This window comes from Hypanus sabinus, chromosome 13, assembly GCF_030144855.1.
Source record: "Hypanus sabinus isolate sHypSab1 chromosome 13, sHypSab1.hap1, whole genome shotgun sequence".
Taxonomy (NCBI): domain Eukaryota; kingdom Metazoa; phylum Chordata; class Chondrichthyes; order Myliobatiformes; family Dasyatidae; genus Hypanus; species Hypanus sabinus.
In genome coordinates this window covers 97,019,049-97,307,406 of record NC_082718.1, presented here as the reverse complement: position 1 = coordinate 97,307,406, position 288,358 = coordinate 97,019,049, and the positions used below count along the sequence as shown (strand labels likewise).

The 288,358-nt window shown below is 41.5% G+C and overlaps 4 protein-coding genes across 9 annotated transcripts; 2 read left to right on the top strand and 2 right to left on the bottom strand.

The window, feature by feature from the left end:
• Positions 1 to 76,725: 76,725 nt before the first annotated feature.
• lhx5 (LIM homeobox 5) lies at positions 76,726 to 83,780 on the top strand. The gene is made up of 5 exons (XM_059986936.1): positions 76,726 to 76,895; positions 78,641 to 78,864; positions 79,581 to 79,858; positions 80,552 to 80,717; positions 83,395 to 83,780. The coding sequence occupies exons 1-5, from the start codon at positions 76,726 to 76,728 to the stop codon at positions 83,778 to 83,780; spliced, it is 1,224 nt and encodes a 407-aa protein (XP_059842919.1).
• Positions 83,781 to 146,004: 62,224 nt separating this feature from the next.
• sdsl (serine dehydratase-like) lies at positions 146,005 to 194,388 on the bottom strand. 5 transcript variants are annotated; one of them, XM_059988281.1, is made up of 8 exons: positions 194,024 to 194,383; positions 176,011 to 176,172; positions 175,864 to 175,903; positions 171,750 to 171,889; positions 161,684 to 161,772; positions 153,354 to 153,581; positions 149,825 to 149,949; positions 146,005 to 147,085 (listed from the first exon to the last, which is right to left on the bottom strand). In XM_059988281.1, exons 1-8 carry the CDS (start codon positions 194,048 to 194,050, stop codon positions 146,889 to 146,891), a joined length of 1,008 nt encoding a protein of 335 aa, XP_059844264.1. In that variant the 5' UTR covers positions 194,051 to 194,383; the 3' UTR covers positions 146,005 to 146,888. The 5 variants fall into 5 exon arrangements, with proteins under 5 accessions (XP_059844264.1, XP_059844265.1, XP_059844268.1 ...); XM_059988282.1 differs by lacking the exon at positions 194,024 to 194,383 and adding an exon at positions 190,965 to 191,217; XM_059988285.1 differs by lacking the exon at positions 194,024 to 194,383 and adding an exon at positions 179,613 to 179,637.
• An 11,508-nt stretch (positions 194,389 to 205,896) lies between these two features.
• On the top strand, positions 205,897 to 259,453 carry LOC132404195 (calcineurin B homologous protein 3-like). 2 transcript variants are annotated; one of them, XR_009515447.1, is made up of 9 exons: positions 205,897 to 206,024; positions 212,956 to 213,025; positions 213,135 to 213,215; positions 213,851 to 213,987; positions 237,165 to 237,226; positions 238,352 to 238,456; positions 246,536 to 246,583; positions 250,546 to 252,060; positions 258,301 to 259,453. XR_009515447.1 is itself a non-coding variant. In XM_059988280.1 (8 exons), the coding sequence occupies exons 1-8, from the start codon at positions 205,964 to 205,966 to the stop codon at positions 250,621 to 250,623; spliced, it is 642 nt and encodes a 213-aa protein (XP_059844263.1). In that variant the 5' UTR covers positions 205,897 to 205,963; the 3' UTR covers positions 250,624 to 253,161. The 2 variants fall into 2 exon arrangements, 1 of the variants encoding a protein (XP_059844263.1); XM_059988280.1 differs by lacking the exon at positions 258,301 to 259,453 and having other exon boundaries at positions 250,546 to 253,161.
• On the bottom strand, positions 254,298 to 288,066 carry fbxo21 (F-box protein 21). The gene is made up of 12 exons (XM_059988279.1): positions 287,860 to 288,066; positions 270,273 to 270,408; positions 268,775 to 268,869; positions 268,526 to 268,647; positions 268,031 to 268,177; positions 267,408 to 267,538; positions 266,322 to 266,458; positions 262,230 to 262,406; positions 260,529 to 260,661; positions 259,474 to 259,664; positions 255,580 to 255,737; positions 254,298 to 254,819 (listed from the first exon to the last, which is right to left on the bottom strand). Exons 1-12 carry the CDS (start codon positions 288,054 to 288,056, stop codon positions 254,647 to 254,649), a joined length of 1,797 nt encoding a protein of 598 aa, XP_059844262.1. The 5' UTR covers positions 288,057 to 288,066; the 3' UTR covers positions 254,298 to 254,646.
• Between the last annotated feature and the right edge of the window lie 292 nt (positions 288,067 to 288,358).

Below are 288,358 nucleotides of genomic sequence, written 5' to 3'. Positions count from 1 at the left end.
CTCTCCCTCTTTCTCTCTCTCTCTGTCTCTATCTCTATCTCTCTCACTCTCACACACTCTCTGTCCCTCTCTCACACTCTCCCTGACTGCACATCCATTCAAGCAGAAAATTAAAATATTCAAAGCAAATTTATTATTAAAGTGCATATATATCACATATAAAGTACAAGATATTCAGCTGCTGTACCTGCTGGACTTTCCTATGTCCTTTTCCATCAAAGCAACAAATATTCTATCTACATGGGCATAAATCACTCCACCCATCAAAGCAATGTGCTCACCTCTACCAAGCTCATTCGTCAAAGATTTCAAAGTACACTTATTATCAAAGTATGTTTGCAGTATACAACCCTGAGATTTGTCTTCCTCACAGAAACAAAGAAACACCATCAACACCCCCCATGCACAAAAAAAATAAAATTGCCCCAATGGCAACAACAAAAAAATGAGCAAAGAACACAGAATATAAAAGATGAAACTGAAAGAATCTAAGCATATTCAGTTCACTCAGTGTTCACTATCTGCGGGATGCACTGATTCAAAGTCGCCCAAAATAGCGACAGAAAAAGGAGAGACCAGAAACCAGAAACACATCATAACGTGAACCAAAGTCACAATCCACAAGACTAAACCTTGCCCTAGACTCAGGAGTGCGGTACCATCCCCCGACAGCGTCGAGGGAGAGGGAGACCATTTGAGCACAGGGACCTTCCTTCAGAGGAAGAGAGAGAGAGTCACACGCGGACACCTTCCTCCAGCAGCGGCAAGCGAGAGGCTGGTTGGCAACAATTTCAGGGAGTTAAGGAGCATGAAACATCTCCAAACCCTTTTAAGATTTTCAATGTGAATATCTGCGCGTGGCATCTGGACACTCCTAAGAGCAGTGGGTAAAGGAGCGTGCTGAACTGTAGGATTTGGGTTAAATGATCTTGGGTGGTCGGGTGGACATGCATCTCTACCATGGTTCCTTACCTCTGCTAGTCTGCAGGCCTCCCTTGGGCAGGGTGTAGCACCACTTACTGCTGATCAGGGTCACATGAAGCCATGAGAGCGGGTGGGGGATAGTCCTTTGAGTCGCTGGTGCATATCACAAGTCCTGGTTATGCGACCACTGACACCAGAAAAACAATCTCTGAAAAATATTGAGAATGGCTGGGCATCACCCATCTTGCGAAGACGCTGCCCAGAAGAAGGCCATGGCCAACCACTTCTGCAGAAAGATTTGCCAAGAACAATCATGGTCATGGAAAAACCATGATCACTCATGTCACATGACTCAACACGTATGAAGAAACGATTCTTGTGAAACTACAGAAAGATGGGGAATTTTACAGTGTATGGGTCAGTTTGTACCCTGAATTGTTCACTCATTTATTGAACGTGCTTGAAAGCAAACATTGGTAACCATTTGTCTTAATGTGCACAAGTCATAGAGGCAAAATGTGATCCTCTTAAACAAGATGGAACTGAAACTACATTTAAATGAGTTTTCTTTTATACACATGCAAAAGATGTTTGAATGAGGGAGCTTTACCATTGACAGTATTTTGAAAGAACTCATAAACCCAAGAAATTCTGCGGGTGCTGGAAAGGCAAAGCAAAACACACAAAAAGCAGGAGGAATTTAGCAAGTCAGGCAGCTTCCATGGTAATGAACAAACAGTTGACGTTTCAGGCCGAGACGCTTCCTCGGAACTGGAAAGGAAGGGGGAAGACAGCAAGGTGGGGGGAGGTAAATGAGGACATACTAGAAGATGACAGGTAAAGCCATCTCACGTGCTGAGTGGCAACTCTGGACCAAACTTCAATCACAGATGGATGCTCAATGGCTGTGGCCAGGTTTAAGTGTCATCATGTCCCACACAGAAAAAAAACAAGCAAAATATGTGACAACAAGCCATCGGACCCAGATGAGCTCAATGCCTTGTGATGTTTGCTTTGACCAACAAAACATGGAGGCACTTTCATGAACTCCCACAGTCACCAGGGACCCTGTGATTTCAGTTTGTGAGGCTGGTGTGAGAGCCTCCATCAGGAGGGTGAACCCACAGAAAGCATCTGCTCGAGTACTGAACAACCATACTGATCAACTGGCTGGAGTGTTTGTGGCATCCTTAACCTCTTGCTTAGGCAAGAGGTACCTACCTGCTTCAAGCAGGCTCCACTTTCACCAGTGCTCAAGAAGACCGTGGTAACCTGCCTCATTGACTATCATTCGGCAGCAATTATATCCACTATGATGAAGTGCTTTGAGAGGTTGGTCATGGAGCATATCAACCGGTCAACAGCAAACGCCATTTTATTGGCTCTTCACTCAACCCTGGGTCACCTGGACAGTGAAGATGCATACATTAGGATGCTCTTCATTAACTACAGCTCATTATTCAACACTATCATCTCCCCAGAACTAATCAGTGAGCTTCAGTAACTCCTTGTGAAACAAGATTCTCAATTTCCACACCTGTAGACCTCAGTCAGTTCAGATTGCCAGCATCTCTGCCACAATCACCACCTGAACAGGTACACCACAAGGCTGTGTTCTTAGCCCCCTGGTCTACTCACTTTATACATGTGATTGTGCAGCTCAATATAGCTCCAATGCTATATTTAAGTCAGCTGGCCGAAGGTTCTGACAAAGCAGCATATAGGAGGACGATTGTAAATCTAGCTGAGCTGTGCCAGAACAACAGCCTCTTACTCAACATCAGCTAAACCAAAGAAAGAAGGAGGAACCCAAAGGTCCATGAGCTGGCCCTCATCAGGGGATCAGAGGTGGAGAGGGTCCGAAACTTTAAATGCCTTGGCATTATCATTTCAGAGGATCTGTCCTGGGACCAGCACATGGGTGCCATCACAAAGAAGGCCTGGTAGCACCTCTACATTCTTAGAAGTTTGTGTAGACTCAGCATGTTGTCTAAAGCTTTGACAAACTTCTATAGATGCACAGTGGAGTGTATTCTGACTGGTTGCATTCCAGCCTGGTATGGCAACACCAATGCCCATGAATGAAAAACCTACAAAAGGTCTTGGATACAGCCCAGTCCATCAAATGCAAAGCCCTCCCCACCATTGAGCACATCTTCAAGGAGCAGCAAACATTAGTGGGTATCTCCACCATCCAGGCCATGCTCTATTCTCACTGCTGCTATCGGGAAAGAGGTGCAGGAGCTTGAGGTCCCAAAACACCAGATTCATGAGCAGTAATTACCCCTCAACAATCAGGTTCCTGAACAAGCATGAATAATTTCACTCACCTCAACAATGAACTGATTCCACAACCTATGTACTTGGTTTCAAGTACACTACAATTCATTATTATTATTTATTCATTAACTTTTTGGGTTTGCACACTGATGCCTTTTGTGCTTTGATTGTTTATCTTTGTGAGTAGTTTATTATTGATTCCATTGTGTCTCTTTGTATTGACTGTGAATGCCCACAAGAAAATGGATCTCAGGGGTGTATATGATGACATGTACGTAATTAGATAATAAACTTACTTCGAACTTTGAACTTTGCTCTGAGAAATTCAAGGTCTTTGGACATCTCTGTCTTTGTAATAACTGCTTGATGTAGCAACATTACCCCAGAGTAGCATAAAGTCTTTTCCTTTGTTGATTCTTCTGACAGAAATTCATTCAGATGCAGGTTCATTTATTTATCACACCTCCATCAAAACATACAGTGAAATGTGTTGGTTAACTTAACAACCAACATAACCTAACAAGCAAACTCGTAAAGTTTGCGGAAGACACAAAATTAGGGTGGTGGGCCGATAACATTCAGGCAGCAGAATCAACACAGTTAGATCTAAACAAAATCCAGGTGTGGGCAGATAAATGGCAGACGAAACTTAATGTAAAGTATTACATATAGGAAGTAGAAATATTAGATATAAATATACAATGGGAGGGTCATAAGATAGAACGTGTACTGTATGAGAAAGATTTGGGCATCCTGGTGGACTCATCGTTATCAACATCTAGACAATGCACAGAAGCGATTAGGAAGGCTAGAAGAACGTTGGGCTATGTAATGCGCTTAGCGGATTTCAAGTCTAGAGAGGTTATCCTTAAGCTGTATAATGTGCTTGTGAGGCCACACCTTGAGTACTGTGTACAGTTTTGGTCTCCATATTTTGTGAGGGATGTGAAAGCACTGTAAGAGAGTCCAGGGAAGGGTGTTGAGACTTGGTCCAGGTCTGCAGGGTATGAAGTATGAAGAAAGATTGAAAGAATCAAATCCTTCTAGGCTAAATAGATGTAGAATGAGAGGAGACATGGTAGAAGTATTCAAAATCTTTAAGGGTATAAGTAAAGTGGATGCCAGTTATGAGTTCAAAATTAATCCATCAATGAGGAGCCATAGGTGGAGACTGGTTACAGGGAGATTTCAGACTAACATCAGGAAGCATTTCTTCACAAAGAGAGCTGTGGACACGTAGAACAAACTCCCTAATTGTGTAGTTGAGAGTAGTACCTTGGAGACTTTCAAATCTAAACTCGATAATTATTTCAACACCCTATGTGAAGAGGAATTTGACAAGCTTTGTTGGGCTGAATGGCCTGTCTTGTCAAAAACTTTCTAATGCTCTGTTGTTGGAAGAATGTGCTAGGTGCACCCCGTGAGTCCTTTATGCTGCACCCTGATGCACGGACACCACAATGCAAGTGCCGAGTCCGTTCTGACTGAGGCCAGAGTGACACAGAGAGGCACAATTATAGGCTTCAGGGACTGATATTGAGATGAGCAGTAGTGGGTGGAAAAATTCAGTAAACCCCTCAAAATAAGGATTTGCACTTTCTCTCTGTGACTGGATTTTCCAGGGTGTTTCAGTTTCCAATGTTCCAAAGATTGGCTGGTAATGGCAGGCCAGATGGAGGGAGAGATTATTTTCAACATACAGGGAAAACCTGTAGAAATGGGGCATGGGAATGAACTAGGGCTTACATATACTGGATTGCCTGAATGGCCTGAGAAAAGTTTAAAGGTGCTTTTGACAGAGGAAGCACTGGCAAGGCTAGTAGCTATTGGACACAATAAAGTGCCCCTAAAAATAATGGATTTCGACACCATTTCAGAGCCAGTTTGGGCACTAGACCAGAGCAGGCCAATTGGAAATACTCAGCAGGGTTCTCTCCTCAGAGATATGTCCATGCCTACTGAGTATTTCCAATATTTTCTCGTTATATTTTAGGTTTCCAGCACCTGCGTTTTGATTTTCACTTCCTCTGAATTGGACATCTGGATGTGTGTGTCACCAGTCTCCTGAATTAACGACCCCATCACCAGCCAGTCAACATCTGGACAGCATGACCCTGGAGCTGGAAGAGTCAGGTAAAATTTCGCAAACTTTCTAAATCTCCTAGAATAAATGTTTCAGCAATTTATATATACAATTGATCACAACACACAGCGTTTTGTGACTTCGTTTCCAGGGGAAGAAAAGCATTGTTAACTTATTCGCCAGTTTTACAAATTTACCTCTGGAAACACAAAGACGTTATGCACCGTGTGTGATAACTGTGCGATAATCTAAATATATCTTCTTTATCACTGTTTTCTAAGCGCTGGAACAATTAACAACACAATATTTACGCGAGATAGTAATTGTATTAACATACCACCTGACTCTCAGTGAACCCAGCACCTGATGCTATAGTAAGAGCTCATTGGAAAACATTTTGCTATAGTAACCAGTAACTGACCTATTACAAAGGGCTCTGGTGCAAACAGAGGCTTTCCTCTTTGTAACACTTGGATATTGTTGAGAGAGCTATTTCATGCCGCAAGCGTATCTCTTCACACTCTAAGAGCAATTTGCTAACGTTTTCTTTTCAAAAGTCTGTCTTGTACGTCTTCCTGTACGATGTCATCTGGCTATTTTTACCAAACAGTTCTATTAATGATGTACCCCTTATGTAGCCAAGAAGAAAGAACTATTGTGTCACCCAAATAATACCATGCCTCGTTGAGAAGGAATAAATCTGTTTTCTGTTGAGGACGGTCACACTATTCTCTTAGCGGTCCCTTCCATACAAATCTTTCTGAGCTGTCATTTCACACTGTAATCTCCCTTAAAAAGCGTTATGAGTCAGAAATGCACTTCCCGAATCAATTAGTATTATCCTATAGCCTCTAAGTATTCGGTGGGCCAGTAATTAATGAGAAATATAAGCTTCTGAAGCTTGGATTATAATGTTGAGTTATACAATGCAAATTTGATTGTGCATTGTTGCATGTAGAGTATTTAACAGTGGATATGCTTTTCTTTTAAATCGTCACAGTAGTGTTGACCCTGAAGGGCACTATTTTTGCCCGATGCATTCCAGCAGCAATGGTACTTCAGTGCCAGTAAACATTCTTCGAAGTCTGTATAGAGAATGGGCTGTGGATACAAATGGGCTTTTCATAAGAATAAACTTCCTTCTGACAGAAATATTTTGGGACTGTAAGTGTGAACCATTGACGCCTTAACACCTTCCATCTCCGAAGAGCCATTAACAGGCTTTCTTCATGTTGGGTGACGCAGAAACACTTGAGAGTTCCGGCTTTACCTTGTACGTAATCATCTATTCCATAGGCGACTATAATAACTAGTTACTTCCTGAAGCATGTGATGAGGAACAAGAAATGGGCAAAAAATGCGACAGTGAGAAATAGACAGAGTTCAAGATTCAAGTAAATTTATTATCACAATACACATATGTTACCAAATAATACCATGAGATTCATTTTCTTTCATGCATTTATAGGAATATAAATACAATGGAAAAATACATACACAAAGGCCAAGGCACAAAAGAAGACAAACTGAGCAAACTATAAAAATGCTGAGAAAACGAGGTGTAAAAGAGTCCTTGAAAGTGAGTCTGTAGGTTGTAGAAAGAGTTTAAAGTTGTGGTCAGTGAAGTTATCCATGCCAGTTCACAAGCCTGATGGTTGTAGGGTAATAACTGTTCCTGAACCTGGTGGTGTGGGTCCTGAGGCTTCCCTACCTCCTGCCCAATGATAACAGCAAGAAGACAACATGGCCTGGATGGTGAGGATCTTCATTAAATGAAGCTGCATTCTTGTGGCAGTGCTCTATGAAAATGTACTCAATGGTGGGGAGGACTATGAAACCACAAGTCCTAATGAGGATTAGGTGATCAGACGTGGAGAGGGTCAGTTGCTTTAAATTCTTTGACTTTAACATAACAGAGAATTTGTCTTGTCCAGGGTTCCAGAGAGCAACAGCACAGAAACTTTATTCTCTGTTCCTTGCACTGGACAGGGCCATCAAACTTCTCGTCAACTGGTGTGGAATTTGATTAAAACAATCTGCATCTAGATTAAGTAGCTGTCTTACTGACAAGACCAAAACTAAAACGAGTCAATCGCCCTTGTTACTTCAGTTGGAATTTGTAGCCACTCTCAGGAATAACAAGAGAAAATGTTGGAAATACCCAGCGGGTTGAGCAGCAGCTGCAGGGAAGAACCCACTTGTGGTTGATGACCTATCAGGTTGAAGGTCAATGACCATCAAGGATAGCTCTGCTTCCTTTCCTGCAGACCCATAACTGAAAAGTACTTCCTTCACTTTTTGTTTGAATTACAAGATGCAGCAGATTCTTTTGCTTTTGTGGTACTGCTGGTTAATTAATTACCTTTCCTTTATGTGCCTGTCTAATTAGGTCTTTCCTCCCTTCTCTTTGCTCACCTTTCTGCTTCCCTTTTCTATTCTTTCATTTCAGGTCAAGGACCTCTTAGTCTGGACTTTGTAGTTGGAAGGTTTCATTGCAGTTCATTGGTGAGATCGCACTTGAAGTATGGTGTGGTTTTGGTTGCCCAGTTAGACAAAAGATACTAAAAGGGAAAAAGTGCAAAGAAGATTTACAAGATTACTGCCCGGACTGAGGAGGTGGGATTGGGCAGGCTATGAACTTTATTCTTTGGATCATAGAAGATTGAATGGTAATGTTACAGAGGTGAATAAAATCATGAAGGGTGTAGATAGGGTGAATTTGTACAGTCTTTTTCTCAGATGCTCATATCCTATTAGAGAAAGATAAGAAGTGAATTAGCACCTCCCCAAGAATAGCAGTTAAATTAATTTCCAAATTTATAAATTTACTGTTGCCCACTGTAGAAGTACAGTGAAAAACATAACTTTGGATGCCATCCATTCAGATCATTTTATCATATCTCCTGGCCTTGCACTCATCTCTGAAGCATTTGGACAGTAACAGCACCTACAATAGGCTATTGTTTATTGACTACAGCTCTGTCTTCAATGTTATAATTCCAAACAAACTCATCATCAAACTCAGAGACCCGGAGTCGAGGATCCTGTTGCAACGCCTGCCTTTGCAACTGGATCCTCGGCTTCCAGACCAACAGGCCATAATCAGTAAGGCGAGGCAGAGACACCCCCATGACTATTCTAAACACTGGTGTGGTACAGGGTTGCATCCTCAGTGCTCTACTCTACTCCCTGTACACTCTTAACTGTGTGACCGGATTCTGCTCTAATTCCATCTTCCAGTTCGTAGATACCACCACAGTGATCTGTACCACAAATAACTTGGTGTACAGGAAGGAGGTAGAGAGCTTAGTGATACGATATCATGACAACAACCTGTGGAACATCACCATTAAGCTATACTGGTCCAACCATACAGACACAACTAAGAAGTTCACTGGTGCCTTTATATCCTCAGGAGCCTAAAGAAATTTGACATGTCTGCTTTGAACCTTTTATGAATACACCACAGAAAGCATCTTACCCAGATGCATCATGGCTTGTTATGGCAACAGCTCTGCTCATGACTGCAGAGATGTGTGCACACAGCTCAGCACAGCACAGAAACCCCCCACAAACAAAAAGAGATTCTGCAGATGCTGGAAATCCAGGGTAACGCACATAAAATGCAAGAGGAGCTCAGAAGTCAAGCAGCGTCTATGAAAATGAATAAACTGCCGACGTACCATGCCGAGACCCTTCATCAGAAACCACCCTCCCCACCATGGACTCTGTCTCACAGCCTCTATAAACTACCTACTGCTTCTTATGTTTAGGGCAGCAATGATAGTCATTCATGTCTGGCAATGTTCAGGGCTTCCTTCGTCGTTTCAGTATCTTCCTCTCGGTTTTCACTACTGTCAGTCATGCAAGTCCCAGGTGGAGACTCAGGAATACCGTCACACTCAGATGTAGAAGGGTTCTTCATTGCTGTTTCCATAACAATTTTGTTGTTAGCCCTGATCTGAACGTCATACCTGGAGGACCAGAGGACCACTCTTTCTCTGTCCTCCACCCTTTGACCTGTTTGGCAAGAGAGTCCCTACTAAGAGCCAAAGCATAAAGCTCCAGCCAACATAGGTCTCCAGGTCATTGAGGAATGCAGGCCTCCAAATCATGACAAGGTTGTGGTCTCCTGGATGTGCCTCTATAAAGCAGCCAGCATAACCAAAGACACCACTCACCCTAAACATTCCCTCTTCTCGCTCCCATTGGGCAGAGGATACAAAAGCCTGAAAGCATGTAACACCAGACTCAAAGACAGCTTCTACCCCACAGTTATAAGATTATGAAAAGGTTCCCTTGTACAATAAGATTGATTCTTGACCCCCAACCTCATTATGATCTTTTGCCTTACTGTCTACCTGCACTGCACTTTCGCAATAGCTGTTGTACTTTATTCTGCATACTGTTATAGTTTTACTTTGTACTGCTTCAATGCACTGTGTAATAACTTGATCTGCGCAAACAGTATTGAAGACAAACTTTTCACCTTGGTACAAGTGACATCAATAAATTAATTCTAGTTCCATTGTGGTGGTACAAGGGGAAAGTAATAACTAAACACAGAATAAAGTATTACAGAGGAACCCCAGTAAAGACAGACAATAAGGTGCAAAGGCATTCTTGATTTTGAGATCAAGAATCCTCTTTTTGTACAAGGGGACCATTACATGGTCTTGTAACAGCTGAATCAAAATTGGGTTTATTATCGCTGACTGACGTCATGAAATTTGTGGTTTTGTGGCAGCAGTACAGTGCAAGACATTAAAAAAAAATATTGCAACACACACAAAATATGCTAGAGGAACTCAGCAAGCCAGGCAGCATCCATAGAAGAAAAATACAGTCGACAACTCAGGCCAAGACCTTCCAGCAGGACTGGAGAAAAAAAAGATGAGGAGTAGATTTAAAAGTTGGGAGGAGAGAGAGAAACGCAAGGTGACAGAGATACAGGGCTGGAGAAAGGGAGTCCGATAGGAGAGAACAGAAAGCCATGGAAGAAAGAAAAGTGGGAGGGAGCACCAGAGGAGGTGATGGGCGGGCGAGGAGATGAGGTGAGAGAGGGAAAAGGGGAGTGGAAATAGTGAAGAAAATCTGCAGATTTTCTCTTGTTTGTGATTTTAAAATATTACAAATTTACAATAAGAAATAAATAAATAATGCGAAAGAGGAATGGAGAGGTATTGTTCATGGGTTCATGGATGGTTCAGAAATGTGTTGGTGGAGGGGATAACATTGTTCATTAACCATTTTGTGTGGGTCTCCCTCCTCCCTGATGGTAGTAATAAGAAGAGGGCACGATCTTTAAAGATGGCTGCTACCTTCTTGAAGCACAGCCTTTTGAAATGCCCCCGATGGTGGGGAGGCATACCCCTGATGGTACTCATTGAGTCTACAATCCTCTGCAGCCTTTTAGGATCCTGTGCATTGGAGCTTCCATGCCAATCGGAATGTTCTCCAGGGTACATCCGTATAAAGTTGCTGGTGGAGTCTTTGGTCCTTAAGTGCCTAATGAAATATCGTCAATGGCATGCCTTTATTAGAGGTTTGAGGAAGTTTGGTAGGCTTCCAAAGTAGGTCAGGGTAGAAGCTCGTTGAGTCTGGTGGTGTGTGACAAAACATTGTTAGACATTGACAAGGAGCAGGAAGGCAGGAGCTCCAGGAGCTGAATATGCCTTGTGAGGCTTGAAGGGTACAGTTCAAAAGGCTTCCTGAACTCCTCACAGCCAGTCAACTCTATTCACACTCTTACTCAGCCATAGTGAAGTAAGAAGTAAGTAATGACGTCAGCAGCATAATGAAATGACAATATTTTGCACTGAGCAGGCGCTCAGCTACTTTCAGAGAAACCTTCACCCAGGTCTGAATGACTGCTGTAAATATAACCAAGCTGCTTGTAACAATATTGCTCAAATATTTCATTTGCAGGTCATGAAAAGCTACAATACAAAAAAAAATCCACTTAACCACTTCCTCGCAAAAATGTATGACCTTTACTCTGTATTGACATAGCAACTAAATCACGTAATTTGTTTTGGAAAAAAACAATTTCATTGCAGAAAGGTCACTTAAGACAATATAGAAAATTAAATCCAAACCATTTGGAGAATTTAGAGCACAAGGTCACAAGGAAGCTAAAGGTGAAGAAATCCATTCACCTCATGTGAGGTCATTAAAGATCTCAAGGTCATCCCATCACACTGGACAGTTCCTCTTGAAGCACTTCTGTGATTTTTTTTACCTCCCAATCCAGAAGCAGATTTCATGCATTGATCACTCTCTGAGTTTAAATTTTGGATCGAATAAAACGGGTGAAAATACACCACCAACCCACTTCACTCCTCATTCCTCTTTTCAGTAGTATTCCCAAATTCAGACTGAAATAAATTCAGATTTAAGGTGACCCTGCAATTATGGTGATTCAATTCAATTACACTTGAAGGAAATTTAATGAGACAGAATAAGCAGTTAAAGCAGAGTTTAAATAAAAACTAAATGAAATTATTCAAACACAAGAAACATAATTTTGCATCAAATGGAAGTGGGACAATAATGTGGCTGAACTACTTAATAAGTACTTGTCCTTATCCTGTGACTGCAATGGACAGTCAAGAAAAATTGTCAGTTCATTTTAACCTTGTTTACTCAGGGAATGAAATAGTGCTTGAATCAACTGCTCTGAATTAAGTACACTACCCCCCGCTTATCTCCCAGTTTGCAATGCAGTAGTTTACATAAAGGAGATTAGAATTTGAATAGTTGCTGCGATATATACTATACTCATGGTTCATGGTGCACAGCTCAATGATGTCATGAAAAGACATGCTTTACTCTGTGATATAACTGTAAATCAAATGAAAAATGTGGAGAATCAGCAATATCTTCACTCATTTACAATCCAGATAGATTTCCAGACATGAAGTTGGTATATCCGGTACTATTTTCATATTGTGTTAAATAAATGGTTTTCTCTGCAGTGCAAGTTAACAGCAATGAGAACTCACTTTATTAGGCACAAGGATGTAATTGTATATCTGTGAAGGCATTCTAATAGGTGTTCCCAAATCATTTATTCTAGATTTAAAATGTAAGATTGAATTCAGGTTCGATGTTGATTTCCTTCTATGGCACTTCATTGGAATTAAATACATTTTTAAAGCTGTTATGTTTTGTAACTTCAAGATGTTAAACTAATTTGTTGGAAGACATAGGAGTCTAGGAATATAGATTTACTTCGAGTTTACTTTAAATAAGGCACACACATATTATGTGGTAGCATGATGTCATATGCAATTAAAGTATTTTTACATATAACCCATAATTAATTGTAACACTCGCTTCACCTAGCAGCTTAATCTAGGGGGTGATAACCCCCTGCCCGGTCAAACTAAGAAATCTCGTTTGGGTGGATGCTGTGCAATGTGTCCCTTGTTACAAATCAAAATAACAAACAATACATAATATGCAATTAAACGATCAAGCTTTATATCTCTTACTTTGACTGTATGGTTAGTAGAGAAACAAAATATTTAAAAAGGGCCCAAATCTTATTAAACAGTCTATGCACAAAGTTGGAGCTCACTCAGTAGTCCTTCTTCCATCATCGGTCTCCTTTGAGCATCGCAGACCTTCGGACCCCCAATCCGAGTCCACCCCATCCGGCAGTCTGCCTAATCTCTCCATTCTCATCTTCTCTCTTCATCTCTCTCTCCCTCTGTCTCTCTCTCCCTCTGGCAAAAGCCCGCGAAAGCATCTGCTTCCAGAATCACAAGATGACGGCAACAAACTCCTGATGGGCTGACATGCAGCCACAGTCCTGGTATCTCCAGCCATAACCCAGACCTTGCTGCTACAGAGAAACCGTTACTTCAGCAGCGAACATGATAACCATTACATTAGCAGTGAACTGTTACAGTGCGTTACATAACTATTTAAACAAACAAAATGCTTAATAAAGCAATATATAAATATACAAGATTACTCAAATATTATTGAAATATTAAGTACACAACAGAAGCTTTTTTTATTTTTGTTTCATTTATTAATTGTGGGTTCCAATGTTTAATCCGTCTTTCATCCCTCCTTGGTCCACTAATCACCTACTGGCCCTTGTCTCAAAACTCTCCCTCTCCCCTTTATACTGGCTACCTGTTATAAGTGGTACACTCCGGTTAACTTTTGAACCACTGAACCTAACCTGTCGGTTCTGATTCCCAACTTTCCTTTCATCTATTGGTCGCTTTGTCTTCAGTCACCTGAACAATATAACCTCCTCCCAAGCTACTCTAATTTCAATAAAAATGTAATAATACTAGCTGGTGATTTGTGGATTGTTAAACCGCAGTATTAATTTCATAGAGAACAGATATCACTTTACAGTTGAATGCGGACAAGAATATACAGCTAAGGTCTCCTCCCCCAACCAGATGCAAAGGTTTGTCATTCATGAGACCAAGAGCATTTTCTGTGAGGAAAACATTCTTTAAGCTAGAATCATACTTCTCTTTTCCATAAGGCCATGCATATATGTACTTTGAACTTTAGAGTGAATCTGTATTGTGGGTGTAGAAAATGGCGGATGGGGTGAGAGATTACCCAATAAGATTTGATTCTGAGTCCAACTTAACCCAATTAAATAGAATTTTGTGATAGATTATTTGGGAGAAAACCTCAAAATACCTCTTCCTCAAACTCTGAATTGGAAGGAGGGACCTATCAAGCTCATCTTTATGTTTGTGTTTATGCTGAAACTTCTGACAAAGCTTAACAGTTGAGGGTTTAATATAAGGAATATTACTACAAGGTTTGTCTACATGGGCATGGTTTTTATTCTTTCTTGAAGGTTTTCAGTTTCCCTTCGTTTAATGCAGTTCTTGTACCAAGCGAAACATTGGGTGAAAATCCTTTCTACAAGGTACTGTTAGTCCAAAAATGCAAGAGAATGGAATTATTTGGAATTATCTCCCATAGGATTGACTTATATGGCTATTGGCATAATCCCTGCCTCTCATTATTCGTGGAGGTCGGGTTGTCTTAAGTGATTGCTAAGATATTGGGAAATCAAACTAGATGGAAGGCTTTATTTCCTTCCTTAAAAAGTGGAGTTATTACAGTTGAAGTATATGTCACATTGAAAATGAATTATATATTTAATGATGCTACTGATTTGGCTTCTTTGGTTCAAAGAATGTAAAGGTGATGAGGGAAATGGGAGGGGATGCTACCAATTTGCTCGTCATAATGTAGATCTGAAACTAAATCAGAAATAGGCCTTTCAACTCCGTAACTATATAGCCATTATTGTCAATGTACTGTAAATATGTACATTAGCATAATATCTAATTCCATAGGTAACTATGCCAAGGTGATGGCTCTATAATGAGAAAATATTTCCCTGGACTTCTCTTTTAATTCTTCACATTCCACTTACTATTGAGTTTCTGCTGAGCTATTGATAACAATCTTAATTTGTGATAGGGTGGCATTTCTTGTATCAAAAATAAGTTGTACTGTTAGTGTAAGTCAAAATAACATTGGACTTATTTGGCAGTTTGGTTACCATCTGCGGAGAGAGAAGCCAAGTTAACTTTTCAGTTCAATGTACTATTTTAGGTTGAATGAGTGGTAATAAAAACAAAACTAGCATTTATATTAGTCTCAATAAGAACATGATAAACTCCCTTACTAACACTGACATTTGAAATATGCATCCCGCTACAACATGTGAAACACAGCAACCCATTGCCGCCCAAAAAAAATTCTTACAAACAGCATTGTGATGATTTTGTGTTGTTATCAATGGATATGATTGGTATTTCCAATATTAACCAATATTTAGTATATTCAGTAACCAATCCCATATTTAATTAAACCAGAATATTGGGAGAAGCTTCTCTCTCTTCATGAAATAAAGCAACTCGTCTTCTGGATACTCAATTTACGTCAAGTATTCAAATTGCCTCATCATCAGAAATCTTTTAAGAATCAACCAGTTAAAAAACATAATAAATGCTGGATTATTTTCAATTTTTATAACTTATCTATGAAACAAATGCACTGAAATTTCCTTTCCTGGGTCAGATAGCAATTGATGCCTGCCCCTAAGTCATAGAACATGAGGCGGCTACTGTTAGGGCTGTTTTGCTATCTTTCCTTTATTTACTGTGCTCAGGAGGACAATATCTTACGGGCAAAGATGGCAGTTTATATTGTATGGTAATATATCCTTCCCCATGTTTACTTCTTGACTAATTTCCCTTCTGCGGCGCCTTGAAAACAGCACATTGCTTCAAAAATGTCTCTTCAAGATGAGGAGCCTTCACAAGCTCTAATTTCCTTCCATGTTGACCGTTGTCCAAATATTTGAGTTTAAAGGTATCAGCAGGACTTGCTGGTAATATTTCACAGAGGTCTGGTAGGTCTACTCAGAATCAGAATCAGGTTTGTTGTCACTGACATAAGTCATGAAATTTGTTGTTTTACAGTGTAAATGTAACAAATTACTACAGATTACAATATGCTTTAATAGTGCAAACGAGGGAAGAAGCTGGTCCTAAAATGTTGAGTGTGGGTCTTCAGGCTCCTGCACCTCCTCCCTGATGGTAGTAATGACAAGAGGGCATGTGCTGGATGGTGGGGATCCTTAATGATGGATGCTGCCTACTTGAGGCATCGCCTTGGGAAGATGTCCTTGATTGTAGGGCAGCTTGTGCCCATGATGAAGCTGGCCTCTTAAAATCTCCCTTCAACCACATCAGTCAGGGTGATTTTGGGCTTAACAATGTCTTTCAGCAGCAGTCCTGGGGGATTTAATTTTACAAATCCTCATGGAAACTTTTCCGATTAATGCAGTAGCCAAAATGGTCAAAAAAAGGAAGGATTGAAGTTACTAAATTTAAACGAATTACTGACACAGTTCCTTTTCTATTAACTATTTCAAATGATAGGTCTTCTTGAAAATACATCGGGCAAGACCAACAACATAAAAATGAAGATACGTGAGACAAGTACCTCTTTAACTACCTGTGTGAAGTTAGAGGGTGTTTGTTGTTTGATCCGTGTTTATTTATTCCATTTATTTATTTTTTTAAAGAAACAGCATGGAATAAGCTCTTCAAGCCCAATGAGCCATACAGCCCAACAACCCACCTATTTAACTTCAGCTGAACAGCATCAGTTACAACGACGAGTTAACCCTCTAACTGGCACATCTTTGGAATGTGGGAGGAAACCGGAGCACCCAGAGGAAACACATGCACTCGGGGAAAGGAAGTACTCCTGTGAACACATGGGTTTCCTCCCACATTGCAAACACATACCAATTAGTAGGTTTAATAGGTTGTAGAGCACGCCAGAACTAAACTCTGAACTCCAACTCCCCATGCCATAGTAGTGTTGCTGTAACTGCCAAGCTACCATGGCTCCAGAATCTACAGGGCAACAAAACATGGTTTCTGATCCATTGAATCAAAATACTTGCTCCGTTTTCTGTGGCCATTGTTTGATACATAAATGTCACCTTAAACAGCTAGCAATGGAACATTACAGCTACTGAGCTCTGTAACATGAATTGTCAAAGACTCAACTGAAATGGAAACATCGTGGGTTAAAGCATGCAGTTAAAACCCACTACATCATTCAAATCAATAAATCTGCTAAGCTATTATCTGCCAGCTGCAATAATGTTACTGGGAATCACCTTTCAAACAATATTGTTTTCATACATAAGCAAAACAAAATAAAACAATCATAAAGATGTTTAATTTGATCACAATAATTAGTGGCATTAGGAATTCTGATTTTTTTTCTGGGATGAGGTGTTCTCTTTAAGAGAAATCAGGCATCTGGGATCCAGGGCATCAAAGGATTTTGTGAAATAAATTGGGACTACAATGATACTTGAAAAAGTTTTACAGATCAGAGAGTTCTTAGAGATCAATAATTTTACAGCTGAAGCTAGGCCTCAAGGGAGAATTAGTGTTCCATCTGTTCATAAAACAAATAACATAATTTGGCGCACAGGTCTTTAAACATCTAAATATGGAAATGAGTGGAGTCAAGAGCAAAGTGGTTCGGTTAAATGACTGCTCTGCACATTTTAGTCTTGCTGTTTGAGTGTTTTTTGACTGTGGTCCACATGCAGTTCTAAAGGGAACAGACAGCAGAAGTGGGAATTTTTGCCAATGTTCTGTCTCCATTGTTGGAGGAGATTGAGACCACTAATACTGTAGTTGAGATTAGGCAACTTACACGGAGTGAAAATGAGGAAGTTTTTGAATATCCCAAAACAGTAAAAGATGTTGACATTACCCTCTTATTTCTCATCCAGAAGCTTTTGATTAAATTTAATTTCCCATCAATTATTTGCCTCCTCAATATGGTGACTGAAAATTTAAAGCAAGAAACACTTTATAAGAAACACAATTGGACAATATGTGGTGTCCAATTATTCAAACTTTGCTTTCATGCTGTTGAGCTCATTTTAATTCCAGCCAATACCATATACCTTTCTTTTCACTGTTGAAAATGCAAATAAACTGACTGAAAATGTTGTACAGAACACGGACCTCTTTTTTATATATAGTTATCTGATGGTTTAATTCAAATTAGGATGATAACAACTTTCCTGGGTTTACTTAAGCCAGGATATTGTTTATAGTTCTCTACAGGACACATTTCAGTCTGGGTGAACTTATTGTTTCTGGCTGAGGTTCAACTCAGATTGGATGATCAGTGTAGATTTGCTTAACATTGTGTGGTGTTGATTTAGGATTCACATCAACCCCAGGTGGCTTGTGCTTCTAGAATTTGGTTTCGACTTAGCAGCTATAATAATGGCAAAACTATTGGGATTCACTAGTATTACTTCATAAAGCTGATAGCAACTTTGTGGTTTCAACAAATCAGAACTCGTCCACAAGCTGTCATGTTTGAAGCTGAAGAGCTCATGGGAAGTTGCTTGGATTGCCATGAACTTGGGCTATTTTTGACCTGGTCCAATTCTGAAATATTTTGAATAGCTCTGGTCCTACATTTTCATTATGATTGTGTGTATGTCAGTGTGTGTGTGCATGCGCACACTTATGGACTTTGATATTTTATTTAGCATTCTATAAACAATTAAAAATTGTCCTTTACGCTTCCTTGTGTGTTGTAAAAATTGTTCCGTGTGATTGATTGCTTGCTGCCAGGCATACCTTTGAGCTGAAACCTGACAGCGAACAACATCAGAAAAGAGGAAGACTTTATTCCTGTAGTCATTAGATATTACTGTGAAGCTTTCTTTAAGGTCAGTCAAGATTCATGTTGATTCAGTACAACAGTAAGCTCTGCACAATGGAAAGCTGCTACCTGACTAGTGCATATCGCGAGATCATAAAATGCTCCAGTGTATTTTAAAGAGATCATTATTCAATAGATGAAGTTGTGTGCTGTTTAATCACAAACTTAACAGCATTCTGATCTGAAGACTTTTCTTTCTAGCTTCATGAAATAAAAGGAAGATACAACAGATGATTAACGATAACTTTTTTTTTCTTAACTACAATAAGACTGAGTTTAAATCTAAAAGTATTGTTGCAACAGATTAGAGATTATTTACTAATTTTTTTGATTCCAGATTTTTTGAACATAAATAGTAATCTTGATTCTGAAGTCTGAAAACTGTAAGCCCACAACTTAGTATTTAGATTCATGGAAGAATTATTGTACAAAACATGGCTTCCATGGTTCATTGGTTCTCAAAATAGTTTAGGGACGCAATGTAATTTAGTTGTAATGAAAGCAAGTTTCAAACAATTAAGTCAAAGCAATAGATAAAGCCCTGGGAAATTGTAACCCACATACATATTGGCACTCTGATATTGAGGAAGGCACTATTTATGCGAGGTTTTCTTCCAATATCAGAATATCCCATTTCAAGCTTGTGTTATATGCCAATGATAAACATGTTATTGCAGAGCACATTGCAGAATGGGTCTGGTTTACTTGTTAGAATGTAAGATATTTAATCAGAAAAAAAGCTACAGAGCGCATACAGACCAGTTCGCCCCTTCAGTTCACTCGGGTACATATGCTCCAATCAAAATGGCTCCAACATGTTATTTAACTCTTTCAGCAAAACCTTCTATTCCTTTCTCTCATAAAATTGTCCAGCTTCCCCTTAAATACATTTAGACTGTTCACTTCAATCACTCCCTGTGGTAGCAAGTTCCACATTCCTAACATTCTTTATTGAGGCATCCTATGAATTCCCTGTGGGATTCGCCGGTGGCAATCTTATTATGATGGACTCTAATTTGTTATTCTCCACAAATAGAAACATTCGCTCAGCATCCACTCAATCAAAATCATTTGTAATTTTGAATATCTCTATCAGCCTTCTTTCCTCAAGAGAAACAAGATCCAGTCTATTCATCTTGGTGAATCTGTCTTTGTATTTTGGGTACATTTATTGCAAACCTCTTTTTAGCATTCTCAAGTGCCTGTTTTTAATATACAAATTAGTGTCCAGAGCTGCATACAGTAGAGTTGTCTTGCCTGTTGTGCCACTGGACGCTGACCCTGATGGCTCCAGAACCACGTGGTGGCTCCTGGGCATCAGCCTCCCCACGTTAAACAAAGTCACGCACAGGCAGACTCCATTTACATGGACCCGGGACTGGCATCTACAGCCACCTCAAGACTCACCAATACACAATCCCCGAGGAGAACATCATACTCAACTTGAGTGATTGCATTGTTACTACAGTGGCCCAAGTGTGGTCTAACCATGGTTCAATATAAGAATTATAAAGAAAACTGCTTTTGTCGAAAATCTGAAATAAAAAAGAAAATATTGGAGTCATTCAGCATCAATAGAGGATAAAACAGGACTGATGTTTCACATCTGATTAAAGGCCATCAAGCTGAAATGTTAACCTTTTCTCTTTCCTCAACTGCCCACTGACATACTGAATATCTCCAGCATTTTCCTTGTATTTAAGGTTCAATAAAGTTTTTGCATCATTTCTCTACTTTTTAGTTCTATCCCTCTAGAAATAACTCCTAGTTATTGAGAATGTCTCCCTGACTGAAACAAAATGAACATAAAATACTAAATGACAAAACTAGAACTCATAGCAAGCACAAAATCACTTAATCCAAAGCAGAATTTATTTTAATTCAGCCAATACTTGTATGCAATCTGACATAGTGTTTGTTATTCATCTTTATGTTAATTGATCCATTATCATAAAGACTATCCTCCAAGAGGACCACATCCTCATCGTGGTTTGGAGGCTTGCGTGCCTCAGTGACCCAGAGAGCTATGCCGGCTGGAGTCGAGGCTTTATGCTTTGGCTCTTGGTAGGGTCACCCATGCCAAACAGGTCAAAGGGTAGAGGTCAGACTAAGAGTGGTCCACCAGTCCCTCCAGGTTCAGGGGTTCAGCTCAGGTCTAACGATCCTCACTAGTAAAACAAAATTGTTACGGAAACAGCAATGGAGAATCCTTCTACATCTGAGTGCGACGGTATTCCTGAGTCTCCACCTGGGACTTGCATGACTGACAGTAGAGAAAACTGAGAGGAAGCTACTGACGCAATGAAGGAAGCCCTGAACATCGCAAGAGATGGAGAGCCCTAAATGCCCTAAATGCAGACAAGAAAAATAAAGATTATACCAAAGAATTCCTGAGGCATAGAATTAACAGTAAAATCTGTGCCTTAAAGCGGAACACAATTTTTTGTTTATTCCGTAAGAATATTCACATTACAGATATATGTTTCTGAACTTCTTTAGAAATATCTCTAAGAAAATTTTAAGTATATTTATATACTTTACATACACTAACTTTTAGCTCAGTTCTAAGCTGTTGCTTTCATGATTTTGCTTGGAACTCTTTGTGCCAAATGTTATTTGAGCTATTACATGATTTAAACAAGTGCCATAAGCTGTTTTTAAAAAGGAGTTTCAAGATCAGAGTAGTCAGGTAATGGAAATCACTAAATGGTTGCAAATTATGTAAATTTGGTTCATTTGCCAGTTGAATAATTTCGCTTCATGAAAGACCCACTCTATGGAATTTCAAAAAAAAATCCCAAATCACAAACCCTCCAAAGGTTATGCCATAATATTCATTAGCATTCTCAACAGCTAACAACAGACATAAAACAAAGACTTTTTGCTTATTTGGGGTCACAGCAGATTCACAGAACTTAACAGCAGTACTTGATATATACAGCTCTAAAAATGACAAACACCTTTGGCCTGCTCTATGTCATTGTTTGGTGACATCATTTATGCTGAAATAGGAAGACTCTGAGAGCCAGCGAGCTTGGAAGGTTACCCAGTTCACTTTAATGTCAAATAGGTATTAGTAGGTTCCTTCCACCTCACAGATATGTTGCATTAAATTTAAGTCAGCTCTGTCTGCATTTTTTAATGTACATTCTTTGCTGCCGTACTGTTCCCTTGGTGGGCTGTTAGAGCACAAGCATTAATTTTCCTTGGGATATGGTACTCAATGGAGGCAAAAGTCAGACGATGACCTTTTTCCATAGTGCTGCTGCTGCTGCCTTACATTGCTCTGCTTCATTGATACTAATTATTTCATTAGCATTCATTTTTTTATGCAATGTGCACTCAGGCTCTTGTTACACATTTTTTTCTGAATAGATTTCCAGCTTTAAATTTTAATAAAAAAAAGAACATTTATTTGTAGCAAAATGGGAAAGAAATCACAAATCTGTTTTGGTACTAGAACCAGAATCAGGTTTAATATCACCGGCATATGTCATGACATTTGTTGTCTTTGCGGCAGGAGTACTATGCAATACGTTATAATAGAAAAAATATGAATTACAGTAAGTACATACATATTAAGTAGTTAAATTAAATAATTTGTGCTATAGAAATTTTAAAAAGTAGTAAGGGTATCGTTCATGGGTTCAACATCCATTCAGAAATCAGATGGCAAAGAGGAAGAAGCTGCTCCTGAATTGAATCACTGAGAGTGTGCCTATAGGCTCTGTACCTCCTTCCTGATGATTGCAATGAGAACAAGGCTTGACCTGGGTGATGGGGTCCTTAATGATGGATAAGTACTATCAGCAGAATATTGGAAATATCATTCAATGCTTTTTTTAATCTAAAATTGCCCTGATTTTGGAGCAGAGAGCTTTGCCTAGGAACCCAGCCTTGTTGGTAGCACAGAAAATGTGTTACTAAGTGGCTACATATTCACAGCTATTTCCAAAATACATGGACTTCAGAAGCAGACGAGAACCCACAGCAGCCACTACGTAATGCACTTGGCATAATGAAGAGGGCATAAATTTTCAGCCATTTGATTATTCCACTGCATGCCTTATGAGAATAGGTTGAGTGAACTTGGCCTTTTCTCCTTGGAGCGACAGAGGATGAGAGGTGACCTGATAGAGGTGTATAAGATGATGAGAGGCATTGATCCTGTGGATATCCAGAAGCTTATTCCCAGAGCTGAAATGGCTAACATGAGGGGGCATAGTTTTAAGGTGCTTGGAAGTAGGTACAGAGGGGGTGCCGGGGTACGATTTTCACACAGAGAGTACTGGGTGCGTGGAATGCACTACCAGCGGATACAATAGGGTCTTTTAAGAGACTCTGAGATGGGTACATGGAGCTTAGAAAAATAGAGAGCTATGTGGCAGGGTAATTCTAGGCAGTTTCCACAATAGGTTACATGGTCAGCACAACATTATGGGCCAAAGGGCCTGTAATGTGCTGTAGATTTCTATATTCTATGTTCTACGTTCACTGGAATCTAGCATTCCTTGGAATTAAAATGAGTTTCAAATTTAGCAAAAGAGTGCCAGTTGACAATCTGGAATCAGTGCACATTCCCTGCTGAAGACTAGCCAGCGACCACAGTGGAAAGGCTATTATGTTCTGGAAGGGCAGTTGTAATCTCAATCAGCCTAACAGACTGATTTGTTACAAATAATCCCAAAATGGAGCCCATGTATGCAGAGGTACAGGCTTCAAACCTTGCACATTTGAGTATGTGTTTAGAAACATGATTTCTTTGAAGTTTCTGAAGTCTGAATGAGTTGCTGAAGTCTATAGAGCTCGATGTGGCAACAGTTCAAGAAGTTTGTCTAAACAAGGCTAACTTCTGTGTAGTTGTTGGTTCATCCAAACTTCTCCAATCACCAGATGCAGCCAGAAATTGATGATGTGGTAGTTATATCTCCAGAGATATAGCTTGAAAGAAATAATGATCAAAAGGTCATGCAAAGCTGATGGATGAGGGAAGAGACAATGATACAGCCCACATATCTGAGGTACTCATTCAATTAATTAGGATTCGTGAATTAAACATGCAGGATTAATAAGGAAAACTTCAACTGATTCAACTTTTTCGCTTAACAGTATTTACACCAAATTTAGTAGGAGACAATTTTCAAACAAGAAATTTCATTTTCTCACTTCCTGAGCTTAATTGTAAAACTACAGTGCTTGTTTTCTGCTGTATATTTGGTGAACATGTATAGCTGACTGGTCAATGATTCAGGTCACCTAAAACTTTGACAAGCTTCTCATCATGTCACTTAAAAATTTGATGGACTTCTATTGACGCACAGTGGAGAGTATCCTGACTGGTTGCATCACGGCCGGGTATGGAAACACCGATGCCCGGAATCAGAAAAGTCTACAGAAAGTGGTGGATGCAGTCAGGTCCATCGCAGGTAGAGCCCTCCACAGCATCGAGCACATTTACATGGATTGCTGGCACAAAAAAGCAGCACCAATCATTAAGGACAGCCGCCATCCAGACTATGCTCTCTTCCCAATACTTTTTATTCTTTCTTACTTCTCTTCTAATGTTTGTATATCTGTGCGCTTGTAGCACTCCTGTGACACAGTAATTTCCTTGGAGATCAATAAATGATCGACCAATCTATCTATCTAAATAATACTGAGGACATGAGTTGTAGAGTCCCTGAAAGTCCATAGATGTGGAATCAGCTCAGAGATGAGGTGAGTGAAATTACTACCCTTCTGGCTGAAGGGTAGTAACTTTGTGAACCTAAATGTTAAGTGTGGGAACTTGACACCCCTGTACTGTACTTAACACCCCTGTACCCTCCTCCTTGATGGCAGCTGTGAGAGGAGAGCTCGGTGGGTGTCCTTGATGATGGAAGCTGCTTTCTTGTGGCTGCACCTGTTGTAGATGTCCTCAATGGTGTCCAGAGTTTTTGCTGTGACGGACTGGGCTGCATTCACAACTTTTTGTAGGCTTGTCCATTTTTGGGCGTTCGTGGTTCCATATGAGGCCAAGATGCAATCAATCAAATTGCTCTCCACTGTTCATCCAGAGAAGTGTGTCAAAGGTTTAGGAGACACACTAAATCTGCAAAAACCTCTAAGAAAGGAGAAGTACTGCTGTGCCTTCTTTGTGATGGCACTTACATGTTGGTCCCAGACATATGTTCTGAAAAGATGCCTCCAAGGAATTTAAAGATACTGACCCACTCTGTCTCCAATCTCCTAATGAGGACTGGCTCCTGGACCTCCAATTCTTCCACCTGGTGTCAATTATCAGTTCTTTAGTTTTGCTGACATTGCAAGAGAGGTTGTTGTTCTGGCAGCATCTAACCAGATTTTCAATTGCCACCTCTGAATTGGCCAGAAACAGTGGTGTCATCAGCAAGCATAAATACGACCCAGCCTCAGGGTTATAAGTATAAAGTGAGCCGAGCAGAGGGCTAAGCTTGTAACCTTGTGGTGGACCTATGTTGGTGATTGTGGAAGAGATGTTGGTGCCAATCTGAAATGACTTGGATCCTGTTGCACCAGTCTGCCACCACTGGACCTTCTGTGCATGGCATTGTGAAAAGAGCATTGCTGCAACTGGGCACTGTTAGCTCTACTTATCAATCTGTAAAAGGACTGTACTATTTCCAATCTTACTTATCTTGGTATCCAAAGCTTTCATGTGGTAAACCAAAACTTTAGTACCACTCATCATTATCTTAATAATCTTCACATTTTGTTTCGTTATTCCTTCTGACCTAATGTCCTTTCTCCTGCTACAAAAGATGCTGATGTCCAGCTAACTGCCATTAATTTTCTTCATGTACAAGGGCAAGTGAGTTAAGTTAGTTGATAGCCACGCGTATATTTGAATTTACGTATTCTGGTTCACTAGGATAGTTCAACTGACCAGTAAAGTTAACACAATCTTAAAACGTTGACCATATCTTCAAATATCATTAATTCACACAAGGGTTACTGGTGAGGGATGAGAAATTGCCCACTCTAGCAGCCCAAATCATAGAGGGCAATTACAATACCCCTGCCTTGAATCCAGCTGAAAGCACAGGAGAAATACGAAACCTCCCATCTGTAGGGCTTAAGCATTGAGTATCTTAACCAGATGAGCCAATAGCAGCTTAAGTATTTCATTTTTAATTTCAATGATCTTCCAGTCTGAGACACTGACAAATATTTTTTTTTGTTAGCTTTCTTTGCAAGCATTTGCTAAATAATTGTGACTGGCTCTGGAGGAGACAAAACTACAATGTCTTATCCTCAAAAGAAAATGCAAAGTACTTCTGCTGCATTTCAACTGGAGATAAGGCCAACAATATTTTTTATAGAAAATTCACACTAGCAATGCCAGTAGATCTGAGGGGGGAAAAGCTGATGAATATTCAAATTCTGTGCTTTTGGTAGGTTTTGTCGGGTCGCTCAGTGAATGATTTATATGTGCAATGGCTCTCCCATTGTATCTTATATTTACACTGATGTACAGAGAGAAAGTTGTTTAGTGTCCCGGGACTGCTAAATGGATTAGTTACATCACCTTTCTGAACATGCAGAAGCCTTTTATTTACAGTAAATCATCACTAAACTCTGCTTAAATGAAAATATGACATGATTCTGGTTTTTGCAGTAATGCATATTAGATAAACCAATAAATAAATGAAATAAATTGATCGACTGTGGTGCTGGACTGCATAAAATGCCTGGCATAAAAATGAAAACAAAATTTAAGCTGTTTGAAAATATCTCACAAATCATGAGGTTTTAAAAAAATAATACACACCAATTAATGTTCTTCATGTTACCTTATGTGAGTGTCTGTGTGAGATATTCTGAAGAAATAACAGCATTATTAAGGCACAGTCTAAACCATGTCTAGTCAGCTTTAATGACACTGAAACCTTTCACGTATATTGATATTCATTACGATTGTTAATAACAGAAAAAATACTTAAGAAAGACTAACAGCTTCATATTATAAAGCATAAAGAATGTTAGTCAGCAATTCAATTGTTAGCTTCACAGACATTCATACACAGTCAAGACTTCCTCCTATTATTTATGACATAATTGGAACCACTCAAATGAATAACAGCCTTATAATTCACAGCTAGCTTTCTCGTTCTGTCTCTCATCAAATGCATAAATGTGATGTTCATGGCTAGAATTACATTTACTTCAATTGAAAACTACCTGGGAAAAACAGTCATGAAATAGTTAATATCTATATAAGCCCCTCATGGAAAACAACACTTGCTCAGAAGTGTTCAGTTGTCCACATGGTCTTTTGAATAGGAGATGATCTTGAAGTCAAGCTGTCCACTGATCAATCAAATGTGATTCCCGAGGCATGTCACTGCTTTATTGTCCTCTGTCGATGATTTCACCCCTCACCCACCCCCTCCTGTTTCCAGACTTTCCTTAATAGCATCCTTTTCAGTGAAACAAATTGTCCAGCCGCTAGCTGCACCTGAGGGCTTTTAGCATTTAACAAATAGTCTTTTAATTTTCAGCAGGAGCACCAGGGACCACACCAATCAGGCATCCATCATCATCAAAACCCTTTTGGCTTCCTCTCCCTGGAGTCTTTTCACCGTCAAGCCTATGCAAACAGATCAGCACAAGTGATGAGTAAAAGTGGCTCAGAAGTAAATATGGTAAATGAAAGGGTGACTTTAACTGTGGGACCAAGTGTCGAACAGCAAGTTCAGAAATTGAGCAAGTGTGATATTGTAAACCACGGGTTACAAAGATCATCCATCTTTCTTAGTTTGTCTCCATTTTAAAACTGGAAATAATTTGCCTTCAAAAATAATTTGAGATAATAATTGTTGAAAAGCTCAATCATACAAGCTACACCATACACGGCTTTCTTACATGATCCGAATTTTAAAATAAATCCTTCTCTTTCAAAGAATGACAAGAACCAGATATCAGCTTGAAGCTAAAAATAAAATAAACTCACAAATAAATGTAACTTCACTGAAATAAAGCTAATAAAAATCAAGATTAAATATCTGGCTTATCACATGCCCCAAAACATCACAGGGGGAAAAAAAATCACATTTCATGGTTAAACAGCAGTATAAATGGATAAATTGGGGTCACCAGCTACAAGAGTGAAAGGAAAGATGTGAAACTAACAATGGAAGTCACTTACAACCAGGTGATTTGCTTTATTATAGAATTATTTTTACATTCTAGGACAGACTAGCATTAGTTTTGTATCCTGTTTAAATATATATTTTTTGCTTTGAATCCAAATGGTTCAGGTCACAAAAGCTTTTTGCAAAGAGAGCACACTTCATAATCACATCATCTTCCTTACAGAGAATGAGATGATGATAATGTATTGCTAGCCCAATTATTCAGTATTTGTGACACTTTATTTAATAACAGGTGAGAACAAAACTGTGCCACTTGTTGATTAAATGTATTATTAGTGCTGTTTTTCCTAAATTGATTCTAACATGAAATAGGCAAACAAATTCTGCCTAGAAAGTGAAAGAAACCCAGTGCTACACAATCCAGGATCAATTTTATCTTTAGTAAGTGGTAGTGGTATTACTAACCACATCCAGGTGAAATTGTGCAAATCACGGGATTGGACTAAGCATTTCTACTTGCAGAATATGGTACTTCTGACTTTTGGCAGCTTCAAGCGCACAGCTAATGTTGTTAAGCATTGTGTAATGCACATTTCACGTTCTACAACTATGCTGCAACAGCGAGATTAGAATTGGGACCTGTTTCTTTCCAAAATCTCAGTTTACCATGAAGTACAGCACCATGTGAAACAGAGGACTATGGAGACTGCATCTCTACCCTGTGTGCTCGGTCAGTGCTGGTTCTTTGTCCTCACGGTGCTGTCCGTAAGTCAATTCATCGTGGACTGCTGTTCAGGGACCATGCTGGGTACTTCATTCACCTGTAATTTATAGGGGCATGTTCCAGACAACAAGAGACCTTATGAGGCAGTTCCAGACTTACGGCAGACTGCTGTAACATCTCCCACAGTCCACATGCTCTCAAACTGCTTTAGCTGCTGAGACATTCATTCAGTGGCCCCTATTACACCTCTACATTACTGCAGGTTTTAGGATAGGTGGCTAGAAAATTTAGAGCAGGGGACACAGAAATTATCTTCTCCAAAGACTTGCCTCCCAGTGATTCTTCAGCGACAACAGATCATACTTGTCCATCCCCAATGGGCAATGTGTTCAGTGCATTAAGAAACACAAGAAAGTAGGTGAAGGAGGCCACTCAGCCCCTCGTGCCAGCCCCAGCATTCAATGTGATCATGGCTGATCTTCCCCAGGCCACAGTTCCTCTTTGCAAATTCCCCACAGCCCTCAGTTCTCTAAACCTTCAAAGATCAAACTGCATCTTCTTTAAATATCCCCGATCGCACCTCTGCAAACCACCAGAGTAGGAAATTCAAAAGATTTACCTCCTCTGCAAGAACGAGTTCCTGCTCACCTCATTTTTAAATGACCGACTATCTATGTACCTTGTTTGAGATTCTCCCACTAGCGGAAACATCTTTACGTCTAATGCATCATGTTACCTAATGCCTTAACGATCATACATATTGGAATAAGATCACCCTTCATTCCTCTAAACTCCAAACTAAATAGATCTCTCTCTATTCTTAGATGTGATCACCATATTGTCTTACTTTTCTACTCAGGCAATCACTTCTAACAGACATCATTTAACCTGTCCTTGTCACTGTGAATACGTCCATGAGATATAGGAGCAGAATTAGGCCATTTGGTCCATTAGGTCTGCTCCATCATTTCAATATGACTGATCCATTTCCCTCTCAGCCCTAATCTCCGGCCTTCTCCCGTAACTCTTCATGACCTGACTAATCAAGAATCTATCAACCTCTACCTTAAATATTACCAATGACTTGGCCTCCTCAGCCACCTGTGTCAATGAATTCCATAGATTCAGCACCCTCAAAGAAGTTCCTCCTTATCTCTGTTCTAGATGCATGTCCCTCTATTCTGAGGCTGATTCCTCCGGTCTTAGGCTTCCCCAGCATAGGAAATATCCTCTCCACATCCATTCTTTTGAGCATCAAATAGGTTTCAATAAGGTCCCCCCTTCATTCTTCTGAATTCCAGTGAGTACAGGTCCAAAGCTATCAAACACTCTTCGTATGGTAAGCCTTTCAATCCCAGAATTATTTTTCTGAAACTTCTTTGATACCTCGCCAATGTCAGCACATCTTTTCTTAGAAAAAGGGCTAACAGCTTCTCACAATACTCCAAGAGAGGCCTCACTAGTGCCTTATAAACGCTCAATATTACATCCTTGCTTTTATAGACTCATCCCCTTGAAATGAATGCTAACATCATAGTTGTGTTCCTCACCATCAGCTCAACCTGCAAATTAATCTTTAGGGAATCTTGCATGAGGGCTCCCAAGTCCCTTTGCGCTTCAGATTTTTGAACTTTCTTTTCAGTTAGAAAATAATCTATTTCTTCTACCATGAGCTGCTCTTAAAAGCCACCTTGTAGGCATTCTTCAAATGCCCCCCTTGGGATCCAGCACCAACCTGATTTTCCCAATCTACCTTGAATATCGAAATCCCCCATGACAATAGTATCATTGTTCTTTTGACATGCATTTTCTAAATTTCCCATTGTAATTTGTAGCCCATGTCTTTGTTGCTGTCCACAGGTCCATGTATCTTACAAATCTTACATTATGGCTACATACAACTTACTGCAGAAGCATAGCAACAGTCTACCCTGTGTCCTTTGCCACTTCCAGTTGTCGGCTCATGAAAGCCTCCCAGTCATGGTCTTCAGCTGAGTGCTTTAGGGCAGTAAAGATGCATGGAACTAACTCCCCTGCAGTGAATCCTTGCACATGTAGCCCCCTGGTATGCCTCAGGCTCGCTCAGTTCGCTTCTGTCCAGGGGGAGCAGCCTTGGGCCCCGCCAAACTGGGCAATCAGCTTGTGTAGATACCGTGCGATATCCCCACCCTGCCAAATAACAGACAGTACACCATATGCGAGGTAGATGATTACATTTTATAGATCTTACTGGAACTTTGTACTTAATGAGATACAATATAAAAGAAAAAGTAAAAGGCGCCAACCTTATCAAAGTCCAACCACTTTGTGCACAACTGTTGGAGCTCTGTTAACGAAGTCTTCTTGCCACCATTCGATCCCCTCCGACCTGCTCGACCCGCCGCCTGGGACCAACAGCGGTGGTCAACCAGATGCTCCACACGAATCTGTCCTCGTCTCCTCTCCTCGCCGAAAACCCTGGGCCTCGGACCCCCACTGGGGGCCATTCTGTCGCCCACCTTACATCATCGTGTCTTCTCCCTCTAACCACCTTGTGCCATCTCCCCAAAAGCCCGCGAAACCACAGCTCACAGACCCACAAGAACGAATAACATCTATCCCAATTGGGTAGCAAAGCAATACAATTCTCATTATCAGCAATCATAACCCAAACAAGCTGCAAGAGAAAGCACTCTGTCACCAGTTAGCACAACAAAGAAGCATTTTTGCTTTTAACAAACACAAAGAAGCCATTTTGATTAACACATGCAGTAACATTAAAAAAACCCTTACACATAGGTTTACTGTGCTTCATGCTAGACTCCATCCCCTCCCCTCTAAACACAAACCTGTAACCTATTTTGTTCACTCCTCAGATATGAAAGAACTATAAATGGCCAATGATTTTGCTGTCTTGAAGAAAGATTCTACTGGTAGAACATTAGAAAAAAAAAACTCTCGTCATTTATGACTGTTGTAAGCTTGGGTTAAATGGTGGGTCGTGTTAGCATATGATGTTCTAAAGAGGGAAAACACAGATATAGCTCTCATTCATTTCTGGGCACTCTCTCTCTCTCTCTCTCTCTCTCTCTCTCTCTCTCTCTCTCTCTCTCTCTCTCTCTCTCTCTCTCTCTCTATCTATCTATCTTTCCCTCATGGTGAGTTCAAACTACGGAGATGTGTAGAATCGTGATAAGATATGAGGATCAGGAGGTAGGGTAACAAGCAATAAATTTTGCCTGCATCATCATTCCACTTAAGGATTAAATGTCCCTGATTGTGTGGATCTCCATAAAACTCAATCATTCTTCTTACGATCATATATTTAGTCCAGAAGAAGTGCATGAAAATATCTCTCATTTTACAAGGATGCATTGCTGAAAACATTTCATCTAGAATTTCATGGTGTGATGCTTTGTTTTATATGGATGCTTAAATACATCTAACAACAGGGTTCATCTCAGGATAAATCAGACCATCTGAGTCTCAAACTTATTTGGGAGATTGTCTTTTATGCTTGCTATATTTTATCCCTGTAATTACCCCTGAAGTAGCAGCCAAAACGTCAGCAAAGTTAACAGAGCTTGGCTGAAAACACTCCGGCAACTTGTTGCAGAGCACTGCATTGCTGATGAAATTTAGTAAGTGCCTGTCTGAATTTAGCACCACGTGATTTGTCTTTTATAAAGTTGCTGCATTCAAACATTACTTATCAGATACAACAGCATCCAAAGGCATGGCAATTTGAAGCATAACTATTTCTTTAATAAGGTTAGTATGGCTGCAACAGAGAAAGAACGACTTCAGTGTTAAATCTCATTCCCACAGGCATAGTATTGTTGTTGGAGTATATAAACATTTTAATTTAACATGCTTAATCCTTCTTCCAACTTCTTCCTATCTGTTTCTCTTCAATCTAATCTTCTCTCTGTCATTCTGCCCCTGTTCTAATTCTAATTTGTTCTGTTTTTTTTTCCTCTTTCTTTCCAAAGACCCAGTTTACCATGAAGTACAGCACCATGTAAAGCAGAGCACTATGGAGACTGCATCTCAGCCCTGTACACTCAGTCAACACTGGTCTTTTGTCTTCAAGGTTCTTCTTTTGCCTTCAAGGCGCTGTCCGTAAGTCCATTCATCATAGGCTACAGTTTTGGGACCATATCATGTCAAATCCCGGTCCCAAACAATGCTGAGATATGCTGTATCCAATTCTAAATCTGGATGCAACGGAGCAACTTAAGCCTGGGCACTGGGAACAGCCTGGTGACAAGATACCATCCTGGGGCTGGGTGCCAAGAACAGGCCTTGGCTTGAGCAGGTCTCTCAAGTGTCAATAACTTCAAAGTTATTCTGATGACTTGTTACATTCTCAACAAGCTGAAAGATTTCCTGAATTCCCACTTCTGCCGTAGTTAGCAAATGCAGTGAACTTGAGGGGCTCATCTGTAACATTGAGGTTGAGAAGGAGAGAGGTTCACAAGGATGAATTGGGAGAACATTTTTCCATCTTCAGCCCAAATATTGCTCATAGTATGACGTGCATGACAAAGGCAAAATACAGAGCTCTGAAGCCTTGGTAGGTGGCAAGGCCAACTGTTTAACTCCTTTAACAATCAGAGTTAAGAACAAAGAACAGAAGAGTTATATTGAAGAATTACTGACAAGGAGCAGCCAGCATTGGGAATTCTGCATTCACATGGAAATCCCATATTTGGTGACACTAGTGAAAATGTAGGAATCGTGAACAGCCACATGGAACAGAACTGGAAGCCAAAGACATATTGGGAATTTTCCATAAAAATACATTTTCAAACAATGGAGTAATTGCTTAAATAAATCAACAGGAAGATGTCTCTTGCTGGCGTTGTCAGGGACAGAAAGGTTGTGGCCAGATTTAAATGTCCAGGGTACACTTTTTTTGGACAAACATATTGAAAACTTATTGAAAAAGAGCAATGAAAACAAGCTGCACCACTGTTTGAAAATGCTACTGAATCATATTATAAACTATCAAAGAAATACCCTGCAGGTACAGAAATTCTGTCAACAATTAATGTTTCCATTTTAGAATTATATGAGATGTTTTGAGAAGAATGGCATGAAGAGTGTGAAAATTCTGACATTTTCTTGAGGCTGATTAATAATGAATTAGTCAATGTACAGCAAGTTACCCTTTGCATTGTTTACTGCTACTTCTGAATATTTCAGAAGCTTGATGTTTCCTTATAATGCAATTCATAACCTGATTATGTCACTAAGCAGAAGGAATAATGTGTAGCATTGCAAAGTGTTAAGAAGGAGGACAGTTTTTATTCTCAAATACTGTAATTTATCCTACCAATTCTGAGTTAGACAGTAAAGTGACATCTTAAGGTCAACAGGTTAATTACTTGTTTACATCCAGCTGTATTCCCCATTTACTAAATTGTGTGTTTGATGGTCCTCTTCTCCACAGCACCCTATTATTTTGTTCTTCTCATTTTGTTTGTTAGGAGATTGCAGCACTATTTAAATTGTCAGATATCATAATTTTCTCATTGTATGATAGCCTTTAATTAGAGGGTATTTCATTTCCTTTAACACTGCTTTCCTTGTTTACGAACAGCTTACTGTAAGGTCACGGAGCCCCAGTACTATACAATCTTTATTTATAGATAGTTGTGAAAATGTACCACTTCTAGTACCACTGAAGAGAAAAATAGCACATTCTTAGATTTGTGGAAATTAAAGAATTTTTATGCTTTACATCTTTATTAATTATGTTAAATTATTGTACCTCACAATTGCTAGGATTGTGTTGATGAATAGTGAAAAACACGTCAGCACTACATATCAACAGAAATACAAATAAGCCCTTCTCAGGCTTCTGACCGGGTACAGGTATCAATTATAGCTGACGTTTTGATGACAAACTCTGCCATCTTCATCAGGGATGATCCCTGAAGACAATGCAAGAGATTGTCATCAATATGTCAGTTATAATTGATACGTGTACCTGGCTGGAAGCCCAAGAAGAGTTTATTCATCATATTCGCTGGGAAAGCACTAGATCCCTTTTCAATAGAAATACAGTTCTTGAAATGAGTGAAGACGCTTCTCAGAATGAAAGAAATAAAATTAAGACATTGAATGCTCAGCTATTCAAAAAGATATTTTAAATCATCAAAATTTTCATCCTCCAACCCATATCCCTTGACTTACTTTTTATCCAAATTCCTATAAGTATCCATCCCGAATATACTCACAGAGGGTGCTGAGCATGACTCCAGACGGCTATGGATCAAGAGGTGTAACCTGTGGACTGATGCTGCTGGGACACAAGCCGGGGCCTGATCAACCCTGGCTGGGTCATCTGGGCGAGAGTATCTGATGTTGAAAGACCCGAAACACCCAGAGATCACAGGCTACGTCACTGACGATAAGTCCCAGTGCATCCTAGGATGTACCTCAGCATTAGCAGCTGAGCTTTCACAACTCCATTGGATAAAGAATTTCAAAGATTCACCATCTAACAGGTGAAAACATTTCGCTTCATCTCAGTTGTGAATGGGTGGCTCCTTATGTGAATCTGGCACTAGACATCCCAAAAAGGGGAAATACCAGCCTTGTGAACACCTGTAAAAACCTTCTATATTCCAATAAGATCACCTTACGTCATTCTAAATTCACAGAACAATATCCCCACTCTAGAGATCAAGCTGACGAATCTATGTTGCACTCCCTCGATTTTTTCCTAAGTGGAGAGACTGGTACACAATATTTCATAAAGATTCTCACCAAAGCGCTATTTAACTGCTATAAGATGTTTTTATGTTTGCACTCAAGCTTTCTTGTTTTATTTATTTGTATTTATTTATTGAGATACAGCATGGAATAGCCATCCAGTCCTTTGAGCCTCACCTCCCAGCAACCCCCAATATAACCCTAGCCTAATCTCAGGATAATTTACAATGACCAATGAACCTGCCAACTGGTACGTCTTTGGACTGTGAGAGGAAACTGGAGCACCCAGAGGAAACCCACATGGTCACAGGGAAGAGCATACAAACTCCTTACAGGCAGCAGTGAGAATTGAACCTGGGTCACTGATACTCTAAAGTGTCACGCTAACCGCTACACTCTGATTCCATATCAAAGGCCATTGTACTTTTTTGTCTTCCTAGTTGCTTGCAATAGCTCCCTGTTAATGCTGATCCTTCCTTGTTACTGATGACAGATTAGCGACTCGGCAGGAACAATGCCAGGCTCATAACCCAGAAGAAGATGTTTCAAAACCATCTTCTTGTGGCCCACTAGGAGAGACTCGCTGCACCAGAGACCCAGATTCATACTTGATCTTGGTGCAGTCTGTACGTTCTCCCAACACTCGTGAGGGGGTTCTTCAAGTTGCTCCCGTTTAGGTTAGTTAATGGCTGTAAATGATCCCTCATGTGGAGTCATGGTAGCATTTAAAGAGAGGTAATAAGAATAAAAAACTTGGGATTAATGTAGGATTAGTATAAATGAGTGGTGTAGACTTTCTAAGCTGAAGGATTTATTTCCATGCCGTATATTTTGATGACTCTGTGACTAATGATTTGGGTCCAAGCATACCAGCATCTTTCAGTCTCTAATCATTAAAAAAATACTCTGCTTTTCTACTTTTTCTACCAAAGTGACCTCACATTCTGCATGGGATTCCATCATCACCGTTCACTTAGCCTATCTCTCCTCTCAAAGCCACTCCATGCCCTCTTCAAAACTCACCAATGCAGTCCGTTTTGTACCATCGGTGGACATAAATATGCCAGCGTCCTCATCCAAAAGACTGATAGATACTCTGAGATGTTCTGAGCACCTTTCAACACTCCCACCCTCCAACACCAATCACTGTATCATCATCACCAACCACAGGCTTCCAATGAAAAGAAGACCTGTTTAAACTCACTCTTTTTCATCTGTTAACCAGCCTTCTGGACTTATGAGTATATTATTCACAAAGCCACGTGTTCTACTTCAGATTAGTCTTCTTTGGAATACGCCTTATCTAAGACCTTCTAAAAGTTCCAATACTCACCACATCCTCCAAGAGTTCCCTTTAATTATTTTGCTGGATACATACATACTCAAGAAACCCAAGCAAACTTTTCAAAAAGTAACTTTCATAAATCCATACTAACTCTGTCCTTCTTCCATCCGTATATTATTTTTACCTGCCCTACAAGGAATTCCTTTATAATGTTTCTCATACCTGATGAAAAGCTAACTAGTTTATGAAAATTGGAAGATGACAATTAGTGCATCCAGTAGCCATAGAAAGCTCTCTCTATACCAGGAGTTGTTAACCTGGGGTCCATGGACCACTCGGGGGTCCATAGATAGATTCCAGGAGTCCGTGAACTTGGAAGAGAAAATTTAGGTCTTTAATTTTCACTAACTAACCCCTAAGTGAAATTTAGCATTACCTTCAATGATGAATACAGTACAGGCAACAAACCACAGTACAATTAGCAGTACAACAGCAACAACAACAGCCTTTCCACTGGCAAGTCTTTAAAAAAATGAAATTTTATTATAACTTGTCTATATTTTAAATGGATAGTCATGTTATTTAAATATTTAATAAAGAAGCACTTTATAATTATATAACAATTTGTTTATTTTTGATTACTTTTGTAAACAAATCTATTTTATTTTTATATCATTATTAACATTATTCTGAGAAGGGGTCCATGGCATAAAATCCCTGCTCTATACACTTGGATACAGATTATCAGGTCTTACTCCCATTAATGTATCCAGTTACTGTTAATTGTTTCATTGTCACATTCATTCTAAATCAATGGGATCCATTTTTTTTGTGTGTATGATTAGTGTAACTGGGTAGTTGATAATTGGAATGGACTCATTGGGACAAACGGCCTGATTCTGGGCAGTATGACAACTACTGCTAACCATTCCCTGTTTGCACATCTACAGAAAAATTTACAGTCTGTTTATACGTCTCTCGCTGGATCGTTCTTGTGTACTCTCTCCTTATCAATTTCTTGGACCTCCTTTGCTGAAATCTGTTTTCCCAATCTTCAGGCTTACTGTTTCTTTGTTAATCAATATTATGATTTAATGGTGTCTTTAACTTCTTTTGTTATCCACAGTGGGGTGTATTTTCCTATTGTGTAATTATGCCATTAATCTATTATTAAACACATTAAACAATTTAAAAGGAACAGACAAGAGTATTTTTTAAAGTAACATTTATTGGCCAGATATCAGCTTGCTGCTGCAGGAATCCATATTATTTTAAAGCTTTATTCTTTTCAAAGAAGAGAAAACAACATCTATTTTTCTCTATGGAGTGATGAGTGATGTTCACAGAAAACAAGCAGAATGATAGAACATAAACTACAAAACTCAGATAAGAATATTTAAAGGCAAAGTAAAGAAAATAAACTGAGCTTTCAACTAACCAATGCCACTTAAAACAAATTCTCTTATGATTTGGTGAACCTGTTTTCAAAATTTGATGCAAAATGTGGTTCCCCCAGATGCCATTAAAATTCAATAATTCCATGTGATTCCATTACCACAAACCAGCAGCCCTGTTAAAGGCTAATTTATAAAGTTACATTCTCCAAAACTATCTGTTTCGAAGTTATACATTCCCATCCACATTAAGGAAGTTATTTAAGATAGGGAATACAGGCATCATCATATTTCTTATTTAAAGAGGAACTTTATCCTTAAGATATGTAAATAATAATGAACTATAATTTCTTTTGCATTTATACTTTGACAATCACAACAGTAATAAGTAATCAATAAATAATAAACAGGGACACACAACAGATTATTCTGAATGTTGTTGATGACTTTTTAAAGTTGTAGGGGTGTGTTAGACAGTCTGGTTGGCATTATGAACTCCAATTCTATTCTATCAAAGGCAGGTAATTGCCTTATTGTATGTATTGGAGACCTAATTGTTTTATTTAAAAGAAAACTATGAAGTCATTTGCTGCATATTAAAACAGATTCAATAATTAAAATTATTGCTTTGTAAATGAGATAACATTTTATGCTGTTGAGCTTTATTGTAATTACAGACTTGCAATGCATCCAAATGACTGTTCCAAATCAAAACTGTCCACCCAACCACCTCCAACTCAGAACCTCTATTTGCTTCTCTTTTCAATGCAAGCACAATCAATTATTTCATCAATACATAATTCCATCAATCTGTCAATCCCCTATGAACCACTGTCAATAGGTCAGTCACAAAGTGTTGACAAATTAGAGAAACAAAATTAAATATTTATAACTTGTTGAGGTTTTGCGTGGTTCCCCCACTCCCTCCGCTCCCAAACCATGGCCAATGCAATTCCAGTTTTCCAGAGAGGCTGCATTAACAAACAGGATAATTCAGTAGCTCGTTCTGCACCTTTTCAAGAATGATCGCTAATGGTTGAAGTCATATCGCCCAAAGGACAAAGTAATAGTGTTAATATGCCGTAAATGTTAATGGAGACTTTAAACAATCATTAAACTCTTAAATTGATCATAAGAAATGCTTTAAACTGTATGAAGTCAATTAATCTTTTCTGGACCTTGAAAGAATGCATATAGTCCAAACATACTCATAATAGACTTTTCCCAGTAATTAGACTTAATTCCTCTTGCATGTATAATCCAATATTAGGTCCTAAATTTGATAGGCATCCAAAGTGTAATCATAATAGATGTGGTGATGGAAAACAGACACCTACCAATAGCAATATTTCCTTGAATATTCTGTACTCTAACCAGCATTTTAAAGTGCTTAAACACTGGCAAAAACAGAAAAATCTGTAGGGCATGCATAGCGCCCACAACAAAAGCTGGCTATTACAAATCAAGGATGATAATTTAAATCTACAGTCTCCATGTTAAATTATTGAAAATTTTGACAACAAAATAAAAACAGCAATTTATCCTAGGCAAATATCCAGGGCTAAATAAAAGTGCTCTATACATTTGTTTGTCCATTATGTACTGAGTTGTATGAAGTGGGCGATCATGGTTTTTTGATGACCATGATAAATCTTATCAAATTTTATCTACAGTGTCTTTACAAGATGGGTGACCTCAGCCATTATCAATACTCTTCAGAGATTGTCTGCCTGGTGTCAGTAGTTGCATCGAAGGACTTGTGATATGCACCAGCTGCTCATATGACTATCCACCACCTGCTCCCTTGACTTCACATGACCCTGATCAGGGAGATAAGCAGAAGCTACTCCTTGCCCAAGGGTGACCTGCTGGCTCGCAGAGGGAAGGAATGCCTTGCACCAACTTTGATAGAGATGTACCTACACCCTGACAATGAAATTCTATTAATAATACCTTTGAAAATTTCACATACTTCAAAAATTGTAAGTTCTATATGCTGGATAATAAGTATGAGAAGATCCAGGGACAGTTACTGAAGGTAAGCTTTAACTCTGAGGAAACTTTTGAAGTCAGGGAGATTTTGGCTTTTAAGAAAAGAGCATAGCAAGGAATTGAATCATTTGACAGTAAAAGTAGAAGTGAAAATAGTTACCACAGATCACCTCAGAAGAGAAGGATATCCAGAGGACTTAGAGACAAAGCAGGTAGCAGATATGTTAAAGAAAGAACTCAGATATTTAAATAAGGTGGTGTATTTTGGAGTTGATATTTGAAATACCAGATGCCAATAAATGAAGACAAAAATAAAAAGGATATAATGATGCAGAATGCAGATTACAAATACTTATTGAGCTGAAGTTTATATAAGGAAGTTACTGAACAACATATAAGGCTTTGTAGAAGAAGTTGAACAAAGAGGTGATGAATAAGAGTTAGTTAGTGATACGTGTTACCAGATTAATTTCAGCTTTAGAGATTATCCTGCAAAAGTTAAACAGACAGGGTCACTACTTTCTTGAGTTTAGAAACATGAAGAAATAATTCTCATTGAAACACATAAACTCCTTATAGGAAGTTTTTTTTTAAAAAAGCTGCGGGTAAGAAAATGTGAAACAAAATAATTTATATTTTGCTGGGCAATAGATCAGGCAGCACCTGTAGAGAGAAAAGCATAATTAACATTTCAAGTTGTTGCTTATCACTAGAACTGGGAGAATGAGAAAACAAAGTGCATAAGTAAATTGCCGAGAGAGGAGGAGTGTGGTGAACAAGAAGAATATCAGTGATAGAGATGGTAAACCAGGTGAAACAAAGGCTGTTGATGCTATTCAAGAGAGCATGATCAGCGTGTACTGTATCTTTTACTGCTGATCTTTATGGAGGAGTATAGTATAATCAGAAGGAGATTGAAAGCAGAAGTGAGAAAACAAAGTGTTGGTCCTTTGAGATACAAAATGCAGCAGTTGCTGCGAGTCTGAAATAAAAGAAGGCATGAAGTGCCCAGCAGGTCAGAGTGCATCTCTGAAACGAGTAATGGAGTACTGCAAGTTACTGAGTCTGGGCTACTGTACGTAGTTTTGACCCTCTTATTGAACAAATGAAATATTGGTGCTGGAGGTAGTCCAAAGAGATTGACTCATCTACTCCCTGGGAAGAAAGCGTTCAGCTGTCATGAGTGGCTGTAGAAATTGGAAATGCAAGAGATGCTGGAAATCTTGAACAAACACACACAAAGTCAATCAGCATCTGCGGAGGGTAAAGTGCAGTCGATGTTTCAGGCCAACACCTGTCTTTAGGGCACTTCATCAGAAATTAGATTTGTATTCTTTGGAGTTCTGAAGAATGAAGAGCGACTTTATGAAACCTGCAACATCCTAAGGAGACATGAGAGGTTAGTCGTTCAGGTTTTGCACCGGTGGTGGGAGAATCTCAAACAAGGGGACTCAGTTACAAGGTCAGTCATTTAAGATACCTACATAGGAACAACTTCTCATAGATGTAGGGTAATTTGTGAAATCTCTTCCCCATAGGAATATAGATGCAGATCACTCAAAGTATTTAAGGAGGAAGTAGATTAATTGTGAAAGGTCAGAGAATTGAACAATATGGGGAATAGGCACAGAAGAAGAGGTGAGGTCTGAAGCAGATCGTGTTGAATGGATAAGCATAAGGAGGTGAAGAGCCTATTATCTATTGTTTCAAGTTGCTGACTTTATCCTGGCACAAACAGAAAAGGCTGGGTATCTGAAATTATTGAATAAACTGGTGAGTCCCTACAGTCGTAATATACCTACACAAAAGATGAAGTGCTGTTCCTCAATCTTTCATAGAGTTCGGTTGTAACAATATAAGGTGATCAAAGTTTGAAAGGCCAGATGGAAATGGGATGAAGAATTAAAATTATATGAACCTGGAAGTTCAGGGTCACTCTTGCAGAGTGCAGGGTTGTTCTGTGTCTGAATTCTCCACAGTAGAAAAGACCATGATGTGAGAACCAATTGCAACCTACTAAACAGGAGCGAATGCAATGTTATTACTTTTTTCTTCTGGAATCTGTGTTTAAGTCCCTGGATGCTAGAAAGAGGTAACAGGGTAGGTGTTGCATCGCCTGTGGTTGTATGGGAGAGTGTTGCAAGATGAATTCCCTGACCTTGACTTTTTCCGCCATCCTCACTCATGGAGAGAGGGCAGTTTCCCTACTTTACTCATTCCCCACCAAGCCCTCCTATAGCATCTGAACACAAGTTTTCCCATGTTGTAATGTGTTTCAAAGTCTTCTCATAGAATACCTGCCAGCATCAGCTTCTGTTTCGAAGCATCTTCCATTTAAATGGTTCAGACTTGCTTTTAAGTGAACCAGCCACTCAGAAAGTTGGGCCTCTGCTGATCTGTCCAGCCAATGGCTGGTCAGTCCCATAAATTATTTAAATGAGCAAGCAGCATGATATTGGCATGCTACCTGCATTGTAACCAATGGGTCCAGGTTAATCACACATCAGGGTTAGTTGTTGGTGCTTATCCAAGTTATTAAAGGATACCTTATCCTAGGTACTAAATCAGGAAAAAGTTCCATTATTAAGTGTGATTTTTAAAACATAGAGCAGTTCAGTAGCAGTAAATTTCTCAGTAAATTTCTTAATAAAAATCAAATAATTATGTACAGCATTAAAGCAACATTGGTTATATTCTTTGTCATTCAGAATATTAAGAATCATTGATGTGGGCATCTGACCCGTCTGTATATTAGAGAATTGTTTTGCATTTTTAATTACCCATTTTAGTCTTCTAATTGCAAGTGATTGCACCTTTCAATGTCTCCCTCTGTGATTCAATCAAACTTATTATGAACTGACAAAGCTTACTTTTGACAAATACTTTTTGAGTGCCAAATATTATCTGTGAGTTGTCTGCCTAATCTACGTCCTTTTTGATGCAACTTCTTCCTCCAGCTTCTTCCTCTCCTGATATTTTTGCATTGGCAGAGCTTGGAAAATCTGAAGTGGGAGAGGAATATAAAAGCTAATCAATAGAGCAATACAAACAATCACTGAAAGTACCAGATCCCCAATGTAATATGACATGCATCCTATTTGTTGTTTGCATCTGATTCATTAAAGGTACAGGTCCATGAGCCTGTCCTCATTGGAGGGTCAGAGGTGGAGAGGGTCAGTAACATTAAATTCCTGGGTGTCACTATCTCGGAGGACCTGTCCTGCACCCATCATGTAAATATAATTGTAAAGAAAGCACAACAGCATGCTACTTCTTTAGGAGTAGGTGGAGATTCAACATAACATCAAAAATCTTGGCAAACTTCTATAGATATGTAGTGGAAAGTTTATTGACTGGCTGCATTATGGCCTAGTATGGGAACACCAATGCCTTTGAGCGGAAAATCCAACAAAAAGTAGTAGATTCAGCCCAGTACATCACGGGTAAATCCCTCCCAACCATTAAGTACATCTACATGAAACGCTGTCATAGGAAAGCAGCATCCATCATAAAAGATCCTCACCACCCAGGCCATACTTTGTTCACAGTGCTGCCATCAGGACTTGCACCACCAGGTTCAAGAACAGTTACTACCCCTCAACCATCAGGCTCTTGAACAAAAGAAGATAACTACACACATCAGTTAAGTTGTTCCTATATTGGATGTTCTCACTTTTCTCACTATCACTAAGACAGTTCTCACTATCTTGTTAATTCCTACTCTCAGGGTTGTATATGGTGACATGTATGAACTCTGATAACAAATTTCACTTTGAACTTTGAACCTTGAAAAGAAATGTCAAGCATCTGTAGTACTTTAAGCCAGCCCCATTGCCATAGCTTACACTATTTAGTGCATGGTCTGAGTATGGCCAGAAATGTGTTAAGGAATGGCTAGCAATGTATCACAATTTTCCACTGGTCAATCCTGTACCTACTTTTAGGATTAGTCCACAAGATGCACACCTTCCACATTATATTCTTCCATTGCTCCTGAAAAAACAGCCTGCCCCTCTGTAGCACAGACCACTCTCACTCTACCTGTCACCCATTTTCCAACTTGAGAGTCCTTCCTAAATACACCCTCAGAAACCTCCCTATAATACTTTTGAATGTCGGTCATCCTCAAATATGACCAAAAATGCTTACAAAATTCTCCATATTCAAACCTAACTTCTTGGAAGGACTGCTCCAGTGGCTGAAGAGCCCAGAGGTAAGTGATAGGATAAGGAACTGAATAGTTAAAATTGTGATTAGGAGTAATTTTTTCAGACAGAGGGTTATGAACTTGTTTCTGATCTGGGCTATGGGTAATCCAAGGATTTCTAAAGTAAGTAGATGTTCGGCAGAGTGTTGTGGGCCAAAGGCTTGTATTGTGCTGTGGGTTTTCCATATTCTGTGTTCTACGTGTCTCGGAAAACTGTGGATGCACTCTGCTTGGGAATTCTCAAGGCAATGATTAACAATTTTTTAGGAACTGGGTGGAAATGTTTGTGGAAGAAGATCAATCATGAGTTTGTTGAATGCCAGTGTGGGTTTGAAGTACTCTGGGAATTACCTTTGCTCATATTCTGTTGCCTCTTTTGAGCAATAATTTGGAAAGGAGTTTACATGGCTACCAGTTAGATCCTTCCTCTCCAAAAAGATGGATTGACAAGTGGGGTGAAAACAAGATTCCTTTGAAGGCAAGGTGAGGAGAACAAGATTCTGGAGAAAGAGGACAAGATTTCCTCAGAAAAGCTGGTTTTTTTGTACAGCATGTCAATTGATGGTTTACAGGAGGATGGGAACAACATTCTTTGGAGAGGTAGGAGACATTCATAGTAAACGAGAATAATATGAATAATACCTAATGGAGCAGAGATAATTACAGATTCTCAGAGACAAAGATATGGAGATGTAGTCTTGAAAAGCAGTTTCAATGTACTGCAAACGAAGATATGCCCTGTTCATTTTGATTGTGTTATTTTAATTCAATGTCAATATCCTTAAGTTCCTTGTCATAACTAATAATCCTTCACTTATCTAAGAGGTAAACTATTGCCCAGAGACATTTGTGCATGAAAATCCCAGGAGATCATCAGCTTCTGAGATACTCAAACTACCCTGTCTGGCACCAACAATCATTCTACAATCAAAGTCACTTTCATCACATTTCTTCCCCATTCTGATGGTTGGTTTGAAAAAAATATGAACCGCTTAACATTGTCTGCATGCTTTTATGCATTGAATTGCTGCCACATGATTGGCTGATTAGATATGTGCATTAACAAGCAGGTGTATAGGCATACCTAATAAAGTGGCCACTGAGTGTGTAAATAAAGGCTCTACAACAAAAATCCAAACTTCAGCTGAGATAATAGGATTTTTTGACACAAAAAGAATTGAAGGATAAAGGGATCAGGCAGCCAAATAAACTTGAGGGGCAAAAATAGCCCAATTTTATTTCTAATTCTTGTGTTCTTATCTTATTATAGCAACGTGACACTTGGGGAAATGAACAAAAATATTTTTGTATAACTTTTTGCTGTTTGTCCTCCAGGAAAAAGTGTTGGTGAAATGAAAGGCCTAGATGGAGTGGATGTGTAGAGGATGTTTCCAATAGTGGGAGGGCCTGGGACCAGAGGGCACAGCCTCAGAATATTGAGGAGAAATTTCTTTAACAAGGGGGTGGTGAATTGGTGGAAATATATATTTAACCTTTATCATTGCCACAAACAGCTGTGAAGGCACATAATTAGTAAAGGCGTCAAAGGTTATGGGGGAAATCAGGAGAATGAGGTTCAGAGGGAAAGCGAGTCAGTCCTGATGGAATGAAGGAGCTGACGGAATAGGCCAAATGGCCTAAGTCTGTTCCTATGTTAATGAATGGTCTTATAGTCTTATGATGTAAAAGATCTGGTAATCTGATTCTATGTTGTCATTTCTTTTTACATGCCAGGGTGGAAATATATATATATATATAGGCATCCATTAGTCTCGTGAGACCATGGACTTGCGCCTTGGAAGGTTTCCAGGGTGCAGGCCTGGGCAGGGTTGTATGGGAGACCAGCGGATGCCCATGCTGCAAGTCTCCCCTCTCCACGCCACTGATGTTGTCCAAGGGAAGGGCACTAGGACCCAAGCAGCTTGGCACCGGTGACGTCGCAGAGCAATGTGTTGTTAAGTGCCTTGCTCAAGGACACAACACGCTGCCTCAGCTGAAGCTCGAACCAGTGACCTTCAGATCACTAGACCATTGCCTTATCCATGCACCAACTCCGGAAATAGGGTAGCATGAAGATTAAAGATAAAGATTGGCTTCAGTTATCACAGGTATATCGAAACAGTGAAACATACAGTGAAGTGCATCATTCGCGTCAACAACCAACGCAGTCCGGGGATGTGCTGGGGGCAGCCCGCAAGTGTGCTATGCTTCTGGCACCACCATAGCATGCCCACAACTTACTAACCCTAACCCGTACACCTTTAGGGAATGTGAGAGGAAACGAGAGCTCCCAGAGGAAACATATGCAGTCATGGGCTCTTATAGACTCAGTATAAACTCTTACAGACAGCAGTGGAAATTAAACACCACTCTTCTGATCCTTAGCACTGTACAGCATGACGCTAACTGTTTCATGACCATGCCAACTGTTTAGCACTTCCAGCATAAAAGGAAGCATGATTCCTTTTGCACAAAAACACATACTTTGCTGCAGACTCATTATCAAATGGACTCAATAAATTGGAAACCAATGGAATCAATGAGCAGAAACAAGTTGAAAATCCATCAGCATGTACATAATATAATAATTAAACATGCAACATAAAAATAAGCAGAATAAACCTTGTTTGTTCTATTTCATTCCTTTGAAGTGAGCATTCAAAGTGAGCATTATTGTTCTGAAGTGTACCTTGGCATCTTATAGTATCTCACATGAGATTCCATTGCTAGAAAGTTCAGCTGATAACAAATGGCGACAAAATAGTAAAATTTTGATACAGAAAGATAACTGGCTGAATGAAAGGATACGGCTAAAAACACTGTAGCTCTTGTTCAAATACTGTAACCTAAAAACAAATAATATGTGTGGAATTCTCCATAACATTTTAAAATTTCCTTCTTTTGCATCCATTCACTTAAGTTATCTCCAGTTAAAAAAAACATTTTGATATCTAAGTTACCCACCATCAGAATGTTGGACAATGGAGGGAATAGAGGGAAGATCAGGAGATGCTATTCTGTTTGGCTTTGCAACACCAACAGGCTGGAAGAGATTTACAAGGAGTAGAAAAGATTTCCAAGAATTTTTATTTATTTATGTATTTAGATACAGCGCAGAATAAACCCACCCAGCCCCTCGAGCTGCTCTGCCCAGAAATCCACTGATTTAATCCTAGACTATTGACAGGACATAAGATATAGGAGCAGAAGTAGGCCATTTGGCCCATTGAGTCTGCTCCGCCATTTAATAATGGGCTGATCCAATTCTCCCAATCATCCCCGCTCCCCTGCTTTCTCCCCATACCCTTTGAGGCCCTGGCTAATCAAGAACCTATCTATCTCGCCATTAAATACACCCAATGACTTCTCCTCCACAGCCACTCATGGCAACAAATTCTACAGATTTACCACCCTCTGACTAAAGTAATTTCTCCGCATCTCAGTTCTAAAAGAACGTCCTTCAAACCTGAAGTTCTGCCCTCTTGACATAGAATCCCCCTAGCATGGGAAATAAGTTTGCCATATCTAATCTGTTCAAGCCTTTTGACATTCAGAATGTTTCTGTGAGACCCCCTTGTTCTCCTGAACTTCAGGCAATACACCCAAGAACTGCCAGATGTTCCTCATATGGTAACACTTTCATTACTAGAATTATTCTTGTGAATCTTCTCTGAACCCTCTCTAATATCAATATATTTTTTCTAAAATAAGGAGCCCAAAACTGCACACAACACTCCAAGTGTGGTCTCACGAGTGCCTTATTGAGCCTCAACATCACGTCCCTGCTCTTATATTCTATACCTTTAGAAATGATTGTCAACACTGCATTCGCCTTCTTCACCACTGACTCAACCTGGAGGTTAACCTTTAGGGTATCCTGCATAAGTACTCCCAAGTCTCTTTGCAACTCTGCATTTTGAATTTGCTCCCCATCTAAATAATAGTCTGCCTGTTTATTTCTTCCACCAAAGTGCATGACCATACACTTTCCAACATTGTATTTCATTTGCCACTTCTTTGCCTATTCTGCTGAGTTATTTAAGTCTCTCTGCAGGCTCTCTGTTTCCTCAACACTACCCATTCCTCCACCTATCTTTGTATCATCGGCAAATTTAGCCACAAATCCATTAATACTGTGGTCTAAATCATTGACATCATGGAAAATTTGCAATAACCTATCAACTGGTAGGTCTTTGGACCGTGGGAGGAAACTGGAGCACCTGGAGGAATCATGGGGAGAACATACTAACTCCTGACAGGCAGCAGCAGGAACCCAGGTTGCTAGTACTGTAAAGCATTGTGTTACCACATTTTTGTGCTACGGTGCCACCCTAAAATTCAAGGGAATGAGCTATAGTAAGAGATTGGACAGGTGAGGACATAGGAGACTGAAAGGTGATCTTATAGAGGTGTGTAATAAGAAGTTTATAGAATGCTTACAGTCTTTTTCCCAGGGCAGGGGAATCAAGTACAAGGGAGCGTAGGCTTAATTTGAAAGGGCAAATATTTAATAGGAACTTGAGCGGTAACTTTTTCTATATACAGAGGGTTATTATTTCTTATTCCTCTCCGTGCCTGGTGGCACATTGAGTGGCAATCTTGCCGTTTCTTTAGCATTTTTGTCTGTGTTTTTACGAGGCTGAGTTGCTAGCTTGATGCGTTAAAGGAGCTGGCTGGATTTGAACTCTGGACCACTGGCCTCAACGTCCACTGCACCCACCAGCCAGCTACACAGAGGATGATATATACAGTTTATAGATTGGGCTGCAAGGGGAAGTGATTGAAGCAGGGACAATAACAACCTTCAATAGACAGTAGGACAGGCACATGGATAGGGAGGTTTTAAAGGATATGGGCCAAGCACAGGCAAGTAGGACTTAGTTGGATGGGCACCCCTGATCGATGTGGACCAGTTAAATGTTAAGGTATGCTTCTGAGCTCTAAGCTCTGTAACTGTGTGGCCTTGAATTAATTAAAATAAACAGGTGGACCCATGATAAGTTTTGTGAAAAGTTCGGATCAAACTTACTGAGCATCTTTCATTATTCAAACCTGTCAAAAATATCTGTATGAATACAGATTTGTTATAAAGTGATGGTCTAAGTGTTATCTCTTCACTCTTCGCACTCCGCGAAGGTATTGATTATTTGCTGAGACAAGAATCCATAGGTACCCAGCACCCTGCACTACTTGATCCAAACAAACTTACAATTATGTGACCGTGTGCAACAACAAGTTGTTTAACAACAGTAATGTCACAATCAAGTGTAATTCTGTTCATATCTGATCTTTGGATTCCCTCTGTCAGCAGAGGTAACAGGACAACGATCGGGAAGCAATTTTCTGCTCACTTATCAACGGCTGCTGAGGCCATTTGTTTTATTCTGTCCACAATCCAAGCCGAAACTAAGGTTTAAAAAGTGATCTCTCCAATACATACAGAATGCCAGCAACTAGATAAACTGATGATTTAAGATGGCACTGGTGAAGACTAGCAGCTACTTACCAGCAGCAAAATAAAAAAAGAGAAAAAACCACTAAACACCTTAACAACAACACTTTATTAATAAAGATTACTGCTACCAATGGAGAGGCGAGGCTAGGTGAGCGAAGGCGGAAGCGAGGAATGGTGGATGCAAGCAGAGGAAGGGGTGAAGCCCGATGAATGATCAATTTAAGTGCAGGGCCAAATTGGAAAGGTGAATTATGGGCCAACTCGTGCCGGTGGGCTCCAGGCCCCAGAGCTGGCCAAAAGCGAGGAATAACCCAATGTTTGGATGATGCAAGTGCCAGGCCAGATTGAAAAGGTCAGGGTGTCGGGACCGGAGGCGAGGGATAGGCCAGTTCTGCACGCTGCTCTGCGATGTTTACCGAGCACCAAGACTGTGGTCTTCTCCCGCTTCAGTGATACCTACCTTTGTGCCTTTCATAAAACTTCAGTTCTGAAGCTACTTGCTTACTATTATTGTTTGCACAGTTTTGTTTCCTCTCTATACATTTGGTGTCTGACTGTCTTTTTCTTAACAGGTTCCTTTGGGTTTCTTTGTTTTGTGGCTGCCTGTACGGAGACAAATCACAAGGTTTTATAATGTTTACTTTGAACATTTAAAAGGAACCAAATAGGTTTAGTCTTAATACAAAGTTTTCATTTTGATTTAATTGGTCTTGGTGCAAATATACGAATGCTTTAATAATCAAATTTTAAATGTTGATGTATCTCATTGGAGAGGAACTTCTAAGTTCCAGTGTATTTCCTCTAACAATTCTTATCAAAGTCAAGATAATTTATGAGAAACTGAAGGCAATTTTTTTCGCCCAAAGAGTGGTAAGTATATGGAATGAACTGTTAAGAGGAATGGTTGATGCAGTATATTAATAACATTTCAGAGGTACTGTACATAGATAGCAAAGATTTAGCAGGATATGGGCCAAACACAGACAAATGGGACTACCTTCAATGGGAATGTTGGTCAGCATGGACCAGTTGGTTACTTGCGAAGAGAAGAAATAAATTCAGCTCCAAGGTCTACTGTCTGAGTTATGTGATAAGACAAAGCTGGAGACACGAGAGATGGCAGGTGCTGATATCTGAGGAGGGAAAAAAAGCACAAACTGCTTAAGGAATTTAGTAGGCCAGGTCACATATTGTGGAGTGGAATGGACAGTTGATATTTCAAGTCAGCACCCTTCATCTAAGTAGATGAAGAACCTCGACCCGAAACATTGACTGTCTAGTTTCCTTCGCAGATGCTTCCTTAAGCACTCATTTCCCCCAGCAGTTTGTTTTCTGGTGAGACAAAGTAGCTGGCTAACACATAACCATGTGCTCAATTACTACTTACAAGACTGGTTCAGATTATTGGATTGCTGAATTTGCCAGTAAGGTTTGACTTAGTCTTGAACACCCATCATCAGGCATGTAATCTTCAAGAGACCACTACAGTTTGAAATCTACACTCAATGGCCACCTCATTAGGTACACCTGGACCCCTGCTTGTTAATGCAAATATCAGCTAATCAGGTGGCAGCAACTCGGTGTATAAAGACATGCAGACATGTCAAGAGGTTCAGTTGCTATTCAGACCAAAATTCAAAATGGGGAAAGAAATGTGATCTATGTGAACTTTGACCGTGGAATCATCGTTGGTGCCAGACAGGGTGGTTTGAGTATCTCAGAAATTACTATTGTCCTGGGATTTTCATATGCACCAGTCTCCAATGTTACAGAGAATGGTGCAGAAAAACAAAACAAAACAAAATCTAGTGAGTGACAGTTCTGTGGGTGAAAGTGCCTTGTTAATGAGAGGTCAGAAGAGAATGACCATTCTGGTTCAAGCTGACAGGATGGCAACAGTAACTCAAGTAACCATGCATTACAAAACTGATATGCAGAAGAGAGTCTCTAAGTTCACAACACATTGACTCTTGAAGTGGATGGGCTACAACACCAGCAGACCACCGTGTACATGAGTTACCTAATAAAGTGGCCACTGAACACATTTGACTGCTTTAGGTTATTGAATTGCAAAGTTGGCCAATAGGGGTTAGTTTTGAACATCCATTGTTAGGCATGTAATCTTGAAGCCACCCACAGAGACCACTACAGTTCAAAATCCATTTCTAATCCATAGAACAACTAATTAACCCCTTTTAGAGTACATCAAATACAATTTATATGGTTAATGACCTAATGTAATATAGCAAGGTTATCCACACAGTGGCTGGTATGACACTGTCAACTTTGACCCTTAGAAATACAGCTATTCAGCACCAGTTAAGTAATTTATAGTTATATCTAATATACTAATTTTCCCATTAAAATTTTGGGGGGCGGTGGGGCTTGTGGATTTGAAAAGGATTCTTTTAAATACCTATGCCTAAAAGATATATAGTGAATTCCAGTTAATTGGGCCATTGGTTAATTGTCACCCACTTATTTGGAACAACTCTTAAAGAACAACAACTCATCAGGAGACTGTTGCTGAACGGTTTCCAACTATTGCCAGTCTTATACACTTGCGAAAGCCGGTAGACCCACGCTGTGCTTAGAGCGAACAGTTTTTAAATAGCGTCAGTTGTGTGTGATTGTGTTTTAAAAGTAGTGATTTTTGTCACTGATAGCTGTCGAGAAATAAGCAGCAAGACGATTTAAAACTGTTTTGCTCACTGCAGTTTCAAGCATTCGGGCTTAGAGATGCTAGAAATGACTGGGAGTGGAAATGTAATGATATTACTTCCTCAGCATGTTAGGAACTACAAAGAATTTGAAGATATTGGCAATCATCTTGAATGTTACAATGAAAATGAAGATGTGAAGAATGCAACTCATTGTACGAAGTCAGTTCATTATCTGCACTAGGTGTCTGCATTGATTGTGTTCATTTACAGTCAATCAAAAGAACACAGCAGCATACATTGGATGAATCCCTCCATCGATAACTATTAGGAGCTAATACACAGTTTTATAATACTGTTGTAGAATTAGTAGTGTTCTATTTTGTTCTGTATTTTATTTAAATGCATAGTTTCCTACTTAATTAAATGGTAGTTTGTCTTTTTGTACCTTTTAAACTATTTCCATGAAACTTTGGCTGATTGGAGAAGCCATTTAATTGAGCCAAAATGTACTGGTCCTGTTGTGTCCCAATTAATCAAAATCCACTGATTATAAATTATAAAGCAAAGTGCCAAGGTTATTTAACATTAACATTTAACATATTGTACATATAGACTAATAAGCTGTAAAGCTAAACATTGTATGTTGCCTCAAGGCAAGATAAGATTATAAGAAATCGAAACAGGAATGTGCTAGTTGGTCCCTTGAACCTGTTCCTCTTTTCAACAAGATCATGACTGATCTTCTACCTCAAGACCATTTTCCTGTTGATGGGCCTAATGGCCGAACTCTGCTCCTACATTTTTTGGTCTGTTCCCACATCCTTTGATTCCTTTATTATCGAAACATCTGTCGATTTCTGTTTTGGAGCAAACACTGACTAAGCCAGAGTAGACTGGGGTTGATACCAAAGATCGAAACCCAAATGTTGATTGGAAGGCTGGAAGGTGAAGTCTGTAGCCTGGATGCCCACTCTGGAGTCAGAGAATGGTGTCCCTGCGCATGCTGGACGGATGGAAGGGGGGAAGGGGGCAAAGGGGCTTGTTTTGCTGTTGTTTCCATGTTGGTACTGAAATGTGTGATGACACTTGCTGTTTGCCCCAACACATCCATAGGTCTGTTGGTTAACACAAACAATGCATGTCTCTGTATGTTAACATGTACATGTGATAAATAAATCTGAATCTGAAGTCTGAACAGCCCTCATAGATTGAGAACTCCAATATTCACCACCTCCATATGATAAATCTCAGTCCTAAATAACCAATATCTTTTGGTAACCTTCAGTTCTAGACTTCTGAAGAAGGAGAAGCACTCTCTATGCATCTGCCCGTTTAATCTCTTTCAGTATTGTGTATGTCTCAATGAGGTCGCCTCCCCTTCTTCTGAACTCTTAGACTCAATCTTCATTCATATGGCAGTCCTGCTTTCCCTGCATCTAGTCTGGTGAATTCAGCAGCAAATGCATCCTTCCTTGGATAAGGAGAACAAAATTTTATGCTGTACTTCAGGTGTAGTCTCACAAAGGCTCTTTATAATGTTTAAGAATGGAACGTCATGTTATGGCTGTATAAAACATTGGTTAGACTACATTTGGATGATTGTGTCACATACTATAGGAAACTGGTGGCAGCAATAGAGAAAGTGCACAAGAGATTCATCAGGATGTTGTTTGAATGAAAGTTGTGGTTAAAAGCAGAGATTTGTATAGGCTGAGCTTATTCTCACTTGAAGGTAGAAAGCTGAGGAGTGCTCCAGACTGCTACCACTTTCTGTGATTAAAGAAAAATTCCTTACAAATCTCCTTTATTGACTGATGATTGCAGGACCAAAGACCCAAGCAATCACATCGTCAAGTTCAGACATGATGATACGACAATGATACGACATGGTGATACGATGATACGATGATACGACAATGGTGGGGCTCATCACCAACAACGATGAGACGGCCTACAGAGAGGAGGTGGAACAGCCTGAGGCCTACAGTTTGAAAACAGATAACAAATCTACTACCTTCATCAAGTAATTGCCAGGAATGGAATCTAAATTAACCCTGCTACCTGCATTAGTGTGTTATTGAAACTGATGTATATGCACCTGGGGGATAAATAAGCAACAGGGAAAGAAAACAAACCTAACAACAAAGGACCCTAAACAAGTCATTAGAGTTTGTGCTATCTCGTTCATAGGAATCAAGGTTATTCTATCTCTTCTGGGGTGCAAGATTAATCATTTCAAATGTTTTCAAACCCTCAAAAGAAATTTTAATACTCATGATAAGCAACAGGCCATAAAAATGTGATAAAAATGTAATTTTAGTAATTTGAGTCATTTGAAAGGTCTCACTGCATACCGCCCGATGTTTGCAACCTGCACTCTTCTCAATATGATAACTCGGTCGATAGTCTGTTATTTTAAATTAAAGTGATAATATTAAAACCGATAACTGTGCGTTAACTGATCTGTTAGCTTTTGCAGAGATTAATAAAAGAAACCATTAATACTTAATAAGAGATTAATACTGAATATTTTATAAGCCTTTATTATATCACTCTTATGAGGGGGATTTTTTTCCCAAATAATGCCCTGATTTCAGTAAATCGCAGAAATTATAGAAAAGCTTTTTTTAATATCTCAAAGGAAATATTATTACCAATATTTAACTGTTCTCAGTTCATCAAATTTCTCTAAGTCTCTTGGCTCCAGATTTATGAATTATGCCCATTGGACTTTACCCTCATCTCCACCACCGCAAACTTTCATATCCACGTAATTAAACTACAGTAATCCAATTACATGACAAAGCTAGATTCACAAACTTGTATTGAAATGATATATTCATTCACATTCTAACTTCACCAATATCGGTTTGATTTTTTAAAAATAAAGTTCATAAAACAAACCACCCAAGTGTGGCCGTTTTTGTGCAAATTTATGCACATTTGTTGTTGTTTTACTAAAACGTGGTTTTATTTAAAATCTGCATGTACCCAAATTTTTTTAAAAAATCAGGAAACACACTGTGCTGTACAGACATTATACATCAATTGAAGGCACACAATGCTTCTATTTGCAAAGCGTACTCATAAAAAATGAGCCTTGGATGTGTTCGTTCTCATACTATTGCCAAAACAACAGAGTACTCACTGAACAGTAAAAGACAGACCTGGGTGTAAGTAATTACCCTGTCAATTGAATGTGCTTCAAGATTCATTGTACTCCCATTCTGTGTAAATTTTGTGGATCCATTATGCCAACTGTCATTTTATGCCTCTGTCACCCTATTTCTGTAATTTATTTTGCACATGGGCAAATGTTTTAATATGTTGCTGTCCGCAGAGATTCATGAAATTTACCAATTTTAGCTTCATTTCAACATATAAGACAGCAAAGTAGCCTCTTCAGATTAACATAAAATTACAGCACAATTGGAATTTATTTTAGATAGTGAATTGTCATTTAAAAGCATCTAAGGTGTTATTGTGCTTCATCAGCAGGCTGTGATAATTTATATGCTATTATTTTGAGCAGCATATTTATACTACTCATATCTCAAGAATTATCGTATAACTGTATACAATCCATTATATATAGCTTACAGTTTACTACAGGGATAATTTACTTTCAACTAAAGTCTGAATATTTAAATTCCCAACCACTGTATAGTTTTAGTTGCAAATTGGTATTCTGCCCAGAGCTATAAAGAAACTATATTTGCCACTTGAAACATGGATTCATAAAGAGAATGAACAGAAAAGACATAGGCAATTCCCACTAACTGTGGTGTGGAAATGAGGAAGGCATGAAAGCTGAAATGCAAGAAACCCATGACATTACACTATTAAAGTAAAGTATATTGAACTAGATCCATTTAGAATTCTTAGCACACCGAGTTCAGTTTGAGTTTTTGAGGATTAATTTTTCCTCAGGGAAAATATTTCAGTACCTGACGCTTTTGCCAAAGAAGGTAGCAGTCTGTCCTGCTTACATGCTTTGATTAGAGGGTGGGGTAGGGAGGAAATTAATGAATAAATTTAAAATTACTTTTTGTGCATCACTATCAATTAGTCTTCCAAAGTATGTTGATTATTAATTCCTTGTTTTTAGTGGAATATATCATTATTGCTCAACAACATTCTAGCTAACATGTTTGCTAAAATGGACCATCAAGGAAGGGAGCACTTGTATTTATGTAGTATCTTTCGTTTATCATGACACTTTACAACAGATGAAATACCTTTATGGAACAATCACTCTTGTCATGCTTTGACTGAGGAAGCCCAATTTATGCAGAGCGCAAACATAGCATAACGAGTCAGATTCTCCAATACACCCAGTACAGCTCATCTTCAGTAAAAAGGCACATTAGGCACTACCTATTGCAAATCTTTATTCCAAAGAAGAATTTCAGAAGGATATTCATGGGAACACTCTAGGTTTGGATTGTAATTAATGTGATTAATATGGGTGGATAAACCAGGTGGGTATCTCAGGGAGCCATTCTCATTTTAATTACTGACAGGCCCAGTATTGCCACGGTTTCAACTTACTTATCAGAAATGGCATTAAATATTGCAAACTGCAAAATGGATCCATATCCCATAAATATTTTTAGTTCTTAATAGTTGACCAAAGATGACAATATGAACACAAGAAATACCCTAGATGCTGGAAATTCAGAACACCTACAAAATGCAGGAGGAACTCAGCAGGTCGGGCTGCATTGATGGAGAAGAATAAATAGGTGACATTTTGGGCTGAGGCCCTTTATCAGGATTCATGGTTTGTCCACCCTAGTTATTAAATTTACCACCATATAAAAACACAATTGTCTGAAACATTATGATGCTGAGATTCATCCTAGGATGTGCTGGGACACATCATCAGTGAGGTCATCGGGTGTTTCAGATCTTTCAATATCAGACCCAGGAAATCCAGCCAGGGTTGATCAGCCCCTGGCTTGTGTCCACAGGTCAAATCTCTTGATCCATAGCCATCTGGAGGCTTGCTCAGCAGCCACTGTGACAGTCCTGATGGCTCTTTTCTTCTCCCCTGTAATGCCAAGGACAGAGCAGGTTCTGCACAGCGAGCAGCCAGCAAAACCTCTACACCTCAACTCTACAGGCTCGCATCATGTCCTCCACCCTTGTCTCTGGCATTGCTCCACCAGCTCATGCAATTTGGCCTTCTTAGGTCCAAACGCCTCCTCAACCCAGTCTTCCCAAGGAACTGTCAGTTCTACCGTGACCACCTGCTTCAAGATTTCTGACAGGATGACCGTGTCAGACTTCAGGGATAATGATGAGGTGAAGTCGGGGAACTTTAACTGCTTGCCAAGGTCGACTTTGAGTCTCAAGCTTCAGTCAGTGATTTGGTAGACAACTGCTGACTAGTTTCTGTCATCTCTGATATCCATGCCTATTGAGTCAAGAATGAACTGGATGTCGATTAACTACTTCCTCCACACAGCAAGGCCCAGCACAAGGCTCCTAAGCAAAGGGACAAAATAAATACTGTGCATCCAGCATTGAGCACCATTGTTTTACACTTGGGCTGAGTGTACATGTTGTACAACCCCATTCATTTGAACAGCAAAGAATGTGAAGGCGAGTAGCTTATCATTTTTTATGTTTTTGTTAATTTCAGGGACTTTAAAATGTTTTTAATTAAAGGTATTATTTTGCAATACTTTTTTTGCTTATTTAATCATGAAACAATTTGGGCAGTTTTTTTTTAAATGTCTCTGATCTTCAGCAGCATTTAAAAACTTTCCACAGGGCTTTGATGGCAGCGAACTGAAAAATGGCTGTCAGTGCATTTTGATAGTGGGCCCTCAGGATCCACCACCTGAGGCCTAGTTGCAGATCATGGACCACTCTGCCTTGAGGGACAGTCGCCATTTATCATCCCCTCAGTAACTAGTGCCACAGGAAAAACTGGGGGCTAAAGACTTGCAGCACTTTAGATCAAGCATGACCTCGCCCAGCTTGATTTGAAACTCAGCTGACTGCTGTTTCAGTATTTGGATTCATTGAAATCAACATGGAGACAAAGAGACTGCAGATGCTGGAATCTGGAGCAAAGGGAAAAAACTGTGGGAGGAATTAAGTGAGTCTGGCAAGAGCTGTAGAGGAAGATGGACATTTTGGGCCAAAGAAGCATACACAAAATTTATTAAAAAATATACCAAAATATGCCAGTAAGGAAGTCAGGGCCAAATCGACATATGAATAGATCCCATATAGACAATAATAAATCATATTACACAGAAGATATGAAATGATTCAGCATGAGATAATGAAGCATTCATTTAAAATCAGAAATTAAAATTGGAATTTCTAATTCTTATGACAAAATTATGGAAGGTCATACATTTGAGGGAATACACCCTCAAGCAGAATGATAAGCATGCAAATTAAAGAGAGAAAAAAACTTATAATCACGAGTTTTCCCATTTCAACAATGGACAGCATGCTGTGCTCCTTTATTTAGACATAGTTGGTTTTAAATTAAATAATGGGGAGAAAAATTAACAGGCAAACAGACAGAAAGCTGGCATTGTGCTAGAGCCAATAATTACAGAATATGTCTGATTTTGATTTTTATTTCCATTTCAAAACAATATTTAATGCTCAGATGCTAAGGTTAAAAAAACTTGTTAAAACTTTTACTTCTGGCAGTACCACTACAAATGTACTTGAAGTTATCACCAAAGCGTACCTGTAAGTTACCATTTTCTACTGATACGCTGAGGATTTAAGATGCACGTATCTACGTAACTGGTAATATAACTTGCAAATCAGATGCTGATCTGACTCTTAAGTGTGATGAATGCAAGTGATATTAATTCCCTGAGAAGACTGTGTTTCATAATCACATGATTTTACTGACTTTGCATTCTAATTCTAAGTCAAAGTGAAGCATTACACTCTGTGTGTAATTACACTGTGTGTAATGCTTCACTATGTTTCAAAGCAGCAAATTGTTATGCAGTTTTAAAGTACTACAGTGATCCCACGTACTCATCGATATTTTTAGTGAGAGGAGAAAACGGACTCTAACATTAAAGCTTTCCAACAAGGAATTGCCCCAGCCTGAATACTAAGGTCTCATTTGTTTCTGAACTCATTTCAACCTCTAGTTTGCAAGTTCTGCTTCATATCTAGCAGATTGGATGGCTACCTTGAACATAACTAAATGCAGATGCTGCTGAACTGATTTTCATGTGACAGAATGTGAAGAACAACAATAATAATCTGCTTGTGTCCTTGTATTTGATTTGCAATCTATTGAATTACCAACAGCTAGTTAGAGAATGTGTACATGGGACCATCTGTTCTTCTGCGACATTAAGAAGGTTCCATTTTAAGTTTTGCAAGTTCTAATGGACCATCTTGAAGTTTAAAATGAGCCTTCATGCTGGATGTGAATTTACTCCAGAAGGTAAAAATTTGAGATGGCTTCTAGGAAAAAGTTTTGCCTAAGATTTGTATAGCTCCATTATTGCTTTAGTCTGTGAATTACACTTCATTGTGTAACTGAAACTACTTTACCCAACACAAAAAAAAGATAATATAACTGTTTTCTCGATCTGCCAGACACAAAGAATCACTGGAGATCTCACTTAAGCCTTGAATTACCTCAAAGCTAATAATGAAAGAAAAAGAACAGATAATAAGGAGTGGGATAGACTGGAATAGATCTAACAAACACAGATGTAATTGACAATCAAAAGTTTCAGTAGAGGAGGTGCAATTGTTTTCATTAGATGATGGCTGTGAACTTGTAAGTATTCTCCAGAGTTAACTTTTTAAAAAAGACTGTTGTTGGATTAATAATGAGCCATTGCTGGAGCTGGTTACCAAAAAGAAACTGATCCGAAGGCTGCACAATCCAAAACCTAAGCACTTAGTCCAGTGTATCTGGTGTTTCAAAGCAGCAAATTGTTATGCAGTTTTAAGGCATGATAACAGCTTGTGTTGATGATGTGATATATCTCTTCGTTTCTATTCGTTTAAATAGAGTTAAATTGACTAAAGTAGTCCGCTTATCTTATAAAGTATCGTCTATAATCAGTAACTGAACCACATAATAAACTCCCCCGCTCAAATCAGAGAAATTGAATGCAATTTGAGACTTCTGAACATCGTAATCCAACAGTGTCCTATGAAGTTATATATTAACAACTACAGGTACTTATATGGACATAATTAACTGCCATTTAGACCGTGTATTTAAGTAATAGCTTTTTTTATTCTATGATAAAATTAATTTACCATATGCAAAATTTCAACATTAGCAGAAAACTTCGAAGTACACGTATTCATCTAAAATATCCTGGAGGCTTTCCTTGACAATCTAACTAAATATGATATTAATGAAAGCCGATTTCAGGTAAAATCCGCGCAAGGTCACAATCGGCTGTTTAATAATATGTGGTGTTGATGATAGCGTTTGCTCGCTGTTGAGACGTGGTTAAACAAGATCGACTTCTTTGGTATTCACTCTGTTATGGGTCAGTGCTTCAGTCAAAAAATGCAGCACTAGTCATAAGTGGAATTTGCATAGGTGAAAAGCAATGTGCTGATGCAAGCCAGAGCAGTCAAGTATTGTTAATGACAAACACAGTACATGAGCAGAATGCATATTTAATTTACAAAATGTAGAAAATTGAGGCCATGAATCACGGCGGCGATTTTTAAGTGCAAAGCTCGCAGAAATAAAGCACGCCGGTTGCAAATAAGTAGAGCACAATAATTTTAATCCCAAACAATTTTCAAAGTGATGGGCTGCAATTTGTTAGAATTTCAGCTTAACTGAATACTTCACAAATGACGTGTCGCAGCTATACGTTCCTGGGAATTTTAATCGTACGCGTACATTGACTGTCTAATTCCGTCTATTCAACAGCTTTGTTATATTAAAATATACATATATATTTATTCATACTTTTCAGATTGTTGCTTTAATAGGATTGGACTTCAAGTTGAAAACTATACTTAAAGTCATCTTCCTGTGGTATGGATTAAATGTGGGCATTCTGCGTCTGCCTTTATATTTTGCGCGTGATCATTGTGATCTGTGTGCACTCGTGTGCATTGGAGAGTATGTACGGGTGAGTATACTTAATCCTGAGGGATCGCTCTCGCGCATGCGCAGTGAAAAGCTAAGTATTTTCCTGAATAGTAAGAAAGTACTATTTCTTACTAGTACAAACCTGTGCTTTGGACTGCCAACCATTCTTGGCGTGCTCCGCAAAGATGTTGCCTGGAAGCCAAGAGATGGTTATTGCGTAGTTGGGCAATCGCTTCGTGCTTTCGGCCTGGCTTCTACATCAATTTGCGGACTTTGAGGGCCAAAAAATGCAATTTAGTTGCCACGGACTCACACCTCATTTGTGCTATCCTGAGGTGTACACCTACTGTCACCGTGAATGTGCGGCATCCATGAATCAGTATTGATCAAAGCGCTTGGGAGTTTTCAGGATGAGAATAAATCACAGTAGAATGCGAACTGGCGTGATATTTTTAAAAAATTGTATCGTAGAATTGATTACTTTTTCACATTTTATGATGTGGAAAATAATCTTAAAGTGTAGTATATTCTGCAATAACATTGGGTCCTGTTGCCTTGTTTAGATTAATGACTAGAACTGGATTGGAAACCTTGCGTTTCATCCATTTAGTCAAACACACTATGTGTATTTCTCTACCACTCTCAATGTTTCGCCAATATGAGAAAGCAGTATTCTAAGATAATACGAACACGGAAGTATTTTGATGCGCATACAGACATTGGCGGGATAACGCATTGATGGGGTTGGTTTATGCTTTCGTATCTCAAGTACAGAAACTGATGTTGGAAACCAAAATAAATTCCAGTCAGGCACTGGTTCACACAAAACTGGATTGCAGTACAACACCTTCTGCAATAGTCTCGCATTAAAATAGCGAACCCAGCATATGTTATATTTTGTTTTACAAGGTGATACTTGTTAAAATTATAATTGTATGTTTAATTCCATTTTGCTAAAGGGCAGTGGGTAAGCTTTCTCATTTTGTATTAAAAATGTAAATTTTTTAACACATTCGCATATTCTGAAAGCTGGTCATATATTTCCTTGTACTGTAATGTGCTAGAGCACAAAATTGAGTTTCGAGACAGAACAAATTAAGGAATATTTTTGTTTTTTATGTTTAAAACAAATATTTATAATTGGGCTGATTTTGAAACAATGCATCTTTCATTTGCTTGGCTTGTACTTAATCGCGAGTAATCACAACAGATATTTGCACAAAATTATAAATATTTTGTATTCTATTTTCATCCGCCGTTACAACATTCGCAATGCTCACATGCAGTTTTAGCATTGCGCTTAAAGAGGTCATTTGGCAAGATGGACACCGAGGCCCTAATCTTTATGGCCATCTTTGGGTGTAATATCCAAATAAATCGCGATCGCACCTATCGGTGCCAATTAACACCTTTTATGTTAAATCACCAAGTCTGGTGTTGAAAAAAACTAACGTCTTAATGTCTAATTAGCATAGGAAGTGAACTCCAAACAGCAAATCGGCCGTAGTGCAAGCGCGGAAGAAATTCCACTGATATAACCTGGCACTATTTGAGAAAAGTTTATTTGAGGAAAGAGGAGGCGTTTGCACTTTAACTAGAGAGTCGGTTTTATGTGGAATTTTTATTTGCAAAGTTGGAGCTGTTCAAAGCTACACAAGTTAACCACAAAGAAAATGACAACTCCGCCAGTATTATTTGTACTAGTGTTAACAGGACATAATACAAGTTGCGCACGTGTATACCAATACGGCGAGGATTTTTCGTTATTGTTGAAATATCAGAGTATGGAAAAGGCGAGCCATTGAATGCTTTCGTTTAACTGAGAGTTAATAAAGAGTTCTGGAGCGACGACTTGAGCGGAACGATTCTGCACCAGTTCTGAATCAAAATATCCACTCTGTATTTCGCGTGCATTTAACATTTACTAGATAGTGGTGACGAACACTACTTCACAAGCCTTGGTTGCGAATGTGCTCCTTTTGGGCCAACTCCACTTCGCGGTCAACGCCCAAGGCTCTCAGTTTGCTAGTTGAAGTGTGCCAACTATTGGATAGAAGTTTGCGATCTCACGGCCCTCGGACATCAACGTAATTAGACATTACGAGGTGAATTGTCCTCTCGTTCACAACGGGCATTATTCACATCGGAAGCTTCCTAAAGTTATTTTGATGATGACCAATTGCGTTTGAAGTGCTACCTCTATAATCTAGAAATAATTTGGAATAAACTCCGGTTGATCAGTGCAATGGGTTTCGGATCCTGCAGTGACCAAAATAGCCAGGAATCCAGAATTTTAAAAAAAAATCAGGGAACGGTTTTTGGGTATAAATCTATGGATTAAGGCTAAAGTAAATGTTTGGGCCAGTCTGTACATACAAAAGCAACCATGTGGTCTCTGTGGATGACAGACGGCCCCGTCTTGCTGAAGACCATTTCACGGGGTTTCTGTGGGTCTGGAGCCAGGTTTCTGTTCAGGGACATGACTCTTCTGATTTTCCTCGCGTGAGTGCCTCACATTCAGCGGCAATACTCGTTCGGCGTAATTTTCGTGGACACACTCCTTGTCATAGGATACGAACAACGCCTGATGGTCAATGAAGATTTTACATTTTCGTTGGCACCCACAACCGTGTTGTGCTGCGTTGTTCCGAGGCAACATTAGCACAACAAATCTCTGTAATGTAACTTAATGATTATCATACTGCCCATTCTTTTGTCTGCTTACATGTTTGTTCTCGTGTTTAGAAGAAATTTCGACAGATCAGCAGCCAATCACTTTGTTTTATTTTGGCTAAAATAAAACTCTTGTTCTGGGATTATACGGTTGAACAGAAATACATGTTTTTAATGGATACTTCCAAATCTATGGCGTATCATAATAATTGCTAAGTTTGTTCCCTATTTCACAAAAGCATCGCTTATAGAGCTTTCGAGATGTGTTCCTCGTATCACGATCGGAGGCTTCCCAATTAACAAACATCACGAAAAATAAATAATCTGTCATTTGTAGTTATGTTTCGGGTGCAATCAACTTGGCATTATGTGTTAACAATAAACTGTACGTGACGCAAAATACAGACTTCAACAGTCTAACCAGACGTTTGAAATTCAGATGATGTCTAACATCGCTGAAGACCCCCAAGGCAAATCATTTTATGCCAGGATGCCAATTTCTGGCCAAACACATGAAATTTGAGAAACGTTTATGATCTAGCATCCCTTGCTTTTTAATGTACGGTACTGCTGCCTGGCATCCCAGATACTTGCTAGCTCTACTGCCACGTTATTAATGTTTGAGATATTGCTAAAGCAAAACCTATTTCGCTAATGCATGTAAATCTTCCAAATCGTACGTGCTACATTGTTACCTTTGAGGGTGGCGGGGCCTTTGTGTTATCTGTTCAGTTCATCTTTGATTTGACAGGCTTCTGTGCTGTGAAATTAAAACGTGTGTGTTTGCCTTTGTTTTGTTCAATGTTCTGTGACAAAATGCTCCTCTGCCAAACTCCTTCACACATTACAAGCCTTTGGGGATATCAAGGGCAGCTATAGAAGGGCTACCTGGAGAAAGGTTGCTACGGCAACCCTTTTAGCCCACAACTAGATTAGCATATTCATGAGGCTGTAATTTAAACCAGAATTGTCCACACTTGCATAGTGGCCAGGATTTACTATGCAAATAGACTGGTTTTACAGGCTGCTGCTTAATTAACTCGTCAAGGCCATCTTCTCACTAAAAGGCAATCTAACTACAGATTAATCTGCCTTTGTTTGCTGCCGTTCCTTTCTTTTGTGGTAAACATCAGGATTTGTAAAGAGAAGCAAGAGTCATTGCTCTACACTTAGTCAATGTTATTTTCAGCTAAACCTTTCCTCACAACTAGCTACATTGACCTGAAAGATTTTGTTTCCTGAACGCAACATTATCATCCGCCCATGAACTTCTAGTGTAACTGCATTTCCACAGTCGCTGCGTGATTTTCAACATAATTGGTAAATCAGTTATCATCATGCTTCTTCTAATCCAACAGCGAAAATGCTGCCTTCCTTGCAGATTGCCTCCGCCTGGGTCTGGTTCTTCACGCAAAGTCGCGTATTTTGTCTTTAGCCTGGGTGGGGTATTTTCGCTTTTAGTAAGAACCGCTGCGTTGCTTATCAATAATTAATAGGGTGGGTGCATTGTTATTTGCGTAATTGTCCATGCATTGAAAAATAATTTGGTCTTTTGACGAAAGGCTTCCTCTTTTTTCAAACTGAAAGCAGCTAAAAGTGTAACAAAGTGAAGAGCAGCATAGAAGTATTCGTCCTTTGTTCAGATCTGATTTTGGGTCCAATGGTGATCAATCTAGTAACCTCGTTTTGCAGGGGTTGGAACGATTTGTCCTGATCTCTGGGACTTTGGCTCCTTTCGATTCCGATGCGAAAAGGCTCCATGACAGAGCTGAGTCAGCTGGCTCTGGTGCACGGGATTCCCTGCACCGTGTATGCCAGCTCGATGATTTGCCTATGCAAAGGTATTGTTATTGAGCAATGTTGGAATAATAAAACAGTTGCTGTTTACATTTCAAATCACGCTCTGGGCTGTCCACGCTCCTTAAAATGCATTTTTTTAATATGCAAAAGGTGATATATGTGCCCCACCCCCACCTTGGGTTGCAGATAATCATGTATCGAATTCGTTAATGTGCTGGAAGTAATTGCTTGATTCCACACTTGTCAAAATAAAGGCTCGCTGTGGAAGTTGTGTTGAAACATTTAAGCCTCATTAATGGGATCGTGCAATGATATTCTGGTGCAGGCAGAGCGCGGTCCGAGAGGTCGCAGAGCCCTTTGGCCATATGCGGAGGGGAATGCCCGGCCGCTCGGGTCCCCGGCGAGTCTCCCCGCCGCCGCCGCCGCCGCCGCCGCCGCCGCCGACCGGAGCTGGCGGGAAGCTAATGAGCCGCGCGCCGCTGCAGCCCGCGCCAATCAGGTGCCCCCCCCCCCCCCCACCACCTCGGCTGCCGCGAGCTTTTCTCACCTGCGCGGCTCGCCCGCGAGCGCCTCTCTCGCCTCCAGCTGGCGCGAGGCGTTGAGGCTCGCCCCCTGCGCGCGCCACCCCCCCCCCCCCCCACCACCTGACAGTGACCTCAAAGCCGGCAGCTGCTCGCCACCCTTAAGGGCCCGGCGGCTCGCCGGCGTCCCGGGCACCTGGCCGGCCGAAGTCCACTTCTCCGGGATTTACCGTTGAGAATGCTGTCAAACGTCCGATATCAGAGCGCTCGCTGCGACAAAGGAAGTACACGATTATTTGTTGTACATTCGTCTGAAAAGGTGTTAATCTGAGCAGATGCAATTGACTTTATTGCTTTCAAAGCATTCCGACTCTGCAGCGAAAACAAGAGCACAATTTCTTAAATTTCATCCCCCGTATCTCTTAAAGGACGGCGTTCTTGCTGCTTGCTTGCATTCCTTATTAAACGAACAAGGTTTATTTTATAATCCCCGTAACCCAGCTGATGACAACAGTTCATGAATTAGAGGAAAGAAGGAAGTTTTCATCTAACGGTCCCAATCTAAGTAGAAACGTGAATGCAATTTCTTGCATCATGATGCAATGCCATGCATGATTTCAGTTTGCATTGAAATGTTATCAAGCATCTTTGCACAACAAATATATATGCATTAAAATAGGCCAATAAATACGGGCAGAATCTCTCCCTCTCTCTCCTTGGGAATTGCTGTAATTATTCGGTCATCTATCTTTGTCTCCGCTATGAAAGTAAAATCTGAATGGGAAATGTCATTAGATAGTATCCTTGTATCAATTTGGTAACGATGTATTGCATAACTACGATAGGCCGAATGACCTCTGGTCATTGGGTAAGAACCAAAAGGTGTGAATTCGACACAGCAAGCTTTCACAACAAGAACCCCGACAATGACGGCGTAATCGGTTTTAGGTACACCCAGCAAGGAGCTGCAGAGCCGGAAGGACACCTCTGTTCCCCGTTATAGAATTACACCCAACCGAGAGGGCAAAGTAAGATGTGTTGGACATTATCCGAAGGGCTAAGCTGCACTCACTTGGTGCTGCACTCGTACTTCGGCCTTGGCATGTGTTCTTAACTCCATACTGGGATTTGAACCTGCAACCTTTCAATTTAGGGACAAAACTGCCGCCACCTGAGCCAGGATCGACTCCGTGCAGAATCTAATTTTGAAGCTGTAGTAAAACCGAGCAGAAACTGAACATAGGGAGCAGCAATGTTTCTAGAGTGAGAATATTTAGATTCTCTGTTCTAACAATAAATGGCAACCATTTCTGTTGTTAATATCTCCGGATTTGTTAAAACCTTGCAGGTGCTAAAGTTTTTTACATTGTAGTCGAACATCCTTGTACAAAATCAAATTCTACTCCTGAGGGAAAATAAAATTGGTTTAAAATTAAAGTTTGCCGGGAGCAACAAAGATGTGAAATATTTGAGTAGACTAAAGTTGTTAAGACTGATTTCTATCGATCCAATGGTTTTCAGTTTCCTGTCAGTGATTGGTTACATCAAATTATAGTCTGTTGTAATCAGGTGATCCGATGTAGTAATAATCCCAGATTCGGACCCTTGGATTCGATTCGCTGGTAATGGAGCGAGTCCATGGTGTAGGGGTTTCTGAGGGTGCAAAAGAGACTCTTCTTGCAGCCGTTTCACTCAGCGCCAGCAACGCTGGGCCCTGGTTCGAAATGAAAATGCCATCTCTTTACTTTACTCTTAATTAAAGAGTAAACTGTACAAGTCGACCCGTCTGCGTTTCCTGCTGAGCTTGCAATACTTTAATCATTTCGAAATATGTTAGAAAATGAGCCAGTTTCCTAAATTATCTTCTGGAACGACTAAGAAGGAAAAAAAATGATCTATTCTCAGAGAACTTTGGCATTTATAAAGTATGATTAGATTATCAAAATCTGAACTAAAGCTGTTTTGGAAAATTTTAACTTTAATTTCTCTGGAACGTGCTGGAAGTTAGCTCTACCCCCATTTTCGACACTTTCTTCCTTAAATTCAATACTTCTTCCTTCCCCTTTCGTAAATAATCGGGTGACCGTTGGGTAGAGATTAAGTCTGGTGGGGGAGGGGGGGGGGAAGAATCTTTGCCGGTGTTGCTTCTGGCCAGGCATTAGAAATTGCGATAGGAAGGCACAGTCTGCGTCACACACCAAAGTTCTTTTCATTAAGGTGAGGAGTTCTGCATATATCTGGTCAACATCCACACGTCCATTAGCGTCCCTCGGTCCCACAGGAACACCAATAACAACTCTAAAACTCACAAAATGCCAAAAGTCGATCACACCAGACGTATTGAGTGTTGGTAATATGAAGATTCAGATGTAAGAAAGCTCTTTAAAAATCAGCTAGCCACAAATTATAGTTTTAAAGTCCAAATTCATGACCAGATTTTTTAAAATAATTATCAGTGTGTTAATCCAATAGTCTTTACATCCTATTGAAACAGCCCGCTTTTGTGAACAATTGTCCCTTAGTCTGTTTCTTGGGACATGACATAGGAAATACCAAGGTAAAGTGGGGTTGCAATTTAATTTATGCAACTGTTTTGCATCTGCAAAATGAAACCACGTGCTTAATTCTAGATTTCTTGGAGAGACTTTAATTAAAAGAGCCATTGCCGAATGAACAGTTTAATTCTGAAACAGGAAATTTTGAAATAAAACCAAAATTGGAAACACAATAGATCAGGAGCATTGTAGAGGGAGGGGGGAGCATTATAATCTCCCAATGGATGATCTTTAGTTCTGGTGTTTAGTCTATCTCCCTTTCTTGTGTTCCCATCATTATTTACTTCCACCATTATGTTTTAATTCAACATTCTTTAACTTATCAACTATTTCCAGATCTTCTTTAAACATACGGTTGAGAGGGAAACATGAAAGGTTCACCACACAACTCTTTTGAAGGAGAGCATTCCCAAACATGAATTCGCCAAGTTATTTTATAAAACATCTGTTAGTAAAGAGACGACACGCAGTTGAAAACAATACATACAGCATAAAATGCTAAGTTTGTACAAACACAAGAAATTTTGCAGGTGACGGATATCCAGCGTAACACACACACACACACACACACGCACATGCTAAAGGAACTCGGCAGGTGAGGTAGCATCCACGGAAATGAACAAGCAGTCGACGTTTCGAGTTTTGTGCCTTTTATGAGGAACGTGTAATAAAAGAGAGTTGGAATGAAAACCACTCATTCTTTTCCATCCTTTTCGGAATGGCGCCATGTTTGCCAACTTTCATTTAGATCCAGCATTACATACTTCACAATCATCGGGCCCTCTGATTCACACAACCATTTCCTTAATTCCATACCTTTACATATTGTCCAAACTTTATCAATCGTCTTTAACGAAATCTCTTTCACTCATTTCTAGTTATGTGTTATCCCACTCCATGAGTACACTCAATATTCCGCTGTTAACTTTCCTGATGCTTCCGTAAACTATTTTCTGCTTATAAGGACACAGAACTGTTTCTATTGGCCTTTTATGGTGTCTGGAATGAAGCAATTGACAAGTAATTATTGATCAGACAATAATGTACTTGTTCTGTGAACGATTTGCGAAGTAGACCCATTTTCTGATAGGTTGCTTCATATACTTCAATGATTTCCACCTTAAGACTTAAATCATTACTATAAAGCTCACTATGATAGTTAAACTAACCGGCCATATATTGACATAAACTAACGAAGCATTATTGATAACAAACTTCCCGTGTCTTTGTGCAATTTGGGATAGTCACTAATTGGAACAGCGATATAAATGGATGCTACTCCGGAATTATATTTCGAAGCCCCTGTTACGGTTAGATAGTGACTCCAGGGGCATTGCACGAAATATCTCAAAAAAAGAGTTTTCAAAAAGTTCCGGTTATCCAATAAATAAAGCTATACAATATTTGAAGGCCTCAAAATTTAACACCGTCCATTGAATACCCTATTCGTTTAGAGGCAAAGTTAGGTCTGATGTTGAATGGCAATTGCGAGCTAAGCATAAAGCCGTTCGGTTCAATCTCGCAGTAATAACAATTCACCTCATGTAGACCCCAAAGAGCAGCGTCTCTACTTTAGGCTCTTAAAATGCATTTACATAATAAGTGACTTATTAAATCTTCATAAACATTCTCACGGGAGTTCCTTCCATATATTGCAGTTAATGTTTAGTTTTCCCGAAACTAAAGAAGATATTTCGAATGATTGTGTTGGCTCGAGTTTAATAAATAATCTTCATATACCAGTTTAGGACGAAGCGACCTAGAGGTATTTTTTTAATATATTTCAGAAGGGCTTACAAGGACTGGAATCCTCCAGGAATGAATTCTTGAGATATATTTTAATACAGGCCTATAGGTTTTACTATATGAATAATTATGCAAATATCGTAGCATTCAAATCTCAATCGCGTGTCCTTTGTTCTTGTATAATAAAAGTAAAGAAAAATGTCCCATGCATGTTAAACCAGGTGGCATTTATATATCTCATCCTCATTCAACGGAAGATGATGACCTTTTCTTCTTTGGGAAACATTTGAAAGGTATAGTTCAATTGGCTGAAATCAATTAGGTGCATTTCCTTTTCCAACTGCTCGTTGTTTCGCTGTGGCATGATTTACAATCTTGGAAATATTTACCGCGTTTCTCGTATTTGCCTTTATCACGCCTCATTCCACTTTTAACCCAATTCAATGAAAAGGAAGTATAAACAATTACAAGGAAATATCACGTCTTGTGAGTTACTACTATGATGGCCTATTTTTTTTCCAAAGAAATATTTTTGAATTTAAAACAGTTACAATATATTTGCAAGTGTGTGTAATTAATCGTAGGCTCGAATAACATTGTATGGAAGCACAGCGTTAATATTAAAAAATGCTAAAGTGATAATATTTCAATCCCCTTAACATATTTATAATTTTCCGGCAATTTCACCTTAGTTGGGGAGTAGCCACGTATCTTTGAAATGAGCCTAACATATTTTTCCTCTTTCTCTTCACCGTTACAGCTCAGGGCTGTGGTTGTGTTTTCCCGGTGTACGATGGCTAGACAGCATTTCCGCCGGTATTCCATCTATGTGATAATCACGCCAGATAGCCAAAGATGATTCTCAAACTCGAAAGTTGATGTTCACTGTGTAAAGAAAGTTTGTCCCGATCAAATTCAAAGTCATTTACTTTTAGAGTATTAGCATAACATCAGTGGGTCATTGCATTGTCAGTCAGACATCCCGTCGTCCATCCTAATCTCCTTTTTTAAACTTTTTACAGGGATGGTGTGTGAAAGAAAATCAATTATCAAAGCAAACGTGTGGATCCGGTAACGATATTGGAGAAGAATGTGGAGAAGTACAAAGCTAGGTGCCAAAATTAAAGTCTTAAAATTCACTTCTAGACCAGTTTCTGGCTGCAAATCAGAGGAGCTTTGAGGTGTCAAAACTTCTGACAGAACTCCACACATGTGTCAAGTATGCAGAACCCATGAGTGTGTTGATGCTGAATTTATTCGACCGAAAGAATTACAATTACATTCGCTAATTGTTACCGCGTGAGACATCACGCCGCTTTCCTTGGAAATACGTGATTATATTTTAAAAAGTGCATTGTGAAGATACAACTGGGAAAAGCTTTCAAAATGGCATCGAGATTGATACAGAAAGATTATATATATATGTGTGTGTGTGTGTGTGTGTGTGTGTGTGTGTGTGTGTGTGTGTGTGTGTGTGTCTTGTAAACGCTGGAAGCAAATTCTTCTGATACCATCTGGGTCTGTGCTGCTTGCCCGAGACGAGCAACTCTTGCACTTGACTTCGATTGCTCTAAGCCTTGAGCGGGTGCCAGCCAGTGTAGTGCGCTTCGCCGTTTTCCGACACCTTCTAAACAATAGTAAATGGGGCAGTAACAATGTATCACCTTCATTTACAACATATCCAAAATAACTAGTAAACACAAATTCATCAAGTTCTAACACCATTGAAACCGTGCCTACGTTGTATTTTAATAAATAGAACTTACGCAGATGTTTTAACCGTGCATAATTTTCCCACAAATAAACTGATCAGATACACAGATCTGAAATACTTGCATTTTTTTAAATCTTATTTAGTTGCAAGTAATTTACCGCACCTTCTCCACCCCACCCCCTCCCCCGGAACGATCTTGCTTAAGATTTGCGGACATTACCTTGCGGTGTTTTCCAGTCACATCATTAGGGAATACTGAAAAACCCTTTTCAGTTCGGCTCTGCAGTATGACTGCACACGCTCACAGTGCCTCTGTTTTTCTTTCTCATGCTTTCTTAATGAGACAAGTAATTGATTGATTTTAATATACATGACTGATTGTTTCTCCCTTGTTTTGTGAGTGAAAAGATTTCTGGGTAAACTGACGCTCCTACCGCAAAGTGAGACGAGCTAATTATATCTGGCCACATAAAAATAAATAGTATATGTTTTCAAGGAGTCGGAGCTCTCCCTGTAGAATTGATCTGTTTACTATAAAATTGCTTAAGGGAATTGCGTTTTTGAAGAGATTCTGGTCGTACGGTAGCCACGCTGCAGATACACATGATATGTAATATATAAATTTATGCATATAAATAAAATCATTGCTAATAGATAAATTCTCAATAAACTTACGTTTATTGCAGAGGGAGTGTTTCCCCCCTCGGTGAGGGATTCAAATGATGATTGTCCTCAGTTCTTGGATGAAGCAGTCGTGCAAGTACTATATGCAATTTCTCACGCTTCGCTGATATCAAAGCAGTGGTAATGAATGCTGAGAACTATTTAAATTTATCATTTGTAAAGCAGTCACTTATAAAAGCCTAGACGATTTACAAGGGCCATGCTGGGTTTGTTTAACTTTAAAATCGCACACACGGAGGAAAAATAACTGCTCCTAATCGCGTTGCGTGCACATTCTAAAAATATAAATGTTTCTTTAAAATTAGACTTATGCACCTAATCACTATTTCCGCATAAAAAGAACAAGTCCGCACCTGTGTATTTTGTTTTTGCGATTGCGTAGGTCTGTTTTTATCCATCGAACTACCCCTAATATTCTATAAGCGAGAGATATTGTGTTGATGTGTGGTTATTTACCCTACTTAAAAGTGGGGTAGGCATTCTTATACCCCAAGGATAATCATGCTTTGTTCTCAAAGCATTACCAACACATGGTTTCCGGGAAATATTAAGCTTTCCGTCGCCGTTGTAGAAAGTTATGCAAGGCTTTAGTACGGGGCACGGCATAAAGGTCTAAGAGAACATAAATTATTTTTCCCATTAGAATAAAGGACTGGGGGATGACAAAACAGTAAATTGCTCATGGAGTTGCGAAGAAGTGTCCTTGGGTTGCTCAGGCGCTCGTTTGTCGGATCATAACAGGGCACCGAGGCAACGGTTTGTTTTTACTCTGTATAATTTTGATCTTAGTTATTTTTCTCTCTCTAGGATAGTTTGTGTATTTGACTTTTGTTACGTCGTGCTCTTTTAAGACTCTTGGAGCGCCAGCCTACTCCTCAAATATACAAATAGTTATTACTGGAGTTTGTGGCTTCGTATCTGCGCTCTTTCATACATGCGAAATATAGATCTTTCACAAACAGCACTGCCTGGACCGAGAGAGGGGGGGAAAAAATCTTTTCAAAAGCGCATGTTAGCTTTACCGAGGACGACCCAAAAAAAAAGATCTGAATCCCTGCCTCATAATATACATATCTACGAGGCACACCGAATTTGCAGCTAAACTAACCCTTTCAGACTTTTGTTCTTCTATGAAACGTCACAGAAACGTGACCTCGGGTTCATTTCACTGCAGATTGAAAACGACTTGGGGTTCCATGTCAAAATAATCACTTCCCACCACACATGAATTAACAAGAATGAAAATGGTCGTTTTTCCCCCCTTGAACGATGTGAACATAAGCATAAACGATTCCTTGGCTATGCAAGGTAGATGATTCCAGGCTACAACGCACTGCCGTCTTATTGTCTCCATTTAATAAATATTTATTCCGGTTTGAAAACTGCCCATCAGAATGCCGTGATCTTGTTTCAAATAATTGTGATGGTTATGATATTATTAAGAATCATCTATCTGTTTGATACTGCCAATCCGCCAGTTTGCAAATAGATTAGTTAGGAACTATATTATTTTAAAATGGAAAGGTAGATAGATGGACAGACAAGAAGGAATGTGTAATATGTGCACTCCATGGCTTGTGGTTTGACCAATTCAGGTTAACGTTTTCACCGGACATTACATTCTTTTGGTGCAGACTTCTAATCCCGATAACTCAAGGCATTGCAGCACATAAGGGTTGTTTGACAGGAGCAACTCTTTGCCAATTTGTACACACGTGTTAACATTTAGTTTTCGGTCCTTATTAAACAGCTCCATCCGTATTCGTTTGAACGTGCAATCTGGGGGTGAGGAGATGGGACCCGCAAGCTTCGCCTGCGCTGTAAATTGCATGTCGGTAATCAGGTGTAACACGCCGCTACCAGTCAAGTCAAGCAGCCACTGGCGAATACACCGAGTATCTGTCGGCATTGATCAAACTGAGAATGACTGCAACGATTGCAGTATGAAAGCATATTCCCTCAAGTTATACAACGTCCGTTTTGTTCCATCCTAATGCAGAAAGTAGCAGAATGGGCACACTGCAATCAAAAGTTCTCGTGTTCGACAATAGTCTTAAATTTGGGTTTCAGAAGTTTTCTTTCTCTATATCCCCCTCCACATAGAGTTGGGTCATTTCTGTGTACCGAAATTCTACGCAGCAAAGTGCAACAGATCAAGTTTCAGATGTCACACAACAACCTAAATGCCTAAGCTGTTAATTACTGAAAACCCCACGGTGCCAGTGTAAGCGTTGCCCTGGCTTTTTAATTTTAAATCAGTTCTTGGACGTATCGATTATTCCCTTTGAAGAAAGGTTGAAGGATGGGTAAAATATGTAATTGTAAGTAAATACAACATGTTTCGTTTGTTATCCTGTAAAGTTGATAAAGCCAAGACAGTAAATGAAATGACTAATTAAACAGCTTCATTCTGTTCCCATTAGCAGTTGCTTTGTCAGGCACTTGTCAGCCCACCCTTTTAACTGTGAACTTAAGTCTACAAAGTTAATCCATCCTGTATATCTTTCTAATTGCCCTACAAGACAACAGGTAAGAGGTTCTATATCAAGATCTCTGCTCTCTCCAAAATGTACCGTATATTATTATCCTCACCCGGTCCAAGAAACTCAAGCGCAAGTCGATGAGGCTTGGATGTGAAATGTCCCGAAACGACTTTAGTTATTAAAAAAAAATCCAAGGCTGTTTTCTTATATTAGGATTGTTTTTTTTTATTTAACATGTAACAAAGCGAGAATAATATTTGAGAATTAAAACCGCCTATGCGCTTATTGAACGTGCTTCATAGAAACTCATAATGACGATTGGAAACAATCAAAAGGCAATTTGCTTTTCAGAGAAGTTTTAAAAGGTCCTTACATGTTGGATTTTATCCAAATGCCTACATAAATTAGCAGCCTGCGACACAGCACACTCGCTCGCTCGATTACTTGTAACATTAGCGCCAAAGTTGCCTTACAAAGAAACCGACGGAGAGATCCTTTCCCAAACTAGCAGCTAGACGTAACATTAACTGTACTTAGCTCCGGAATTCTAGAGCACAGCCCACAAAAAGCTTGGATCCTGTTGTTTAGAATTATGCAAAGAGACCTTTATCTCTTAATTGGCTTTTATTTGGGTAGCTACTTTCTTAATCTGGTACTGGGGAGGATATATGCTATTTACAAAAGTGACCCGACCTAGAAAATACAACTTACCAAAAACAGCGTCCTTTACTTGGACAAAAAGAAAATCTTCGTATCATAAGAAAGGAATATGAGGACATTCTTACTTAAAATATTAGACACCTAGAAAACCCAACACCCACAATGGTAATGGGCTGTTTTCCTCTGTGTGGACACAATGTTGCATTCAATCTAGATATGCTATAAATTAAGCGTTTCTATGGTAGCATGTTTCTGATTGGGCGACATGTCCTGTACGTGGCGGCAAACGTCACCAAATCTGAATAAGGATGCGCGAATTACAGCTTCGTACACAAAGATGATGGAGACAGCATGAGCGCGGAGAAAAGTCCCGTCCAGCCCAGATAGGATGAACCTGAGTTGATTGCTGAATGTGTAAGGATAGCTTCAAGAAGCAAGATGAGCTGCTAGCAGGCGCATCTGAAAGTAAAAGAGGATTATTTTTTTGCATTTTCGAGCCCCGTCGAACTTCAGGGAGTAAACCAATTGAACCCCTCGCGTACTGCTTCGTCAGCGGAAGGAAAGTAGCTGCTGCCAATCTGACAAGAGGAACTTGAAGGGAGCAACTGGATTTTGAAGTACAATCTGCAGACACTTGAAGTTACGATTCCCCCACCACCCCCCCCCCACCCAAAAGGAAAAGCAAAATTGTGTCCCTGAAGCAAATCACGATGGTGCACTGTGCTGGTTGCGAGAGGCCTATTTTAGATAGGTTTCTGCTCAACGTGCTGGACAGAGCCTGGCACATCAAGTGCGTCCAGTGTTGTGAATGCAAGTGCAACTTGACTGAAAAATGCTTTTCCAGGGAAGGGAAGCTTTACTGTAAAAACGATTTCTTCAGGTGAGTTCAATGAACTTCCGTTCGCATTCTAAAGCGACTAGGCTTTATTTTAGGATAATCAGCCTGTGTAGTTTATGTCATAATATGAAGCGCAGCGGACTGATGAATGTTGTTGGATTGTTCCGTTTATTCGTTTACGTAGAATATTTATGGAGCTAAGTTTAAATAACTCAAATAATAAAAGTAACACAACGTTTTGATTTTGTTTCTTAGAGGCCTACAGCAGGATTTAGAAAAGGCCCATAACTTTCATGATGAATAGATGCTGCACGAAGAAGCCTAAACGATTTTGATGTGGAAATGTATACTGCAATTTACCATTTACATAGACACCCGCAACAATAATTTCCAAGCTACCTCATAATTAGTATAACTAGCTCTAATTGTTTCCGGGTCTAGTCAGATTTCCGCACCCCTTCTAATACACACACGTCCTACACGGAAGATATTTAAACGGAGACATCAAGCATATAGAAACTATCGTGTTACCTTTTCATTATCGAAATGGTACATGATCTTCTCTCCTCCCCAAACCCCCTCCCCAGCCCGCCCCTCCCCAAAGTTTAAAAACTTTTAAAGGATTGAGGAAGTGTTAGCAGAGGAACAACTGGCAAGAGCTGTCATTCAGATTCAAAAGGTATATTCTTATTTTCATCGTGAAGGAGATAACGAAGTATTGTATTGTTTAAACACTGAATATAAACTGCAGGTGGCTAGAAATAGCACGTGTGTGCAGGGCCTAACGAAGGTTCATTTAAATGGGAAGAATTGGACCTTCCCCTTTCTGAATCGTTCTAAATACAAACTATTCAGCAATTTGACAATTCTTTTAAGGTGCCTAATGTAGCAACACTTAAACGTATTTAATGACTCTGTTAAGCTGCAGATGAACCAATTACACCCCGCGGATAAGACAAAGATGACTTATGATCTCTAATTCTTTTACTAAATCAACGTCATTGTCACCAAAATCGGTCTGCACGGCAGCTGTGGTATTGAATGCACGGAAATAATTATGGGGATTGTGTCGGGCGATGCATGACTTTTGGTGGTCTAGATTTAGAGCGACTGAGGTTGGGAGATTTTGGCTTCATCCCCACCTCCCTGTCCCGGAATCTTCCGTAATTTTCAGAGCCAAAGCCAGTCACATTAAAGTAGTAGTTGTTTATGAAGACTCTTAAACACTCAATTTAAGCAGCGTTCGAAATGTTCGGAAGCATTCTTTCATTCATTTTATAGACTGTGAGTATATATGCGTATCCGTGCGTTATAGCGCTCTTGTGAAATTCAAAGGTAATATTTTTGCCGTGATTTTCAAACTTGCTTTTATTATAGCATACTTCAGGCTCTGTTCTCACTTATATAGATTGCTATCGGTTTTCTTCCGCTCTAATTAATTATTCATGATATTAACATATATTCAACATTCAAATTCAGTCTTTCATTATTAAAAGCAGAAAGATACATCCGTAGCAATGATTAAGCAACGAAGGGTATGCGGATTTAAATGTAGATGCGAGCTTCCTTCGAGTCTCCTCGCAACTCTTACTACCATAAGTGGAATTAGCGCCTCGCGGAAGGTACTTTACTTGTTTCCCCGAAGCAAAACTGTTCAGTCAGAGAACTGTTCTATAATTATAGGGTCCTCGTGACCGTCTTAATTGCAATTTTCACAATGAGATGATAAAGGCTTATTTGCCGATGGAGGTGGTTTATGTTTACATGGTGCCCATTTCTGTTTACAGACGGTTTGGTACAAAATGTGCGGGATGTTATCAAGGCATTTCTCCCAGTGACCTCGTAAGAAAAGCAAGAAATAAAGTGTTTCACCTAAACTGTTTTACATGCATGGTTTGTAACAAACAACTGTCGACGGGAGAAGAACTATATATCATTGACGAAAACAAATTTGTTTGCAAAGAAGACTATCTGAACACCAGCAGCTTGAAAGACACAAATTTAAATTCAGGTAAGGCCTGAAGACAGTCCGGGTGTTAAATAAAGCCTATTACTGCTTGCGGAGGGCGGGTGTTGTCACGTTTCTTCCTTATGGGGGGTGTCGCTAATTCAAAACGTTCTAAACCATTCCCCCTCATTCAGACCCCGTGCAGTAAAAACTTCGTACAACTTCCTTGACATTTCTTTCAATTTCCCCCACTCAGACTGACCACATTCCGCGGGTTTGATCTCTGGAAGACGACATACAAGAAGATGTTGATATAATTTATCACATTCAAATTAGCACTCATCTGAATTGTCTCCCCGGATTTTTAATCTGGTTTTCAATGTGATTGAGAATCAGACCACTATACAAATACGACAAAATTTTAACCGTTTGCCGTAGATTTTGTTAGAATTGTTAAACTCCAGCTAGATTACATCAAAATAAAGTAAGATAACCCCTATTAACATTGAGTGATAGAATTAAAGAGCTTATAGCCTGAAACTAGAAATTCAAAACTTTAAGTAGGTGTTACGGGAAATCGTAACGATATATAATTTATTGGAAGTATGTTTAAAATTCTGCCAATGATTTTAAATGCTGGTTTGTTTTTCTGAGAAGTAATTTCTCTTTAATAATATCTGGCAGGTATTTTCAAATAGTTGTTGGTGGGATGGTGTCAATACTAGTTTTCCCTGAATCCTGTTTCTGACAGATTAATAAAAGGCGGTTATACTTTTCAGTATCTTCGTGCACAGATCGGAGTTTATCGCCTGATATCCAGGATCAGAATATAGACGACACAAAAGAAACGGACAATTCCACCTCGTCGGACAAAGAGACGCAGAATAATGAGAACGAGGAGCAAAGCACGGGCACCAAGCGGAGAGGACCACGGACCACGATTAAAGCCAAACAGTTAGAGACATTAAAAGCCGCCTTCGCCGCTACCCCGAAGCCTACGCGACACATACGCGAGCAACTTGCTCAGGAAACGGGCCTCAACATGCGGGTTATTCAGGTATCAGCTCATTGTTGCTTTATCGTCCCGGATTTAATATATCCACTCACCGTCGCCATCACTCCGATTTTTTCCCCCTACTAGTCCTTGTGTTTTAAGGGAAAATGAAATGAAGACGAATATTTCACGTTCTATTTTTATTTGTACACACATATATTCTTATTTACTTCTACATTTAATTAAGATACAAATATTCCGAATGGACACTTGACACACAGGTGGTTTTCAAGAATTCGTGTTGAATGTTGAATGTACGACGGGCGGTTCCGAGTGCCCGGGCACGGTCGGGAGAGTGTGGGCACTATACGGACGCTTTGCTATTATTTAATGCCTGGGCTACGTTCCCGTAATCAGCCCGGTGCTTTGTCTGTACCCATAACATTTACAGTTGACGCCTCCTCAGATTGTTCCTGATTAAATCAATTTCCATTCAACACCAACGTGCAGCATTCTGCCATAACCCTTCATTCTCGAACTATTAAGCTTTATTGTTTATGAAAAGCACGGAACTTTTTTCAGCCTTCTGCATTAAAGGCATTTTCTTCGCAAACCGCAGCGCATTGTTTTAATTAACAGAGATGACGCAGTTTCTTGAACTTATTTGCCCGATAATGCAATGTTCAAATGGCTAGATGTGATTAGATGCACTGCTGTATATCCCTTAAAGAACGGGCCATTGTTTTCTTTTGCCAGGTCTGGTTTCAGAACAGAAGATCGAAGGAGAGGAGGATGAAGCAGTTGAGTGCACTGGGCGCGCGGCGGCACGCTTTCTTCCGAAGTCCCAGGCGCATGCGCCCTTTGGGAGGGCGTTTGGACGAATCGGAAATGATGGGGTCTGCTCCCTACAATTATTATGGAGGTACTTTCATAACATTCGACTTCCAAGACAGAATGGCTACGTTTTAACGACGCAATGCGTGCACGGTTCTCGATTCTGTAATTTTACCTTCTCAGGATATGCCAAGAGAGGGAGGCGAAGTTACCAGCAGACTGCACATCCCCTACTTTTTTAGTAACTAGAACGTCAACCCTTAGCATGTCGGACAGACCTTTTGTACCTCGGCTGCAAAGCAGGGTCCTGTTATTTTTATTAGATGAGACACTTTTCTGAATATTGGGCTGGTTCATCTCACGAAATTATTTTTCCTGTGCAACCGTCCCACTTTACAAGAAGAGAATGTCCTCATGCAAAGAATAGTAGTTACCAAAGTCTTAAAAATAATTCTCACTTCACTTTGGCGAAAGGACAGCTCGGATGTGCGTTAATCATGTTGCCGTTGCGTGAGTCATCTGTTTGTGTCACGTCCAAACTCCCTTCAGCAGGAATTATTTTAGTGAGGCCCGAAAATAATCTAAACGTTTCTCTGAAACGGTTCAATAATGCGTTCATTTTGGTGAGCAGTCCGCCCATTCTAGATGTAGGCCAAGTGTTCATTTGAAAGCCGCCTGGTTTACGTTTTGCACCTTCGTAGGATCCGACCTAAGGTGCTCGGTTGCTATGACTTTCCCATTCGGTTTATGGCATCTGCACGGGCATTGAGTGAATGATCGCAGCCTGTTGAGCTCTTTAATCCCCCCCCCCCCCCCCGTAAGAGATTCCGCTCCGACGCTGGCCAAGTTGTGCCCGATAAAGCAATGCATTGTGATGAAGCTGTCTTTTTGAAGAGAAGCCTAACCCATTCAGCCTGCACTTTCTCTTGTGTTTCTGCGAACAAAGCTACAGCTGCAGTCTTTTGTCGGTTATTCACCCAGGATTTGTTCCAATTACCTCGAACTCTTCGAGCATATGGAGGGTCACTTGCAGAGCGCCACGACTCTGCTCTTTGCTGTTTGCTGCAGCCTTCTGCTTCCAGATTTAAAACAGCACCTTCACCAAATTATCGTTTCACAATTCATGGCCAAGGGAACCTAGTCGTTTTATCCCAAGTACGCCTTTCTTATCTATGAAATAAATTCCCAAATATGTCTGGCTCTATTAAATATTAGGATATTAATATACGTACAGTTGTGATGCGATAGCGCTGTTAGTGCAACAAGTTATCGTTGCTTTGTAATAGATAGAACGGAAGGAGCTGTCCAAGTTCACAAATCATAGCAATAATGTTTTATTGATACTTCCATAAATCACGACACATTATTTGGAACAGGCGCTGTTATTTTCTAAGAGTTGCGTTATAACTCCGATGTAATGTTGCGGAATATCAGACCAAACTGTAGCAGCAACAAAGACACAGCGCCTTCTAATTTGTCCATGTGTCACCGGCGACGCTGCTTTTAGTGAACCGGAGGTTATATACTCTACGTTACCGGGTAACTCAACTTTATGGATCAGAATTTGATCCTAGAATACGGAATCACATTCGCCACCTTTTGCTTAATGGTGTACATGTTAGGAACGCTTCAGGTAGGATGAAAACGTTACTGCAATAATGTCTAGTAGGTATACATAAGGAATAATTCATTTTGCTAGATTCAAAACACGTGTAAAATATTAACCACTATAAAATACAAACCTTACTATTTTCCTTGATTTGTTTATAAACCTTTAAACAAGCTTGTAAAGTATTTTAAAAATCCGCAGCTCTACGAATAACAGCAGAATGAACGAATGCCAACAGGTTTCGCTTAGTAATTATGCATTATATCAACGTTTATTATTTTGGAATACATTTTATCAGATTTTACAGGTTTGTGCACAAAATAGATTTTATAGGTAAGCGGACAGCGAGATCACGTGAACGAATACAGCTCTACATGAGTTTAGGCATAACTTAATGCAGGAAGTATTTCATTGGCTACTATTATTTTGATACCTTCCGACTTTCACCTAAATTAGTAATTGCTTCTATAATGGTTCATACAAATGCTGTTTACGGCCATTATCACACTGTTTGCTTTAGCAATCAGTTTTTCTAGCATGAGAACAAAAGTTTATTTTGTAATAAGGAAGTTTCCATGAGGGAACGAACACTGGCTGAAGTGATAATTATAAGTAATGAGCATGAAATCACGAATACTCTTTGCTCTGGCTGCGTAGAAACACGAGACCGATAAGGAAGGCCATAATTCTTGCATTTCTCCCCCCAAGGAATTCCAAAACACGCCACCCAGGAATTGTTTATGAACTAAACCTCACTTGAATGGCCCTTGGATTTTGCATGCCGACCAAAAATCGGAAAACTACGGCTTTTCCAAAGTTATATTAAAGAAAAGTCAGTATCATATTTCTTTGAGACGCACTTGCAAGTTACAGCGTGAACATCACACTCCTGAGAGTGCAGTGAGTGGGATTTAGTTGACGGTTTGATGGATGAGGTGCAACAAAGCCCTCACCAGACAACAATGTCAAGCCACTGCAGTGTAACTGCTGGTAATACTTTGAGCAAAATTCAAATGATATTCCTCTGCACTATATATTCTTTCAATTAAAAGTTACTCTTATGATGGTCTGGCGAGAAAGACTCCTGGATATAAGCTGTTTTTGAAGTGGAATTTCATTGTAAAAGCTAAACTACTCTCTTTTTCGTCTTGTGCAGAATATCAAGGAGACTATTACGGTCCAGCTGCAAATTATGACTTTTTCCCGCACGGTCCACCGTCCTCTCAAGCACATTCGCCGGCAGATTCCGGCTACATGCAGTCCTCAGGACCTGGAGCAACCTCACTCGGAGTACTTGAGCCTCCGCTTTCCGGCCACCACCCTCCCACTATCGGTGGCAGCGAAAACCAAAGGTACACGGACATGATTTCCCACCCCGACACCCCAAGCCCTGAGCCAGGTATGACCGGACCTCTGCACCCGCTCCCAGGCGAAGTGTTCAGCGGAGGACCCAGTCCGCCTTTCTCAATGTCCAGTAACAGTGGTTACAGCGGGCCGCTATCACATCCAAGTCAGGAGATGAACGAGACGGCGGTCTGGTAACTCGGCGCAGCCCACTGTGAATCCATCCACGCGGCTCACCTCCCGAACCAGTGGGGAGACCCGCCCCACTCTGGCATTAGGTTACTGAACTTGCTGCTCTATGGGACGATCCCTTCCCCTCTCCCTTTCCCACCCTGCCTTCCCTCTCCCAACCCCGCAGAGGCAGAGATGAAGTGACCGACTGCCAAGTCAGCGACACCATCTCGTTGCAAGTGACCTCAAAGCAAGAGGGGAGGAAGTTGGTGTTGCGCACGCGTACTCGGTGCCGTAGAGACGGCGGTACGCCCGACATGCGCAGTAAACTCTGGGAGAAAAGCGGCCTCTGCCGCCTACTGGAGCAATGGCGGCGCCGCTCCGCAGTAAGTGGGGAGAAGGCACTGGGTATTAATAGTTACTGATTCTGTTGTTAATGTGAATAAATGCGTTTTAGTTTCCACCCGCCATCATCTGACAATCCATGATTCCATCAGTCATAGGAAAAGAACCTGGCATCGATGATGACAATCACTTTTAGTGCTTTGGGTATAGTTAGTTCCCACCCCACCACTCCAGACATTCCCGCGGGACATTTTTAAAATTTCTTTAATTAACTGTAAAGTTGTCCCCATTGATGTTAAAAAGTAAAACCTGAATAAATATCCCTTTTTTTTTACAAAGAGTGAATAGAAAACTTTATTTCGAGAGTGCTTCATTATGAACAACTGTGCTAAGAAGTGCATTGGGATGATAAGATTAGTGATAAGTATGTGTTATCCAGAAAAGAAGGGGATCGACTAGCATGGAGCAAATGGGGTTCGTTTTTGCCGGCCAGAATAGATAATGGTGGTGTCATTTTGGTCTAGACGTCTAAAGGATGCAATGATTAGAAATTAAACCAAGTAGACTTGTTGTATAAAAACAGCTATCCTTATAATATGTGGCTTAAGTACACAATGTTGCTGGATATGGTTCAGTTGGCATTGATTATAAAATGGCATTAAACTCCAGAAGATATATTCTGCTAAGTTGCTATTTTACAATATTGCTCCACCCCAACAGAGAGCAAGAGAGCCCTCGATTCCATCTCATTATTTCATTGCATACGTTATTAAAATGCAATAAACGAGAATGCACAATAATTCAGTATTGCATAACTTTATGGACATTGAAAAGGTTTTATACCTATATGCCTTATTATGAATGAGAATGATATTGCTGCTGACTTTTATAAATTGATGGCAATTTGACCTCAGTTTTCATGATAGTTTGCTAAATTGAGAACTGTGAGTTGACAAAAAAAAAACAGCTTTCTATTGGAGGTGGTTAAGAACTCCTCTCCGTGCTAATCATATACTGCGATTCTAACAAATTAATTCCAAGGCTTCGTCTTGCATCTATTGTCCGAATTACTAAATTGTCGTAAATGTTAGGTTAGCTCAGGAATTGAACGCAATTTCCTTAAATCTCATTCAATCAGCATAGCCGAAACACTTTTTTTGATAACCTAACTTGATTTAAAAATAAAGTACACGTTGAAAGGTGGTAGAGGGCAGAATTATCGGTTAATTAAAGCATCGCCCCCAGTAAGAGTTTTAAACAACGCGGGTAAAGGGTCTCTCGTGAGAAATAATTAAATGATGAAGCGACTGCTACAAGTTTTTTTCTTCCGATCTTATCGGCGTTTCTCTCAGATCTATCCTACTATAAAGGGAATTTCTCTGACGTGATATACAACTAATAGTATTAAGAACTGAAATAATATGACTGCCCATTGTGAATGTAATTTTTAGTCACAGTGAAGCATAAAACGCCTGTTTAATTTAAAAAAGCAGTTCAGAGGCCAACTGCCAACAGCGCCTTGTTGTCACCATTAACATAATCGTTTTTACTGATATTTCTTCACATGACGTATATTTAATATTTTAGTGTAATTTCCTTCAGAATCTTTGCAATCCAGTTTCCAGTTGGACGCATTCATTGTAAGCGTTTAAGCTGTGTTGGGTTTATCACCAATGAGCCATCAATCAAATGAACCCCAATGGTGTGTATGAAAAGGAAATACGCGATAAGTTTTATGAAGACTAATGACTTAAATGTACATTATACAAGAGTCGCATGAATGGTTTGACCCCAAGTTTACAGAGGAAACTCCAACCTTTTTAATGACTAATTTCTGTTGGTTGCTTGGGTATCTCAGTAAGTCAACAGTTCCCCTTAACTTTAATTAGTAAATTTATGCAAATCCTTTTACACCATGTAGTCAAGGACATGTCCATAATTGGACGCCTTGGTAGAGCGACATGAATGATATGATCATGTTTTGGGCTGAAGGGAAACGCCTACAATTTCTTTCACATTATTAACTGTTAAAACTACAAAGATGGGTTATCTGAAATAACCCATATGTGTAAACGTGAAAAGGTGCAGAATAAATTCCACATATATAAACTAAAATGCAAGGAAAAGCAAACGTTGAGACAAGCGTTATTGTTTCTAGTTTGATTTTCAAACTGGTGACATCTCTCTGAAACGGAGTCCACTTTCAGGACACCCCCGTGTGCATGCCTTTTAATACCGATTTGAAGTTATGTCTACCGGTACCTCTCCTAGGTTTAAACCGCTCACCAGGTGCTCAGCACGGTTCCGCAAACTCATGCAGATAGTTCCAAAGAAATTCTTCTCCATTTGGTATGACCATGACTGCTTTCATTGATTTAAAACCGCAATAACAGCTTGTCTGTATTTGTTTCATGTGGCAGAGTGGGGTTGGTAAAGGGGGGTATGTGAGTAAGCCTGTGTGTGTGAGATAGAGAGTGCAGGAGATAAACGATACACGGGTGTGCTTTAGTTCACGCACAGTGTAATACGTCTTTGCTGTATAAACTGTGCGCATAATGCATACATTTGTACATTTTTATACACTATATGTACGTCCGTATCGATGAGGACTTTGTGTGTCTGTACAGTAACTGCAACTGCGCTTGCGCGTGTTTTGAAGAGGCGCCGTTTTAAGCTTTCGGTGAAAAATAGCAGGATTCAGTTTTGTCGACTTTCTATAATTAATGACCTCAGTTGTAATAGGATTTTGCAGCCTTTGGCACTGACTGGAAACACCTTTTTGCATAAGATGTAGCATACAATAGGGAGCTGCCTCTTGATTTATGGGTTCTTTCTCAGGAATGAATCTCCCGGGTAGCTGGCCAGCAAAATTCATCAGAAAAGACATACAGGGCTTTTGTGTGGATTTTTTTTTCCGCAGGTACCTGAACGCTGGTACCCACTTGGACTAGAAAAGCAAATGAGATAGGGAGAAACAAAAGTATTTGCCGATATTAATAGCATTACAGCTTTTTTTTCTTTGTAATTTCTATTGTAAGCTGGAGTCTTAACTCGGTGGAGGTACTTACCTGAACCTGCATCAGTCGCTTGTGTGTTGTGTTACAGCTGGTACACCACTATGCATTAATCAAATGCAAATCCAAAAAAGGTCATCTGTAATGCCTAAAGGCTGGTTTAAATTCCCCAATATCTGTACTCCTGGGCCGTTGATAGAACTATATTGAAATTTATAGCAAATAAAATTATCCCCCTCTTGGTTGGAGTTCTGTAATTACGTTTCTGGCCTTCCTTTAAAAGTACCTGCAGTCTGAACTCGAATTTGAGACCCCACCCTTCCTCTTAAAAAAAAGTTTTCCTTTGTTGAATGTACTGCGTAAATAGGCTGAAACATGACTAGCTTTTGGTTACAGAAGAATGTTATACTGCAGCCCGTTTGTGCTCTGCGTTTCCGAATTATTTATTGCATCTGTTAGATATATGGGAAGTTGTTTTTCACACAACCCATCTGATACTGTTGAGAATCGGCCACTTAGAAAAGGGACCTCTTTGGTTTGCAGAGAATTACTTTGTAATTGCCTACCTGTGATGCGTTTGTATCTTCAGGGATGGTAAACAAGACGAAAAGTGATATCATGCTGGCTCCGTCATGAAGGGCGTTGGTGACGTAGCTATTTACAGTAATATTTTTCAAAAGCTTCATATTGTAATGTTAGTAGCAAATGTTACTGTGAATTCTATATTTACATGGGTCTTCGCGTCCTTGTATGGTGATTCAGTCAGCTCACTTGTTTTCCGTGGGTTGGTACGGGAAATTTAAGCAGTCTTAATTTTTACTTTTTTTCTGCTGTATATGCCACGCATGATTAGCGTAACAAGGATATATAGGTCCTTTTTGTTAGAGTAATTTGTGTTCATTGCTGCAAGGGTCGACTCCACCGTCTTTAGAAGTGGGTTAGTGATAAGTTGTGCTAAGTATGTACCACTGGCCCAACCGTGGTCTATTGGATGGTCACAGAATGGAGGAGCTAATTCGGTAGTGGGATAAACCATTTCCTGTTTGTTTGGAGTGTTTGCTATATGTTGATTGATTCGATCCGTTCAGGTCAGCACAAAGTACTGTGGATAATAAATCATGTAATTATGGCGGATTTCATGGTGAAGCAAATACCAGAGTCCCCATTAATCACTGGTAATTGTTAACTCAGAAAGTTAATGCTTGGATAACCGGACAGCCCGGGCACTTCAACGAGAGTAATTCTCTCACTTATATAGTATTTAGTCAATACTGTGGGAATTTAATTCTCGGAATGAGAATCTTCTCATTTTTTATAAAGTTCATTTTTATAACATGAATTTAAAGTTATAACCCAGAAATTAACACTGCAATCTATTTCTTTAATAAATTAAATGTTTTACTAGGTTGGAAGAATAAGTTTCTCCATTGAATAGTTTGACCCACTAACAATTAAACGAGTTTTTCAATTTATTCACGTCGATCTAAGCTGCGAAAAGAAACTTGCTTTCAAAAGTGTTTATGTTATATGCAAATATGCAGCTAAAATGACTTAATGGAGAATGCAAAAGAGAGAAATCCAATTTATTATGAGTTCCTTAATAAAGCAAATCGCAGTGGTGATAAATTAAACAACGCCACGGGAATTGATCGTTTATTGTATTGTTGGATGATATATAACATTAAAACGGTAGTCATTGGCAGTAAAAGCAAGCAGCGTTCGAAAAAAACATATCAGTTCCTTTCCGTCTTGACAATTAATTCAAAATATTAATTGGCAGAATTGTAAAAGTGGAAATTAAGACAATTTTAGAAGCCAAGAGCTTTAACCAATAAATACACGGTGAAATATGCAGCAATACGTTATGTATTTTATGGTTACTGCAGTTTTTTATGAAACCTATGGGCACAACCGATTTTGTTTTCAGATCAAACAAAGAAATATTATGTATCACCGTGCCTGCAGCATTAATAAATATGTTATTGCTTGTTTCACATACAGTGCTTTGCTTAATCCAAACTCAGTCGTGGACGGTAGACTAAGGCCAGCAAGGCTACGCTGGGAACATCATAACCTTCTGAGAGATTACATGTCGTGTTTCCCGCGGATGTACCGTGCAGGACCACGGACAGCTCCCACGGCCCGAAATAACCGCAACATATAAGTACAGGATCCCTGCAAATATGATTCTTCCTCAAAGTACCATTTCTTTCCAGCCACCTTGAGGGGAGAAAAAAAATCATTGTGATTAGGCTAAATTAGGTTTAATCTCTCATGCTTAAATGCACTTGTTCATCTTTTCTTTCACCGGCGATTTTACCATACTTCTTGATAAACCTCGCATTATCCATCTTAGCCAAACCTGTAACAGTTTGGAGCCTAAATCCTAAATTGAGATTGCGGATTTTCTCCAGTTGGTTTATTTTGTCGACAAAGTTTAATGCAGGAAGTGCTTAAAGTAAACCTCAACACGATAAAGTTGCCCCATGTTATTTGAATTGATAGGGCACGTGTGTGGAGTTTCTTCCATGTTTACCTTTGGACGATTAAATTGGACGAAAGGCTAGAGCTAATTGAATGGTGGTAATTATCTGCTCATGTATACCGTAGAAATCTCTGACAGAAAAGCCCAACCCAAGGATGTCATGCTAGCAAGGTTTGAGATTCAGTGATCAAAACTGATGAGCAACTTCACATGATCAATCCTCCTTGGTCTCTCTGGCACACTCTCTCTGAGGAAGTTCAACTAAGAATAATAATAACACCCAATGTTACCATTTTGATGTGCCAACGCTATTTTAATGAGGAGCTTGTCCATATAATAAGTAAGTGTGAGTCTATTCTGATATAATTTAAGTGCCTATTCAATGTGAGCTATGGAATAAAAACTGTGTTGTCATCCATTAAAACATTCCCGGGCACTTTATGAAGATTGGATGTAAACCAAAACATCGTGGATGCAGTAAATTCAAAACAAACAGATATTGCTGGAAACACTCTGCAAATCAGAGAGCATACAGTATGTGAAAGGAGAAACAGGGTTAACGTTTCAAAGAGCCTTCATCATTTTGAGCTGAAATGTTAACATCTATTTTCTTTCCTCAGATGCAGTCTGATCTGTTCAGTTCAACATTTTCTGTTTTTACTTTATAAGCATTTGAGTTATTTTCATAACATTTGCAAACAATGAAAAGGTAGCAGAGAGAAGCAGAATTCTGTATTTATATTCTTTTGTACAGGAAATCTTTCTTTGAAAGGGAACAAGATCTGCAAGTCATGTAAACACCAATCCAGGATTTACACCTTGAAGAGTTTCTCACTGCTTGGCATTCTGCCTGTTGATGATCACATCTGAATTGTGGTCAGAGTTAAGTATCCACTTTCCTCAACCCCACACCTAAATCACTGTATTCATGCTAAAGGTGCAGTGTAAATAAAGCCACAGAGCTTATGTGAGCCCTTTTTTAGTTTGAAGTTTGGGATGCAATCTGAAATCAGCACAATTGAAGAAAAGTGTAACATACAGTTTTATTTTAGAAGTATAGATTTATGATTAGAACTTAAATTTTGCTTGTAAAATAGAGAATAGATGGAATATTGGGCAGTTAAATAAGATTAAATCACACCTAGCATCTCTGAAGAACCCTCACAGTATCAGTCTCAAATTGATAATCAAATGTTGGTCAAGATTACATGTCATTAAGTTCTTATTTATTTAGTATCTGTTAATATAAAATCAACAGTGTCTGGAAAGAAAACTGGACCACCTTGACAATACCTCACATAAGATGAAAGGAGTTGGGACTAATATGGCAGATGACTTAGGAACTCATTCTGCATAATGATGAAGCTCACACCTCACCACAATACTCAATCAGTTTTTTTTTCATAATTATGCAGAGAGAACACCAAACTAATGTTGAAAGACTCTGTTATCAATTTAGAATAGATTCCTCCCTTGCTCTTGGACCATTAGGTGAAATGGGTTTGCTGAGAATTTGAATTGCCTTGTGATAAACTTACTCAGCAGATCATAGAATTAATAAGCAACAAAGTTCTATGGGCAGGGCTGTTTAGGGAGCTGCTTCATAGTTACTGTTGGTCTGACTCTTTGCACAGGTGATTTATCTGACTATATATTGCTGCTTATCTTATTTCTAACAACTGAATTGTGACTTTGACTAACAACAATTTTTCTAATACTGGGGTGGAACTGTTTTCCTTCCCAACATTTTTATTAATGCTACAAATGTTCCACTAAGTCTGCCAAGGGTGGGGGTAGGGGGTGCTGCAGACAGGAAGATTGAGTAGAGTGGTGTAGAGTAATGAGTGCCACCAAGAGATGCAGCTGGGAGAGAAAGACGTGGTATGAGAAAGGCAGTCATGCCCAAAGCAAAGTCAACAGGAAGTTCTGCTTGGACCTTCATTTCACAGAAGAGCAACATGTCAGGCTCCATTGTTTACCCAATGATATAATAGCTGTGTAAGCCATCAACTGCAGGCTCACCTCCAGTCTCAAACCAAGGAATGGAAGGCACTGTTTGTTAATGACTTGGGCACTTGTCCTAAAGGGATTTTCTAGGATGCTGTAGCAAGATCACCTGTTTGCTGTGATTAGGAAACTACCAATTCTCACCATGTAAGGGAAATTATTTTTCCAAAAGGCAGTTATGAGGAGCAATTACTAAACTCTGCTGGCACTGTGGGATGAGAATATAATCAGGTCATTAAACCTGTGCCTGATTTTACAGCAGCTGTCATGATTCAAGCGTGCTGCACCTTGCTACATCAGTCCTCAGTGTCTCCTAATGATAACCAGGCTATCAGGATGCAATCTGGTTTCTGGGTGTCAAGGAGAATTCCCATCAAAAATAGCTCACATCAATTGTCAACAACCAGGCACAGCTACAGAGGTGGCATGCACAGTATATCATCAAGCAGACTGCATGCTCTAGCATTGCCTCTCTTGCTTGAGACATTGCACAGAGCCCTATCTTTGTATCCAATTGTGCAGTTACTTGCTGCATAGCTTTGCCATATTGGGACACTGGACCTTACCTTCACCTGTGCCACCAGCAGGAGCAGAAAGAGAAGAAAGCTCATCCTTCAGTCCTTTGATGTTTCGAACATTTCTAAAGCAACTCAAGTGAATTATTCCTCTAGCTTTCATAAGAAAACAGTCCTGAAATCTTTATCACCACCAGCATCAAAATGATTCCCTTTAGTCCAGCCTGACAAATCTTCATGCTGATCAACTGGGTCTTGCTTTCACATCCTAACTATTTGTGATCGTCGAATGCTACTTTCCCCAGATTCTTTGTAGTAACACCAAACCAAATCCTGGAAATCTTTACTATCTCTATTCTGTCTGTGATTGTCACTTTACAAAAATACTTCAGGATTACAGGTCTGAAACAATCCAGTCCTGCCTTGGTTGCTGATTTTTCTGTCCTCAAAGCTTCCACAAATATTTTCCTGGAGGAGAGAAGGCTGCCAAGTTACTCGTGAAGACTCTTCAGATGATTGCTGTGACTGACCTCAAGCAGCTTTGAGTCCTGAGGACTCATGAGGCAGAATTCTATTATCTTATTGTGTACCCGGGTAGTCTGACTCATTTGATATATGTGGCCTAAAACAACATTCATAGAATGTATAACATGCAAGCAGGTAGGGCAGCATCCAAGCAACCCAGACCATTTTCCTGATTGGTACTTCATTTGTCTTTTTCAAACATCTGTCTATTCATTCAATATCAAATAGAATAGTTTCTTAGCTTCCAATCAGCTTGTTTCAAGTGTTTAGCCCATAAAAGAAGTATTTGAATCTGTGGCAACAGATCCTGTAAGCAATCTCATCCTCCAATGAGCAGATACCTGCACTATGTGAGCACCTGTGCCCAGCAATCCACCATAAGCGGGCACCGACTCTCAGCCATGCATGATGCCACCCACTGAGCAGAATTAAATTGTATGAAACTTCATCTTCTGTGAGGCAACTCTGTCTTCCTATTACAGTGTAATTTCTGTCTCTTGCTGCATCTGAAAGGAAGGTGAGGCTAAGTGGTTGATGAAAGTAGTGGCAGTTTATCATGGAAATAGAAATATAAGGAATAAAAATAACAAGGTACAGATGTAAGAATGTTCCTTGCAGTATTTCTTTTCCTTCACCACTTCCCCCCTACTCCCAGCATGTCTTCTTCCAGAGGCTCTGCATTTGGATGCTCTTGGCAGATACTGTGCCCATCGGTGGAAGAAAGGAGGGTGTCTGTCAGTGAAAGAAATGTAAGATGTTTTAAGGTTTTTTAAAAAAAACTTGGCTTCTGTGCTGTGTGAAAATTAAAGAGTGAGGCAAATTAAAGTTAGTCCTTGTGAAAGAAGGGAATAAGTATGAGAAAGAGGTCAAAGATGTAAGCGAAGAAACCTACCCAATACTAAGACAGACAAATGTTAAGCAGGAGACACAAAAAATATGCTCACTTACTTTCTCTGCATTTAAACATGCATCTCAAGTAAATATTTGAAAACTTTGAATATTAGTTGTCAATGATTCCCTTTGTAAATATTTATTTAGCCAGATACAGTATATTTCCCATCAATAGTCGAAAGGATAACAAAAACACAATTCTTCAACACTTGACCATGGCCACAATAAAGTTACAACAGTTGTGTTACTTACTTGTTGATAGTCACTCTCCAAGTTTATTCAGTGGACAACCTGCATAAATCTTGAGATATCTGCTCCCATTGGATCCTATTGTTCTGCTGCTCCCTAAACAAAGAACATGAAGTCTTCCACAGTCTAATAAGATGGTCATCATCGAGCATTTTTTTTTCTTGAAATTAGGACAGAATCACAGGATAGAAGCTCCCAAACAATTATGTACTTAAAGTTAAAAAATAAAATGTTGATATTCCAATGTCATCAACCAATGCAGCTAACTTTAAACACAATCACAGTACATAATACTATTATACAAGTTCAGTGCTCATTCAATAAGAAGTAAATTTCATGTATTTGTTCATTGTAAATCATTGCCCCAGATAACATAATTGCCCTTAAGAATTATCATGTATGTTTTCTTATTTAATTTTTCAACATTACTATTTTAGGGAATGTTAACATCTCAACAGGAACACAAACAGAAAATGCTGGAAACATTCAGTGGATCAGATGGTTAGTGGACACAGAAATAGAGTTAATTATTTAGGTTGAAGCTCTTCATCATAACAATCAAAAAGATGAAAAGAAGTTTGTTTTAAGCTACAGCAAGATAAAGGAAGGATGGAAATGACAAGGGGAATATCTGTGACAGGATGAGACCCGGTCAGATGAGTTCAAGTTGGCTGTTAGGTAGTAATTATGCCTTTGTGTTTGTGTCATGTGTTGTTCATGGCAGGGCTGTCAGATAGAGTGTACTTACTAATGGAGAGGAAAACTAAGGCAATATCACAAACTACCAATTTGTGACAGCAAGTTCCTTGAAGTTAGAGAATGTAGAGTTGAGTTCAGATGAACGCTACATGTCCAAACAAAAAAAAAGTGGTGCCATTCTTCAAGATAGCATTGGGCATCATTGTGGCAAACCACATATAAAGATAGTCAGTGTGGGAGTGGAATGGAGATGTACAATACTGTGCAGAAGTCTTGGCACAAGTATATAGTGAGGGTGCCTGAGACTATTGCATAGTACTGTAATGTAGCAGGCAGTAGAATATTCAGGATCTCTCCTTCAAAATCAACACTCTCACTTTACAAAGTAATCACCCAGCCTGTGCTCAGTTTCTCCAGTGACAAGAAGACCAGATGCATGAAGACCAGTCAGGCAAAATCACTGAATTCAGGCCTTGAATTCAATCCATGATAACATAGCCCTAGATTAATTCAGCACTTTAGTAACATTAATGTTTACAATTTTTTCTCTTGTTTTCAAATCCATCCCAATCAATGTAATGTTCTTCTATTCTATACACTTTTTGTGATTTCTGTGCTTCCCAATTCCCAAGCCTCTTGTGTTTCCAGCATTACATACTCAACCCTGTATGGTGCCACCTTGGTTTGAGTCCTAAACTTAGTTCTCCTTAAATCCTTTCTGCCCCTTTTACCTTGAGATACTCTTTTAGCCTCTGCTTCTTTGGCTGGATATTTAGTCACCTGACCTAATATTCTTGTGACATTTCTCAAGTAATGGGACTGGAGCATTTGAGCATGTCAATAGTTCTATGTAAAGGCAAGTTGTTGTTGCATTAATTAGTATTGTTTATTTAATAACTTAAGAATGTTGCTCATTGAGTAAGGGAAAGTGAATAAGCCAAAAGCAATGTTTTTCAAATGCTGGAAATCTGAAATGAAAACAGAAAATACTGTAAGTACTTAGCAAGTCAGGTAATGAATGTGGAAATAGATGCAGACTGAAACCCTTAAAATTAGACATAAAAGAGTGCTTAAGTTACAGAAAAAAAGGGACAAAAGCACAAAAACCAGTGAAAGTAAACAAGGTAAAATACCAACAGCGAGAAGAGCAAAGCTTCATGGTGACATTTCTGGAAGGAAGTAGTAGTGAACTAAACAATAACACAAAAGAGAAATAACTATAATTGCTAGAAATCCAAAATAAAACAAAATGGAAGAGTAATCATTAGGTCAATCAGCATCTATGATGACAGAAAATAAACTTCTCAGTTTGAGAATTAATGACAATATTTGATGTAATATTCTTGGTAGACCAATGCAGCATGCAAACTAATGAACTGTTTACTGCTCTCTGTGACCTTTGAGTTCAATAGAAATAAAATTTCCTGCGGTGGTGACTCGCAATGGAGTCACCTTTTGTTTGTAATTCCAGATGGCTAGAAAATTATTACTTGTTCAAGGAGGAGTTCATCAGTTGGAGTGGAATGCACTTTTATTCTTCTTTTTAATTTGAATGTAACTAAATGATGAGTTGGAGTATGTTTAAGAAAAATGAATTTGAGATATGGTTTCAAAAAAGTTATGACAGGGCACACATACTCATATCAGCCAATGGCAAACATAGACATTTTGGTGAGGCATTCTTCGGCTAAAGTTTAATCAAAGTATAGAATGGAATCACAGATGGCACAAATCAAACATTACTTAAAAAGATAAAACGTCAGTATCTAAGAAATTACACAGTCTTTCTTCATAAGTAGCTAAAATTGGGTTCATAGTAATGGAGTTTATGAAATTCTGACCTTCAATGTGTGCTATGTTAGCGAGAGACGATAAACCTGTGGGTGCTAAAGTCAATTATATTTGACATATTGTTCAGGTAAAGTCCAGCAATACATCTCCTGAGTACTTGTCTCATAGCAAGGACTACAGTACTGAGAAGCAAGCTTGCAAATTATAACACGAAAGAAACTATGGAAGAGAGTTTATAGATATTTAGTCCTTTGTCTGATGATACAAGAGACTGCAGATGCTGGAATATGGAGCAAATGAGCTTCTGGAGGAACTCAGGTAGGTCAGGCAATGTTTTTAGATGAAATATATATAGTCAATGTTTCAGGTCAAGGCCCTTCATCTAGACTGCTGGAAGTCCATACAAAGAGTCTTGACCCAAAACATTGATTGCCCATTTGCCTTTACAGATGCAAGCTGACACTCTAAATCACTACATCTGCTTGTCTTTTGCTCTTTATCTGGTGTTCCACAACCACTTTGCATTACAAAGCTTTGATGGATCATGAAAACATAGCTACACTTTTTGAAGATCATTAAAAAGTCAGCACTGCTAATTGTCAAGAAACCCAGAAATAATCATATTGACCCATAGTAAACTAGTTAAATGAGTTTTTCTTCAGCACAGTTAGGTCACTGTCTGTAAACACTTAAAGCAAGAACTTACTTCACAGATGATGGCCAACCAAAATAATTCTCAGTGTAAAGTTCATTTTTAATTAGGTTTGGTGGATGTAAAGGCAAATGATTACTAAATAAAAGGTACTATAGCTAATCCAAATCCCAAAATCAAATCCTTCATCAGGGAAAATTATCCAAATGCTGTCAGTCACCTTATGTTCCAAAACTCCTGTGCCTAGCATCACTTTATGTACAAACATTGTACATAGTCATCTAAGTTTATAAGCTATCTTACATATTTACTGTGTTCTTTCTCTTATTGTGTTTTTTTTCGTCTGCATCTAATCCTGAGTAACAGTTATTTCATTCTCCATTACACTTGTGTACTGGAAATGACATTAAAGAATGACATTAAACAATCCAGAGGTGGTTGTTACATTAAATAGCAAAAATATACAGTATGATATTTGAATTTTGGATTTAATGGTTGGATTTTAGAATTAAAATGAATTTGGATAATATTTGTATTCAATAACCTTGTGTGTGTGTGTGTGTGTGTGTGTTTATTGTTTGTGTATCTATACTTTTGATGCTTTTGAATATCAGCTCAAGAAAGAATACTCCATATGAAGAATGGAGTGAATAAATCATGAGGTGAACTTGGCTGTAAAACCACAAACTCCAACATTGTCTAAGTTGCCTTTTGTTTTTCGTAAAATGATTATCTTAATCTCTACTGATTTTCAGGATTCTGTTTGCTACTTTTATGGTTTTGGCTATAATCATAGTCCTGTTTCAGTAAAAACAGTACCTTTTCCATATGACAACATAATGAAGTCCCATTCAGAATCAGTATGCCGTTTTTATATTCAAAATAGTGAGGAATAAAACAGTAAAACAATAGATCTACCTGCATTTTCTTTAAATGAGACGTTTTTCATAATAAATCATTTCATTGTTCCGCTCGTGCTCTCATGAACCTTCAATGATTCTCATCTGAAAGATCAGCTTTTCAAAATTGTCAGCTGACAACACAAAGACCAAAATAGCAAAGAAGTACCATCTGATAATCTACACAGACTAATGGTAATGTTTGTGTCACACAAACATGAAGATAATTCTTTTCAACAGTGGGCTCAGTGCAGTACTCAGCCAAGTATGTACATATCATATCAGAGACATTAATACCATGAAAAACAAACTTGTGAACTTTTGAGCCAAGAGAATGCATTGGCTCTGTATGGGTCAACAACTAGTACTGAATACCAGAGCAATGCATTACCCACTTCAAAAAGCATTGTGTCTTTCATACATCATGACAGTGATACTTGTCATTTGTTATGCCTGGCATCCAATATAACCCTAAGGCTATTTTCTAAGTTGTGCAGTTTGGCCCAGTGAACACAAAAAGCTCTTTCCCTAAAGTAGAATTCCAGCATCTCCTCAGATACATGGCACAGTTGCAGCATCTTTTTTGTTATAGAAAACATAGTCCCGCCAAGAAATTGCAATATGAAATAAATCATATTCCTATTCACTTCACAACCATATTGTATAAATCTTTGCATTTGTTCAGACTTGAGTCTTCCCTAAAAAAAACCCCGATGTGAATGACTGCCATACTGTAAACCTCCGGTTAACAATCTGAATAACCAAAAGCTGTTGACTTTATAGCCTCTTAGATTAATTTCCCTTTGAGGACAAACTCCAGATTTTTCTCATTCACAGTGAATAATTAAATTAATAAATTTGGTAAATAGGTGATGCAATAGATTGGAACATCTTTCACCCTTACTCTTTGTAAAAGTGAGATGGTAATCTTTCCCATTGATGAGGTCAATTGTAAATTATATTTTGGCAGCTCCAATCCAGGTTTGAATGTCCTTTGGCCTATAACACAAACTGACCATGTATTTGCCCGAATGGGGAGTCTAATTCCAAGAGATAGACTTCTGCAGAAGTTGTGGAATGCATGGCGCTGAGGTATGGTGGTAGAAAAGAAGAGGGAGAGTTTTACTTCCCATCCACATGTAGTGATCTAAATGTAGGAACTTGGTTTGCAGAAATTCTATTCCCCCACATCCATGCAATTCCTTCATTAAAACTATAACTCATTTTTAAAAGTTCTTCATTAGATGCAAATACCTCCAGGAAGCAGGAATGGCCACATCTTTACAGAACTCTATGAGAGGATGTCAGATTCCTCCATTACTAATGTATACAATTACAGCTCAATTTACCTCTGCAGTTTTATCACATGAAGTTCAATGTCTTAAATTAAATATTTGATATTTACTAGAAATTCAGTAGATATAGTTGTTCACATCCCTGAGATGTCCCTGCCAATTTATTGGCCACAGGAGTAGTATTCCAGAAATGTGTTTCAATTGAACGTAACTCTAGATGGACATTCTAGAATGGCAGCTGAACTCTAGAATGGAAATTCAAGATTGTCAATTAACCGGCGTGTTTCTTCCGACTCTAGAAAATTGATTGTCGGGGAAAATAGGATTTAAGACGGTCTGGTGATTAATTTTTCAACTGTTTAACCAATTCGTCCGCAGTAGCTGGTGTTAAGCACACGGCAAGCAATAAATCGGAAATCAAACTTTTAATATATTGTATATTTTCTGCTCATATCCCAAATAGTAAACACTACGCAGGTATTCTTCCCAGAGTCAATTGAAGGTCCTGTATATTAATTAGATGACGTCATTGTACGATACAATACCCCAAATAAACAATCAGGCGTTTCTATGGTTTCTGTTTACTAATATGGTCACTGGTTTATTCGTTGCTTCACGCACGATGAAAGAAGCCAGAAACAAGGTGGCAGGAAATAACAGTTTCTGTGGTAACTGAGTCATTAAATTTAAGAATAAAACACTAGTAAAGTATGATTTTACTAAAGTGTGATTTTACTGTTTACTTGACTTGCAAAAAAAAGCAAACACTTCTTTCTGCATTTTCACCTATCCAAGCCAGTCCAACGATTTAAAATGTTGGAGGCCGATACTCATTTGCTAATACATATTGTTCCCCGTTGCAAACATAGTATATGTCCAAGTATCAGAAACCTCCAATGCTTCCAGCTCAAGTTAGAATATTCGTAGAAGCCTCAAAGAACTCTGATAGAATGAGACTCTCCTGGGGATTGGTCTTTTACTCGGATTGAACTAAATGGTCAATTTCACCTAAACAGCGGAACCTATTTTATTCTCTTCCGTAGATGCTGCCTGACCTGCAGAGATCCTCCATCTTTCTGTGTGTGTTACTTCAGATTTCCAGCAGAGTCTCTTGTGCTAATGAAATGGAATCCCTCTTCCTTCTTGCGTTGAGTTACCTACTGCAAGCGTTGGGCATGCTTTAAACCTCTCGTCGCACATAGCTGGATTAATTGCTCTAATATTTAAACTCGGAGCACCAAAATGTATTTGGAAGACCCACGCTTTCCTTAACCTAGAGGTTCTTATTTAACTATCACCGTCCTCAAGTGAGTAATGGCACAATTAGAAGCGGAACGTTTGATGATCCTTTCCTTCTCTGGCCATTCCTTTTGTTACATTATTTATCCACAGGGAAGCGGAAGAAATATTAACGCAAGTCCTAAATCACTTATTCTGTAAAATGCTAAGTAAGTATGCGAATGACAAACGCATTCTTCGTCAACTTTCGATGATACTGGGCTTTGTTCGTTGAATTTTTTGTAATGATACCAGCAGCCATTTAATTTTGCACAACACTTTAAAGCGCAGAAAGGTCGCGAGGTGGGAAACTTCGGATACCAGGCTGCGTAGGAAATATAAATTCTAACCAAAAGTTTACCAGAAGAGCTGGATTGCAATGAGCTTCTTCAAGCCGGAAAAGGAAAATGTGGAGAACTTTAGGCACTTGCAAAGCTCAAGGGCCACAGAAACTCTGGGCATGATTATTGGTGATGCTCACGTGGCGCAAATCGGAAGAACGCAGATATTTCGAGGACTTGCAGGACAGGGTTGAAATTTAAATCCCTGCTTGAGAAGAATTCTCTCCTCCCGGATCTATCCCCCGGCTGGATCTAACGGTCAACACACACGCTCTCGGTGTGCAGGGAGGGACAGTGTTGTTTGCATTGCAGGTATCCACAGGGCCGTTAATATATACACACGGGCGGCTGTCGCTATTAAAACACCTGTAAAGCCGCTCGCATTTCTCACCGCAGACAATGAGCGAAAATGACTTCTCCCGCAGGCGGCTCCGGCAAACAGCCAAAGAAAATGAAACGGGTCTCCCTCTCTCCGACAGCGAGCTTAACCAAGGAGGATCTGTAATGCGGGGGAACCGCACTCTGTTATTCCTATTTACAACGGCGTACGGAGGAACAAGTGAATAGCTGTACAGAATTAGTTCGGAATGAGGTCCCTCATATAAAGCATTAGGACTGTGATTTTTCAAAAGGTGGATGCTATGGTTATTGATGTGAATGATTGCCAATGAGAACCACGCTCGTCAACTAATTAGTCAAAGTGTTCATTAAAAGGGCCGATCCCTTCAGAACAATCCGGCCGAAGCTTCAGAATGAGACCAAACCTTACTTTTTAGCGGGGTCCCCAATTGTTAGTACTGGAATATTTAAGAGCAGGCGTCCCGATTTAAAGGATGCAGCGGGTCTCTCTACCCATCGAGCCTTACTATGAACTTTGAAATCGGGAATTCTGGGATGGAGAGGTTGCAATCTGGGCTCCGCCGCACGTGACCCGCATTTTCGGTAAGTTTACACAGTTCTTATCGGCTACAATATTGGGATAAGGCTATTGCCAGGGGAGGCAAAACAAACACCCGGTTCTGGTAAGGTGTTCCACAACACGGCAGAAACTGGCGTTTTAACAGCCGCCTGGGTCGAAGCCGCTGTCCACGTCTCGTCCGACTGAGAGATGTAAAGCACCGGCGGGCGAAAATCCTAATGTATCCCCAATCTAACCAACTTCTCCATCAAACGCGGACAGTATCTGCGACTCCTGACTCACCCGAAGTTCTCAGAGCAGAGTTTATCATAAACACGACCATTTAAACTTTTCTACAAGACCTTTCACACTTATTCAAGGGTATCGGGAAAAAGGTACAGGAACCTTGACAAACTCTGGACTCACTTTCAATGGCTCTATATGTTCTCAATATTATTTATTAATTAATTTATTATTATTGTATTTGTGCAGTAAATCTTTCCTTGCATATTGGTTGTCAGCTTTTGTGTGTAGTTTTTAATTGATTCTATTGTAGTTCTTTGTTCTTGTGAATGCCTGCAAGAAAATGAATCCCAGGATAGTATACGGTGACATGTATTAACAATAATATTATTTACTTTGAACTTTGAAATGTCCTGTAATTGCAGCAGTTGATTTAAAAAATACTGCGGGAAGAAATATAATGGAGCATCTCAAAATGGGGTTTCCTATCAACGAGAAGATCTTCAGTTCAGTATTTTGCCGCTTATGTCAATACCCCAGCAACCCACCTCACCTGCTTCATCAAATGATATTCCTTCTATAATAACATTAGGTGTGCTCCCTGAACAGGCAGTTAACTGGAGCAGCCCTGGATACCCGGAGCTATAAGGGGCGGCAGGCTGCCTTTGGTGAGTGAATCTACCCCCCCCCACCCCCAGCCCCCCCGACTCTCAGAATCCACCAGGCACAAGTCAAGTCCACGATGAAATATTTTCTACCTGCCTGGACAACTGCAGCTTCACTACCAAAGAAGCAGATGTTAAAGTAGGTGATATTACTGGACCCTATCCACCCCAATTAACATTTAATCCCACTCCCCACTATGGTATACTGTAGCATACTACATTACACTAGAAAGGGTGGATGTGGAAAGGATGTTTCCTATGGTGGGGGTATCCAGGACTAGAGGGCACAGCCTCAAAATTGAAGGGTGACCTTTCAGATCAGAGGTAAGGAGAATTTTTGTTCAGCCAGACTGTAGTGAATCTGTGCAATGTTCTGCCACAGACTGCGGTGGAGGCAAAGTCCGCGGGTATATTAAAGGCAGAAGTTGATAGTTTCCTGATTGACAGGGCGTCAAAGGATTTGGTGAGAAGGCAGGTGTATGGGGTTGAGTGGGATCTGGGATCAGCCATGATGGAATGGTGGGGCAGAATTGATGGGCCGAATGGCCCAATTCTGCTCCTATGTCTTATGGTGGCACTGTGTATGATCAATGAAATATTCTGCTATAACATGCCAAGACTATTTCAACAATCGACAACAGGGAAGTGTAAGCCTTGTTACCTTCAAGTATGAGGGGAGGTGATGTACAGTATAACTAAAACAGTTGCTGCTCAGACTCTGGCCAGTGGAGGAGCTGAAATAATAAATGATGATGTGCCCACATTAATCCCCCTCCATAAATCCCACTTCCTACTTGTCATGCATTTGCTTCTCTTTTACAGGTTGATGACTCCTCCTCACTACCATCACCTCTCACCACAACCCCATAATGTGGCCAGCCAAAGTTTGCACGGGTGGCTAGGGAGAAAACAAAGACACATCTTCGTGCAGTTGGGCACAAAGTGCTCTGTAGTCCGGGCACCCCAGCTGCCTGCTTTCAGAGGGTGAGCGCGGGCATCAGTTCAGTTCCAGAGGACTCAGATGAGGATGTTGATAGGGTAGTCGACACAAGTATGATACGTGGCCATGATGAATCAGAATCAGACTTTAATCGCCAAGTACCTGTGCACATACAAGGAATTTACTTCCGGCTGATGTTGTCTCTCTGCTCATAACAATAATAATGATAAATATAAATGAAAATATAGATTATACATACAGGTAGCGCAATCCAAGTAATAGTTAGCCGACAGTTAACCGTTCAGCAAAGTGACCGCATTAGGGAACAAACTATGAGTGCTACCTGGGAAGGACAGCCAGAAACTCGTGTGCAATGTTAAGAAGCACAGAGGAATCTGATGCCAGCCTACTCACAGAGCCTGGAGCCCATTCTTCTGGTTTGAAAATGGCACAAACCTCATCAGCACATGAGAGCTTAATCATTATCGAGCGTCCTCCAGCCAGTGGTTTACCTTCCTTTGAGCAGACAATGGCGCCACTTAGGTCTAGGAGCTGCCTCCACATCTCTGGGTGCCTGTGTACAAACAGCTTTACTGGGTGGTGAAGCATTGCAACACCCTGCCCTCCTCCCCCCATTCGGGCCATGTCTTCTTGCTCCTTCATCAGGAAGGAGGTCCCACACTATCCCACAACATAAGGACACACTTTCAAGCAGACTACAACTCACGTCCTCAATATTATTCACTTATTTCATTTTTGTTTGTCTACTATTGCACCTTGGTTCTTTGTCAATCTTCCTTTGTACGTAGTTTTCATTGACTTTATTGTATTTCTCTCTTCTACTCTAAATGCCTGTAAGAAAATGATTCTCAAGGTAGAATATGGTGACATATACATACTTTGATAATAAATTTATTTTGAACTTTGAGCTTTTGGACTTTGACAGAAAGTCATTGTCCTCTTTATACGATCACACCACTGTCAATTCGTCAGTCTCTTGCCGGTGGCCGTCAGCCCAGACTCGCCAGCGTTCGTGCCAAGGACATGCAGACCAACTTGATGCTCAGCAAGCCCAGAGCTGCAGAAGGTCCCGCCTACAGGGCCATCTGCAGTCTCCTTCAGTGAAAGTCATCATGGATGCTGCAGCACTGCATCGATCCACCAAGGCACACAACGATTCTGCATCGAAGAACTGAATGCTGGTGATTAGCTGATGTTGCTCTACAGTAAGGCATGCTTCCCCTTATAACCTTAGCTTTGCCTGTTTATTTTGTACTGACCTTTATTTTTGCACTGTGGCCAAGTAGAAGCAGAGGGAAATTAAGATGTGAAAAGATTGGCGAGTGAAGAATTTGCTTTGGGTTTATGGTCTACATTAAACTGAGTTGTTCATGGAGTGCTGGGCAACAGAGGATGACCTGTGCGGTCTTTATCCTTCCTCCCCACCCCCGTTCCTCCCCCCTGCCCACAGCATAGAGCTAGTGGCAACATCTGTCCAGAGAGAGCAGGGTTGCTCCAGAAAAATCCAAGTAGTTGAGTCACTGCTACAGTCTGCTCCTTTACATTTTTTGTGAGAACATGGTTCCACTGGGTGAATAAGCAAATGTTTTGATATTACACTGGAGCCATCAGTCAAATTATCGTGGATAATCCTTGTTGCCCAGGAGACACCTGTGGTTTCTCTGTCATTGCTAAGTAGAATTGGTGTAACACCTGGGATGGATTCATTACAGCTTCTGCAAGGTTTCTAGACAATAACTCGTACAATGCACATGTCAGCACTCACCAACCCCCCCCCCCCAACCAGCTGGATTTAAAGGGGCTGGAATTTCTTTCACCTGCACTATATCCCAGTGTTGACATGCAACATCCAAGAAGTGGTGTATTTTTAAATTTTATTTGTTTAAAGGTACAGCCCTTCAGTAGGCCCTTCCAGCCCAATGCGTCCACACCGGCCAATTAAGTCCATGTGACCAATTAATCTATAAACCCGTATGTCTTTGGAATGCGGGGGGAAACTGAAGCACCCGTTTAGAAACGTATGCAGTCAGGGGAGAACATAAACACTTAGTGGCCACTTTATACACCTGTATAACTGTTTGTTAATGCAAATATCTAATCAGTCAATCATGTGGCAGCAACTTTGTGCATAAAAGCATGTAGACGTGGTCAGGAGGTTCAGTCGTTGTTCAGTCCTAACATCAGAATGGGGAAGAAAAGTGACTTTGTCCGTGAAATGATTGTCAGTGCCGGGAGGAGTGGTTTGAGTTATTGATCTCCTGTGATTTTCTGCACAACAACCTCTCGAGTTTTTACAGAGAATGGTGCAAAATTAAAAACATGCAGTGAGGGTGGTTCCGTGGGTGAAAGTGGAGGTCAGAGGAGAATGGCCAGACTGGTTCAAGCTGATGGGGGGGGGGGACAACAGTAACTCAAATAACCACGTGTTACAACAGTGGTGTGCAGAAGAGCATCTCTGAATGACATGTTGAACCTTGAAGTGGATGAGCTACAGAACAGCAGACCATAAGTCTACACTCCTTACAGACAGTGCCGTAATACTGTTCTGCTAAACACTACACTAACGGCTCACTCTATGATGTACATGATATAAACAGGGTCTCTGCAATCCCTATGAAGCCACAAGGATGGATACTGGCAAGAGAGAAGGAAATGTAATGGTAAAACATCACCAATCACTATTGAGAATCAGACATTGGAGTAACTTGGAAACCTCTGTTACCTCAGTAGTCACATCTCTCAGAGATCCAAAATCTACTGTGAGATTCAGCATAGATCTCAGTGTGCAGATCACCTCCCTGCCACGTTCCTACTCATGGTGACCCGTGGGAGGATGCCAAAACCTAGGTCGACACAGCAGTTGTCATATTCACAGTTCTCTGCAGATGCATTCTCAGTGATTTAAGGAGAATGGAGCAATTGCTCCAATAATGGCCCTGGAATGTCCTATCCGTCAAGTAGGAATACTTCCAGCTTATCAGATGCCTCACCGGAAACACTTTAGCACCCGCTGAAACTAAAATGCAGCCAGTTACACACCTTGCTGCTGTAAACTCCATAATGAAAATAACTAGTAGTTCAGCTTCACTGAAGCCTGCACCTTCAGTTTGACATGAGATGCATGATTTTCCAGTTTTCTTTCAACGTGATATTTATGAAGAGTCATTAATGCTTCTTCCACTGAATGGCAAGCTGTCTGGCCTACCCCTGGAGCATCCTTTCTCTTACAGTATCCTCCTGGGCGCAGTCCTCTGCGGGAAGCCAGTGCCTGCTGTCCAGCAAGGCCTGGAGCCGCACGGGGCATCTCTGAGGCTGTGTATCAGGTGCCGTGCCCAGAATGGCGGACAGCTGGTGAGGGCTCTGCCCCGGGCTTGTTGTCTGCCAAAGTTGTCACTGACATTGAAGCTTTACCAATGTCATCTTGGACGTGTTTTCGGGAGTTTATTTCTTTAATACGCGGGCATCCAGAAACATTCAGGTATCACAAAAATATCTTTTAATGTCTAGAAACACACACAAAATTAAAAGCCTCCACATGGATTTAAGTCAGTCAAATTAAACATGAAGGTAATTCTCTTCTACCTGCTGTGCTGTGGCAGCCGTTTCAATGGGTCCAGTGGACGAGCGCCAGGTCCAAACAGGCGACGGCTTGGCAGGCGGATTTCGAAGTCTAGGTGCAAGGAAATCCCCAGCAGGTCTGCCGGCACTCTGCAGGAGTCTCGGGACTGGCACTTGGTTGGAGTGGAAGGCTGCACCAGTGTGCACTGGGACTCCTGTGACTCTGCCCAGTTCAATGGGTAAGAACCTGCAGAATGAAGTGAATGTGCCGTCCATTAAATTGAAGATCAGGGCTGCTGTTATCCTACCATTATGCAGCATGGTCAAGAAACCCTACCTGTCTTAGCTTGCTAATAGGTACAATCTTGGAGCGTAGAAGGTTGAGGGAGGATTTGATCGAGTTATTTAAAATTTTGAGAGGGATAGATAAAGTTGACGTGAATAGGCTGTTTCCATTGAGAGTAGGGGAGATTCAAACGAGAGGACATGATTTGAGAGTTAGGGGGCAGAAGTTTAAGGGAAACACGAGGGGGTATTTCTTTACTCAGAGAGTGATAGCTGTGTGGAATGAGCTTCCTGTAGAAGTAGTAGAGGCCAGTTCAGTTGTGTCATTTAAGGTAAAATTGGATAGGTATATGGACAGGAAAGGGGTGGAGGGTTATGGGCTGAGTGCGGGTAGGTGGGACTAGGTGAGATTAAGAGTTCGGCACGGACTAGGAGGGCCGAGATGGCTTGTTTCCGTGCTGTGATTGTTATATGGTTATATGTTTTACACCAGTTTGACAGAGAACCCGTTTTTGTCTGACTCTTACTAAGTGCATTTGTCCGAAGGCCTTGACATAGAAAGGACCGATATTTTTGAGGCACCAATCTTGACATCTGAAAGGGCTTTACAGCCAGTGAAGTCCATTTGAAGTGCAGTCACTGACGTAGCCTGGGAAATATGGCAACCCATTTGCACAGAGCAAACTTTCAGAAACAGCAGCGTGATGGGGATTGATTCGCCTTTCGCCGAGCGGCAATGACCGAGAGGTAAATATTGGCCACCACACCAGCAATATCTTCATTGCTCACGTCTGGAAGTTTGTTGGGTGATCTTGTATCTCCACCTGAGAAAGCAGATGGTGCTTGGCAAGATCTGTTATCTGAAAGATGGCACCTCCAACAGCTTAATGCCTGCAGAGGATGGTACTGGAATACCGGCCTGATAGAGTGCACAAGTCTCAGAGCCAGGAATATTACAAAACTGAACCACACCTTATCCCTCCACAACTTTATACCAGTTTAGACTTCTAAATGTAATACTTAATTTCTCATCTTATTTGGGCATAAAAATGCATTTGCCAGCATCTGATTCTAGTTCACAATGGGTACTCTGTTCATACCTCTGGCATTGTTCCAGCAAAGCTCAATATAAGCTTGAGGACTAGGACTACACCTCATTGAGCATGTTTCAGCCTTCCAGACTCTACAATGATTTTAACAATTTTAGTTAATCATTAAAAATTTCACTTTATAAGACAGAAATCTACTCTCTTCATTTGAGATAACCTGGCTGTCACTTCAAGTGCGTAACTATTCTCTGTAGTGACATGCACTGAAGTGGTCAGTTGTATCAAAATAATTGCAGATTAAGACGAAGGTCCATCTTCACAGGGAAACCAAGAGGTAGAACAAATGGTAATCTTGTCAGGTTTGCCAAATCTTGGCTATGAATAATAATTGGCTTATAACCTTAACTCCAAAAGATGCAAGTCCTAGAATCATTTGTCTATTAAAATGGAAAGACATATAATGTTGCATTTATTTTATACACTCTGGGTAGCCTCCAACCTGATGGCATGAATATCGATTTCTCGTTATGATCAAATCTCTACCCCCCCCATTCATTCCTCACTCTGAGTTTTTACCTCTTCTCACCCATCTAGTACTTCCTCTGGGTCCCCTTCTCCTTCGCTTTCTCCTATGGTCCACTCTCCTCTCCTCTCAGTTTCTTTCTTCTCCAGTCCTTTACCTCTCCCACCCACCTGGCTCTATCCCCTTCCAGCTAGCCTCCTTCCCTTTCAACCCCACCTTTTTATTCTGGCATCTTCCCCTTTCCTTTCCAGTCCTGGGGAAGTGTCTCGGCTCGTAACATCACCTGTCTATCCACATCCACAGATGCTGCCCGACCTGCTGAGTTCTTTCAGTGTTCTGTGTATGTGTTGGATTTCCAGCATCTGCAGACTCTCTCATATTTATTACAGTATATAGGTACATTATTAATTTCTGATTGAATACCATGTAATTGAATAACTTTACAATTAAGTGATATTTCATCAAGGTAAGTGATAAAAAATAAGATTTTAAATGAGATCAGTATGCCCTTCTTCCACCAGTTACAGATATTCATTATTATTCAACTTCATGAAACATCACCCAGTCTTTCCATCATTTTACATTTCAGATTTGTTTCACTTTTTAACATTATAGAGGATATAAAGGTTCGTTGTTCTTGTGTTGAGTTAGTCAAACACCCCAGTTCACTCCACAATTTCACCATGCATATGATTTTTCCCCAGAAAGTTAGGAACAGATACTTAACTGAAATGCCATGTTGAATATTTACTTTGCCAGGAAATTATGGAAGAAATCTAGCATATGGAATGAGGAATCAAAGTTCAAAATAAATTTATTAACAAAGTATGTATATGCCACCATATACTACCTTAAGTTTCAGGTGTTTAGAGGAAAATAAAGAAATGTAATCAAGTTTTTGAGAATCGATACAAACATCCAATGTGCAAAGTAGGTCAAATTATGCCAATAATAAATAAAAAGGTAAATAATTTTGAGAGCATGATATTATTAGAATGGTCTTCCCATCTCCTCCCCCCCCACCCCAATTCTGCTAAAGATGGTCCCAAGCCCAGCTGCGAACGGAGGAGGGTTGGGCTTGGGGCTAGCAACCCCATCCTGTAAGAACCCAGTGCAACACAAAAGCCATCAGAAGTTCCAAAGACCTCAGCTCTGGGAGAGGAAGGAGAAGTTGGGCTACTCTTCGGATAACTTGAAAGACTGGCCCAGGACAGCGGACTCTGACGAGCAGCCCATGCCCCAATAGGGGTGATGGGCTGAAGCTAAGCCCGTCTCCTTTCCACTGCTGGGACCTCCCATCACAGGTAGCAACAGAATACATTACACACTAATGATGTCACTCAACATCTCCTACCAGCGAAGTCAGAAAACATCAGATATTAGGAGGGCGAAGAGATGCTTACATTTTAATGGTCTACAAGTCAAATCCAGCCTTTCACAGACCAAACAATTACTCCGAGCACATGTGCCAATACAAAATTCACAACATTTTAAAGGATTTTGCTGGCTGCTCCAGAACGCCAGCAGTGGGAAACCATGCTGCCAAGGACTGCATCGGCAACAGCCTTATCTCTCTGCTCTTTGGCCACAGAAGCAGGCATCCTGGCCCATTGCTGGGTGTTTTCCAAATGCAGACACCGAGTCTGATCCCAGCAGGTTGCCAGTTCAACGCTGGCTGTAACAAATGGGGCAAAATCCTCTGCATCATCGGATAGGATTCCTATTGGGCTGTAATTTAGTTGTATGGACAGCTGTGAAACCATTTAGAATCAAAAATAGAACCATTCCATAAGAAAAGAAATCTGGCTAATAAAGAAAATAACATTAAGCAAAAGGCAAAAGGACAAATGGTTGCACAGAATGCATCCCTTTGAGTCATCAGAGAGCCACATAGACTCACTGGGCTGACTGGTCCTCTTACACTGAGTGGCCTTTTATTAGGTACGCCTATACACCTGCACAACACTCTCTAGAATTTAACAGAAAATTTCCAGGCTGGGAAAAAAAACATTCAGCGAGTGTTAGTTCTGCGGGTGAAAGTGCCTTGTTAATGAGGGAGGTCAAGAGGAGAATGGCCAAACTGGTTCAAGCCGACGGGAAGATGACAGTAACTCAAATAACCTCACGTTACAACAGTGGCGTGCAGAAGAGCATCTCTGAAAGCACAACACATGGAACCTGGAATTGGATGGGTGACAGTAGCAGGAGACCATGGACATACATTGAGTGGCCACTTCAGTAGGTACCCAATAACGTGGCCACTGAGTGTACTTTGCAATGGATCGAGCATTAGGTTAGTTGGACAGTCTGTTCAGTCAGAATGTTGGTTTTTTGTAGTCTTAGAAATTGAACTTCCAGTGAAAACACGCAGCTAGGGGACGCGTGCCAGTTTACCAAGTGAAATCACTGGAAGGGCAAGCACTTAGGAGGCATTTAGTCACTGTGCATCTCAGAGACTGGCACTGACCCAAGAGTGGGCATCTTGCCTAACTGACCCAGACCTCAATATCGTTGTCAGGGAGACGACGCACAGCCCACACACTCAGGAAGGCAGGAAGCCACCAAGACTGTTATGGAAGAGGTGGGCAGGGAAGAGCTTGCATGGATCAATGCCAATATCAATACTAATCCTTTGCAATCAGCACTCCTATTTAAATATTTAAATGTACCAGCAGTCACATGTTTCGCATCACAGTATATCACACACAACTCACACTCAATACACACTTGCAGCTGTTCAACAATAATAAGAATAATATTATTTATAGAGCACTTTTCATACAGATGATGTTGTTCAAAGTGTTTTCCAATGGGGTAAATGTACAAATGTGAAAATAAAATAAAAATAATAAAATTAAATAATGTGAAAATAAAGGATAAAAAGATGTTTTTTAAAAGCAAGGTTAAATAAGTACTGTAGGTTTTGAGCAGTGTTTATATGTGTCAACTGAGTTGGCATCCCTTACAGTTTTAGGTATTGAATTCCACAGTTTAGGAGTGTAGTTCAGCCAAACTGCCAATTACTGTATCTTTGGAAAGAGATTGTTTAAATTTAAGAGAATGGTGTAAGAAGACCCGAGAACTATTACAAAACAAAAATGAGTCTATGGGGTACTCTGGTCCCAGGCCATTACAAGTTTGTAAAACAAGTAAGAGAACTTTAAAATCAATTCTCAAAGATACAGGAAGCCAATTCAGAGTAGCTAGTGTGGGTGTGACATGTTCCCTTATTCTGGTTTTGGTTAAAAGTCCAGCAGTGGCAATCGGACTGAGTTGAAGTTTGTCAATAGAGTGCTTTAAAAGTAAAGGCCAGTAAAAGTGCATTGCAGTAATCTAGTCTATTCAATATAAAGATCTAAATTAGTTTTTCAGCATCATTAAGTGATCTCTGTAATATTTCTTAAATGTGGAAATGCTGCTCTGGTCACATTCTTTATGTGGGATTTAAAATTCAAATCTGAATCAAGGGTAATAATCGGGCTAGTTTTTTTTTGATTTTGCAAGGGGAGCCAAGTTCCCACGTTTATCAAGAAGTTTACCTCTTTTGGCTCTGGAACCAACCAAAAGTATTTCAGTTTTATCTTCATTTAGTTTTAGGGAATTATTGCTCATCCATTTGTTTCTTGTACCCAGACCAGAAGTCAGAGAAGATAGAGTATTTTGTCATCATCAGGCTCAACCAAGCAATTGTGTATCATCTGCATGACTATGGAAATGAAGGTTATGCTTGCTAATGATGTCTCCTAAGGGGAACGTGTATACCAGGGAGAGTAGGGAACCAAGGCAGCATCACCAAAAGCTAAATCGTATCTCTTAGAAAACGGGTCTCCAAGACAGACAAAAAAAAAAATTCTCTAACATATATGAGTGAAACCAATTAAGGACACTACCAGAGAGGCCAAGCCGGTTCTCAAATCGATCTCGGAAAATGTTTTGGTCAATTGTGTCTGAAGCAGCTCTTAGATCTAAAAAATTAGAACTGAGAAACTGTTGCCATTAGCGCTGAGCCTAAGGTCATTGACAATTTGGATAAGTGCAATCTCTGTGCTGTGGTGCACTATGAAACCTGACTGAAACTTTTGTAGAATATTTTTCTCATTCAGAAAGTTACTGAGTTGGTTGAAAATGACTTTCTCAAGAATCTTGCCCAGGAAGGGAAGGTTTGATATAGGTCTGCAGCAAGCTGCTGCCTCGCTATCAAGGGTTGGCTTTTTAAGTAAGGGGTTGACAGCCATAATTTTGAAGGCATCTGGAAAACTCCAGTTTCAAGGGATGTGTTAATAATTTTCCTAACAGAATTGCAAACACTATTAAAAGAGTCCTTAAGAAGCAGGACCCCACGAAGGAGCACCAGGCTCTCCCGCACCACCACTAAACTTATCAATTCTGGGGATGTTCCTTCCACTGCGACCAAACTCATAGTTCCCTTACCATGCACCTCCCCTTTCCACCTTCTATCCATGATCAATAAACCTCTGTCCAGGTAGACCCATTGTTTATGATTGTTCCTGTCCCACCGAACTGCATACCTTCACTCTGTTTAATCCCCCTGGTTCAGTCCCTACCTACCTACATCCATGACACTTCACACGCTCTTGATCTTTTTAAGTTCCCTGGCCCCAGTCATCTCATTTTTACAATGGATGGCCATCCCCTATACTCCTCCATTCCCCCACCAGGAGGGCCTCAAAGCCCTCTGCTTCCTTCTGGACAACAGATCCAACCAGTTCTCCTCCACCACAACTCTCCTCCATCTTACAGAACTGGTCCTCACCCTCAAAAATTTCTTCTTCGACTCCTCCCACATCCTTCAGACCATAGGTATGTCCCTGGGTGCTCACAGACGTCCCAGCTCTGCCTGCCTGTTGGCCGCTCCCCAATTTTTCCTACGCTACATCGATGACTGTATTGGTGCTGCTTCTTGAACTCATGCTCAGCTTGCTAACTTCATCAGCTTTGCCTCCAACTTCCGCCCTGCCCTCCAGTTTACTTGGTCCTTCTCCAAAATCTCCCTCGCCTTTCACAATCACTCTATCTCCATCTCTGGAATCTTTTAAAAACCCACTGACTCTCACAACTACCTTGACTGTACCTCTTCCCACCCTGTCATTTGCAAAAATGCCATCCCCTTCTCTCAGTTCCTCTGTCTTCACTGCACCTGCTCTCAGGATGAGGCTTTTCATTCCAGAACTACTGGGATGACCTCCTTCTTCAAAGAAAGGGGCTTCACTTCCTCCACCATCAATGCTGCCCTCACCTGAATCTCTTCCATTTTGTGCACATCTGCCCTCATCCCGTCCTCCTGCCACCACACCAGGGATAGGTTTCCCACATAATTCTCTATAACTTCTGCTGTCCCCAATGGGATCCAACCACCAAGCACATCTTTCCCTCCACTTCCCACCCCCCCACCAGCTTTTTCAGGGATTGCTCCCTATGTGACTACCTTGTCCACTTGTCCCTCCCCAATGTTCTCCCTCCTGGTACTTACCCTTGCAAGCGGAACAAGTGCCACACCTGCGCCTACAACTCCTTCTTCACTACCATTCAGGGGCACACGCGGTCCTTCCCGGTGAGGCGACCCTTCACCTGCGAGTCTGTTGGGGTCAGTGACGGTACCCGGTACTCCCAGTGTAGCCTCCTGCATATCGGTGAGACCCGATTTAGATTGGGAGACTGCTTCGCCGAGCACCTTCTCTCCACCGCGATCTCCCAGAGGCCACCCGTTTCAATTCTACTTCCCATTCCTATACCAACATGTCTGTCCATGGCCTCCTCTACTGCTGCATTGAGGCGATACTCAGGTTGGAGGAGCAAAGTCTTATATTCCGTCTGGGTAGCCTCCAACCTGATAGCATGAATATTGAATTTTTGAACTGCCAGTAACTTCCAACCCCCCCCCCCCCCACCCTGTTCCCCATCCACCATTCCTGTTTCTCTCTCTCACCTTATCTCATCACCTCCCTCCAGTGCTCCTCCTACTTCTCTTTCTTCCATGGTCTTCTGTCCTCTCCTATCAGATTCCCCCTTCTCCAACCCTTTCTCTCTTTCACCAGTCAACTTTCCGGCTCTTTAAATCACCCCCTTCCCCCTCTCCCAGTTTCACCTATTACCGACCACCTTGCACTTCTTCCTCCCTCCCTCCCTACCTTCTTACTCTGACTACTCCTCTTCCTGTGCAGTCCTGATTCAGAGCCTCAGTCCAAAACGTTGACTGTTTACTCTTTTCCAGAGATGCTGTCTGGCCTGCTGAGTTCCTCCAACATTTTGTGTGTGTTGCTCTGGATTTCCAGCAGATTTTCAGGTCTTTGTTCTTAAAAGGTGAGGTAGGGACAGGGTCAAGACAGCAAGTAGAAGGTTTACTCTTTGTTATAATCTTCTACAGTTCTGAATCAGAAGTACTTGTAAATTTTGACATGGGTGGTGTCCTAAGAGTTTGGCAATGGAGGTTACCAACATCTCTAGCTATATTCTCCCTAATGGAAGTAATTTTGTTGGTTTTAAAAAAATTGAAAATTCCTCACTTTTTCTGGCAAATGCTTGACTGAGAATGTTACATAATGGGGCAGGGTTTAACAGTAGGTTTACAGTTAAGAACAATATTCTTGAATTGCCGTTATTCTTTGTAATAATCTTGGAAAGACAGGCTCTTCTTGCAGAGTGTATAGCAATATTAAAGGAGCCTAGTTTTTCCTTGAAAAGATTACGGTGGACTTCTAGTCTGACTCTCCCCCACTTTCTCTCAGCTACTCTGCATGATCTCTCGAGCTCGCAGACAGAATTGTTTAACCATGGTGACGTTTTACTAAGTGATTTAACTCTAAGTGGAAAGAACTATGTTTAATATTTTTCTCAAGTTACTTTTGAAATAATCTTTTGTGGTCAATAGTAGGCGTGTCATGCTCAGACATACATGCTGCAGCACATACACTAGATCTCTATCCTCAACTGCACCTTCCACAGTGCCATTACATTACCCATAGGCTCAGTGAACTGAAGGATAGGCTGATGGAGATTTTTTTTATTTGAGATTTAGTGCGGAGGAGGCCCTCCCAGTCCTTTGAGCTACACTGCCCAGCAACCCCCACCCCTCCCCCCAATTTAATCCCAGTCTAAATATGGGGCAATTTACAGTGAACAATTAACCTACCAACCAACATGTCTTCAGACTCTGGGAGGAAAGTACACGGGGCGAAAGTACAATCTCCTTACAGGGCAGCGGTGGCAATTGAACCTGGGTCTTCTGTACTGTAAACCATTGTGCTAACTGCTATGCTACCGTGCTATGATGAACTTAGAGTAGGTCTGCAGAACCAATGGCAAGCAAGGGATCTGATATGATTGAAGACTGTAGTTCACTCATCTCTTATCCCCCTTCTTACAATCTAGTTTGGCTGCAACCACGTGGGGCTGTAGGAGAGGTTTTGACTCATTGAAGAGGGTCGAACGATGCAGAAGGAGCATTAGTCGGTGACAGTGTGATTTTGGCCTTGATAGCTTGGGTAAAATGTTTGATGTACTGATTTGCTAAATTCAATCTTTCACGATTGGTGCAAAGGAAATTCTGAGATGATCAGGAACAGAGCAACTGCATCACGCCGGGGATTAGGCTTCAAGCTAGTCGTTGTCATTCATGGATGGGGTGTGCCAGCCCCTGCAGGTAGTGAGGGAGCCTCTAGTGGTGAGCAAATCCCATGTTACAGTTATGGGGCCAAAGAGCAAAACCATAGGAAGGGAAGGATATCCCTCCTTTTCAAATACTGTCTGATACATTTGGACCGAAGTGATAGCTTAGTCCCTTTAGATGAGAAGAGCCAAGGTTTTCCCCTGTGATGGGGAGGAGGCCTCAGTGAGTTTCTGATGCCAATTTTAGGCTGGAATCATGCAGGGAAGGGGTATTATGCAAAGCAACATGTCTGGAGTTGGTATAAATTGCAAATTAGTGTAAGTTTAGGCTGATTCAATGCAGCAGCTTGTTGTAATAAAATTGGGAGTGGCAAATCAGATTGCCTTTGTGGAAAGACCCCTTATGGCCAAGGACATTTCCTCAGAATTGGGAATAACAGATTTTAAAATGCAAAGGAAGGGGGTGGGAAAGAGAGAGTAAATAAAAGGTCAGCAGTAGAGTGCAGCAGAAAGTAAATGAATAGAGGGGCAGTTAGGCAAAGCAACAGGTAGAAATGCAGAATGATTGATTATCTGCAGTGAAGCAGTGATATAAATCTGCATATGCCAGTTATCTGAATTTGCTGAACTAACTGTTGAGTCTGGGAAGCTCTAATGTATCTACCGAGAAGATGAGGTGTGGTGGCAGAGTTTATGCTGAGATTTACGGGAGTGCTGCAGGAGCTGGAGGCGGAATGGAGACACGCAATAACACTCAGCTTCAGGCTCGTTCCACATGTCTGTGTGTAGTCTCCCCAGCCAAGGGGAAATCATTTACTAAACTTAATACACGAGTAAATTGGTGTTTCACCTGGAAAGAGTAAAGAACTCCTGTCTGTTTTACATGTCCTAGATTTGCACGAGTGAATGGTCTGTATCCATTTCTACTATTAGAACATATTCTGAACTTAAGGTGTATAGCAAAGCATTAACTTCAGCCACCAGTCTTTAGATCTGAATATGGACTGTAGATTAAATTTGAAATGCAGCTCTGAACAATGGGCTCCTAAAAGCCGTGAACCACAGATAATATTCATTTGCGTGTCTGTAGCGTGGGTGCGAAGAAGGGGGTGTGAAAGATGCACGTAATTCAAAGCAAACATTGTAGATATATTGTAAGTATAGAATTGCTCTTTGATCTTTAGCATATAAAATGCCATGTATTGTTGGGTTGAGTGGACCTCATCCTCTACATGCCTGCTGTGTCTCATATCTACCAGTTACTTCTCTCCGGAGAGAAGTAACTGGTATTTTATTCACGTGACAACCACCACATTTGCCTGCATTACCCTGAGAATGGGAGTATGAATTTGTGGCAATGGAAGAGTGAACCACAATAGCCACAGGAGAACTGTCCCTCCACACCGGTGTTGGCGGAGGGGAGTTGAGGATGTTCAGATGAAGAAATCGTGTTAGAGGTGTCAGAAATCGGGGAGGATAACCTGTGGAATTCAAGGCCTGGTGAGGGGTAGCAAAGGCAAGAGGGGTCTTATCCTGGTTCTGACAGAAGGGGCAGAATGGAAGGAATGGAATGGTTCTGGTGATGACCCTGCCATGTGGGATGTGGAGGGGAATCCATAGAAGATGCTTTGAAAGACCTGGAGTCATTCAGGATGCAAAGAAATGGGTAATATAGACTGGTGTTGCAATGGCCTTTAATGGCTACAGGTCCTTAATCTTAGCTCTGAAATGGGACTAGAGAAGTTGAGGACCAGAAGGAAAGAATTAGAAGGGATCATGTGAAGGTGGTAGTAAGAATTTTGTAGCAGAGATGGTAAACTCCTCTCATTCAGAGTAGCTGAAGTAAGTGGTATTAATTTAGTAATCATCATCATAATATTGGACAAGGAAGTAAGATAGGGTTCTGAAGAGGTCTGAAATGTAGGTAAAGGTTCTTATAATGGTGGAAAACTTGTAGAAAGTGCAGCGCCTTTGTAAAGTAAGTGGTTGAGAAGCATGTTGAAGAAGACCAAGCCTTCACTACTTTCTTCCAGCTAGTAATTAAGTTATTGCCAAGCATTTGAGTAGAACAACATTAACTCGTTATTCATCATTCCAAGCCTGAATGGTGACAAGGGTATGTCATCTTTGAGCAAGGTCTGCCTCTCTGTTTATGCAGTGAACTAGAGTGGAGTCCACTGTTCAATCTCAGGGCTATAAGGTGTAGCCTGACCCGCTTCCAGAGAGGCCCTTTCTTATCCGCTGTCTGTTACTCCTTTTCTTCCCCTTCCTTTCTTCTTGCTGTTGTGCGTCGGGTGAGAGATGTATCCTCATGGTAGCAAGACCATGGTAGCAAGATTGTAACTGTAATTCTACTCCACAGGACAGAAGTCCACATTGCACTGAGGAGCCGAGGACAGGGGGATTAGCCTCAGCCGCTGCAGCTGTAATTGGATTTAAGTTGACGGTCTCAAGCAAACTAAGTCCTGATGAAGGGTCTTGGCCCAAAATGTTGACTGCTAACTTCTCTTCCATAGATGCTGCCCGGCCTGCCGAGTTCCTCCAGCACTCTGTGTGTTTTCCAAGTGGTTGACATCCACAATGCAGAGCTTCACATGGGTGTAATTTTCCATTCCTTGACTTTTCAGGAGCCCAGAAACCAGAAGAGTGGCCTGGATAAAAGCTGCATAGAGTGGAAATGGGAGAATGTTTGGGTTATTAGGGCAGCCAAGGATCCGAGGGCATAGCTTCAGAATTTCTTCAGCAAGAGGGTGATTAATGTATGGGATTCATTGACAGAGAGGACATTGGAGTGTATATACGCTCAGGGGCTACTTCATTAGGAACTGCTCTACATCTGCTCGTTAATGCAAACATCAAATCAACCAATCATGTGCCAGCAACTCGATGCATAAAAGCATGCAGACATGGTCAAGAGGTTCGGTTGTTACTCAAATGAGCAAGAAATGTGACTTAAGTGACTTTTACCGTGGAAAGAGTGTTGGTGCCAGATGTGGTGGTTTGAGTATCTCAGAAACTGCTGAGCCCTTAAGATTTTCATGCATAACAGGCTCCAGAGTTTACAGAGAATGATGCAAAAAAACCCCAGAAAAAAACATCCAGTGAGTGGCTGTTCTGTGGGTGAAAATTCCTTGTTAGTGAGAGAGATCAGAGGAAAATGGTTCAAGCTGACTGGAGGGCGACAGTAACTCAAATAGCCACACGTTACAACAATGGCACGCAGAAGAGTATCTTTGAATGTACAACAGGTCGAACCTTGAATGGACATGCTACAGCAGCAGAAGGCCACACTGGGTTCCAGTCCTGTACCTAATAAAGTGGCCGCTGAGTGTAAGTCAGAGGTTGATAGGTTCTTGATCAGTAAAGGGGTTAAAGGTTACAGGGAGAAGGCAGGAGGATGGGGTTGAATAAAAATCAAGCTATGCTCAAGCGGCTGAGCAGAATCAATGGACCACGTGGCCTAGTTCTGCTCCTAGATCTAATGGCCTTATGCTGCTGATATTCTCCAGTTAAGGGGAATAGAGGACGATTTATGCTATTCATGGTTGTCTAGAATGAACTAGACTAGGAGTTCATTGCAACAATCACCTTCGTCCCCACAATGGCAGAGAGGTTCCTTGCTGTGGAGCTCTTGTTTAAAGGATAACAGATCTCCATAATCACTGGCTTAAAATTCTTACAGTTGCATGGCTCCCTGAGCAGGTCAAGGCAAGATTCCAATGCCCCGAAGCCTCTTGAAGGACAGGTCCACTTGACCAGACTGATGCCCCCTTCCTCCTCCAGCCTGCACCACCCCAGGGTGCTGTTGGAAATCTGGTGAGATCACAGCCAAGGTAGCCTCTGCTTCTGACACAAAAAGACAGCTTCACTTCTAAAATGCTCTCAAACGTCCATCGGTCTGCACTTCCGAAGTGCAGAGGACCGAGCCCAGCGAGCTCTGTTCTACATGATTCAGCAGCAAATCTGCAAGTGATTGATTAGCTCTTTTGGAAAGTAGGTAGAACTGTCTGTTCCTGTTTCACAGTCCTCTCTCCTAGTCTCTGCTGTTCCAACCTGATATCCTGTGGACCGACCACAATGGGTGGTAGGTAATTCCAAGTAGCTGGCAGGGAAGACATCAGTCGTCCATTGAACTAATATCACTCCTGCATGCTCTCCATTCCTTAGGTGCTTGTACCTGATGCATGTGCAGACAAATGATAAAAATATTCATTGCATACATTGTCCTCTGAGGTGACATTATGTTTAGAAATTGTTTTTTTTTGTTTTCAGTTTCATTTAGAAATCAGGCATTGAGCTATCAAGTCTCCAGATCATGGAATTCTAGAGGTAAACAAATGTGCACTGCAAATTCTGAAGGTGCCATCTGAAATTTAATACGTTTTTAATGAGAGTTGACTCAAAGGCCTTGTACCTAGTGGCATAATAGCAGGACCCACGGATGTAACGATAGCGCCCTCTATTGATCAAAACTAAAACCTGTGCCTGTGGGACGAAATGTTGCTTTGAATCCGAGAATAACCTATCCCTAGGTGGCCAATGAACACAGCACAGCAATTGTGATCAAATTTACCTTGTTTCATCTGTACAGTCATGTAATAATCCAAAATTAAAAATTCTTTCCCTGATCAGTCGCTTTGCCTTTGAACAGGATCTTCAAGAATTGAGACTTCTGAAATTTGTCAAAGAATTTCATGACTGCTCGAGGAACTTTCACCCGTGTTGTTTTATATCCTTTTTCATCTCAGACTGAGATCAAAGGACCTTCCAATAGTTAGCCACAATCATAGATTTGTTTTCTTAAATGTTGGAGTTAAGAAGAATGAGAAAAGGATTTATTTTTCTCTTCTTAGAAGAAGAAAATCATCTTGAAGACTAACAGGTTAATAGGGGGAAAGTATAGGGAACAGCAGCAAAATACTAGAAGCATACAGTATTATATATATTACACTAATTAAAATTCTGATTAAATGCTATTATTTCAATGTATTAGAAGATATGGGAATGCAGGTCAGAAATTGGCTGCTATAAATAAACGGGCCGGCTGATAGGAGGACAGACTTTGCAACAGAGAAATTGTTATTAGAAAAAGATGCACAGGATAAATAATATTCAGTGACGAGGAGGAGTCGCTGCGACGTGTTGGAGTATATTGAAAAGCCAGAACAAGAATAATACGGGGGTGACATCTGCGAGGAACGTACATTCAGTTTCACAGGAGGCTCATTGGAAATGAATGACAAGATAAAGGAACAACATAAAAGGGCAGAACAGTGCTGGAAATTAAAAACAATTATTCATTGTATGCCGCTCTGTTCCATGTACTGTACAAGCTGCCTAGATCTGGAACAAAGTCTAATATGGAATGGGAGGTGAAATAGCAATGGGGTGAGGGAACACAGAGTGCAATGGGAAGATAATCACATGCTGTAATATCATCAGGCAGGACAGGACACGGGCCAAAACTTCGGAGCAACTTCTTGTAGATTATTCACTTGCCGAAAGAGAGTCAATGAAACCCACTGGGAACTAGGATATTTATTGTACATTTAACCGCAGAAGAGAATTAATTTCACTGCTTTGTTGCTGAAAAGATTGCCAAAAGTTACCAAGTGTAATAACATAACAATACAATCTACAATCCTTGCTCTTATCTGTGTCCGACTTTCTAAATTCTTAGATTTGGCAGTCTCACATCCGTATTTCAGGTTCTCCAGACAAGAGGAATGTAAAATTAGGATCTGGTCTGTACATCCCGACTGTGTGGTCAAAAAAGGCACAACAGAGCCTCTTTCACCTGAGATAGTTGAAGAAGTTCAGCATGAGTACCCAAATACAGTACTAAGGACTTTCTACAGGGGCACAATTGAGAGTATCCTGACTGGCTGCATCGCTGCCTGGTATGGGAACTGTACCTCCCCCAATCGCAGGACTCTACAATTGGCGTGTACAGCCCAGTGCATCTGTAGATGTGAACTTCCCACTATTCAGGACATTTACAGAGACAGGTGTGTAAAAAGAGCTGAAAGGGTCATTGGGGACCCGAGTCACCTCAACCACAAACAGTTCCAACAGGCTCCAGGATAGCTTCTCCCACCAGGCCATCAGACTGATTAATTCATGCTGATGCAACTGCACTTCTATGTTATATTGGCTGTTCTGTTGTGCATAATATTTATTATAAATTACTATAATTGGATATTGCACATTTGAAGAGAGCCATAATGTAAAGATTTTTACTTGTGTGTGAAGGATGTAAGTAATAAATTCAATTCAAATAAAAATCTGAAATCTGATATAAGGCAAATAGAAAAGTTGAAATGATGAGCAAATTTGGCAATGTATTTTCTATATGCAAAATGGTTTGGCATTCTCTCCTCTTTTCCTTGCACAACAGAAGCAACATTTTCTGAAGTTCGGCTCATTGACTGGCTCACATTGACTTGGCTCAATGATTTCATTACACAGCTAAGAACAAATAAATAAGCACAAGATACCAAGGATCTCAAAAGAGAGCCAATGAAACCAGAGGTAACTAAGATCATTATAGACACAAAGTACACTGCAGATGCTGGGGTCAAAGCAACACGAACAAAACGCTGGAGGAGCTCAGCAGGTCGGGCAGCATCTGTGGAAATGAGTAGTCAATGTTTCGGGCCGAGACCCTTCGTCAAGACTGAAGAGGGAGGAGGCAGGGGCCCTATAAAAAAAGGTGGGGGGAGGGTGGGAAGGAGAAGTCTGGTAGGTTCCAGGTGAAAACCCAGTAAGGGCAAAGATCAAGGGGTGGGGGAGGGGAAGCAGGGAGGGGATAGGCAGGAAATGTGAAGAAGGAATGTAAGGGGAAAGCACTAGGGGTAGTAGAAGGAGGCGGAACCATGAGAGAGGTGATAGGCAGTTGGAGGAGGAGGCAGAATTAAACTGAGATGGTGGAAGGGAGGGGGAGGGAATTACTGGAAGTTGGAGAGTTCGATGTTCATACCAAGGGGCTGGAGACTACCCAGACGATATATGAGGTGTTGCTCCTCCAACCTGAGTTTGGCCTCATCATGGCAGTAGAGGAGGCCATGTATGGACATATCCGAATGGGAATGTGAAGCTGAGTTGAAGTGGGTGGCAACCGGGAGATCCTGTCTGTTGTGGTGGACAGAGCGGAGGTGCTCGACGAAGCGGTCCCCCAATCTGCGACTCCCTGGTCCACACGTCCCTCCTCACGTATCTCCCACCTGGCATTTATCCCTGCGAGCATAAGTGTCCTGTCCCTACACCTCCTCTCTTACCACCATTCAGGGCCCCAAACAGTCCTTCCAGGTGAGGCAACACTTCACTTATGAGTCTGTTGGGGTAATCTATTGCATCCGGTGCTCCTGGTGCAGCCTCCTCTACATCGGCGAGACCCAGCGCAGACTGGGGGACCGCTTTGTCGAGCACCTACACTCCGTCCGCCACAACAGACAGGATCTCCCGGTTGCCACCCACTTCAACTCAGCTTCACATTCCCATTCGGATATGTCCATACATGGCCTCCTCTACTGCCATGATGAGGCCAAACTCCGGTTGGAGGAACAACACCTCATTTACCGTCTGGGTAGCCTCCAGCCCCTTGGTATGAACATTGAATTCCCCAACTTCCAGTAATTCCCTCCGCCTATCCCAGTTTCACTCTGCCTCCTCCTCCAGTTGCCTATCACCTCTTTCATGATTCCACCTTCTTCTACTACCCATAGTGCTTTCCCCTTACATTCCTTCTTCACCTTTCCTGCCTATCCCCTCCCTGCTTCCCCTCCCCCACCCCTTGATCTTTCCTCTTACTGGTTTTTCACCTGACACCTACCAGCCCTCTCCTTCCCACCCTACCCCACCTTCTTTATAGGGCCCCTGCCCCCCCTTCAGTCCTGATGAAGGGTCTTGGCTCGAAACATTGACCGTTCGTTTCCACGGATGCTGCCTGACCTGCTGAGTTTCTCTAGCATGTTGTACATGTTGCTAAGATAATTATAGTATATTTAACCACAGAAGAGATTTAATTTCACTGCCTTGTCATAGAAAGACTGCAATTGCCAGAAGTTACCAGTGAAGTTTGACTACATTCGAATAAGCAAAATAATAAATGAATGAAGTATACTGGGCCTGTCTAGACTTAAGGTGGTATCGCTATTCCTCCTGTGTGTATGGCATAACTACTTCCATATACATACACATTAATTTCAATGGAGTAAAGATTTCAGTCCTTGGCATCATGTAAAATCATCAACTTAAATGTGAGCAGATGGCAACATCTTTGTTTACAAATACTGAAATTATAATTAACATTATCTACTAAACTTGCACTACAACTTTAATAAAAATATCCTTTTGTTTAGTAATTCATTATCTCCATACTCAAAAATCTCAGATTTGAAATAAAACAAATTGAAAACAATTTTACGTTTAACATTTTGTCATTTCCTGTGAAATATTTCACCTTAAAAGTTCAACTCTATGTTTTGTAAAAACGAAGGTTCTTTCACACTCTCGACCTTCTCTTCAGAAGGCAAGTATCGGGAACGGCTCATTGCCGGTGTTCTGTGTGAGCAGACAGAAAGCCATGGGGTTATAAAGCAATACAGCACAGAAGCAGAAGAGAGCTGAGAGGTCCAGCAAATGTTCACTACTCAATATTACCTGTAATTCATCAGGAATAGAAGTAGGACTTTGTGGCAAGGAGATCAGTCAGTTTGTCACCTTTAGCTGCTCATGCCAATGATCTTTGAACAATATTGGGAAATATTAGAGGCAGGATCATTTCAAGGGTGGCAAACCTATGGCACATGCAAAAAAATTTGTTGGCACGTGGTATGCAGTGCTTTCCCCTTGGTTCTTTAAACCTCACCCATAATTAAGGATACATAAAAGATTATCTTTACTGCCAACTGAAGCAGCAAACGATATTTTTACAACCCCAGAGCTGTGAGATGTTTTCACAAGAAATGTCTCACTCCAGCTTGGTGCCATCTGGACAGTTGTGAGAACAGGTGACTTTGAATGATATGTTTTGAAATCCTTGCAGAACTGCAGTAAGCATCAGTATTTGGATAGTAAGCAGTTACAATAATAATACTATTTTCAACTGTCTTTTAAAACAATTAATAATTTTGAATAGATTTTCTAAAATGCTTCATTTATTTCAATCTGTCTCTGTTTTATTAATAGTAAAATAATAAATACATGTAAATATGCAAAACATAACATCCTTTTTCCTTACAAAGTGCATAATTATTGTTACTAATTCACTAATCAATGATAATCTCTCTTCAAATTTAGATTATCACCAATTTGGGCATGCAGTCTCAAAAAGGTCTGCCATCCCTCATACAAGATACAAGTGGGGAGGGAGAGAATGAAAAGGAATATGCACATCAAAAATAGTTTCTGACTTGAAGCAGTGGGAGTGACAGCAGAATTACAACTGTTACATTCTGCTTTGGACCAAGGATGGGAAGATGCTAATGGAATCCAAAGGTGATGAGCAATTTGTTGGCTGCACCGTCCATTATGTTGCTGACAACGGAAACTAAACAGACAGGCGACAATTGGCTGACGTTTATGAGCAAACATACACAGCCAATTTCCTCAGTGTCACATAGAAGAGAGAGCTGTAACTGTACTAGAACGGCGTGGCTGGGGAGAGTCCAGTGCCAGGGCACAATTCACATGCACTAAAACTGAGCTGGTGTTATGCCTTTTCCTTATCTCAGACTCTCCTGATGTTATGTGCAATGAACGAGGTTGCCTTCTATCTTCAGGAGGAGGGCACGTAATCACCATTCATTCATGAATGCAGGTGGCTAAAACACCTCAGCCTCGTCTTCTGAACTCTTGTTCTCCCATTTGAAGTTTAATTGCACATTCCCGAATTGATGTGGAAGGCCAGCACAGCCTTGATTGGACCCACTGCCTGTTGGATCGCTGTGCTCAGCCAATAAGCCTGCTGTTGCTTCTGCTGGTTAGCTTGTACTCCTGTGGTGAACCATACTCTTAGCACCTTAATTTTAATTAATGCAGGTACCACTCCTGGTGTGACCTTCTGCTATGCTCAATCAATTAGTAATAGTCTTCTTACTTAAAGTCAAGGGTAGAGTGAAGGATGGACGTCCAGTGTTGAGCCTCTGGACTGGTCAGAATCTGCCTTGATTAGTATTTTGTTAGTTCCTCACAGCATTGTAGAGACCGTTCTCTGTGCGAAGACAGGACTTCAACTCCACGAGGACTGGGTGGTAGGCCAATCAGGTAGCCTGGGCAGGATGAGGTTAACTGGAATTTCCCCCTTGTTGTTTCTCAAGATTACTAATTTAATTGGTTCATCACCGCATTGTGTGCACAAGGGCCTGTTCCTGTGCTGTACTGCTCGAAGTTCTATGATTTATTAACAGCCGAGGCAGGGAGAAACTTTCTCCAGTGTGAGACCTTACTGGCATTTGGTATATTCAAGGGATTTATCATTCAAAAGAGGTGAATGTGGTGATCAGCAAGAAGTTTCCTTTGACCGGGTGCCTTAAGCTTCCTAGGGTCCTGGGTCAATGTAGAGGACTTTTAGAGCCAGCGGAGGGAAAAGATCTACTGGAGAAGAGTTTGTCAAATTGGCTGTGAGGTAAAATGCTGTGACTGTGATGATATCAGTGGGAAAGAAACAAAGCTTTGATGAAGATCTATCAAACTGAAATGTTAAGCCTGTTTCTCTTACACAAATATCGCCAGGTCTATTGTTTTCTCTTCTTCATTCCAGCAACTTACATATTGTTTCTTTTATATTGTCTTTATCAAAGACTGAATAACCTCACAGGAAGGATGTAGAGGCACCACTGACAGTCCAGAAAAGACTGACAAGTAAGGTTCTGGGACCGAGGGACTAGCTTAAGTTTAAAGACTGAGACTGTTTTCTTTAGTGATGTATATAAAATAATGAGAGGCCGGACAGGTTGGGTGGCAGTAGGCTGTACGTTCCATTCTTGATGGAGTGGTTATGGGCTGGAGGCCAGAGGTATAGAAGAAAAAAAAATTAAGAGTAATTTGAAGATAATCTTATGCGTAGCATTTGACTGGATTTGGAACGCACAGCCAGCAGATGTGATGGAGGAAGAGTTCAAGAGTGAATTGGATAAATATATGGTGAAGAAAAAAATCACAAGGTCAAAGAGAAAAGGCTTTGAAGAAGAACCAGTGATTTGCTCTGGTAGGGTCAAAAGCAGAATCAAGATGATTATCATTGACTTAAATGATGTGAATTTTTTTTTTGAGCCAAAGGAGTCACAGAAATGAAAGTGTTAACATATTAGGAGAGTTTGATAGTTCAGGACCTGCACTCGGAGTTTGTATGAAAGAGGAGGGAAATCTCATTGAAACCTACCAAATATTGAAAGGTGCATATAAAGTGAACGTGGAGAGGATATTTCTATTCAGCAGAGAGTCTAGGACCAGAGGGCACAGCCTCGGAATAGAAGGATATCCCTTTGTTACATAAATGAGGAGGAATTTTTTAGCCAGAGAATGGTGAATCTGTGGAATTTATTACCACACACGGCTATGAAGGCCAAGTCATTGAGTGTATTTAAAGTAGAGTTTGATAGGTTCTTAATTAGTCAGGGCATGAAAGATTATAGGGGGAAGTCAGAAGAATGGAGTTGAGAGGGAAAACAAATCAGCCATGATGGAATGGTGGAGAAGACTTGATAGCCAAGTGGTCTAATTCTGTAATATGTCTATTGGCTTATGGTCAGTGCAGTAAAAGACATAAAATTACAGTAAGTAACACAAGTAAATAAATAGACAATAGGCAGTAGGTGCAGGAGTAGGCCATTCGGCCCTTCTAGCCAGCACCATCATACACTGTGATCATGGCTGATCATACACAATCAGTACCCCGTTCCTGCCTTCTCCCCATATCCCTTGACCCCGCTATCTAGAAGAGCTCTATCTAACTCTCTCTTGAATGCATCCAGAGACTTGGCCTCCACTGCCTTCTGGGGCAGAGCATTCCACATATCCACCACTCTCTGGGTGAAAAAGTTTTTCCGCCTCTCTGTTCTAAATGGCCTATCCCTTATTCTTAAACTGTGGCCTCTAGTTCTGGACTCACCCATCAGCGGGAACATGCTTCCTGCCTCCAGTGTGCCCAATCCCTTAATAATCTTATGTGGTTCAATTAGATCCCCTCTCATTCAGAAATCTGGTGGCAGAGGAAGCTGTTTCTGAAACACTGAGTGTTGGTCTTCAGGCTCCAGCACCTCCTCCCGATGGTTGTAACAAGAAGAGGGCAAGTCCCAGATGGTAGGGGTCCTTAGTGGTGGGTGTCTCCTGCGTGATGTTCTACTTCTTGAAGATATTCGTGCTAGTAGGAAAGGCTGTGCCCGTGATGGAGATGGCTGATTCTATAGCTCTCTGCAGCCTCTTGTGACTCTGTCCATTGAAGCTGTAAGATTGCACTGCACCACAGATCTGTGGAAAATTTCAAGGGTCTTTGGAAACATACCAAATCTCGAGAAACTCCTAACAAAGCCTAACAAAGAGGAGCTGCTGGTGTGCCTTCGTCATGACTGTATTATGATTGCTGAGTCCAAGACAGATCTTCTGAACTGTTGACAGCCAGGAACTTGAAGCTGCTCACCCTTTCCACCACTGATCCCTCAATAAGGACTGGTGAGTGTCCTTCTAACTGCTCCTTCCTGAACTCCACAATCAACTACTTGGTCTTGTTGGTGGTGAGTGTGCAGTGGCTGTTGTGATGCTAATCAACCAGTGTACTGCTCTTTGTCACTATCTGTGATTTAACTAAAACAGTGGTGTCATTGGCAGATTTAGAGATAGAGTTTGTGTTGTACCTAGCCACACAGAGTATAGAAAGGGTAGAGTAGTGGGCTAAGTGTGCTTGCTTGAAACGCAGCTGAGCTAATTGATCAGCACTGACGGCAGCCTCCCACTGAAGAAGCTGAGGATCCAGAGGCAGAGGGAGGTACGGAGGTGTAAGTTTTGGAGCTTGTTGAGGGGGTGATGGGGTTGAACGCTGGGCTGTAATTGACAAAAGGCAGACTGCCATATGTTTTGCTATTCCAAGGCCAAGAGGTAAAGCAGCATGGGGCACGATGGGCTGAATGGCCTTCTGTTCGATCAGTAGTCTATGAGCCTGTGAGCATCTTTGTGATTTCCAAATAAGATTAGAGAAACATATGGAATTAGGATGAAGATTTGCCTGTGTTCTGGGGCTCAATTATGTTATAATAATGACTGGAATATTGTTTTACCTGTTATTATCTCAATGGTAATATGTATAAAATTAAATGTCATTAATAACTGCAAAAGAAGCATAAAGGACACAGAATTTAAGACATTGGGAGTGTACTCTCTCTATCTTATAACCATATAACAATTACAGCATGGAAACAGGCCATCTCGGCCCTTCTAGTCCGTGCCAAATGCTTACTCTCACCTAGTCCCACTGACCTGCACTCAGCCCATAACCCTCCATTCCTTTCCTGTCCATATACCTATCCAATTTTACTTTAAATTACAATACCGAACCTGCCTCTACCACTTCTACTGGAAGCTCGTTCCACAGGGCTACCAATTTCTGAGTAAAGAAATTCACCCTCGTGTTACCCTTAAATTATTTCCCCCTAAATCTAAATTCATGTCCTCTTGTTTGAATCTCCCCTACTCTCAATGGAAAAAGCCTATCCACATCAACTCTATCTATCCCCCTCATAATTTTAAATACCTCTATCAAGTCCCCCCTCAACATTCTACGCTCCAAAGAATAAAGACCTAACTTGTTCAACCTTTCCCTGTAACTTAGGTGCTGAAACCCAGGTAACATTCTAGTAAATCTTCTCTGTACTCTCTCTATTTTGTTGACATCTTTCCTATAATTTGGACACCAGAACTGTACAAAATACTCCAAATTCGGCCTTACCAATGCCTTGTACAATTTTAACATTACATCCCAACTCCTATACTCAATGCTCTGATTTATAAAGGCCAACATACCAAAAGCTTTCTTCACCATCCTATCCACATGAGATTCCACCTTCAGGGAACTATGCAACATTATTCCTAGATCACTCTGTTCTACTGCATTCTCCAATGCCCTACCATTTACCATGTATGTCCTATTTGGATTATTCCTACCAAAATGTAGCTCTTCACACTTATCAGCATTAAACTCCATTTGCCATCGTTTAGCCCACTCTTCTAACTGGCCTAAATCTCTCTGCAAACTTTCCCCTACTTCATTATCCACAAGGCCACCTACCTTAGTATCACCTGCATACTTACTAATCCAATTCACCACCCCATCATCCAGATCATTAATGTACATGACAAGCAACATTGCACCTAGTACAGATCCCTGAGGCACACCACTAGTCACCGGCCTCCAACCTGACAAACAGTTATCCACCACTACTCTCTGGCATCTCCCATCCAGCCACTGTTGAATCCATTTTACTACTTCAATATCAATACTTAACGATCTTCAGTTAGACGCTGCAAGAACATGAGAAAAAAAAACACGAGTAAATCCAACCTTCGTATCCTCTTCAAGGAAGATTAAACAGGAATTAAAGACATTTGCTCTTTGAATATATTACAGCCTGGGAAAATGCGTCATATTGACTCATTTGGGTAGCGTAGAAGTTTATGATTCATCGTCCCTTTGGCCGTGGGATTGAATCGGAGAGAGGACGTTGCCCGTGGGTGAATTCTCAAAACGCTCGGTTGCTGGAATACACCAGCTGTCACGTAGTCTTGACAAGAGAGGCCTTGGTCGAGTGGCTGGGAAGCCCAAGACCCGTGGAGACAAGGCAATGCCACACAGACCTGGCAATGGCACACACATACACTGTATACAGACATAGACGCGTGCGCAAGAACACATCCTCACCAAACATACGGACACAAACAATCTTACTTAAATCCTGTTCCGGCGTCCCTACCATTTGTTACTCCCACCCTATTCCTTCATCTGCTCTCTCAATGCCTCATTTTGTTCCCCTCCTTTTCAGCTCACTCTCTCTTCACACTTTCCCCCTTAGCCCCTTCTTTTCTCTCTACATTGCCCCATTTCATCAGTCTCTTCCCCCCCCCCGCCGCCCATTTCGTATCTGTCCCTAAGAATGGCCACTCATCTACCTTTACCCCTCACCCTCTTCGGGGCTGCCGTGCGACACCGTTCCATCACTTCGCCCGCCCCTGACAGCTCCAAGATCCACGCCACCGGTCCCAGAAGCCGGATCTCGGCCCTGGAGCCCCAGGGGAACCTTCAGTCGTCACCCCGACACCAGCAGAGGCTTTCCAAGGGACGCGTTTGCTTTTCGGGGGGGGAGACAAACGTGCCGCCACCTCCTGGAAGACGGTAAAGCTGCTGGAAATACTCGCGGGACGGATGTCACGAATAATTTTACATGCTCAAGTTGATGCAGACTTTTTACCTTAACCTTGATGCGGCGATGTAACAGCAAGTGTACTTTTCAACTTCAGCTTTTGGGAAGGTGACGGAAACAGCCTGTTCATTGCAGTAACATTGCAGCAAATCTGGAACTCGCGGCAAACGAACTCAAAGAGCTCTCCAGAATTTGATTCTCAGCCCGACGATCTGTGAAATCGTAAGTAAATTCAACCGCAGGAAGTTTAAATGGAAAGAAAAGAAAGGGTGAAATATTAACACAAGATTTGGGTGAGAATGAGATCTTGGAATTTAGGTGAACACCAAAACGGCTTGTATTTTTCTCTATTTTGAGAGCGATTAAATCACTTATTATAAAGATTGGATATCTTCACCGAAAAGAGCAAGGCCCTCTCATAATCCGTGATTTTTAGCTTTCTCAGCAAATATTTTAGAGATTTCTTCTTCAAGCACACAGGCAGAACGGAAGATCTTTGAACCCCGGGGTCCACACTCATATCGAGCCCACAGAGCTTTTTCAACCCCCCCCCCCCCCCCAACGAGGGAGGACAACAATGTTTTTTAACTTAAGACTCTGAGCGGTCTTCCTTCCGTGTGAGTTGTGTAAGTTTCTATAAGATAGCAACTTTTAAGATTTAGCTTGTTGCTTTAATGTCAACTTTCATTCAAAGACATACAACTTGTGAAGTGTGGATTGAAACTGTCCTGACACATTTTCCTGTAGTGCCTTTTAACAACAGGGGAAGACCATTATGACTATACTAACCAATTCTGAACTAAATTTCACTTGGATTTACATTGAAAACTACTTCCCATCAGTTCATATCAACGACAATATATAATTTCATCCTAAACATAAATTGTCATTTCTTCTTGCAATAAATTATGCTTTTCAGTAAAAAGAATGAAATTGATATATATTGAGCACATGTGATTACTAATTCATGTGACCTTTGGGGACTCCAATATTATCCTCACAGTGGGTAGAAATTTATTTTTAATACAGAAGCTACTAATTGAAAACTGAGATATGACTCCTGCTGCTTAGGCCATTATTATGCTGAGCATCAATATGAATTAATTAGAAATTTTATATTATTCACTCAGTAAATGTAGTGTCATCCAACATACTGACAAAGAAGTTGGCATGATTTGTTGGTAAAAAGTAATAAGTCAGCTGGTTGAAGTAGTTTGTTAAAGTATTTTGAAAAGTTATGTTTCATTGAATTGTAGATTTATAAACATATTTTACCAATTCATGGAGTCTAGAAATTCAGCACATATATTGTTCAGCCAGATCATCTTAATTGAAGCAATGGTAGGGATAATTTCAGTCCTTCCAAGAATTGATTCACCTGTTTCTAAAAAGAGATGGGATGGTCACCATTGCTCTCTTCCCAATTATTTTCAGTCTTTTTAAGAAGTCTGCAGTGGATTAGCAATGATGGTGATCATCAAGCTGCTTTGCAAACTGCAAGATTGCGCCAGAACTGAAAGTGCCACAGCATACTGTTCGGATACTTAAGTGCGCAGTTCAGAATTAAGGAAATCCCAAACTGAATCGTGGTATCAGCTGCCAATTACCAGCTGCGTTGCCCATTGACGTTACGTAGGTTGTGTTATCAGATTTGCTCATTTACTCCTGAGTTTAGCTCTCCGCTGCTCAGCAAATGTCTACATACCGTGGCGTCTGTAGGCTCTTTTGTATTGCTGCTTGAATAACATAGAGAGAGCTATCGACAGAACATCTATCCTTATGTGAAAACAGTAAACCTAATCTAAATGGTAGCATCTGATACAACAATGTATCAAAGTATCACCACTGGATACAATCAGTTTTTAAAGCTATACTTACATTTAAGTACAGCACATACACTAAAACGTTTTTTTTTCAATTAAGAGGATATTTTTATAGGGACAATGAATATTACTGCATGTCATCGTGGGGTATCAGACCTCAGAAAGGACTATCACATATTTACCTTTTTATCAAATACCTTTCCAGCTTCAGTTCAATGTGCATGAAGAATGGTATTGCATCCCTTTGGCAAGGGCAACCTTGTTTTACCCATAAGACAGTCTAACCTCTCTCTCTGTGACACATTATGTGTGCTTAGCCCACTGCTCTACTCTCTCTATATACCCATGACTGTGTGGCTAGGCATAGCTCAAATGGCATCTATAAATTTGCTGTTGATACAAGCATTGTTGGAAGAATCTCAGATGGTGACCAGAGGGCTTACAGGAGTGAGATATACCAGCTAGTTGAGTGGAATCACAGCAACAACCTTGCACTTAACATCAGTCAGACCAAAGAGTTCATTGTGGACTTCAGAAAGGGTGAGATGAGGGAACACAAACCGGTCTTCGTAGAGGGATCAGAAGTGGAAAGAGTGAGCAATTTCAAGTTCCTGGGTGTTCGAATTTAACCTGGTCCCAACATATTGATGCAGCTATAAAGAAGGCAAGACAGCAACTATATTTCATTAGGAATATGGGGATATGGGAATATGGCTTTTCACATAAAATACTGGAAAACTTCTAAAGATGTAGCATGGAGATTATTCTGACTGACTGCATCACTGTCTTGTATGTGGGGGTGGGGTGGGGCTACTGTACAAGATCAAAGTAAACCAGAGAGTTGTAAAATTAGTCAGTTCTGTCATGGATACTAGCCTCTGTAGCATCCAAACATCTTCAAGGAGCGGTACCTCAGGAAGGCAGCATCCATCATTAAGGACCCTCACCACCCAGGGCATGTTCTTCTCATTGCTACCATCAGGGAGGAGGTACTGAAGCCTGAAGGCACACACTCAGAGATGCAGGAACAGCTTTCCCCCCTCTGCTATCCGAGTTCCAAATGGACATTGAACCCATCAACACTACCTCATTACTTCTTTATTTCTGTTTTTGCACTACTTATTTTAATTTAACCATTTAATATACTTACTGTAACTTATTTTTTCCTATATTTATCATGTATTGCATTGTACTGCTGCTGCAAAATTAACAAATTTCATGACATACACTGGAGATATTAAACTTGATTCTGATTCTGATATATTTTTGGACACTGATCTGAAGCCATCTATGTTCATTTTCTCATTCAGTCATATGGCTATGTTGTATAATGATCTTTATGGTGAATTGGATTAATTGCAAAATCTTCAGTTGATATACTGAAGGAAATCGGAGAAATCAAAATCAAAGCATCCAGATAAAAGAATTTTACAAAATTGCCACAGTATGGATCTACAGTAGTGACATGTGTAAACTTGTGTAATTCTGTATTTGCGGTTTGCAATACAATCTAGTGTATCTGGGGCTCCTGATGTGGCCTCCTCTACACCGATGAAACCCAACATAGACTGGGGGACCATTTTATCAAGCACCTTCGCTCCATCCTCCATCCACCGTTCAGAGTTCAATCCCAGCATCCTTGGAAAGTAGTCTGCACGCCCTCCCCGTGGATTGAGTGGGTTTTCTCCGGGTGCTGCAGTTTCCTCCCACCATCCAAAGACATGCCAGTTAGTAGATTAAATGGCCATTGTGTATTATCATGTGGTTATGTTAGGGTTAATCAGGGGTTGATCGGTGGCACAGCTCTAAGGTCCAGAAGAACCTATTCCAGCTTTTATCTCTAAATAAATTTTTAAAACAGGATTTCCCAGTGGCCAAGCATTTCAATATCAGTCCCCATTCCCGTTCTGACATGTTGGTCCAAAGCCTCCTCTTTGGCCATGTTGAGGCGAGCCTCAGGCTGGAGGAGCAACACCTTATGGTCCATCTAGGCAGCCTCCAACCTGATGGCCTGAACATTGATCTTTCTAACTTCTTCCTTTTAATCACTGTTTTTTATTGCAACACCAACAAATTACATTCGATACAACCAGTTGCCGATTACATTTTGACTGTTTAACCCAGCCACCCCCCCCCAACCATCCCCACCCTCCTCTCTACCCCTCATCCTCATCCCCACACCCCTCTCCACCCCATCCCTCTCCCCTCCACCAACCAACTGAATAGTAGTGCACACACAGACTGAGCATTCCTATTTTAACAGATGATCTTTTAAGTTAGATATCAAATTTGTCCACATTAATATTGTGTTTGGTCGTGCATCATTTATTCTTGCTGATGATAATTCCAGGTGGGAAATGTTCAAAAATCTCCGAAGCCAGTGAGTACTTGAAATATCATGGGGAGGTTTCCAACGCTGGACTATAATCTTCTTAGCTGCAGTCAGGCCTGCCAGCCAGACTTTACGTGTTTTTCCCGTAAGGGAAAGGTGGGAGTCATCATTTAGAAGATGTACAGCGGGGTCCATTGGTAATTGTACCACCGTTGGTTCTGTTAGTACTGATAACTTTCCCCCACAAAAACCAAAAACCAAAAACCCCTGGACATTCTCATACAACAGGTACAAAAAGAGCCAACGGTTCCATGGGGGCAAAATGGATTTTTCCAATTTCTGGTAGTTTTTTTCCACCTTCCTTCCCCTTATGATTTACAGTCAGAATTTCATCCTTGAACCTGTAGGTGGCGGTATTGTTTCAGTTGATGGCTACAAGATTGCTATCAAAGTGCAAAATGATGATGTTACTTAATGTTGGACCACAATAAAATGAATGGTAATTCCTTTTTTGATAGTGTTTGGCAATACTTACGAAGTAGTTCCTATTTATACCCATTTTATTAAAATGTGCAAAATTCACAAGTGCATTTCGAATAATACTTTGTGGTAGGAAAAAAACATTCAAATCTGGAAATAAGAAACGTATCTCAGTGAAAAGTTCACACAGCAATATGAAGTCTTTGCTAAATTGTATTCATAGTTCAGAAAGTAAAATTTATTATCAGAGTATTTACATGTCACCACATACAACCTGGAAATTCTTTTTCTATGGGCGTACTTAGCAAATCTATAGGACAGTAACAGTCAACAGGATCAATCAACAACAAACCGTGCCATTGCAAATAAGTAGCAATAAATAATGAGCATGTAATAACGAGACAAGGAGTCCTTAAAGTAAGGCAGTCGGTTGTGGGAACACCAGAAGCAGAATGAGTGTGGGTAACCCCTTTTATTCAGGAGCCTGATGTTTGGGGGGTAGTAACATTCTTCAGCCCGGTGTTGCAAGTCCTGAGGCTCTTATAACTTCTACCTGATGGCAGCAGTGAGAAAAGAGCATGGCCTGGGTGGTGAAAATCTTTGATGATGGATGCTGTTTTTCTACAGCAAAGTTTCATGACCCATTAAAAGAAGCACTAAACTCTACCCACCACTTTCTGCAAAACATTAAGCTTGGGTGATTATTTCCCTGAATAATTCAGATGCATAAATATCTCAACATATGGCATAACCTGATCAAGAATCTGTCTCCATAGATCTGTGCTCGAGAAGGGAAACTCAAGAGCAAAAGAAACCCTTTCATTCTGACAGCTGGGGCTCTGTACCTGAACATTCACTGTCATTACCTGGACACCTTTAATTAGCAAACATCTGTTCCTGTCTTCATTTGTGTAAGACTGAGCTTTGTCTTCACTTCATATACACCGCTGAAAAAAAGCAAATTGCTTTTAATTCTTCCAAAGAGACCGTCAACTTTCACACACAAAAACCCTTCGCTGTTATTATGATGAATTTGCATTACATGCTTAAGAATAAAGTTGCTTAAATCTTCACCTTTACCAAGATTCCTCAAGAACACGCTTTCCACCAGTGCTTTCCTTCTTTGTCTTGTCTTAAAATATGATGTCAAATGACAGACTTGAAAGTACTGGTGCTAAATTAGACTGGAGCATTCCTTGTAAAATGTGAACTTTTTAAAAAAATTGTTTTTGGTGGCACAATATACAAAATGGGTTAAATCTTAAGAAAAAGAATGTTTAAAAATTCTTTCTTTCACAGGAAGCAAACAAATCATTTTCAGGCATAACACAACTATGTAAATGTAGCGCTTCAATAATTAGAAATGGTCATTCAGTTTTATTTAATGGCAGATTCTGAGGGTCCCTGTGATAAAGACTAACCCTTCAATTATTCATAGTAAACTTTATTATCACACTTCAAAGTAAACTTTATTATCAAATTACATACATGTCACCATATACAACCCTGAGATTCATTTTGCTGCGGGGATACTCAGCATATCTATACAAAAGTAACTATAATAGAATCAATGAAAGATCAACCAGAGTGTAGAAGACAACAAATTGTGCAAATGCAAATATAAATAAATAGCAATAAATAATGAGAGCATGAGATAGAGAGTCCTTAAAGTGAGATCATTGGTTGTGGGAACATCTCGATGGATGGGCAAATGTGTAGTTTTCCCCTTTTGTCCAAGAAGTTAGAGGGTAGTAACTGTTTTTGAACCTGGTGGTGCGAGTCCTGAGACCCTTGTACCTTCTGCCTGATGGCAGCAGCGAGAAGAGAGCATGGCGTAGGTAGTGGGGATTGCTGATGATGGATGCTGCTTTCCTGTGACAGCGTTTCATGTACATTTGCTCATAGTTAGTAGGGTTGTGCCCATGATGTACTGGGCTGAATCCACTGCCTTTTGTAGAATTTTTCATTCAAAGACATTGGTGTTTCCATACCAGCCATGATCCCACCAGCAATCAAAAGGCAGGCAGCTGGCACTCACCTTCCGCATTCGCCTTGATGTTTCAATCTCCTCCGTTGCTTTGATAATAAATGAATGTTTGAACCATAATAACAATTTGTAAATTCACATTGATGTAACGGATTTTTGGTAAAGTTGTCATATGTTAAAATTATTGATACTGAAGATGCAGCATATCTTGAGAAAAAGTTCATTCCTGAAATATTTTTTAATGTCAACAAATTTCTTCATATACAAATTGTGTTTTCTCTTACTTTATAATTTTTTTAAACATAAAGGATATAAACTGATGCATGGAGACTGGATGCTTCATAATAATGATGTATTATTAATGATATCCCCTTTATCAGAGCAGGAGTAATTGTAATATTTAGATACTGTGCATCATTAAATTGAAGTCTGTTACATCAATGTGAATTTATGAATTGTTACTTGTAACAATAAATGAACCTTCATTTATTATCAAAGTATACAATTCTGAAATTATTATTCTCCAGATAGACACAAAGCCAAGAAAGAAAGGCACAGTGGTATTGATCATCAACACCCAAAATCCCTCCTCCCTGTACAAAAGAAAAACAAAAATGGAACAGGCGTTTCATCCCCCAAATCCCCTCCCCCCACACAAAAAACAAGAAAGACTGGGCGAAGAACAAGGAATGTAAAAGAACTATAAGACTGAAAACAAGTCTATACAAGTCCATATCCAAAACACAGAAAACCTGGCATAATCTCCAGGCATAATGGCAGCCTCTCCTCTCTCCGATAGCAGAGTGATCCCTCACCGATCAAAAGACAGTCTCCCCCTCCAATAGCAGAGTGATCCTTCACCGATCAAAAGACAGTCTCCCCCTCTGATAGCAGAGTGATCCCTCACCGATCAAAAGACAGTCTCCCCCTCTGATAGCAGAGTGATCCCTCACCGATCAAAAGACAGTCTCCCCCTCTGATAGCAGAGTGATCCCTCAGTGATCAAAAGACAGTCTCCCCCTCCAATAGCAGAGTGATCCTTCACCGATCAAAAGACAGTCTCCCCCTCCGATAGCAGAGTGATCCCTCACTGATCAAAAGACAGTCTCCCCCTCCGATAGCAGAGTGATCCCTCACTGATCAAAAGACAGTCTCCCCCTCCGATAGCAGAGTGATCCCTCAGTTATCAAAAGACAGTCTCCCCCTCCGATAGCAGAGTGATCCCTCACTGATCAAAAGGCAGTCTCCCCCTCCGATAGCAGAGTGATCCCTCACCGATCAGAAGGCAGTCTCCCCCTCCGATAGCAGAGTGATCCCTCAGTGATCAAAAGACAGTCTCCCCCTCCGATAGCAGAGTGATCCCTCACTGATCAAAAGACAGTCTCCCCCGATAGCAGAGTGATCCCTCAGTGATCAAAAGGCAGTCTCCCCCTCCGATAGCAGAGTGATCCCTCAGTGATCAAAAGACAGTCTCCCCCTCCGATAGCAGAGTGATCCCTCACTGATCAAAAGACAGTCTCCCCCTCCGATAGCAGAGTGATCCCTCAGTGATCAAAAGGCAGTCTCCCCCTCTGATTGCAGAGTGATCCCTCACCGATCAAAAGACAGTCTCCCACTCCGATAGCAGAGTGATCCCTCAGTGATCAAAAGACAGTCTCCCCCTCTGATAGCAGAGTGATCCCTCACCGATCAAAAGGCAGTCTCCCCCTCCGATAGCAGAGTGATCCCTCACCGATCAAAAGGGAGTCTCCCCCTCTGATAGCAGAGTGATCCCTCAGTGATCAAAAGGCAGTCTCCCCCTCTGATAGCAGAGTGATCCCTCACCGATCAAAAGGCAGTCTCCCCCTCCGATAGCAGAGTGATCCCTCACTAATCAAAAGACAGTCTCCCCCTCTGAGAGCAGAGTGATCCCTCAGTGATCAAAAGACAGTCTCCCCCTCCGATAGCAGAGTGATCCCTCACTAATCAAAAGACAGTCTCCCCCTCCGATAGCAGAGTGATCCCTCACTAATCAAAAGACAGTCTCCCCCTCCGATAGCAGAGTGGTCCCTCAGTGATCAAAAGGCAGTCTCCCCCTCCGATAGCAGAGTGATCCCTCAGTGATCAAAAGGCAGTCTCCCCCTCCGATAGCAGAGTGATCCCTCAGTGATCAAAAGACAGTCTCCCCCTCTGATAGCAGAGTGATCCCTCAGTGATCAAAAGGCAGTCTCCCCCTCCGATAGCAGAGTGATCCCTCAGTGATCAAATGACAGTCTCCCCCTCCGATAGCAGAGTGATCCCTCACTGATCAAAAGGCAGTCTCCCCCGATAGCAGAGTGATCCCTCACCGATCAAAAGGCAGTCTCCCCCTCCGATAGCAGAGTGATCCCTCAGTGATCAAAAGGCAGTCTCCCCCTCCGATAGCAGAGTGATCCCTCACCGATCAAAAGGCAGTCTCCCCCGATAGAAGAGTGATCCCTCAGTGATCAAAAGGCAGTCTCCTCTCTCCGATAGCAGAGTGATCCCTCAGTGATCAAAAGGCAGTCTCCCCCTCTGATAGCAGAGTGATCCCTCAGTGATCAAAAGGCAGTCTCCCCCTCCGATAGCAGAGTGATCCCTCAGTGATCAAATGACAGTCTCCCCCTCCGATAGCAGAGTGATCCCTCACTGATCAAAAGGCAGTCTCCCCCGATAGCAGAGTGATCCCTCAGTGATCAAAAGGCAGTCTCCTCTCTCCGATAGCAGAGTGCTTCCCATGCAGCCAGCCAGCCACCACTCGGTGAATAGAAATCTGAACAGATATTTTAATTTGGTTGTGTCTTGCTATGCTTTTTGACTAGGCAAAATTGCAGTCAGTGGGCTGAGTTAAAGTCTTACATGAGGACAAAATTGAAAAGGGTGGCGAATACAGGAATGAAGGTGTTATATTTTGAATGCATGCAATATATTGAATTAGGTAGATGATCTTGTCGTGCAGTTAGAGTTTGGCAGGAATGACATTGCAGCCATCACTGAGTCGTGGCTGAAGGAAGATTATATTTGAGAGCTCAACATCCAAGAATACACATGGTATCACAGGCAGGTAGACAGAGGGGGTGGCGTGGCTTTGTTGGTAAAAAAAATGAAATTGAATCCTTAGAAAGAGGTGACATAGGATTGGAAGATATAGCATCCTTGTGGTTAGATTTAAGAAACTGCAAGGCTAGAAAGTCCCCGATGGGAGTTAGATGCAGGCCTCTCATCAGTATTCAGAATGTGGGGTACAAATTAGAATGGGAGATAGAAAAGGCTTGTTAAAAGGACAATGTGGGATTCAATGGAGCCTTGTCGAGTTGGCTGTTGGTGACTAGTGGTGTCACCAGGTAGTACTGAAGAAGCAGGGAGGCTGCAGAAGGACCTAGACAGATTAGAAGAACGGGCAAAGAAGTGGCAGATTGAATAGAGTGTTGGGAAGTGTATGGTCATGCACAATGGTAGAAGGAATAATGGGGAGAAAAGGGACTTGGAAGGCCCCATATAGGATTCCCTAAAGGTTAACTTGCAGGTTGAGTCAGTGGTGAGGAAGGCAAATGTCATGTTAGCATTCACTTTGGGAAGAGTAGAATATAAAGGCAAGAATGTAATGCTGAGGCTTTTTAAGGCATTGGAGTATTGAAAGTGGTTTTGGTTCCCTTATCTAAGAAAGGATGTGTTGACATTGGAGAGGGTTCAGAGGAGACTTACGGGAATTATTCTGGGAATGAAAGGGTTATTGTATGGGGAACGTTTGATGGCTCTGGGCCTGTACTCATTTGTATTTACCCACTGACTTTAGTAGAATGAGGAGGGATCTCAGTGAAACATATTGAATGCTGAAAGGCCTAGATAGACTGGATGTGGAGAGGATGTTTCCTGTAATAAGAGAGTCTAGGACCTGAGGGTACAGCCTCAAAATGGAAGGACATCCATTTAGAATGGAAATGAGGAGGAATTTCTTTAGCCAAGTGGTGGTAGATCTGTGGAATCCAATGCCACGGGCAGCTGTGGAGGCCAAGTCACTGGGTGTATTTAAGGCTGAGATTGATCAGTTGTTGACTAGTTGAGAGAAGGTTGAAGGTTGGGCGTTTGTTTAGTGATCTGAAGGTCACTAGTTCGAGCCTTGGCTGAGGCTGCATGTATGTCCTTGAGCAAGGCACTTAACCACACATTGCTCTGAGACGACACCGGTGCCAAGCTGTATGAGTCCTAATACCCTTCCCTTGGACAACATTGGTGCTGTGGAGAGGGGAGACTTGCAGCATGGACAAATTCCATACAACCTTGCCCAGGCCTGCACCCTGGAAACTTTCCAAGGCGCAAATGCATGATCTATTGAGACTAACGGAGGCCTACACACTACAGTTGGGAGAAGGCAAGAGAATGGGCTTGAGAGGGAGATGAATGAGCCATGATGAAATGGTGGATTAGATTTAATGGGCTGAATGGCCTAATTCTGCTCCTATGTCTTTTGGTCTCATACAGTTCTACGATCCCGTTTTTATGCTTGTTCTGTTACTTATTAAGAGGGAAGTGACAACTTGATAGCATCCTGCATGACTCATGATAATGTGAGTTTATAATGCTCTAGTCATCAGCTTAATGTGTCATAATCAAACACGCTTTTAGCATAAAACAACCTTCAGGTATACTCTGGATGGATCACTTCCAGAAGTACATTGTGCCATTAACCATTAAACATCCTGAAACGGAACTGCATTAGACGTGCTATAGTATTGAACCAACTGCTAGACATTGAACCCAAAGTTGGGTGTTTTAATTTTAGGATGTCAACAGTGACCTCTACATGAATAAAAGACATTATCTGTCATTCCCATTACAGAAATGTGTTAAAACTTGCAAATAAAAACCAAGGGGAAGTAAACAGGCACTTTTATTTTCTCAATTATCCAGTTTTCAAAAAACTTTGTGTGGCTCTCCTTTTGAGAAACTTGCTCAAGATGCAATAGAGGAGTTTGGGCGTAGTCCTCACAAAGTAACATATAGCAAATATTCCCTTTACCTGCTTGAAGCAGCTCATCTAATAGTACAATTAAGGTGTAAACATGTGTGAGATATCACAGTAAGGAAAAAACATTTTCTGTTTTTTGCCCTTGGAAGAAAATCTTTGCCGAACATACCTTCTCTAAAAAGCTATCCGTTAAAGGTTACATTTCAAAATATTTTACCTAGAAACTGGAGTTCATTTTTGATGTGCTAAATAGAGGCCACAGTACCGACTCTAACTGCAGGAAGAGCAGGTTTAAAGTAAAAGGATCAGGTACAAACACCAGAGATTCTGTGGATACTGGAGCTCCGGACACACTAAATGCTGGAGGAACTCAGCAGGTCAGTCAGTACAAATGGAGAGGAAGAACCAATATATGGAGAGGTCCAGATGACAGGTCACGGCCCGAAACATCGTCTGTTTATTCCTCCCCATTGATGCTGCCTGACCTGCTGAGTTCCTCCAGTAAAAAGGTCAGGCAGCAGTTTAGTGGCCTTCACAAGTAAAAATTACTGAGTTACATTCCCCAGCATTTTATGAGAAATAAGGGAGTTTTAAAGACCCAAATGGTGTGAGGCGTACATTTCCTTCTCTGGACTTTTCCGATCTGGCCTCCACAAGATTTACAAGCTTGCAGATAAAGGTAGTTCCACCAAGTTCGAAGTCGCTCCAAAGCTTTTTAAAAGAATGTTCAAATTGTTATTGAAGTCAAAATCACTCATCAGCATTCAAAATCCCAATAATCCCATTCCCCTTAACTTTATAATAGTTTAAATATCAAACAGGGTGGTGTTCTTTTGCAAAAATAGGCTAAGTCCCTGACCCAGGAATAAGAAGGGCCATTTGCACAGGCAAACAGACACGATAAGGACACTACGCTCAGTTAAACTGTCAGATGTGTGAGGTCATGCACAGCATAACAGGCACTTTCAAAGCAAAACTTACGAACTTGGAAGGATTGATTACTGCACACTGCGAAGTCGATTCCGGCCAATGGCCATAATGGGTTACATTCAGATCATCTAGAGAAACGTACATGTGAGTAATACTTAAAGGGAAGCTTGGAAGGGAATGGTGACTATCTGAATAGATGGGAACGAGTTCATCCCTCGTCAAAGTCAGAGAGTACTGAGCTGAAACTACAGTTACAGTTAAAAACTAATTGCTGTAATATGTGGTTAGCACACAATGGTCATACTAGAGCGAGTATTTTGTAACATTTTATATCATCTAATCTTTGGCGGTCTCTTGCAATCCATTATCTGTAGCACTTGTGTTTACATTACTTTTTGTGTGGGCTTCATTCAGCTCTACTAATTGTGCCGCTCTCTGAGTCTTGACTAGCTTCACCCCAGCTGTACAGGTTCAGGTCGAACTCAAGGATCTTTCTATGTCACTGGTGCCCAGATGGGAGACTATTACTGTGGAAGCTAGTAAGATAGTGGACAGCTCATTAGGAAGTGCTAGGGAACATTTCCTTCAAATGCTGCTTGTGTGCTTCCTGAACTGCTGCTGCATTGACTGCTGGAAAGGGAGTTGAATGTTAATGTTCAGTCTACAGTCTAGCAGCATTAACGCGGTTCTGCTCTGACGGGTCTCCATAGCCCAAATGGCCCCCAGTCACTGAGAGGGAACATTTAAGGGACCAGTGTTCACAGCAAGGTGCAGAATGGAGATAGGGCACTGACTGCCACCCATGTCGGTGGACAAAACTGCAATGAAGGGTAACGGCTGTGGAAGAATCTAGTCAAAACCTCAATGTCCCAGTGGGGTCATCAACTGCATCTCCACAGTCACGTTCTGCAGAGTTAGACCATCGTTTCAGTGGGAGCTTACAATGGAGGCTGCTACAACTTCTGTTGGTAAGGTCAAAGGGAGAGAACAGTGCACATCAACACCATTCACAAACAGCACTGGAATAGCAGCACCCGCTCTCAGTGTCCATTCGAATACCTTAATGACCTGCACCTTCTGCCATGGGTGCCATCATATCCAACGTTTGCGCATCCATTTTGTTCATTCAACAAAACCTAGGTGCCAGAAGGTCCAATTTCGGGGCTTCTGGCTGTTTCTACCAATGGGTATGAGATTAAGGGTCCACATTCACTTCCCTTTGCAGGCAGCAGACTGAAGAAATATTAGCCTGCCTGAGTTGCGTTGAATTAGATCACAAAACAAACTCAGAATTAGAAGACTGAATCTACTGTCATCTAAAAAAAAGCATCAAGCCATTAAATGTAGCAATATCTGTACCCACCATCAGTGACACTCAATCTTCTGACAGATGAAGGGTCTCAAGTTAAAATACTGACAGTACGTCTCCCTCCACAGTTGCTGCCTGACACACCGAGTTCCACCATCAGCTCGTTTTTTGCTCCTATTTCCAGCATCTGCAGTCTCTTGTAATACATTACACGACTCCATGTGGATGTTTAGACCGAAATACTTTTATTCTGTCCATCTCAAAGGAGGTGGTCTTAGAAAGATATCAATTGAAAAGAGAGAAAGAGAGATTAGTGAGAAGGAGAAAGGGAAAGAAAGAGAGAAAGGGGGGGGGAGAGAGAAAAGGAGGGAAAGAGAGAGAAAGAAAGGGAGGGAAAAGAGAATTGGAGAGAGAGGGTAAGAAGGGAGGGGAGAGAGGGAGAGGGAAGGGGGAGAGAGGGGAGGGGAGAGAGGGGGAGGGGAGAGAGGGGGAGGGGAGAGAGGGGGAGGGGAGAGAGGGGGAGGGGAGAGAGGAGGGGTGAGATGGGTGTGAGGGGGGTGGGAGAGTAGGGAGGGAGAGAGGGAGTGAGGAGAAGGAGGGGAGGGCGAGAGAGAACGAGAGAGGAAAGAGGGGAGAAAAGGGAGAGGAGAAGGGGAGGAAGGGGAGAAGAAGAAGTAGAGCAGGGAGAGGGGAGTGAAAGGGGAGAGAGAGGAGGAGGGGGAGAGATGGTGTGAGGGGGTGGAAAAGAGAGGAGAGAAAGGGGGAGGGAGAGGGAGTGAGGAGAGGGAGAGAGCGAGTGAGAGAGGAGAGAGGGGAGAGAGGAGAGAAAAGGGAGAGGACAAGGGGAGGAGGAAGAGGAGGTAGAGCAGGGAGAGGGGAGTGAACAGCAAGAAAGAGAAGGGGAGGCCAGGTATTGTAGGAAGGGATTGAGAGTAACCTCATGAGAATCTGGTATCGACACTTTGCTAAGCATGGCAGGAAAGATTAGTAAATGGCACAGTAACAAGAAAGTATATTCCAGCTTTTAAACAATTCCAGTTCACATGATTACTCTGCCGGACAGGAATGAATTACAATGAGAGCACCACGTTCAGAAAAGCCGCTTCACTGATCCCTCTCCAGTTGCGTCTTGTATTCTTGAAGCTGTGCCATCGTGATGCTGCTTCCACCACAGACAATGACAACTATTGACTGCAAGTCCTTGGCCAGCTGTCCCTCCTTCTGCAGATACTGGATGACACCACTGTAAATAGCAGCTAGTGACGCACCACAGGCTGGTTCAACCAATATCCTTTCATCATCTGCAAGAAGAAGCCATTGTATGCAATCAGATCACAAATTCTGATTTGATCATCATCTCAGATTTCAAAGCTAACACGGGGGACAGAATTACGTTCAATGTAAAACTCCTGGCTTCTGAATAATATATACAGAAGTTTCTAAAATGGAAGCTAACAACAAAATTATGACCCTAAGTTCAAAATATATTCCTTCCCCTTAAAGAAATGGAGAACATCAGGCTTCAAAAGGGCATTAAAATCCAAAGTGTGTTTTCCCACTCTCCCCATTCTCCTGGTTAATTTTGGACCAACTATTGATGCAACTGCAATTCTTTATGTACCGAACAATATTCACTTTGGGATGGCCAATTTATAGACACACAATGTGTTGACAAAGAGTGCAGAAGAGTAGTGGTGTGGTTATTGACAGTTTATAAATATTTAATTATGAAATGTAGCTTTAGTCACATTTGGTTCATTTCCGTAGATGATGGCTGACCTGCTGAGTTCCTTCAGCACTTTGTGTGTGTTGCCCTAACCACCCCTGCCAGTACAAACCCAAAATTGCCCAGTAAGACTATTCTTTTAATTTTCTCACTTCTTTCTCAATTTCTCCCCAGCTGTCTCCAAACTCAACCAATGGCCACAATGACAGATCAGTAAGTTATGGTGCTCTGCCAAAGCAAAGTTATTGAGTACTCATGTTTAACAGACTCACAATGGATATTTCAAAACATACCATTCATGAATCTTTCTGCTTCTTGGCTCTTGAAACTTTGTTGACATGCTTTTATTAAAAAAATACTGAAACTGCTGATATCAGTGAAACAGGTCAATGGTATTTTTTAGGATGAATGGAAAATAATAGCCATTTTCATCATTTAGAAATCCAAATACTTTTCTTTTTTTTTGCAATTTATTTTTTATTGAAGTTCATCATCAAACAAACATTTCCATAAGATGTATTTCAGACATTGTACATATATACATATAATTATATATATATATATATATATATATATATATATATATATATCACAAATCTCCACATAGTATTTATCTGGGGTATACACTTATAGAAAAGAGTGGAGAGAAAAAACAAGCAAAAGGAAAAAACTATGTACAAGTAGGGAGTGATCTTTTTTTACAACATATTCATTGATTTGTGAGAATAAAATCAGGCCTATGAGGCATTATGTAGTTAAAACAATTTTCCCAGTATGAATCAAATTGTTCCAGCTTATGATTAACAGATGCTGTTATCTTCTCCATTTGTAAATGCCCATTGTAATTTCCATCCAAATACTTTACTTTCCAGAGCTCATTTGTGATTTAAGTCATCAGTTCACGGAGCACAGTCAGCAATAATTACTGTTTTTTGGTAACTTATTCAGAATTTGTAGTTTACTAGACCAAAATGAACAAAAAGTGTGCTTGTTTTCTTCATTGTGCCCTCTCGTATTCACTTACTTTTTTCACATCTGAACCAGTCAGCCGAAGAATCAGCATTTTAGGTACTGAGCTCACATGCTGCTCATTGAACTTTGGGACATCCCGTATCTCCAATTAAACAGTGACCATAATTTCGTACAGAGTATAACACCTGAGGTATGTATTCATTCAGATTGTCATTTAAAAAGACATAAAAGCTTGTTATTGATATTTCTGAGTACACAAACTTCACATTGAAACAACTGCATTAAATTCTCACAAACACGAGGAAATCTGCAGATGCTGGAAATTCAAGCAACACACACAAAATGCTGATGGAACACAGCAGGCCAGGCAGCGTTCCACCAGCATTTTGTGTGTGTTGCTTAAATTCTCACACCCTTTTTTTTTTGTTAACTCACGAAACCAATTGAAACCATTCTTCCTGGTGAAGGAAAAACAGAGTCCAGTTTACACCTGACCACTTTACTGACCCAAGGTACACTGTGGAAGATTTCTGCTGAAAAAGGGCTGTACGAGGAAAGAATCCAGATTACTAGGGGCTGGTACAAGAGGAGTTGGCCCACGGACTCCTCCTGTGCTGAGCTGAGGCCACCCTCAGGGTGGAGGAGCAACACCTCATATTCCGTCCGGGTAACCTCCAACCTGATGGTATGAATATCGATTTTTCCTTCCGTTAGAATAATTATTCCCCCCCCCTCCTCTATTCCCCACTCTGCCTTGTACCTCTCCTCTCCTGCAGATCACATCACCCTGGGTCGCCTCCTCCATCTCTTTCTCCCATGGTCCACTGTCAGATTCCTTCTTTCTCAGCCCCTTTACCTTTCCCACCCATCGCCTTCTGGCTAGACCCCTACCCCACCCCTGGCCCCACACACACCTTTTTATTCTGGTGTGTTCCCCCTTTCTTTTCAGTCCTGGTCCGAAACATCAGCTATTTATTCACTTCTATGGATGCTGCCCGACCTGCTCAGTCCCTGCAGAATTTTGTGCGTGTTGCTCTGGGTTAATATTTTAACTGGTCACATGGGTGTAATTGGACGGCATGGGCTGGTTAAGCCAGAATGGCCTCTTACCGTACTGTATCCCTAAATAAAAATGAAAACACAATGCTACACTTTAGGAGGACAGTGAGACAATGAACTGGGTTCTTTAAAATGGCTCCCAACAGGACAGCAAAACAGCACCACAGCTGCAAAGTAGAAATATTTATCTGTTTAAGTAAAACACAATAATAATTAGTTCTGTGTCTTTTTTGGAATGAAGACATTTTCAATAACATGACTCTGAAAATAAAGGCAGTCTCACCTAAAAATCTCTCCACTGCTTCCAAAGCCTGGTGATCACTGATTACTTCCGAGAGGATAGTGTACTCCTGTGTGTTCTGAAAGGCTTTTGCACACACGGTCTTAGCGCCAAGGGTTTTGGCTACACTAGGGCACAGAGAAGAGCAAAGGACAACTCAGAGGTAGGTACCTACACGCTGATAGAAATGACGTTCATATACACTTTCAATGGAATGCAACGCTCTGCATGGCTGCTCTGAAAATGAAATGGTTGCTCAACCATGAAGGGGATTCTAGGACTAGGACTAGGACTGTAATGACTCAAGTTGCAAGCTGGCTCCTAGCAGTAGCACAGTGGCTAAGTTACCAGCTTAGAAACCAGAGGATATGAGTTCAAACCTCACCAATGGTAGGTGGGGGATTTAAGTTTTATTAATGGAACAAAATTAAGCAAGTATTAACAAGCAGATCACATATGTCACACACTGCTTCTGTATTAATGTTCTCAAAATGTAGAGGAGGTAGGCATTTAAAAACTAATAAAGTTAGTCCTGGTTTTGCAAAACATATCCAGCTGACAGATAATCCATTCCGTATTAGCTAATTGACTGAAAATGTTAATATCATCAAATATGTGTGATATTATAGAAACTGTAAACTCAGTCAGGTGTTCATATAGCACTTTCAGCTTTCTATTAACTTGACAGCATAGTTTGATTTCTCTGAGCAGTCCGGGGGTCCGAGTCCAAACGGTAGGTGGGGGCTTTAAGCCTGGGGGAGAGGCGGTAGTACAGCTGTTACAGTGTTGCTATTACAGCATCTGCAGCCGAGGTTCAACTTCGCCGCTGTCTGCAAGTAGCTTGTAGATTCTCCCCTGCGACCTCCAGATGCTCTGGTTTCCTCCCACGTTCCAGCGATGTAGGCTAATTGGTCACACGGGTGTAACTGGCCAGCGCAGGACCTGTTACCATGCTGTCACCTCTAACTGAGAACTGAGCAACACTTCAGGAGGTCAGGGAGACAGTGAACTGTGAGCGACAAAGGTTTCAGTTATGTCCATTGTACATTGGATCCCAAAAGGACAGTGAAACAGGAGCACAGTGGCTAAGTTACCAGGAGTACAAGTTTAAATCTCATCTTGATTTCAAATCCGGTGTCACTTTGAGTGACAAAGCACTTAGATTATTGGCACACGTCTCTTCAATATTGATACACCGAAGCTTTTAATCTCTCCTCTTCCGCAGTTACTGACATCCCAATGAACTCACGGCGTTTATAGGAGTCTCTTTTCCCTGGGCTGCCTTTATCAGAGGCAATTTGTTTCTTCACAGGAATGATGCATTCGATCATGCAGCATAGTTTGATAGTTGGTGGAGTTCTCCGGGTGTTAGGGCAGATATTAATCCTTGCAAGTGGAACAAGTGCGACTATCTGCCCCTATACCTCCTCCCTCACTACCATTCAGGGCCTCAAATAGTCCTTCCGGGTGAGGCGACACTTCACCTGTGAGTCTATTGGGGTCATATACTGTGTCCGGTGCTCCCAGTGTGGCCTCCTGTACATCGGTGAGACCCATCGTAGATTGGGAGACCGCTTCGCCGAGCACCTCCGCTCTGCCCGCCGGAGAAAGCGGTTTCTCCCAGTGGCCACCCATTTTAATTCCACTTCCCATTCCCATTCCGATATGTCCATCCACAGCCTCCTCCCCTGTTGTGATGAGGCCACACTTAAGTTGGTGGAACCACACCTTATATTCCGTTTGGGTAACCTCCAACCTGATGGCATGATCATCGATTTCTCAAACTTCCGGAAATAACCCCCCCCCCCCTCTTTCAGCATTTCGCATCCCTTTTTCTCTCTGTCACCTTAACTTCTTGCCCGTCCATCACCTCCCTCTGGTGGTCCTCCCCCTTCTCTTTCTGCCATGGCCTTCTGTCTCTTTCACCAATCAACTTCCCAGTTCTTTACTTCATCCCTCCCCCTGCAAGTTTCACCTATCACATTGTGTTTCTTCCTCCCCTCCTCCCACCCTTTAAATCTACTCCTCAGCTCTTTTTCTCCAGTCCTGCCGAAGGGTCTCGGCCCAAAACACTGACTGTACTCTTTTCCATAGATGCTGCCTGGCCTGCTGAGCTCCTCCAGCAGTTTGTGTGTGTTATACATATTAACAAGCTGCTAACAGAACGGCACCATTTCCAGTTGCCAGAATCAGATTAGCCTGCAGAAAATGCAGGCTCATGGAGAGAGCCCGAAAAATACAAACATTTTTAACTCTGCAAAGCATATTTTTAATCAAATGCATTGCAGTCATGAGAAAAAAAAATGGACCCGTTTCTAGTCTGGTAGTTTAATTCGCTGGTATCAAGGTGAAAGTCAGCCCCATGTCATTAGCTTATTTCTCAGGGGTAAGGTGGTAATTGGAACATGTCCCAGAGTCAGAGAGTCACACGGCATGGAAACAGCACCTTCCGCCCAACTGGACCAGTCCATGCCAACCACAGCATTCTCCCTGTAAGCCACGGTTCTCTGTGTTCGGCCCAAAACCCTGCAAGTCTGTCCTCTCTACATAGCTATCAAACGCCTCTTACACTTTGCTGTTGTACCCACCTCGACCACTTCCAGGTATTCTCTACTTCCACATAGAGAAATTACCTCTCAGGTCTCTTTCAAATCTCTCCTCTTTCCCCTTGCGTCTGTGCCCTCTAGCTTCGGACTCCCCAATCCCGAGGAGAGGACTTGTCCATCCCTTCATAATTTAATAAACACTAGTGAGTTTACCACTCATTTTCCTCCACTCTAGGGAACAAATATCCAGCATGGCTGGAATTCTCCCTATAATTCAACCCTTCTACTCAAAGCAGTAACCTCATGAATCTCCTCTGCACCTTCTTCAAATTGTCAATGTCCTCCCTAAAGCAGGGTGACTAAAACAGTACAGAATACTTCAAGTGCAGCCTAGCAGCATAATGACTCTACTTCTAAAATGAAGACCGGCATGCTAAACACCTTCTTCAGCACCCTGTCCTGGAAGAGTTAATTATTCTCCAATCGTTGACACACAAGTAAGAAATTGAGAAGTAGGTTTTCCATGCTAAAAACTAATTTAGGGCATCCATTTTAAAGCCATATGTTTTAAGCTCAGATGTTGGACAAAAGAAATGCACTCTAAAGGTACGATGAGTTCCAAAACAAGATGCAGGAGGGTTTCCAACTGAACGGAAAACCCATCAGGCATTCTAACAGGAAGGAAGAACCTGAAACTCAGAATCCCACCAACATTGCTTGACTCCCAACTACCAGGTGATAACTTGACCACCTGATTTTTCCTTTTTGGAAGCATCACCTGGCTCTGTTGCACTGTATTCACTCCAAACTGTTTGGCACCATAAAGCAAGCCCACTGGTCTCTCATCCTCAACAGGGAACACAGTCAAAAGGAGCAAGGGCCAAGGATCAGTTGCAATCCAGTCTTACAGCTCGGCTCCCCATGTAATATTACAGCATTTGGAAAAGAATACAAAGATACGTGTTTAAAAGGTGTAGCTACCATACCTTGTGATGTCAGGAAGCGTGACCAACTTCCCAGCCTTCACTGCCTCATTCAGACTGTTGGCGCCTTTGGTCTCCATGGCAACTATAGGCACATCACACCAACCCACCTTCTTCAGGCCTTCTACCACTCCACAAAGCAGGCCTCCACCTCCAACTGAGAGAACTATCGCCCCAGGTTTGGACGGAAGTGCCTCCCAAAGCTCCATCACAATACTGGCAACTCCTTCCCTGAAAATTAAATGTAAGATTTAGCATCTGACAGACTTCCAGCTTCTGAATCACAAGATCGTAGAATTCGTAGAATCGCAAGATCGCTATTAATTCGGGTCTCGGAGGGACAATGCAACGGTTTTGGCCATTGTTCTTAGAGGCACCTGTGTGACGTGCGTGTCCCTGCTACGTGACAGCTACCATGGACATGGACACCCTCGGGCAATGTGGGGGTGGAGATTGCATCACCCTACTTTGATGGACATCTACAAATCTGCGAGTCAAGATAAGAGGGTACTGCAGGAGGCAGTACCCCAGCAACGCACCCGAAGGAGACCCTCGCTCAGTGCTCCCGTGGCTGGAAGCCACTCAATGCCACGTGCGCTCCTAACTCCTTTGCCTGGGGAGCGGGTGGCTGATAATACCGAGAAGTAACAACAGGGAAACAATGCTCCCCTGATTTAACGGCTTCATAAAGACCCGGGCAAGTTTTTCCGTTTTTCACCGATCCCTCTAAAACACGTGAAACCCAGCGATTCCCCGAAAGGCTAAAGTCTGCAGACTTCTGAGTGACTTTTATATTTTCCAACGGACAATATATTATCCCCTAGACAACAGCCGAGATTACTTCTTAACGATGATTATTACTATACCCGCGCTTTAGATTGAGTATTGACGACGTGCATTATCTGAATGTTTGTATTAACCTTACTTTTGTGCCCCTTTATCAATAAAAACGTTTGAAAATAGTGACATCAGACTTCAACGGACCTCTCTATCTTTGCTGGTAAGTTATCTAGTTACGGGATACGTAACACTTTTAATTCCTTTATCTTTAACCTTTAAAAATATGTGAATCGCCTGGGAAAAGAGTTTTAAAACTTTTTAAAATTTAAAAATTTTAAATTTTTAAAATTTTAAAGTTTTAAAACTTTTTGTCCTCTAATGTGGCTAATAGAAACTTGATTGACACTATGGATCTCAATGCCTCAAAAAAAGAGACAAAGTTTTCCAATCCATCAGTCCTGGAGACAAACCCACAGCCCTGAAATAAAACAGAAAATGCTGACGATACTCAGCAAGTCAGGTAACATTTGCAGAGAAAGTGGCAGAGTTGACACTTCAGGACAATGATCTTTATCAGACTATGAAAATATAAAGATAGAGAAAGAGTAGGGAGTCTAAAAGAAAATTTCTGTGACAGGGTGGGGAACAGAGAAACAGAATGAGAGGAGTGATTGTGATCCCTTCTGACCTAGTGACATTCACAGGACAGTCTGCAATGAGGGCAGTGATACATGCCTTAAAGATTAGGATTGGTTTGTCATTGACACACATACCGAGATACAGCGAAAAGCTTGTCTTGTGCCCGATTCATCCAGACAAAATTATTACACAGCTAAACTGTAAAGAGCAAGAAAGAGTGCAGTGCAAGTGAGAGCGAGATCAGAACAAGGTAAATTGTTAGGTCAAGAATGGGATAGAAGCAGTCCTTGAGCCAGGTGCTTTCAGGTTTCTGTATCTTCTGCCCGAGGGGAGAGGGAGAAGAGAGAATGCTGGCTGCTTTATTGAGGCAACAAGGAGTATAGACATTGAGTCTGGTGCCCACAATGTGCTGAGCTCTGTCCACAACTCTATGCCTTTATACCAGGGTCTGTGGAGGAGCCACAGGAGCAGTCAGCAGGGGGGCATGTCCAGACAGGTATATGTAGTTCAGCACAACCAGGACAGGCCTTTGATGAGGTTCACACTGAGGAACTTGAAGCTCTCAACCTCAACACCATTGATGTAAACAGAAGCACCCCCTCCCATCCCCTTCCTGAAGTCAAAGACCAGTTCTTTTTTGTTTTGCTGACATTGAGGGGAAGATCGTTGTCATGACACCAAGTCACTAAGCTCTCTATCTCTTTCCTGTACTCTGACTCATTTGTGATGTACTCCACTGATGCTAGGCATCTTTAGCAAGAATTGGTTCAATCCAGGAATATCAGTATTACAACATTTATGTGTTTTTCTATGCCGTTTGATTTCTATTTTAATTTACTAACTCCAAACTTTCAAAACTTCTTGAAGATTTCAATTATGTGAAAGAGAGAGGGACATAGAGAAAGACAGAAATATAAAGAGAGAAAGAGAGAGAGGGGGAAATGAGAGAAAAAGAGGGGGAAAGAGAGAGAAAGAAAGAGTGAAAGAGAGAAAGAAAGAGTGAAAGAGAGAGGGAAAGAGAGAAAGAGAGAGAAAAAGTAAGAGTTTGGTAGAAATTACTGCATTTATTAGAGAAGCTAAAGACAACTTAAACCATAATAAAATGGTAAAATAAAGCTTATCAATCATAACAGGTGTAGGTGCCAAATGCACAGATGTTCTACCCAGTAGGTTTCCTAAAGAAGATCAGTAATAACAAGCAGGAAATCAGGTGAGGTGGTTGTCATGCTGGGTATGAGAATAATTAGGAAAGGAGGGGTCTCAATTAGGTTAAATTTGTCATGTTTACTTAGTAGTCTACATGGCTACAGTACAACAGCAAAGGAGACCATGCTAGTAATTGATCAAACCTAGAATGGGAAGAGAAGTTAATGGACTGCAGTAGTCTGTGTTGCACCATCGATCACCAACAGTGTTTGCTTTTACTGGGTGAGTAAGCAAATACTGGAGACCAAGACATGCCAAGTGGATGATTGATTACATCAAACAGCAGGCCTTGAAGCGGGGCACCTTATGTAGCAATAAAGCATTGTGAGAAATGTTGTGAAAAGCCACTCTGTGTAAATCCCTCCTTTGGAAAGAAAACCCAGCCGTATCATTTAGCGGGCAACTGCGGGGAAAAAAAATCATAATTTATTCTGCAGAATCAGTGGTGACCAGTGCGGACGTGGTTGATACATTTATCTTTCTCAGCCCTGCGATTTTGAAAAGGTTAAACAGCACACTTTAAAGCTGAAACGTACTTTTGAAAGGTGCAACCACTGACCCTTCAGAATGAGTACAGTCAGGAGCCACTTATAACTACTTGATGTTGTGACTGGTTTTCAAAGATACACAAAACGAAGACAGTGAAAATACTCTGCAGATCAGCTGTACCCCTGCAGAAAGAAATGGAACTGACAGCTCAGGCTGATGTCCTTTCAACAAAACTGGAGGCCGGTCGCCAGAAGTATTAACTCTGTTTCCCTCTCATCTCTTTCTGAGATTTCCCAATATTTTGCGCCTTGGTTCATTTTGTTTATGGCTCAAAAATCACATCCTGCTCTGGAAAGTATTCTCCCTTTAGTAAAAATAACCCAGAATGATTGATACACAAATACAGCTACTATTTGAAACCAAATGTCATTTACTTACTACCCGTCAGTCATGCAAGTCTCGGGTAGAGACTCAGGAACATTGTTGCATGCAGATGGAGAAGGATCCTTCGTTTCTGTTTCTATAACAATTGTGTTTTACCAGTCAGGGTTGTTCGGCCTGAGCTGAACTCCTAAACCTGAAGGCCCGGTGGATGACTCTTAGTCTGACCTCTGCCCTTTGACCTGTTTGGCACGGGTGACCCCACCGAGAGCCAAAACATAAAACCCTGACTTCAGCTGTCCATAGCTGTACATAGCTGTCCAGGTCATTGGGGCATGCAAGCCTCCAAACCACAGTTACAGTCCTCTTGGGAGTTATATGATATTAGTGCCATAAAGATCCTCATTTGAAGTTGGTTGGAACAGTTCAACACTGTATTGGCAACTTTGCACTTTTTACTTGTACAATACTGCACGTGACTTTATCACGACTGACAAAAATGTTGAATGCAATGTCACATACTTAACACTTCAGTTAGGTCGGCACACATAGTTTATTAACCAAGTGCACAATTTAAGTAGATTAGAAGCAGTACACCAAATCTGTTGTCTTACAGGAGCACCACCAAGAGTGTCCTGACCAGCTGCATCACTATCTGGTAGGGGAATTGCAAGGCATCTGACTGTGAAGACCTTACAAATGATTGCGAGAACTGCTGGGAGGATCATCAGAGTTTCTCGTCCACCCATCAGAGATATTTATCAGGAGTACTGAGTACACAGGGCCCTTGGTACTGTCAAAATTCTCTCCCAAACGTCCAACAATTTCTTTGACCCCCCCCCCCCCACCATCAGGAGGAGGTAGTGTACCATTAGGACAAGGATTGTTAGGATGGGAAACGGATTCTTCCCCAGGCTGTGAGACTGCTGAACTCCCTGCCACCACCCAGGTCTCATCGTGTTTGAAGTCCCAGTAGCGTTGCACTGTTCACTTTTTGACTTTTGTCTCAAATGCAGCTTACTACACACTAAATTATTTGCGGCAATATTACTCTATGTGTTGCGTGTGAGTTATATGTACTGTATTGTGCACCTCGGTTCAGAGGAATGTTGTTTCGTTTGGTGGTATACAGGTAAGTGACAATAAACTTGAACTTGTTAATGACCGACACAGGAGAAGGTTACATCGTAGAATTATCGAGCTATTCATGTTGATCAAGGGGCCTTCCTCAGTTCATCAGAAACACAAGAGATTTTGCAGATGCTAGAAATGTTGAGCCAGACATACAAAATGCTGGAGGTACTCAGCAAGTCAGTCAGCATCTCTGGAGATGAAGAAACTGTTGGCGCTTTGGGCCAAGACTCTTCAGCAGGACTCACACATCTGTTGCCCTCCTCGGCTAGTCACACTTGCTTGAATTTTGCCCATATCCCTCTATCCTATCCGTGCACCTGTCCGAGTGTCTTTTGAACATTTAGTTGTACCCCCATCGACTACTTGATCTGGCAGATGATTACATACACCCACCTCTCTGTGTGAAAAACATACTCCTAAAGTCCCCTTTGAATATTTCCTCTCTGATCTTAAATCTATTTCCTCTAGTTTTAGACTCCACTACTCTGGGAAAATAAAGTTTTATAAACTATTATAAAGTCACCTGTTATCCTCCCTCTCTCCAGGGAAAATAGCTCCAGCCTCATTCTCTCCTCACACCTCAAGCCTTTCAGCTCTGGTGACTTCCTTGCAAATATTCCCTGCATCCTCCCAACGTTCATCACATCCATCCCATTCCATGGCAAACAGAACTACACACAAGATTTCAAATATAGTCTTGTCACCATCCTATGCACCAGTAACATAGTATTCCAGGCCTTGTACTCACTTCCCTGTCCAAACAAGACCATAAGACGTAGGAGCAGAATTAGGCCTTTCAGCCCATCGAGTATGTTCCACCCTTCCGTCATGGCCCATTAGTTATCCCTCCTAACCCCATTCTACTTTCTCTCCATAACTGCTGATGCCCAGATTAATCAAAAACCTATCAACCTCTGCCTTCAATATATCCACTGACTTGGCTTCCACAGCCGTCTGTGGTAATGAATTCCACAGATTCACCATCCACTGGCTGAAGAAATTTTTTCTCATCGCTGTTCTGAATGGATGTCCCTTCATGCCGAGGCTGTGCCCTCAGGTCCTAGACTTTCCCACTATAGAAAACATCCTCTCCACATCCACTCTTTTCAGGTTTTTCAATATTCAATAGGGTTCAATGAGATCACCTCTCATTCTTCTAAACTCCAGAGACATGTACTGATTCTGTCTTATCTACGTACAAACTTTTCAGCTTCCCAAGCACCTTCTCCTTAGTAATAGCAATGATCCTCACTTCCCCCATCTGAAATTCTTGCATTTCTCATTTTCTGTTAGTGCCTTCCACAATGAAGATTAACACTAAATATTTATTAAATTCATCCACAATTTCTTTGTCCCAAATTACTACCTCTCCAGCATCATTTTTCAGTGGTCTGACATCCTTCCTCATCTCCCTTTTACTCTTTATAAATCTGAAAAAACTTATTGTACCTTCTTTTATAGTATTAGCTTGCTTACCTTCATATTTAATCTTTTCTCTCTTTATGGCGTTTTTAGTTGCGTTCTGTTGATCTTTATAAGCTTTCCAATCCTCACCACTAATTTTTGCTATGTTATATGCCCTCTCTTTTGCTTTTATGCTTTCTTTGACTTCCCTTGTCAGCCACAATTGCCTCATCCTGTCTTTAAAATACTTCTTCATTTTTGGGATGTACTTTTCCCATGCCTTCCAAATTGCTCCCAGAAACTCAAGCCATTGCTGTTCTAACTTTGGCCAGCTCATACCTCTGCAATTCCCTTTACTTCATTATAACAATGCTACATCCAATTTTAGCAAAGGTTCCTTTACCATCAGCTCCCTAATCAAATCTGGGTCATCAATAACACCCTAGTCCAGAATAGTCATTCCCCTAGTGGGCACAACCACAAGCCACTCTAAAAATCCATCTCATAGGCATTCCATAGATTCCCTTTCTTGGTATCTAGCACTATCCTGATTTTCCCAATCTACCTGTGCATTAAATTCCTCATGACTACAATAATTTTGCCCTCTTTTCTAACTCCCATTGTAATTTGTAGCCCACATCCTGACCTCTGTTTGGGGGCCTGTACACAACTCACATCAATTTCTTTTTCCCTTGCAGTTTCTTAACTCTACCCCCAAGGATTCCACATCTTCTGATCCTACGTCACCTCTTTCTAAGGATTTGATCTTCCACCTCTTCTGCTATGTACCTGTCCATTCAATACAAGGTATATCCTTGGATATTAAACTCCAAACTATGATATTCTGTCAGCCACAACTCAACAATATCATTCCTGCCCATCACTATCTGTGCTACAAGATCATCTACCTTGCTCCGCATTCAAATACAACGCATTCAGTCCCGTATTCATTGCCCTTTTCACCCCCTGTAACACTTTTAATTCACCCCACCAACTGCAATTTTGCCCTATCAGCTGCCTGTCCTTCCTCACAGTCTCACTACACACTGCATTTGGCTGTATACCAACTGCCCCATCCTCAGCCCGGTCATTCCCGTTCCAATCCCCCGTCAAATTAATTTAAACCCTCCCGAAAAGTTTGCGCATACCTGCCCGCAAGGACATTGGTCCTCCTCAAGTTCAGGTGCAACCAGCCCTTTTTGTACATGTCATACCTTCCCCATATGAGACTCTAATGATCCAGAAATCTGAAATCCTGCCCTCTGCACCAATTCTTCAGCCCTGCATTCATCTGCCAAATCATCCTGTGCTGTCCCTCACTGGTACGTGGCACAGGCAGCAATCCAGAGATTGCTACCCTGGAGGTCCTGATTTTCAGCATTCTATCCAGCTCCCTGTATTCTCTCTTCAGGACATCCTCCGCTTTTCTATCTATGTTGTTGATACCAATATGTGCTACAACTTCCGGCTGTTCACCCACTGCCTTTGGACTGCTGTGGACCTGATCTGAGACATCTCTGACCCTGGAATCTGGGAAGCAACATACTATCTCAGTGTCTCTTATAAGTCCACAGAATCTACTGTCTGCTCCTCTAATAATGGAATCTCCTATCACTCCTGCACTCTTAACCCCTTCCATTCTTATCCCTAGAGAAAGACTCAATGCCAGACGTCATGTCGCTGTGGCTTCCCCTAGTAGGTCATGCCTGCCAGCAGTAAGCAAAGCATGCATTCGCCTTCTTCACCACTTCATCTACCTTCAACATCACTTTCTGGGACTTAGGTACTTGTATCCCTAGACATCTACAACTTTTCCAGGGCCCTGTCATTCATCCTGATGCTAACTGTGCAAGTCCTGCCTGATTCAATTTGAACTTACAGAAGTTAGATTTTATTTGCTAATTCTCAGCTCATTTTATCAGTTAATCTAGTCCCTGTTGCAACTTTAGATAACCTTCTTCACTGTCACCATACTACCAAACTTGGTGTCTTCAACAAACCTGTTAATCATGTCACCGATATTCTCAATAAGCAACGGGAGATCCAGCACAGATTCCTGTGGCCCATCACTGGTCCCAGCGCTCCAATCTGAACATATTTTGAACATACTGTGATTCATCTTTTAAGAATAAAATATAAAAAATGAATTACTTATGATTGACATGTTGCTGTTGTAGCAAAACAGCAAACTAGAGTTTTTTTTAAAACAGTGATAATATCTATACGCTGGCACAGCTCATACCTAATATTTTGTAACAACTAAACAAGCTGAATTTTAAGTTTCTTTGAAGAGGTTTTACCAGATCAAGGGATGATCAAACGGAGGAACATATTCCCAGCCATCTTTTTCAGACAAATTTAATGCCTGTTCATTAGCATCATCCCAAACCTAATAAAGCAATAAGAAAGGGTGTATAAGTGCCTTGATAATCAAGAAATGAACATATTGTATAATTTTTGACAAACCAGTATCAAGTTTGAAGAGTGAGAAAACCTTCACCATTCACAGCAGTTATTAGTCTCCACAGCTTTCAGGCTTAGAGATTTATAACCAGGATTACAACTGTGTGAATCAGCACAAAGGCAAGCTCTCACTGGGGCTCGTATGTAAACTTGTTTCATTCGCTGACTCTGTTAACAGCCACATGACTCAGCGGAGAGAAAGCCTCCTTCCATAAGCAACACACGTCTAGGGTCGCTGGTTCAACAGGAAAAGTTGGAATGTTCCGGGGAAGAACATTAATCAGAGTTATTGCTTACCAGAAAAATAACAGGTGGTACACTGGCATAAAATTACGAAGGAAGTATATTTACCAATATTTCAACTTTAACAAACAGTTAACAGAATAGACAAGGAAAACAAATGGGATCATTACAGTTAAAAACAATCCAAACATGCACATAAACATTGGAACTCATTCCTGAAGTAGTTGGGTACTATTCAGGAGCTGGATAATATTCTTTTTTTCCAAAATGTTGGCAACACACAACAGAATGCACATTTTGAACTTCCCATTGCACCTCAAAGAATTCCCTCTAATTATTACCTCACAAAATGAACCTCTTTCCAATAAAGGTGGCATTTCATGCCATTATGGTGGATAGCAACCAGAGACTCTTTTAACTGTCATTCTATAAACTTAACCCTCAAGATAAAGAAGTTTCCTTGACTACGATTGAGGATATGAACCAATAGAGCAGTTTGAAGGCACAACTGAAGATCATTTGACCTAAATGTTTTCTCTAACCTTGGCTTCTACAAACAAAAAAAAAGTAAGGGAGTCCAAAATTAAGAGGCCGCAAATAGAATAAATCTGTTGGGGAATTCAGAAGAAACGTCTTTACTCAGTATATAGGATGTGGGACTCATAATGACACATAGTTGGTGTAAGTGGCAGATGCAATTAAAGTAATGATAGGCAAGCACAAGAAGAGATGAAAAGAAAGATCTATAAATAAAACTAAGATCTGGGATCGGGGAAGTTTGCGCTGAAGCAAATGACCTATTTCCATTTCTGACTGTGCATTAAAAAAGGGAAATTGATCACTCTGAATTGATGGCTTATTTAATCATCAATGCTTTAGATATACATGCTGTGCAAAAGTTACACGTATATATATATATAGTGAGGGTGCCTATGCCTTTTGCACAGTACTGTATTTGTCCACATGGAGTGAGAAAGCAAGTCCGTAAATCTGGCGGGAGCAAAGGATGTTGGGAATGGCGAGGCTGAAGCACCGCAGGTTTGATGGGGTAGGTGGCAGAGAGGGAGTGCCAGGGGCAAGGGGTGATGGAGGTGCAGCCACACCCAGCCCTGAGACATCAGACAAGGTCATTTGATTCCAAACAACTGGCTTACTGATCATTACGGAATGTCCCTCTGGTCCTTCCAGCTCCCTTCCCTCACTTGTATTTGCCTGTATTTGTGAGATCAAACTGAAGTTGTAGCATGGATTTTATTTTATAAAATGTTTCCTTATCCCTCCTCTCCTCTTCTATTCCCCACTCTCGCCTCTCACCAATTCTCATCTGCCTCTACACCTCCTCTACAACCCCCCTCCTTTCCTTTCTCCTCTCCTATCAGATTCCTTCTTCTCCAGCCCTTTACCTTGCACGCCCATCTGGTTTCACCTATCACCTTCTAGCCACCCCCCTTCCCCTCACTCCACCTTTTTATTCTGGCCTCTTCCCTCATTCCTTTCCAGTCCTGAAGAAGGGTCTCAGCCCAAAACACCGACTGTTTATTCATTTCCATTAATGCTACCCGACCTGCTGAGTTCCTCCAGCATTTTGTGTGTGTTGCTGTGGATTTCCAGCACCTGCAGACTTTCTTATGTTTTTATTTCATACGCTATCCTCTATAACTCCAGCAAGTCAAACTCATTTTAAATTTTGAAAGTAATTCTTCTGTTGTAACTTGCAAATTTCCACAATCCCAATTTAACAAGTTTCCCCTATGCATCCTACACTGAGCCTTCTGTTCCTCACACAAAGCCAGACTGTAAACTCACATGGAGCGAGTTTTATGGTGTAATCTCTGCTATCATATGGAATTCAACTAAGACGCCCAAACTCACTTTACTTGGACCTACAGAGTGAGTGGTGGCACGTGTCTCAGCCTTTTCCTGATGTGAGCTGAAAGAACAGGAAAAGAACACCCGACTAAAATACCCAGCCCTCCATCGTGGTGTGTGACGTAGTGAGGTCAAGCTAAATGTCATCAGGTGACATTTTCAGGTGACATTGGATGCAATTCATTTTTTTTAGGTCAAATAGTTGATTGTAATGTTCACAACAAAGTCACATCGTGGATTCAGAATGGGAGTGCTTGCGGGCCAAATAGCTTCACTCACAGTACACTTTACTACCCTCTCAAATGAGGGCACTGGAATGAGATCCCGCCTCCTCGTCCCCACTGGTGAATCCGCTCACCTGTCGGAGTCACGCACAGAAAACGATCGAGGTAACACTGAACCACCAGTACGTGAGCAACAGAAGACATCACTTTCATTAAAAAGTGGGGAGCATGAAATGTTCACGAGTATGATCAGCACTTCAACCTTCTGCCAAACTTTTACAGTAAATAGCAGGTGTTGGCAGAAAATCCCCAGCTGACGGAATCATTCTCATTGACAAGGCTGCTGCCAAGCAGGCAACGCTCGCTCCCGGGGCTGTGCAGTCCAAGTCGAGTGTGCAGTGCCTCGCAAGCACTGTCAGATTCCAGCTGCGCATCAACCAATCATCAGCCGCTCGGTGGAGCGTTTGGTTCTTAAAATAATGAAGGAAGCGGATACCTGGCTCAGTTACTGCGGCTCTGAGACAGCAGCGTCCTTCATCCATTTTCAAACATTATTCTAGCGCGGATAAACTTTGTACCCCACTGCCTTCTCTGCTCTTCAGAGTTTTATCGTGTAAAGACCGCCACAGATGACAGGCCTCAGAACCACCATATTGTGGTGAAAATGTCCAATCAAAATGATTGTCGAAAGCAATGTGAAACACTCAAAAAAAAACCACCCTGCAAGAGGAGTGATATAGAATTCACTGAGAATGTACTGCTGAGGCTTGATGTGGCATTAGTCAGGAAATACATTTGGACCCCATATCTAAGAATGGACCTGCTGGCATTGGAGGGAGCCCAGAGGGAGGTTTACAAGAATGATCCCCAAAATGAAACAGTTAACATAGGAAGAGATTTTCATGGCTCTGGCGATTAACTCACTGAATTTTAGAAAAATGACGGGGGGGGGGGGGGCAGGTGGAATCTCACCGAAACCTGCTCAGACAGACAGACATACTTTACTGATCCCAAGGGAAATTGGGTTTTGTTACAGTCGCACCAATCAAGAACAGTGTAGAAATATAGCAATATAAAAACATAAATAATTAAATAAATTATGCCAAGTGGAAACCAGTCCAGGACCAGCCTATTGGCTCAGGGTGTCTGACACTCCGAGGGAGGAGTTGTAAAGTTTGATGGCCACAGACAGGAATGACTTCCTATGATGCTCAGTGTTACATCTCGGTGGAATGAGTCTCTGGCTGAATGTACTCCTGTGCCTAACCAGTACATTACGGAGCGAATGAGAGTCATTGTCCAAGATGGCATGCAACTTGGACAGCATCCTCTTTTCAGACACCACCGTCAGAGAGTCCAATTCCACCCCCACAACATCACTGGCCTTATGAATGAGTTTGTTGATTCTGTTGGTGTCTGCTACCCTCAGCCTGCTGCCCCAGCACGCAACAGCAAACATGATAGCACTGGCCACCAGAGACTTGTAGAACATCCTCAGCATCATCCGGCAGATGTTAAAGGACCTCAGTCACCTCAGGAAATAGAGACGGCTCTGACCCTTCTTGTAGACAGCCTCAGTGTCCTTTGACCAGTCCAGTTTATTGTCCATTCGTATCCTCAGGTATTTGTAATCCTCCACCATGTCCACACTGACCCCTTGGATGGAAACAGGGGTCACCAGTGCCTTAGCCCTCCTCAGGTCCACCACCAGCTCCTTAGCCTTTTTCACATTAAGCTGCAGAAAGTATTGAAAGGTGGAGGGAGAGTAGATGTAGAGAGGATATTTCCAATAGTGGGAGAGACCAGGGCAAGAGGGCAGAGTCTCGGAATACAAGGACGTCCCTTTAGAACAGAAATTAGGAAAAATTTCTTTAGCCAGAGGGTGGTAAATCTGTGGAATTCATTGCCACGGATGGCTGGGAAGGCCAAGTGATTGAGTATATTTAAATTGCTGATTGATAGGTTCTTGATTAGCCAAGGCATCAAAGGTGATGTAAGAAGGCAGGAGAATGGGGTTGAGGGGGAAATTGCCTCATCCATGGTGGAGCAGACTCGATGGGCCAAATAGTCTAATTCTGCTCCTACACCTTACTGTCTTATGGTCTCGTGGCCTAAAACCAGACTAAGTCCAAGATTTAATGCTGTCATTGCTCAAGACACAATGCTTTCCCAAAATAATGTGTCATATTACAAATAACCAGGAGGTCTTTTATGCAAATAAGGTTCATCATCATGGAAATAAGGAGCACTGTTATGCAAATGAGCAGTCTGCTTTGTTGGTCTCAATACACAGGGTAGTGGCACGTCTGCCGCAAAAAGCAACAGATGGCTTTGCACTGGGGGGGGGGGGTGGGTCCAAGGGGAATACAGTGAAAGGGTTAAAACTCAACGCTGGACTTTACTTATTTCATCCAAACCGCTGATGCATTTATTTCACAGCATTACTGGCAGGCTCAGCGACAGCTCTGGAGTTCGTCTGAGGTAGAGTGATTGGTTTGCGTGAAGTAGCGCGTGGGAGTTGGAGGGAAGGGGATGAAGCAAGGTCTATGAGGAGGAAAGCAGCATTCAGGGACAGCTTAATCAATAGCAACAGAAGAGAATCATGCTGATCACATAACCTTTACTGTACTTAGACAATACTGGGGTTTCAAACTCAATATGCCTTCCCAAAACATCATGGTAGTATCTGACTACCAATGTGAGAACAGGAACAGGTCAGGGAATCTCAAACTCCGAAGTTCCACACTATTCCAAGCAGCCGTAACTGATCTATATCTTCTCTCGGGTTCAGGCAGCAATAAAAAATACCCACTGGGCAATTTACTCTCCCCTTCAGGGCACAGCTCCCTCAACATACAACCAATAGTCGGTCAGGTAAAGAACTTCCTCATGAATAATGCAATGAGTTCAGGAGTTGACATCACACTTTTAATTTAAGCCAGATCCCATTGCTTCCTTTTGTTCCAGGACTGCAGTTTTTAAGGGCAGAATTTAGGAGGTCTGACCCTTCCTTACTTGGATTTTGAGACAGAGCTGAACGCCACTGATGTCTCGCAGGGAACAACAAGTGGAGAAGGTTACCGGGCAAAATTCTACTCTCTCCAACAGTCCAGGAAAGTGCCCCAAAATTTACGACACACACAAAATGCTGATGGAACACAGCAGGCTGCCTGGCCTGCTGAGTTCCACCAGCATTTTGTGTATGTTGTTTGAATTTCCAGCATCTGCAGATTTCCTCGTGTTTGCTCCAAAAATTTATGAGGCAGGTTTCAATGTTCTGTCACCATTTGCAGCTAACTGACTCAGCCAGCGGGAGAGCTCAAAATGCAGAGTAAACGTATAATCAAAGTATGTGCATGTTGCATCTCGTACCCTGAGATTCATTTTCTTGCAGTCATTTCAGGAAAATGGAAATACAATAGAATTTACGAAAAAAATATACACAAAGACAGACAAACATCCAATGTCCAAAAGAAGACAAACTGAGCAAATAAAAATAATGCTGAGAACATAAGTTGTAAAGCGCTCTTGAAAGTGAGTCCGTAGATCATAGAATCAGTTTGGAGATGTGGTGAATGAAGTCAACCATGGTGGTTCGGGAGCCTGTTGGTTGTCAGTAATAACTGTTCCTGAACCTGGTGGTGTGGGGCCTCAGACTTCTGTACCTCAGGGCAAGAAGGGAAGAGGGCATGGCCTGGATGGTGGGAGGCTTTGATAATGGGATGCCGTTTGTTTTCTTGTAGCAGTGCTCCATGTAAATGTAGCCAGTGGTGGGGAGAGCTTTGCCTGGGATAAACTGTGATGTATCCACCACTCTGCAGCCTTTTCCGTTCCTGAGCCTTGGTGTCTCCATGCCAGGCCATGATGCAACCAATTAGGATACTCCCCACTGTGCATCCGTAGAAGTCTGTCAAAATCTTTGGTGACATCCCAAATCTACGCAAATTTCTAAGAAGTAGAGGCACGGCTGTGCCTTTCTCGTGATGACAATTAACTGCAAATTCCAGGGCAAATTCTCTGGTGAGCTCGCATCAAGGTATTTAAAGCTACTGACTCTCTGCACTTCCAATTCCCTAATGAGGACCGGCTCACGGACTTCTGGTTTCTTCTTCTTGTAGTGCCTATCATTGTCCAGCACCGGAGGTGTGGTCTGAAGTAGTGTCTGCAGTGATAGCAGAAGCGCAGCCACTCGAGTGGAGTGGGTTGTCTATTGGTGGGTCCTCAGGTTGCCGTAAAATTAGAGTGGATTCCCTTAATGGAGAACGCACTGCACTTGACAGATTGGGGTCACGGCCCAGTAGCATGGACTGGAGACCTTTTAATGCTTGCAGCCTTCTTCCACCTTCACTGTCATTGTGATCTTCTGTCAGGTCCTGCTTAGTTTGCTGTTGGTCAGGAGCATCCCCCTTGACCTTTCCACCATGGATGACCCCACCAGGAGTTAAAACTCCAGACGGCATTGCCCTCGAGATCTCAGGAACCGACAAGCCTCTCCACCACCACGAGGTGACGACCCTTGGAGAAGTGGATTGACCTCCGGTTCTGAAGCGAGAAGCATTCAAGCCAGCGAGATCTTCAGGATGAATTTTCTGATCTTTGTAAATGTACGGGCAGTTGGCACAGGATTTTGAATCATGAATTTCAAATTTGTAATGTATGCTGCCACATCAAAACATACCGCCGATTTCGTTCCTTGTTATGTCCTTGTGATGCTCTTGAATTGATTCCCTCTGCAAACACACATTCTTAATTTGTATAGTCTACACTAGCTTTTTATCTCCCCAAGCTGGAGACAGACTTTTTAAAATGCAAGTTTCTCACTCTGATGTGCTCCAGGTGATGCTCTTCCACCTCTCGTTCTGATTGCCTTTCCTCAAGTGGTCTATGCTGGTGCCCTACTGCTCAGCTCATTAACCCAGTCAGTAATGGGGCAGCACAGAAGTGGTCCTGAGTTAACTGCTGTTACTGCCACTGTTGGTACAGAGGGCATCCAAACGTAGGACAGACATCAATTATGTATTCTCCACCCAACCAGGCTGGAAGCCAATTCCTTACTAAATATGCAAGTTACTTGATCCTATTTCAGACACAATGACAAGCAGATGGACAGAGATAACTCAGTATGAATCCCTTGTAGGCTTTACTAAAATTGCATTGAAGACCGGCTGTTAATACACTATTATTAGCTTTGTTTTTCGCAAACTTTGATTTTTGTCAACAACTTCAGAGTCTCCAGTTAAAAGTGTTTACTCTCCTGCCACAATGATCCTTATGTGCATAACATTTCTTTTGTAAAAGAGTCAGTAAATAGAAATGTATGGACAATATCTGCCCAACTGGGCAAAGCATTGAGTGGCATGTAAGGTTCACTTGGAGCAGTGAGCCAGGAAATTCAAAGCAAACCAAATGGGTAGGCAAAAGCCACAGAACCCAGTGAATGCAGTGGGCTGGGCTCCTGTGAACCAGTGCTGAGATTAATCTGAACTGGAATTGTGGCTAACAGCAGGACTCAGCAGGTTTAACAGCAGACTCATTGAATCTGAACTGGCTGTCTCAAGCCACTAACTTCAGAATGCTTTTGAAGTGCCTCAGAATACTGGCACAGCTGTTGAGTTAAACTACCAAACGCAATGTATAGAAACAAGAAAAACCAAAGTTGTCTGTTCTAGCATCTGCAAAGAATTATCAAATTACTTATTCATTTCATTCATATTTCAGTAAATTACTTTTACGTGCCAATACCTTTAAGTACCAAAGTGCAGAACTACAGTATGGAGATTTATTCATAAATTTTACAATCAACCTTCAATCAAATAATTACTTGTCAAGAGGAGGTATATCTTCATCTCCTCAGCAAGTTTGTTCCCATTCCCATTTTCTTGCTGAAATTTTCATATATTGGTTTGATGTGCTCAAACCAATATGACAGTACGGAATCATATTCAAGGGCTCTTCATCATATGTACTTGGTATTTATTGTTTATTTATTATTATTCATTTGTATTTGCAGAATTTGTTGTTTGTCACATTGGTTGTTTGTCTGTTCTGTTGGGTGGAGTCTTACATTGATTCTGTTGTGTTTCTGGGATTTATTGTGTATACCTGCAAGGGAATGAATCTCAGGGTTGTATATGGTGATATATATGCACTTTGATAATAAATTGACTTTGGTAGGGTTTATGCATGCAGTTTACTTATCCAACAAGCTGAATGGTTCTGAATTTTCTGCTTTTGCAATATACGAGGGGCGATTGATAAGTTCATGGCCTACGGTAGAAGGAGTCAATTTTAGAAAACATAGCACATTTATTTTTCAACATAGTCCCCTCCTACATTTACACACTTAGTCCAGCGGTCATGGAGCATACGGATCCCTTCTTTGTAGAAGTTGGGTGATTGAGCAGTGGTGATTGATAAGTTCGTGGCCTAAGGTACAAGGAGATGTGTTATTAACTTCAAACTTTCTGCATTTTCACTCAAAGAGTTGACCTGCAGGTGCCTGTAACGAGAGCGTCTTGGACCACCAGGTGGTCCACAGCAGGGTGATTGATAAGTTTGTGGCCTAGGTAGAAGGAGATGAGTTATACAGCTCTTGTTACATGCATGTGCTGTTCAATTCTTGGAGTGATTATGCATAAAGTTTCAAGTTAATAACTCATCTCATTTTACCTTAGGCCATAAACTTATCAATCATTCCTGCTGTGGACCATTTCTGGAGGTCCAAGACGCCGATTTCTACAAAGAAGGGATCCGTATGCTCGACCGCTGGACCAAGTGTGCAAATGTACGAAAAATAATTGTGCTAGGTTTTCTTAAGTTTACTCCTTCTACCTGAGGCCACAAACTTATCAATCAACCTTCGTATGTTAAAATAGAAAGACATGAGAGTGAAATAAATTATTTTCCCAATTTTCATTAATAATTCAGGATGCCCCACTAACTTTGATGAAGGTGGGAAGACAGAAGCACGAAATGCCGCCATGCAGTCTTGGCAGATTGGGGTCAGGGTCCAGTTGCATGGAGTGCAAGGTGACTGGAGATCTCTCAATGCTGCAGCCTTCACTGTCATTATGATATGTCCTCATTGAGGTCCATCGTTGAGGTCCTGGTTAGATGGCTCTTTGTCTAGAGCATCCCCCTTGACCTTACCACCATGGGTGACCCCACCAGGTGTCAAACTCCAGACAGGATTGCACCCGAGATCCCAGGAACCGACAAGCCTTTCCACCACGACAAGGTGACGATCCTTGGAGGAGCGGATTGGCCTCCAGTTCAGAAGTGAGAAGCATTCAAGCCAGTGAAATCTTAAGGATGCATTTTCTGATCTTTGTAAATGTACCAGGAAATGATGGGCAGTAGGCACAGGATTTTGAAACATGAATTTCAAATCTGCAATGTCTACTAAAATAAAAGATTTTCCCAATTTTTCATTAATGATTTAGGATACCCCACTAACTTTACACCCTATAATTTAGGGCACCCCACCAGCTTTATGTCCCACACCGCCACATCAGTCAAATTCCAGATAACTGGCAATCTCTCATAAAACACTGTAACATAGACCTACCTTACCAACCACATCTACAAGTGCTCCATATTCCTTCAGCCTCTGAATGGTAAATTCGGGTGTGCTACTGGGCACCAGAATGGTGGCAGGAATCTGCAGCTTTTGAGCAGAAAAGGCAGCGGCCAGGCCAGCGTTCCCTCCTGCAGAATGAAGACACCCACCGCCATTAGAACAATGCTGACCACAGGTCACTTCCACACAGTGAGTGCACTTCATCATGCTTTTGCAGAAAATTCAGCAGAGCTTGTGAGTTTGTTCTTAAGGGGTTCAGTGATCATCTGAAAAAAAGACTGATTGCTTTTCAATTTAGTATGGGGCAAGGTAAAACTAGTGCACCTCACCCCTTCACTGCCCCCCGAAACAGTCACAGAGCTTGTTATTAATAGGAACGTTGCAACAACTCCCCCCAGGAAGGGATGAGCAGCAACACCATCAATTACTTCAAAGCCCCTTGGCGAGTCACCCTTGACATGGACAAATGTTGCCACCACTCTGTCACCGAGACTAATATCACTCCCAACTACGTTGTGGCAACTCGGGCCCACGAGGTTCAAATTAGTTACCTTCTGAAGGTGGATAGTGGGTCGCTAAGGACTAGCCATGTGAAAATCTGGGACTACGAGCATTGGCATCTACAAGACAAGTAACAATCATTGTCCACAGCTCATTTGAACCATAAACCAGCAAGATTCAGCACCAAGACACTTCTTTATGAAATCAGCCGGTTCCTTTTTTTTGCTGCGAGCTCTGTATCTGTTCCCGTTTTCTCCTCAATGACAGTCAAAAGTAAATTTATTATCAAAGTATTTCATATCACCATATACAACCATGAGATTCATTCTCTCCCTTAATGCTGTCAGATGATGGTGCCAGAGTTTCGGGTCTCAGGCGAGGTTCATTTGATGTGGTTGTGGACTGGTCTCTGTATGATGTGCTTCTGATTTCCTGTTGCTCCTTTTATCATCAGGGCAGCCTGGAGAAAACGAACATTGAGCTGAACTGAACGTGCCTGGAGTCTTGTGTTTTATATTCTGTGCTTCTCACTCTTTTTTTTTTTGTTGCCGTTCGCACAATTTTTTTGCACATGGGGGACTGGTTTTGTGGCTGTTTGTGGGGAAGACGAATCTCAGGTTTGTAAACTGCATACATACTTGGATAATAAATGTACTTTAAATCTTTGAATTTTCTTGCAGGCATTTATAGGAAAATAAAGAAATAGAATAACATTTATGAAAAACTGTACATAAACAAAGACTGTCAATCATGCACTGAGCAAAAGAAACCAAATTGTACAAAAAAAATACTGAAAACACAAACTGTAGAGTCTTTGAAAGTGAGTCTACAGGTTGCAGAGTCAGTTCAGAGTTGAGATGAGTGAGTTTATCCACGCCGGTTCAGGGACTTGATGGTTGTAGGATAATAATTGTTCCTGAACCTGGTGGTGTGGGACCTAAGGCTCTTGTACCTCCTGCCCAATGGAAGTAACAAGAAGAGAACATGGCCTGGATGGTGGAGGTCCTTGATGATAGATGCTGCTTTCTTGTGGCAGCGCTCCTTGTAGATGTGTTCAATGGTAGGGAGGGCATTGCCTGTGATGGATTGGGCAGTGTCCACCACTCACTGCAGACTTTATAGAAATTAGTAATTTAATAGTCATTTAAACTATTAAATATTATTCTACTCTGTAAAATGTAATATATTCAGGCATCTGAAAGAGCTGTAGTGTATCACATCAAATTCCTGGAACCATTCCTACTAGGATGTGCTGCTTTAAGACGAACTGTGCTGCAAATGCACGTACAAATAATGGCATTGGATTCATGAATAATGGCTCAGCCGCAAGGGTTGAAGTTAGAAGCAGCCCCAAACGTCAATTATACCCTTTCCATGGATGCTGCCTGGTCTGCTGAGACCCTCCAGCATCTTGTGTGTGTTGCATGGATTATATAGGCAGGCACAAAGGACAAACAGAGGAGCCTGCAACATCTTTGAAGGATCGTCCAGCTGAGCAGGAAGGTCATTATTTGCTTGTGACAAAGGTGAAACAGGGAGTACCAAACAAAGCAGAAGAAGCATAGAAGAGAAGTGAGTCATATACCCTCTCAAGCCTGTCCTACCATTGAACATCATGAGTGAACTCAACACCAGCTTCACTACACTCAAATCCTTAACTGACCAAATCTGATTGATCTCCCTGTTGAACATCAACAGTCCACTTGGGTGGAGAGTTACAAATGTTCATAGAACCTTGGATGAAGAAATGCCTCCTCATATTAATCCTGAAAGGCTGAATTCCTTCAGTTTCTCTCCAATCAGAGAGAAGCCCCAGAGTACCTAATTCATCACAATAACTCCAGAAGGGAAGTGAAAGAAGACACTTTGGCTTTTAATTCCTGTAGGAAAGCACACGGCCATTAGTAACTACAGGGTTAGGATTCTGCTATAATGAACCATACAATATATAACTCAAAATTAGTTATGAGCACCACTTCAGAACTCCATTATCAATTGGACTTTGAATTCAGTTCTGATGTCCTACACACTCTTATTCACAGTGTGAAGATGGCTGATGTGGACTCCAGGTCCTGCCTGCTTTAGGCACCTGATTAAACGTTGTCGTGTCGCAACACATCATGGAAAATACTTATAACCTTTGACTGTTTTATCCTCTCAGACTGAATTCAAATTTCTCTAACTCTTGCCATCTCCAACGGGACCCCACCACAAGCACATCTTTTCCATATCCCCCCCTCCACTTTCTGCAGGGATCACCCCCCACGCAACTTCCATGTCCATTCGTCCCTCCCCATTGATCTCCCTCCTGGTACTTACCCTAGCGAGTGGAACTGGTGCCACAACTGCCCCTACACCTCCTCCCTCACTACCATTCAGGGCCCCAAACAGTCCTTCCGGGTGAGGCGACACTTCACCCGTGAGTCTGTTGGGGTCATGTACTGTGTCCAGTGCTCCCGGTGTGACCTCCTGTATATTGGTGAGACCCAACATAGATTGGGAGATCGCTTTGTCGAGTATCTATGCTGCGTCTGTCAGAAAAAGCAGGATCTCCCAGTGTCACCCATTTCAATTCTACTTCCCATTCCCATTCCGACGTGTCAGTCCATGGCCCACTCTACTGCTGCGATGAGGCCACACCCAGGTTGGAGGAGCAACGCCTTATATTCCGTCTGGCTAGCCTCCAACCTGGTGGCATGAACATTGATTTCACAAACTTCTGGTAATTTACCCCTCCCCCCCCCCCCCCGCCTCCTTCATCTTCTTCTCTCAAATTATCTCCTTACTTGCTCATCATCGTCCTCTGTGTTCCTCCCCTTTCTTCCATGGTCTTCTACCCTCTCCTTTCAGATTCCCCTTCTCCAGCCCTGTATCTCTTTCACCAATCAACTTCCCAGCTCCTTACTTCACCCCTCCACCTCTTCTGGTTTCACTTGACTACCTTGTACTTCTTCCTCCTCCCCCCTCCACCTTCATGCTCTGACATCTTATCTTTTTGTTTCCAGTCCTAATGAAGGGTCTCAGCCCAAACCGTCGACTGTTGACTCTTTCCCATAGGTGCTGCCTGGCCTGCTGAGTTCCCCCAACAGTTTGTGTGAGTCGCTTGGATTTCCAGCATCTGCAGATTTTCTCGTGTGAATCCAAATTAAAATGTTTACACAGCTGAGTAAAATGATGACCACCACCCAGTTCAAATTCCACAAATCAGCAACGTCTAAACAACTCATTTTAAGCAAGTTCTTAAATCACACTGGATCAAATTTAGATTTTAAAACTTATTTTTATTTATTGAGATACAGCGTCCTTCGGCCTTTCAAGTCGCCCCCCCCCCCCAGCAACCCCTTGATTTAACCTTAGTCATGGGACAATTTACAATGACCAATTAAGCTACTAACCGGTACGGAGCACCCAGAGGAAACGCATGCACTCACAAGGTGAACGTACAAACTCCTTACAGACAGAGATGGGAATTGAACTCGGGGTCTCTGGTAGTGTAAAGCATTGTGCTAACCACTATGCTGCCCCATTTAGTTCTGATTATCTCAAGAGGCATCAGTACAATTACAAGGAATTAAATACTCACTAGTATTTAATTACTTACCGGAAGAACATACGAAATGTTTGCAGCTTTCCTCTGCTGCCTGAAAAAGGGAAGTACAGTTTTATTTACAACTCAGGCATGAATATAAATTCAAAATGCCTTTTCACATGAAACAGAATTAAGGCTGCCTACTTAGGTACTGCTTACCTTTTGACACAAATGTCCTATGCCTCTTATCTTAAAGGATCCTGTTGGCTGCACATTCTCAAGTTTCATGTAGACCGTGGTCCCTGCTACCTTTGAGAGTGCCAGGCTTTTATGCAGTGGTGTGCAGATGTGGAAGCCTTTTTGGTCTGTCGATGCCATTACCTGCCAAGTGAACATTAAAGTCAACGAATTAACAACCTTTCCTAAAGCCAGAACTATAACTCATTGTCTTTTCAAATTCTTTCAATTCTAATCTTGGTCCCATGCTTTTACACAACTTATTCTAGCTGTAAGGGCAAGAGAAAGCCTTATGCATCCCCTCCTGATGAAACGAGATGGAGGACATCCTTAGCGATGCATGGCTTTCTCCACACTCTCTGCACTAGTTCAACGACAACTTCCCCATTTTGATTTTATGTTCCACTAAGCAATTTGGAGTACATAAATGAGCAAAGAGACAGTATCATACAAACTGCTGCAGGCATTTCAGAGAAAGCAACACCAAAGGGAGGACAAATGATTAAAGACAAAAATCAGGTTTAAAACAAAGTTCTCTTCATTCCTGCTTTAGAGTGCTCCCCAGTGCTTCCCTTGACCTTGTGTGAATGCAGATATATACAGATATATATCATGGTAAATACAGATATAGGACATACAGAAGTGAATCATATGTATTTATCGAACATTTAATCGTAAGACCATAAGGCACAGGAGCAGAATTAGGCCATTTGGCTCAAAAAAATATCTACTCCACCATTCTATCACGGCTAATTTATTATCCTTCTCAACCGCATTCTCCTGCCTTCTCCCCATAACCTTTGACACCCTGACTAATCAAAAACCATCAACCTCTGCTTTAAATATATCCAGTGACTTGACTCCCACAGCATCACATTCAAAAGAATTACGTATATCAAGAATATTATTATGACAAAGAATATGCAAACCTTTAAGCCTATCCCTGGAGAATACAACAAGCACAGTGCCAAAAAATCACGTCCCTTTGTTTAATCTGTACCACCTCTTGGGACCAAAAAGAAAGACATTTAAGCATGGTTATTCTTTAAAATCGAGCAAATATAATATCCTGCCTCAAAGACCAGATCATTTGTCTACGGCAGAATATTATCCAGGACAACAAAGCTCAAAGTAAGTTTTATTATCGAAGTACATTTATGTCACCATAAACCGCCCTGAGATTCATTTTCCTGTGGGCATACTCAACAAGTCTACAGAATAATAACCACAACAGAATCGATGGAATACTGCCCAATGAGGGTGTTCTACCAGAGTGCAGAAGACAACAAACGGCGCAAATGCAAAAACAACAACAATAATAAATGAATAAGCATCGAGAACATGAGATGAAGAGTCCTTGAAAGTGACCTGTTGGTTATGGTAAGTTTTCTATCATGGAGCAAGTAAAGTTGAACCCTTTGGTTCAAGAGCCTGATGGTTGAGGGATAGTAACTGTTCCTGAGCCTGGTGCTTTGAGTCCTGAGGCTCCTGTACCTTCTTTCTGTCGGCAGCAGCCAGAATAGAGCAAAGTCCTCCGATATTGTCTTTTTAATTCCTTCTCACAATAATATCAAAACAAAGCAATAACACACTCCCTAAACACAGCACAGAGAGTCATCCAATTAAGCACTTTTGATGCAGCTACTATTTGCCAATGTTGAAATAGCAGCATTGGCAACAAGCTGAGATCTGACACAAAGCTGTGTGAAAGTGAGCATATTATTTGTTTTTGATGATGACAGATGAAATGCTGTTCGCCAGAGACTGGGGAAAGCTCGTCTACCCTTCTTGCCAAGAGTGACAACGAATTCTGCTTTTTTTTTCCACATTCACCAGAGCAGCAGAGAGAATGAAGTTGAATAAATCATCAGGATGTCACTTTCAACAATGCAGATGTCCCTCGGTAATGCTGAGGTTTTGAGTCAACCCATGATATTATCACTCAGGGGAGAAAAAATGGGCAGTGCTGATACAGTGCTCATGTAGTGTGGGGAAACGTGGCTTTGTAGCCACAAGAAAGTTTGCACACTTACTGTAGTAGGCAAGAAGTTGGAGCAAACAATTCTATGGAAGTTTTCAAAAGTACAAAGATGCCACACATTGGGCTATATGCTTTGCATTCAGAATAACTTAGCGTCAATTCCTACTCTCTAACCCAGGTGAGGGAGACTGCGTAGCTAGTGTAAGATTTTGGTTAAAAACCCCCTTTGAGAAGAGTACCGTTTGGAAGCAGCAGTTTGTTGGTTACTGGGGCCTGCACCTTTAATGCTTACAGTAAGTGCTTATAGACAGAATCTACCTCTCAGCTTTAAGCTTGGACAATAATGAGTAAAACTCAACACTGCTATAACAATTCTGCAAATTTTCCTAAGGTAACTTTATGCTGCTGCGCCATGTTGGACTTTGCGGAGGTAAAGAGAGATCTTAGTTATTCAGTAATCAGATTCCCCTTCAAGATTCAAAGTGCATTTATTATTAAGGAATGCATAAATTATACATCCCTGAGATTAGTTTGTTTACAGCAGCCACAAGGCAAGAAACCCAAAAGAACCCAATAAAAGAAAAATTAAAGACCAACCCCCAACCCTTTGCGACCAGAGAAAGAGGGGAGAAAAACCCACAAATCATGCAAACAACAGAAGCGAGAAATAACAACGGCATTCTGAAACTGAGTCCTTAGATCCAAATCCTGGAGTAGGCCCAAAGCCTTAGTATTCAGTTCATCATGTAAGCGGGGCAAATGGCTGCAACATTCACAGACATGAAGCACAGTAGCTGGAGACAAACTCAGTGTCACAGAGAGAGGAGGCCTCAGTCTATCCAAGCTGGTACTTAAATTGTCCGAGCAGTAGATCATACCTCACGTTAGGACCCAGACTCCGCCACGGTGAATCACTCTGGGCTTAGATTTTGCTGCAGGAGAAGCTGTTCTCAGCCTCCCTTGCACCCAGGCTTGTTGGGCAGGTATCGGAACCCCTCTGCCCCGACTTCTCCTCTCCGAATCGCCCACTCCAACCAGCATGGCTCTGACTCCAAGTGCATCCATTTTGCAGCGCATCAGCAGGGCACATCTCTCAAGTTCGGTTTGCCTTCGCTCGCCTCTTCATTGTTTGTGGTGATAGTTTACCACAACTTACTTCAAAAAAAATGTTATTAGTAATGTTATAAATCAAATTTCTTCGCTTTCGAACCACCAGTAAGCTGTCGCACAGCTTCAGTAGTGCCATCTCAAACCAGGTAATGAGTGCACAATCAAAGGGGTTTGGTATGCGAGGTAAAGGTAAAACACTGGCCAAGATAGTCATGCTAATAAAACCCCGTTTCAACACCTCTAGCGATTTACAGCGTCAGGAATCTGCTCCGTACCGCGAGGCAGAAGTGGGCAACCTGGCTAGGTGCTCAGTCCGCGTCAGCAGCGCAGGGAGCTACGAAGGCACCTCAGCGCCATGCAATTCCTAGAGACCAGCTCGGCCCCCAAACCCTGCAGTCTCGAATTTCATCAAGTCCTAAGGTCAAATGGCAGGCTGACGTGCATTTATTCTTCAGGTGGAGAACTTTTCTCGAGGAGCCACTGAAACGCTTACCTGTGCCTTGGAAACTTATCCAGTGGAAGATCACTGTTTGACCCTTGGAATCGAGTGGGATGACCCAGAGCATGTTTAAATTCTTGCTATTGGCCCGGGCTAAGTCAAATTTGGTGAGAGGCTTGGGTTAAAGTCTCACTAAGTCCCGGGCTGGGTTAAAGTCCGGCTTGGTTACCAGTCAGCATTAAAAATCTGTTCTGGCTCTTTAACGTCTCACGTCCGCATCCCAAAGGCTGTCAGGATGGGCAGTAAGTGCCAGCCTCTCCAATGCAATCATACCCGTACTGTAGTGTGCTGGCCTGAACTACATACAATACCCTGAATGTCGTTCAAATAACATTTAATACAACTGTGAATACAAATGGCAGGCCTCTTCTTAAACTTAACAGGGGGTAAATGAAGGCAAACATACCATTCACCTTCCTCACACCCTGCCTATCTGCATTGCCACTTTCAGGGTCTAATGCATTTGTACCCCCCAAGTCTCTCTAATTCAGCAACACTCTCCAAGCCCCTGTAATCCACTGTGTATATCCTGCCCTGATTTAACTTCCCAAAACACACCCCTTTGCACTTGCCTGAGTTAAATTCTAGTCCTGATGAAGGGTCTTAACCCGAAACCTCAACTGTTTTAAGTTCAAAGTAAATTGTATTACCAAATTACATTATGTTACCACGTAAAACCCCGAGATTCATTTTCCTGTGGGCATACTCAGCAAACCTATAGAACAGTAAGTATTCCTTTCCATTGATGCTGCCTGACCTTCTGAGCTCCTCCAGCATTTTGAGTGTGTTGCTGTGGAGTTCCAGCATCTGCACAACCTCTTGTGTCATTCTCTTGCCTGCTTTCCCAGTTGACCTAACACCCTATGGTAACCGTGGACAACCTTCTCCACCGTCCACGATACCACCAACTCTTGTGTCATCGTCAGACCTTGAATCATGCCCCCTGCATTCTCATCCACATTCAAAACTCTTCAAAGCAGATTTTCTAACGCTCGCTGGAGACCAGAGCACGACCTTCAAAACGATATTTTTGGCTTAATTAATTTCTTCAGGTCAGACATCTCCCCGATTGTTCTCTGGATCCTTGAAAGAGCATCTGTCGTTTCTCTGCATTATTTCCAGCAACTGTGGCCAATTCGACTAAAATTCCTCTCTCCTGCTCCCTGTAGGAGACGCTTCTACCACCTGATCATCAATCCTATAATTTCTCAACCTCGGAGTGTCCAGTCCCTGGCAGCAGTATTTGCGATATCAAAACGCTCCATGCCACTGCTGGGATTTAGATGACATATTAGCAGGGCGGACAGCTGCTGGCCCTCATTACTGGAGGTGCTGCTCCATCGGCCAGCCTGCTGTTTGACCAGTACAATACCCAGAAACCAGCAATCTGCGAGGCTAATGGGCTCTCACGGCAAGTCTCAAATTCCTTAAGCAATGCTCAGTTAACCCTTAAACAGTGGCCCGAATGCAAACACTTGGCTTATTGTTGCAAGTTATAGTAATCATTAAATTTGCAAAGGAAAGCCTAAGCTGGCATCCTTCCACTTTTAAAACCATCTGCTATAAATGATGAGCTTGGCAAAGAAGCAAATGCACTCCATGAGAAAAACTATCATTGCCAACTTCAGTGGATTGCCTGGTTATCATAGTCTTTCTAATTTAAACTCTGAATAAATCAAATGTAAATCCAGGCTCTTCTTCATTTTCAGTTATATCATCTCTGATTCATAGCACACAGTGTTACGACGATGTCAGACTGCAGTAAATTTACAGCACATTCCAGGAGACTGTAATATAGAGGAACATCAGCTCCGTGAGCTTTCAGTCTCACAGATGTATATAAAAATGCCAATATAAGTGGACATTATCTCACGAGACACATGAGCTTCAGACTCACACTATTAACCCCTGTTACACTTTCCGTCTGTTCCACTCCATGCATGGGACAGTATAATTAATTTTCATGCTTCCACCTCTGATGGGTTGAAGATTTCTTCCCTGTACTTGCAGAAGTGATGCTGTATCTTGCTTCCAAGCTGCCGACAGTAACAATGGCTGAATTCTTAGATAACGACATATGTCTCTTGAACCAAAGGGGATAACTTCATTTGCCCCATCATTGAAGTGCCTGATTGAAATTTTTTGAGAATGTGACTAAACACGTTGATGAAGATATATGTAGTGTATATGGATTTCCGCAAGGCATTTGATAAGGTACCCCATGCAAAGCTTAATGAGAAAGTAAGGAGGCATGGATCCAAGGGGACATTGCTTTGTGGATCCAGAACTGGCTTGCCCACAGAAGTCAAAGAGTGGTTGTAGACGGGTCATATTCTACATGGAGGTCAGTCACCAGTGGAGTGCCTCGGGGATCTGTTCTGGGACCCTTACTCTTCGTGATTTTTATAAATGACTTGGATGAGGAAGTGGAGAGATGGGTTAGTAAGTTTGCTGGTGACACAAAGGTTGGGGGTGTTGTGGACAGTGTGGAAGGCTGTCAGAGGTTACAGTGGGACATTGATAGGATGCAAAACTGGGCTGAGAAGTGGCAGATGGAGTTCAACCCAGATAAGTGTGAAGTGGTTCATTTTGGTAGGTCAAATATGATGGCAGAATATAGTATTAATGGTGAGAATCTTGGCAGTGTGGAGGATCAGGGGGATCTGGGGCTCCAAGTCCATAGCACGCTCAAAGCAGCTGCGCAGGTTGAGCAAACACGAGGAAATCTGCAGATGCTGGTAATTGTGTGTGTTGCGCAGGTTGACTCTGTGGTTAAGAAGGCATATGGTGTATTGACCTTCATCAATCGTGAAATTGAATTTAGGAGCCGACAGGTAATGTTACCGCTATATAGGACCCTGGTCAGACCCCACTTGGAGTACTGTGCTCAGTTCTGGTTACCTCACTACAGGAAGGATGTGGAAGCCATAGAAAGAGTGCAGAGTAGATTTACAAGGATGTTGCCTGGATAGGGGAGCATGCCTTATGAGAATAGTTTGAGTGAACTCGGCCTTTTCTCCTTGGAGCGAAGGAGGATGAGAGGTGACCTGATAGATGCGTACAAGATGATGAGAGGCATTGACTGTGTGTATAGTCAGAGCCTTTTTCCCAGGGCTGAAATGGTTACTACAAGAGGACGCGGGTTTTTGGTGCTGGGAAGTAGGTACAGAGGAGATATTAGGGGTATGTTTTTTACTCAGAGAGTGATGAGTACATGGAAAGGGCTGCCGGCAATGGTGGTGGAGGCGGATACAATAGGGTCTTTTAAGAGGCTTTTAGATATGTACATGGAGCTTTTTAAAATATAGTGCTATAGGTAAGCCTAGTAATTTCTGACGTAGGGACATGTTTGGCACAACTTCGTGGGCTGAAGGGCCTGTATTGTGTTGTAGGTTTTCCATGTTTTTATTCTCAACCAATGGACTCACTTTCAAAGACTCTACATCTCATGTTCTCGATATTTACCGCTTATTTAGTTATTATTCTTTTGTTTTGCATTTGCACATTTTGTTGTTTTCTGCACTCTGGTTGAACGTCCAAGTTGGGTGGTCCTGCATTGATTCTGTTATAGTTATTATTCTATAGGTTTATTGAGTATGAGTGCAAGGGAATGAATCTTAGGGTTGTAAATGGTGACATATATGTACTTTGATAATAAATTTACTTTGAACTTCGAAGGCTAATGAATAGGTACAGAAAAAGCTGCAGAGAGTTTTAAACCTAGCCAGCTCTATCATGAGCACTAGCCTCCCCACCGCCAAGAATATCTTCAAAAGGCAATGCCTGAAGGTAGTGACCCTCCCCATCCCGCTTCTCATGACTACCATCAGGGAAGAGGTACAAGAGCTTGAAGACACACACTCAAAAGTTCAAGAATAGCTTCTTGCCCTCGCCCATCAGGTTTCTGAATGGACCATGAACCCATGAATGTAACCTCACTTTTTCCGCTCTTTTTGCACTCTTTGTTTTGTTTATATTTCTTATTGTAACTCATAGTAATTTTTATTGTAACTCATACTGCACCGTACTGCTGCCGCAGACAACAAATTTCACGACATACGTTAGTGATAAACCTGATTCTGACTGGATTGAATTAAAGGAACTTCCTGTTTTCTATATCACTTTGCAAGGATTTTGCCAGGACTGAAGGGATTGCGTGATGGAGAGAGACTGTGTACATTGGGACTTTTTGGGACATAGGAGACTGACGGGTGATCTTACAGGGGTGCACACAATCATGAGGGGCATAGATTGGGTCATTGCACACTGTCTTTTGCCCAGAGTACATTACAGGACAGTAGCTTAGAGTGGGAAGGGAAGACCTGAGGAGCAATTTTTTTTCTCACCCAAAGGGTGGTCAGTAAATGGAATGAGCTGCTAGAGGAAGTGGTTGAGGCAGGTATATTAGCAACATGTAAAAGGAACTCGGATGGATACAAGGATAGGAAGGAACAGTTTAGAGCAGGTTTCCCAAAGGTTTTTTAAATGCCATGGACCCCTAACATTAACCGAGGAACCTGTGGACCCCAGTTTGGGAACTCCTGGTTTAGAGGGACATTGGCCAAACACAGGGAAAGACGAGCATCTTTGAGAATCTTAGTTGGGCCAAAGGGCCTGTTTCTGTGCTGAATGACTGTATCTACTTTAAAAGAGGCTGCAAAAGATGACATTTCTATGGCTAGCTGGACAGAGGATGGATGAGTAATTCTAATGCCAGTCAAGCTTGATGTAAGTGTCCAGCAATGATTTTACTGCCACCCATCCTTCAATAACAACATCCTCAGTCGCTCAGTGGCTGCACACTTGTGTGGGTCAGAAGCTGATTCAGTTCAGGGATTTGATCTAGACAGTTAAATCAGAACCAAGGGAGTGCTACATCATCAGAAATTAGTATAAACATGAGACATTAAGACATCCTGTTCTTTAAGCAGGATGTAAAAATGTTCATGGCATAATTCAAAGAAGGAAAGGGAATCTTCTCGTGTCCTGGATAAAGCAGGCTTCAAACAAATCAGTGCAGTTGATTGACTCTGATCTGGAAATTCACCGAGGTGTGGCTGCCCAATAAATCCAGAGGCATTTTGGTTCTGGGCCTGCTACCTGTCAGTGCAGAAGTGCACGAGGTCCAACACTACATTTACCACAGATTCCCTCACACAAGCCAAGACTTTTCCTTTGTACAGTGCATGCAAAGGCAGGGCAGGAACTGGTTCTAGTTCAAGGTGGCGGGCGGTCAGAGGGATAGGTTGAATTGTGGGATTGTTGGGAAAGTGTTAGGTGACGACAAACAGAAATAGGGTAACTGGTCAGTTAGTGAGAGCTGCAGTCAGAAGTGAGGAGCAAGACGGGGGCATGCAATCAGTGGTTGGGGGACAATTGTACAACGGTCGTTCACGTGTACCAAAATGCTGCAAAAAGCTTGCCTTGTAGACTGTCCATACAGAGCAATCCATTACAACAGTGCCTTGAGGTAGTACAAGGTAAAACTGTAACAGAGAAACTGCAGTATAGGTGTAAGGTCATAACAAGGTAGACTGTGAGGTCAAGAGTCCATCTTATTGTACTAGGGAAACATTCAGTTATTTAATGATAGCAGGTTAGAAGCTGTCCTTGAGCTCAGTGGGAGCTCTGTCCGATGGGAGAGAGGAGAATGTCCTGGCGGGGTCTTAGCTTGATGCTGGCTGCTTTACCGAGGCAGCGAGAAGTGTGGACTGAGTCCTTTGAGGGAGGCTGATTGCTATGATAACTCTCTGCAGTTTCCTGTGGTCCTGGACAGAGTCACTGCCATTCCAAGCCATGATGATCCTGATGGGATGGGATTGTGCATAGATAAAAATTGCTGGAAGACACAGGAGAAGTGCCAAATTTCCTCACCCTCCTGAGAAAGTAGGGATGCAGGTGAATGTTCTTGCTTGTAGTCTTAACATGGTTGGACCTGGACAAGCTATTAGCGATACTCACTCCTAGGAACTTGAAGCTATCAACCCCCTCAATCTCAGCTCCATTGAGGAGGTGTTGCTGGGTTATCGGAATCAGAATCAGGTTTATGGCATATGTAATTTAATTAGTTACTTTGTGGCAGCAGTACATAGCAATATATAATAAAAACTAAAAATTACAGTAAGTATATCTAAAAAAAGAAAAGTAAATTAAATAAGTAGTGCAAAAAGAGTGGGGAAAATACTGAGGTAGTGTTGAAGGATTCATTGTCCATTCAGAAATCTAATGGCGGAACAGAAGAAGCTGTTCCTGAAACGTTGAGTGGGTGTCTTCAGGCTCCTGTACCTCTTTGTTGATGGTAGCAATGAGAAAGAGGGCGTGTCCTAGGCAATGGGATTCTTAATAATGGATGCTGCCTTTTGAAGGTGTCCTGGATGCTGGGGAGGCGAGTGCCCATGCCGGAGCTGGCTGTGTTCACAACTCCCTGCAGCTTTTTCTGATCCTGTGCAGTGGCCCCTCCATACCAGACAGTGATGCACCCAGTTAGAATGCTCTCCATGGTATGTCTGTAGAAATTTGTGAGTGCCCTTGGTGACATACCAATTCTCAAACTCCTAATGAATGTTGTCGTGCCTTCTTTGTAACTGCAGTGATGTTTTGGACCCAGGATAGATCTCTCAGAGATGTTGACACCCAGGATCTTCCAAATGCTCACCATTTCCTCTACTAATCCCTCGAAGAGAATTGTGTGCGTGTTCTCCCAATTTCCCCCTCCTGAAGTCTACAATCAGTTCCTTAGTCTGATTGACTCTGAGTGAAAACTTGTTGCTGAAACACCACTTAACCAGCTGATCTCGCTTCTGTACACTTACTCATCACCTGTCACCGTTTGAAATTCTGTCAACAATAGTTGTGTCGTCAGCAGATTTGTAGATGGCGTGTGAGCTATGCCTAGCCACACGATCATGGGTATAGAGAGGGAAGAGCAGTTGACTGAACAATCATTCATGAGGTGTGCCGGTGTTGACTGTCAGCACTGAGCTGTTATGTTATTTCCAATCCACACAGAATGTGGTCTCCCGCTAAGGAAGTCGAGGATCCAGTTGTAAAGGGAGGTACAGAGGCCCAGGCTTTGGAGCTTGTTGATTAGGACTGAGGGTATGATTGTGTTGAATGCTGAGCTGTGGTCAATAAAGAGTAGACTGATGTAGGCATTGCTATTGTCCAGGTGATCGAAGGCCGACTGGTCAGCCAGTGAGATTGCATCCACTGTAGACCTATTGTGGCGATAGGCAAATTGCAGCAGGTCCAGCTCCTTGCTTAGGCAGGAGCTGATTCTAGCCATGACAAACTTCTCAAAACATTTCATCGCAGTTGATGTGAGTACCACTGGCCGACAGTCATTGAGACAGCTCACCCTGCTCTTCTTGGACACTGGTATGATTATTGCCCTTTTGAAGCAGGAGGATACAACAGTAGTGAGAGATTGAAGATGTCCTTGAACAATGCCACCAGTAGTTGGCAAGGTTTTCAGAGCCCTACCAGGTACATCTTGTGAGGGTTCACCTTCTTGAAAGATGTTCTGACGTCGGCCTCTGAGACAGAGATCACAGCTGCAGGGATCTGCACAGCAGTTGTTTTATTCTCCTTTTCAAATCCATACTGATTGCACCCTATTGTTCAGGAATTCAAGGCTCAGGTTGCAAAGCGAGGTGTTGAGTCCCAGCTCTTGGAGGTTGGAGATTAGTTTGGTTGGGATTATAGAATTAAAGGCAGAGCTGTGGGCAATAAACAACAGTCTAACACAAGAGTCTTTACTGTCCAGATACTCCACAGACAAGTGTATGGCCAAAGAGATAGCATCTGATATAGACATCTTTCAACAGTAAGTGAATTATAGGGTCAAGGTTGACTGGGTGGCTAGAGTTAATGTGTGCCATGACCAGCCTCTCAAAAGATTTCAGGATGGTGGATGTCAGAGTCACTAAGGCATATTATCTAGTTTGTCTTACTATTAGGATGATATTGGTCATCTTGAAGCACGTGGGAACCTCAGATTGAAGCAGAGAGAGCTTAAAAATGTCCGCAAATACCCCTGGTAGCTGAACTGGCCTCTGCCAGGGAAACCATCTGGGTCAGATGCTTTCTCCGAGTTCCCTCTCCAGAAGGCCAATCTTTCATCTCAAGTAGGAGCTGTAGATTCAGGTGCCCTGGAGGCAGTCAGGGTAGGTGGTGACATGCCTTTGCATTTCTGTTCAAAAAGTGTGCACAGAATGCAGCCAGCTCATCAGGAATGGATAAGCCCACCTGTCTTCATCTTTTAGTCTGTTATATAATGCATATCCCAATTTCTTGTAAAGATCGGGGATCCCCGATTTGATAGCTACAGACCTAGACTTCAGTAGGGTTTGGATCTTCCAGTTCTCCTATGGTGTCCAGATGGCCTCCTTGGAACACAGTCCTCCACACGCTTGCTGAAGAGCCTATGAAGATGGTGACATACTCATCTAGGCTGGTTCGTGAGTCTTTGAACATTTCGGGCCGAGACCCTTCTTCAGGATTTCCAGTATCTGAAGACTTTTTCGTGTTTCCTCTCAATACCTTGTTGAGCCCTCAAAGAATTTTGCATGTTCTAATGAGGTCAGCTTTCATTATTCCAGAACTCGCCAAGACCTACCCATTCTCTTCAAATGATACACCTGGTATTCTAGGAAGCAGTCTGGAGAACCTTTGGTGCACTTCCTCTGTGAAAAATATATCCCTTTTCAGGTAAAGAAACCAAAGTTATACACCCTCGTTACAGCTGGAAGCTCCAGAAGAGTTTATTCAGAAGACAAGTTTTTCTTTGGTATTCAAAAAGCATCCTATTGCTTTCTTTGGAAAGGGACTTCATAGGGGAACTTTGTTTCTGCTTGCCCTTCCTTTTTCTTTTTATTCTTCATTACCCTCTCATTCCTAGTCTTCTCCTCACCTGCCCATCTGCTTTCGCTCCTTCTTCCACTTGTCCTCACCTATTTCCTTCCTCTTCATCCCCCATCCCCTCTTACTTCATCCCACCTCCCCCAGCTTGCCCCTTACCTGCCAGCTCGTACTACTTCCCACGCTCCCCACCTTCTTATTCTGGCATCTGCCCCCTTCCTTTCCAAACCTGATGAAAGGTTTCAGTCCACTCCATTGATGCTCCCTGAGCTACTGAGTTCCTCACGGTCGCCAACCTTTTTAAGCCCAATATCCCCTACCTCAGCCTTAGTGAAAGGCAAGATCGACCTACTAAAATGTTTAGAGAAAAAACAGCACAGATTGTACTTCCAACTTGAAGCCTTTTATTTGGGCTAATTGTATTTGAATTACATAAAATTCTTTTGTCAAATTTTCATACTAATTAAACCAAGAAAATACTGTAACTAGCATATCAAATAGGCCATAGCTGTCTTTAAGAATATTACAATACTTAAAAACTTTTAGTTCTAAGTTTATCTAATTTTACTTCAACACAAAAAATAAATGAAGAATAATAAATGAATAAATATTGGTGACTTACACGAAGTGATGCTTCAACAGCAGCCTTATTTTGAGCAGCATCTTTTGTGAAAAAACGATTGCTGGGCCTTCAAACCCGATTTCAGTTCCTCAACTTTCCTGGCACAGATTGCGCTCTTTGGGGGGTAGGTGTCTTGAAATTTCTGGTGGTTGGTGTTGTGGTGCCGCTCCCGATTCCCTCTTTCAGTCGATGCTTGTGTTTGGTGGCACAACATACATACACGCTTGTCTTTCACCAAGGTAAATAGAAATTCCTCTTCCCATTCTGCATGGAATTTTTTACGTTTTTGCCTTCTTTCGTGGAGCCTCCGCCATGCTGGCTAGCTACCTTGTAGGATATCACGAGCGAGTGCCCTATATTGATGTTCGCGATTGTCTGTACTCTAATTTAATTAGTCACTTTGATGCAGCACAACTACGCCGAAAAAATACAACAGCTAAATCAAGAGAGAGGCGCTAACTTTTCAGTAAAAACGAAAATTAATGCTAATTACTAGCACACTATCCGAAATGCTAAACATGAATTCACGCTATCAAAGGCAAAAAATTCGAAAGAAAGAACAGTACAGCTGATCAAACTTTTGCATAACTGACGTAATATAAATAGCAATTTAGAGTCAAAACCGATTAAAGTTGATCAAATTTTTGTTAAGTCATGAGACATTTTAACCCTCACGTGTTGTTTTCTTTCGCCATTGGACAGTTTGCCCGTTTATGTTTGAGATAAACGAAGCTCTTCCCCCCGCTCCAAGGAATTTTGACAGACAGCGGCAATTGTCACACGTTGTCAGCAAACATTAAGACACGCGACGCTGGGCAGTGGAAAGAGAGAACCGCAATCACCATAAATGTGGGTTAAAAACGACTCACATGTGCGTTCTAGGGGTAAAATTTGCTTCTGCATGAAAAGGTTTATCAGGCATAATGTAAACGTGTATTTATTTTTCTCTTTTTATTTCGGGATCTGCTGGGAGAGTCTCGAAGATGGACCGGCCGGTCGCGACCACTAAGTGGATTTCCAGCATCTGCACAACCTCTTGTGCCTATGAGAAGCTAACTTGTTTCTTTTTTTTTGGCCATCTATAACGACTTTGACATCACACAGCTGCCGCCGTCGACTAGTTTCTGTTCTGAAGAGAGAACTTTCACCCCAGAGTTATATCCCAATAATAGATATAAAACCATTTTTGTTTTTATACTCATTTGGTGTCAATACAAGTGCTGTTTTGAACATGCTTTTAAAAATTTTGCCTTAGTTCCTATCTACCGTGGCTGCATAAACTGCATTCTGTAGAGCGGATACCACTTTGCTGTGCACCTCATCTGACTGACATAGCAACAACATAAATGCAAAGGATTTTGGCAGGGCCATTATTCCACATGTGCTAAAATCTGCATTAAAACGCCATTTATAATCGGTGACCTTATTATTTTGTCCACAAACAACAATGATTTTCAAGTGGCTAATCTCTTGTTGCTCTGCACAGCAGCTGTGCGACCTTAAATTCCAATCACGTGGTACTTCACACAGGTAGCAGGGACTTCGGCTAGTGCGTGTTGTTATTTGGTAATCGGGTTAATTCCAATCCTTTATCTTCATAATCATTACAATCTACATTTGCGCCATTTATCTGCGCACAGCCAATAAAATTATTCTGCTTCACTGCATTTTATTGCTCCAAGGTACACTACAAAGCGTTGTCTCTGATTTTCCCACTAAAATGTTTCCGCGATTCTCCACAATATATTTTGCAAATGTTTTTCCGAACTGTTTATGCCAAGCTAGAAAACATCTGCAAATTTATAAACGCTGTAGACAACAGGTCAATGTGTTTGCGAAGAAATAACCCGATTAATCAATCTTACCACTAAAACTGGTGCAGTAAGTCGTGACGATACGTCTCACTATATCTTCCGGCTCGAAAAGCACACACGGGCAAAATGACCGGGCTAATGGCCGGCGTGTTTTCCCTGGTCTCAGTGCGTCCCCTCCACGGTCAATCGCCACTGAAACTTCGCTGTCTGCTTTTGCAGACTGGGTTACAACAGATGGTCGGGCAACAATGTTTGAAACAGTTCTGCCGGCCCTCAACATTGGAACTTCCTGTTATGCAACAGGTATACAGCTCCCTCTGTGTTTGGCGTTTGTGAAGTTGCTTCACCTGCCTCAGGTTGCCCAGTTACAAGCAAAACGCTACAACAGCGAGCCGCCCGCTCCTCTCGGGACAGTGAAGTGTTCTGAGGACAGGTTATTAAAGCATTTTCAAAATCGCCAATGGAGGTGGTTTTCAGTGGAGGAAACCAGAGCTAATCTTGCCTTTACGGGGATTCTAATCGCAAAAGCGACAACACTTTGACATAGGCTCGCAGCAAGCAGATCATCGCACGGCAGACAACGATGTCAAGTTCGGTACTGGCGGGAACATAACCTATGTCGAGGGAAACAACATCAATGTCCCCATCCATTTTGTCCAGAGATTGGAGGTTACAACACAGGTGGCGTGGTAGCTTAGAGTGGTAGAACATTACAGCACAGAAACAATCAAGTCCATGCCAAACTGTCATTCTGCCAAGTCCTATCGACCCCCACTGGGCCATTTCCCTCTATACCTGTGGTGAACTACATATACCTGTCTGGACACGCACCCTGCTGACTGCTCCTGTGGCTCCTCCCACTGACCCCGTATAAAGGCGATTGAGGCCTGAGCCCGGCCTCTCTGTCTCCAGGATGCCTCCAGTATGGTGGTCAACCACTGTTCGTTCCTTCTTCCAGTCAATAAAAGCCGATATCTCACCTTCACGTCTCAGAGTGAGTTATTGATGGTGCATCAATACCCTTCCCATCCTCATACCTATCCAAACTTCTCTTACATGTTGCAATCAATCGGGTAGCTCATTCCACACTCACACCACCATCTAAGTGAAGAAAATCACCCTCAGGTTCCCCTCAAATAATTCACCTTTCACTCTTAACTTATGACCTCCAGTTCTAGGCTTCAAGCAGGGAAAAGACTGCTTGTGTTTACCTGATCTATACCCCTCATAATTTTCTATACCTCTACCAAACCTCCTTTCATTCTCCTACACTCCAGGGAATAAAGTCCCAACATATTTCCCTGTAACTCAAGTCCTTAAGCCTTGACATCATTCTTGTAAATTTTCTCTGTGCCCCTTTAGTCTTATTGATACTTTTCCTGTTGGTGGGTGACCAGAACTGCGCACAATGCTCCAAATATGTCTGCTAATGTCTTACACATCTTCAACGTAACATCCCAACTCCAATACTTTGATTCGTGAAGGTCAATGTGTCTAAAGCTCTCTTTACAACCCTATCAACCTGTGACACCACTTTCTAGGAATTATGGATCTGTATTCCCTTCCTTCTACTGCATTTCTCAGTGCCCTCCCACTCACTCTCCCAGTTGGTCCTCACACTTGTCCGAATTAAATCCCACCTGCCATTTTCAGCTCATTTTTCCAGCTGGTCCAGAGCCCGTTGCAATCTTTGATAGCCTTCCCTGCTGTCCACTACGCCCCAATCTTGGTGCCTGTTATGTTTTGTAACTCCAAAAAATAGACTAATTTAAAGAAAACTCAGGAGCTGGGAGATGGCTCATGTGTGTTTGTTTTTTTACTTTAAATGTGTATGACATGACAGCATAATGATGCATGTCATTTACATACTTTTTCATGTAACCCTCAAGGCATTTTGTAAACAACAAAGAATGCTTAACTCAAACAATATATTTACAATATTACTCAAATATTACTGAAATACACAACAATGTCACCTGCAAATTTACTAATCCAGCTTAGCACATTATCATCAAAGTTATTAGTCTATATGAGAAACAGCAATGATCCCAGCACTGACCCCTGTGGCACGCCATGTGTTACAAGCCTCCAATCAGAAAGAGGCAGCCATGTACTACCACTCTCTGGCTTCTCCCACAAAGCCATAATTGAATCCAATTTACTACCTCATTCTGAGTGCAAGCAAATGAACAACTTCAACATGAATGCCAGGTTTCTGGGTGCTCTGTCAATGCTGAGCAAAGCTTTGCATTCAGACTAAACTGGGTGCCTGGGAGCTTCCCCTGTCGCAAATGTTTTTTTGCTCCACTAGCGCTAGAATTATCACACAGGGAGCACACAAAAATTATGCCCAAGATCAATAAAACCTTCCCTTAGTGCTCACAAGTTTGGAAAATCCATCCTTTTAGAGGGACAGTTCAGTCACAGTTTTCAATGTAGGCAAAACTTTCCATCAGATTGTTTCATAATTTGCTAGTTAATTGCATTCATTTACTGCAAACCTATTTATCAGCTCAAAATTCAGATAACAATGCAATTCCTCAAAATGTTAACCAAAACATAATGAAGTAAATTGGCAAGTCAGCGAAAGTGGGGAGGGTAGTCAATGAAGTTTGGATTCTGAGGGTTGAATTAGAACTGGGGCAAGTATCACTGAGGGAAGAGGGTTTAAATACAGCACCATCCAAGTCGTTGGACGTACCAGCAGCCCAGGTGGTGGGGTGTGAAAGACAGCTCAGAATAGGAACAGGAAAAACAGGAATGCAGCAGGTCAATGTCAAGGCTGTCCCCTTCAGAGTTAGTCTCCACATCTCCTGAGCAAGGTACAGACCACATCCCTTTCCTAGAGCTCCTGCCATTCACCTGCGTTACTGAGAAGGTGCTGCACTGTCAGAGATGTTGCTTTTCAGCTTCCCTCTGAGCAGGCTGGTTAGCTGTCATCCACATTAAAGCCATGGGGGTGGGTGTTCCTTTCAGTTGAGGGTGGGCTCTTGGGTCACAGTTCAAGCCAACTTTCAGCTTGTTTCAGCATTGCCTTCTCAATCAACCTACCATGAAGACCTTACCAACTGCCCTACCAAAATTAACGTACATAATATCGACTGCCTTACCCTTATCAAGCACCTCAAATTACTCATTCAAGTTTGCTAAGAGATAGTCGCCGCTTTGTGCAGTGCAGATTGACCGAGGGCCTGTTTCCTTGCACTTGTTGAGTGGAAGACCCATCCTTTAGTATGCTCCAGCGAACGAGTCGACATTGTCTGTGAACTGAACGTGACGGTTGTGCTTCATGGCTCAGGTGTGATGAGAGAATGACGAGTCCCAAAGCGTTTCTGTCGGTTGTCCGTCGTTCCCGACGATGACGTAACCTGTACGGGAGGAGTTTCATAGTGAGAGGGACATTGCACTGGGGCAGTTTCACTCTCTCAGCCTCCAACGGTAGGAAAATTGTCACACCTGGAGCCTTCCAGTTGTCTTCTGTGCCTTGTCCTGCCCCCTCGCTCTCCACGAAGCGTTGCAGCACCGCCTTCTCGGCCGTCGGATCTTGTGGCCGATCCCATCCGCCCAGTCTGCCAGAGATGGCCTGGCATGCCGGGGTAGGCGTATCCCTATCTCACAGGGGTTGGAGGTTCCTGGCTACCCTCACCTGGTTTAGCCCGCCTGCCGAAGCGGGGTACCAGGGTGTGGCCACTGTCACATGCAAATAGTTACTTGGAGCCACAGGTGAGAGCCGGTGGCAGGTGGGGACCAAAAGTGGAGGAGCTGCCCCTGGGCGGAGCACGACAGCCTGCCACCAGAGGTATAACCCCTCTCTGGACACCCCGTACACCCCCTCCCATTACATATACAAACAAACTTTCTGTTGGGAAGGCGATCTTGACTCTGTGGTTTATTTCAGTATTACTTCTGTCAGCAAGCTGATCACTTTAATGATTGTCTCCATTCTACCTTTACAGCTCATTATTATCTCAGTTTGAAAGGGATCTCACTATGGCACCAAGATGGCAATGTGTTATTAATATACATTTCAATATATCACAGACACGCAATGCAGCAGGTCAGGCAGTATCTGTAGAGGGAAATGAACAGCGAACAAACCCTTTAGGGTCTTGGCCCAAAATGTTGAATGTTTATTTTCCTCCATAGAATCTGCCTGACCTGCTGAGCTCCTGCAGCATTTGTGTGTGTTGGTTCTGATTTTAAGGCAGTTGGTTCTGATTTTGTACAAGAAGATTTGAAAACTCCCTTACTGGTATATTCATTATGACAGGGACATCCGCAACCACCCCCGCCCCCCCCCCCCACATCCCCCACTTGTTCTTTCCCATGACGGTGACAAACAAACTAGAGTATTTCATGAACAACTGGTTTCAAATCTAAAGCTGCCCTGTTTTGAATTAGCTTGCATTTGTACTGACAGGCATCGCCACCTGATGGTCTCTTTGTAAAATGTCACCTCTTTATTCCCAACAATGGTTGACAGTACATCACATTATAACACAACACTGGATTCAGCAAACACCGAGGAGTATTGTTCAGTTTGCATAAACTGAGTGCCCAACGGGATTTGAAAAGCTTTAAAATGGAAGCTTCCAAGCTTCATACATGCTACAGGGTTCTGCCATATCTGTATATGGGACAAGAAACAGGTTCAATGATCAATTAAATTAGATTGAAACCTCGAAAAAAGGGGAAATATTTTTGAAAAGGTATTAAGTAGAATTCACAACTATTCAGAATATTCCAAGTATGTTTGAACCAGAATTGTACACTCCTACTTGTAAAATTAGTCAGCTCCATATGGGCACCAGCTTCCATAGTATCCGAGACAATTTCAAGGAGCAGTGTCATAGGAAGGTGTTATCCATTATTAAGGACCCCCATCACCCAGGACATGCCCTCTTCTCATTGTTACCATTGCAAAGGACGTACAGGAGCCTGAAGGCACACACTCAGTGATTCAGGAACAGCTTCTTCCCCTCTGCCATCTGATTTCTAAGTGGATATAGAACTCAATGAGCACTACCTCGCTATTTTTATTTCTGTTTTTGTTTTGCACTACTTATTTTAACTTAACTATTTAATAGATCTATTAAAGACCCATTAAGACTACTTAATAGACCATGTAATTCAGTTTTGTTCTCTATATCATGTATTCCATTGTACTGCTGCTGTAAAGTTAACAGTTTTCACAACATAGGCTGGTGATATTAAACACAATTCTAATTCCAGAGACTTGAAGACAAATTCTAGGTTGGGATTTCTGTGCAGCAGGAGTGAGTGCTGCTCCGTCAGGGATGTCATCCATTGCCAGGCTTAGATGAGGAGGCAGCGTGAACATCAAGTATAACAAAAGTACGATGTATCGAAAAGCAGCACACCCAAAGTGCTGGAGGAACTCAGTAGGCCAGGCGGCATCTATGGAAAAGGGTACAGTCAACATCTCAAAAAGCAGCAGAGCTCCCGGCAAACCACGGGCTATGCAGAATCATTCAGTATGTGGGTCCCAGGAGGTCAAGATTTTAATAAACCAACAATGATGCAAAGCAGCTCAACTGACGTCACCCAACAGGTCAAATCCCATGTTATCAAGGCTGCCTACACATGGGAAGAATACACGAACCCTAAGAATACAAGAAATACAGCAACATTATTGTCCCAAGAGCCACAGGATTGATTTTACATTATTTTTCTAGCTTTTACTTTGTCATAGTGTCTCTGTGTCAAGGCTCCTCCCCCACTCATAGGTCCACCTCTCCAGCTGCACCTTTGATACTGCTCTTAACTTTGGAATCCTCTCCCTATTATCCATATATCCTTTATCATTATTTACTATATTTACACATTCTTATAATGTTCACATTAGATCAATATGGCATTAACTCTTCATTCCCAAATATTCCATCAGCAAGAATTTTAGAAATGATCATATACAACCTGGCCCCCCACCAAAACTCTTTGTCACTCTGCCTCTCCTTCACTCCTAAAACCTTCATCTATAATCAAAATGTTTATCGATGTTCCTAACATATCCTCATGAACAACACACACAAAATGCTGGAGGATCTCAACAGGTCAGGTAGCACCTATGGAGGGAAGTGGACAGTTGATGTCATGGGTCGAGACCCTTCATGGTCTTGAGGACCTCAGCTGAAAACGTCATTGACCTGAACTGGAAAAGATTTTCCAGTTCTGAATGAATAAGTCTTGACCTGAAATGTTCACTGTCCATTTCCCTCCATAGATGCTATCTGACCCACTCAGTTCCTCAAACATTTTGTGTGCGTTGCTCCAGACCTCCAGTATCTGCAGACTCTCTTGTGTCTCCCTATCCTCACAAAACCCAGTGTCAAATTTCCACTGTGGAAATCTCTTTGAAGTACATTAGGATATATTATTTGATTAAAGGTGCCATGAAAATGAAAGTTTTTATTGTTGAAGACCAGTTGTTTATTTTTTAAGAATTTTCTTAGATTCACTGCCACTTTTACTGATACCAGCCTTTCATTTCCAGTAAAAATATTCAAAACTGATTTAGTCTGCTGTGGTAGATTTTTGTCCACCTAGCTCTGTAAGAAAAGTACTGCGCCTCCATAGCCCTCAGATCAGTGAAGGAGGGAAAGTTTGTATTCTAAGTAAATGGACAATGATAGAATAAGACGCATTTCCTTTATCTGTATTGATTTTGTGAGTAATGAATTTCGCTAATTCCAAATGGACTCTCATTACCTACCCTGTTTGCTCAGATAATTATGATACAGCTGCTTGATGTTGTTTATTATCGGATCTGTAGATGAATCACTTCAGTTTACTTTAACGGGTTGGATCTCCCAACCTGCCACCCAGCACAGTTTCGTCAATGGTGAGAACGCTGCTCCACAAATCCAATCAGACTGGGTTGAAGGACAGCAGAGGCCTGCTGCCCACCTTGTTGATTGTGGGCACCATTGTCATGTGCTCAGGGCCACTTACGGGGAAAAGTGAGGGTAGGATTGCTTTTAAGAGCTTTCAAAAAATATGAGACTCCTAGCAATGAAATAATCAGCTGACTGAAAGAGGTCCAAGGCCGCCGGAAGACTGGCAGATTGATCATGTTGCACGTCTATGCTGACACACCCAAAAACCAGGAGAATTCTGATAGTTTCTATTGGTCTCTGGTTTAGAAAAACAGGTCCATTGTAATTCCAGAGTTACAGGGCTCCTCACCTGCATTCTGAATGGACGTCTCTCTATTCTGAGGCTGCACCCTCTGGCCCTAGACTCCACCACAATAGCAAACATCTTCTCTACATCCACTCTTTCAGGGCCTTTCAACATTCTATAGGTTTCAATGAGAATCCCCCCAGTTTTTCTAAATTCAAACGAGCACAGACCCAGAGCCATCAGGCCTCATATGATAACCCTTTCATTCCCAGAACCATTCTTGTGAACCTCCTCTGAACCCACTCCAATCCTTTCTTAGATAAGGGGCCCAAAAATGCTCAAAATACTCCAAATAAGGCCTCACTAGTACCTTATAAAGCCTCAGCATTACACACTTGTTTTTATATGCTAGTCCACTTGAAATGGATGCTAACATTGCATTTGCCTTCCTCACCACCGACTCGACATGCATATTAACCTTCAAGGAATTCTGAATGTCCAGGGAGCACAAGTTCCTTTATACTCTCGGATTTTTGAATTTTCTGCCCCTTTAGAAAACATTATTGCAACTTCTACCGAAGTGCCTGACCGTACACTTCCCTACACTGTATTCCATCTGCCACTTCTTTGCCCATTCTTCCAGCCAAAGTCCTTCTGCAGCCTCCCTGCTGCCTATCTTTGCGTCGTTCCATAACTTTGGCTACAAAGCCATCAATTTCATCATCCAAATCATTGACATATGATGTAAAAGAAATGGTCCCAACACTGATCCCTCTGGAACATCACTAGTCACAACAGCCAACAAGGAAAGGCTCCGTTTGTTCCCAGCCTTTGCCTTCTGCCAATCAGTGAATCCTCTGTCTTGTTAAGCAGCTTCATCTGCGACTCCTTGTTGAAAGCCTTCTGATAACTCAACTACACAGCATCCACCAGTTCTCCTTTGTCTATCCAGCTTGTTCTTTCCTCAAAGGATTCCAACAGGTTTCCTTAGGGACACCATGCTGACTTCGGCCTGTTTTATCATGTGCCTCCAAGTACCCTGAGAGTTCATCCTTAACAATTGACCCAACGTCTTCCCAACCACTAGGTCGGGCTAAGGCCTATAATTTTCTTTCTTCTGCCTCCCTCCCTTCTAGAAGAGTGGAGTGACATTTGCAACTTTCTAGTCCTCTGGAATCATGCCAGAATCTACTGATACTTGAAAGATCGTTACCAATTACCAATACACTTTCACCTCTAGATTACTCTTTATATATCTGGAAAATCATTTGGTATTCTCCTAGATATTATTGAATGGTTTACCTTCATGTTTCATCTTTTCCCTCCTTATGGATTTTATTTAGTTGCCTTCTATTGATTCTTAAAAGTTTCCTAATCCTCTAAATTCCCACTCATTTTTGCTCTGGTGTTTTTGACTTCCCTTGTCAGCAATGGTTGTATTATCCTGCCTTTGCACTATTCCATCTTCTTTGAGATGTATCTACCCTGCACCTTGCAAAAATCTCCCAGGGACTCCAGTTGTTGCTGTTCTGCTGTCATCCCTGTTTGTGTCCTCTTCCAATCAACATTGGCCAGCTCCTCTGGCCATGCCTCTGTAATCCCCTTTACTCCACTGTAATACTGATACATCTGACTTTAGCTTCTCCCTCTCAAACTGCAGATCAATTCTATCATGTTATGATCACTGTACTCTAAGGGCTCCTTTACCTTCAGCTCACTAATTATCTGGGTTTATTACATAATACCCAATCTAGATAGATAGATACTTTATTGACCCCAAAGGAAATTACAGTGTTCATAACTGGGCAAAAAGACTATGTTCAATGCAGGTTGGCACTGCCATTGTATCCTGGATAATGGACTACCTGACCAGCAGACCACAGTTTGTGCAGCTTCAGAGCTGTGTGTCAGACATGGCTATCAGCAGCACTGGGGCCCCACAGGAGACTGTACTGGCTTCTTCCCTGTTTACCCTGTGATGCACCATCAATAACTCTCGGAGACTTGAGTCAAGGTAGGCTTTTATTAGCTGGAAGAAAGCACCGTCAGCAGCAAGCGACCACCACACAACATCCTGGAGACTGAGGGAGGAGCAGTGCCTCCAATCGCCTTTATACAGGGGTCTGTGGGAGGAGCCACAGGAGCAGTCAGTGGGGGGTGGGTGTGTCCAGACCGGTATATGTAGTTCACCACACCCTGTATACTGCAGACTTTAGGTACAACATTGAATCATGTCATCTGAAAAAAATTCTCTGATGACTTAGCAATAGTTGGGTATATAAAGGGAGGATGGAAGAATGAATACAAGGTTCTGGTGGAGGATTTTGTCAAATGGTGCAAGCTGAATCATCTGCAGCTCAACATCAGTAAGACAAAGGAGATGGTGAGGACATGGATGTGGTGAGAACCTGGGGGTGCACCTGGATGACAGACGTGAGGGGTGCAGCAACACGGAGGCTGGGTACAAGAAGGGCCAGAGTCTCCTCTACTTCCTGAGGAGACTGAGGTCCTCTGGAGTATGCAGGCCTCTCCTTCATATGTTCCACCAGTCTGTTGTCGCCAGGACAATCTTCCGTGCGGTGATGTGCTGGGGCAATGGCATCAACATGGGTGATGCCAATAGGCTCAATAAACTGTTTAGAAAGGCTGGTTCTTTTATAGGAGTCAAACAGAACACATTGAAGGCTGTGGTAGAACAAAGGACCCTATGGAACATCCTGGCAATTCTGGACAATATTTCTCACCCACTGCATGCCACCTTGGCTGAACAGAGGAGCACTTTAAGTAATAGGCTAAGACAACTGCGCTGCTCCAAAGAGTGCGATATGAGGCCATTCTTACCCTCGGCCATTAAGCTCTATAATAAGTCAATCTATAGCCAGGGAAGTGATGACTTCCTCCTGTTAGACTGTTTGAGGTAACTTATTTTTTATTCTTTCTTACTTCTAATATTTGCATATTTGTGTATCTGTGCACTTGTAATACTAACTGTGACACTTAAGGTCAGTTTGTAGTCAAACACAATACTGTACAGCTTGTCTTCTGCTGAGTGAACACCAGGGGGCAGTACCGACCCCAGCTTGGACGCCGCGCCACTGCCTGGGGCACTCTGTACCTTCTATATTTATGTTTGCAGATTTCCTCGTGTTTGCGTTTTTATATTTATCGGATTTTTTTATTTTAATTTTATTTTTATCTTATGGTGTTTTTGTGCTGCACTGGAGCCAGTGTAACAATTATTTCGTCCTCCCTTATACCTGAGTACTTGGAAATGACATTAAAACAATCTTGAATCCTAAAGAAGGATCTCGACCCGAAGCATCGACTGTCAACTCTTTTCCAGTGGTTGATACCTAACCTGCTGAGTTCCTCCAGCATTTTGTATGCGCTATCTTGAAAGATGGTGGTGCCTTTGCTTTGAGAATTTCCCCGATTATTTAAAATAATCCATCCCTTAAATTACTGTCTCTGGCTGAATATTAATATTTTCAGTATACTATTGAGAAGGCAATAAACAACATAATCTGTGGAAATTTCAGAAAAATAAAGGGATAAATCTAAGAACAAATATCTTTTCGACACTTCCTGTCATTGTATGATATGTGTACTGCAGCTCCTTCAATCCTGTAAGGTAGCAATAAGGAGTGTTGGGGAAATGCAGCCTGCTCTGCCACCTAATTTAACCTAAGTCTGCGCTTTTGTCCATTTCTTTCACACCTGATTGAACAAGAGTCTCCCCCGTTCAAAAATTTCACAATTACCCTTGAATCGACTGGCATTTGAAGTTAAGAATTCAAAAACACTAACTCAATTTTCATATAAAACTGTTGCCTAATGTTACCCCAGGAATGGTGACACTGCTTATCAGATTGCGTAATCAATGGACATATTATTGATGTCACCAATACCAATAAGTCAGAGAGGAGGAAGGAGATAAAGGTGCTAGTGACATGGTGTCTTGACAACAACCTTTCTCACAATACCAGCGAAAGAAGAAAGCTGGTCACTGGCTTCAGGAAAGGGGGTGATGTGCATGTGCCTGTTCGTGTCGACGACGCCGAGGGCGAGAGGGTTGACAGCTTCAATTCCTAGAGTGAACATCACCTACCCTGACCCAACCAAGTTGACACGGTGTTGAGGAAAGCTCGCCAGCACCCCTACCTATTTTCTCAAGAAGTTAAATCAATTTGGCTTTTCTCCTTTGGCCCGCACCTATTTTTATCGATGCACCATCGAAAGTGACCTGTCCAGATGCACCGCGACTTGGTGCAGATGCTCTGCACGGGACCATAGGGAACTGCAGAGAGCCGTGGTCACATCACAGAAACCAGACTCACCTCTGCGTACTCTGCCCACGCTTCTCACCGCCTCGGTAAAGCAGCCAGCATAATCAAGGACCCACCCGCTCCATTCATTCTCTCTTCACCAGGCAGAAGATCGAAAACCCGAAAGCAGTACGATCAGGTACAACTTCCAGCCCACTGTTAAATCGCTTCCAATTTGTAACCTCACGGTCTTCCTCATTATGATCTCGCACTTCACTCTCTGATTGCCCTGGACTTTCTCTGTAATTGTAACACTTTATTCTGCACTCGGTTATTGTTTCACCTGGCATCACCTCAGTGCAGTGTTGTAACGCATTGATCTGTATGTGTCGTGTGTTAGACAAGTCTTTCATTGTACCTCAGCACGTGTGATAATGAGAATTTTACCGATTCCCTTTCATGTTTGAAAATATCAATTAATTCATCCCTTGCCTTTTTGAGACAGTAAGCATAACTTCAGTTAATGTTATTTACTTTGTAATTTAACTCAAGGTCTGGGTTTCTTCTAGGCTGCAACACCACTATATCATATTTCTCTTCCTCCCGGCTTTGGAAAGCCCAATACACGGTTACCTTTCTGTGCTGCCATCGATGGACATTAGCTATATACTCACTGCCAGCCAGGACAACGTCAGTCTCATCAATCATTCATCGCCACTCATCCACGTCAAATCATTCCGACCATAGCCCTTTCCACAAGTTCTAACCAACTCTAATTTTTCAGATGCTCCTCCAGTAACACGTTAGGGGGTTTCCTGGTGAATGACTTGGAGCCAGTGAAATTCAGGGTAAGAATACTTTTCTGCAGAGAACCCTGACATTCAAAAGACACCCAGATTGCTGTGTCATAACTACATAGAATTGATATATAAAAATTCATGCAGATCATTCGTAGCTCTGGATGTTTTTTTTAAGACTAAAATTAACCAAATTCATTCAACTGTACCCAAATTCAAACTCTAAGCCAAAAATGGAGTATACTAACAACAAATTATACTCATGAATAAAATTTCTTACACAAACACTAATCAACAGAACAATCACTTCCACTAAGCAAACGAGTAACTAACAAATGCATCTTTTAACAAGAAATTAAAAAAAAAACTGAGATGCCGTAAATCAGAAAACGCTGAACATACTCGGCACACTGGTGAAGAAGAAGAAAGCCTTTGAGCGGAGTCATCGGGACGTTTATTTAGCGGGCTTTCTTGTTTTTACGAGGTCAAGTTGCTAGCTCAATGCTCAACCCAGCGCGGATGGAAAGCGTGCAAGGGAGCCTTTGCTCCGAAGCCCGGCGCAGATTAGTCAGCAATTAAAATTTAACCACAACTTCCCACTGATCTCAAAATCAACGTCAGTAATATATTCTTATTTTATTGAGATTCATTGTGGGGTAGGCCTTCCAGCTGTGCTGCCCAGCAATCCCCCGATTTAACTCTAGCCTAATCACAGGACGGTTTACACTGACCAACTCACCTACCAATCGGTACGTCTTTGGACTGTGGGACTGTTATGATGTCTTTTTTTTTAGTTCTCTTCACCCATACGTCAGTGTAAGCCATCGGATCGCCTGCAGTCCCCTTACGCCTGGGGTTCACTGCCCCCCTCAGTTAATGGTAAGGCTCCATGGCATAAGAAAAGGTTAGCAATCCCTACCCTGTGCTGTTTCCTGAGATTTGCATGAACATTTAATACACTTAAATTACTTGTATTACTAGACTGAAAGCCAAATATTCACAGGGATGATGGGAAATTTGAATGGCCTCAAGCTCTTGAAGTGTAGATGATAGGAAACAGGCTAGGAGGGTAAACACGAGGAAATCTGCAGATGATGGAAATTCAAACAACAACACACACAAAAAGCTGGTGGAACACAGCAGGTCAGGCAGCATCTATAGGGAGAAGCGCTGTCGACGTTTCGGGCCGAGACCCTTCATCAGGAGGGTGTTGCATTAGTCATGTCGGGGGTGGTGGGGGGGGGGTGGAGAGGGTGACAGAAAGACTATAAGACCATAACACACGGGAGCAGAAATAGGCCATTCAGCCCATTGAGTCTGCTCCACCATTCCATCATGGCTGATTCATTATCCCTCTCAACCCCATCCTCCAGCCTTCTCCCTGTAATCTTTGACACCCTTACTAACTAAGAACCTATCAACGTCTGCTTTAAATATGACAAATGACTTGGCCTCCACAGCCGTCCCTAGAAATGAATTCCAAAGATTCACCGCCCTTTGGTTTAAGAAATTCCTCCTCATCTCTGTTCTAATACTGAATGTTCTGATGATGAAGTACACAGTCTCAACAATGGGCGGACTAATTCAAGAGCAGCCCAGTCGACACTGTAGGGGACTGTGACAATCAGGGGGATAATGATACCCTACAAGGAGTAGAAGAGAGGTGAGTAGGAGGACAGTGGAAGATGACAGTGAATGCAGAGAAATATGGGGTTACCATCTTGAAGGAAGAATGAGAAGAGACTATTAAAACTAGAGGTTTATTCTAAAAGGGGCAACAGAACAGAGGTCTGGAGATGTGTGTGCAAATATCATTGAAAATGCAGAGCAACAGGCGCACAAAATGCTGGAGGAACTCAACGGGTCAGGCAGCATCTATGGGGGGGGGGAATAAGCAGTCAAAGTTTTGGGCTGAGACCTGTTATCAGTACTGAAAATATAGAGCAGGTTGAGGAGGTGTAAATTAGATCCCAACGAAGTCAATTTAAACCCTGGTTTAGCCACAACTGGCGTTTTGTGTCCAGTTCTGGGCCCTATGAGCTAGTAGGGATGGGAAAACACGAGAGAGGGTGGAGAAGAGATTTACAAAGCCATTTCAGGGAGAGGGACTTCACTGTGTGGAGAGACTGGGGACTGGGGTTGTTGTGCTTGCAACTGGGGAAGGTGTGAGGTGGTTTAATAGAGATAGTTAAAATCATAGGTGTGGGCGGAAACTGCTCCATTAGCGTAGGGATCAATATCAAGGGCCATAAACTGAAGATGATTAGCAAAAGGACAGAAGTTGCCGGTGAGAGGTGAGGGTCTGAAACAGTGAAGACTGACTCGCTTGTCGCATTGGAAAAGGGAGCGGGATCACTAACAGAGAGGAGGGGGCTCGCAGAGCAGAGTGGATGCAGAAGCCATCAAGGCCCCCTTCCTTGCCCTGATATAAACCGCCAACACGAGAAGATCTACAGATGTTGGAAATCCAAGCCACACACACAAAAAGCTGGAGGAATCCGGCAGGTCAGGCAGCAACTATGGAAACGAGACCCTTAAAAAGGGTCAAAGCCCTTAAGGGTCCCTCCAACATTTTGTGTGTGTTCCCTCATAGGAAGTTGGTTCAGGATCAAACAGAAGATGAAAAATTGCATCTTTATGTCCTCATAATCCCTTTCTCCAATGCATGGATTTTGTCGAAGAACGCGGTACTGTATTTAAAGCGTGTGAGCAGTAGGACCCAGAGGGATCCTTTACGGAAGCTTGACCCGGCACTCGGATTCCGCATCGTGAGAAGGATCGGAACACGGGTGTGCTAGTTTCGTCGTCCGGGGCTGGTGACACTGCTGATCCCGAAGGGAAAACGATGGGATCATCGCCTTCACTGTCTGCCAGGGAAACTCGCAGTCTTTCCGACTCGACCGGCTGTAAGTCCAGGCGCACGTCCCCAGTTCAGTTGTAAACGCGGCGGAGTGCGGATTGCACGGGAGCCCTCGGCAAATTCCGGGCTTCCCTGGGAGCGGGTGATCAGCATTGGGTCGGAACGGAGTTTCTTTGGTTTCCCTTTAGTCGCAGTTCAGGGAAAATGATGAGGGCTCTCTCCCCTCCTACCCAACTCCAGATGTGTGTGTGTGTGGTGTGCCCCTTCAAACAAGCCAAAAGTTCTCGGATCCATCTCCCACCTGTCGCGCGAGGCTGCCCACCGAGTTTGGGGGCTGCGCAAGTGGACAGTGTCCGCAGCCCCCGCACGCCACCCCCACACATTACCGGGTGGTGACCCCGGGGGAAGCTGGCCGAATTGCCCTGCTCAGCGCAGAGGAATTGCCTCGCAGCCACTGTGCGGGAGTGAGATCGCGTCGACCGGGCACCGAACCGGAGCCCAGCGCTCTGTCAAGTTCACTGACGGTGGAAACGCTCGCAGCTGCTTCCAGTTAGTGCACCACGAACTACTGGGAGCGTTTCTGGTTAGGCGGCGTCCGCCGAGGGGAGAATCTTTCAGCGGGTCGAGGCGGCTGCGGGAGTCCCACAAACCCATCGCGCAGCAACATACTCCGAAGTATTCCTTGAATTACGAGTGAAGCCCGCCGATGTGTGAACCCTGAGTGTGGCGTGTCTGCGCGTACGTGTGTATCTGTATGCTGTATAAGGTGCCTGTATAAGACCATAAGACCACTCGGCCCATAGAGTCTGCTCCGCCATTCCATCGTAGCCGATTTATTATTCCTCTCAATCTCATTGTCTTGCCTTCTCCCCATAACTTCCGACGCCCTGGCTAATCAAGAACCTGTCAAACACCTCCAGCGAGTTCAGGCCCAAAGCCTCATACATTAACCCTTTCGTTCCTAGAATCATTATGGTGAACCTTCTCTGGAACTTCTCCAATCTCTGCACACGGTTTCTTGATAAAAGGCTCAAAGCTGCTCACTAAGTTTCGAGTTCTGTCTGACCAATGTCTTAAAAAGCCTCAGCATCCCATCCTTGCTCTTATTCAGTGGTGTGCAAAAGTTTGGGCACCCCTGGTCAAGATTTCTGTCACTGTGAATAGCTAAGTGAGTAAAAGATGACCTGATTTCCAAAAGGCATAAAGTTAAAGATGACATATTTCTTTAATATTTTAAGCAAGATTACTTTTTTATTTCCATCTTTTACAGTTTCAAAATAACAAAAAAAGGAAAGGGGCCCGAAGCAAAAGTTTGGGCACCCTGTGTGGTCAGTACTTAGTAACACCCTCTTTAGCAAGTATCACAGCTTGTAAATGCTTTCTGTGGCAAGCTAAGAGTCTTTCAAATCTTGTTTGGGGGATTTTCACCATTCTTCCTTGCAAAAGGCTTCTAGTTCGTGAGATTCTTGGGCCGTCTTGCATGCACTGCTCTTTTGAGGTCTATCCACAGATTTTCGATGATGTTTAGGTTGGCAGATTGTGAGGGCCATGGCAAAATCTTCAGCTTGTGCCTCTTGAGGTAGTCCATCGTGGATTTTGAGGTGTGTTTGGATCATTATCCTGTTGTAGAAGCCATCCTATTTTCACCTTCAGCTTCTTTTACAGACGGTGTGATGTTTGCTTCCAGAATTTGCTGGTATTTAATTGAATTAATTCTTCCCTCTACCAGTGAAATGTCCCCCGTGCCACTGGCTGCAACACAAGCCCAAAGCATGATCGATCCACCCCTGTGCCTAACAGTTGGAGAGGTGTTCTTTTCATGAAATTTGGCACCTTTTTTCTCTAAACATACCTTTGCTCATTACGGCCAAAAAGTTCTATTTTAACATCATCAGTCCACAGGACTTGCTTCCAAAATGCATCAGGCTTGTTTAGATGTTCCTTTGCAAACTCCTGACACTGAATTTTGTGGTGAGGATGCAGGAAAGGTTTTCTTCTGATGACTCTTCCATTACATTACAAACTGAGGAAACGGCTACTTGAAAACGCTTTGCTATCTTCTTCTAGCCTTCTCCTGCTATGTGGGCATCATTTATTTTAATTTTCAGAGTGCTAGGCAGCTGCTTAGAGGAACCCATGGCTGCTGAATGTTGGGACAAGGTTTGATGAGTCAGGGTATTTATAAAGCTTTGAAATTTGCATCACCTGGCCTTTCCTAACGATGACTGTGAACACGCCATAGCCCTAACAAGCTTATTAAGGTCTGAGACCTTGGTAAAAGTTATCTGGGAGCTCAAATCTCTTGGGGTGCCCAAACTTTTGCATAGTGCTCCTTTCCTTTTTTTCACTCTAAACTTGTACAAACCAAAAATAATACAATCTTGCTTAAGTTGTTGAAAAGAATGTTTCATCTTTAATTTTACGACTTTCAATCTGCAGACTTCCTGCTTTCTCAATGCTACCCTCCATCTATCTTTGCACCATCTGTAATTTTGGCTACAAAGCCATGAATTCCATCATCCAAATCGTTGACCTGTAACATGAAAAGAAGTCCCAATACTGACCCCTATGGAACTCCATAAGTCACCGGCAGCCAACCAGAATAGGCCCTATTTATTCCCATTCTTTGCCTCCTGCCTATTCATCTATCCATGTTAGTATCTCTCCTGTAATACCATGGCGCCATGTGCAGCACCTTCTCAAAAGCCTTTTGAAAAGCCCAGTAAACAACATCCACTGACTCTCCTTTGTCTACCCTGCGTGTTATTTCCTTAAAGAATTCCAACAGATTTCTCAGGCAAGGTTTCCCCATGCTGGCTTGAGGCCTACATTATCATGCGCCTCCAATACCCCGAAACCATATCCTGAATAATAGACTCCAACATCTTCTCAACCACTAAAGTCGGCTTAACTGCACTAAGAATTCCTTTCATCTGTCTCCCTCTCTTCGTAAGGAATGGAGTGACATTTGCAATTTTATAGTGATCTGGAACCATGCCAGAACCTAGTGATTCTTGAATGATCATTACTCCACAATCTCCTCAGCTACCTCTTTTAGAACTCTAGAGTGTAGTTCATCTGGTCCAGGGGACTTACCTTCAGACTTTTCAGCTTCCCAATCACCTTCTTGTTAATAATAGCAACTATACTGATTTCTGTCCCTTCACACTCTCAAAATTTTGACAGACTGCTGGTGTCTTCCACAAAGAAGACTGAAGGAAAATGTTTAATATGTCTATCCACCATTTATATGACCTCATTACGACCTCTCCAGCACCATTTTCTAGTAGTCCAATATCCACTCTGATCTCTCTTTTGCTTTTTATATATCTGAAAAAGATTCTGGTATCCTCTTTTATATTACTGGCTGGCTTACCTTTCATTATTTTAGTCCTCTTGGCATTTTTTTTTTTAGTTGTCTTCTGTTGGTTTTTAAAAGCTTCCAAATCCTCTAACTTCCAACTAGTTCTTGCTATATTATATACCTTATTTGATCCCTTGTCAACCACAGTTGCCTCATCCTCCCTATCATCTTTGGGATATTTCTATCCTGCACCTACTGAATCGCCTCCAGAAACTCCAGCCATTGCTGTTCTGCCATCATCCCCACCAGTGTCCCCTTCCAATCAACTTCGGCCAATTCCTCTGTCCTACCTCTGTAATTCCCTCTACTCCACTGTAATACGGATACATCTGACTTTATCTTCTCCCCCTCAAACTGCAGGGTGAATGCTACCATATTCTGATCACTGCCTCCAAAGGGTTCCTTTACCCCCTAATCAAACCATTAGTTCATTGCACAATCCACAACTGTTTTTCCTCTAGTGGGCTCAACCACAGGCTGCTTTTAAAAAGGCAACTCCTAGGCATCCTGCAAATTCCCTCTCTTGGGATCCAGCACCAACTGGACTTTCCTAATCTACCTGTATATTGAAATCCCCCATGACCTTATTACATGCCTTTTCCATCTCCCATTGTAATTTATATTCCACTTCCTAGCTACTGTTTGGGGGCCTGCATATAACTCCCACCAGGGTATTTTGCAGTTCCTTACTTTACCCATGAGGATTCTACATCTTCTGATCCTATATCACCTCTTTCTAAAGATTCATTTTCAGTTTTACCAACAGAACCACGCCACCCCCTCTGCCTACTTGACAGTAGTTTTGATACCATGTGTATCCTTGGATGTTAAGCTCCCAACTGTAATCTTCCTTCAGCCACAACTCAGTGATGTCCACAACGTCATACCTGCCAATCTCCAACTGCACGACAAGATCCGCGACCTCATTCCATGAACTGTGTGCATTCAGATATAACATTTTCAGTCCTGTACTCATCACCCTTTTCGATTTTGCCCCATGTTACACTTCATCTCATCCCTCTGACTGGAATTTTACCACATCATTTGCCCGTCCTTCCTCAAAGTCTCACTACACACTGTATCGACGTGTATGCCAACTGCCCTATCACCCTGGTTCCCATCCCCCTATCAAATTAGCTTAAATCATCCCCAAAAGTTTTAGCAAACCTGCCCTCAAGGATATTGGTCTCCCTCGTGTTCTGCTATAGCCTGTCCTCTTTGATCATATAGTTCCTTCCCCAGAAGAGATCCCAATGATTCAGAAATATGTTTGTGTGTGTGTCTGGTTTGTTTTTAATCCTTACTTTCCTGTAAAGAGCAAGCTTTTGTCCACCTCACGAGCCTCACCCATCAATATTTCCTCCCCAAACCTCCTCATGCTCTCTCTTGCTCTGCAGTCTGACACTAAGCCCAGCCCACTGCCCCTGAGCAGTTTGCCCTCAGGAACGGGCCAGGCTGGGGCATGGGGCGCCTGAAACCAGCGGATTCAAGGGCAGCTCCCTGGCTGAGACACGAGGAGGATGGGCCTCCCACACACTTACGCTGCACAGCCTGTGGGGAGGGCCCACTCCCTCCCTTCCCTTTCCACTCCCCGGAGACTGGGTCAGTTTATTTCTGGAACAGAGGAGATTAAGAGGGGCCATGCTTGAAGTGTAGATAAACATGCTGTTTTGTGGCAGAGGTACAATGCAGGCTTAACAAATCGTTACCAGACACAGCAGCAGACAGACAGATTGATAAATAAAGCATGTAGGAGAGGAACAGTGAGGTATTGTTCATGGACTGTTCGCAAATCCTATGGTGGTGGGGATAAGAGATCTAGAGGGGTGCTGTGCAGGAGATTTTCACCCTGAAAGTGGTGAATACCTATTATACTTACAGTCTGAGAGCCTGGTGGAAGCAGGGTCTCTGTGAGCATTTAACAAGCGTCTCGATGAGAGCACTTGTTGGTGACCGAATGTGTGGCGACCCTTGCAGGCTACCCCAGCGCACCCTCAGGGGTGTCGATCGTTCACGCAAATGACACACTTCAGTACGTTTCAAAGTACACATCATAAATAAACTTGACTCTTGGATCACCTATCAGCCAAATACCAGAAAAAAAGCCTTAAGCGGATAGATCCCCGCTGGTTTCCATGGCCTGTTTCCATTCTCCATAATTCCACTGCACATCCCGGCCCACTCCACTCTCCTTGATCACTGACAGAGTACAGTAGCATCAACACCAATAGCTCCTGCACTCAAATTGCATTGTACAAGTTGGAGAGATCAACAGGGACAGTGGTTTTCCCATCATCAAAACTCCCACCCAACACTCGGTACTAACAGTAATAACAGCACGATTACAAAGCTTGTTCTTCATCTGGACCCCACAAATAAGTGGTTTCACTTTTTTTCTGCTTCCTTACATAGAATTTATACATGTTACCTAACTATCTTCGGAAGTACAGTGGTTGTTCCAAGCTTTACTATTTAACTGGTGACACACAAGTGCCAACTTCGCCTTTTTTTATTTAAGCACAAATTCCAGCACCCCAACAACTAATTACTGGGGAGAGAAAGCCCTCTCTGTAATTAACAAGATAATTATCTGCAGAACTCTTGAGTCAAACATGGTGCTGCTAGCCTTAAATTTCAGCCCGATAAAAAAACAGGTTGTTTTAATAAAAATGGTTAGGAGCTGTGGAATCATCTAAAACAACACAAACAAACTGCTGGAGGAACTCAGCAGGTCAGGCAGCATCTATGAAAAAGAGTCAACCGTCACCATTTTGGAACGAGATCCTTCTTCAGGACTGGAAAGGAAGGGGAGGGGGGTGTTGGGGGAGGGGAAGGAGTACAAGGTAGAAGGTGATTGGTGAAACCGGATGAGGGGGGGGTGGGGTGAAGTGAAGAACTGGGAAGTTGATTGGTGAGAGAGATGAAGGGCTGGAGAAGGAGGGAATCTGATAGGTGGAAGACCAATGGAGAAAGGAAAGGGGGAGGAGCACCAGAGAGAAGGTGTGAGAGGGAAATGGGGAATGGTGAAGGAGAGGAGGGGGGGGGGAGGCATTACCAGAAATTTGAGAAAGGAATGTTCATGCCACCAGGTTGGAGGCTACCCAAAGAGAAGGTAAGGTGTTGCTCCTCCTACCTGAGTGTGGCCTCAATGTGGCAGTAGAGGAGGCTATGGACTGACTGTTTACTCTTTTCCATAGGTGCTACCTGACCTGCTGAGTTCCTCCAGCATTTTGTGTGCGTGTGTTGCTTTGGATTTCCAGCATCTGCAGACTTTTTTCATTTTTGTGGAATCATCCAGTTTTCATTTTGGTTTACGTGAACTAAATCTCTGAAGCCCTGCAGGAGGGCATGGCTGTATCATATTTCATTGGCAGTGTCCTCCTAGATATTTAAACTGAGATCTAAAATAATAGATTGAGATTAATGAGCAATGCAGTGAATGCTGAAGGACCTCCGCAGATCAGGCGGCATCTATGGAGGGAAGTAAACAGAGAATTATGGGTCTGCAATTTCCCGGTCAGTTCTACAATGCAGGAAACCGCACAGGGTGCTAAGAATGGGATTGTGGCTCTGTGGCTGAGACGTTTCATATGTAGAATTTCATTCTTTCCAGTTTCTTCGGAGCAAATTGAAATTCTCCATAGAAGGTTCTTACACCTATCTGATGGGAGGCCTACAATGAGGTAATACATTCTTTGAGAAAATTATCATCTTGTAACAATCTTTGTATTGGAAATGTTCCCAGATCAGCTGCACATTCACACAAAGTACCTATCCACTTTATGCTTACAGCAAAAGTAGCTTTGACAGCATTCAGGATTTGGACAATAATCCCATTAAGTCAAGAATCGTCAATGCATTTTTTGATGGGAGGTAAGTATTCAGCTTTATAAAATAATGTTGGTTACAGATTGCTGCCTAATACAACCATTAATGCACTTTGGTAGGCTGGTCCACGTTCATTTCATTCCGTTACAAATCAAATGCAGATTAGTAGAATGGAAGTCTCCCTAAACTCTTAAATGTTATGCTTTTCCTCTCTCTGCGTTCGGGCAACAACCTTGATGTCTCTTTCGTATTTTGTCCATTTTTTGCAAGGCCAAGCTGCTAGCTCAATGCTGAACAGAGGGAAAGTGTGCAAGGAACTGGCCGGGTTTGAACCCAGAACCGTTCACCTCGAAGCCCGGTGCCGATGGCACCACACCATCAGCCAACCCAAACTCCTAGATATTTGTAATCAAATTGTAATAGCATTAAGAATATGTGAAAATACAGAATAAAACTGCAGGTCTTATAGAAACCACAAAAATGCAACACGGAAACAGCATACTCTGCAACTTTGGTTTGACCTTGGGATTGAAAGGGAGAATAATGGGTGGTTAAAATGGGGAAAAACTCATTTCCTAGGACAAAACTTGTACAACAGCAAAAAAAATCGTAAAACTTAAAAATGCTGCAAATCCTATGACATAATGATTTCACCCTAACATTTTGGTATATCTACGTAGAAATCTGGGCTTAACATCAAGATCAGTTGATGAAATCACATTTGAAAACTTTCTGACCACGTTATCATATTTCCAACATATGGACGAGGATCATCCAGTGGAGGATTTAGAAGAATGCAAAACGAGAAAATTGAAATGTAAGTCCTAACAAGTTGTCTTCTCTGTGCACTAGTAAGTGTGAACTATACATTTTATGGAGTTATAAAGTATTATTAAAACAGAGAACAAGAAACTAAAAGTACTAAATGAACTAACTTGGAAATCTGTAGACTGCTAGAGCTGCTTCATGCCTGCTGTACTGGGATGTATTTTTAGACACTAGTGCATAGCTGTCAATTCTGCGATAGCGGTGCTTATGAAATGTGCCTCATATTTAACAATTAAATGTGGAGTGGTCAAGTGAAGAGTTCAAATTCCACACATGTGCGTCTGGCCCTGTCATTGCTGTACGAAGCTTCGTAAGGCAAAGAGCTACAACACAGAACAAGCCCTGCGGCCTAACTCATCCAAGCTGAAATGAACATATACACGAATGCCAAATTCCTGCTTTTAGACCTTACCCCTCTCTTCCTATTCATGTACGGCCTTGGTCCTTGGATGTGTAGTGGAGAGTGTATCCACTACATCATGACCTGGTATAGAAACACCAATGAGTTAACAGAAAACCCTACAAAAGGTAGTGGATATGGCCCAGTCCATCATGGATAAAACCCCTCCCCACCATCAAGAATATCTATATGAAATGCTGTTGTAGGAAAGCAGAATCCATCATTAGGGACCTCCACCACCCAGGCTATGCTCAACCATCAGGCTTGTGATCGAAAGGGAATAACTACACTCACTTGTCCATCCATTGAAATGCTCCCACAACCAATTAACTCACTCTAAGTACCTGGGGGTGCACCTGGATGACAGACTTAAGTGGAGCACCAACACAGAGACTGTATACAAGAAGGGCCAGAGTCGCCTCTACTTCCTGAGGAGACTATTTGGAGCATGCAGGCCTCTCCTTCACACGCTCTTCCAGTCTGTTGTCGCCAGTACTTCTATGCGGTGGTGTGCTGGGGAAATGGCGTCAACACAGGTAATGCCAACAGGCTCAATAAACTGATTAGCAAGGCTGGTTCTGTTAAAGGAATCAAACCGGACATACTGGAGGCTGTAGTAGAACAAAGGACCCTATGGAAAATCCTGGCAATTTTGGACAATATTTCTCACCCTCTGAATGCCACCTTGCCTGAACAGGGGAGCAGTTTTAGTAATAGACTAAGACAACTGTGCTGCTCCAAAGAACCCTATATGAGGTAATTCTTACCCTCAGCTATTAGGCTGTATAATGAGTCAACCTATATCCAGGGAAGTGATGACCCCTCCTGTTAGACTGTTTGAGGTAACTTATTTTTTATTCTCTCTTACCTCTACTATTTGAATATCTGTGTACTTGTAATGCTGCTGTGACACTGTAAATTCCTTGGGGATCAATAAAGTTTCTATTTATCTATCTTTAAGGACACTTTATCTTGCTATCTCTTGTTCTTACTGTTTTTTGCTATTTATTTATATTTGCATTTGCACAGTTTGTTGCCTTCTGAGCTCTGGTTGATCTTTCATTGATGGTGTTACAGTTCTATTCTATTTGTTGAGTATGTCCGCAGGAAAATGAATTTCGGGGTTCTATGGTGACCCATCTGAATTTTGATAATAAATTTACTTTGAGCTTTGAACTTACCGGTCCAAATGCTGTGATTGTATCTGTCTATACCAACACCACTGGCATAGTCCAATTACCCACCACCAGGCATGAAAAACATGCCCCTTTAAATATTTCCTCCATCATTTAAACATATGAACCCTTCTTTTAGACTCCCTCCCCTTGGAAAAAGAGTGGCTATTTCCCCTAGTAATTTTATAAAACTTTTTAAGGTCAGCCCTCCCTCTGCCTCTTGCACTGAGAACATTCCCAGCCTGCCTGATCTCTCCTTGTAGCTGAAACCATCCATTGCAGGCAAACATCCTGGTGAATCTCTTTAGTGCTGCGAATGTATTTTCCCACTGAAAAAGGATCTAGTGCTTTCCTGAAGTATATGACAAAATCTTCTCGGGCTTCCAGCCAGGTACAGGTATCGATTATAATGGCAAACTATGCCACCTTCATCATCCACAAAATGCTGGTGGAACGCAGCAGGCCAGGCAGCATCTATAGGGAGAAGCACTGTCGACGTTTCTGGCCGAGACCCTTCGTCAGGACGAACTGAAAGGAAAGATAGTAAGAGATTTGAAAGTAGTGGGGGGAGGGGGAAATGCAAAATGATAGGAGAAGACTGGAGGGGGTGGGATGAAGTTAAGAGCTGGAAAGGTGATTGGCAAAAGGGATACAGAGCTGGAGAAGGGAAAGGATCATGGGACGGGAGGCCTTGGGGGAAAGAAAGGGGGAGGGGGGAGCAGCAGAGGGAGATGGAGAACAGGCAGAGTGAAGGGTAGAAAAAGAGAAAAAAACAAACAACTAAATATGTCAGGGATGGGGTAAGAAGGGGAGGAGGGGCATTAACGGAAGTTAGAGAAGTCAATGTTCATGCCATCAGGTAGGAGGCTACCCAGCTGGTATACAAGGTGTTGTTCCTCCAACCTGAGTGTGGCTTCATCTTGACAGTAGAGGAGGCCATGGATAGACATATCAAAATGGGAATGGGACGTGGAATTAAAATGTGTGGCCACTGGGAGATCCTGCTTTCTCTGGCAGACCGAGCGTAGGTATTCAGCGAAACGGTCTCCCAGTCTGCGTCGGGTCTCACCAATATATAAAAGGCCACACTGGGAGCACCGGACGCAGTATACCACACCAGCCGACTCACAGGTGAAGTGTCACCTCACCTGGAAGGACTGTCTGGGGCCCTGAATGGTGGTGAGGGAGGAAGTGCAAGGGCAGGTGTAGCACTTGTTCCATTTACAAGGATAAGTGCCAGGAGGGAGATCGGTGGGAAGGAATGGGGGGGGGGGGACGAGTGGAGAAGGGAGTCGCGTAGGGAGTGATCCCTGCGGAAAGCAGAAAGGGGGGGGGGAGGGAAAGATGTGCTTGGTAGTGGGATCCCGTTGGAGGTGGTGGAAGTTACAGAGAATTATACGTTGGACCTGGAGGCTGGTGGGGTGGTAGGTAAGGACAAGGGGAACCCTATCCCGAATGGGGTGGCGGGCGGATGGGGTGAGGGCAGATGTGCGGGAAATGGGATAGCTGCATTTGAGAGCAGAGTTGATGGTGGAAGAAGGGAAGCTCCTTTGTGATGGGCACACTTCACCTGTGAGTCGGCTGGTGTGGTATACTGCGTCCGGTGCTCCCAGTGTGGCCTTTTATATATTGGTGAGACCCGACGCAGACTGGGAGACCGTTTCACTGAACACCTACACTCGGTCCGCCAGAAAAAGCAGGATCTCCCAGTGGCCACACATTTTAATTCCACGTCCCATTCCCATTCTGATTCTACTGCCGAGATGAAGCCACACTCAGGTTGGAGGAACAACACCTTATATACCAGCTGGGTAGCCTCCAACCTGATGGCATGAACATTGACTTCTCTAACTTGTTAATGCCCCTCCTCTCTTTCTTACCGCATCCCTGACATATTTAGTTGTTTGTTTTTTTTTCTCTCTCTCTGCCCATCACCCTGCCTGTTCTCCATCTCCCTCTGGTGTTCCCCCCCTCCCCTTTCTTTCTCCCGAGGCCTCCCGTCCCATGATCCTTTCCCTTCTCCAGCTCTGTAGCCCTTTCACCAATCACCTTTCCAGCTCTTAGCTTCATCCCACCCCCTCCGGTCTTCTCCTATCATTTCACATTTCCCCTCCCCCCACTACTTTCAACTCTCTTACTATCTTTCCTTTCAGTTTGTCCTGACGAAGGGTCTCGGCCCGAAACGTCGACAGTGCTTCTCCTTATACATGCTGCCTGGCCTGCTGTGTTCCACCAGCATGTTGTGTGTGTTGTTTGAATTTCCAGCATCTCGTGTTTCCATCTTCATCATGCCTGGGCATGTCTAGTTCAGTGATATTTATACCATCATCGCCTGTTGCTTCTGATTGGTTAGTCCTCATCCAATCAGGTTTCCACTCTCCCCCCTTGTTTACAATCAATTTCCAATTCCAGTACCATTTTCTCACTCTTTGCTCATACCACCTAAATGTCAATTATCTGTCGATCTAGGCCTTGGAAATCTTCAATGACCCGCATGATTGAAACTTTCTAGTGTAGAGGATTCCAAAAGCTAGTGAGCACATGAGAGAAGAAACTTCTCCTCATCTCCCATTTTAACTAGGTGAAACCACTTTTCTGACTATTTTAAAGATGAATTGCATTGTTTCCCAACGTCAGACATCAGGCTTAATCACCTACATTTCTCTACTGTCTGACTCCTACCTTTCTTAAGGAATGAACAAAACATTCAAAGATTGATTTAAAAAAATCATTGGAATCTTTGATCTGTCCCCTACCTCGCTTAAAGAATTTATCTGCAGTTTCTCAATGCTTTGAGACCCTTCCCAAAGCAGGAAACGTTGCAATCAACACATCCATTATCTCACCAGGCACCTTCTTACTTGCAGGCTCGGGCCTTCATAGTCAGCTTTTGCTTGCCAAGAAACTTCTTTCCTTGTGGTGGAGATGAAGGGAATCATGGGATTTAGGATTAATATTGCAGAGTAGTACTGAGATAAAAGATCAGCATGACTCATTGAAATGCCTACTCTTTGGAATCGCAATTGAGGGAAATATTTGGAGGGAAAGTGAGTTTATCACAAAAGAGAGGGCATGCCGGCTTTATTAAATTGTCCTTCTGCTACAGAATTTCTCAGTTTAGGATGCACGTGTGAAGTTCCTCTTATACTAAATTTAACGCCACAGCAAAACTGCTTCAGACACAATAAGGGTCAACGCAGTAAAGTTAGCTCGGAGTTTATTTTTAAAATATTTATTTTTATTAAGTGTGGATTCATTCCTTTATCTCAAGCAAACAATATACCAGCAGTAGCAAGGGTAAACACACTTCAATGCTCCCATTTCCACTCAGGATAGGTTAGGTCACACAGGGACTTCCCAGGAGAATCTGGTTAGATTCAGACAAGTTTTGTCTCCTATAAGTGGGTTTAATGACATGATCCCTGGTGTAGAGTAATGCTGAGAAGTGTGCATGTCCAATATTTGTGTGGCAACAGCTGTAAGATCTCCAAATACCATTCCACACAATCATCTGTTATTCAGGGTGGCTGCCCAATGTTTACCTTTTTTACATTAGCTAGTTTATCTTGTTCAGAGTGACTGGTCACTCACATAACCGGAATATGATTCATAGCTGTTCACTATCAAGCAATAGAACTGTCCAGAAACAAAACAAAAGCTCTTATTTCCTCTGTACACCATTTAGAGGAAAGTACCACCTTCTTGCACACAATTCTTCTCGCATTGGAAGAAGGCTTAGTGTATCTATAACCAGACTGAACCTATTTTATGTGAGTAAAACGGGTAAATGAACAGTAAAGGTATAAAAGTAAATCTTTTCAGCACATAAATAACTGATCAGACTTTATTTTTCTTTCAATATATAAGGAAGCTATTCAGTTCATTGAGTCTGTATTTGTACATATCAGTTTTGAGTTTTATATTCTGTTTGTTGCTCGTTCTTTTTGCGTGATTTTTTTGTACGTGGGGATGGGGTTTGATGTTTTTGTTTGAACACGTTCTTTGTTTCATGGCCATTTATGTGGAAGACCATAAGATGTAGGAGTGGAATTAGCCTGTCGAGTCTGCTCACAGCCGATCCAACTTCCCTCTCAGCCCCAATCTTTCCTGCCTTTGTGCCCTGACCAATCAAGAATCTGTCAACCTCAGTCTTAAGTACACATAAAGACTTGGCCTCCACAGCTGCCTGGGGCATAGAATTCCACAGATTCACCACTCTTTGGCTAAAGAAATTCCTTCTTATCTCTGTTCTAAAAGGACGCCCCTCTATTCTGAGGCTGTGTCCTCTGGTCTCAGAGTCTCCCACCACAGGAAACATCCTCTCCACATCAACTGTGTCAATGCCTTTCACCACTCAATAGGCTTCAATGAGGTCACCCCTCCTTCTTCAAAATTCCAGTGAACACAGGCCCAGAGCCGTCAAATGCTGTTCATATGACAAGTCATTTGATCCTGGATTCATTTTCTTCAACCTCTTTTGAACCCTCTCCAGTTTCAGCACATCCTTTCTAAGGTGAGGGGCCCAAAACTGTTCACAATAATACAAGTGAGGCCTCACCAGTGCTTTATAAAGTCTCGACATTACATCCTTGCACTTATATTCTAGTCCTCTTGAAATGAAAGCTCACGTCCATCAACTCCCCCAATTCTCCTGCCAGTCAACCACACTAAGGTGGAATTTCCAAAGGCCAAATAACCCAGCACATCAGTGAGATTCAGGAGGAAGTAGAAGCCTACGTAGAGAATATCCAAACTCCAGACAGAAATCACCTGAAGTTAGGATCGAACCCAGGAACCAAAGTGGTTGAGCTGCACCACTAGCAGTGCTCACCAATATTCTCTCCGAACACCAACTTTGAAACCTGAACTCATTTTGTGTTTTCTGAAACACAACCTCAGAGCTAACTGCACTGCAGCTCCTGATCCGACTAAATGCAAACTTAGGGCTCTGTCCTAGATTTTATCTAACCAGCTTGGGCTGTCCCCTATCAAAGGCAATCCCAATTTCCCCTGGTCACACAAAGCTCACTGGAGTATAGCATGCCTCATATTACATTGGAGCAGGAGCCAGTTGTAGAAGGCAGGATTTCCCTTACGTACTGATGGCAAATATTTGTTGGTGGAAATGAACTATGTGATCAAATGCAATGACTACTTTAAATCATTTGTCCCCTGGGTATCCTATTGAACTTGCCTCAGACACATACTGCACCTTATCCAGCCATTGCAGCATCCGTCAGTCAACCAGAGCTGATAGGTTTTTTCCTGAAAAGTACCATGTGACCTTGATTTATCCATTGCAGTTGTTTCCTGCAATATAAAATCCAAATCACAGCTTTCAACGTGGTCAACAAGATCATCTTTGGTGCAATTACTTGTAAAACAATTCGCCTAAAAGTATTAGCCATTTAACTGTATTTTGTGGAATGCTGCCCAAGCTAAAATGTTTATTTTGTGGTATTAAATGGCTACAAATTGATTCATGGGTTATTTCCTTCTTTGGGGAGATAACAGATGAATAAAATTCAATCAGGTGAAAACAAATCCATTTGCCATACTGCACCACTTCCTGTTGTTTGATAATGTTTCACCCATCTTCCCTCAACCAGTGTGTTGCAAGGATTTTGTCATTGCCTGGGTACATGGCCTTAAACAATGAACGAAGGAGCAGGATCAGGCCATTCGGCCCATCAAGCCTGTTCTGCCATTCAATCATGGCTGATTATTATCCCTCTCAACCCCATTTTCCTGCCTTCTCCCCATAAATTTTGAAACAAGCACCTGCCAAGCTCTGCTTTAAATAAACCCAATTGCTTGGCCTCCGCAGCTATCTGTGGCAATGAATTCCACCGATTCGCCATCCTCTGGCCCGAGAAGTTCCTCTTTATCTCTGTTTTAAAGGGACATCCGAGGCTGTACCCGCTGGTCCTGGACTCCCCCACTATAGGAAACATCCTCTCGGCCTCCACTCTCTCTAGGTTCCTTCAATATTCAAGTGCGTTGGCCAGTGTGGAGTGGTTGATATTGCAAGGTTGTTCATAGCTCAACTGAGATTATAACATTCAAATGTGTGGGTTTCATACAAGGAGTGATCTACTCTACTACTTTGTGACTGAGAAATATTACGTCAAACACAATGTTTACCAGTTCACTCACCGATTTTGCAATATACGTCCTCCTAGGTTACAAACCTATGGACATCCCCTACACACAAATGCGGGTTCGGGAGTCCGAGGGGATGGATGAGGATGGATTTGCCACCCGCTGCACCTTCGGCGGATGCGAACAGGGCGTTTGCATATGCCTTCTCTCCTTCCCCACCCACCCCCAGCCCGAGTCACGGCCGAAGGGGGCCGAGCGGGCTCACTCGCTCTCCGGCTGATCTCCCTGCCCCGCTCGCTCTCCCGTCATTGACGGCCTGTCTGATCCTCTGTCTTTGTGATCCTCCTCCACACACTGTTTGTGCTCATTTCTGACCTTTGAATAGTTCAGGCTATGAATAATTCTCACGATTGGAACCCTACAACCTGGCGCCTGACTGTAATCTTTTACCAATTCAGTCAGGAATAGCGCTAATTATCTTTAAAACAGATAGAGACCTACTTTTTAATTAATGGTCAGGAGTGGAGAAGATAACTATAAATTAAAGACAGCACAAGATACAAGAGTCTATGTCGGTTTTCCTTTATTTGGTTCAACTCCGTCAGGGATTCTTTCATCATTTTGAGAGTTTAAACTGTTGACATAAAAATGACGGAATTTCTATTCATAAAGCCAAATTCATATGGAAATCTCTTCCACTGCAGTGGTGTTGGAAGATATCCAACTGTGATACTGGCAAAGTCGAAGTAATTTGCATAGTAGTGTGACAAGGTGGTGGGAGGTGAATGGAATGTAACACGGTTTTTCGTTTCGACGCTCTGCATATTTCCCTCAGATCTCTCGACGTTTTTATCTTCCTTGTGCACTGATAAACCACTGATTTGAAAATCAGTCGATGTTATATTGCGGTATTGGAACAAGGTGGAAAGAAAAACTGGAAAATAATTCAGATAGGTGTGGCCCCAAAGTTGGAGAAACTCTGCTGATGGATTGTTTTAATGGTTATATAGTGTATCATTCAGATTAGCTGTAGCACTGGTGTACTGCCCTCTTAATTTAGCAAAGCACAAGTATGTAATATGAAAGACAAATTTTTGTTAAATAGTTAAAGATAACTTGTGATCTGGTCTTCCCTGACTCTTCTCCATTATCTTCACCACATCAAACTCACACCGGGCATGGGATGGGAACCAGCCAAGTCAGGTATTTCTGCAGTTTTGCACATTAGCACTAGTATCATTATTCTCCTTTAATTAGTTCCTGAAGTTTGGCATTGCTGGCATGAGCAGCAATTATTGTCGTCACTGTGCTTGATGGTCCATCTTTCTGAAGTAAGTGATTATTCCACAGTGAGGTGGTGAGTTCATGGTGACACAGTGGATATTGGGGGAGTTTGATGGCTCTGGGATTGTACTAGCTGGAGTCTGGAAGACTGGGGAGGTGTGTGTGTCATTGAAATTTATCAGACAGAGTGGAAGTTGAGAGGAGATTTCAATGGTGGGAAAGTCCAGGGCCAGAATAGCCTCGGAATAGATAGATGTCCCTTTTGAAGAGAGATGAGGAGAAATTTCTTTAGCCTGTGAATCTGTGGAATTCATTCCCACAGGCGGCAGTGGAGGCCAAGTCATTGGGCATATTTATTGATAGATTCTTGATTTGCAAGGGTGTCAAAAGTTACGAGGAGAAGACAGGAGAATGGAGTGGAGAGGGCTAAGAATCAGCAATGATGGAACAGCAGAGCAGACTTGATGGGTCAATTGGCCTTATTCTGCTCTCTGTGCACTAGGGTCTTACTACTTCATTACTACTGATGCTGAGTCATGTGTGCTCATACTGTCCTGGCAACTAGGAAATTTAAACTATAGAAATTAAATAAAATCTAGAGTTTTTTTTTAAAAAGAGCTGGTCTCAGGAAAGGTCGCCATGAAGCTACTGAAAAAAAACCCATTTAGTATAGTAATATTGTTCAAGGTAGGAAATCAGCTACCCTTACCTGAGCTGCCTTATATGTGACACCAGGGCCATCAACGTGCTGGGTCCCTGAAACATCTCCTCAGTTCTGGGATGATGAGGGAAGAGGGAACAAACGCCTGCATTGCCAGTAATCTTCTCATCGTGAGAATAATAAAGATGAATCACCAATGAATCTCGAAGGAAAGATGCTGGTGATTTCATGTTTGTTTAGCTGTAACTGAGTTTTAATGTCTTCAATGTTTTGCATCATCTCCAGATGTTCAAGACATGCAAATAGTGGGAATGGTTCCAAATCTGGATAGCCAACAGACTTAGAACAAACGTAGAACATTACAACATGGTACAGGCCCTTCGGCCATCCATGTTGTGCCAACTTTTTAACCTACTCTACGATAATTCTAATCCTTCACTCCTACGTAGTCCTCCCATGTTGCTATCATCCGTGTGCCTATCTAAAAGTTTCTTAAATGCCCCAAATGTATCTACAGTGCAGTGCAAAAGTCTTAAGCGCATGTACAGCCAGAGTGCTGAAGACTTTTGCACAGTACTGTATTCATCAACATGGAGCAGAGAGTGAGGTTGTAAATCTGGGGGGAGCAAAGGATGTTGGGAATGGTGAGGGTGGAGCACCATGGGAGGGGTGTGGGACAAGCAGAGAAGGAGGGCCTGGGTGGGAGGGTGGTGTGGGTGTGGACACACCCAGCCCTAGGTCATTTGATTCCAAACATTTGGTTTATTGATCATTACAGAATGTCTCTCTGGTGCCTCCCACTCCTTCCCCTTTTCCCAACTATGATTCCAACTCTGTCCACAATAGAGACCCGTATCAGAATCAGGCTTATTATCACTCATATATGTCATGAATTTTTTTTGCAGCAGCATTACAACAGAATACATAAAATTATTACAGTACTGTGCAAAAGTTTTGGCTCCCTAGCTCTATATATATATATATACACCTAAGACTTTTGCACAGTACTGTACCTCTATCACCAACACTGGTAGAGCATTCCATACACCCACTATTCTCTGTGTAAAAGAAAGCATTTACCTCTGACATCCCCCTATACTTTTCTTCAATCACCATAATATTATGCCCCCCTTATCTTAGTTGTTCCTGCTTGTAACATAATGGCGTGAGAGTGTGGTTTCTTGGTCTGGTGTGGATCGAGGGTTAGTGGGCTTTGGGTAGAGTAGCAAGGCGCTACAGAATTGGACACCGGAAGGCAACTTTGGGGTCTTAAGAGTAGTTGGAAGCAGAAGTTCTGGGATCTGGGAATACTGAAAGCAGACGTAGTAAGTGCTGCAGTGAAGTATTTGGTGGAATGGAGTCTTGGGATGTGGAAATACATAGAAATTTACAGCACATTACAGGCCCTTTGGCCCACAATGTTGTGCAGACCATGTATCCTACCGTTAGGAGAGTTAAAAAGTCAGGAAATGTAATAACAGAAATGCAGTGTCTTTAATATTTATATAATCTTGTATATATATTGTTTAATCATATTTCTTGTATATATTCTTGTTTATTTAATTAATTATGAGTAATGTATAAAAATATTTAAATTCCATTCATCATCATTCTACCACATGACGCGTGCAAGCCTCACTTAAAGTAAAAGACAAAGTTACACCTGCATTCCCAGACCCCTGGTATTCCTTTGAATTAATTTAATGTTTTGAAATTAAAAAACATTACATTGGCAACAAGGTATTTTTAAAACCAACCCAAGATGGTTACCCACCTGTTAAAACAGCGAGACGTTTGAACTAAAAAAAGCGCTGCGAGGAACAGTCAAGTCTAAAAGGAACAACTCAGCACACGGAGAAATGGTTGAGTTTAAAACAGAAGTAGCAAGCACGTGAAAGGAATACACAACTGAGTTTTTTTTAAAGTAAGATAACATAAGAATGTGCAGGTTCATTAAGAGTGAGTACCAGGTGATAATAATCTTTTTTTTTAAAATCAGAAATGGCTGGCTACATCAGAAAGATTGATGAGTTTGACTGCACAATGGATAATTGGCTCATTGGAACAGTATTTTGAAACAAACAAAATAGCCATTAAGAAGTGATTGCCAATTTTGCTGAGTTTATTGGGTTTAAAGGCATACAGTTTGCTTCAAAAGTTTAACTGCTCCAACCAAACCATCAGAAAAGAGCTTTGCTACTATTGTAAAAGTGATGCAGGAACACTTAGAACTCGAGGAATTGTGGAATGCAGAATGTTTTACACTTCATAAAGCAGAATCAAAAGGAAGGGGAGTCTATTTCAGCGTATGAGGCTGAATTGAAGAGGTTGTCTGAATATTGTCAGTTCGGCAAAGGCTTAATGATGCATTGAGAGGTTGTTTAGTCTGTGGAATCTTGCAACAAAGCATTCAAAAACAGCTCCAAACTGAAGCACAGCTTATATGTAAAAGAGCAAAGGAAATCACAGTTTCAATGGAAACTGCAGACAGAGACATGGTTGAGTGGCAGTGAAAGTGAGCTTGAGCAAAATTGCATCGTCTAAACAGAAACTTACATGGGCGAACAAATTGTGTTAGAGTTGTGGCAGGGGCTCACATACACCAAACAAATGCAGATTTGAAGGCAAAACTTGCAGAAAATGCAACAAAGAGCATGTCAGGTTGACAAAAATAAATGGTCTGCACAGGTGAAGAGAAAATGCTAAAAAGCCAAGTTGCAGTTTCAGAAAGAACACTAATCCGCATCACACACAAATGCTGAAGGAACTCAGCAGGCTAATTGAGGAAAAATTATGCTGCGTGCTATTGATGAAAAATCTGATAATGATGGGAGTGACACAGGACTGTGTAGCCTTGAGATTATTAGTGTGAAAATTAACAATAGACATGCAATATTGCTTATGCCAGAAGCGAACAGCATATTCATTTAATGATATCAAACTGAAACCTGAAGATATTCAACCAAGAACTTATACAGGAGAATAGATAACTTCTATGGTAATGACATCCATAACTGTGAAATACAACAACCAACAAGCCACATTGAGCTTGTATGTGATAAAACAGAAGGATCAGCATTGTGGAGCGGCTGAGAAAACTATAACTTGATTGGAGATCCATCCAGCGTTTGCGTTGCCATATCCCCTGCAATAAAGTCAACTGAGAGTAAATTAAGAAAGGTACTGGATGATGCCATAACTGTCTCCATGCCGAACATCATGAAACGTTGCCCAACGGAGGGCGAACATGTGTTGGAGCCAACATCTGTGCCTCTGGTTGGAAGCATATTGGGCCAAGGAAGGACCATGCTGCTCAGAGAAAAGTGGCAAAAGCAGACTACAACATATCTGAGAAAGCTTCTGCTATGATAACTAGGTAGCTACTTGTGAAATGTGCCTTGGGTTTAAGTTGGAAGAGAGTTCAAGGAGCATCAAAATATTAGCAAGCTTTTGGCTTTTGTCAGTATAAAGAACCAGTATCTCTTGTGCGTGCGTTGAGGTTATTGCATGACTTCAAGTGGGAGAAAAAGAGCTGCTTGTAAAAGTAGGTGCAAAGATCAAAGCACAGCTGGATGAATTGAAGGCCAAAAAGGTGCCAATGGAGATACAAGAACAGGATTTGTCAGATGATGTTGCAGACGAGGAAACCATGAGGAGAGATCAGATTGTAAAGGGAGCAATAGAAGCATTAATAAGAAAATACTCCAGTGAACTAAATGGACCTTCCCAAGATCAAGTTGCACAAAATAGAAGAAGAAAAAGGAGGGAACAGACGGAGAGAAAGTATGTGATCGAGAAAGAGAGTGGTGGGAAAGACAGAAGGAACGTGAGAAAGAGAAGAAAAGGGGAAAAAGTCGAAGTAGATCCAGAGAAAGAAAGGTGGCTACTGCTTTCAGATTCACTGCCTGCAAACTCAGAGTCAACTCTTACAGCCACCACAGAGGAGGCCCCAGAACCTGAGATTGTTTATGGTCACAAAGCCAAACAGAGTGATCCTCCTTGTCAGGAAAGAATTATCCCTCAAAAGTAAGAACTCCCCCACAGCAATTAAATCTTTAGGCCTGACTGGGACAACTTAAAATTTACTATGCTGTGGATGTCTGTATAGTAGTTGTATTATATAGTTGAGGTGCATTCTTTTATTGAGTTGGAGTACAGCTAAGCAGGGAGGAGTGTTCTGTATTTAGTATTTCAATAATATTTGATTAATCTTGCACATATATTGTTTAATATAGGAATGAACATCCTTGTTCATTTAATTAATTAATTATGGGTTATGCGCAAAAATACTTTAATTGCATTCATCATTATGCTAGCACAGGATACACACACACCTCAGTTTAAAGTAAAAGATGAAGTTACACCCACATTCCTGGACTCCTGGTCTCACTGTGTGTTATTTTAATGTTTTGAAATTACAAAATATTACAGGAAATGTCTAATTTGAGTGCACTGGGAGAATGTGAGGACACTGCAACGCTGCAGATGAATAGTAGTTAACCCCTTGGCCACAGCCCAACTGACAGTCACAAGTTCTTGAGGAGATTCTGGAAGTCACTGTGTTGTTTGTGAAGCAAAATCTTGGATGTACAGTACCTGAAGGAGGATGAAGCTGGTTGCCAAACTACTGTTCAAAATGCAGTAGTAGATCTGTTTTTTTTCTGCCGCAGAAAGGCTGAAGTTCTTGAACAGGAAACCAGAACAGCAAAAAAAAAGGAGAATAGAAAGATCTGGAGACAAGCATATGGGAGGGAGGGAGGGAGGGAGAGGGAGAGAGAGAGGGAGAGAGAGAGAGGTGGTGGGGGGGGGGGAGAGAGAGAGAGAGAGAGTCATGTGAGTGTGTGTGTGTGTGTCCGTGAGTGACAGAGTGAGAGAAAGAGTGCGTATGTGCACGCAGAGGAGGTCAAAGTTAAACGAGAACATTAAGTTTTCATCATTTCCCCTATTTCATTTGCGAAATAATTTCCCCATTGCTGAACTCTGTTATTAACAGATTTTTAGAGACTGCCAACTGTATATTGTAAATATGGAGGAAAGAGTTGGTCATTGGAGGCTCCAATGTTTAAATGAGAAATGCTAAATATAAACATTCCTTTGATAAAGTAATATCTTTCGGCTTTCCTTTAAATCATATGACAGAAACTGTTTAGAACTTCTTGCCCATCAAAAACAAACTATTAATGTGGTCAAACTTCCTATTCTGAAAGTTACTGTTCAAGTTTACCCTGTTACTCAATCAACCCACATCACTGAAAATTTAGGCAAGGCATTAGTTCATCCGGGCCTGAAAGATGAGCTCTTCAAATAAGACAGTATTGAAGCCATTGACGGCAATAAAAATAACAGATAAATGTAATTATGCTTGCATAAAACAAGTCATTTGAAAACTTTTATTTCCTGGACAGCAACATGTCAACACAATAAAATAAAATCGGACATCTCATTGAATGATTTGTGAGCAAAAGTTAATATTGGAAAATCTAGATCTGCTGTTTATAGAAGGAAATTGTGATGGAACATAGCAACAGCAAGTAGGGCTCAGTGGACAGAAATCACAGAAGGTTGTGAACTCAGTCTGTTCCATCGTGGCACTAGCCTCCGCAGCATCCAGGATATCTTCAAGGAGCAACGCCTCAAAAGGGTGGCATTCATGAGTATGGACCCCCATCACCCAGGGCATGCCCTCTTCGCATTGCTACCATCAGGGAGGAGATACGGGAGCCTGAAGGCACAAACTCAGTGATTCAGGAACAGCTTCTTCCCCCTGCCATTAATTTCTGAAAGGACATTGAACCAAAGAACACTACCTCACTACTTTTTTTGCACTTAAATATACACAGTTTTTATTATTATGTTTTGCAATGTACTGCTGCCACAAAACAACAAAATTCACAACATATGCCGGTGATAATAAACCCGATTCTGATATTAGGAGATACGCAGATGACTGTGGCAGATCCTTCTCTAGGTCTACAGAATATTATTATTGGCATTGGTTAATTTTTGGTACATGAACCAAGATACAGTGAAAAGCTTGACTTGCATACAGATCCAATCTTTACACGGTGCACTGAGATAGAATGAGGAGAAAGAATACAATGCAGATTAAAGTGAAGATTCTACACAGAGGTGCAGTGCAGGTAAACAATAAAATGCACAATCATACTGACGTAGATTGTGAGGTCAAGAGTCCATCTTATCATAGAGGAGGTGCAATCAAAGCTGTCCTTGAACCTGGTGATAAGTGCTTTCAGGATTTTTATCTTCTGCCTGATGGGAGAGGAAAGCAACGAAAATGTCCGCAGTGGTGGGGGGGGGGGGGTCATTGCTTATATTGGCTGCTTTACTAAGGGAGTGATAAGAATACATAGAGCCCAGAGAGGAGAGGTTACTTTTAGATATTTAGGCAGGATTGAGGCAAAGACATTGGATTACAAAAACAAAAGAAATTGAGGGTAAAACAGCAAACAAGTACCTATATTACAGCAAGGAAAATAGCCGTTCTGCTTGCTCAGCCTGTGTCAATGTTTACTCTCATTACAAGCAAGCATACCAATTACATTTACCCGCCTTTCTCCTTCATCCAGTCTACAATCTAATCTTTGGAGTTGGCATAATTTCTGGCTCCTTCATTCGTCCTGGATATGAATCTAAATCTTAGAGTGCAGCGGTCACTCCCAGCTTCTGCTCTAAATCTTTTGTCCTTTTACTGCTGTACGTTTGATCTTGTCCCTCGCCTGCTGGAACCAGCCTGCTTCTCCTTACGCTCTTAACCATTTCATGACGTTAAATGCTTCTCCAGGACAAAGTCAATTCTTCAAACCTTTTAAAGTGAAGTCTGTAACTTTCCTTTGGACTTGAGGCAATTTGATATGGCAGAACCAAGACGAGGTGAGGCAGTGGGCCCGTCGTTGAGAGCGAGGAAGACCCGAGGTTCGATTGATTTAAGCCCCAGGCAACTGAACCCAATGTCTGGATGATAACTTAGGCGCCTGTCCATTTTGAAAAGGTCAGAGTATCAGGGCCTGAGGCAAGGGATAGGCCAGTTCAGCTTGCTGTTGCACTCTGTGCTGAACTGCGGATGAACTCTCTGTGGACTAGTCACTTGCGTTTATTGTTTACACGATTTGTTTTATTTCTCTGCACATTAGGTGATGGTATTCTTTATGGTTCTTTATGGTTTTTTGTGGTTTCTTTGTTCTGTGGTTGCCTGTAAGGAGATGAATCTCAAGGTTGTATAATGTATACATACTTCGATAATAAATATTCTTTGAACCTTAGTTTTTAAAAATTTCCTTTGTATGAGGTAGTATTTATGCATAAGTATGGCACCTTTTGAGGTCTCAAAATCATAGTTACACAACATGGAAACAAGGCCTCCTATAGGATGTATGGATCATTCCTGTTTTATAGAAATCAAAACTGCACAGTATCAGAATGAGTTTTAATGCAGCAGTCATGGGCAACAGAGCTGATTTTTTTGTGAATATTTCATTGAATAATACCTAAAACTACTGAATTCAGTTCTATGAGTGTTAAGTGCTGCTCTTATATCCTAAGACCATAAGACATAGGAACAGAATGAGGCCATTTGGTCCATTAAGTCTGCTCTGCCATTTGATCATGGCTGATTTATTGTCCTTCTCAACCCCGTTCTCCTGCCTTCTCCCCATAACTGTTGACACCCTTACGAATCAAGAACCTCTCAACCTCCACTTTAAATGTGACTGACTTGGCCTACGCAGATGTCAGAAGCAACGAATTCAAGTTGAAATTTAAGTTGAAGTTCTCTGTGAAACTGTTCTCCCAAATCCATCGTTTCCTTCACTGCACAAAGTTAACTTCCATTTAGAGTATAATTGGTGAAGTGATCCCCTCCATCCCAATATAATCTTTCCCCACCATCTCTGTTTTGGTTCCCCCAAACTCTGTACTGCAATCCCCACACAACTCCAGCTGTTCTATTGTGGCCCCTAATCTCCCTCCCTCATGTCAGGAACCAGCAACAACACCACATACTTAAAATAACAAGAGAACTGTTGGGAGAAACAGGCTCCCATTTTAAAAAGGCAGTTTTCGCTCTGAATGCAGTGTTGTTTCTTCTATCTAACCACTTTGCAACCCTGTAGAATTAACACTTGATCTTCCTAATTCCAGTAAACTACTCTCTCATTATTTCCAAGTAACATGCTCTCCCAATCCATTTCTCTAAAGCAGGGATGCCCAACCATTTTTTTAGGCCTTGGACCCTTACCATAAGCCAAGAGGTCCATGGACGCCAGGTTGAGAACCCCTGCTCTGAAACGTCTTGCTAGCCATCAGTCCTCTTGTTTCTTTTCACCTGCTACATCGTAACCTATCTCCCAGCGTTTTGTCTTGCATCTTGCTCTTAAACTGTACCCCCACGTTAGAGGAATTTTGGGGTTTAGGACATATACATTTAGCAATTGACTTTGACTACCTGTCTTCACATCGTGGATCGTGGATTTAATTTGGAGTGCAGCTCTGAACGATGAAGGCAGTGAATCCCAGACCAGACAATGCCGATTAAAATTCAGTTGAATGTCTGTTGTGTGGATGCCAATCAGGAGGTGTAAAGGTTGTATGTGGTTTCAAAGAAAGCGTTGTGGATACATTGTAAATACGGAATTGTCCTTTGAAGTTTGGCACATTAAATATCAAGCCCCATGTTGGGCCAGCAGACCTTTTGACCGAAAGCATCTCCGTATATTCCCTGCTGTACCTTCTTTTGTTGAATAAAGACACTGCTTTGTATCTACCAGTAATTTTCTCCGGTGACTTCATTCACACAACAACCCACCCCCCCCACAGTTATGACGAAGGGTCACTAACCCAAACCTTTGACTAATTTCTCTTTCCACTGATGCTGTCTGACTGGCTATCTTCCAGAATTTCCTTTTTAGATGACAACGTTCAGCTTTATTTGTTTGCCAGCACATGATTTTAAAGATTATAAAATTGATTTTAGCAATAAAATCCAGCGCAGAACTGATTAGCACTCTGCTATGAGCACGGCACATGAGGTGACCTTGATTATTTTGTGCTTCCAAGATCTCGCTGTACCCAAACACAGATCCTGCTGGGCGTGCGATGGCGATATCAAGCAGGTATTGCTGCTTCAAGTGTAGAGTGTGAACAAGTGTGAAACAGATTGATCCTCAATGGGAAAAGCAGACTTTAACAGAAGGTCACCTTTGGCTTTCCTTAAAGGAAGAGATTTTAGCTGTGACCTTGTTGGAAGTCCATCATGGAAGGAAATGATGGATTTGAATGGATAATAAACTGGACTGGTCAAAGAACACTGAGGCTGTCTACAAGAAGGGTCAGAGCCATCTCTATTTCCTGAGGAGACTGAGGTCCTTCAGCATCTGCCGGACGATGCTGAGGATGTTCTATGAGTCTGTGGCGGCCAGTGATATCATGTTTGCTGTTGTGTGCTGGGGCAGCAGGCTGAGGGTAGCAGACACCAGCAGAATCAACAAACTCATTCGTAAGGCCAATGATGTTGTGGGGGTGGAACTGGACTCTCTGACGGTGGTGTCTGAAAAGAGGATGCTGTCCAAGTTGCATGCCATCTTGGACAATGACTCCCATCCACTCCATAATGTACTGGTTAGGCACAGGAGTACATTCAGCCAGAGACTCATTCCACCGAGATGTAACACTGAGCGTCGCAGGAAGTCATTCCTGCCTGTGGCCATCAAACTTTACAACTCCTCCCTCGGAGTCTCAGACACCCTGAGCCAATAGGCTGATCCTGGACTTATTTCCACTTGGCATGATTAACTTATTATTATGTAATCATTTATGGTTTTATATTGCTATATTTCTTCACTATTCTTGTTTGGTGCAGCTGTAATGAAACCCAATTTCCCTCGGGATCAATAAAGTATGTCTGTCTGTCTTCTACTGCCTCTGATGAGGGAGTTTCTTGAATATTAAATCCACTCCAGTATCGTGCTGTCTGTTCAAGCATCAGAGAAGCGAGGTGCCTGTTCTATTACTGTTCCAGTGTCTGTACTGTTAGGTCACGAGAGCATCCCACTATCTACAGCTGCCACTCTTGTTGAAGCTCGTTTGTTCAATATTCAATATATTGCATAAGTAAGTTGCCATTTGGCGTGCAACTGTGGAATTATTTTGTTAATGGGATGAAATTAAGTCGTAAGTCTCACTGTCTATGTCAGTGCCAAAATCACTTCCCTAATTTCAGGCATTAAGAATGCCAGGTTCCCCTCAGTGTCACTCTAGCATGCCTTTCTCCACACAGTAACATTTCTAAGCATATTATCAAGCAGAGGAGTTCTATCTCTGCAATGTGCACAAAATGCCAGAGGAACTCAGCAGGCCAGGCAGCATCTATGGAAAAGACAGCAGTCGACGTTTCGGGCTGAGACCCTTCAGCAGGACTCGTGTGTGTTGATAGGATTTCCGCTATCTGCAGATTTTCTCCTGTTTGAGTTCTATCTCTGAATTAGTTTTTATCTGTCTTACAAAGCTATTTCAAATATGCCTTTAACTTAGCTGGAGAGTACTTATTCAGGACTTTTTCATTACACTTTGCAACAAGTTTTACCCTGCAAATAACACTAGGAAATAGAGCACTGGGTTACTTATATTTTTTTCTGCTTGTGGGATGTGTTTTTCCATATTAATCATAGAAAAAATAAATGAAGTAAATTGCAACATCGTGGCATTCTGAAAAGTACTATATAAATACTGTTTGTTTCTATCTTATCTCACTTCGCACTGTCTCAGGTAATTTGAGTTAAATTGCAGGAAATTATACTTACTAATATTCCGCAATGCATTCCAGAATCGGAATCAGGTTTAATATCTTCGTCATACGTTGTGAAATTTGTTAACTTAGCAGCAGCAGTACAATGCAATACATGATAAAAATAGAAAAAAAAACTAATCAATCGATTGCAGTAATTTTTAATATACATACAGTATATTAAATAGTTAAAGATAGTGCAAAAACTGAAATAATTAAAAAAGTGAGGTAGTGTTCATGGGTTCAATGTCCATTTAGTAATCAGATGGCAGAGGGCAAGAAGCTGTTCCCAAATTGCTGTGTGTGTGCTTTCAGGCTTGTGTACCTCCTTTCCGTTGGTAGTAATGAGAAGAGGGCATGTCCTGCCTGGGTGAAACACCGCCTTTCTACAGTACTGCTCCTCGAAGAAGTCTTGGATACTCTGGTGGCCGGTATCCATAATGGAACTGACTAATTTTACAAATTTATGTAGCTTCTTTCGATCTTGTGCAGTAACGCCCCCACCCCATACCAGATAGTGATGCAACCTGTCAGAATGCTCTCATGGTACATCTGTATAAGTTTTTGAATGTACACGAATACATTTCATGTTACGCAACAGTAACTACACCGTTATTTGAAACTGATTGACCTGTTGAGTTCTTCCTGCACTTTGCTATATAAATGCATTTCTTTTTTTTTAAGACAGAAAGCATGCTTAAAGTTATTTTACATAGCCATTTATGAAATTTATTCTATGATGAAATCCCCAGCTACTTTGTTAAGGGTTTTCCTTTTTGACATTAGTATTGTCCCTGAATTTTGATAGACACCATTCATTTATCCCAGGTAATCCATTCAGGGACGCTTGTCTTTTACTATTCCAGGGTATATGTTACTTCTTGGGGCGTTTCTAATAGTCTAAGTCAAAAACTAGCCAGAAAAATGGAGTTCAACCTGGAAAAACATGTGATTCACTTTGAAAGGTCAAATTTGAAGGCAGGATTCTTAGCAGTGTGAAGGAACAGAGGGATCTTGGTGGTCTGCATCCGTAAATCCCTCAAAGTTGCAGTGCAAATTGATAAAGTTGTTAAGAAGTGGGGATGGTGTGTTGAACTTCAGTAGATGGGGGATTGAGTTCAAGAGCCACAAGTTGCTGTTGCAGCTCTATAAAACCCTGGTGAGACCACACTTGGAATAGTATGTTCCTTTCTGATCACCTCATTATAGGAAGGATGTGGAAGCTTTAGAGAATGCGCAGAGGAGATATACCAGGATTAGAGAACATCTCTTGTGAGGATAGGTCAATCAAGCCAGGGCTTTTCTCTTTGGAGCGAAGGAGGATGAGAAGTGACGATAGAAGTGTACAAGATTATAGGATTCATAGATCGAGAAGATAGCCAGAGAGCTTTCCCCAGGGTAGAAATGGCTAATATGAGGGAGCATAATTTTAAAATGATTGGAGGAAATTATAGGGGCTTGTCAAAGGTAAGATTTTTACATACAGTGGTGAGTGTGTGGAATGGATAATGTGCTGGTCTTCAAGCAGTAATACAAAATACGTGCTCACAGTGCTTCCCTTCTCTACTGCACATAAACAATCTGCAGCAAAACAAGAAGCAATTTGAAGCATGCTCCAACGCAGCACCACTATCAGCCGATCAACCGCACCATAGCCCCGGAGATAAAAACGTTGGCAGACATCTCAGCTATTGATATCTCAAGGCTCCTCCCTATTCTGAATTTCACTTCCATGTTAAGATGGTGCTACTCATAATGATGATCAGTGTGCACCTTATTAAATATTACTGAAAATGTTTTAATCATATTTCATTCTTGAGCTTGAATACACCAAGGGAAATGTCAAGTAGATCAACTAGCAAATAGTATTACTGCATACTCCACTATAGCCTCAACCTAACCTCTCTTGCGTAACCATATATTTCTCCTTCCCGATAGAATGGTTCAATATCTTGTGTATGCCAACAATTACAACTGGGAGATACATTAGAGGAAGAGGGTAGGGACTGGTTTACACATGTAGAATTTGGTTCTTGGAGCATTTCATTTTTGCATTTTCTAGCAGCTGTTAAAATCTAGGCATGACTTGTTTTCACTCTATTTAACATGGTTGTTTGTGTAATTAAGTTATTTTCAGATGTTTTACATCCATTTATTAACTGGTCAGTTATTTAAGAGACAGAGCACTCAAGGAATTTCCTTTCTAATACCAGTCATTTAATCATGATGTTTATGTGTGTTATCATTGTTTTTGTGCAGGGGAGAGGGTGGGGGGAGGGGTTGATGTTCTTGTTGCAATTTTGCAGGGGAGGGGGATCTGGGGATCAAAGTTCTTGTTGCATTTTTGTTTTACGTTTTTTGTGCAGGGGAGGGGATTTGGGGCCCGATGTTTTTCTGTGCGGGGGCGGGGGGTGTGGTTTGTGCAGGTTGATGATCGTGTTGCTGTTTTTCTTGTTTGGGTGGGTTTGCTGTTTCTTTTTGAACTGACTTCCATAGTTTTTCTTTCTTTTGTGGCTATCTGGAGAAGAATAATCTCAGAATTATATACTGCATACCTCCATACTTTGATATAACATGAACCTCTGAACCTTATTTTGAATACACAGAGACTTTACACTACAAGTTGAGGCTCTGGTGGGCAATTTGGAATTTAAATGTGTTTTGTGGATTACATTGTTTGAATTTTCAATTTTGAATCTCTCCTGTAAAGTTCCCTCACACTAACTGAAACTATCCTCTCTTCCAGTTTTATTTCACATGTATGACACTGATAGAGATGGAAAAATCACCTTGGAAGAATTAAGAGAGGTTGTATTGTCTTGCTTTTAAATCTGCAATCTGTGCCAAACAAATGTTAATTAAATGCACATCCCAACAAACATCCATATAGAAGTCTAACATTGGAATAAATTATGCAAACTAAGCTTGTGTTGAATTATAATATTGATGAACTCACAGTTCATAAGACCATTAGACATAGGAACAGAATTAGCCCATTTGACCTATCAAAGTCTGCTCTACCATTCCAACACGGCTGACATTGTCCCTCTCAACTTCATTCTCCTGGAATCTTTGACACCCTTACTAAACAAGAACCAATCAGCCTCCACTTTAAATATACCCAGTGTCTAGATCTCCACAGCCATTTGTGGCAATGAATTCCACCGATTCACTACCTTCTGGTGAAAGAAATTCCTCCTCATCTTTGTTCTATAGGCTCGTCCTTTTATTCTGAGGCTGGGTCCTAGACTCCCCTCCTATAAGAAATTCTAAGTCCCATTTGATGATATAGATTCATTTAAGTGGGAAATTTTAAATGGAACAGATGGATTACCAATATCCTTCATGGAAGGAAGTTTATTGCCTTTGCTCAGTCCACACCAGAACAATGTGGTCAGCTGGTAATTACCCTAGGAAATAGTCCAGCAGGACCATGGTTCAAGAACAATTGGGGCTGGGTGATAAATACTTAACTTGCCAGCAAAATTTGCATTCTGTGAACAACCTTTTGTGAAATCCTGCAACCTTATCACTTGGCACGTAACTCCCATTACTGGTTTAGGGTAAAACTCACCTCTGAGTTACGGTATTCAAACTTGCTGCTGTGTTTGCCTATTTGAATGATGACTTACCGGCTGCAAAATTTCCACCTTGCAACAGTCAAAGAACATAGCAAATCACAGCTCAGGAACAGGCTCTTCAGCTCAGAATTATTTAAAAAAAAATAAACTGCTCTTTTCAATGTAAAGAAAAGTGACAATTGCAAATGAGTTAAAACCTGCCATTTGGTCTCTGGGTTCAAGCATCATTTTGAATCCATTAGTGAGGGTCTCATGATATGGAACATCTCAATTTACCTTCTACCTTAGAGAATATTGTTGATTTTCATTATCCTCTGTGATAGGTATAAATCAAATTTTCCTTTTTTTTCAGATTGTAAAAGAACTATTATCCAAGAAATGTTCAACAGAGAAAACTTCCTCATCAATTGCAGATGCTGCAATGTTGGAGGCTGCAAACATCTGCAAAGGAGAAATGGTCTGTAACATTTCAGATTAATTCACATAGTGAAGATGTTTCTCAGAATATTTGATTCCATTTCCATCAACTCCAATTTGCTTATAACTAAAAACTTGAGAACTTGAAGGCAGAGGAAGTAGGATACATACAGTAACTGCAGTGTGAAAAAAAGTTAGCTTTTATAATGGTCCCCCATCAAGGCTGAATAAGGTTATCAAATCATAAGCTCCAGTTAGAATTATTCTGTTTACGAGTGGTACTTGGTGTTCCATCTGTGAGATCCTATCTGCATGCATCAGTACCATTTAAAAATTGCAGGTGAATTGAATTTGATCATTAAAATGCAGAAAGTATATTTCATTTAAAAAGTTTTGATAATTGTGTAAACTGTAACTAAAGCATTGCACATATTATAAACACAGCTTAGAGCAAGAGTTAACCACCAGCATCAGTACTACTTCATCAGTATGCATTACTTGCCCTGGTGCTAAAGAGCTATGCTGAATGCTTTCATATAGAAGGTCTGAATGAACCTATAGAATTTAATTTTATTTGTTGCATGTGAAAAAAAAGAAAATCTAAGCACGTTTCACTGGTTTTGCCATCAGTACACTGCCTTCTTGGTCCTTTAGGATCAATTTTAAAATACTCTTAATTGTGCAGAAGGCTCTGAATAACCTAGCTCCTCCATGTATTTTGGAGTGTCCTTCCCCTTACATTCCTGATCATAATTTTAGATCTGTGAATTCCAGTTCGCTTAGTGCTCCTAGAGCCAAGCACATAAGAACTGTGTCCTGACGAAGGGTCTTGGCCCAAAACATTGACTGCTCGTTTCCACGGATGCTGCCCGACCTGCTGAGTCCCTCCAGCTTGTTGTACGTGTTGCTTTGACCCCAGCAGCTGCAGTGTACTTTGTGTTTACATAAGAACTGCAGCTGTGGCCTTTTGTTCTTATGCACCAAAAATCTGGAATACTCTTCCGACTGAGATACACCAGGTAAGTATTGTGGAATTTTACAAAACACTTTCAAAAACCTACTTTTTCAATTTGGCCTGCTTATAGGATTATTTACTTACTTATATAATTTGGTATATTCAATTATATTTTATTCTATATAATATTATGATTTTTAATTTGGTCTAATTTTTATGATTCTTTAGTTTATCTAAAGCACTTCGAGACTGCATCTTAATGTATGAAAGGTGCTATATACAGTAAATAGTTATTATCACGTGTATTGAAATATACAAGGAAGTGCATCATTTGCATCAACGACCAACGCAGCGTTGTTACCTTAATAACAGGACACTCTACACGCTTGACTGTATCATTCCATTGTAGGGAAGTATTGAGCACATTGATGACGTATGGCACCCATCTGGGACAAAATGCCAACAATGTCGAGGAGAGTATTTCAGATGTTTTAGTGCTCACCCAGGTGTTAAGACCATATGATATAGGAGCAAAAGTAGGCCATTCAGCCAAACAAGTCTGCTCTGCCATTCAGTCACGGGCTGGTCCAATTCTTCCAGTCATCCCCACTCCCCTGCCTTCTCCCCGTACCCTTTGATGCCCTGGCTAATCAAGAACCTATCTCTGCCTTAAGTACACCCAATGACTTGGCCTTCACAGCCACTTGTGGCAAAAAATTCCACAGATTTACCACCCTCTGACTAAAGTAATTTCTCAGCATCGCTGTCCTTCAATCCTGAAGTCATGCCATCTTGTCCTAGACACGCCTACCATGGGAAATAACGTTGCCATATCTAATCTGTTCAGTGTTAACTTGCAGTGATTTACCACTTATAGAGAAGTTGTAGAGGGAAATTAGTTTAGAAATTGGCAGTTTTTTTAAATAATTTTGGTTCAACTTAAACAAGTGTTATGTTGTTAAACTGTATCATCTATAACTGAAATATTGTACACATACGTGGAACAAGAATGCTGAATACATCACGTGTTAACTAGTAAAGAAGATGAGCGGCAATTCAACCAATACATTGTGGATTCAGCTGAGGGAAAGACTGTGAAGCAAGTTCATTAAGGTGAACATGATTCTGTCAGGGATTGTTGGAGCAGGTGCCACCTCCCAAACTTATAACTCCAAACACCTCAAAAACACAATGAGTAATATTCTCGGCTGCACAAAAAGGAGAAGTGGATGAAATGTGGAAGGGTGTGTGACCTGAAACATTAACTCCTTCTCTTTGCACAGATGTGGCCTGACCTGATTAATCCAGCATTTTCAATTATTGCTTTAAACATATGTGCCCCTCCCATAAAGTTCCTCACTGCCTTCAAAACATTCTGGGTGGAAATCCTGCAACATGACGCATGCGAAATGGGGGAAAAAATTCACAATGCAAGAGCAATGGGGTGGTAGAGGAAGGGAGATGACAGGTGCAACTGCATGGAGAGGGGATAATAGGCAAGTGGGAGGATAGCATGGCAAAGGTGTGAGTGCATGAGAGGCAAGTATTAGGGGTGTGTCACTCCCACACCAACCTGTCAACTCTCCTTCACATTCACAAACAAGATCTGCAGATGCTGGAAACCCAAGCAACGCACACAAAATGTTGGAGGAACTCAGCAGGCCAAGCAGCACCTATGGAAAAGAGTAGTTGATGTTTCAGGCTGAGACCCTTCTCTCACTGACCCGCTGTCTGCGTTTTCCATTGCCGATGAGCATCTTATGTTTTACTCAGGTAGCTTACACCACCATGGTGTGAAAATTTAATTCTCTAGTCCACATCCATTCTCCTCCCACACTCACTGCTTGATCCATCTAAAGTTCCCCTCCCTTTGTTCATCCTGCCCCATCTCCTTTCTAGCATCATCCCCTACCTGTCTGTTTCCACCTATTATCTACGAGCCCCTATCCCACCTCCCGCCCTTGGATTCAATGACCCTTCTTTGCCCTGCATCGGAATCTGAGTGGGACCACAGCAACAACTGCTCCCTAATGTTTCAAGTTAGCACTTAACAGCCTCTGTCCCAACCCATCATTCCGGTCTAATCCCCCACCCCACCCTCATATTTTTCCCTTTTCCCTCAGTCCTGATGCAGAGTTCAGGCCTGAAATGTTGTCTTGTACTTTTTGTCTTCATGGATGTTGCTTGGCCTAGAGTTCTGCTTCTCTTCCCACTGATGCTGCTTCGCCTTCTGAGTATTTCAAGCATTTTGTCTTCAATTAAAATCCCTTACCTAGAATTTGTTTTTGCAAACTGAGTAAGGTGATGTAGCCTATTATATCTGTGTTTAAAGGGCAACACCCCTTAATATGGTTCGGTGAATTCCCCTAAACCTGTTTTTCTTGTTCTTCCCATGCTAGTCTGATTGAATTTACACAACACAGATAATTTTAGTTGACCATTATCCAGCATTTTAAGTATATTCAAGATTAAAAATTGTTTAATATCATTTCCAGTAAACAAGTGTAAAGAAGTTGGAAATAATTGTTACTCCAGATTCTGAAACAGCGCAAAGAAAAAGCAATAAGGAACACAATAATAATAATATGTATGATAGCTTAATTTAAATGAATTGATTGTATGTCCATAAAGTGGTGCTAGGCACAGCAGAGTCTGTACATAAGGTGACTGACAGGAAATGATCAAGTAGTGGTTGGGGAAAGCAGCTGTTTTTGAGGCTGTATGATTAGCTCCCCGCTCTGCTCACTTTATACTGATGACCATGAGGCTAAGCACAGCTCACTGCCATATTTAAGTTTACCAGAGGCACCACTGTCCTTGGCTGAATCAAAGGTGGTGATGGCTAAATGGTGCCACAGAAGCAAACTCTCGCTTGATGTCAGCAAGATCAAGGAGATGATTACTGGTTTCAGCAAGAGGAAACTGGAGGTCCGTGGATCAGTTCTCATTAGAGGATCAGAGATGGAGAGGGTCAGCAACTTTAAATTCCTCATTGTTATCATTTGAGAATATCTGTCCTGTGTCCAGCATGTCATTACGAAGAAAACATTGAAGCACCTCTATTTCCTCCAAAGTTTGCAAAGATTAAGACATTAAAACTTCGACAATCTTCTATAGATATGCGGTGGAAAGTATAGTGACTGGCTGCATCACAGTCTGGTATGGAAACACCAATGTCCTGCTACAAAAAACAAGTGGATACAGCCCACTCTATCATGGGTAAAGCCATCCCCACCATTGAGCACATCTACACAGAGCGCTGTCGCAGGAAAGCAGCATCCATCATCAAAAAGCCCCACCATACAGGCCACTCTCTCTTCTTGCTCTTGCCATTAGGAAGAAGGCACAGCAGCCTCATGACCCACACCACCAGCTTCAGGAACAGTTATTACCTCTCAGTTATCAGCCTCTTGAACCAGAAGGGATAACTTAGCTTGCCCCATCACTGAACTGTTCACACAAGCTACGGACTCACCTTCAAGGGCTCTTCATCTTAAGTTCTCAATACTAATTCCTTACTTATTTATAATTTTTCTTTCTTTTTGTATTTACAGTTTGTTGTGCCTTTTATTATTGCACACCGGTTGTGGTCTATCCGTTTGGTGCAGTCTTTTATTAATTCTATTGTGTTTCTTGTATTTATTGTGATTACCTGCAAGAAAATGAATCTCAGGGAAGTATATGGTGACATATGTACTTTGATAATATAGCTACTTTAGTCTCTGCGTGGATGCTACGTAGCCTCTTCCCGCTGGGAGTGGGACAAACAGTCCATGAGCAGGGTGGATGGGACTCTTCATGACGTTACTGGCCCTTTCCCAGCACCTTTCTATATATGTGTCCTTGATGCAGTTAGGCTGATGCCAGCGAGGTATTGGGCAGTTTTAGCCACAATTAAAAATTAAACTCTGGATAGCCCTTTTACACTGGCACAAAGTAAAATGAGATCAGTTTAGTAAAATGAAAAATGATACATTAATGCGAATATGTTTTACAACTTCTATCAATACACTCCATGGAACTTTTTTCCTTCCAGCAAAATTAGTTCCCCAGCCCAAGATTAATTCACAAGAGCCTACGCTTTCAACTGTATTTCTACAATAAGGGCAGTTATTCAGCAATAAGTTAGGATATGACAGATTGAGTTCAGAAGATTTTAATTCCCAGGAATTCTACTTACATCTTACCTTGAAAGTATATTAGCTATCAATACCAAACCCTTCACTCAAGGATTGTATACTTCCTCAATGCATATGAAATTTCTTGTATGCTTCTGCTTTTAAAAAATATTCTATAGACACAAACATTGGGATTGCAGTGCTTTTAAGAAAGATGTCTACATACTGTATCTGAATTTTTCATAGAATTGTTCACTAACATAAAAATAGGCATATTAAGGATAACAACAATTCAAAATTTTTGCACAGGAGTGTATTGTTTTATTGCAATGTTAATTCTAATTACAAATTGCAACACCAAAATGATGCAGCAGGTATAGTGGACAAGGTGCACCATCAAGTCTTGATGGTGCTTCAATCAAATACTAAATGTTAATTAATTTATCACAAAAACTATTCAGTATTAGAATACAGTTAGCAAAATTGTTTCCACAATACTTGGAGTTTACTCTAAATATAAAATACGTGCTTAACGAAGGGATTACTTTTCATTGAAACTAGATTTATTCCTAGAGTATGATAGGGTTTAATGTGATGAAACTAACATGAGAAGTCTGGTGGTATTTAAAGGAATTTAGAAAAACAGGAAAAGCCAGCATACTCAACGAGTCAGGCAGCGTTTGTGAAGAGAGAGAGAGAGAAGAAAGTTTCAGGAAGGACTTGTTACTTAAAGCAGTTAAGTGATCAAAAGCCAGTATGTGTTTGGCTGCAGAGAGGGATGGGGCAGAGTGAACAATAGGAAATGTATGTGATTAAATGGAGAGGAAATTTCCCCGACACTTTTGTTTTCAATGCAGCTCAAGAGAAGAAATTCAATGTGTTAATCACAGTTGATTTATCTGGAGGACTGTACACTCAGTGGCTGCTTTATTAGGTACCTTCTTTACATAATAAAGTGGCCACAGAGTGCATGGTTGTGGTCGTCTGTTGCTGTTGGCTATTCATTTCAAGGTCTGTTGTATTGTGCGTTGAGATCCTTTGCACACCATTGCTGAAACGCAAGGTTGAGTTACTGTTGCCTTCTTGACAGCTTGGACCAGTTTAGCAATTCTCCTCTGACCTCTCTCATTAACAAAGCATTTTTGGCCACAGAACTGCCACTCACTGAATGTTATTTGTATTTCACACCATTCTCTGCAATCTCTAGAGCAGGGGTTCCCAAACCTTGATTACTGGTAAGGCTCCATGGGATTAAAAAGATTGAGAACCTCTGCTTTAGAGACTATTGTGTGTGAAAATTCTAGAAGATCAGCAGTTTCTGAGATACTCATACCACCCCATGTGGCACCAACAATCAAAATCACTTAAATCACATTTCTTCCCCATTTTGATGTTTGGTCTGAATAACACCTGAACTTCTTGACCATGTCTGCACACTTTTATACATGGAGTTGCTGCCACCTGATTGGCAGAGTAGATATTTGCATTAACAAACAGGTGCTGCTAATAAAGTGGCACTGAATGTAAATAGGGAAAAATGAATGAGAGCAGTTTGAAAGAAAAATTGCAGGAACTGTGAGATACAGAACGCCTCAGACACTGGATATCCAAAATGGGGAAAAATCTGGAACTATTGAGCATATGAGATAGTGATATGAAAAAAGAAACAAAATGGATCGATGTTGCAGTTGGAGAACATTCGTTCACTGACAAACTCAGTCCAGACTGGCTATTTGAAACTGCTGAATTTAATATCAAGTCCCAGGGGTGCAACACACTTACACAGAAGACCAAGTGTTGTTCCTCAAGCTTACATTGTAGATCAGGAGGCCAAAGATAGAAAAGTCAGGGTGGATGCGGGCAGGAGACTTTTTTTGACTCTTGCAGATGTTCTTTAAAGAGAACCAATCAGTATTTGGTTTCTCCAACATAGAAGAAATTAGACCACCATAAACATTAGATTCAGTGTACTATATTGGAAGAGATGCAAGTGAAATTGTGCTTCATTAGGAAGAATTTTTGGTCATCTTGAAGGTGGAAAGGGGCAAGGTAAAGAGACCGGAGGTGTATCTCCTATGTTTGCATGGTCAATTGCTGTGGGGAGAATGATTGCCAGAGATAGAAGCACAAACCAGGAAGTCCAATCAGGATGCTGGGGGACAGGGGAAGATGTAACTCATGGTGCAATCTCTGTAGATAGTGGAAATTATACACGATGATCCATTGAAGGAGGAGGTTGATGGAGTGAAAAGAGAATCCCTATCCTTGTTCTGGCTTTATAGAAGGAATGAAAGGGCAAGTCCAGTAAATAGAACAGAGGGAGACGAGAGCCCTGTCAATTATTTTAAAGGGAGACCTGGAAATGGCGAAGTGGTTAAGTCTTATTCAAATACATTAGAGGTCACAAAGGGAATCACTTCCATTGATAAAGAGAAATTAAACTCGGACAAAGTCTTTACTTGAAGTTCATATGTGCTAAATGCACTGTGATTTACGTTGACCTAAACATTTAACCCTAGCATCCATCCTCTTCACCACCAGCAAACAATAAGGCTTCTTTGGCAGTTTCAACACTCTCCAACAAGGGCAAGTGGCAAATAGAAACATCTCAACCAAGTCATACTTGATCCCGATTTGGAAATAATCATCTTTTCTTCAGCAAAAACCCAGAACTTCATTAACTAATAGCAACCCCATTGAGAACAAAAGTTTAAAAAAAAAAATGAAGATGTGCATAAATTCTATAAATATAGGCATGCTGCATATTTGAAATGTTTGCAGGCATACATTTAATAAGATTCATCACATAGAAACATAAATATAGAAAATAGGTGCAGGAGTAGGCCCTTCGAGCCTGCACCGCCATTCAGTATGATCATGGCTGATCATCCAACTCAGAACCCTGTACCTGCCTTCTCTCCATACCCCCTGAATCCCTTTAGTCACAAGGGCCATATCTAACTTCACATTTTTGAAGTCTTAAGAAATGCATTCACTTTTATACATGTCTAATATTTCATGTTAATTTTTGTTTGTTTATCTTCAGGAACCTAATGAAGTGTATGAGGAAATAAACTTACAGGACTTCCTTCAGGTTTGTGTTTTTCTCAACAGGAAGTGAAAGTAGGCTTCAATATTGACCAAACACTTCAGTAACATCACATAAAGTGAATAAATGCTGATCATTTTAAGTAGCTGGTTTTATTAGTTTTCAGCAATGTTGTGATTACAATATTTGAGAAAGCCATTCAACATCTTGATAGATTCAATGCTCTTTTGGATAGGTGGGGGAGGGGGCAGGAAGAGCACTTAACACAAGCAAGAGTTTCCCCACAACTGGTACAGGGTTATCTACCAATATTCAGCAGGGTTCAGGAATGATTTTCAGGTGCCTCTATATCAGAATCAGACTTAATATCACCAGCATATATCATGAAATTTGCTGTAGGCATCTTACATATTTTAAATGTTTACAGGCATAAAGTTAATAAGATTCATCATATTTCCTGAAGCCTAACTGATGTAGAAATTTGTTGTCTATAATCACCATTATAGCTTTCAAATGACTTCCCCAGATGAGCAGATATGGATAGGATGTTCCTAATTGTCAAGTAGAGTAATAAATTTCTTGTGACTATGTCTTCACGTTGGTTATTTGAGTTTCCTGTGTCCTTACCACACAGAACTATTATTAGTGGGTGATCTTAAGACATGCACTCAGCCTGTCCCAACCAAGTCCGAGAAATAATTAAGAGCTCATATCTGTATCAGTTCTTTACTATCTAGAACCCCAAAATTAGTAACTTGTTTAAATGTAAACAAGTGTTAGTGGTCAATTGTTTTAAATTGAGTTCAGTTCCACATTACTTCCCCATCCCTATCACTTCATACATTTATTCTTCACGCTTAAAGTCCCAGCTATCTTTATCTTTTGCATTGTTGCTCCCACCATCTATGTCAAAGAACATTTTATTGGCAAAACCACCAGTGAAAACAAATTGAAAAAAATAAAAGATAATATCAGACATGTATCTATAACAGCAATTCAGTAACATCAGCTTTTAAAAAAATGGCATTTTGGTTAGAAGTGCTCTCCTTTTGCAGGCAGATGACACTAACAATCACAGGATCTGTACACTAGGTACAGTTTTTTGTGGCCCTGATAGTAGTTACACTAACAGACTAGGGTTGCCATTAAGCATAACTGCTTCATTTAACCCTTCACAATCCCAGTTCCCTTGACCCCTCCATTTTTGCTATTTTCGCATGTCCATGACATATACAGGCTATCGGGAATGTTCACTTCAACACTGACAAGCTTCCCAGCAATAGTACTGAGAAGAACACACAAACCAAGTTCTAATTGTATATATGAAAAAATACATTAGCAATTATTGAAGTGCGAATATGACCATACTTAATACTTTATATTGATATTACCCAGAAAGCATTATATTGATTTTTTTTTTCACTGATTGTCCGATGTTGATTTGTATTGAACACATTAGAATATGGCTAGTATTTCCTATTGGCATCTAAGCATGTATGAATGCAAGAAAAGGTTTGTGAACCCTTTGCAATTACCTGGTTTTCTGCATTAATTACTCATAAAATGTGGTCCGACCTCCATTCAAGTCACAATAATAGACAAACACAATCTGTCTAAACTAATAGCACACAAACAATTGTACTTCTTGTCATCAATACTGAGGACACCATTTAAGCAATCACAGTCTAGGTTCAAAAAAGCATATGAACCTCTGGGTAATGCCCTCTGCACAAGCTATTTGGAGTCAGGTGTTCCAATCAATGAGATGAGATTGTTGATGAGGATTGCAGATGTGCCCTGCCCTATAAAAAAAGACACACAAGGTCAGGTTACTGACAGAGCCTGCTCTACTCAAGAAAGATCTGTTTATGTGCACCATGCCTTGATCAAAACAGCCTTCAGAGAACCTTAGAAGAATTGTAGAGATGCAAGAAGCCAGAAAAGGCTACAAAAGCATTTCTAAACACCTGCATGGTCATCAGTCCACGGAAAGAGAAATTGTCTACAAATGGAGGAAATTCAGTACTGTTGCTAGGAGGAGGCATCCTTAGAGATCACACTGCGACCATGACGTGTAATGCTGAAGGAGGTGAGAAAGAACTGAACAGTAACAGCAAAAGACCTGTAGAAATCTCTAGAACTTGCTAAAGTATGTGAGCCTCTGGGGTAATGCCTTCTGCAAAAGTTCATGTGTCTACTATAAGAAAAACACTGAACAAGAACAGTGTTCATGGAAGGACACCATTGCTCTCCAAATAAAAAACACTGCTGCACATCTCATTTGCAAAAGATCACCTGGATGTTCCACAATGCACGGTGGACAGATGAACTTTTTGGCAGAAATGCACACCGCTATGTTAGGAGGCAAAAGGGCACTGCACACCGACGTCAAAACCTCATCCCAACTGTGAAGCATGGTGGAAGGAGCATCATGGCTTGGGACAGCTTTGCTGCCTCAGGGCCTGGATAGCTTGCAACTGTTGAGGGAACAATGAATTCTAAATTGTTTCAAGACATTTTACAGGAGAATGTTAGGGTAGTGGTCCATCACCTGAAGCTTAATAAAAGTTGGATAATGCAACAAGGCAATGATCTGAAATACGAGAGTAAATCAACAACAGAGTGGTTTAAAAGGAAGAAAATCGTGTTTTGCAATGGCCAAGTCAGAGTCCAGACCTTAACCCAATTGAGATAGAACCATAAGATATAGGAACAGAATCAGGCCATTTGCCCATTGAGTCTGTTCTGCCATTTCATCATAGCTAATTCAATTTTCCTCTCAGCCCTAATCACATGCCTTCCCCCCATATCCCTTTGTGCTCTGGCCAATCAAGAATCTATCAACCTTTGCCTTAAATATACATGAAGACTTGGCCTCCACAGCTACCCGTGGCAAAGAATTCCACAGATTCACCACCCTCTGGCAAAAGAAATTCCTCATCTCCATTTAAAAGGACGACCTTCTATTCTAACATTTCCTTTGCAGGAATCATGCTTTCCTTAACCACTCTGTCAAGGCCTTTCACCATTCGATAGGTTTCAATGAGGTCCCCCTCATTCTTCTGAATTTCAGTGAATACAGGCCCAGAGCCATCAAACGCTCTTCATATGAAAAGCCATTCAATCTGGAATCATTTTTGTGAACCTCCTTTGAACCCTCTCCAGTTTCAGTACATCTTTTCTAAGATAAGAGGCCCCAAAACTGCTCACAATACTCCAAGAAAGGCATCACTAGTGCTTTATAAAGTCTCAACAAAACATCCTTGCTTTTATATTCTAGTCCTCTTGAAATTAATGCTAACATCGTATTTGCCTTCCTTACCACAGACTCAACCTGCAAACTGACTTTTAGGGAATCCTGCACAAGGACTCCCTGTGGCATGATGTAACATGACCTGAAGTGGGATGTTCATGCGAGGTATCCCAGAAATCTTGATGAACTGAAACAGTTTTGTAGGGAGGAATGGACTAAAATTTCTCCTCGCCATTGTGCAAGTCTGATCATCAGTTACAGGAAACATTTGCTGGAGGTTATTGCTGCTTAAAAAAAAAGGTTGTACCAGTTATTAAATACAACAGTTCACACACTTTTTCTAGCCTGCATTGCGAATGATTAAACAATGTGTTGAATAAAGACATGAAAAGTACAATTGTTTGTGTGTAAATAGTTTAGGCAGATTGTGTTTGTCTATTATTGTGACTTTGATGAAGATCAGACCACATTTTATATAATTAATGCAGAAAATCAGATAACTGCAAAGGGTTCACAACTTTTTCTTGCGATTGTAAGTTTAATGCAACACCTACACATAAAATGTTGGAGGAACTCAGCAGGGTCAGGGAGGATCTATGGAAGTGAATAAACAGTCGATGTTTCAGGCTGAGACCCTTCATCAGTGATGATGCCAGAACAAAAAGATGGGGAAGAGGTAGGATAGCTTTACTTATAAATATCAATTTTTAAAGTATTGTTGAATTGTTGACAAGTAAACTCCTTTACTTTTCAGATAATGAAGGACCTCAAGATAGAATCCAAAATGCACGTGCGTTTTCTACAGTTGGATACAACAGCCTTGTGCAGATAGTAAAAGATTCAGTAGGGAACAACCACAAAAAAATTTATGGATGGTGAATGAGATAATGCAGTACAATTCCAAAGTGACTCTACTGATCTTCAATTTCTGTAACTAAGTTTTGTACTTTTATCCTTGGAGAAAGTTCTTTTTATTTTTTTCCCCCAAAATTTAGAAATAATGCAGCTGCTTCTTGAAGTACTGTACTACTATTTCAGAGTTCTTTTTCTTCCCTTATATCAGTCAATTATACAGTAAAAGCTACATAAGCACAATTTTAAAGCTCCAAAGCTCAAGAAATATAGTGATTTTCCTCTTAATGAAAATCTATTTCCTAACGTAATTGATAGATTACTGTTCAGTTTAATGAGCAGATGAAATGTCCCAACAAGTTTATGAATGAAACCCCTGTCAGTCAGTACAAAAACAAAACTCCTTTTTCAACGTTCTTTTTTGGGTATTACTGTAAATTCATTTCAACGCAGCTAAAAGGTTTAACACAAGCTTTAGAGGAATTGGTGGATTATCAAAATGCTGATTAAAACTATTCATTTCTTATACAATAAATAATTTTTTGTTGGACCTACCCTTTACTACCTTTCTAAAAATCAAACCTGAAATATGCTTTCCTGAGTCTCATATCTTAAGTGAACATTATCAGAATCAGGTTTAATATCACCAGCATATGTTGTGAAATTTGTGTTATGTGGGAACAGTACATTGCAATACATAATAATAAAAACTGTGAATTACTATATAAATCGTTAAATGAGTAGTGCAAAAAAAAAAGTGAGATAGTGTTCACACGTTCGATGTGCATTAAGAAATTGGATGGCAGAGGAGAAGAAGCTGTTCATGAATTGTTAAGACTGTGCCCTTAGGTTCCCGTATCTCCTCCCTAATGGTAGCAATGAGAAGAGGGCATGCCCTGGGTGATGGGGTACTTAATAATGGATGCCACCTTTTTGAGACATCGCTCCTTGCAACTAATGCAGTTGCATGCATCATGTTCTTCCTTATGTATGATTTCATTCAAATTTTGCATCCTCTATAGATTTTCTTCTAGTCTCAAGGACATGCAACTACCTCCTGAAGGTATCTGTTTTTCATCCTTACTACTGATTCCCAGGACTTTGATCAGTACCTGTGCCTTCAGAAATTACTTTGGCAATACTGCACTGCTGTGAACCAAGAGCAATATTATGTCACTACTGCACTATTAAAACAATTTGTACTTGTATGTTTTATTGTAGTCATGCTCCTTTAAAATAATTAGACTGTCAATGCAGATTATTAAAGAAACACTAATGATTCTACCTTAAAATTAAGACAGTATTGACTGCATTTTCTGGCTGCTAATCACAAACTTTTACTTTTCAGAATGTATGCACTGTTGGCAAAGCCTTTGTCAAACAGCTTGAAAATGGAGCAGAGAGCTGCTTTCATAAGGTGCAGTCCTTCAGCAGGAGGTTCTTTCTTTGTAATGTGCAATGATTTGCAGAGGTTAGGTATGGATCAGTGAAAGAACAGTAATATTTAGCTAAGGCAAGATGGAGTATATTACCTTTGCAGTTGCAAGCTTAGAAGATGGTGACAATAGCTGCTTAGCATGCTGTAGATCTGTGATTCTCAACTGTTTTTTGGCCACGGCCCCCTTAGGAGCTCTTCTCTAGTTCCAGGGCCCCCCTTTCAAACAGGGATACAACACGAACAGATAGACAGAAAATCACTTACTATTGAACACCAAGGAAACTTGAACATTTCAACATACTGGACAAAACTTAAAAAAAAGACTGTATGAAATTAAACATCTGTCAGGCCTAATGTGATCCTTGAGCTTGGTGCTTTTCTGCAAGTTTCATGATATCGGGCTCCAAATTAGACAATGACAGTCAGAGGTCACCTCTTGTTGCGATATCAATTCTGTTCCTGGATTTTGTCAAGGAAGCTACCTTGCAGAATCCGCCCTCAACTAAATATGTTGAGGGAAAGGCAATAAAAAAATCTTTGGGCTTCTCACAGTTTTCAGTCGGTAGCTCCCTTCAAATGTGCCAGGGCCCCAAGGGGGCCATATGGCCCCCGTTGAGAATGGCTGCTGTAGATGACATACTCTTGCAGCCACGATGGACAGTGTTAAGCAAATGGACTGTTGTCGCCTAAATCCCTACTACATTAGTGGAGTTTCACTCATTCAAGGAGGTGCAGAGGGATTTCTACCTCTAATGCCCTGTGTCCTACAGCTAGAGATGTCAGCAAGTAAGACACTTGCTGCAGAATACAAAGCTGCTGGCCCAGTACTCTTGACTTGTGAAACTAAAGTCCTGTCTTTTAAAACATGGCTTACACAAAGAACTTCATACCATCTTAATCCCCAAATTAACATTGTTACATCACTGCAAAATGTGGCTATTTGTGATGCAAAGTTTTTTTGTCTTCAAAACCCATAAGACCCAAAAGCAGAATTAGGCCATTTGGCCCATCACGTGCACTCCACCATTCCATCATGGAATTCTTATCCCTCTCAACCCCATTCTCCTGCCTTCTCCTTGTAATTTTTGACACCCTGATTAATCAAGGTGAGAATAAAGGGGACCTTTTCTGCTTGAGTGTTGGTAACTTGTGTGCCACAGGTTAAGTTGTTTCGTTCGTTTTCATGCTGACTAACCTCACCTTTAAATATACCCAATGACTTGGCCTGGATAGCCATCTGGGGCAAATTCCACAGATTCACCATACTCTGGCTAAAGAAAATTTTCCTCATCTCCATTCTAAACAGACACCCCTCAATTCGGAGGCTCTGCTCTCTTATCCTAGACTCCCCCATTACAGAAAACATCTTCTCCACATCCTCTCTATTCAGGTCTTTCAAAATCACATAGGTTTCAATGAGATCCTCTCCCCCCCCCAACAACCCCCCCACCTTTTAAACTCCAGCAAACACAGGCCCGGAGCCATCACATGCTCCAATGTGAACCCTTTCATTCCGGGGATCATTCTCCTGAACCTCCTCCAGACTTTCTCCTTTCCTAGGATAAGGTGCCCATAAACTGCTCACAATACTCCAAGTGTGGTCTGACCAACGGCTTGGAAAGCTTCAGCATTATATCCTTGCTTTTGTATTCTAGTCCACTCAAAATGAATGCTAACATTAGGGAATCCTGCACAAGGACTCCCAAGTCCCTCTAAACCTCTGATATTTGAATTTTCTCCCCATTTACAAGCTAGCCCACACCTTTATTCCTTCTGCCAATGTGTATTCCTACATTATACTTCATCTGCCACTTCTTTGCCCAATTCCACAATCTAAGTCCTTCTGCAGACATCCTGCTTCCTCAACACTATCCGCAAACTAGGCCACAAAGCCATTGATTGCTTCATCCAAATCACTGACATACAGCATGAAAACGAACGAAACAACGAAACCTGTGGCACACAAGTTACCAACACTCAAGCAGACAAGGTCCCCTTTATTCCCATCTTTGCCTCCTGCCAGTCAGCCACTCTTCTATCCCACCAAGACTCAAAGTTGTATCTTCAACTGATTGCCACCCAGGAACAGCTGATTTTAAACAAGCATTCTCAGTTCAGAGACAAACCAAACATTCAGTTTGATCTGCTTCAACAACAGACCTTCCTTGTGATGCTTTCCTCCATACAATGCAAGTATGAATCTGCTGACAAAATAGCACAATCAGAAATGCATTTTATTGTTTTACAGGATTTCACACCAAAATTAGGAAACTTATAATAGAACATAGTTCAACTTACACAATGCTATACTGCAATTTATTATTAGCAAATCAACTGCCTCAGGTTTGGCAATAAAAATGATTTATATTTGCATATTTTTAATATACACAGATTCTCAAGCCAGTAATGTGCATAAAATTACATTTATATGTAGTGCACATGATGTCCTGAGATACTTAAAGCTGATTTTCAAGTTTATATTGGTAGAATTCACCTGGTTTGTCCTGCTCATTAAAGACACACCCAATGTAGCACTTTACCTCTTCCCAAAACAAAGAAAATCATTCAGGAACAGTCATATACCTTCATCACGAGCTGTGATGTTAATACTAAGTCATCTGGGTACTGGATCTCCAATTCCTCATTTGCAACGTAGTGTGTGCCACAAAATTCTGAAAAGTAGCGACCAACTTCTTGATGGCTTATTTCCATTGGTGATGAATGATAAATAAGATTTTCTGTAATATTAATCAGGACACAAACATTTCAAATGACAAAATGTAAACACATTTACTTTATACAATACACACACTAAAGGTCTTAAACAGCAACTTTCTTTATTCTGGTGTTAAGAATTGCCATTTAGAAATGGATCTTCTTTTGCAAAACACATGGGCATGGGCAAAAGTATAAAGTGCATCATCTGCTTTTCAATTTATTTAAAGTTTAGAAACCACACAGAATATATAGCTTAAAGATACACCAGCAATCTGCATGTAATAAACTGATCAGCAGTCAAAGCTAGGCTCAGAATTTTTATGACTTATTCAACATCTTGAAAAAAAAAATCACTGCATTTTAATTTTACAAAAACTTTCAAAAAGGTACTATTTCAATTCAAATAAGGTTTACTTTGGCAATGCACTACTATTTTTGCTATGGTGCTATTCATCTCAATTTTGTGGTGTGTGACTAATCTGTCAATTACTAACTTTTACCCAAAAAGAATTACTCCTTCTAAAACTCAGCAGTGCTGGAGTAGTTCCAGATAATTCAGCAGCCAATTTGCCTATCCTCTTGGCCAACGCTCAACATTATTCCCTGAGCTGTAGCCCAACAGCCAATTTGTCACAAGGGGAGTCTCTGTGCATGAGTTAATATTTTTAAACCACACTCTTGTATAATTTATTGTATCATCTTGCAGCATTCAATATCAACAGGTATGAATTATCCTACAAATTAGCCAGACCACAGAAAAAAATTGAGGAGTTTACTTACCTTGCGCAGCATATCTACATGAACCATCTTGAACAAGGACATTGTAGAATGGCTGATCAGGCCCATGTGGTAGATTATGAACTCCCATCGTTCTCATCCAACCTAACCCCATCATACACTTAGGATCCCATCCGTATATTACACAGTCATATCCATACCTGAATTCAGACAAGAAGGCATTTTTAAAACAAGCAGATTATTTTTAACCATAGCTATTAAGACATACTATTGATTATCATGTTGCATTAACTGGAATTTACAAGGTGAAAGCAGCAAATGGCAAAAAAGACACTGAAGTAGCATGTGCTCTGTACATCAAAGTAAATTTATAATCAAAGTACATATATGTTACTATATACCACCGTGAGATTCATTTTATTGCAGGTATGTGCAGAAACAGAAAATACAAATGTATTTATGAAAAACGGCATCAAAAACACTGACAAACAATGTGCAAAAAAAATAATACTGACAACATGACAGAGAACAGATCAGCATAGGAACAGGCTCTTTGGGCCACAATGCTGTGCCAAATGAATTAGCTTAGTAATCAAATTGGCAACTTCTCTGCCTACAGAATGTCCATATTCCTCCATTTCCATCACATTCATGCGCCTCTCTAACCAGCTCAGAATAATTGATGTATCTGCCTCCACCCCCACCCAGACAGTGCATCCCATGCACTCTCATAGAAGGAATAAAGGCGTGGACTATTTTCTAAATGGGGCGAAAATTCAAAAATCTAAGATGCAAAGGGATTTGGAAGCCCTTGTGCGGGATTCCTTAAAGGTTAATTTGCATGGTTGAATTGGTGGTGAAGAAGACAAATGTGATGTTAGTATTAATTTTGAGAAGACTAGAATATAAAAACAAAGATGTAATGTTGAAGCTTTATAAGGCACTGGTGAGGCATCATTTAGAATATTGAGAGCAGTTTTGGGCCCCTTTTCTAAGAAAGAATGTGCTGACATTGCAGAGGGTTCAAAATCATTCTGGGATTGAAAGGCTTATCATAGCAGCTTCTGATGGCTCTGGGCCTGTGCTCACTAGAATTCAGAAAAACGAGGGGGGAAATCACACTGAAACCTGTTGAATGTTGAAAGGACTCAATTGAATGGATGTGGAGAGGATGCTTCCTATGATGGGAGAGCTACGGCCAGAGGGCACAGCTTCAGAATAGACGGATGTCCATGTAGAACAGAGATGAGGAGGAATTTCTTTAGCCAGAGTGTGGAATTTGTTGCCACAGGCAGCTGTGGAGGTCTAGTCATTGGGTATATTTAAGGCAGGGGTTGATAGATTCTTGATTAATCAGGGCATGAAGGGTAGCAGATACCAACAGAATCAACAAACTCATTCGTAAGGCCAGTGATGTTGTGGGGGTGGAACTGGACTCTCTGACGGTGGCGCCTGAAAAGAGGATGCTGTCCAAGTTGCATGCCATCTTGGACAATGTCTTCCATCCACTCCATAATGTACTGGTTAGGCACAGGAGTACATTCAGCCAGAGACTCATTCCACCGAGATGCAACACTGAGCGTCATAGGAAGTCATTCCTGCCTGTGGCCATCAAACTTTACAACTCCTCCCTCGGAGTGTCAGACACCCTGAGCCAATAGGCTGGTCCTGGACTAATGTCCACTGGGCATTATTTATTATTATTTAATTATTTATGGTTTTATATTGCTATATTTCTACACTATTCTTGGCTGGTGCGACTGTAACGAAACCCAATTTCCCTCGGGATCATTATGCTCTTATGAAATCATCAGCATTGTGTTTAACAAGCTGCAGGAAATGGTAGCGAACAATGAAAAGATGATTGCTCTCCAAAAATGCTTGTTAGCTGTCAGACAGGTCCATCACATGATAGGTCACATGGGTTCTTAGGCAGAATGAAGTTAAAGTAACGCCCATTTTGGAGCAAAGTGCATGTTTTCCACCAAAGTGCATGTTTTCGTCATTGCTGGCGAACTTGATCCAGAACATATCTTTGTAATGTTTGAACCATGATTCAAAAGTAACTCCCAAAGCTTCATCAAACTGGAAGCTGGTAATGTCTGCAACAACTGGCTCGCACAAACTCTGTTCAGTGTTTGACACCAACGTCATGGGACTCACTTAAAAACCTGCTGGTCAAGGTTTCAACTAACTGCAGCTAGTCCACCTCAAACTGAGCTTGCTGCTGTTTTAGGATCGTGCAAGGCTTCTGCTGAAATAATATAGCATCTCCATTCCAATTTGTTGAGTTCACCTGCTATAACCACTGATGAGACCCAAAGCCAGGAAATAAAACAAAGCCCAAGTGAACGTTTGTTCAGTAAAACCACATAACTACCACAATTTCAAAGCTGAAACTTCCAACAGTCCATCCCAAAGCATGACTACTTAAATGGTTAACCCATAAGCATTCAAGATGTTGATAAGAACAATGACCAATGAAAGCCAGCCTGCGATTGGTTGCCAATGACCGAAAGGCTTGGTTGTTTCAGCTCACCATAACATTTATTGTTAAATGACATTCACCATGGTGGACAAAAGCTGTATATCACTGTATGTCACATCTAAACCTTGATCAATAATTTATATTAACATCCCGAAGAAGGGTCTTGGCATGATACATTGACTGTTTATTCATTTCCGTAGATGCTGCCTGATCTGCTGACACACCAGCATTTTATGTGGGTTAATTATATTAACAACTTTTCTTCTTGTTTGCAGTGCAGCCTCACAAAGTATCTCCTGTCACCAGGTGCTAGAGGGTATTTGCTAATGATGACCATGTACTGTAACAGATCAATGGAAAGTTGCCAGGAGGTTTCCAGGTATATATGCTGGAAGATTTGATTTGGAAACGATAAGGCTACAGATATTGTAAACTATTGCAACACACAGACACACACAAAATGTTGGAGGAACTCAGCAAGTTAAACAGCATCTATGGAAATGAATTGACACTTTGGGCTGAGACCTAATAGTGTTAACCATAATTCGCTTTAATTATCTGGATGTATAAATTCAGCACAGTACTGATTACTATGTTAGATTTCACACACTCCTACTACCTGGTCACTCCCCATGATCCTTGCCCATCTTGCTGGATGTGAAGGGTTGAATTTGTGACCTTTAATATCTAGGTGACAACTCAAATTATTATAGAGTCTAAGAGCATCCTGAGTCTTTATGGCCTCAGTACCTGACAAATGCTGTCAACTTTCAGCTGCAGCGAGCAAAATTCAGCCCAAGTATTTCAGGTGATTTAAATAAATACTGATCTGAATGTGCAATAGAAACATGTACACATTATGAAAGTCAGATTCTTGGTATATAAAGATACCTACTTTACATCTAGATAAAATTAATGCATGGCACAAGAAACGAATAATAAGCATGGCAAAATAAAACAGGAAAATTTCATTTTTCTCACTGTCACTTATATCCAAGTTTTAAAAATGCTTGTGCATCTTAACAGTCTATCTCTTCACAGGTGCTGTTCGACTTGCTGAGCATTTTGAATATTTTATATTTAATAAAGACACCTGATACTTTTATTCCTATTGCTGTTGATGTCGTTATCAATCCAAACTTCAACCCCCCCATCCCCAAACCTATTTTTAAACCCGTATTTGACAGATGGTAAAAAAAAATGAAGAAACAACTTTTAGCATTTGCTCAGCTGATTAATTTTTTAAAAATCTATAAAGAAGTTTTTGTCTCATGGGGCTATTAATTTGAAGAAGATCTATTTTATCAGCATTAAAAACACATCATTTGTCATTACTAACTTCAGCACAATTACTACCAAATAATAGTAACACCACAAACCTCACTAGGTGTTAAGAGGGCAATTTGGACACATCTGAATTGCAGTGAGAGCATTAACACTGGAGGTACCTTTTGTGCCTCATAATGAGTCCCACTGAAAACTCTATTCCTTTGTGCTTCTCATCTGTATGCCGTTTCACTTGAACTTCAACTGTTTGGTTTTTGCGAGCAATCTGCTCCATGGTTAGCTGAACCAAGTGCCCCACCACACCATGTTGTAAGGGATCCACTGCCTGTATGTGCTGAAGAATGTCCAATACCTATGTAAAAGACAACAGTCGAATAAAATGTTTATTGATACCCTAAAAATTACAAAATCAAAAACGCAGAGATCCAAATACAGTATGTGGTAAAAATCCCAAACCTTGAATAGCCTTCAATGTACCAGACCCTCTGTTTTAAATATGGATTCAAGAACTGATTTGCAACAGGCTAATGGATTGTGGTTCTTTACAAAATTATTCTGCTTGTTCTGAATGTTCTTATGGTGTAGCTTCATAGAATTATACAGCACAAGATGTCAATTAGCACATCATTTCTGCTCTCAGAGAACCGTCAGTTACTACTGAGGTGCTCTTTACCCGTGGCCCTGCACATTTTGAGTTCCAATTCTATTTACAGATACAAATGGAATAAATGTTACTTGCCATTTATCATTCCATGACTAAATGCTGTCGAGCTGTGACTACTTGTAGGCACGGGTGGTTTCATTTGCTGGACCACTGTGCACTCACTGAATATTGCCATTTCTGACCATATGATGGTAGTCGTTGATGAAGCAGCTGAAGATAATTGGGTTCAGTATACCCTCCTGAGGAACTCTTGCAATAATGACCAAATTCCAATAACAACAATCATTGTGCACGTCATAACTCTAAGTACTGAACTATTTCTTCCTTTGGTACTCACTGATTCCAGTTTTACCACAGTTCCTTGATACCAAACCTGGTGAATGCTTCCTTGATGTCAAGAGAAATCATTCTCACCTCTCTTACAGAATTGATCTCATTTGCTCCATAGTTGGACTGAGGCTCTGATGTGCTCTGGAGTCAATTAATATTGCATTCCACAGCCCCATTAACACGCAGATGTAGATCTAAATGAGACTGAGCTTCACCAATTACCTTTTCTGGATTGATCCCCAGATGAAAGTAAAGTCTAGCTTGAAGCATCAAGTATTGAACATCATCAGGAGCCAAGGTAAGATATAAATCAAGAGCATTCCGTAGCAATTGGTAAGACTGGTCACTGTCCTCTCTGCAAATCACAAAATTAATTTAGACAAGTGCAACAAAAGAATTTTCTATAAATGTTTCTTTTCTTAAGTTCTTCATTTTTGTGTTCTAATTTGATGTAAATGGCTTTTTTTAATATACAGTATGGGAAGTGTACATCCCTGACACCTTTCACCCAAAAATTCCCAAAACATGTCACTGCTAATTATATACAGTCTAAAATGCGGTCAATGTTATTATGGTGCAAAGTGCACAAAAGATTCCAAAGCACAGCAAATTAATGCAAAGACGAATTATTTGTTTCTTTTGAGTCAGGGAGAAGTGATAGCCAGAATAACAACAAAATTCTCTGACCTTCTTCAAATATCACTCTGCTATCTTTTTCATTAATTCATACAGTACAAGGCTTCAGTTTAATGAATGTCTTATTCAATAGTAAGATCTTTAATAATAAAGCATCGTTTGCACTAAAGACAATCTATCCAGATTATCAGCTTAGGTTGTGGTATATGTCTTTGGATCTTTAACCTTCTGACATTTGAAAACTCATCATAAACAAATTGAGAATGAAATGCTTTGCTACTAGAGAAACTGCAAGTAGAAAATACAAAAGCCTGAAAGCATACCATCAACCTATCAGACAGCTTCTATCCCATTGTTACTAGACTCTTGAAGAAAATGGACTCTTATAATCTACCTTGTTACAATATTGCACTTTATCGTTTATCTGCACTGCCCTCTTTCTGTAGCTTTTACACTTTGCATTGTTATTGCTTTACTTTATTCTAGCTCACTGTAATAATTTGATCAGTATGAACAGTATACAAGTTTTTCCACTATCTTGATACATGAGACACTAATAAACCAATAATACTAATAATAAGCCAATAATATTTCCTACAATGCTAACTGAAGTTACATAAGATGACATGGATTGAATTAATACTTCATAAGATAATATACACTGAACTTTGAATGACTAACTAGGATGGAAGGGCTAGATTGATCTTAGAGTAGGTTAAAAGGTTGGCCTAACACGATGGGCCAAAGGGCCTGTACTGTGCTGTAACGATCTATGCTCCAATATCTGCACTAGCAATATTACTTAAATTTCTCTGGAGTAATGTAGGCAGATAGCGAGTCAGGTTTAGCGATTCTCCAAACATTTAATCAAGCACAGACAGGAATCAATCATTATTTTCCACACACTGTCAAAACTTTAAAATAAATGCAGTGTTTTAGTGTTGAAATAATTGAATATTTTTCAGATTTTAAATTTATATTATGCAATTTGCATTTTGAAGCCATCTTTTTTGTACCTCCATAATTCCATAACCAACAGGCCTGTTCAAAATCATAAAAGTCCTCCATTCTTATGGACCAACAGGCGACCTTCTCTGAAACAACTTCCATTGTTATTCTTGCCGTGAAATCATGAATCATACAAGAGTAGCAAAGCTGAAACATGCCATTTGATTTGTGCCAGCATGAATGATCAATTATTTCTTGTTTTTCTGAAGTGAAAATATGGTTTTGAATAAATGTTATTCCAATTATTTAGTAACATTCAGGCGATATCCATTCACATACCTCTTTCCCAAGTGGAACAGATTTGTTACCATACGGAAAAGCACATCCTTTATAGTTACAGAACAGTAAAAATTAGCTGCAACTTTCTGACCACTCAGATGCTCACATTCCTTTGCTGTACAGCGTTTCCCCTTGTTAAAAGCATCAATGTAAATATAGTCCAACATGTTAGTACTCCTGAGAAAAAATATACAAAAAGATTCAACTGTAGACATGGCAACCCAGAATAGAAACCATTATATAATAGCAAATAATAGAACTTTAGAGAAATGAATCAAAATAATTGGCCGATTTCTGGGATATGTCCTCGGTAGCAACAAACCATGTTTAAAATGACATCTCCTGAACAAGTTTTACCAAGAGCCCTTGCATTGCAAAAGGACTATAATCTGTGCACAATTCATCTAGTAATTTTGCTCAATTTTTATTTATGACATTATGGTCAATTTTAAAAGCCTCATTATCAAAATACAATCTACATTAGAGGTATGTATTTTGTATTGAAGGCAAACCTGTCTTTTAAATGATCACAGACCAGATCTTTCCTGAAAATAGGTTGTGAAATCAAATGACTAAATCTGACAAATGATTAGGTCTGACATGTAGGTCTGCAGCATTCAAATTATCTGACACTGAATTTTGTGGCACAACCTTTGTAAAGCTATCAGGGATACCAAGAGGCAATATCAGACCAAAATCAAGTCCCAGACAAGCCGTCAGGTATGCAAGGCCCACATGCTTTAAAAGACTACAAAACAAAGTCAGGCAGGATCACCAACATTAATACATTCTATGCACACTTTGAACAGGGAATTGGGAAATGTCCCAAAAGTCTCCAATGCACCTGAACCCACAGTGATCACTGCAGACATCAGATTAGTCTTCCAGAGAGTGAACCTGCAGTCTGGATAGACCAAAGCCATGTGATTAGATCCTCAGCAGATCCGCTGGGGGGGGGGGGGGGGGGGGGGTTATCTGCAGACATTTTTAACCTCTCCCTGCTTCAATCTGAGAATCCCACCTGCTTTAAGAAAACCCTATCATCCTGGTAATGTGCTTCAATGACTATTGCCGGGCAACTCTGACACCCACAATCATGAAGTACTTTGAGAAGCTAGTCATAGCACACATCAGTGCCACCTGCAAGACCACTCGATCTGCTGCCTATCACTAAAACAGGTCCACAGTAGATGTCATCTACCTGGACTTGTTCTCATCTTTACAGCATTTTACTGGCCCAACAAGGCTGCAACCTCAGCCCTCTATTCTACTCCCATACACTCATGACTATGTGGCCAGATTCTGTTAACTCCATCTACAAGTTTGATTCTCAAATAACAACGAGATAGTCGACAGGAAGGAGACAGAGGTTCCAGTATGGTATTAAGACAACCACCTTTCCTTCAATGTCAGCAAAATAGATGGTTAGTGACTTCAGGAAGTGGAATTTGCACATGCTCCTACTTTCATCACTGGCGATGCCCGAGAGTTGTGTAACCTATGTGTAACCATCACCAATAGTTTGTCCTAGGCCAACCACACGGATGCCAAGGCTAAGAAACCTCACCAGTATCTCAGTACCTCTACTTCCTCAAGAGGTTAAGGAAATCCAAAAAGTCCTCATTTGCCCTCACCATTCTTCATCTCATCCTGACAGATTACAGTAACAGCTTTGCCCAAGACAGCAAGAAACTGCAGAGTTATGAACACAGATCTTCCTCATAAAAACCAGCCTCCCTTCCAAAGACGGTGTACACTTTTCACTGCTTTGGAAAACCAGCCAGCATTATCAAAGACTCCTCCCAATCCACACATTCTCTTTTATCAGACAGAAGATGCAAAAGCCTAAAAGCAGTCACTATCAGGCTCAAGGACACTGTTATAAGACTAGTTCATGGATCTCTTGTAAAATAGAATGGACTCTAACCTCACAAACCAGCTTGTCATGCCCTTGCGCATTAGTGCATTCAATGTAACTGTAACACTTCATTCTACATTGTTACTGCTTTGAAATGTCCTGAAGCAAACAGGGTCATGTATAATCCCAAGATATTTTATATTTATTTTACGAAACAGGATAAATAAGGAGAGGGTAGGTGCACTTAAGGATAAGAAGGAAATATAAGCTTTGAGTCAGAGCAAGGGTCTGGGGTATGAAATGAATACTCTGCATCAGAATTTACCAAGGAGAAGGAATTGGACGAGTAAAAACAGACTATATATGCCAATATAGAGATTGAAGAGGTAATACAGGATGTTCTGAAAAGCATTAAGGTAGGTCTCTACCCAGAGCCTGATGGCATTTATTCCAGAAGCAAGCGAGGAGATCGCTGGGTTCCTGATGAGAATCTTCGTATCCACTCTAGCAACAAGTGAGATCACAAAAATTCTTGTTGAATTGTTCCTTGTTCAAGAAGGGAAACTGATATTCCAGGTAATTGTAGGCCAGTGACCCTCATGTCAGTGGCAGGGTAACTATTAGAGAGGATACAGAGGGATAGGAAGTATGCACATTAGGAAGGCATGGCCTGCTTAGTAAGAGTCAGCAAGGTTCTGTGCATGACAGCACATGCCTTACGAACTTGATTTGAGTTTTCTTTGAATTAGTGACAAGGGTGCTTAATTAGGGCAAAATAGTGGACATTATCTGCATGGAATTTAGTAAAGCAATTGACAATGTACCACATGGAAGGTTGATTCAGGAGATAAAAAATGCATGGGATCCAGAGTAATTGCAAGTTTCGATACAGAGTTGGCCAACGATAGAAGATAGTGAGTTGAGGGTGGAAGGCCATTATTCTGGCTAGAGTGGTATCACCAGTGCTATCTGGCAAGGATCAAGGCTGGTACCTCTGTAGTTTGTGATATTTATCAATAACTTGGATGAAAATGTAGATGAGTTTGTAGATGATCAATCTTGGTGGAGTAGTGAATGGTGTAAAGGATTAGCAAAGAATACAGTAGGATATAGATCAATTACAGATATGGGCTGAGAAGTACAGGTGGCGTTTAATCCAGCCAAGTGCGGTGTGTCGTACTTTGGAAGATCAAATGAAAGAAGAAAGTATACAGTAAAATGGTCGGCCCATTAATAGCAATAAGGTACAGAGGAATCTTGGGGTCCAGGTCCACAGCTCACCGAAAGTGGCTATGCAAATATATAAGATGGTAAAGAAGGCATTACGGAACGCTTACATAAAACTTTGTTATATGTTGGGAGTGTTGTGTGCAATTCTGATCATTCCACGGAGGGAAGGATGTGGAGACCCCGAAAAGCATGCAGAAGAGACTGCCAGAAGTGTACATGATGCTTCCTTGACTGGATGTATAAGCTATAATCAAAACTTGTGTAGTTCTCTCTTCACCATCAGATACCACGCTGAGGACATGATAGGAATTCTTAAACTAATGAGAAACGTAGGTAGGTTAGACATGCAGAATCCTTTCCTCAGGATAGAAATATCAAATACCAGAGGATATGCTTTTAAGGTTAGAGGGAACAGTATAAAGGCAACAAGAGTGGCAAGTTATTTTTTAATTAAATGCAGAGAAGGGTAGGTGCCTGGAATGGTTTACCAGAGGTAATAGAAACAGACAGTTTGGTGGAGTTAAGAAGGCTTTTAGACAGATATATGAAAATGAAGGGATTGGGGGGGGGGAGGGCGAAATATGGGTGATACATGGGAAGAGGACATTTAGTATAACTTAGCCATTAAGATTGGTACGACATTGCTTGTCCAGTGCTGTACTGCTCTATGATACATGGTGAAATAATCTGTACTGATGGCAAGTTTTTCCGCTGTACCTTGAGACCTGTGACAATAATAAACCAATTCAACTATTCTCAAACAAAAATAGATGCCAAACTAAAGGAGGAAATTAAGAGAGGTGACATGGTGTTTAAGGCTGCTTCTTTAAAAGAGAAGTGAAAAGGTAGAGGTAACTCATGAGTACAGAGCTCATGTCTTATATTTGAGGAGCAATTGATTATGGATGCTAAAAAGCTACAATAAGTGCTGATGAATACTAGCTTCTTCTATCATCAAACAAATGAAATCAAATCATGTTTCAAAACCACTTAGACATTATTACCCTTCAGGTTTCTGGCACCATCTTAAGAGAAAGTGACCAGGAAAGCTGACTGGCTCCAGATGTATACCCAGGCTCTTGCTGATTGTTGAATATATCACGCAAAGAGTGATGGGAATTCCTTTTTTTTGTCTGAGCACCTTGATGCAAAATTAAACAGAAAATTACTTTAAGCATTTACTTCATAATTAGACAAAACAAAGAAATAATGATTTTTAAGTACAATAGTTTCTGCTTAATTGGGCCATAGGTTAATCATGGCAGCCACTTATTTGGGTCAACTCTTAAGGAACAAAAGCTGATCCAGAAAATATCCAGAATTTCCATCAATAATCTGGTACACTCTGCCACTTAACTGGGGTGGGAGACTGCTGGTGAGCAGCTTCTAACTAACATCAGTCATGTGCACTTGCGTGCCCATTAGACACTGTGCTTAAAGCGGACAGTTTTTAAATAGTGTCAGTTGCGAGTTTGTGTTTAAAATGTGGTGATTTTCGTCACTGATAGTTGTGAGCAATAAGCTGTAAGAAATTCAGAACTGTTTTTGCTCATTGCATTTCCAAGCATTCAGGCTTGAAGATGCCAGAAATGACTGAGAATGAAAATGAAATGATTTCACTACTTCAGGTTAGGAATTATGAAGGTATCAACAATTGTCCTGAATGTTACAATGAAAAGGAAGATTTGGAGGTTGCAATCATCGAAAGGATTGTATGAAGGCAGTCAATTACCTACACTAGGTGTCTGAACTGATTTTGTTCGTTTACAGTCAATCAAAAGAACACGACACCACACACTGGATTAATTCTTCTGGCAATAACTATTAGGAACTAATACACAGCTTTATAATATTGTATTAGTATTGATGGTGTTCTAATTTGTTCTGTATTTCATTTAAATAACGCAAATTGTTACCCAGATACATGGCAGTTTTTCTTTTTATACCTTACCTATTTCCATAAAAATTAGGCTAATTGGGGAAGTCACTTAATTAGGCCAAAATGTACTGGCCCTGGTGAGTCCCAATTAACAAAGATATACTGTATTTAATTTACAATTGGACAAAGCTTCATCTCAAATGTAATAGACCTGGTGTATGTAGGAATTCATGGGATTGTAGTAATCATCCTCATTCCCTTTGAATTTCAGTTGCTTGTACAAGACAAAGTTCATAACATCCAGAACTTGTTGTTGAAGTTCTAAGTCAATAAATACACCATCTGAAAAATGAACCGACAAAAGTTTTGCAAATCAAATTATGTAAATTGTATGAATAGAACAATGCAGAGAAACTAAGAATTCATGTTAATTTTTCATACATATATTAGAGTACATGTGGATTTACTATGAATAATCGGGGTGCTTTACATTTAAAATAAAATATATTCTGTTCCCATCCACCAAAGCTTATTTTGTTACCAGAGGTATGCCTTCAATCTAGTTGCTCAAAGATAGATGTACACAAGGAAATGTCGTTTCCAAAAATTGTGTACATACAAACAGTTCCTAAAATATGCTAGATTTTGATCATGGCTGTTTACATAAAACCATCTAGAGTACAAGTTCTAACGTTGATCAAGTTCAGGACACAACCTTGTTTCTCCAAATGTAAACACAATCCTACAGAGTGTCTGATGTTGGACTTCACTGTACCCTTGAATACTGAAGTTAAATTAACCCAAGAATCGAGCTTACTTTTTAAAGATAAGTACCTCTTTCTGCAGTTATACTTGGATGAGATGGTTTCATTAAACTCAGAACTTTCTTCACCTCCTCTGTTATATGGCTCAGCTGCAACAGGATATCCTCCCGTGAGGTATCTGCTAAAGGGTTGCAGTACTGGTCTATGAGCACCACACCTGATAAGATGATAAAGTAAACTTTAAGCTTACATTCAGAGTTAGATATTGTGCAATTACTTTTTAAAATATGTTAATACCTACTATTAACACTGCAGGAGCCCCAAGTATAGATTAGCTGCTTACTCTGTCATTAATGAATGGTACATTTAGGGAGGAGACAATTTAAAATTGATATTTCACATGCAGCATTCTTTTAGCTGACCAACTTCTCAAAGCATTACCTTTCTAATTGCAATCTTAATATTGAGAAGCAAATTTATTTGCATAAACATCAGATAAGAATTCTGAGATACATAGTTATATATATATATATATATATTTTTTTTTTAAAAAAAAAAGATTTACCTTCTATTAATTTTTGTTGTTCTGGAGAAGATGAAAGAAACTCCTTCAATTTTTCCATTATGTTCTGCTGGCGCAGGAAGCACAATATCTTCCGAGAATAATATTTCCCAGTCAAGTGTTTCCTGCATTATTAAATGTTATTTGTAAGCATCCAACACTTGATTTTCTATTTATATGTGGGAATTGGCTTTCAAGAGTAAAATGCTCTTGAATTTTTTAAAATCTCTAAATCATTAATCATTTACGCACCTTCCATCTTCATTTAGGATGGACAACAATTCATCTTCAATAAAATGAAAAGGACCACCCAAAGCCTCAATGTCTTTAAAGCCATCAATAGGAACCTGCAACAAAGTACCTGGTTACAACAATGCCATAGGAGCGCCATCTGCTGGCAATGAAATAGTTTAAAAGTTCTTTATGACAATTATAAACTTAAATATAGTCATGTCTTATGAATTAATTCTGTTCCATATTCATGCAGAGATAAACACCACTAATGCATACATATGGTTATTGGTAACATACAGATACAGATTTCTACAGATGCAATGTGGAGGGCATTCTAACTGGCTGCATCACCATCTGGTATGTTGGTGGTGGTGGTGGTGGGGGGCTACTGCACAGGATCAAAATAAATTGCTGGGAGTTGTAAACTCAGTCAGCTCCATCGTGGCATTAGCTACCACAATATCCAGCACATCTTCAAGGAGTGATGCCACAAACACATAAATCAGTAAATAAAATGAAAGTACACCAGTGTCAGAATCAGGTTTAACATCACTGGCATAAAAACTGTCAATTACAGTAAGTGTGTGTATTTATGTGTGATATATCACACATAAATACACACATTTCTTACTGTTATTTAGTTTTTATTATTAGGTATTGCAATGTACTGCTGCTGCGTAACAAGTTTTAGAACATACCATGCCAGTGATGTTAAACCTGATTCTGACCCTGATGTACTTTTTCCAGTAAAAATTTCCTCAATAAACTATTTATCAAGTACAGGATATTCAGATTATTTTCTGTTTACATAACCACTGTCCTTTTTCTATAAAGAATCATTTGTAATTCAAAGTGGCCTCAAATCTCAGGGAAAATTAGTGTGGACACTGATACATTTCTAATTATTCTAAAAACATTTTAGTACATGTTTAATGAGAATGAAACTTTAATTTTGATTATATCCATATCAGGATCAATGACACAACTACACAGTAAGGCTATTTAATAAAATAATAAGAATGCATCAAGCTGGTTGAAATGCTTTTCAGTTACATTAGGAAGCTAGTGTCATGAGCCTTCTGTCCCAAGCAATTAAAATAGTGAAGTTAAAACATGAAGCAATTGATTGACTTCTGTCAAAATTAAAACAAATAATTCTGAAAACACACTATTATTTGTGAGGCAGTAATAACATGGATTTGCAGAGGTTGTGTTAAATAATGCTTTGGCAACAAGCATCCCAATAGTTATTGCTGCACTTAATTGAGAGGTTAAAGATCACAAACTTAAGGATCCACAGATTTTCAAAGTATGTAGCAAATGCAATCACTAACAACCAGCCTTTTCTCTATTACATCCTTCAAATGCAGGAATTCAGGACTTAGTAATAATACCATGCTCTGCAGGACATACAACACGGCCTTTCACATATTAACTCACTGTGACATGATTACATGCATGGCCAGATACCATGTTCTATTATACAGTCTTATTCACTCATCTTTAAAATTCCAACCTCTTTTGTGAAAAATCGCTTTGAAAAGGAATCCACAATTTTCCGCACTTTCCAGCCAATTGCGTGTCGTGTTCGGTATTCTTCTCTCCAGTTGTAATTTCCAGTTGTGCTGCAGTATTTTATTAGTCTTGGCCACCTGTAAAATTACATGCATCATATCCATATTAATGTTTTTTTTTTGAAGTATGACTCATCCTTGGAGGCTAATCTTTCCAAATTCTTTACTTTGCTATTCCCCACCTGACCAATGAATTTGCTTGTTCCAGCACTTCCATAACTTTAGATAGAGCATTATGTGTTTTCCAAGAGACAACTAAGCTGCATTCTAGCAGCAGAATGTGAAGTCATAAAGCTGCAAACTGCGTCATAACTACAAAGAACTTTTGGTGCAGTTAAAGTAGAGATAACACTGTAATCAATTTGCACACAATGACGAACAATAATATTCAATAAATAATTAGTTTTAGTCACGTTGGCAGGAGAGCTAAGTATTCCCCAGACACTGAGGAAAACTACCTTTCTCTAAGTTGTGCTATGGATTCTTTTGTATTGAAATTGAAGGAAATAAAGTTATTTTTAAAAACAGTGCTTTTTAGCAACAAAGCACTCCTACAGCTTTGAAGTATTGCACAGGCAATACATTTCTTTCCAATTTGAACTGTCTGAAAGGAGCACGCTCTCCCTATGATCCGCGTGGGTTTCCCCAGGGTGCTCTGAATTCCTCCCACGTTCCACAGACGTAATAGTTAGTAGGTTAACTGATCATTGTAAGTTATCCTGCAATTAGGCTAGCATCAAGTAGGTGGTTTGTTGGGCCAGAAGGGCTTGTTCCATGAAGCATCGCTAACTTTAGAAAAAACAAAAAATAAACTTGAAGGGACAATCACTTGAAAACTGTCATTGAGCTACAGCTGCGTCGACTGACCAATAAGCACATACCTTTGCTTTGAAGCTGTTGCGTTAAATATAGTCATGTTCTGAGTTCAAAGTAAATTTAGTAACAAAGTACATTTAAGTCACTATCCTCAGATTCATCTTCTTGTGGGAATTCACAGTAAATACAAAGAAACACAATAGAATCATTGAAAAACTGCATACAAGACAAACTGCAAATCCAAAAACAAACAATGATAAGCAATAAATATCATGATCATGAGATGAGTCCTTGAAAGTACCCATCTTTAGTAGTTCTCATCATAGGTTGTGGGAACAGTTGTGTTGGGATAAGTGAAGTTATCCCATCTGGTCCAAGAGTCTGACAATTGAGTGGTAATAACTGTTCCTGAAACTGGCTGTGTGGGTCACGAGGCTCCTGTACCTCTTTCTTGATAGTAGCAGTGAGAAGAGTGCATGGGCTGGATAGTGGGCCCTTGCTGATGGATGCTGCCTTCCTGTGCTAGCACTTCTTGTAATGTACTCAAGGTGGGGAGGACTCTAACTGTTATGCAACCAGTCTGTATACTCTCCACCACACATCTACAGAACTCTGTCAAAATTTTAGATGACATATCGATCTTTGCAAACTTCTAAGAAAGCAGAGACATTGCCCGTGCCTTCCTCATAAAGAGAATTACATGCTGGACCCAGGAGAGATTCTCTGAAATGACAACATTGAGGAATTTAAAGCTGCTGACCCTCTCCACCTCTGATCCCCTGATGAGGACAGGCTCATAGATCTCTAATATTCTCCTCCGGTAGTCAATAATCAGCTCTTTGGTCTGCATGACATTGAATGAGAGGTTATTGCTGCTGCACCATTCAGCCATCTTTTGAACCTCCCTCTTATATGTTGATTCGTCGCCACCTTGGAGCTAGCCTAGGAAAACTGTGTCATCGGCAAACTTTAATATGGCATTGGAGTAGTGCTTTGCCTCACAGTCCTAAGGAAAAAGTGAGTAGAGCGGCGAGCTAAGCATACAGCTTTGTAGTACACTTGTGCTGTTAGTCATTGTGGAGATGTTGTTGCCAATCCAAAATGACTGGGGTCTGCAAATGTGCAAATTGAAGATCCAGTTGCAAAAGGAGGCATTGCGGTCTTGGAGCTTATTGATTAGTTGAGGAGACGATAGTATTGAATGCAGAGCTCTAGTCAATGAAGAGCATCCTGATGTATACATTTTAGCTGTCCAGCTGTTCCAGGGTTAAGTGAACAGCCAATGAAATCACATCTACTGCAGAACCATTGTGATGGTAGGCAAACTTGAGCAGATCCAAGACATTTTTCAGGCAGTCGCTGAAATGTTTCATCACCAACCTCTCAAAGCACTTCATGACTGTGGATTTATGTCCTACTAGATGACAGTTATGGAGACAGGTTACCATGTTCTTAATGGGCACAGATATAATTGAAGCCTGCTTGAAGCAGTTGGGTAGACTGCCAAAATGGGAAGTTAAAGATATTAGTGGACATTCCAACCAGTTGATCAGCACAGGTCTTCAGTACTTAGCCAAGTGGGCCAGATGCTTTTGGTGGGTTCACCCTCCTGAAAGATGTTCTCACATCAGCATTAGAGATTGAAATCACAGAAGTCATTGGGGGCTGTGGGAGTTCAGGAAGAGCGCTCAATGTTTTATTGATCAAAGTGAGTTTAAGAGGCTTTGAGCTCACCTGGGAGTGAAACCTTGTTGTCACTTGGTTTTATTTTGTAGAAGGTGATAGCCTTCAAGCCCTGTGATGGCTATCTGGAGGTCATACCTGGATTTTGTGAATTTTACTTAGTTGCCAGATCTGAACACCACTGACCTGGCCCTCAGCAAATTGCAGATCTCTTAGTTTATCCTGGGCTTCTGGTTGGGGAAGAGTCTGAATCAGAAGTTCCTAACCAGGGGTCCACAGACCCTTGCTTAATGATGTTGGTCCATGGCATAAAAGAGGTTGGGAACCCCTGCTCTGAATGATTTTGTGGGGCCATGTTTGTCATGACTGACTTCATTAAAGTATGTGACAACTTTGGCATATTCAGAGTTTTAATTAATTTTAATTATGTATTGCAATGTAAAGCTGCCACAAAACAACAAATTTCACAACATATGTCAGTCATATTAGACCTGATTCTGAATCTCTGACTAGTCCTTGAACATGTCCCAGTCCAGTAACTCGAAGCAGTTCGTAGCCTCTCCACTGCCTCCTATGCATATTCAGTCATGCGTTTCCACCAATTTTCATTTAAGTCACTACATAATATTAATTCCTTTATCCTGTCATGGTCTTTCTCTGAAACACCAAACCTTGTCTCTTTATTACTGTCAACAGCTCTAGAACACGTGCAGAAGTTACCCAGCTTAATTAGGTCCCTTCCTGACACAGGGTGATGCCCAACTCTTGACCTAAATCAACAGGTTAGAACATGGCTCATGATGAGGAACATGCTCCTGCACTCCATCTCCTGTATTTAATGCAAGTGAAATCCATCCAGGAATACAATTCACCCCAGTGAATGCTTAAAACATTGAGTAATTCAATAGCAATACCAAATTTAGTCATTTCACTTGGCATTTGGCATGCAGAGCAGGAATGTACTGTCTGAGTCAGTGTGGTAATCTATAGTTACAATCCAAGTACAGCCAACCTTCGCTAATCTGACTACCTGCAATCCAGTTCCTTTGATAATACGGCACTGATTTCAAATTTTCCGTGTACCAATCTGCTGCGCATTGTTTTGGTTGTGCTAGATCTGTTCACGTGTTGGCACGCACTTGTATGCACAGACAGGCGATTCCTGCTTGTTTTCCTGCATTTATTAATACCATTTGCTCTTTTTTTAGCCCCAATTATGGCCCCAGTGAGTAAAGGAAAGGCACCTCGTGCTGTGAAGCGAAAACACCGCACATTATCCATTAAAGGTAAGGTTGAACTCTTGACAAAACTGGACAGTGGTGTATCGGTGAAAAGCTTGTGCGAGTGTTACAACATTGGCTCTTCCACAGTGTACAGTATAAAGAAACAAAAAGAAAAACTGCTACACTTTATTTTGCTGATAGTGGCTCAAAGAAACATGTACATAAGAAAAACAATGAAAGACGGAAAAAGTTCGGAACTAGATAAAGTGCTGATAACATGGTTTAATCTTCGTGTAAGTGAAGGTGTTGAACTACCTGTATATGGTGAAGGAACAAGCAAAAGTGTTTCATGAAGAACTAGGACTGGGTTATGAGTGTGACTATAGTGAAGGTTGGCTTCATCGGTTCAAGCAGTGTCGTGGCTTACAGTTTCGAGCAGTGTGTGTGAAAAACGTTCAGCAGACAAGGAAGCAGCAGCAGTTTGTTGACAAATTCGCCAAGTTAGACTCCGATGAAAAATTAAGCCCCGAGCAGGTGTACAACGCTGTGCCAGTTTCAGCACCAGTTCCTGATGCTTCACTCATTTTTCAAGATGAAGATGTTGATGATCCTGGCAACCCCACACTTGCAGACATGTAACTTTGCCTGAAGGTATATTAAACATCTCACTTTAGAAACGGAAGTGCTCAACTTTACTATACAAGTTAATTCCTGTACATTTACCTGTACCCTTCATTTTATCTGAGCCTATACAGTGTATTATCTTATTAAAATTTCACTTGCTACTCATTTAATATTTCTGTTTCATTATTATCTAACTTGTACTGATATACATGACATTTTAAAGGTATGATGAGGCGGTTAGCTATTGCTTAATGTGATCCGTCTGTGATTTGGCATTTTCACTAATCAGGCACTCCTCAGGTCTTAATGGTGCTGGATTAGTGAAGGTCGACCTGTAGCAGCAGCAGTAAAGTGGGCCTTGTGGTGAGAAATGAATCAGCACCTATTTTGACATGTGAATGATCGAAGATAATGGAGACAAAATATGGTTCTGTGGCGGCTCATTTCCTAGCGTATGCGAACCGACTCACAATTAGATAGCCTACGGGGGTTTGCGAGCACAGAGCTTTGGAGCCTCTTCGCCATGGGGGGCCGGTTGACAGAGGCTTAAAAGTGAGGCTGAAGTTTTCGAATAAAGTTTTTCCTTCGACTGCAGTTACCGACTCCGTGTCGTAATTTTAGCGCTGTTTGTAGCACACCGCTACAATTGGTGACCCCGACGGTCCAAACGATTTTTGGACCAGAAATGACCGACGCCGCCTCTGTTCATGCGGTTTCGTTGACACTGCCGGGTTTCTGGACACAGCGCCCGGACCTATGGTTCCAGCAAGCCGAAGCCCAATTCCACGTTCGCCGGATCACCTCAGAAGACACCCGCTACTACTACGTGGTGGGCTCCCTCGACCAGGACACAGCTGCCCAGGTCGCGGAGTTCGTACAGTCGCCCCCGGCAGACGGCAAGTACACGGAATTCAAAGCCCTGCTCCTCAGGACTTTCGGACTCTCACGGCGCGAGCGGGCTGCCCGTTTACTGCACCTGGATGGCTTGGGCGACAGACCTCCATCGGCTTTAATGAACGAGATGTTGTCTCTGGCCGAGGGACACACAGGCCTCATGTTTGAGCAGGCATTCCTGGAGCAGCTGCCCGAGGACATACGCCTGCTGCTGTCCGACGCGGATTTCAGTGACCCCCGGAAGGTGGCAGCCCGGGCGGACTTGCTGTGGAACGCCAAAAAGGTGAGCGGGGCGTCCATCGCACAGATCTCCCAGCCACGCTCCCGGCAGCAAACCAGTCCAGGCCCGGCCGCAGAGCCCACTAACCCCCGGCCCAATGACCACTGGTGCTTCTACCACCAGCGGTGGGGCGCAGAAGCCCGCCGTTGCCGCCCGCCCTGCAAGTTCCCGGGAAACGCCAGGGCCAGCCGCCGCTGATGGCTACGGCGGCTGGCCATCGGGATAGCCTCCTGTATGTGTGGGATAGCAGGTCGGGACGCCGCTTTTTGGTCGATACTGGGGCTGAGGTCAGCGTTTTACCTCCGACAAGTTACGACACTCGCAGCAGGGCACCGGGTCCCCCCCTGAGGGCCGTGAATGGCAGCACAGTAAGGACCTATGGCACCCGTCAGGTGCAGCTACAGTTCGGCCCCAGCCAGTTCACGTGGGACTTCACACTGGCCGCCGTAGCCCAACCGCTTCTGGGTGCGGATTTTTTGCGAGCTCACAGCCTGCTGGTTGACCTGCCCAGGAAGAGACTGGTACACGCCGAGACCTTTCAGACGTTCTCCCTGGGCGCGGCCCAGTTGCCAGCCCCTCACCTCGGCTCCATCATGCTGTCCGACAACGACTTCACCAGGGTCCTGGCGGAGTTCCCATCGGTTCTGGCACCGCAGTTCACAGCAGCCATGCCCAGGCACGGCGTACAGCACCACATCCCGACACAGGGACCACCCCTCCATGCCCGTGCTCGGCGGCTTCCCCCGGACAAGCTCCGACTGGCGAAGGAGGAGTTCCAGAGAATGGAGGAATTGGGGATCATCCGGCGGTCCGACAGCCCCTGGGCTTCCCCCCTGCACATGGTGCCCAAAGCGACGGGGGGCTGGAGACCGTGCGGCGACTACCGCAGGCTGAACGAGGCTACCACACCGGACCGCTACCCTGTGCCGCACATTCAGGACTTTGCGGCAAACCTGCACGGCGCCCGGATCTTCTCCAAGGTCGACCTTGTCCGAGGGTACCATCAAATCCCGATGCATCCTGACGACGTCCCCAAGACGGCTCTCATCACCCCGTTTGGCCTCTTCGAGTTCCTCCGCATGCCGTTCGGCCTGAAGAATGCCGCACAGACGTTCCAGCGGTTAATGGACGCGGTGGGACGGGACCTGGACTTCGCGTTCATCTATTTGGATGACATCCTCATAGCCAGCGGCAGTCGTCAGGAGCATCTGTCCCACCTCCGTCAACTCTGCGCCCGACTGAGTGAGTACGGTCTTACAATCAACCCTGCCAAATGCCAGTTCGGACTTGATACCATTGACTTCCTGGGCCACAGGATTACTAAAGACGGGGCAACCCCTCTGCCCGCTAAGGTAGATGCGGTCCGCCACTTCCCCCGACCCACCACGGTCAAAGGCCTTCAGGAATTCGTAGGTATGGTCAATTTCTACCGCCGCTTCCTCCCTTCAGCTGCCCGGATCATGCGCCCCCTGTTCGCCCTGATGTCGGGTCCGAGCAAGGACATTACCTGGGACGAGGAGTCCGCCGCCGCTTTCGTTCAAACGAAGGAAGCTTTGGCTGACGCCGCAATGCTAGTACATCCCAGAATGGACACCCCTACCGCCCTCACAGTGGACGCATCAAACACGGCAGTCGGTGGGGTGCTGGAGCAGCTCATCGCAGGTCGCTGGCAACCCCTGGCGTTTTTCAGCAAACACCTGCGGCCACCCGAGCTCAAGTACAGTGCTTTTGACCGGGAACTGTTGGCGCTCTACCTGGCAATCCGGCATTTCAGGTACTTCCTAGAAGGTCGGCCCTTCACCGCGTTCACGGACCACAAACCGCTTACCTTTGCGTTTACGAAAGCATCCGACCCCTGGTCATCCCGCCAGCAACGCCACCTGTCCTACATCTCTGAATACACAACGGATGTCCGGCACGTCTCGGGTAAGGACAATGTCGTGGCGGATGCGCTCTCTCGCCCTACCGTTCATGCCCTTTCCCAAGGGGTAGACTTTGAGGCACTGGCAGAGGCACAGCAGGTAGATGAGGAGATTCCGAGTTACAGGACTGCAGTCTCTGGTTTGCAGCTCCAGGACCTCCCCGTGGGCCCAGGTGAGAGGACCCTACTCTGTGACGTCGCCACCAACCAGCCCCGTCCGGTCGTCCCCGCAGCCTGGCGGCGACGTGTTTTCGACTCCATTCATAACTTGGCGCATCCCTCCATCCGGACAACTGTCCGGATGGTTTCCAGCAGGTTCGTTTGGCACGGACTCCGCAAACAGGTCAGTGAATGGGCCAGGACGTGCATGCACTGCCAGACGGCCAAGGTTCAGCGGCACACCAAAGCCCCACCGCAGCAGTTCCATCCCACCCACCGGCGTTTCGACCACATTCATGTGGATATCGTGGGCCCCCTGCCAGTGTCGCGCGGAGCGCGTTACCTCCTGACTATCGTGGACCGGTTCACAAGATGGCCAGAGGCGGTCCCGCTCACCGACACCACCTCCGAATCTTGCGCCCGAGCCCTGATCGCCACCTGGATATCCCGCTTTGGTGTACCAGCCCACATTACCTCCGACAGAGGCGCCCAGTTCACCTCCAGCCTGTGGTCAGCTATGGCCAGCCTTTTGGGGACTCAGCTGCACCACACCACTGCCTACCACCCACAGTCGAACGGGCTAGTGGAGCGTTTCCACCGTCACCTGAAGTCGGCCCTCATGGCCCGCCTGCGAGGAGCCAACTGGGCGGACGAGCTTCCCTGGGTCCTTCTCGGCATCCGCACAGCGCCCAAGGACGACCTGCACGCCTCGTCGGCCGAGTTGGTATACGGCGCGCCCCTGGCCGTCCCCGGGGAGTTCCTACCAGCCCCGAGGGAGCAAGAGGAAGAACCCGCTGCAGTCCTGGGCAGACTTCGCGAGAAGCTCGGTAACCTGGCCCCCATACCCACTTCACAGCATGGGCGGCACCCGACCTGCGTACCCAAAGACCTACGGAACTGTAAGTTTGTGTTTGTACGAAGGGGCGGGCATCGGCCACCGCTGCAGCGGCCATACGAGGGGCCGTTTACGGTGCTCCGGAACAACGGGTCCACGTTCGTGCTGGACGTTGGGGGGAAGGAGGAGGTTTTCACGGTGGACCGCCTCAAGCCGGCCCATGTGGACCTGGCGCAACCGGCCGAGTTTCCGGCGCCTCGGCGCAGAGGCCGACCTCCCAAGCAGGTTCTGGCCCAGGCTGTGGACATTGGGGGGTGTATCGCCGGTTCTGGGGGGGGGTTATGTGGCGGCTCATTTCCTAGCGTATGCGAACCGACTCACAATTAGATAGCCTACGGGGGTTTGCGAGCACAGAGCTTTGGAGCCTCTTCGCCATGGGGGGCCGGTTGACAGAGGCTTAAAAGTGAGGCTGAAGTTTTCGAATAAAGTTTTTCCTTCGACTGCAGTTACCGACTCCGTGTCGTAATTTTAGCGCTGTTTGTAGCACACCGCTACAGTTCCCTCTTCCAATGACATTATGTACCTTTTTCATTTTGCCACTCTTCCAAACACTAACATTGATAAATAGAAAATATAGGTAAAATTATTGGCTAATAGTCCCCGACACTATAACTATTATTTTTTTTTTAAACCCTCTTTGTGCAATGCTGAGAATACAACATGCAAAATGAATCACAGACTAAAATGCTAACAGGACAGAACAAGAATCTCAACAGTTAAAAGGAATAAAGAGTCATTTTACAAATTTAAACAACTGGAATGTTTTTGGAAAAAAGCTAGAATTACGATAACTATATTGCTAATCATATTCTTTGCCCAAATGGATTACAAACAATTAAGAGTTTGATATAAAATATTACTTCTTATTCTCTCTTTAAAGACACTACCTCATCTGTTGAATATTTTCAGAAATTTCCATTTTTACTTTTGACATGCTTGAGTATGATTAGCTGTGTCTTCAGAAGACAAAATATGCTTTAAAAAGGGACTGCTGCTTTAAAAAGTGAAAAACAAAAATCATTGGGAAGTTTCAGGCAAACCTGCCAATGCTATAATCTCTTATAACTCAGCATGGGCAATGCTTAAGAATTTGAAGAATTACTGCCTTTTAAACATGTACATTTCATTCTAGCTGCAAAAAAAATAAAAGCATGGGTTACAACCTTGAATTATTTGCTCAAGAAATAAAACAAACAGAAAAACACTGAACAGCTGCACTTGATTATAAGAGCATGCTGGGAAGCTAAAGTTTGAAAGTTATCAATATTTATTGCTTTTTGTGCTAGTCTTGGTAAAGCATTTTTTATGTAATTTGAAGGACAGCAAAGACAGCAGTTTATTTGATCAGCAAACACGAGGAAATCTGCAGATGCTGGAAATTCAAACAACACACAAAATGCTGGTGGAACACAGCAGGCCAGGCAGCATCTATAAGGAGAAGCACTGTCGACGTTTTGGGCCGAGACCCTTCGTCAGGACAAACTGAAAGGAAAGATAGTAAGAGATTTGAAAGTAGTGGGGGGAGGGGAAATGCGAAATGATAGGAGAAGACCAGAGGGGGTGGAATGAAGTTAAGAGCTGGAAAGGTGATTGGCAAAAGTGATACAGAGCTGGAGAAGGGAAAGGATCATGGGATGGGAGGCCTCGGGAGAAAGAAAGGGGAGGGAGGGAAAGTACCAGAGGGAGATGGAGAACAGGCAAACAACTAAATATGTCAGGGATGGGGTAAGAAGGGGAGGAGGGGCATTAACAGAAGTTAGAGAAGTCAATGTTCATGCCATCAGATTGGAGGCTACCCAGCCGGTATATAAGGTGTTGTTCCTCCAACCTGAGTTTGGATTCATTTTGATATTAGAGGTGGCCATGGATAGACATATCAGAATGGGAATGGGACGTGGAATTAAAATGTGTGGCTACTGGGAGATCCTTCTTTCTCTGGCGGATCGAGCGTAGGTGTTCAGCAAAACAGTCTCCCAGTCTGCGTCGGGTCTTACCAATATATAAAAGGCCAATGGGATCTCACTACCAAGCACAACTTTTTCTCCCCCCCTCTTTCTGCTTTCCGCACGGATCGCTTCCTACGCGACTCCCTTGTCCACTTGTCCCCCCGCCCATCCCTTCCCACCGATCTCCCTCCTGGCACTTATCCTTGTAAGCGGAACAAGTGCTACATCTGCCCTTATACTTCCTCCCTCACCACCATTCAGGTTCCCAGACAGTCCTTCCAGGTGAGGCGACACTTCACCTGTGAATCGGCTGGTGTGGTATACTGCGTCTGGTGCTCCCGGCGTGGCCTTTTATATATTGGTGAGACATGACGCAGACTGGGAGACCGTTTCGCTTCCAACCTGATGGCATGAGCCTGATGGCTTCCAACCTGATGGCATCAGGTAGCTTCCAACCTGATGGCATGAACATTGACTTCTCTAACTTCCGTTAATGCCCCTCCTCCCCTTCTTACCCCATCCCTGACATATTTAGTTGCTTGCCTGTTCTCCATCTCCTTCTGGTGCTTTCCCTCCCTCCCCTTTCTTTCTCCCGAGGCCTCCCGTCCCATGATCCTTTCCCTTCTCCAGCTCTGCATCACTTTCGCCAATCACCTTTCCAGCTCTTAACTTCATCCCACCCCCTCCGGTCTTTTCCTATCATTTCGCACTTCCCCTTCCCCCCACTACTTCCAAATCTCGTACTATCTTTCCTTTTAGTTAGTCCTGATGAAGGGTCTCAGCCCGAAACGTCAACAGTGCTTCTTCTTATAGATCTGCCTGGCCTGCTGTGTTCCACCAGCATTTTGTGTGAGTTTATTTGATCCATGGGCAAAAAACAAAAAGGGTTTGCTCCGGGTGACCTGGTTTCCTCCCATAGTCCAAAGGCGTGCCAGTTTGTACGTTAATTGGTCATTGTAAATTGTCTTCTCTTTAGGCTAGGTTTAAATAGTGGGTTGCTGGGCGGTGCTGTTCATTGGGTCAGAAGGGCCTGTTCCATGCTGTATCTCCAAATAATAAAATTAAAAAGTGGTCAAAATGTTATTTCCTTCATTTGCAGTTAAGATTCCGTCCACATGAAGGAACACTGAATATGATCTTTACTGCATAATTCAAAGCCACAGCATAAATCTTCACAAACATCAAGCAAGGCTGCATCACTGGCCCTGCACCTCCAAGTCTTTTTCATCACAATGCTACATCCCACCTTCAAGGAGCACTCCACAGTAATGCAGCTAATCTTCGCAATGGGAAACTATTCAAATTGCAGCAACTTCTTAATATAAACAGGTGACAAAATAATCAAGGGGAGCAAACGTGACTGTGCCATTATACCCAATGCCTTTCTCAACTGCTATATTGCATCTTACTTCCAACAACAGGAATGGAGCCAACACAATTTGAGCTAAACAATAATAACTACACTTCAGAGCTGAGATCAACTCAACCATAGCCACAGACCACATGTGGTTGCACACAGCTGAAGGCTAAGCATTAAGGTACAGCCAACTCATGGACAGATATATACAAGATGGGACTTGAGTCAAAGCCCTTGGGAAGTGGGCCTTCCCCAATCTGTTCTATGAACAAAACTGGCCTTTGGTTATAAGTATTCACAGCAAACTTCAAAAACCTGGACCATTTCCCATATCCAGGAAATTACATCTCAATAAATGCCGATGGGGAATCCTGCCCAATAACCTTCCAAAGCGGAAAGGAATATTCATATAATACTGAGAACCTTGAGTCCATGGATTGGGAGCTAAGGAAACCCAGCATAAATGGTGGAAGCTTTGCAACACTTCAAAGACTATCCCAATAGCTGTCATCAGGCACATTCCACTCCATCTACGGAAGTCTGTTCTTCCTCAGTAATCTTGGTCACCCCATAATTCAGAAACCTGGAGAAGAAGCAGGGCTAAAATCTAAAATCAGTGAACAAAACCAAATGAAGTAAAAATGATAGAAGTTTAAAATTGATGTTGTATCCAAATGCACGGCACTTTCATATAAAAATGATGCCTTATCAATTCTGATTTTGTAAATTAAAATATGAACAGATGAATTATACTTTGCAGAAAACTTGACTTTTAGAAAAGATAAATGAAAGACAGTAGCCTTGATAATAAAGGATGACATAAAATAGACGTATACTACTACAGATGTATAGATGTATACTATTGGAGATAAGCGCCAAGACAAAAATCAATGCTTGGTATGGTTTTCATTTGATCAGATTGTTATTTATTAATGGAATGACTGCATTACTGCAGAGGCCAGCAGTCAGTGCCCATCCCTGAAAGACCATGAGAAGGGAGTAATCTGCTGCCTTGAAGTACCACTGTCGAATGCAAATTTCTCCATTTAATCCTTTTCTGAAAGAGGTACAATATATTTTCACATCAAAATGCTGAGACTTGAGGGGAAATCTGCATCAGGGAACAGCCCACGTACTGGTTGACTGTCCTTCAAAGAGTAGTTTACAGTGCTGAACAAAATGGTGTCCATAATAGTTGCACAGGATTTGTTATTTATTGTATATGTCCTACCAGAATCTGAAACAGGTGGCCCCCCCCCACGTTTTTCGAACGTTTGCTTTACGACAGCTTGCTGTTATGAAAGACCTACATCAGTACCTGTTTTTGCTAACCAAAGAGGATTTTCGCTTTTATGAAAGAAAGACGCCCGCTTTATATGTGTGTTTACCCCAAGAAAGACTACCATGACCGTGAAACCTTGTGTGGGCAGTTGTGTGCGCATGCGTGTACATACATATGTGTGAACAAGCACATGCGTAGACATGCTGATTTTTTTTCTCAAAATCAATTTTGGCTCACTGTCTTCCCGATTTTGATAAGTGAATCTAGACCACACATACAATATTTCTACTTTATATAGGCTGTATATTTATATCATTTCTGCTTTTACTATATGTTGTGTTATTTTAGGTTTTATGTGTTATTTGGTATGATTTGGTAGGTTATTTTTTGGGTCTGGGAACATTCAAAAATTTTTCCCATATAAATTAATGGTAAATTGCTTCTTCGCTTTACGACGTTTCAGCATACAAACAGTTCCATAGGAACGCTCTACCTTCGGATACCGGGGGGAAACCTGTATCCACCGAACACTTAGCTAGATTCCATCTGCTTTCAATCCACCCAAATCAATAGCTGATCTATATCCCTCTGTATCATTAAGTAATCTTCACTAAGACTCCAATTCTTACAACAGCAAATTTAATGGTTATATTTACATTCTAATCTAAGTGATTGTCAGATTTTGTACATTTCTGTATATACATATTACAAAGAACAAAGGCCACACCGCTGATCCCTACAATATACAACTGGTCACTGACTTCCAGTCAGAAAAGCCATCCTCCATCACTACTTTGTCTCCTAAGTTAGCTTTTGATCCGGTTTGCCAGTATGCCACCAGTTGTTTATTTTTTAACTTCTGGACCAGCATGCTCTGTTAGTACTGGAGTTTTGAGAATTTAACTAGTAGCGTAGCAAAGTAGTAGAGTAGTATTCACATGTAAGACATTAGTGGGCAAAATGACAGTACCTAGGATTGGGGAAGAATATATGGGCATAGATTGAGAACTAGTTGACAGCTGGAGAGTAGGTCTGGAAAACTGAAAATACCTCTCCTTAAGGAGGGAAGGAGGCAGAAGAAAGGAAATTATTGGCCAGTTAGCATGACTTAGAGGTTGAGAAGATGCTGGAGTCCATAATTAAGTTTGAGGTCTTGGAGTGCCTTGGAGGCACATGATAAAAAAGGCTTTGGTTAAGCAAGGCTTCCTTAAGGGGAAAAGTTACCTGATAAATCTGTTGAATTCTTGAAGAAAATAACAATCAGGATAGACGAAGTAGTCAGTGGATGTTGTTTACTTGGATTTTCAGAAGGCCTTTGACAAGGTGTTGCACATGAGGCTACTTAACAAGATACTAGTCCATGGAATTGAAGGAAAGACACTAGCATCGATAGATCATTGGCTGACTGGCAAGAGGTAAAGGCTAGGTTTGCGAACAAAGGAAAAGATAGCATTGAGGAAGCAGGGAGTCTGCGGAAGGACTTAGGTAGATTGGGAGAATGGGCAAAGAAGTGGCATTTGGAATTTTGTGTAGAGAAGTGTATGGCCATGCATGAATAAAGTTGAAATTATTGTCTAAACAGCAAGAAAATTCTAAAATCAGAGGTGCAAAGGGACTTGGGAGACCTCATGCAGGATTCCTTAAAGTTAACTTGCATGTTGAGTTGATGGTAAGAAAGGCAAATGCAAAGTTAGCATTCATTTTGAGAGGAGAATAGAAGAGCAAAGATGTAATATTGAGGCTTTATAAGGCAATGGTTAGACTGTACTTACTGTGAGCAGTTTTGGGCCCTTTATGTAAGGATGCGCTGGCATTGGAAAGGGTCCAGAGGAGGTTCATGATGCTGATCCCAGGAATGAAAGGGCTAACATTTTAAAAGCACTTGATGGCTCTGGGCCTGTACTCACTGGAGTCCACTCTGACTGTTCACGATTGAATGGCTGTCTAACAAATATAGTGTCACCTTCACCCAGAACTACAGTTCAAACCTGGAGCCAAAGAGTCAGGGAAAAGGACAAGAATCTTAAAAAAATGGTATTAACTGTAGCAGAAATCATTCCAACTTGGATGTCAGCAGAGCAGCAATGGTGTGCTTTTCTGGGAAAAATGAGGAAGGTGCAGGAAGGTGTATTCCAAAAAAATTAAAAAATACTCAAATGGTAAAGTAGTACAACCATGGCTGACAAGGGAAGTGAAAGCTATTGTAAAAGATAGTTACAAAACTACTACTGTACAACAAACTCTGGCTTATATACAGATATCAGTATCATATACCTAATAATCTGAGATAAGATTGGTTACCACTATTTTGCTCTCTTTTTGCACTGCTTATTTATTTTTTGTTCAAGATTGCTTCATGTCATTTCCTGTACACAAGTGCAAAGGAGAATGAAATAATTGTTACTCAGTATCCAATGCAGCACATAAAAAACACAATTAAGATTAAAAATAAGGTAATAATAATAAACAAACACAAATACAAATACATATTGTTACCAATGTGGAGCAACTCTGAGGGGCCGAAGGGTGCAAAGTCGCCCCCTCCTTTTTGAGAATCGCAGGATCGCTATTATTTCAGCTCTGAGACCCAAGAAATGAGAGAGATACACATCATACCCAGGAAACGAGAAGGAGAAACACAGAATACATAACCCGGTGGAATGTCTCCTGACATAAGCGGAACGGAACCACTGATTACTGCCATTGTCTCTTGGAGAAGGAATTGTGTATTGAGTACTGTACTATTCATTGAAACCCCTCAGGGGACAACCAGAGTGGTCTGGTTGAGGGATTGCACCATCCCAACCTGATTGACATCTGAGACCCCATGAGTGAGGATAAAAGACGGGTCTGGGGAACAACCCTTTAGACACACCAGGAGAAACGCTAGAAATCCAGTGACAGCGTATTATAGCGAAGCCGGTGAGAGCTCGTGTGTGTCCTCCCTTGCCTGGGTGGCGGGCTCATCACGGAAGAACGGTTTAGCTAAAGGAGAGGTCACACTTGAACAGCCACAACAACGAGACACCAACGGATCGAAATCATAAAGGAAGGTTGGCAAAACCTGTAGCGGTAACTGTTCCCATTCTCCTATCTCTCTCTCTCTCTCTCCAACAACTGCAACACAGCGACAAACGACGGCAGCCTGTGTGAACTGAAGCGAACTTTATATTTCCATTGGACAATTCATTATCCCCCAGACAACGATAGAGCTTATTTCTTATTATTATTATACCTGCACTTTTAGGTTTAGTATTGATGACATATATTATCTGTATACTTGCATTGATATTATTTTTGTGTATTTTTACTAATAAATACTATTAAAAATAGTATCACCAGACTCCAACGGATGCCTCTATCTTTGCTGGTAAGTAACCCAGTTACGGGGTTCGTAACAATATCTTATACTGTATTAGACAGATTAATTATATGTTCATAATGTGGCACTTGCCACAGGAGAGTTAGTACATAAAGTGATGATAAAAAAAAGTGGTGGTTGGGGGCACAGAGGCATGGGTTAGTGGGTAGAAGTGTTAATCAGCCTTACTGCTTGGGGAAAGTAACTTGTTTTTTGAGTCTGGTGATCCTGGAGTGTGTGCTGCATAGCCTCCCTCCCCCCGATGGGAGTGGGACAAACAGTCCATGAGCAGGGTGTGTGGGATCTGTTGTGATGTTACTAGCCCTCTTCTGGCATCTTTCTGTATGTATGTCCTTGATGGTGGGTAGCTTGGTGCTGATGATGTAATGGGCAGTTTTGATTACATAAAAATTACATATACTTACTGCAATTTAGAATATATGTATTGTACTGTACAGCTGCTACAAAACAACACATTTTGTAACAGATATCAGTGACAATATACCTGATTCTGATTCTAAAACATATATTTATATATTGGTCTAATTTATAGAGTTATTGCACATTACTAATGGAATCAATTTCCAGCCTTCCTCCCCCACAAACCTTTCTTGGATAGACCAAGTAGGTCTGCACCTTATTTGGATAATCTTACAGATATCAAAGGCTGTACATAGAGTAAATCAAACCACTGTCAGTAAAAATCTAATTTTTAATGTTTAATGAAGGCATATTTGTCTTTACAGAGAATCAATACCAAATGTCCCACTGTTACACGGTCAAGGTCCAGTTAAGAGTGAACAATATTATGAAAGTTTTATAATGTGGTCTCATTCCTTTAAACGGTTCATTCCATATTTCAAAATCTAAAAGTGCGTTTCTTCGCAGGGTAAATCTAGATTCAGCCCTTCCAGAAATCGCAAATCATGCATCACTTCCTAACCCCCTACCTCTGCCCCCTCCCACAAATTGCTACATACCCCTCACTCCAATAGTGACCAACGCATACATTCACCCCAGCCCTAAAGCCATCTCATTCCAGACACCCCCCCCCCAACCCCGCACCTCCCCTCCCCCGCCTCATTCACCTGTGCCTGAACTTGTGCCTCCAGACGGTGCTCCGGCCCTGACACACCTCATGCAACTTCCTGCACGTCTGACAGACGCTGACCACGTCCACGTAGCTCAGCGAAGGGCAGCAAAATATCTGCTCCAGCACCTCCTCGGGCAAATCCACCAAACCACCGCCCTCTCCCACCGTCGTCGCCATCTTACTTGTTTTCATTGCGACCCGACCCGGCTGCCCCGACTTCCGCTTCCGGTGCGCGAAATCCAAACAGGTTGTCGCCCCAGTGGTGCCGGGAACCACAGTCTACCACAACAGCTCCGGATTACTGTACTACAGTCCCACCACCAACCCCCAGAGTAATGATTTACAATCAAGTGCTTGGCACTGAAGATACACCCATCACCAATTTGAATGTTCAGGCATCATAACGACCGGAAACTCTCCTCAAATTCTGCAGCGCATTGAAATTCATCTTTGTCTCAACGCTTGTTCTACAACATGCAGGCTCTCATACTAAC

Excerpts from the sequence above, each read along its gene's own strand:
- LOC132404195 (XM_059988280.1), top strand. The coding sequence starts at position 205,964 with ATGGGATCATCGCCTTCACTGTCTGCCAGGGAAACTCGCAGTCTTTCC. Across the intron at positions 206,025-212,955 it reads TCTTTCCGACTCGACCGGCT|TTTCTTCGGAGCAAATTGAA; the intron begins GTAAGTCCAGGC and ends CATTCTTTCCAG. Across the intron at positions 213,026-213,134 it reads GATGGGAGGCCTACAATGAG|CAAAAGTAGCTTTGACAGCA; the intron begins GTAATACATTCT and ends TTATGCTTACAG.
- lhx5 (XM_059986936.1), top strand. The coding sequence starts at position 76,726 with ATGGTGCACTGTGCTGGTTGCGAGAGGCCTATTTTAGATAGGTTTCTG. Across the intron at positions 76,896-78,640 it reads TGTAAAAACGATTTCTTCAG|ACGGTTTGGTACAAAATGTG; the intron begins GTGAGTTCAATG and ends TTCTGTTTACAG. Across the intron at positions 78,865-79,580 it reads AGACACAAATTTAAATTCAG|TATCTTCGTGCACAGATCGG; the intron begins GTAAGGCCTGAA and ends TATACTTTTCAG.
- fbxo21 (XM_059988279.1), bottom strand. The coding sequence starts at position 288,056 with ATGAAAACAAGTAAGATGGCGACGACGGTGGGAGAGGGCGGTGGTTTG. Across the intron at positions 270,409-287,859 it reads AGGCACAAGTTCAGGCACAG|GTGGCCAAGACTAATAAAAT; the intron begins GTGAATGAGGCG and ends GTAATTTTACAG. Across the intron at positions 255,738-259,473 it reads CTCATTATGAGGCACAAAAG|GTATGGATATGACTGTGTAA; the intron begins GTACCTCCAGTG and ends GTCTGAATTCAG.
- sdsl (XM_059988281.1), bottom strand. The coding sequence starts at position 194,050 with ATGAGTAATTTGAGGTGCTTGATAAGG. Across the intron at positions 171,890-175,863 it reads ACATTTCGTATGTTCTTCCG|GAGGGAACGCTGGCCTGGCC; the intron begins GTAAGTAATTAA and ends TTCATTCTGCAG. Across the intron at positions 149,950-153,353 it reads ACGCTTCCTGACATCACAAG|TGTAGCCAAAACCCTTGGCG; the intron begins GTATGGTAGCTA and ends TCTGTGCCCTAG.